Source organism: Bufo bufo, chromosome 6, assembly GCF_905171765.1.
Source record: "Bufo bufo chromosome 6, aBufBuf1.1, whole genome shotgun sequence".
NCBI lineage: Eukaryota > Metazoa > Chordata > Amphibia > Anura > Bufonidae > Bufo > Bufo bufo.
In genome coordinates, this window is record NC_053394.1 from 313227709 (window position 1) to 313516066 (window position 288358).

The 288358-nt window shown below is 44.0% G+C and overlaps 1 protein-coding gene across 3 annotated transcripts; it reads right to left on the reverse strand.

Moving 5' to 3' along the window:
* Positions 1-8116: 8116 nt before the first annotated feature.
* LOC121005428 (signal transducer and activator of transcription 5B) lies at positions 8117-226993 on the reverse strand. 3 transcript variants are annotated; one of them, XM_040438192.1, is made up of 21 exons: positions 226578-226993; positions 71613-71677; positions 48553-48689; positions 46602-46758; positions 44092-44181; positions 43245-43419; positions 36904-37034; positions 32594-32745; positions 31602-31757; positions 27945-28124; positions 27114-27201; positions 26682-26804; positions 24079-24171; positions 23705-23911; positions 22125-22219; positions 18359-18489; positions 17984-18148; positions 16699-16747; positions 16080-16178; positions 10665-10835; positions 8117-9307 (listed from the first exon to the last, which is right to left on the reverse strand). In XM_040438192.1, the coding sequence occupies exons 3-20, from the start codon at positions 48678-48680 to the stop codon at positions 10706-10708; spliced, it is 2349 nt and encodes a 782-aa protein (XP_040294126.1). In that variant the 5' UTR covers positions 48681-48689; positions 71613-71677; positions 226578-226993; the 3' UTR covers positions 8117-9307; positions 10665-10705. The 3 variants fall into 3 exon arrangements, with proteins under 3 accessions (XP_040294126.1, XP_040294125.1, XP_040294127.1); XM_040438191.1 differs by having other exon boundaries at positions 8117-10835; XM_040438193.1 differs by lacking the exon at positions 226578-226993 and adding an exon at positions 88202-88256 and having other exon boundaries at positions 8117-10835.
* Positions 226994-288358: the final 61365 nt, after the last annotated feature.

Here is a 288358-nt window from a genome sequence, read left to right on the forward strand (position 1 = left end):
AAAATGTGTCCATGTTTCATCCGTGAACAATCCATGTTTGGACCGAGTAGTTTTTTTCCCTCAGTGTGTCTAATCTGTATTCCACAGACACTGATTAGCTGAAATTTTATTTCCAGAGCATCTCCCTCTGATCAGTGAAAAACAGACCAAACATGGTTGCCTTCTGTGTTGTGTCAGTAGTTTTTCACGGACCCATAGACTTCAATGGGCATGTTTGGTCCACATCATGGACCAAAATAGTGCATGTCTTTGTGATTTTTTTCACTGGCCCACAGTCAGGGAAAACCATTTGTGTGAACAAATACATTATAATCACTGGGTACGCATGCTGTCCATGAAAAATGCGGATAGCACACATTTGTGAAAAAACGTAGATGTAAACGAGGCCTTAAAGGCTATGTACACCTTCTGAGACGATTTCTTTTAATGATTGCATGTTACTTGTTTTTGGCTAAAAAACATTTATTCAATTGACCTTTATTAAAAATATTGATCAGTTCTGTCAAAAAGGGTTAACTGTTTTTCTTACTGTGACTGGTACTTTCACTTTGTGCCCCCCTATTTCTAAACTACTGAGAGAGGTCATAAACTTATTTAAGCCACATTCTTATCAGTAAGATAAGAACAGCTATAATGAGTGTTTATAATGTTAGAGATCAGAAATAAGGAGCCAGTCTTCTCTTGGTCTGACGGAAAGGACAGAAAATCTAAATCGGGAATCCTCAAACTGAGGCCCTCCAGCTGTTGCAAAACTAGAACTCCCAGCATGCCCGAACAGCCTACAGGTATCAGCCTACAGCAGGGCATTGTGGGAGTTGTAGTTTTACAACAGCTGGAGGGCCGCAGTTTGAGGATGCCTGATCTAAAGGGTGCTACTAGAGCATGTCAACTCTGTAAAGAAAAAAAGGACGTCATATTTTTAATAAAGACCAATAATAAAATTACTTTTAGTTCAAATTGAGTACAATGCAATAATTTAAAAAATTTCCCCCAAAAGGTGTACATAGCCTTTAAATGGGATTGAGCTTGCAGTACACTTTCTAGCTACTACACAGAGAATGGAGTTACGGTAGTGAACACTATGGCTTCCTATCAGCTAATTGGTGTAGGTGCCAGAAGTTGGACCGAAGACTGATTTATATAACCTGTAGTGAATTCATTAATAAATTTATATGCAGGATCACCCCTTTAGAAGACCATTTTTCAATGCAATTTTTGTTGGTCATCTTTAAAAGGTTTTAGAATTCAAATGCACTAAAGGTCTGAACATTTGTAGAAGGCTGACTGTCCTACAGACCTTACTGAGAAGATAAAAATAAAATGCACTCTGTTAAATAACAACCATTATGGGACCAATTTTTATTTCTTAATGGAAAATACATTTTATTTCCAAAATAAAAGTCACAGATGCACAAAACACACAATGTAATTTGCTGAATAAAAGAGTAACTATAGAACTGGGAAATACACTTAACAGCAAAGATCAGGCAAACTAAACAGAGATTTTAGGAAGCAGATCTCTTTCGAACATTCAAGAAAAAAAAAAAAAAAAAGTATAGAAAACCCAAGAAATATTCCCTATGTATTCCTTAGGATGAAAACAGGAGGCTGGGGAGACATGAGTGACCTCCTCTTAAATTTAAAAAAATTAGACACTGTACTAACTTTTGACCAACCTACAGCTAGCTAATGAGTAGCTGATACTAACATGAATGAAGTTGTAGCATTTCTTAATAAACCTATTGTGTACTGTTAAAACAGAAATACCTCTATCTGAGCGCTATGGCAGTTACATATTTTATGATTTTAAATTCTATAAAAAAAAAATGGCAAAAAAAAAAGTTTATAAAAAAAGTAGTACTAAAAGACGGCCAGAAAGGTATGCATTATAATAAGGGAGTAGGAGTCGTTTTCTGCTTCTTTAAGGCACACCTAACCACTTTAAGGACACAGTGGCAGGCCATGTAACTAAATCGGTTCGCTGAGATTGGCTTTGTCATCTGGTGTCTTTGTAAATATAGTAATTTCTCTTCCTGGTAACCTTACATAAAAATCCAACATTCATAAAAACATCTTGAATCGTATATGGAGAATTGCATTTAAAAAGATATATATCTACATATTTATACATCTGTCCTGAGTGCTGCAGTTCATTTTCTCTTCCACTTGTCTTGGAGAGCTTTTATTTTTCTGAATCTCTATATGACAACAGAACCGTGAGGATGCAATTCTTAAATAGCTAATGGAACTTAGAGGGATTGTCCATTTAGGACAACCCCTTTTTAATTTGAAAGGTGCCTCTATGACAAGCTGTCCCCAAGAGCAGCTATCACCAAGGAAACTGGCCAATCACACTGCAGGAGAAATGAGACATTACATGAAGACCATTGAAATCATTGTCCGGATAAGCTAGGTCCTCCAAAAGGGAAAGCCACTCTTTGAAGCAACTCTCTGTTCAAATTATAAAAAAAGGTGTTTCCTGAACTGGATCCCCCTCCCCCCATTACATGGGTATACCCTAACAGGGAATATACAGGGATTGTCTAAAGTAGACAACATCTTCTAGGATCCAGCAGAGGAATTAACTTGAATTTGTGAGAAACACTACACAAAAGTGAACGTGGCCTTATTCTGACTTGATGAGAATTTCCAGGACTTTCAGATAACTAAACTACGGTCAGGATATGGCATGGACTACCAGGTTTTTGGCAAGAAACAAAGTTAAAAGAAGTTAAAATAAATAAAAAAAACAACTTGGTAACAAAAACAGATTGGGCCACTAATGATTGAAAACCCTTCATATCATTGCCGAACCTATAACCAAAATATTATATACATATACACAGTAGCCTTAAAAAAAAAGTGTGGTACGGTATATGACAGACATGAGAGGTTATACTCTGATTGTGCATTTACGGTGATGATAATCTACCTGTTACCTGGCTAGAAGAGGGACAACTTTAAAGAAAGTGGCGTCGCTATAGAGAATTAAAGGCAAAAAACAACAAAAAAACTACAAGGGATAAGAAGAGCTAAAAGTCCAAAACTGCACAATGTGTAATTTTATAAATGAAAGGCACAGACAGACGTGTGTCTCATTTCCAGACCATATAAAACTAGCCCTCAAGCCTTTGCAAAATATGGCAGAAATCCAGGGATATTAAAAAGAATAACATTTCTTCTGTAAAAAGTGACAGCTTAGGAATATACACCTAATGTATTATCTACCATCTTTTTAAAAAGTCAGTTACATGAATCCCTGACTTATCAGGGATAACTGAGAACGCCTTTGCCTGCTGCGACTTCACTTACAGAGGTCCTCCGTATAAATCCATGTTTAAAAAATAAGGCCCTGTTCACACATGTCCATCATTAGTTTGTTTCTGTCATTCCTTTACCAAGAATCATTGGAAACCAATGTCAAAACATTCAGTTGGCTCCAAGGGGAGTTTTTTTTGTTTTGACAAAGACAATCTGCCATTTCCTTCTCTGCCCTCAGTTCAGCGGCAAACTGGTATTACAGTGAAATAGGGACATGCTACCAAGAGAACCCCAATCAAAAGATGATTTTGTATGTACAGATAGCAGAGAAAGGGAAGAGCATCTTGGCGGCAGTCAGGTCATGCCGCCTCCTATCCCATCCGACTACATTAATCAGATTGTTAGGTGATAACTGACCTGAACTGGAAAGAATTATGCTCCACTGATGGGATTCACCATTGGTCCCATCACATGTATAGATTACATTTACTAACCTTTCAACAAACTTTACATAAATCAATAGTACAAGTAAATCTAAAAATGTATTATATCTAGAGATGAGTGAAGTTATGGAAAATTTGATTTGGCTGCTTCGCCGAATTTCACAAAAAAAATTGCTCAGTGAAGAATTACTTACCCTCAGATGCAGAGTTCATAGCTGATCGTGTCATCTGAGGCTACAATTTAGGCCTTTCGGGGGTTAATTAGGGTAAAATAAATACCGTATTTTTCGTTTTATAAGACGCACTTTTTTCCCCTCCAAAGTGGAGGGAAAAAGTCACTGCGTCTTATAAAACGAATGCGATTCAAATTAGGTGGCCATTAAACTGTTGGGTGGGCTGGCGGCTTCACTGAAGGTTTCTGCCTCCAGCCCGCGCTTCCTTAACAAGACCGCACCAGGTATGGGCAGGCTGGCGGCTTCACTTATTATGCTCCGCTGCCGCCAGCGCCCGGGACGGGAGCCCTCAGCTCCAGTAAGTAAAAGTGTCCCCTCCTCCAGCAGCCAGCCCGCACGTCCGGTGCGCACCTGGCACCGGAGTCCTCACATCCTGTAAGTGAACATTTTTCCCCCTTTCCCCTCCTCCAGCAGCCAGCCCGCACGTCTGGTGCGCACCCGGGACCGGAGCCTGCAGCTCCAGTAAGTATTATCTTCTCCGTTCTCCCCCCTCTCCCCTCCAGCTGCTGCCGGGGGCACTGACCTGAGCTCCAGGGTCCCGGTCTTCTCGTCTATGTGCTGGATGCCTGTCACACTGTGCGCTCCAGCGCCTCTGTTATTGTGCCTGCCAGCCCTGCTTCTCTCTGCTCATACATCCCCCATGTACTGCAGTGTATGAGTGGATTGCTATGGATGAGGGGGGTTATAGTATTTAATATAAACACTGTCCAGGGACTGTTCTGTAATTGGCATGTGTTTATATTAAATATGACTATAACCCCCCTCATCCATAGGAATCCACCCATGTACTGCAGTATATGAGTGGATTCCTATGGATGAGGGGGGTTATAGTCATATTTAATATAAACACTTGCCATTTACAGAACAGTCCCTGGATAGTGTTTATATTTAATCTGACTATAACTCCCCTCATCCTTGAGAATACACCAATGTACAGTACATCAGTGTATTCTTTAGGATGATGGGTGTTATAATCACATAAGTGTCATCCACAGATCCCCCAAAACAGTGTCATCAACAGATCCCCTATAACAGTGTCATCCACAGATCCCCCATAACAGTGTCATCAACAGATCCCCATAACAGTGTCATCCACAGATCCCCCATAAGTGTGTCATCCACAGATCCCCTCCATAACAGTTTCATCCACAGATCCCCCATAAGTGTGTCATCCACAGACCACCAATAGTTCAAAACCCACCAAAAGCACACCCTTTGGTTGAAAATATTTTTTTTCTTATTTTCCTCCTCAAAAACCTAGGTGCGTCTTATAAAGCGAAAAATACGGTACATACTTACCTTATTCATTTGATCTCATAGAGGGTGTCGCGGCTATTTTGATTGAAGACACAGCGCTGACGTGATGATGTCATCACACTGTCTGGTGTGGTGACATCATAAGAAACTGTACGCAAGCTTTCAAGCGATATCTGCAATCAAGATGGCCACGCCGCTCTTTGCACGCAAATGGATGAGGTGAGTTTTTTTTACCTTCATTTCAGGGAAAATTTATTAGTTACCATGAAGTGCAAGGAAATTCAGCTATGCGGCATATCAAATTTTTCCTGAAATTCGTATCGAAGTCCACTTCGGATACTTCGATTTGCTCAACACTAATTATATCTTAGGAGAGATCATGGCCTCTTTCTTCCCTCATTAGGCTGCCCCCATCCCTTCCTAAATGGATAAACTCTCTGTTTTGAGGGAAGAGCAAAACAGACAGCTGACTAAAGGCCCTTTCACAGGGGCGAGAATTCCATGTGGGCGATTGCACCTGCACTGAATCCGGACCCCTTCACTCCAATAGGGCTGTGCACATGAGCGGTGATTTTCACGCATCACTTGTGCGTTGCGTGAAAATCGCAGCATGCTCTTATTTTCACGCAACGCAGGCCCCATAGAAGTGAATGGGGCTGCGTGAAAATTGCAAGTATCCGCAAGCAAGTGCGGATGTGGTGCGATTTTCACGCATGGTTGCTAGGAGACGATCGGGATGGGAACCTGATCTGTATTACCATGTTATAAGGGAAAATAATAAAAACACAGATGTGAAGAAGTTCGGGTTCGGGTCTGGGTACCAAACATGCCAAATTTTCTCACGCGCCAAACACATTAAAACACTTTGCACTCGCGCAGAAAAATTGCGCATTTTCCCACAACGCACCCACATATTTTCCCGCAACGCCCGTGTGAACCCAGCCTAAAGCAGATTACATGTCATCTAGATAAGTCTGTGGAGAAGGGAGGAGTAGTGAGCTGACAATTTGTCTCGCTCTCTCAAGATGTGTAATGTTAGTTTGGAGGAAGTAGGGGTATGTGTGTGTGTGAAGAAACTGATAAATGAGGAAACAGGCATTAGTCTCTGATAAGCTATATTACAACATTTTTGATAGTCACCTGTACTATTGATTTATTTAAATGTGTGCTAAAAGTTACTGACCATTTTAGGGTGACCTATGCGCCCTATCAACAACTAACGTGATCACGTACCTTTCTACATATGTGTTTTTCTTTGGAATGAGAACTATATGATTGTACTTCTGTACAAGATCTGGTTTAAAATTACATTAACAGTATATTTTATTCTAAAACACTAGCTTCAAATTCATAAGATAGAGAATAAAGTAACCCTCTAGTCACTGAAAATATATATTTTACTGCATGGCTTTTCTTATATAACATAGCTCATAAGTGCCGGGTTCTATGTTAATAATGTGCAAAATGGCTTCAGAGTCACAGTTGTGTTTCTCGTATATGCAAGAATTTAACCCTAAAACTTATTGTTATATATCCATGTAAAAACTATGCAAGTTTGGTTTAAATCTGCAGAATGGTGAGAAAGACATAAAGCCATCCATACGCATATGACTGTTTTACTGGATATCCTCATTTAAACAACAGGCTGCTGCTTCCAACCGCCCAACCTCCCCTACAGAAATTCAAAGGGTGTATAAGAAGAGAAAAAGGTCTGCTTCCCCCCCCCCAGAAAGAACGTCACTCTTTTCCATGGGCTATATGTAGGTTGAAAAGAACGGAGCTGAAACCTCAGGCACAGCCCAAGGAAGACTACTGCAGTGATGGAGAAAGGCAACCAAGGAAATTAAAGGGGTTATCCTATGAGTAATGTCAAAAAATAAATAAATAAAATCAATCAGGTATCCTATAAAAAAATCTTTTTCAAAAACTTAGAACCAGCCATGTACCTCATATGGATCCAGGGATCTGCCCATTAATTGCTGCAATTTCTCAGATTTAAATTAACCTGACAGCTCAGGGGCCGCGTCCTTTCTGCTGCAGCTGGTGGCAGTTGAAGGATGGAACAGAGCATGTATGTCAACCTCAGTGAGCAGGACAGAGAATTTAGAAAAAAAGCAAACAGCAGGTGGAGCTATACAGATAGATTTCAGAGAGTAACTCAGTAGCTATACAAAATTTTTAATTACATGCAATTACATAAGTATATAGATCCAGGTGCTGGTTTAAAAAATGTAGAATATTTTTGGTGGGACAACTCTTTTAAAGGCAAAGGTTGTCTGCATTACAAAGACAGGTTTACCAAACATGTTTGTAAAGGACCCGTTACACGGGCTGAGAATCCGACAGATAATCGCTAATGAACATTCATAGGAACGCTCTTTAGCAATTATCAGGCAGCGTAAAGGTGCCACCGATAACACGATAAACGAGCAAAACGCTTGTTCGTTGGGTAATAGAATTGTTTGTGTAGGCACCTAAATCATCGTCTGCTGGCAGAACATTATGCTGTTTAAACAGGTTCTGTGATCGCTTTTTCCCATACTGTGGAGGAGATCGTTGCATGTAAATGCTTCCTTCCCGACAATCGTCTGCTAAACAGTCCCGTCTAAAGAGACCTTAAAGGGGTTGTCCCACAAAAAATATTCTACAATTTTCAAACCAGCATCTGGATCTGAATACTTTAATATTTGCATGCAATAAAAAAATTAGTATAGCCACTGAGTTATTTAATGAAATATATATGTACAGTGCCACCTGCTGCTTGTTCTTTTTCTTATTTCTTTTGTCCAGCTCACAATGAAGGCTGCACATGCTCAGTTTCATCCTTCAACTGCCTCCTGAGCTGTGATAGGGAGAGAGCTCCAGCAGAATGAACTGTCCATAGAAACCAATCCGGTCACTGCTGCTATTTTTGAACCGCTATAACACGTCAGCTGGGCTCTGATTGGTTGCCAACCTTACCCACTGTGTCATGATTTCAATGTTTCTTTCATACATTAGTATAAGCAAATGTTAAAGTTGTTCTCTACTCTTTAGATATTGATAACCCTATCCTCTATTGAGGTCATCAATATTAGATTGGTGGGGGTCAGACACCCGGTACCCTGACCGAATTTGCAAATCGTCAACGTAGGGATGAGTGAATCTATTTGTACAAATCAATTCGTTCATGACATCAAATAGAGTTCTTCAGCTGCGAGGGGCTGTAAGAGGATCCCCCCTGCCACTTGACTGACAGTGACATACAGCTCGCCCAGCCCTGACAATTCTGAGTGTGTGCTGCTGTTCTGAGTGGCGTCGCAAGTGCAGAGGCTTTGCTTCCAAACCCGGGGCAGGGACTGTTCCTGTGCCGCTACCCAGAAGTGTGCACAGTTGGCAATCTGACTGTAGGACTAGACTACAACTCTCTGGCAATCTGACTGTAGGACTAGACTACAACTCTCTGGCAATCTGACTGTAGGACTAGACTACAACTCTCTGGCAATCTGACTGTAGGACTCTTTGCATTGTTGATTCAGTTAATTTTAGATTATTAACACTGCAGGGTCGACACAATAAGCTTTGATAGGGTTTTCTAAATATGCCCTGAACTAAGGGGAACCTGACCTGGTGATGGGTCCCCTTTATAATAGGTCTCTTATGGGAATGGACAATGTGATTGTAACAGAATAATATTTTCTAGAAGCCTGAAGAGTGGTAAAGATGTTTGCTGGTCACTTTTGTACAGTCAGAAGTCTCGCAGGACGCAAGTGCTATCCAGGACTGATTTCATGGGACCATACCACTTGTGTCACATGCCATGCTGCACTTGTGCTGTGGCTGTAATATGGTATGATAATATTACATGAGCTGAAATACATTACTGGAGGTCTTTTGACAATTGTGCTCAAAATAAATGAGGCCATTTCAGAAAAGTGGAGGAAAAAAAATAATAAAATAGAAACAATTCATATAGTTCGTTATATTTTGAAGTATATATATTTTTATAGATATATATATTTAATGTTAAATAAACTTAAGGGGAATCTGTCACTAAATACCTCTCAATAAACCAGCAGACATGGGAGATGTGCCCTTGTCAGTTGAATCTAATGGTGTTGGTCCCATCTTGCTCTGTTCAGAAAACAGCATCTTAATTAAATGCAAATTAGTCCATGGGTGCAACGAGAGTGCTGCCATTGCATCTCGTTGCACCCAGAGCCTCCACTCACTTTCCTATATGCCACAACCCCAGCATTTTTACTTACAGGACCTGGCAGCGAAGACGTAAACACGCTTGATCTCCAAGTCTCATGCTTGCACCTTTGCATTAGTGTTTGGTGTAGGTACAGTTTAGAAGTGCCATGGCTTGTGAATTCTGTACCGCTCCGGCGCCAAACATTGGCCAAGGCCAATGTTTGACATATCTGTACTGTACTGTGCCAAGCACTGAAGCAAAAAGGCAGGCGCAAAACTTTTGGGCCAGACATGATTACCTCTTTACTGTCTGGCCCTGTCAGTAAAAGTGGTGGGGCCACGACTTGTAGGAGAGCGAGCGGAGCCCCTGGGTGCCACAAGATGCAATGGCAATGCCCTTGTTCCACCCAGGGGCTTATTTGCATATTATTAAATCAATGTTTTCTCTGCAATGCAGCCACAGAGCAAGATGGGACCAAAGCCATTAGATTCAGTTGACAAGGGCACATCTCCCAAGTCAGCTGGTTTTATTGAGAGCTATTTAGTGACAGATTCCCTTTAAAACCCTAATTAACCCTAAGTAGGGTTTATTTATATTAGCTCTCTGTTATCTTCTAACTCTTCCTACACTGGGGCTCAGATATGGAGGAGAAGACTATACATATCTTGTAAAGTAAACATGATTGACATTTAGCTTGATCCGAATCCCTAAGGACTATGGCCTATACACTGCTTGTGGCTTATCGCTCAGCAACATTTCACAACCCACTGAAGCAGAGTAAAGGTTATACTGACAAAGATAAAAATCCTAAACAAAATTAACTTTAAAGAGGATGTCCGCCCTCTGTTGGACCTACTCTTACCCCATGTAATATGGAGGAATCCTCTCCTGTCATAACACAGGCTGCCAGCCATAAAGGGCCTTTAAACTTTTAGGACGGGGAGGCTAATTATGTTCAGTTCCTGTTCATTACAACACTTACATACAGCTCTATAAACAACGTGTAGATGGAACTGAAGACTGAAAGCGTCCCGTCTTGTGCTGCAGGTTTAAAGCACAGTATGACTTGCACCTTCAGAAAAAAAAGGAAGGCCAGGCATTACCTCCCCTTATATTACCTGAGGTGAGAGCAAGTACAAATGTGGACAAAACCTTTAAGTGGGTAATAGAACTTAAAATATGGGAGGATACAGTTTTCTTGTCAAAAAAGTACCATAAAATAAACAAAAGAAAATAAAACCTATGTATCACCATGCACATAATACCAAATTATTTTTTGTGAAAACAATTCACATTTAGATTTTTGGAGGCAGTGAGCCGTGGGTAGGACTACATCAGGACTGCGCATGGGGAATCCACTGGCTGTTATCCAGGGGTCTTCGGAGCAGTTCTTCCACGTGCCTTGCCACATCCATACTATCATCTAGGTCAAAGTCTCCATCAGGATCCAAAACAGAGTCAGGACTGTAGAGAAAGACAAAAAAGTGCTCACAACTGTCTAGAAAAGTAGGATAAGTTCCTCTTCTGTTTGCTCTTCTACTTACTCTAACGTTTACAGTAAACTGTGGTTTTAAGAACTATAGAGGTTTTTCTTCACATTTATAGTACGGCCACACATGGCATATACTGTGCCGATTTTTTACAGTGGAATTCCTTATGGACTATGTGCAGCATTAACAGGAGTCACAAGGTGGATGAAATTTAAAAAAATGTCATCCACCTGCTGCAGAAAATGTCTACAAATTGAATGGGAACTTGACGTAAGGTGCAGATATTAAATTCACAGAATGTCAATTTATGCTACTGATATGTGGTAAAATCCACAGCAGATTTTCCTAAACAAAATATGCCATGTGTGGCCATAACCTTACAGGAAGCCTGTAGAGAAGGAAGGCACAGAGTGCTGGAAGGTAAGGAAGATTGCTTCACCTAATGCACTGCTGATACAACGGATACATCAGGCAAATGAGCAGGGCCACATAATAGTGCTGAATGTAAGAGCCATGGCCAAACCCCCCCCCCCCCCCCAATATTTTTTTTTTACGCTGGGTAAGCACTTGGCCAATATATTATTAACCAGAAATTTAAAGGGAAAATGTTACCAGGATTTAACCTTACAAACCATTGCCACCACTTTAAAGGGGTTATCCCATTACAACAACCTATGCCCTAGATAGGGGATAAGTGTCTGATCACCTGGCCTCCGCCGATCACAAGAATGGGGGCCCAAGTTTCTGTTTGACTGAAGCACTGGACACTCCATTCAACTTTATGGGTCTTATACCTCATTCAACTCTATGGGGGTCAAAGTTTGTACCCAGATGAAAACATAACATCTATCCACAGAATAGGGATTTGATTGATGGGGGTCCATTCTCAGGATTTTTGGGGGCTCCAGCAGTTGGACTCCCTCTAATCAAACACTTAACTTATTGTAATGGAACAACACCTTTAACTTGACCTGGAAAGATTTTTCTAAAGGTACAGAGGTAACTGTACTGCAGCAGGTATGCCGCACTGCAAATTACAAATCTCTATAACTCTAGAAAGGCAAGATGGTGGCAGTGGTTTATCCAGGTAAATTCTGGTGACCTGTCCCCTCGTAATATACAGCTAAAGAGGAACTCTCAACAACTCGCATGTCGCTTTAGTAATTACAAGCAAAAATGAAATAATTCCTATGTTCTGCCTCTATATGGGTGTGTCCCTATAAAACAGGACTTTTGCCAGCACTGGCTGGACAGTGCCGAAGTCTGTAGGGACACACACCCATTAATTTATTCATAACATTTTAAAAGGAACGGTACAGGATATGATAAAAGTTACAATAAAGGTCCATTCACATGTCCGCAAGTGTTTTGCGGTGCGCAAATTGCGGACCCGCAAAAACACTGGACCACACATGGCCGGCACCCCAATAGAAATGCCTTTTCTTGTCCGGGTCTGCGAACAAGAATAGGACATGCTTTATTTTTTTGCGGGGCTGCGGAAGAGAAGTGCGGATGCAGACAGCACACCGTGTGCTGTCCGCATCCGCACTTCCGTTCCGCGGCTCCATTGAAAATGAATGGGTCCGCACCGTTCCACAAAATTGCAGAACGGATCCGGACCTATTCATACGGACGTGTGAATGGACCCTCAAACCGATCTGAACTCTGCAGCAGAATTTCACTCGTGGTTGATGGATGCACAGAGTTTATCCTAAAGGGGCTTTCTGGCACTTAAATATTGATGATCTGTCCTAAGGATAGGACAGCACACACTGTAAATTATACAGTGCAAAGACTTTATTGATGCTCCCAAGCAAACATGTGGCAACGTTTTTTTTTTCAGCCCACCTCTCGGCATGTTTGCCGTACTGCGGCCAGACCTCCGGCCTGCCCAAATATAGTGAATCGGGCGGACCTCCGGCGGCACAGTGCACTAGCGGTAGCACGGATCCGGCAGGCTGCTCACCGCCAGAACAGCCTGCCGGAGAAGACTACCTCTAGTGTGAAAGTAGCCTAAGTCGACCCTCCCCGCGCATGCTGCATTCTGCTGAACTCGCTATACAGCAGCACATACCTGTCACATCCGGTGCATCCAGGTGATGTCTCCACAACTTCTTTCAGCTGCACCTAGTCTCTTGCAGAGTGTGACACACAGACATCTTAGCTTCCTCACATTTCTATCATCATCCCCCAACCTGGAGTCCCACAGTGTTCTCCTACTGCTCGCTGTGCTCCCCAATAACCCCAAATACTATGCTGAAGAAAAATGAGTGCTGTACAGATAGCCTCCCCCCCCCATAGTAATACTGATCCTCGTAGTCCCACCAATAGTAATTCCCTTCTAGAGTGTCCTCATTAGTAATACTGCCCCCGACAGTGTCCCCAACAGTGATGATGCTTCCCAAGAGTGCCTCCATTAGTAGAAGAGCCCTCCAGTATTAATAATGCCCTCGCAGACCCCTCAGTAGTAATAAGGCCCCCATAGTGCTCTTTGTAGAAATAAGGCGGATCTATAAGTCACTCCTACAGAGCCCCCAGTAGTAATAAGAACGCCTAATGTCCCCTGGATTTAAAATGCCCCCCCCCAGTACCTCCAGTATTTATACTGCCCCCTACTGTTATAATGCTCTCCCCTGCAGTGCCCCCTGTAGTTATATTCCTCCTCTTAGTGTCCTCACAAATTTTAATTCCTCAGCCCCTCCACCATACAGTCCCATGTAAATAACACTATTCCCCTCCCTCCGCCATAGAGTCCCATGTAAATACCACCCCCTCTCCAGCCCCCTCCAATATACAGTCCCATGTAAATAACATCCCTCTCTGTCTACTGCCCTCTCCAATATACAGTCCCATGTAAATAACATCACCCCCTCCCAGACACCTTCAACATAGTCTCATGTAAATAACACCACCCCCTCTCCAACCTCCTCCAACATACAGTCCCATGTAAATAAAATCGCCCCCTCCAACACACAGTGCCATGTAAATAACATCACTCCCTCCCACAGCCGCTATCAACATACAGTCCAATGTAAATAACATCACTCCCATCACCACCATCAACATACAGTCCCATGTTAACATCGCTCCTTCCCACAGCCGCCATGAACATACAGTCCCATGTAAATAAAATCGCCCCCTCCAACACACAGTCCCATGTAAATAACATCACTCCCTCCCACAGCCGCTATCAACATACAGTCCAATGCAAATAACATCACTCCCATCACCACCACCAACATACAGTCCCATGTTAACATCACTCCTTCCCACAGCCGTCATGAACATACAGTCCCATGTAAATAAGGCGACTTTCACACTCCTGTTTTGTGCGGATCAGTCATGGACGTATTCGTTCAGATAATACAACCGTCTGCATCCGTTCAGAACGGATCCGTTTGTATTATCTTTAACATAGCCAAGACGGATCCGTCTTGAACACCATTGAAAGTCAATAGAGGACGGATCAGTTTTCTATTGTACCAGATTGTGTCAGTGAAAATGGATCCGTCCCCATTGACTTACATTGTGTGCCAGGACGGATCTGTTTGGCTCAGTTTCATCAGACTGACACCAAAACGCTGCAAGCAGCGTTTTGGTGTCAGTCTCCAAAGCGGAATGGAGACAGAACGGAGGCAAACTGATGCATGCTGAGCGGATCCTTTTCCATTCAGAATGCATTAGAATGCAAACTGATCCGTTTTGGACCACTTGTGAGGGCCCTGAATGGATCTCACAAACTGAAAGCCAAAACGCAAGTGTGAAAGTAGACTAACATCACTCCCTCCCCCAGCCACCATGAATATACAGTCCCATGTAAATAACATCACTCCCTCCCACAGCCGCCTTCAACATATAGTCCCATGTAAACAACATCACCCCCCTCCCACAGCAGCCTTCAACATACAGCCTCATTTAAATAACATCACTCCCTCCCCCAGCCACCATCAATATACAGTCCCATGTAAATATCACCCCTTCCCCAGCCTTATCCAACATACAGTCCCATGTAAATCACTCCCTACCACAGCCACCATCAATATACAGCCCCATGTAAATAACATCACTCCTGAACGTTTAGTCCCATGATAACATCCCTCCCTTCAGTCCTAACATACAGTCCCAGTTAAATAACCACAACTCCCAGCATTGCTCTGCCTCTCCCTTCACTTACCTCGCCTCATGTAGCAGACATCACCACAGCTTCTTCCCCAGGACTTCTCTTATTCACTGCGGGCCTCTCCTGCACTGGTCACATGATGGTGATGTCATCGTAGGTCCTTCTCAATCCCTACCTTCTGCACTGATCACGTGACCTGTGATGTCATCACAGGTCCTTCAGATCTTGCAGTGCATTATATCCAATTGTATGGCTGTCCTAAGGACGGCAATACAGTTGTATCTGCCTGGCAGGCAGTAAATTCGGGGCGTGGGACAAAACATCAGGGGCCCAGGCCCCGAATGTTTTAGCCTAGCAACGCCCCTGATCCTCAGATAGGTCATCACTGCCTCATCAGTAGGGGTCTGGCTTCCAGAAACCCCTGACGAGAAGCTGTTAGAAGGGGCTTGGCCTCTTCCTCGGCCTGTGATGTCATATCCATCGGGCATGGCCTTTGTGCAGCTCAGTCCTATTTAAGTGAATGAGACTGAGCTACAAAACCAAACCAGCCTCTATACAATGTAGTGTACTGCACTGTGCTTGGTATGTTAAGAGAGGCCACAGTGTTTGTTTGTGCGGAGGGCCCCTCAAACAGCTGATTGGCAGGGGTACTGGGAGTTTGACCCCAACCAATCTAATTAATTCCCAGAAAACCCCTTTAAGGATATCCACGTCTGGTTTAGAGGTACCGTTCTGATATTATACTAGTATTAAAATTGATTCCCTCTGGTCTTTATCAACTGGAGTAATAAAGTGGGCAATGCTGAGCGGCCGGATGATAGATAAACCATTTGTCTTGAACAGAGATACTCAGTGTTACTTGCAGCACAGCCTTTTGCCAGTGACAGGCTTCTCAAGTAGTACTCAATGACAAGCATCAGGGGCAAAAGCAAAACGGCCTGTGCTGTCCATTTCTTAGCAGGCTCTTCAAAAATGAAAGCTGAGCTGTTATTGGTTGCTATGGGCAACACAAGTTTTTTAAGACAGCTTTCATGAATCTGCCTCGAAAAGTTTTATCATAAATATATCAATGTATATATAATACAATGTATAGCTTACTTCTGCTGGTACAAGTTATAGTGTGACTGGGTACAAACTGCAGGGGATGGTGCCTGGTCCATGTAGCTGCTTGGTGGGATTACATCAGAGGTCACAAACCTTACAAAAAAAAAAGACAATAATGCTGAGCCATTTGTCTGAACATTGTTCTCCAGGTTAGATATGATGTAAGTTACCTCCATACTATAGGGAATGTTCATTTACAGCACTAAATATTAATGGGGTAGTCCAGTAATTTCACAGTATCCCCTATCCACATCTCTATGGTCCTGCTGGAAAATGCCCATAGGTGTACTCACCTCTCCCCGTTGCCCGACCTGCCGCTCTGTTCGTTTCGGGAAGGAGGGGCTGCAGGGTACGAGGACCCATTCTTGTGATTGGTGGGGATCCCAGCGGTAGGATTCACACCGATCTAGTAGTTATACCCCTACCATGTGGACAGGGGATAACCTGAAATCCTTTTAAGAGGTAAAAAGAGACTGGACACAAACTATTAAAATCTACCAGGATAACGGAACTGAATGTGAAGCGAAGGTCATGTGCAACTAGTTCTTGTGTTCTGGGATGATGTGGTATGTGCATATATATATATATATATATATAATGAACTGAGGCTTACTCTGGAACCACTTGCTTTATGGCTGGCTTGACATATCCATCTGCTTTTGCTGTAGGAAGTAAAAATATAAAAAGAGGAATAAAAAAGTACACCGGTAGAAAACACAAACTAAGGCTTTATGCACACAAACATATTTTTTGTCCATGTCGGGTCTGCATTTTTTGCGGATCGAATACAGAATCATTGATTTCTATGAATGTCATCTGTGTAGCCGGGCCACAAGTTATAGAACCTATCCTAGGTTCTGCAAAAATGGGTCCTGCACAAACTGCAAGATGCACAGGGACCGCATCTGTATTTTGTGGATCTGTGATTTGCAGACCACGAAATGGATATGGTCGTGTGCAGGAGGCCTAAGTATCACTGAACTTCCCTTTATGACTGGGTAATGAAATATTTACAGAATACAACACTGCAATACACACCTGAACAGGTCACCTTAAGTGTAATAAAATACCTTTTCCAGCCGGATTAATTATCAGGACATTAGAGTTTGGATTTTTTCTTACCTGGTTTCACAATGCAATTTTTGCCCGTGTGGCAAATGTAGGTAAAGCATATAAAAACCATGTGCATCAGAAGCCACTGCTGAGCTGCCAAAAACTGTATCATGAAACTGTAGTAAAATCCTCGTAAATCGCATGGGGTTTTGCCAAACGGATTGCAGTTCCCAGTATTGGCACCCTTAAACCACCTTAAGGAGGACCTTTCATGTTTTTTTTTTAAATTCAAGATAAATACCTTTACTTGCGGGGTACCCCCTGCTGATGCTGCCACCCTGCCAGTTTTTTTTAAATATCGCTCCTGCGCCCCACTGTGAAACCTTCCCCCTGGCTGTGACGCTCTTCGTTGTGTTTGGATTGCGGCACAGCCAGGGAGAAAAAGACGCACATTGAGAAACCCTGGCGTCGTCTCCTCCCTGTACCGATGCTCAGTATTAACATACTGAGCGGGAAAACTACAGGGGGCACAGGAGCGATATCTTTAAAAAACAGGCAGAGTGGCAGCATCAGTGGGGTACCCCGCAAGTAAAGGTATTTATCTTGAATAAAAAAAATTAAAAAAACATGAAAGGTCCTCTTTAAGACTAAAGTTAAAGTCAAAGTCACATGAATATCTGCAGAGAGTGGAACTAGTACAATTTTTACTTTTACGTAGGGTGTAAATGGAAAAGAAAATTATCAAAACCAGTACAAGTATAGAAATATATGAACGAAGTTTGGCAAACTCTCACACACATACATTTATACCAATACAAGATGACCAACAGGCAAAAAAATCTTACAAGGATTGCAGAGCACTGGGGTGTAATACTTTGAGAAAACTTCATCTTTCGGCCTGTCAGGAAATACATAGATGAGATAGTTCAGGTCTCCAAGTCGGTCCGCCAGCGAACGTACTGAAAAATCTCGGCTTGTAAATGGCATCAGGTTCCATAAGGCCCTCTCCGCTAAACAGGCAGAGTAAAAAAACAAAACAAAAGACAACACAATGAAAAAACCCCAAAACACATTATCTCAATATGACATGTCAGAATTACAGTAAAAACAATACTAGAAAAGCTGGGGATGTCCTTTAACATCAGCTGGACAGGGAAACAGGACCCCGATACTAGTACAAAATTCTTTTTGATGTTGTTTAGCTAAGAGCGGAAACTTACGCAACTCAAACTTCCAAGCTATTGTGATGCCCCCAATCTCAGAATCACTGAAGCGCAGGAGGAAAGTTCCATCTCTTTTGTTCACCAACATATCATGAGCTTGCTGCTTGTTGACAAAGCCCAGAATGGCCCTAAAATTAAATATAGGTTAGAAAGTTAATTTAAGTCACAGATTGGCAATACGCAGAGGCACACAAGGCAGGATAGCATTGAACTAGATGAGAAAGGAAAGCTGCATAGTGGGAAATATATAATATATACAGGTATATGCGACTCATTTTCTCACCATCTGAGCTGGTGACAGATCCTGGTTAACATGATGACAGGAGAGAACTATTGTTTTCAGGTCCAAAATTTGGTGATTAACTTCTTAATACATCCATTCACACGACAGCAAATCGCAGATCCACAAAATACAGATGCAGTCTTTGTGCATCCCACATTGTAACAAAGCCTATTCTTGTCTGCACGCTGAGTGGGTCAGCATCCAATCCACAAAAAAAGTGGATCAGATGCCGACCAAAAATACGATCGTGTGAATGGGGCCTTACAGCGAAGCGAGCTTCATTTTTATGATACAGAGCTAAAAATCCCCTGAACATACATGTATTTATCCCCTTCAGGACCAGGCGATTTTCATTTTTGTCTTTTACTCCCTGCCAGTGGCGTACCTAGAGAAGTAAGGGCCCATAGGAAGGATCAAACCAGGCCCCCCACACAGGACAGAAGGGTTTCCACCTAAACCCCTTTCAATGACCCTTGGGCCATTTTTTCCACTGCCCCATTTGCTAAAAGTTGTTCCTTTAGGCCCCTTTCACACAAGCGAGTTTTCCGCGCGGGTGCAATGCGTGACGTGAACGCATAGCACACGCACTAAATCCTGACCCATTCATTTCAATGGGTCTGTGTACATGAGCGTTGTTTTTCACGCATCAGTTCTGCGTTGCGTTAAAATCGCAGCATGTTCTATATTCAGCGTTTTTCACGCAGCCCTGGCCCCATAGAAGTGAATGGGGCTGCATGAAAAACGCATTGCATCCGCAAGCAAGTGCGGGTGCGATGCGTTTTTCACTGATGGTTGCTAAGAGATGTTTGTAAACCTTCAGTTTTTTATCACGCGCGTGAAAAACGCATCAAAACGCATTGAACCCGCGCGGAAAAAACTAAACGCAATCGCAGACAAAACTGACTGAACTTGCTTGCAAAATAGTGCGAGTTTCACTGAACGCATCCGGACCTAATCCGTCACGCTCGTGTGAAAGGGGCCTTAGAGCAGGCATTCTCAACCTGAGGCCCTCCAGCTGTTGTAAAAGTACATCTCCCACAATGCCCTGCTGTAGGCTGATAGCTGTAGGCTGTTCGGGCATGCTATGGAGTTGTAGTTTTGCAACAGCTGGAGGGACGCAGGTTGAGCATGCCTGCTTTAGAGGGTAGAGTCCTGACCAAGTTTTTACCCCCAGTAGACAAGTGGATGATCCCAACTGTGCCCCCTCTTGCCCTGAGCCCTATAGCAGTCGCATGGTCTGCCGCTATAGTAGTTACGCCCCTGCTCCCTGCCTTCCCAAAGTCATAACTTTTTATTTTTCTATTCACAAAGCCGTATGAGGGCTTTTTTTTGTGGGAAAAGTTGTACTTTCTAATGGCACCATTTACGGTTGCATACAATGTAGTGAAAAAGGGGAAAGAATTCCAAATTGAGTGGAATTATAAATAAAAAAAATTCCACCACGGTTTTATGGGTTTTATTTCAACAGTGTTTCCTATGCAGTAAAACTGGCCTGATACTTTCATTTTCTGGGTCAGTACAATTACAACGATACCACATATGTATAGTTTTTTTTTGCGTTTTAATACTAAAAATTTGGACAAAAACACATTTTTTATTTGCATTGCCACATTCTGACCCCTATAACTTTTTTATTTTAATGTATACTGAGCTGTGTATGACTTTTTGATCACTTTTTATTCCATTTTTTGTGGGAGATGAAGCGACCAAAAAAATGTCGAATTGGCCATTTCGCTGTTCGCCCAATGGGATAAATATTTTATATATTAATACTACACAGCAATGCCCATGATGTTTATTTTTTATATATTTATTTTATCTTTATATTTTTAAATATAAATTTTTTTTTTTTTTACTTTTTAATAATTTTTTCTAGGGAACTTTAACAATGTGTTTCTATGGAGCCGTAGCAGGCTCTCCATAGGAACTAAAGTGCGGCAGCCTCGTATCACTGAGGAGCTGCTGCACACACCATCCGGCTCCCTGATCCTCACTAGGGGGAGCCGGTGCACTGCCAGAAGAACGTGCTCCTGGTTTTTGACCTCCCAGATGCTGTGGTCACATTTGACCACGCCATCTGAGGAGTTAAATGTATGCGATCCTTGCTATCGTCGATCACATATATCAGTCCTGGGTGCCTGCTGTTTAAAGGCTAAGTACACCTTTGGGGCAATTTTTTATTATTGCATTGTACTCATTTTGAGCTAAAAATCTTTTTTTCAATTGGTTTTCATTAACAATATGGAATCCTTTTTTGTGTACAGCGCTGAGATGCTCTACTAGAAGCCTGTGGATTTTCTGTCTTTTCCGTCACCTGAAGAGTAGACATGCTCCTCATCTCTGTTCTCTCACATTATAAACACTCATAAGAATGTGGCTTAATTAATTGTTTATGACCTCTTGGTAGTTTAGAGATAAGGGTTATTAGATGACCACACAAAGTGAAAATGAAAGTACCAGTCACACAGTTAGAGAAACAGTTAAAGAGGACCTTTCACCGATCCGGACATTGTGAACTAAGTATACAGACATACAGACATGGAGAGCGGCGTCCGGGGATCTCACTGCACTTACTATTATCCCTGGGCGCCGCTCCGTTCTCCCGCTATGCCCTCCGGTATCTTCGGTCACTAAGTTATGGTAGGGGGAGATTTCGGTCACTAAGTTATAGTAGGCGGAGTCTGCCCTTGTTCTGCTGTAGCGCTGGCCAATCGCAGCGCAGAGCTCACAGCCTGGGAGAAAAGAATACCGGAGGGCATAGCGGCAGAACGGAGCGGCGCCCAGGGATAATAGTAAGTGCAGTGAGATCCCCGGGCGCCGCTCTCCATGTCTGTATACTTAGTTCACAATGTCAGGATCGGTGAAAGGTCCTCTTTAACCCTTTGTTTCAGAATGGCTCAATATTTTTAAAAAGGCCAATTGAAAATGTTTTTTAGGCAAAAATTAGTAAAATGCAATCATAAACAAAGATTTCCCCCAAAAGGTGTACATAGCCTTTAAAACAGCAGGCACCCAGGAGCTATGGCTCCCGCTGCACTTGTGAGCGAGTGCCATCTTTAAACACAAACTTGTGTGCAGCGAGATCTTTTTCTCCCTCTAGGGGAGGTTTCAGGCTGAAAGTATTTTTTAAATCTCTCTCTATGCGGGGGATATGCAGCTCTCCGAAAAACTAATTTCTGGCACTAGAAATATATTATGTTAATCGGAACAAAACCAAACCATTCGACCTATTTTGATAAAAATCTAGCTAAAAAAACTAAACAAAACGTCATTCAATGGTGGACATTTACTATAAGAACTTGCTGATGTATTAAAACAAAGTTAAATGAACATGAGAAATGCAAGCTAACAATTGCTCATAGATAATTTGCATAAAACAGGTTATAAATTGCCATGACTAATTTCATGTGGGTTACAGATTATCACAAGAAGCCACCATGTTTTCTAGGCATTAATGAACTATACAGAGTTCACACTTACCCATCATTCCAGTGAGGCTTTAAGTGCTTTTTCAACACTTCCATTACTCCATCAAACCATTGCCAGAAAGTGTAATTCCAGCCTTGCAAATTCTCCTAAATAAAAGAAAAAACACACACTATATGAACATACAGCAACTTAATAGTCTGTCGACTCATTATAAGGATCAATGGTCGTGGATATCACAAGTTTGCATTCGTCCCCCACTCCAAGCATCCAAGCCTGTGATGTCAGAATAGTAGCTTCCAAATAGTCAATGGTCATCTGCTAGAACAGTCCCAGCTATTGACATTTGTAACCGTCCATACACTGGATAACTGAAGTTAAAATTATAGTTTTGTATGCAGTGATAGCTCCATTTTACACATTGGCAAACTCAGCTCTGCAACATCTGAATGGTCAGCGAAGCTCCTGTTCTCAGGTGCATCTCTCGCACCACTGACTTGATTTTGCCACTTTGATCATACCGTATGTGTACAAATATAGCATCATACCCTCCACCTACACAGACATATGAGCTGCGGGTTTTGCGATGGCAGATTTGAGAACCACAAACCCATGCTTTTTTTCTTTTCTTTCATAGTTCCAGCAAAGAGAATGACACTTTAAAAAACCTCATCTGAATACGGAGGAAAAAAATATGAGTGACAAATCGACCTGTGATGTGTATTGTAAATCTGCAGCATGTTAATTTAGGGCTCATTCAGACAACCATGTGTGTTTCGCGGTCCGCAAAACACGGATATTGGCTGTGCGCGTTCCGCATTTTGCGGAACACACACAACAGATATGCCTATTCTTGTCCGCAATTGTGGACAAGAATAGGACATGCTCTATCTTTTCTGCAGAAACACGGAACAGTAGTACATCTTTTGCGGCATCATTGAAATGAATAGGACACATAAAGATGGTTGTGTGAATGAGCCCTAATGCTGCAGATTTCCACCATGGATTTCAAACTTTGCAGTGCATAGGGTCAAATTAACAGCAGAATGTCCACACTTATGTCAGGGTGCATTATTCCTTGCAGAACACGCTTTTTACAACTTTTACAGGATGGCAATGGTGAGGCACAGAGCAGGTACCATACCAGTACGAATGTAACAAGATGTTTTTACTTTCAATGACAAGTGGCATCTGAGAACTTACATATTACAAGTGTGGCACAATCCCTTAAAAAATTCCAAGTTCATGTCACTAGTGACTAATGGATATTTAGCAGTAGTTACCTCACTTATACACATTCAGGTACATTTTAGAAAATATGCGTGTACAAACAGGTGTAACAGAAATAGCTTTTTTCAATTCTGATATAATGTGTTATCATTTGTGCTTTTCACAGGACTTCTTAATGTGCAGAAAAGAAGCAGTTTTTTATCTCATGTATCTGTTACATCCATCAATTTCTCTGACACTTGATCAAAATAATGTGAGTAGAAACTGGAGAGGGCTCTTTGCATATTTCTAGTCCTTAGCAGCCCAGCAATTTTTGTACTAGCATGTGGCATGCCCAAGTGGCAACACTGGGACAGTGACCAGCTCCGTGCATGACCCTTAAGCCAGGATGTTCTGCCTCTCACCCTGTTGAACTGTGCCCAGGACACGGTCATGTTGTTAAAGTCATCCTTGTGGTTACTGGTGTTGTTGAAAAGTTTCTGTGCCAAGAACACAAGATTCTCATCGCTGAGCCCTCGGTTACTCTGAACTTCTGCCTTAAACTTCATGTTCAGAGCCTCACATAGCTGAGACCAAAGAACTTTTTCTGGAACCACAAATGGCACCCGACCCTGTAAAAAAAAGATCAGACACATTAGACGATGGAAAATTTTCCATGGGAAAAAAAAAAATGTATTGGGAATAATATAACAGCAGAAGTATGCAGCAAGGAGATCTGACCACATGACATAAAGAGGATGCAGGACCAGTGTAAGACAAGTCAAAGCTAACAACTTACTGGCTCGGCAAATGCATTGTCCCACAAGACTGTTGCTGTAGCATTGTTGTCCTGACTCCCATGGACAATTACAACAACAGGGAGAGAGAGGGTCTGTGGAAAAAGAACAGATCAATGATAAAAACTAATGGAAACCAAGAAAGTAATACAGTAAAACTTTCTAAATCCGGCACTGGACAGGTGTTGGATGATCAAATATTCTGGACTGATAGTTGGTCATAATATAGTACAGGGATCAGCATCCTTCGGCACTCCAGATGTTGTGACAACTATAACTCCCAGCATGCACACTTACCCAGCTGTTCTTGTAACTACCATATAAGTGAAAGGAGGATTCTGGAAGTTGTAGTTCCAGAATAGCTGGAGTGTCGAAGGTTGCTGACCCCTGGTATAGAATGTAAAACTTTAAGGGCTTATGCACACGAACGTGTGCTGGCTGGGCCTGTGCTGCGGACCGCAAATTGTGGTCTGCAATGCACGGGCACCGACCGTAGGGCCGCCGCATGTGGACGCGGACCCATTCACTTGAATGGGGTCTGCAATTCACATGCGAAGGTCCGCACCGAAAAAAGTAGTGCATGCACTACTTTTTTTGCCGTGCGGAGGCGCGGAGAGTAACCCCACGGAAGCACTCCGTAGTGCTTCCGTGGGGGTCCGTGCCTCAGTTCCGCATCGACCTTCCGGATTGAGGACCGCATCCGTGAGATTAAGGGGTGCACACAGCCAATGCCCGAATATTGCGGACCCGATGTTTGCGGCCCACAATACGGGCACGGCTGTGCAAGAGCCGTGTGCATGAGCCCTTAATGGGGTTTTCTCATCTCAGATAATGGGGGCATATCGCTAGGATATGCCTCCATTGTCTTATAGGTGCGGGTCCCACCGCTGGGACCCGCACCTATATCGAGAACGGAGCCCCGAAAGTGAAGGAGAGCGCACTGCACATGCGCAGTCGCCCCCCATTCATTTCTATGTAGCCGCCGAAAATAGCCAAGCGCTGGCTTGGCTATTGCCGTCTGCCCCATAGAAATGAATGGGAGCATGGGCCGCGCATGCGCAGCACGCTCCCAATCACTTCTATGGGAGAGGCGGGGATTAGCGCTTGGTGGTGGACGGACCCCGGGAAATCTGGGGTCCTCCAGCCACAGCGCTCCCCGCTCCGTTCTCGATATAGGTGCGGGTCCCAGCGGTGGAACCCGCACCTATCAGACAATGGGGGCATATCCTAGCGATAAGCCCCCATTGTCTAAGATGGGAATTCTGCTTTAAGGAAAGGCAGCATAAAATTAAATATTATCAGGAAAACTACTACAATCACTTTTTTATCCTAATCAGAGGGATTTCCTAAGGCCCCTTTCACACGGGCGAGTATTCCGCGCGGATGCGATGCGTGAGTTGAACGCATTGAACCCGCACTAAATCCTGAGCCATTCATTTCTATGGGGCTGTACACACGAGCAGTGATTTTCACGCATCACTTGTGCGTTGCGTGAAAATCGCAGCATGCTCCTCTTTGTGCGTTTTTCACGTAATGCAGGCCCCATAGAAATGAATGGGGTTGCGTGAAAATCGCAAGTATCCGCAAGCAAGTGCGGATGCGGAGCGATTTTCACGCACGGTTGCTAGGTGACGATCGGGATGGGGACCCGATCATTATTATTTCCCCTTATAACATGGTTATAAGGGAAAATAATAGCATTCTGAATAAAGAATGCATAGTAAAATAGGGCTGGAGGGGTTAAAAAATATAATATTAATTTAAATCCCCTTAATCCACTTGTTTGCGCAGCCCGCATCTCTTCTGTCTTTATCTGTGAACAATAGGACCTTTGATGACGTCACTACGCTCATCACATGATCCATCCATCATGTGATGAACGCAGTGACGTCATCAAAGGTCCTATTGCTCACAAATGAAGACAGAAGAGAAACCGGGCTGCGCAAACAAGTGGATTAAGGGGAGTTAAATTATTATAATTTTTTTAACCCCTCCAGCCCTATTGTACTATGCATTCTGTATTCAGAATGCTATTATTTTCCCTTATAACCATGTTATAAGGGGAAATAATACAATCTACACTACAACTAACCCAAACCTGAACTTCTGTAAAGAAGTTCGGGTCTGGGTACCACAGTCTGTTTTTTATCACGCGCGTGCAAAACACATTGCACCCGCGCGATAAAAACTGAACATCGGAACGCAATCGCAGTCAAAACTGACTGCAATTGCGTTCCTTCTCGCGCGGGTTTGCCGCAATGCACCAGGACGCATCCGGACACGCCCGTGTGAAAGAGGCCTAATTGATTCTATCATCTCTATCCCCTATTTCTGGGCTTATAAAATTCTGTGTTGCAATCAGGTGTAAGATTATTTGACTTTCTGGAAAATTGGAAAATTAAGGAATGATCACAAAAAAAATTGCGTAAGGTATTTGATAGTAATGAGCAATAATTGGACGTATGCGCCATGTTCTCTGGTAATTTAACACTTCATTACACTTCAGAAAATGACAATTTGAAATTGGCTTTAGTTATAGTGACAAATCTTCCTTTCAGGAACATCTATGGCAGATTGATCATTATATCTGTAATTGGCCTCTCACCTTCACCTGGAAAACCAGTTCATTTCCCCCAACACTGAACTGTGACTCAAACAATATAGTGAACTTCTCCTCAGTGACCGACTCTGCCCCACGCCGGTCTGAACGCTTGATCCTCTTCAAGGACTAGAAGAAAGAATTAAGGAATTAGCCAGAAGGAAGCTGGATTTTTATCATCTAATCTAATTAAACCATGTATAGGTGTTCCCAAAACATGTAAAAACTGCTTTAAAAAGGCAGAGGAGTTTTTGAGCAAAAATATGAAATCACCTCACAGAGTCTCCTATAAGAAATAATGAAGGTCACATCTGATGCCATTATTGGGGGCATATATCCAATTCAGCCAAATTTCAAGTTGCAGCATGCTGCTACTCTGGGTACATCAAAGGAAAACTTTTTCTGATACCAGAACCCATGGCATTAATGCATACCTACCATGTTTCTGAAGTGTGCGCTTAGCGTGCCGGTGGCCTGGTGGTACTCCATTACACAACAGTTATTCAGGATCTCTCCGCTACTCTCACTGTACAACAAAGGCAAAGTATTTTAGCGAATTACATCAGATTAAGTGATGAAAAATAATAAATTGCAGGCAAAAAATGAACCATGAGGACTGTTCTAGATTAGGAGCTATGACATAGATAAGGACTCTAACCATAGGAGGCAGCAATGAGATATTATAAGGGATACATAACAAAGATATGTGTTAGGCTACTTTCACACTTGCGGCAGGATGGATCCGACAGGCTGTTCACGCTGTCGGATCCGTCCTTCCGCTATTTCGCCGTGCCGCCGCTCCGTCCCCATTGACTATAATGGGGATGGGAGCGGAGCTCCGGCGCAGCACGGCGAAAGCCGGCGGACTAAAAAGTCCTGCATGTCCGACTTTTTAGTCCGGCGGCTTTCGCTGTGCACCGCCGTGCTGCGCCGGAGCTCCGCCCCCATCCCTATTATAGTCAATGGGGACGGAGGGGCGGTCCGGCGGCACGGCGAAATAGCGGAAGGGCGGATCCGACAGGGTGAACAGCCTGTCGGATCCGTCCTGCCGCAAGTGTGAAAGTACCCTTAGGTGAAGAAATCTATCTATCTCTTGACAGATGCTGCATACAGATGGCGGGCATGTTATATAACCATTATCTACAAAACTATCTTCAAGTCAGAGTGAAGTGCTAACAAACATCTCAATGTCTATGACCACTTCAAGACACAATACAGGTTAGCTAAGAAAAAGAGAAGAGATGGATACAAAGGAATGTCTCCACTTACTTGCGTGTGTTTTCATTCTTTAGAAGAGCCTTGGCTTGTAGTTCACTAATGATCGTGGCCTTCACTTGGGGTGGGTTCATGTGGACATTCAGTTTTCCACCCACCAGCAGCCGAACTGTTGCTGCAAACTTTGTCTGTGTTTTCAGTACCTGTGGAGGCTGCTTTTCAATGATAAATGTGCTGTAGAAAGAAGCAGAGATACTAAGTGTATAGACTTAATGACAACAACCAAGCTTCATCTGGTTCTTAGGGCAGATGATTGGGACAGTTATCAGGGACTAACACTGTACGAACACAAATGCCCATTTGGTAGGTGAGTACCTCTATGAACAAGGATGTCCTGTTGACAAACAATCAATATGGGAATGAATGACCGTAGTAGCGATCCTTCACCCCCATACAGAGGTGACTACTGTAAATGCAGCTGTAGTGCGGGGCTAAATGATGGCGCAATAATCAGGAACACACAGTTTGTTCCTGATCATTGCACTGTGCTTCGGCCCATGTGAATGGGTGCTTACAGAGAATGAATAGGTAATACATGACAAAGATTGTAAAGGTCACCAATAACCACAGCCAATAAAACAGTACAGTCGTGGCCAAAAGTTTTGAGAATGACACAAATATTAGTTTTCACAAAGTTTGCTGCTAAACTGCTTTTAGATCTTTGTTTCAGTTGTTTCTGTGATGTAGTGAAATATAATTACACGCACTTCATACGTTTCAAAGGCTTTTATCGACAATTACATGACATTTATGCAAAGAGTCAGTTTTTGCAGTGTTGGCCCTTCTTTTTCAGGACCTCTGCAATTCGACTGGGCATGCTCTCAATCAACTTCTGGGCCAATTCCTGACTGATAGCAACCCATTCTTTCATAATCACTTCTTGGAGTATGTCAGAATTAGTGGGTTTTTGTTTGTCCACCCGCCTCTTGAGGATTGACCACAAGTTCTCAATGGGATTAAGATCTAAGGAGTTTCCAGGCCATGGACCCAAAATGTCAACGTTTTGGTCCCCGAGCCACTTAGTTATCACTTTTGCCTTATGGCACGGTGCTCCATCGTGCTGGAAAATGCATTGTTCTTCACCAAACTTTTGTTGGATTGTTGGAAGAAGTTGCTGTTGGAGGGTGTTTTGGTACCATTCTTTATTCATGGCTGTGTTTTTAGGTAAAATTGTGAGTGAGCCCACTCCCTTGGATGAGAAGCAACCCCACACATGAATGGTTTCAGGATGCTTTACTGTTGGCATGACACAGGACTGATGGTAGCGCTCACCTTTTCTTCTCCGGACAAGCCTTTTTCCAGATGCCCCAAACAATCGGAAAGAGGCTTCATCAGAGAATATGACTTTGCCCCAGTCCTCAGCAGTCCATTCACCAAACTTTCTGCAGAAGATCAATCTGTCCCTGATGTTTGTTTTTTTTTGAGAGAAGTGGCTTCTTTGCTGCCCTTCTTGACACCAGGCCATCTTCCAAAAGTCTTTGCCTCACTGTGCGTGCAGATGCGCTCACACCTGCCTGCTGCCATTCCTGAGCAAGCTCTGCACTGGTGGCACTCCGATCCCGCAGCTGAATCCTCTTTAGGAGACGATCCTGGCGCTTGCTGGACTTTCTTGGACGCCCTGAAGCCTTCTTAAAGGGTTTCTATCACTTCGTATGACATAATTAGCTGTCAGACACTAGCGATCTGCTAGTGTCTGCTCTGGCCAACCATCCTACTATAATCACTTGTGGGGCAGCGGTTTTGCTAAAAAACTAACTTTTATAAATATGCTAATGAGCCTCTAGGTGCTATGTGGGCGTCATTAGCACCTAGAGGCTCCGTCTACCTTTATACACAGCCGCCGCCCAGCGCGTCCCTCCAGCCCGCCCATGTCCTCCTCCGTGTGACGCAGCGGCCGAATTCTCGCGCATGCGCCGCGCGTGGCTGTATTCGGCGCATTTGAGATGTCTGAGCTCGGAGCGGTCAGACATTCAATGCGCATGCGCGGATGTATTCGGCGCATGCGCATTGAATGTCTGACCGCTCCGAGCTCACATCTCAAATGCGCCGAATACAGCCGCGCACGGCGCATGCGCGAGAATTCGGCCGCTGCGTCACATGGAGGAGGACATGGGCGGGCTGGAGGGACGCGCTGGGCGGCGGCTGTGTATGAAGGTAGACGGAGCCTCTAGGTGCTAATGACGCCCACATAGCACCTAGAGGCTCATTAGCATATTTATAAAAGTTAGTTTTTTAGCAAAACCGCTGCCCCACAAGTGATTATAGTAGGATGGTTGGCCAGAGCAGACACTAGCAGATCGCTAGTGTCTGACAGCTAATTATGTCATACCAAGTGATAGAAACCCTTTAACAAGAATTGAACCTCTTTCCTTGAAGTTCTTGATGATCCTATAAATTGTTGATTGAGGTGCAATATTAGTAGCCACAATATCCTTGCCTGTGAAGCCATTTTTATGCAACGCAATGATGGCTGCACACGTTTCTTTGCAGGTCACCATGGTTAACAATGGAAGAACAATGATTTGAAGCATCACCCTCCTTTTAACATGTCAAGTCTGCCATTTTAACCCAATCAGCCTGACATAATGATCTCCAGCCTTGTGCTCGTCAACATTCTCACCTGAGTTAACAAGACGATTACTGAAATGATCTCAGCAGGTCCTTTAATGACAGCAATGAAATGCAGTGGAAAGTTTTTTTTGGGATTAAGTTAATTTTCATGGCAAAGAAGGACTATGCAATTCATCTGATCACTCTTCATAACATTCTGGAGTATATGCAAATTGCTATTATAAAAACTTAAGCAGCAACTTTTCCAATTTCCAATATTTATGTAATTCTCTAAACTTTTGGCCACGACTGTACATTTCAAAAACGGTTCTCCAGCCCGATTTCCATAGTGAAAATGCATTTAAAGGGACTTTTCCATCCAAAAGGGGTATTTTTATCTCAATATTCACGGGCAAATAATTTTTATGAATTTTTGGCAGTTTTTCATTTCAGCTGTACTATACCACTGAAAAATAAATATTGTCCTTCTGTAGCAGTCAGCACAGAAAGATAAAACTCCTATATAGATAGGAATCCCATCCCAATCCCATTTTATTTCTGCAAGGGGGAAACATTGTCCCTATAATAGTATGAAAGTATATGATGGTATAATTTGGATAACAGTATGAAAGTTCTATTGTTCTCTTAATAGATGGAGATAAAGATGTTCACAGCAGAGCATTGCACTTATCAGTGTAATGTGTAGTCACTCATCTCCTTCCCACTTCCCACAGTGGATGGTCTGACAGAGAGTCAAGTGAGACTGTTTGCTGTACTAAAAGTCCAAATAAAGGAGGAAGTTAAAGAGTCAAGAAAGGAAGTAGAATACATGGAGCGAGTTCCAAAAATTATATCCAAAAAACAATCCTACCATTTTTTGTAACAAAAATTGACATAGAATATTCATATATAGGCTATTACTATGCGATTAAAAAAAGGAGATGACTAAGCCACCACCCTTCTTCAAATACTACTCTAATAACCTTCCATGGCCACATAAACCACACACAGTGACAAGCTTTCTGACAACACTGCATGCTTTCCTTTATCATGTTAGAGCTGAAACAAAACCTGAGGAACACCTGGTAAGTTAGATGTTACCTGGTTACTAAAGCAGAGATGATATCTGTGATGGTGGCATTCAGCTCTGCAAGTAGCTCTTCCACAGGCCCAGGAATAGGCAGCTGTTGGCACAGGTGCTCTGCCCGTCTTATCTGCTGTCGGTTCTGCCAGATTATTTCTGCAAGTTTTTCACACCTGTTAAGAGGAGAGGTGGGGTAGTACACATCAGTACATTTGAATGGATGGAATTAGAACAAGTCAATAGCTTTTTCTGTGATGATGGTTCCTCAGGAAAACAACTTTTCTATTTAGTCCTATGGACATCACAGAAGAGGTTCCCTGCTCCGCACCCCCAACCCATGAGCCAGAACAAAGAATCACACTGTACAAGAGGAGCTCCCATTCTGGAGAAAGCAAACAATCCTTATAGGATATGAAAGGTCTTTCATCTAAATGACTGCCATGTAATACTACATTTACCCTGTTGATGGTGCTGGACAGAGTTGACTGGTCCACAGAGCACTTATTGAAAAGAGTCATTTCTGATGAGACAACCCCTTCACATTCCTCCAGTAGGTAATACTATACCTGCATTGTTCAGAAGGGAGAGACATTAAAGAGGTTGTGCCGTGTCAGGATATGGATGACCATTTTCAGAGTAGGTAATCAATATCAGAACAGCGAGGGTCCAACTCCCGCTACACTCCCAGAAGAGCAGTTGGGAGGAGTCACTGTACTCATGTGAGCGCTGCATCCTTTTCAAGGGAGTCTAGCTTGTAGCAGCGGTGCAGTGTAATTATTAACTATTAACTTGCATAAGAAAAAAAAAATCTGTGCCCAAAATGTAACTTTCACACAGTCACGAAGCACAAGACAATATGTCATAAACAAAGAAAAATGTTATGGAGGACATCTATCAGCTTATGATGATCTTCAGCCCAGAACCTCACACAATTTATCTACATAATCCCATGAACAAAGACCTTATTAGTTGTAGAACAAATACAAAAGCAATGCCAGAAGACACAAACCATGTCTGTAAAAGGTCTAAGCTGCCTTCTGGAGGACCGCCGTTTCCTGAAAGCTGTTGCCGTCTCTTCCACTGGATGAGCTCATCATCCAAGATGATTGTTTGCTGCTTGCGTAAAAGCTGCAGGGTCTTTTGGTGTTTTTCTGACAAATCCTGAAGAAACAAAATGAATCTGTGTACAACTGAACTAGGAAAGAGCAGAGATCTAAATGTATACATTAAAAGTAATACAGAATTATATACTGTCTGCTCAGCTCCTCCTGCTATATAACATGCTGCCTGCAGACTGCACTGCATTTTGTGGTGACAGGTGCTCTTTACAGGGAAACTTAATTTAAATAAATATCTGACGTGCCACAGTGATGTGTGAAGTTTTGTTCACTTATGATTAAAGGGGTTGTCCCACGAAAAATATTCTACAGTTTTTAAACCAGCACCTGGATCTGAATTCTTTTGTAACTGCATGTAATTAAAAATATAACATAGCTACTGAGTTATTTAATAAAATGTATCTGTATAGCGCCATCTGCTGTTTGTTTTCTTTTGCATTTCTTTGACCTGCTCACTGAGATGGCCACACATGCTCAGTTTCTTCCTTCAGCTGTCTCCTGAGCTGTGATAGGGAGAACATGGACACGCCCCCTTAGCTGCAGCAGAACAGACACTCCCCTTGAGCTGTCAGCAGAGCAATGAATGAGGAGATCTCTGGATCCATGTGAGGTACAGGGCTGGTTCTAGCTTTGTTAGAAAGAGACTGTCATGTAATATATGATGTCTGATTTTCATGTTTTACATTAGTCATGGGATAACCCCTTTTAAAGGGGTTGTCTCTCTTCCTCAAATGGCATTTATCATGTAGAGAAAGTTAATACCAGGCCCTTACTAATATTGCCTCCTCTGCTGGCTTGATTCATTTTTCCATCACATTATACACTGCTCAATTCCAGGGGTTATGATCATCCTGCAATCCAGCAGCAGTGGTCATGCTTTCACACTATAGAAAAAGGTGCCCACCCCTCTGGCGGCCGGGACCACGGGAGTGTGCATAGGCCGCACCTTTTCCTATAGTGTGCAAGCACGGACAATGCTACAATGCTGCTGGATTGCAGGGTGGTCGTAACCATGGAAACGAGAAGTGTATGGGAAAATGAATCAAGCCAGCAAAGGAGACAATATGGATAATCACAATATATTAGTAAGTGTCTTGTATTAACTTTTTGTACATGATAAATGCCGCTTGCTGAAGTGACACAACCCATTTAAGTTCTTGGTTTACGGTTATTTTAACAACCTTCTAGCATGTCATTGTAACACATCACATTGATTGGTAGGGTCTGAGTGCCAGGACCCCGACTAATCGTCAAAAAGAGGGGCAAAAGTACACAGCTGAGCATTGAGCCTGTTCCATTGTTTGGCTCTGCTTGGCTCCCCGAGTAAGCAGTGTACGCTCAATTGAAACAAAGAGGCACAACGCACAGCACCCTGACCCCCACAAATCAAAGCTTCTGAAATGTCACTATGACCTCGCATATCGTCATCGCAATTTTTAGGGCCCTAATCGCACAAAATTCCCATATTGTGCAGCCCTAATATATTATATATATATATATATATATATATATATATATATATATATATATATATATATATATATACAGTCATGTGAAAAAATTAGGACACCCTTTGAAAGCATGTGGTTTTTTGTAACATTTTTAATAAATGGTTATTTCATCTCCGTTTCAACAATACAGAGAGATTAAAGTAATCCGACTAAACAAAGAAAACTGAAGAAAAGTCTTTTCAAGATCTTCTGTAAATGTCATTCTACAAAAATGCCTATTCTAACTGAGGAAAAAGATAGGACACCCTTGCCCCTAATAGCGAGTGTTACCTCCTTTGGCTGAAATAACTGCAGTGAGACGGTTCTTGTAGCCATCTACCAGTCTTCGACATCGGTCTGAGGAAATTTTACCCCACTCCTCAATGCAGAACTTTTTCAGCTGTGAGATGTTTGAGGGGTTTCTTGCACGTACAGCCCTTTTCAAGTCACCCCACAGCATCTCAATGGGATTCAAATCTGGACTTTGACTTGGCCATTCCAGGACTCTCCATTTCTTCTTTTTCAGCCAATCTTTGGTTGATTTACTAGTATGTTTTGGGTCATTGTCATGTTGCATGGTCCAGTTCCGCTTCAGCTTTAATTTTCTAACTGATGGTCTCACATGTTCTTCAAGCACCTTCTGATACACAGTAGAATTCATCGTGGATTCTATGATGGTGAGCTGACCAGGTCCTGCTGCAGCAAAGCAGCCCCAAACCATGACACTTCCACCTCCATGCTTCACAGTTGGTATGAGGTTCTTTTCTTGGAATGCTGTGTTTGGTTTACGCCAAACATGTCCTCTGCTGTTGTGTCCAAATAATTCAATTTTGGACTCATCTGTCCAAAGAACATTATTCCAGAAGTCCTGGTCTTTGTCAACTTTATCGCTGGCAAATGTCAGTCTGGCCTCGATGTTTCTCTTGGAAAGCAAAGGTTTCCTCCTTGCACACCTCCCATGCAAGTTAAACTTGTACAGTCTCTTTCTGATTGTAGAGGCATGTACTTCTACATCAACAGTAGCCAGAGCCTGCTGTAGTTCTCGAGATGACACTTTAGGGTTTTTGGATACCTCTTTTAGCATCTTGCGGTCTGCTCTTGGGGTGAACTTGCTGGGGCGACCAGTCCTGGGCATGTTGGCAGTTGTTTTGAAAGCCCTCCACTTGTAGACTATCTTCCGGACAGTGGAATGGCTGATTTCAAAATCTTTTGAGATCTTTTTAAATCCCTTCCCAGACTCATAGGCTGCTACAATCTTTTTTCTGAAGTCCTCTGACAGCTCTTTTGCTCTCACCATGGTGCTCACTCTCACTTCAACAGTCAGGAGCACACCAAACTAAATGTCTGAGGTTTAAATAGGGCAAGCCTCATTCAACATGCAGAGTAACGATCTACTAATTATGTGCACCTGGTGTGATATACCTGTGTGAGATCTGAGCCAATTTAAGAGGGAATACATGTGAGGGTGTCCTATCTTTTTCCTCAGTTAGAATAGGCATTTTTGTAGAATGACATTTACAGAAGATCTTGAAAAGACTTTTCTTCAGTTTTCTTTGTTTAGTTGGATTACTTTAATCTCTCTGTATTGTTGAAACGGAGATGAAATAACCATTTATTAAAAATGTTACAAAAAACCACATGCTTTCAAAGGGTGTCCTAATTTTTTCACATGACTGTATATATATCTCTCTCACTTTAGAAACTGCATGTACCAAAAAAAATGTCAAGAATGGGGGAAATCTCTCAGTATTGAATGGGTTAGTGGAGAAACTGCTGGAAGATATTTTCTTTATTTATTGTTCATTTTAAAAAAAATTAAGAAAATAAATAAAATCGCTAAAAGCTGAGCATACATATAGATCAAAAGCTATCAAACCCATCAATTTCAGCAGGTTCTTCCCCCCGTGGCAGATGTAAGGGAAAACAAGGATCAGGCAGCTGGACTTTAACATGCCTGATTCTGCATTACCTAAGACAGGAATTAGCAACCTCCAGCAGTCCGGCAGTTCTGAAGTTACAACTCCCAGAATGCTCTATTTTCTTCTATGGGAATTACAAGAGCAGCTGATCCGGTGCGTATGCTGGCAATTGCAGTTTCACAGCAGCCGGAGTGCCGAAGACTGTGCTGGCAGCTATCGAATGAGAATGACCGGCCTTAGGGCCTCACAATCATAATAATCAGTGACCCATTTTTATTGACTGAATTTGCATTCACATTTTGATTGCTTCTGAGTAATTATTATATGTATTTGGGGTCTGTAGAAATCACTATGGCCACCTTTTAGCACATTTTGGAACTCTACTGGAGCATCCTCACTACATATACTGGCTCAGTAGCGGGACGCCACTGCATGCTGCTGATACTGCCAGAGCCATCAGGTCACTAGGAGTCAAGCTATAGTAGGTGCAAAAGCCATGCCAGCTACAGACGGGGGTAACATAATGTACAAGCCTAATGAGGGGCTGGAAGGAAAGCTTGACATTTCCTCCGCTATTGGACAGCTCCTGTTGCCAATTTATGAGATACCATATAATCCCCTCATATTTTACTTCCAAACTAAACTTTCTCTAGAGCTAGTTCGAAGCAAGGCATAACTGCTACTATTCACAAGCATTCCTCTTCAGGTCTCATAAATGGTGAGAAAAAACAAGGACTTTATGAGCTGCTGTTTTGACAGCCATCTTCCTCTTCCTCCATGATAAGACATTACCAGTCTGTACTGCTGCAGAGTCTGGGCCTCTCGCTGTAGCCAGGCCTCTAAGGAGGTCTGCCGCTGCTGTAACGTGGCTTCACGGGGCATGCGTTCTTGAGGGCTCAGCTGTGACAGCTGCGAAAACTGAGCTGCGAGAGGTAATAAAAAACAGACAATACTTTAGAAACATCCAGCATACAACCCTTTTCACTGCATATGAATACAAATATATAATGTATACCGCCATGCTACTCCATAAATAGGATCCGTGTATTGGTAAATGATGTGTTCCTCTATGGCTCCAGCTCCCACTATATTGTGAATAGAGGCTAGTACAGTATGTAGAGATTCAGACCAGCTTTATAAGCTATAGTGCTCTTCATCCTGAGCTTCCTGGTTTATGTATTTAGTGCTAGAACTGGCAGAATCTATTGTGAAATCTAAACAGGCAGAGCATTTGGGGTGAAAAGCAGCATCAGAGCTTTAATAACTGATGATGATGACACTGACAAGTTACTTCAAGTAGCTCTTAAAGGAGTATTCCCATCTTGGCGTTTTATGGCCGGGTGCACCCTGCTGTATCTGTAACTTCCATGGCAGTGAACGGAACAGCAGAGCACAGCAAACTACACAGTCTCCGTAACAAAGAAGCTTCCTGTGCCACGCTGTTTGCATAGCTGTAATTCACTGCTCTAGGAGTTACACAAACAGTGGAGTGCAGCCAGCTTGGATGTTTTCTTAACTCCAGCCACCCCTGGCCTCCGCTTACTCAGATTATCCCCATCTTGGCCATGAAAGCCAACAATGTCAATTTAAACATGTCCAAAAGACTACTACTTTATGAAGAACATCCTTAACCTAGGCCAGATTTTCCTTTGTATGGTACCACCATCCACCCATCTAGAAGACAAGATTTCATCCTCAGAGATTTCATTTTATCATGAAAAACACATCTGATAGCCGGAAACTCCCCTATAAAAACAGAAGGGTCCCAGGTCCAGGTAGCCATACACAAAAGGACACCGCTCTATTAAAATCAATGAGTCAGATTTATCATTTGATTACTCCAGTTTTCGGTTATGAAAAAATCGCAAACTGCCCTTTTTCGATGCCACTTGTCCAAACATTTTTGCACAAATGTAGTTTCTCCCCTGGCCTCGCCACTTTCCCAAAAAAGGGGGCGTGGCAGCACAGACGTCCCCGACACATTTATCATCATCTACCTAGTTTTATGGCATAGAAGAACACTGAAATCTACGCCAGCCAAGAACTGGAGTGGATTTTAGTTCAGGTGCAAAGACTGCCAGATGCTGTGCCTAATTTATGACGAAGCCTATGTCTCATCATAATTTAGGTGCAACATCCGACAGAGCCAGGCTATGATAAATCAGAAAAAGTGAGAGAACTCCTTTAAAAGGGATTAAAAGCGTTGTCTCACTTCAGAAAATTGCATTTATCATATAAATAAGGGTAACACAAGGCACTAATGTATTGTTATTGTCCATATTGCCTCCTCTGTTTGATTCATTTTTCCATCACATTATACACTGCTTGTATCTAGGGTTTACAACCACCGTTGCAGGGCAGATCAGAGGTGGCCAGGATGGCAGCTGTTGTGCATGCGTTCTCTCACTGACCCGGACAGCGCTTTTTCCCATAGTGTGCAAGCATGACCACCACAAATGAATCCAGCCAGCAAAGGAGGCGATATGGACAATCACAATACATTAGTAAGTGCATTTTATTAACTTTGTCTACATTTGCTGAAGTGAGACAACCAGGGATGAGTGAACCCGACGTTTTTAGGTTTGGCGTTCGGGCGGTGGAGGAATTCCGGAATATAACCGAATTCTATAATGGAAGGCAAAGAGGCATTCCGTCATTATAGAAGTCTATGGGCAGCATAACAGATCCGTCTGGTTTCCGTTATGCAGGCCAGGACTTTGTTTTCCGTCCTGCATGACGGAAACCAGACGGATCCGTTATGCAGCCCATAGACTATTATGACGGAATGATTCTTAAAGGGGTTGTCCGAGTTATGAAAACAAATATAAAGCACTGTAAATCTGATGGGCAGCAATATATAACTTAGGCTACTTTCACACTAGCGTTTTAGTTTTCCGGTATTGAGATACGTCATAGGGGCTCAATACCGGAAAAAAACGCTTCAGTTTTGTCCCCATTCATTGGAAATGGGGACAAAACTGAACGGAATGCTCCAAAATGAATTCTGTTCCGCTTAATTGCGTTCCCAGACCGGAGACCAAACCGCAACATGTTGCAGTTTGCTTTCCGTCCTGGGATGCGGAGCAAGACTGAGGCGGCATGACTCCCAATGCAAGTCAATGGAGACGGATCTGTTTTCTCTGACACAATAGAAAACTGATCCGTCCCCCATTGACTTTCAGTGGAGTTCACGATGGATCAGTCTTGGCTATGTTAAAGATAATACAACCGGATCGGTTCATAACGGATGCAGATGGTTGTATTATCAGTAACTGAAGCGTTTTGGCTGAACCCTGCCGGATCCAGCAAAAATGCTAGTGTGAAAGTAGCCTAAGCTAAGCAAGTTTTAGGGAAAAAAATATATATATTTTCATATTTTCCTGGTTCTCTTCTGGCCCTTTGTTTACCTGCAATAACAACTAATCTCTGAGGTTTTCCTCATGAATATTTGTGCTCTTCCCCCTGCTCTGCTAAGGGATTGAATACAAGACCTGCCCTGAGAGACATGTCTGACTGCTGGGAGACTCAGCAGCATGTTGTATGTGTAGCACTACAAGTCCCAGCTGTACAATGACACTGCTGATACACACAGGATTTTCCCCCTACCTGTTCTTGTGCAATGCTCTGCAGAACTCCACTAGTCTGTCAGCTCCTTTGCCCAGCATTTGTCTCCTCACTGCCTGCAGCTACTCGGTAAAGACTTCAGCCCTGATTCTGTGCTACTGAAGGGGTTTAAGTTTTTTTCTTAAGAATCCAGGAAGAGAGCAGGCAGCAGCAGATAGCAGTGCATGGGGGCGTGGCCTGCACAGTAACATCTCGTGTACAGACTCCTATCTGCTCTCTCCGGCTTGTGCATTATCAGAGCAGGGAAAGAATCTGACATCACAGGTCATGTGACCCTCAGTGAAATCTGAGAAAGCAGCAACTGGAGATAAAGTAAGTGCATTGTAAAGGCCTTACATTTGCCTGGTTAGAAACAATACAAAGAACAAAACCCCTTTAAAGGCCATTTTGCCTTCCGTCATAGAATTCCGTTATATTCCGTGCTAACGGAATCCATAACGGAAATCCTCCACCGCTCGAATAGCGAACCTGAAAATGTCAGGTTCGCTCATCCCTAGAGAAAACTCCTTTAACATAAAAGCACGTCAATATGAAAAGAAGCAGACATCACAACCTGGGCCTGCAAGTGATTTTTAAAAGGTAATAATTTGGCATGGACTATGACCAATAGTGAAATACAGCAATCACCATGATCTAGCTAGTGAGGTCCCAGTAGAAAGACTGAGAAGCCATGATTTACCCCGTATTGTGTGACGGGCACGGTAGCATATGTTTAGGGCTGTTCATTTACCCTCCGCACAGCACTGCGTGTTGATGGTGTTTAGAGGCAGCCACGCCAGCCTACCTATCTCACCACTGCGTGCTCTCCACGCGCTCAAGCTAGGCAATGCACGCCTGACACAGGTTATGACCGAGGCAATCTCTGATGGAGTTTAATTATTCCTGGCGAGGTTTAACGATGGTAAATCCATCAAGCTTCTGAGAGCAGCGCAGGGTATGCAATTAAGCTCCCATAATAGGCACCTTTATTTAGAGCGGCTCGGTGGGTAATTGTTGTCAAAATGATAGTAATTATAAAAATGCAAATAATCGATGTAAAAGTAACAAATTACGCATGACGAAGGAAGGACTAAAAATGCCTCTGAATTACGACTCGGTCCAAAAGATTCTATTTCATAGGCTTTAAACATGGGGGGAAAAAACTTTGCCATGGTCCCTATGTTTCACTAATGGAAGCCATTCTCCAATAACCGCATATTCCCTAATATGTACAAGAAATGCATGAATATAGATGGCTGTGTACTGAGCTACAGATTTCTAATTGGGGAGGAGGCTTGCCTTATATAGTTTATGTGCACAATAGTCCCCCTTCCTAGAGAAGCATGCATATGATATGAAGGAATAAGGCTTGTTTCCTAGTACTGTCAATGCAAGGCTGACCCGATTAGGGCAAGGAGCTGGACCATGCAGGGAGGTCTTTTCTGGAGATAGAGCATTTCTGACAATCAGAAGTTATTGCTGTTTCACGCTGATGTGTGAAAATCTCAAAGCAATGATGCCATTATTTACATCCTGTTAGATTAATGAAGGATAAGAGCTTACATTTCATGGCCTGCTTGGCAATCTGTCCCTGCGTACCCCGACACCGTCCAATCAGCGCTGACAGCCACAAATTCTACAGGACACAACCCATTGACAATGGAATACAGACCCGTTCATTACAATGAGGCTGCAAAAAATGCGGACAAGTGCTGTCCGCATCCGTATTTCTGTTCTGCAGCAATGCAAAAAAGATAGAACATGTCCTATTCTTGTCCATTTTACGGAAAGGAATAGGCACTGATACAACGGGTCCGCAAAAAAACTGATGCAACACGGAGGTCATCTGTATTTTTTGCGGACCATAAAATGCATAAGATCGTGTGAATGCACTTTTTAGGGACCCTATTGAGGAGTTCAGATAACAGAGGCTATCCTATGTTCAGGACCTTATCTTTTGTCCAGGGTATAATAATACAGAGCATCTCATGCTCTGGAGGACCTGGCCTGTTCTGCACTATTCATATAATGTATTATATTCAGCATTCTCCTAGTCCCATAGGTAAACGGAGTGCTGGACCGACATGTGAACTACTGCTCCTTTCAAACCTGAAACTTTGGGACACCCATTCTTGAGATCGCTGGGGGACACCAGCATTATAAATGTTTCACCTATCCTGCAGACAATAATGCTCTTTGTGGGATGACCCCTTTAACATGATGACATTACAAGGCAGAGAGCCTTAAAGAGCAATCCCCAACATTGCCTGTGAAGGCTCTCAGTCATCCAGGTCCTGATATATCAGAAGTAATAAGTTAGACCAATTGGACTTGTCTTTTTAATTGAAGACGTTTTGCTAGTCATTCAACAGGCTTTCTCAATTAGAATAACCTGTACTAAGAATCTCCAGCATTAAATACTGGTGACTAGTGCTTCAGTCATGGAGACAAGATGTTGATTGCATTTGCAACATTCTATTACTGGAAATGCTTCCTTTAGCTGTGGCAGCCATTTGAGAATATCTTTGGTCTCCCTTTAGACCAGTATACATTTCTGCAGTTGGATCATTTATAATCTGCTGTAAAATACACAGCCTGCTGACTGGCTATCAGGGAAATTGTGGAAAGGAGCTATGGCAGCCCAAAATGCTCCTGCCATGTAGAGAAACAGTAATGGTAGTAACCAGGGGGTGCTTGGTTACTTAACGAGGCCCTGGAAAAAATAATGTAAAAGTGACCACTAGTGATGAGCAAATCGATTCGTCTCATCAAAAAAAAATAAGAGTTCTTCACCTGACATTTCGCCCAGCCCTAACAATCTTGTGCCCGTGCCAATGCTCTGATTAGTAGCGCATGCGCAGAGACTTTGTTTCTGTTACTGGAGAAGCGACTATGCATGTGCCACTATACTTCCGGTAGTGGAAGCAGGGCCACTCTACTTGCACCACTACTCTGAGAAGTGGCCCAGGTGTGAGATTGCCAGAGCGGGGCAAGATGTCCAGTCTGTCAATCAAGTGGGGGTGCCTTCAGCAGCGAGGACAGACCCTCATAGGAGAACAACTCGACAAAATCGATTTGTAAAAATGGATTCACTCATCTCTAGTGACACATATTGTAGGTGGGTCCAAACTGGCAACAGGCATGGTCAACACAAGAAGGTGGGATCAGCCATAGCCACAGTGGGCATAGGGGTGGCCAATGCAAATACACAATGCAATACTCTTTAATTACAGAGCTCCCCGAACTTTAAATACAGCTCTATAGTGAAATATGGGAGCACCATCATTTTATATACAGTCCTACAGTGACATTACATATGTAGTCCTATAGTGAGACAAGTAGCACATAACTATACATATTGATATATAGAGCACTACAATGAGAACTATTGACTAATAACATAGCACAAGGAAATCAGAATTCAAGCAATTCCCTTAAGTAAACTTATACTGACCGCACATTTTAAAGCAACATTTAAACCCAGCACAATTCCCTGAACAGTGTAAAAATGGTTAAGAAGACATACTTACCCTGAATTCTCAGGCTCTCCTGATACTGGATAATGAAATACTCTTGTGTCTGTTGTAACTTCTTGAGTCCACTTTCTGTGTCCTGAGTAATAAGTCTCAGCTCTTCAAATGTCTGATTAATCTGAAGGTGCTTCTGAGACAGGGTGTCCACAAGGCCACCAACCGGCGAACTGGACTGTAGGAGGAATCAGCGCCATTACAAACACAATATGTGAATAACTGTGTGGAATCATTGCAGTTAATGGTATTCTCCTATAAACATGTATCACCTATCCACAGAAAAGGCGTTATTGTTGGGGGTCCGACTGCTGGGACCCTCACCGATCACAAGAAAGGGGGTGCCAGTGATAGGCTGCTGTTCTCTCATGGAGTCTGGCACATACTTGCTGCAGTGTCAGAAACAAAGCCTGCCAGGGCACTGGCATGAATGGTGGTTGATTAAGCAGGTATCGTTTCTTGTGTGAATGGAGTAGTAGTGTGCATTCCTGATCACCACTACATTCACCTCTGTGGGATTGAAGGAGATAGCCAGGCGTTGCGCTTAGCAGTCCCAAGGACAGTACAGTAAATGGAATGGTGGTCATTCATGTGCCCCACTGCTCCATTCATATAGAGGACATAGGGAACCCCCATTCTCATGCTTGATGGGGATACTAGCGGTCGGACCCCTAGCGGTCATACATTCATCACTTCTCTTGTTCATAGGTGACAACTGTTGTTGATGAGAAAACCCCTTTAAGTAACGTAGGAAATAGGACGCCGCCATATTCACAAGCCTGAGAAAACTGTGTACAAACTAAAAAAGTTGAAATACGCCTTGGAGAATTTGGAATAAGCATAGACTTACGTTAGAGGCTTCACGCACTAGTCTTTGCTCATGGTATAAGATATGTCGAATGCATCGAACCAGCTCCATAGGACATCGTTCGTACGTATTCTACATGGAGAGTGAAGAAATAGTTACTTTAGAACAAATGACAACCTGGGAAAAAAATGATTTTTTTCACATTAAAGGGGTATTCCAGATTTTGCATAGAATTTTTAATTGTATGATTTGTGTAAGTTTCACCCCTGGTTCTCTATCAATCAGCAGAACTTATTTAGACTAGGCCGAGTTCACACTTCAGTTATTTGGCCAGTGATTTCCATCAGTTATTGTGAGCCAAAATCAGGTGCGGGTCAAAAACACAGAACAGGTGCAGATCTTTCCCTTATACCTCATCTCAGAGTAGGCGTCACCATGCGTTTTGGCTCACAGTAACTGATGGAAATAACTGACTAAATAATTAGTGTGAACTCAGCTTTACTGGTGTGCCGCAGCACATTTACTGCAGTACCGAAAATGGAGACTAGTGAACTGGGCTGCATTATAACACCTGGCACAACACTACATTCATAGGGATGATGCTGTGCCACTGCTCTGTTATTCTCCCGACTGGTGGGGGTGATGGAGTTTAGGCCTCTATCAAACATACATTGATGGTTTACCCTAAAATAGGCTGTCAATATAAAACCCAGAAAAAAAAACCTTTAAAAATACTTGGTTTAACAGTTTTACCAGCTGAAAAATACTCCCAAATAGGTGCAAAGGGAGAGATTTATCAAACTGGTGTAAAGTAGAACTGGCTTAGTTGCCCAGAGCAACCAGATTCCTCCTTTCATTTTCCAAAAGAGCTTTGAAAAATGAAAGGTGGAATCTGATTGGTTGCTATGGGCAGCTAAGCCAGTTCTACTTTACACCAGTTTGATAATTCTCCCCAAAGTAGCAAAAAACGGTCCATGACTAGATGTTAGTGTTGTTTTCTGCACCGGTTAAAAAAGAGCTATCCAGGCTTTTACAATGCATGACCTATCCACAGGATAGGCCATCAATAGTAGATTGGAGTGGGTCCAACCCTTAGCACTCCTGCCAATAACTGTTTGAAGGGGCCACAGTGCTCAGGGGTGGCACAAAACAGCAATATCACTGCTGCAAAAAGTGGGGCGATCTGCAATACAAACCAATGTTCAGACTAGCATAAACAAGGCTGGCTGCGGCAGACACCCTTCAAACAGGTGATCGGCATGGGGTGCTGAGAGAGAGAAGCCCAGCAAACTGATATGGGTGACCTACCCTTTAATTTAAATGCAGTATTGTGACAATACACCATTTTGCACTCAACTTTGATTTACAGGATGAGATCAAAGGGGTTTCTCCATGAACTTTATATTGATTGCCTATCCTTAGGCAGACGCCTGACAACCCAGCTGATCAGTAGCTCTGGTGCCAGAAATTGGCACAGGACCTACTGTACACAGCCCGCATACTGCCTCCATAAGCAGAGGTTCACTGCTTACATGCTCCCCACCTCTCTGGTCCTCCATGATGCCTCCGCTATGTTCAAGTTCTGGTCCCCAGCTTGTTTTCTTCCGGAGCTGCATGGGCATGGTCACATGCAGCGCTGCAGCCAATTATTGAGCTGATTCTCGTCATGTCCACTGCACGAAACACTGCAAGGCCCGGAATTTGGAACAGCAGAGATATCGTAGAGAATTGGAGCAGCAGGAAGCAGGTAAAAAACTTGGGCACTTGCTGAAACAACAGCATTCCTGAAAAACCCCTTTAATATGTATTTACACCTATTTTTAAACTTTCCCCTTTTTTATTTCAGTTCTCGCCTTTATAAAATAGAAGAGTAACCTTGTATACTTATCTTCACCCGATTTACTAAGGTAAAATGGCCGTACACATAAGATTACATTTATGAAATTACCTATTTTGGAAGACCATCATTTGAAAATTGGCATAAACAATTGTTCGCGATGGCCAGTGCCAGATTTCGGTCTGCCAAAAATGTGATTGGTCAGGTTGTAAAATTTTGTCCGTTATCAGCTGAAATTACAAGTGTATGGCATGCTCGACCAAATTCATCTGGCCATTTGCCATTGTGCTCAAGGACAAGGTAGTAAGTCTTTTTTATTTTTTAACTGACCAGTCAGTTACTGTAGCCTTGTTCATAAGAAAGATCCCACAGACGACTGATCAGTTGCAATGCAGCCGATCACTGCTTATATGTATCGCTATCATCACAATGGGACATATCGCCATTAGCATGGCTGAGCTCCCATAATGCAGTAGGACCATCTTCCCTACAACACTGTACAGTGCCGGGTGTAAATATGACACTTCCAAGAATCTAAACCTCAAGAAATGGTCTACAGAATTGTGAATGCACAAGTTTAGAACACATGCTGTGAACAAAGGATCACTATAGGATACACCTATGAAGATCAATTCTATATGGATTGTAAAGGTGAATACATACAGTACATTAAAGGATTATTAAATTTTACATATAATGTAATTTCTTGGCCCACCTTGAACTGCGTAGCATAATGGCCAAGTTTAATCTTCAGTAAGAACCCATCCTCGCCTACTTGATGCTCCGCTTTCTTCTGCAGCTCCTGGACCAGCCCTTCCAGCAGCTGTGTGGCTTTCATGCTGTCCTGTGGGTTTTCTGGGTCCACCGAGTCCCTGTTAATTAGATTTTGTGATAACATTCACTTATTCCACTTTACATGCCTTGTATAATACAGTGGTCTTATCATTTACTTTCTCATCCTAAGAAATAAAAGAAACAAACTGCTTCCTCATTGGTATTCAAAAACCTAATAATTCAGGGGGTAGGTGGGACTCCTCATCTCTCTCAGCATGAACATGCTCTGGCTTCTTTAGGAGAATGATTAAAATGGCAAACAGACCTACCTGAAGAGGAGTCTCGCTGCCTACATTTAGGCCTTGTGCAAACCACAGATCCACAAAATACAGATGTGGTCCTCATTTTTTGGGGACCCATTGATCTCAATGAGCCTCTGGTCTGGATGTGGAAAGCAACAGTATGTCACTTCCACAAGAAGATAGAACATGTCCTATACTTGGCCGCTAAATGCGGACCATGGACCCATTTAAATCAATGGGTCTGCAAAAATGTATATGCAACACGGTTATCTATACCATGTGGACCGCAGAATACATGCGGTTATGTGCATGAGGCCTTAAAGAAAGGGCTAGACAGTACTGAAGACATTTTACGTTGACAATAATCAAAATGAGATATACTGACATCTTTCAAGTCTTAATATTAAGGAATTTTCTAAATCTTTAAACACAATATGGAGCTAATTATGTTCATTATATCAAATGATGAAAATGCAGGTTCATGGGGTGGTGGGTTATTGATCCTATTACTTCCGCATATGGTGGTACTCAATGTTTGGGAATGTTGTAGCTCCACAAGGATATTTCTACTGATTCTAGTGTTTCTACGAGGTATAAACTCTTCTTGCCTCAAAAAGATGAGGAGATTTTGAGGCAATACTTCCTGGGAAAAGTAGAACTACTCACCTCTAGAAGGAAAAAAGCACCACCTGTAGGTGACTGCCCTGGAAGTCAAATGTCTGAAGTATGACTTGTGTGTCTGGTTTGGCTGATACCCAACTTGTAGACCGTACTGTTTAAGTTCAGTTAAACAGTTGCAGATTCCATCACATTTGACATATAGTATGCAGTGCTCATTTTTGACAGAACCGTATGGAGTCAAATGTGGGCCCCATGCGCGTAGCTAGTTTTCATCTGGTCATGGATCTGGAGATTGAATTTAGTTTTTCTGCTCCTAAGACAGAATTCATAAAGCAAAGTGAACTCAGGCTTAGCAGAGTTGTTGCTTCTTGTCAGTGCACAGTAGGGTTCAGATGGTAAGCTCCCTTCACGTCCGTATGTGTTTTGCGGATCCGCAAAACACAGACAACAGCAATGTGCGTTCCGCATTTTGCGGACCGCACATCGCTGGCACTCTCATAGAAAATGCCTTTTCTTGTCTGGACAAAAATAGGACACGGAAGTGCAGATCCGGAGGTACGGATCCGCAAATGCGGACAGCACATTCCGACCCCATTGAAAATGAATGGGTCCGCACCTGTTCCGCAAAATTGCGGAACAGATGCAGACCCATTTTGCGCATGTGTGAATGGACCCTAAACAATTGGGTGGCACTTGACTTTTCTTCCTTCTGTAGGATAGATATGTAGTGTAAATGTAGAGGTTTGATCATGTTTTGAGGGCTCTCAGTAAATTGTCAGCTATAATCCTAGGCTTGTCTCACGGCGGCATCTTAGCTCCTGCACAAAAGAAAAACTGTAGGGCAAGGCATGATAATCAAATATTTGGCACTATTAAAATTTGGATTTTCTTTAGCTCTTAAGCTGACAGGACAGACTGGTGGAAGGTGGAAAATGGTGGAGTATACATGACAGGATATAAGGAACATACCATGACTGAGCTTCTATCCAATGTGACAGGTAATGTCGAACTTCTATAGGGAAATGCTGTCCATACAGCGCCTGCATCTGCCGTAAGGCATCGCCCTGGAGCTGCTGTGCCTGAATCCACACTGCCATAGTGACAATCTGCAAGGTATAAAGCGAGAAGCTTCTTTCAGAACTACTGATCCATAACATACTAACATAGATCACATATGAATGATAAAAATAAAATCATCAGCAAAATTATCATCATTAAAATTAAAGGGGTTCTCCGGTTTCATAATGAATATTTTTATTTGTACAGAGTACTCCAAACACTGCATATTTTGCCCCATATGCCTCTTTTTATGTCAGCACTTTCATTCTCATGTTTTTTGCATCCTTTCATCTGGGCAGAATGTTTACAAGCAGAACTTCCTGTTTTCATCAGCTTCCTATTTGGTTTTCTAATCAATCCCAGCATGCTTTGCACTGCAATATTTCACAGGGCTTGCGCGGTCTAGCTAAAATGGAGAAGCGGGGAACAGTGTGGCAGGCTGAAAACATCCTGTGAAACATTACAGAGAAAAGCATGCTGGAATTGGATTAGAAAACCCAGCAGGAAGTTGATGAAAACAGGAAGTTCTGCTTGTAAACCTCCTGCCAGGATGAACTGATGCCAGAACAAGGGAAGGAAACTGGCAACGAGAAAAACAGATTAATGGGGCAAAAGTATTGAGTGTTAGGGGTACTCTGGGCAGATTAAAAAAATTTATGATGAAACTGGATAACCACTAAGTCCTCTGGATAGGTCACCGGTATCTGATTGGTGGGAGTCCGACACCTAGGCCGCCTCGATGGTCAGCTGTTTGAAAAGGCAGCGGCGGTCGCAGTAGCATTGCAGGCTTCTTTAAGCTTTTCCGAAGCCATGTGACATCACATTTATCCATCACATGGTCAAGGCACAGCTCAGCCCTGTTAAAGTGAATGGGGCTGAGCTGTGATACCAAGCATAGTCGCTATATAATATATGGTGCTGTGGTTGGTGAGCAGATAGAAGGGCGCAGCGCTACTGCGAGCACCAGTACTTCAAACAGCTTATCGGTGGAGGTCCCGGGTGTCAGGCCACCACCGATCAGATACAGATGACCTATCTCAGTATAAAACTCCTGGAAAATCCCTTTAAGTTATTCTTTTTTTAACGTTTGTAAAACTTTGCTCAGCATTTTCACAAGGAGAACTGTTTTCTTCAAAGGGGACAAGAGAAAATGGCAGCCATTTCAACTCTTAGGCCCTAGCAGACGAGCATGTGTCATGCTGGGAGTCCGCAGGGCAGCTCCCGGTCTGACGTCCCAGCACTGACGGGATCACATAGCATTATATTAAATTATGATGCTATGTAACCCTTACAGTTCAGCATTATGTTAGTGTCATCTAATACATTCCAGAACTGTAAGGGTTACATAGCATCATAAATCAATATAATGTTATGTGACCCCCGTCAGTGCTGGGAGGTCAGGCCGGGAGCTGCCCTGCAGACTCGCAGCGTGACACACGCTCATCTGCAAGGGGCCTTATAGGCCTCGTCAGCTATTCCTTTCAGACTCCTGGAAGGAGAAATCTGCATTAGTATGTAGTGATATTTATGTGCCTTTATAGATGACCCCAGCTTTGATGTGGTAGGATTCATAGACTTGTCTTCCTTCCAAAGGCTTGGAAAACATGTGAAAAAGACAATTGCAAGCTACAACAAAGAGACGTGATTTTACTGCAGTAAGGCTCTGTTCACAGTTCCGTAAAGAGATTCTGTCATAAGTCATAAGTCAATTGTACGTCATACAATGCACCCGGCAGTGTCATTTTCGTTTTTTTGCTCCTATGACAGAGCAGAAAAATGAAAATCTTGATGGAAGTGTAATCCGAGCCTTAGTCATACAAATGATTTTTAGGTCTATAAAGCAGGCTCTCATGGAGTAATGTAAATATATGTACAGTTAGTAGATGGTAGGAGGCTGCAATGTTACCACAACATATATAAAAGAAATTACCTTAAAAAAGCAATAAGATATAATCAAAATCTATAATATGTATTCTGAAGCAGTCCAATCTAGGGTTTAAAATGTGCTGCGGCCCCTTCAGCAATGGTGGTACGCCACTTAATAGAAAAAAGCTCACTATGTATTTAGTACTATGTACTACGTGTAAGAGTGTCCAAAAGAACGTTCGTCACTCACCCGATAAAAACAGATAAAACTCACCACTCCGTGCGCTAGCAGTGGTATCCTGATATGTGTGCTGTATACACTGGTTACGCTCTCGGCCTCCTGGGAGTCATTCCGCTGTATTGAGTGGACAGTTGGCACATGCGTAGTAGAGACCCAGTGGGCATATGAGCCAACTCTTGGCACAGAACAGTGGGACGACTTCCAAGATACTGAAAACATAACCAGCAAGTTCACAAAACAGCTCAATGTAGTTGACTTTTGATAGGTACAGATGTAGGACAAAGGAATGGAATTTGCTTATTGGAGACCAGAGCTCGGAATCTAATGTCAGACGTACTGTACAATAAATGTGCATTAGGGCAAATCTCACAAAGTCAACAGGGGGAATATATCACGCTTGGCACTCAGAATTCTGGCTTCAAAAAGTCACAAATTTAGGCTTTGTGACTTTATGCGCTTATGTGTAAAAAATAAAAAAATGTGAAGTTTTATTTTAGTTTTTACACCACTCCAGTTTTAAAAAGTGGCCATGGTTAGTCTGTCAAGCTGGGTTAGGTCAGATTTAGTAGCGCTCCTATGACAAAGGCAGACCATGTACCTGCTATGAGGTCTGAGGCTGAACAGCTTCTCCTATTACTGACATAGATTCACCGCATTTTCCATCAGCTGCCACTAGGGGCAGCTCAGTGCAAAGAGATTATTTACAGCTTCCACTGAAATCAAATATAACCTGTAAAAATTGCTACACCCTGAAACGGAACGCCTAGCACCCCGACCAGGTACCTCCGTTGATAGCTGCTCCTAGTGCTTTCCGAGGACTCCAAGCACTCCACTTGACACAGTATGCACTGCAGACCCCACGAACCGCCGAAGCTTGGTTGAGGTCTCACAGTCTCCTACCCACCCTGGACCTACGACAAGGCTCCAGGCGGTGAACCTCTCCTACATCCAGAGAGCAGGAACCAGGAACAAGCCCTTACAAGAGCTAGTAGTTATAGCCAGGGGAGTATAGCAAATCTCCCAGCGTATAGCAATCCCCAGCGTCGATCAGTTACCCAAACATCAGCCTCAACATGATAAAGGGTAAAACAGGAACTCAGTGGTGGCAGCAGGCAGTCAGTTTTCTAACATGCTGTGTGAAGGGAAACAGGAGATTTATCAGGGGGGAAAAAATAAATCGCATGTGGACAAGTCTAAGGAACATGGTGGCCATAACCCCTCTCCATAAACCGTACATGATCCCGTGCCAGTGAGCTCCGTGAGGTGCGGCATGTTGCCCCATCTTCTTGGAAAAAAACAGGAGATTTTTCTCTTCTGCAGCATCACTGCTGAAGAGCTGCAAGCAGCATCAGCCAACATAATCCAACGTGTCCGACGTGAACGGGGATCACTTTCAGCACATTGTGACTTGTGGGTAATAAAAAAAATAAAATAATCCACTTGCTTGTTCATCTGGTCATACTATCGCTGGAGGCGGGACTACTTTTTCATTGTAGAATATGCTGTTGAGCGCCATATTTATGAAGCACCTGTTCCACTTTTTCCCAGAACAGAAGCTGAATAAAGTAGATGAGAAGGAAGGAAAATATCCAACACATTTTTATATAGAAAATATCTTCTGCTTAATTAATCAGAATGTCAATTAAAAAGAAACATGGGGAGTGGTGCTTTGCATTTCGCTTAGCCTGGGGGTGTTTGGCACATGCCTACTGGAAAAGTGGGTGTGGCCATACATTTTGCCTGGCCCAATTTATAAACTGAGATTTTTATTAAAAAGTCACAAATATTGACGGAATCTTATTCCAGAAAGTGAATTATCACAAAGCAGAAGTTAAACTTCATGATGCACCAAAACTGTGGGACATTTAATACATTTGCAAATGATAGCAATGCAGAGCCCTGCAAAATGAACTCCCCCTCATGACAAATCTCCTCCCATGAATCTACACAGGTCCATCACGTTTTTCCCATCCTTTTAACGTATACAAAAAATGTATGCGTTAAACGAATGCTTCAGACTGATGCCATACCATATCGTTCCATTGTTAAAAAATTTATTTTTATTTTTTTACTGGACTGTGCAGGATACAAGAACGTGGTGTGCGGTATTTTTGTATCCTTTTTTTCTAACGTGTACGTGAAACGGAGGCATAAAAGATGTGAATCCACCCTTTGTGACAAGAAACCAAAGACTTTGAGGGAAAGTAACACGAAAAATCGGCAAAACAAGCAAACTCAACACAGATCTCAGCACAGCTGAACACCAAGCCACCATGTCAATGCGACTCATTTTAATCCTGGATACGCCAGTTGTCCATTATTGACCAGACGGATGAATAATCAGATACAAACATGACAACAGGTAAGAAGAGTTAATGCTGGTGACATAAAGGTTAATATATCAATTTCAACACACGGCCGGAAGACATATTTCAGGCAGAATTCGTGTTGTGCAACCCTTGAAGCACAGGAGGGGGTAAAGAATAAAGAGAAATCGGGTGATGACTGGAGAGAGAGCGAACAGCGTCTGCAGCACAGGAAGGGGGGTGTGCGCGCAAACCTCCAGCCGGCAGCTTTTCCTCCTGAACCCCCTGCATACACATGGACGCTCGGCTGAGTGGATGTGTCTGAATGGTGAGAGGGAAATAAAAATGGTTCCCAGAAGCTCTAGCGTTCAAGGCCTTAGCCTTATGATGGCAGACCGTCTCCAATGATATATTTCTGAATATCAAACCGTTCACAAAAGGCCATAAATGAGGCTAAGCAAAGCAAGAGAAGGGTGAGGTAGGATATGCGATGTGAGGTCCTACCATTTTTGTACTACTGGCTTTTTCAGGTTTCTGTACAAGAAAAACGCATATAAAAAAACAACCTTTGCAAAGATCAATGACCTAGAAGTGTGTCTAGATCACTTACAATGGATTGTGTACAGATATGCATAACCAGAGGCTGCCCCTGATGTCTTCCTCACGAACATCTGCACTTTGACATTGCATTCTTCTTGTGAGTGTAACTCGCTATAGCCAGATTTGTACTCGTTCTGTTCCTGCTGCAATGCATCCAAGATAAAGTATGGAGCAACTTCACAAATGGCTTTGATTAAAACCTTACTGCTTTGGGTCGACAGTAATTTCTCAGTGTAAGCGCTGATGATATCTCACTTATTCCCATTACTGAAGTATTTTTAACCTTTTTGAAGAGATGCAAGGCGGTGGGATAAACAGCGCTGACTCTCTGACTGCTATAGGCTAATTGGCTGCATTAAGTTTCAGACTTAAAAGGATATTCCCATCACAGACAATGGGGGCATATCGCTAGGATATACACTGAGGACGGAGCGGGGAAGGCGACGGAGGGCGCACTGTGCATGCGCAGCGTCCCTCCATTAATTTCTATGGGGCCGCCAAAAATAGCCGAGCCCTAGCTATTTCCATCACCCCGTATAAAAGAATGGGAGCGGTGGCCATGCAAGCGCGGTGCGCTCCCATTCACTAGTATGCAGACAGTGCTGGCGGTGGTCCTCCAGCCACCACTTTCCGTGCTCCATTCTCGGCATAAGTGCGGGTCCCAGAGGTTGGACCCACACCTATCAGACAATGGGGGCATATCCTAGCGATATGCCCCAATTGTCTGTGATGGGAATACCCCAGATTACCCCTTTAAAGGCTACGTACGTACAACTTTGGGGCCAATTTTTTTAAATGATTCTATTCTACTTATTTGGGGCTAAAGATATATTTTTTCAGTTGGTACCACTGAACCCGAGTTCGGGAAATGGGTTTTTTACTGTAAAAATTAATCTATGAAGTTATTATGCGAAGTCAGGTGAGACTTCGCAAAGTAATAACTTCGCTCGCTCCGCACAATATTGGACCGAAGTTTTATACGAATCGCTCATCCCTAGTTTATAAAAATTTTCCGGCAGTTCTTGTACTACAGAGGTTAATTGAGAGTGTATCTACAGACTGTCAGTTTCCATTTCATCATCCAGCAGAGCTCCTGCTCATTCTGTAACCCTGTTCTTTGAACTCTTAACAGCTCAAATGCTCATTACAGCTCAATTCTTGACACACTGATAAACATATGGATTAAACAAGTGCTTATGAGCTTCAGATGATCACAAATAATGGATTCACATGAGCTGTCAGATGATGGGATCCAATGTAAACACAGGACCTGCTGGCTCTGCAAATATACAGATTGCACTGTTATACTGGGAAAGTGGCTGAAAATGTTCAATTAAGAACAACTGAAAAAATATGATTTTTAGCCCAAAATAAGGAGAATCCAATAATTAAAAAGACTGCCCCCAAAGGTGTCCATAACCTTTAAGTCAATTAGATACAGTCCTGCCAAGATACTTGTCCATAATGCTGAGCTATTCCATGCTCAATGGAGCAGCCAATTTTGAGTTGCGTTGTACAGTTGTGTTCAAAATAATAGCAGTCAGACATCACTAACCTGATCAATCACTGTTTTAGGTAGAAATGATATTTCTACATGGCAAATAATTTACTAGCAGGTGTAGTAGAGTAATAGAAAGTTTACCAACAGACCCAGCAGTCATGACATGCATGCTGCTGATTCTCTGTAATTCAATCACTTATTGAAAGGTGCATGTTCAAAATAATAGCAGTGTGGAGTTCAATTAGTGAGGTCATACATTCTTTGAAAAACAGGTGCCAATTATTGCCCTTATTTAAGGAAGGAAGGCAGAAAATGTTGTACATGCTGGTTACAGTGCATTTCTCTCTGAAATTCTGTGGAAAATGGGTCGTTCCAGACATTGTTCAGAAGAACAGCGTACCTTGATTAAAAAGTTGATTGAAGAGGGGAAAACATATAATGAAGTGCAGAAAATGATTGGTTGCTCAGCTAAAATGATCGCAAATGCTTTAAAATGGCGACCAAAACCTGAAAGACGTGGAAGAAAGCGAAAAACTACCAATCGAATGGATAGAAGAATAGCCAAAATGGCAAGGACTCAGCCAACAATCAGCTCCAGGAAGATCAAAGAAGGTCTAAAGTTACCTGTGAGTACTGTTACAATTAGAAGACTATCTGCAAGAAGCCCCTGCAAAGTCCCACTGTTGAAAAATAAAAAAGACATGTGCTGAAGAGGTTACAATTTGCCACATTGACTGGCCTAAAGAGACATTTTGCAGACTGATGAAAGTAAGATTGTTCTTTTTGGGTCTAGTGGCCGGAGACAGTTTGTCAGACGACCCCCAAACACTGAATTCAAGCCACCGTACACTGTGAAGACAGTGAAGCATGGTGGCGCAAGCATCATGATATGGGGATGTTTCTCATACTACGGTGTTGGGCCTATTTATCGCATGCCAGGGATCATGGATCAGTTTGATACATCAGAATACTTGAAGAGGTCATGCTGCCTTATGCTGAAGAGGAAATGCCCTTGAAATGGGTGTTCCAACAAGACAACGACCCCAAACACACCAGTAAACGTGCAACATCTTGGTTCCAGACCAACAAGATTGACGTTATGGAGTGGTCAGCCCAATCCCCGGATCTTAATCCAATAGAAAACTTGTGGGGTGACATCAAAAATGCAGTTTCTGAGGCAAAACCAAGAAATAGAGAAGAACTGTGGAATGTGGTCCAATCATCCTGGGCTGGAATACCTGTTCACAGGGGCCAGAAGTTGGTTGTCTCCATGCAACACAGATGTACAGCAGTTCTCAGAACAGCGGTCATACAACTAAATATTAGTGAAGTGATTCAAAGGAAAGCAAAATCTTCAAACATTTTTCAGTTTATATAGTGAATGTTTGAGTTTGTAAAGAAGAATACAAACACTGCTATTTTTTTTGAACAGTCTAATATTCACTTTTCGTCAATTTTTTTAGTGTTTCCAATGCATTTGTGTGTATGGAAATAAAAGCTATTAGAAGGATTTTGAGCTGTATTCACTTTTTTAAACACACTATTATTTTGAACACAACTGTATATCCCTAAAGGCTCCTTAAGTTGGGCTAGCTAGGGGCTTGTGCTGGGATAACCATCCATGCAACGCACCTCACACATCTCACTCCTCACAGTTCTGGTAAATGCTTTTCTGAGGGGAGCTTTGCGATATGCTCTCTCAAGGGATCTGCGTCCCAATGTGTTGCATTCAGCCATGAATGTTTCATCCTTACTATTGGAACCTTGTCGCACTCTGTGGCTTTTGCTTGGAGTAGGGTTTCCACCCCAATTATCAGTAATACAAAGACTCCAGCATGTAGTATAGAAAAATGGTTATTTTATTATGTTAAGGTTACTGCGGCTTTCAGTGTAACATTTCGGCCGGGTGGCCTTCTTCAGACTAATGCCGCTATTGGAAGCGAGAATATACATAGAAACCACGGCACTCGATGTATCGTTTGTCAAAGTTAATTCATTTATTTATTGTCCATCCCAAATAGGATCTTTTTTAGTTGCAAGTGGCCAACGTTTCGGTCCACTAGGACCTTGATCACGGCCTTGATGCAGGAGATCGGAGGCGCCGGGAGGACTTGCTATTGGAAGGGAGACGTGCTGGTAGAGCGCAAGATAGAATGCGGAGGTACCGCTGTGGGGTGAAGCGCTATGCCAGCACGTCTCCCTTCCAATAGCGGCATTAGTCTGAAGAAGGCCACCTGGCCGAAACGTTACACTGAAAGCTGTAGTAACCTTAACATAATAAAAACCATTTTTCTATACTACATGCTGGAGTCTGTGTATTACTGTTTCATTCTTACTGCAGTTTCTTCTGGCAGGTAAGTATTGGCCTGTAGGAATTCTGTTGCTTAGGGTCTTTGGATGCCAGCTGCTCTAGTGTAAGAAGCTATTAGTGGATGCTGATTTCCTCAGATTATCAGTGTAGAGATACTGCCTCAAGGATGCCGCGATATCCTGAGGTCTTTATCAATTATTTCATATGTAACGATGGAAGAAGTCTTAAAGGCCAGGCAATGCTCCTCTGGAATTCAGAGAAGAGGATATGCAAATAAGCTCTTACCCTCTTCCCAGATTTCCATTCTATGGGCTATAGGACTCCTCACACCATTTAGGCACTCTGCATAAAGAGATATAGCATCCCCTGAATCCTGACCTAGGTCTCTCACCAAGTTAAGCTAGTTCTCTTTGCTCTGCACCGATGAGGGGCAATCATCCCAAAACAGCAGTCTGCAGATGAGGTGCTGGCTTACTAATTATCATGTCAAACATTGATTGATGAGATAGCTACCTTACATCTGGTGGCATCAGAAGCAGAGCTTGCTAAGAGTTCATTTGTAAGGGATAAGCTAATTGCCCTACGGACTCAAGATCAGAAGTCTATTTACTCAAAACTTCGTATGGGCTATGGCAAGTTGAAATGAGACTTTTGTGAATAACTTCGGCATTCGATTTTTCAACTTTAATACCATTTTAAAACAGGAATCCAAAGATGGCTTCGGTACCGGCTGGTACCTCGGTACCGAAGCAGACTTCGGATCCCCGTTTTAAAGTTGAAAACTCAAATCCCGAAGTTATTTACCGAAGTCCCGCAAAACTTCAGGAATAACCAATTTCCCTCGCCAGAGCCCATACATTTGAATGCTGCATGGAGACAAATCTCCGTAGAGTATTCAAACTTCAAACTTTGAGCGAATGAACTTTGGATCTTGGATCCAAAGCTCGATTCGCTCAACACTATTCATTTGCATACCATCTATTGCTCAACCTGCGGCCTTCCAGCTGTTGTAAAACTACAACTCCCTCTATGCCCTGCTGTAGGCTGTCTAGGCATGCTGGGAGTTGTAGTTTTGCAACATCTGGAGGGCCGCAGGTTGGGCATGCCTGCTCTACACGAATGCCGGTAACACAACGGTATAAGATGTTTTTCTTCCCAGTCATCCTATTATAATAAAGGCATTGATGGTCCATTGGAGCTGGACTTTAACATCTCTGCGATCTCCAGAGCCTGAATATCCCTGAATATCCCATCATGCAGTAATTCAGTCAAAGGGCCGACAATGACATGAGTGGGTAAGACGATAGTGGTACCAGTAAACAATGGCATGGATTTTCATCTTCTTACCACAAGCTAGCCTGTTGTAATGACTGTCAAAGGTTAGTGGCAGCTGCCAGTTATGAGAGAGCGAGCGGGTTTTTTATGCCTGCACTTAAGTCCTTCTGCTCATTACTAGGATGCAATTTTTTTTCAGTTGCTATGGAAACATGTAAACTACTACTTAACCTGTACATTTAGAAAAGTACCATAATGGGGCTATGAATTAAAAAGGAAGTCTATGAGCTGCACAGACCTTCTACTGACTTAGGACAAGCAAGAAATGACTAACTGGAGTAGAAGATGTCTTCAAACCATGGGGAGAGGCTCATAACGTGATGTGCATTAAGTAGCTGATGAGACAATTAAGAGGGTCTAGGATGAGGAGAGAGCGTAGCTAAGAAACAGTAGGCAAGCAGCCCTGAAGAAGAGCACGATTTCAGGGAGGACATAAGTGTCGTTCACACTTCAATGTCATTTTGTTTCTATAACCAGACTGTAAAAAGCCTTAAAAAGGATTTTCCGTAAATAATTATTTTTTTATCTAATGCCCACACAGACTGCCTCCAGGAAAAGTGAGGGTTGCATGGGAGGAGGGGGTTGCGTTTTAAAATTTGCTGTGGGGCCCAGTCAGTTCTAGTTAAGCCACTGATTGAACATAAAGCTGATCTGGTCTGCTAAGACCCTGCAGCTCTCCTATGCCCAAGACACCTAGCGATCACATAATCGCCAGGTACAATAGGGGAAGCAGCATAGCCACTTCCTCTACTAAATGCATACCAGGAGAAGGCAGAAGTGGTGATAAACTGCTTCCGTCTTCTCCTTGGGGTCCCCGGCTGGCAGTGATTGATTGCAGGAGCTATATTCTAGCTCCTTACATGTACAGTGCCCCGGATTAAAGCCCAGTGCCATACATGTTTCAGTGGATACATCTGAAGTGAAACTCATTAACATGGCTAACCAAGCCCATTTTACCAACCACTTTTGAAAACTGAAGTGAGTGGTGTGAAAAGTCTCAAAACCCTGTATTTTGCGAGTATTTGAAGCCAGAAATCTGTAGTTCAAGGTGTGATAAATTCCCCCTTTCAAATCCCCTCTGTCAGGACTTTTCATACGGCAGCCAGTCTCACTTTACACTCTGTCAGACCATCATTTAGACCAGTGAGGAGTAAGGGGTGATGACTCAATTAGAGCACCATACCTCCTCTATGCTATGCCAATATGGTTGGTCAGGACTTTTCACATTGCACTTATCACTGAACTGCTCCTCTGTTTGTACGTGTATATAGACCTAGAGGACCATAGAGCTGCCATTCTGTCAGTCATTCCAGTCCTCCACCTACTATCCTAATGAGGATTCCTTGCAGATAAGCCCTTCCCTGTGCAACATAAATGGGTCATAATCAGAGATGACTGTTCTCCTATTACTGTTACAGAAAGACAATAATCTGTATTTAATTTTCCATGGTATAGTACTGATGAAAAAAAAAAGTAAAAAAAAAAATTATTTAAAACATTGTTTCCTATAAATATTGTGTATAAAAAATACCCCTTTCTGATGAAATTGTCCTTTTAAAGGGAACCTGTCTCACTGAGGGCAGCATAAAATAGTGACAGAAATGCTGATTTCAGCAGTGTGTCACTCATCAGCTAAAAGTAAATGGTTGCCGAGAACCAGCATCATAATCATTACAGCCCAGGCCTTGCAAAGAGTCACATCTACCTGAGAAGAGTCCTGGTTATTCCTAATCTCCTGCTCTCTCACCCATCTGCTGATGATTGGCAGTTCTCTCCTAGAGAGAAAGGGAGAAAACTAGGTAGAAGCCTGTCAGTCATCAGCAGGTGGGCAGGGAGAGCAGGACATCATGAATAACCATGACTCTTCTCAGGTGGCCGTGACTCTTTTCCAGGCCCAGTCTGCAATTATTGTGATGTTGGTTCTCAGCAACCAATTACTTTTTACTTTTAAATGACAGACCTCTGAAATCAACTCACCTGTCTCTACTTTATGCTGTCCATACTAACGGCAGAATAAAGTTGATGACAGGTTCCCTTTAAAGTCCTGGCTAATACATTTTTTACTATGTCTTTATAGCAATGTATGTCTATTGGGGAAAAAGGAGCTCAATGTAACAAACCTGCGCTGCTGCAGCCACCACTGGGGATGCATACAGTTAGACACTGAATCCAATGGTAAAACAGTATGCAGTAAGTTTCTCATAGAAGGGGCTGAGGCATCCTGAATTTTATGACTTAGGCTCCATTCACACGTCCGTGGTGTGTTGCGGAGCCGCAAATTGCAGATCCGCAACACACTCGGCCGGCACCCCCTATAGAAATGCCTATTCTTGTCCGCAGCTGCGGACAAGAATAGCACCTGTTCTATCTTTTGCAGAGCTGCGGACGGAAGATCAGGGCTGCGCTCCGCAAATGCGGGAAGGAAAAAAATGAATGGGTCCGCACCTGTTCCACGGAATGGATGCGGACCCATTTGCGGACGTGTGAATAAAGCCTAAAGGGGGTATTCTGATCTCAGACATTTATAGAATGTCCACAGGATATACAGTAAATGCTTGATAGACCCAGGACCTGCCCTTTGGGACCCACACCTTGATCGAGCATAGAGGTCATCCAACTCCAGCCAGGCAGCAGCTGGCTGCCACATCTGGCCCATGTTTGACTGCAGAGGTGGCCGGGGTTATGGAAACAACTGAAATGGATAGTGCTAGCTCCCTGAACAGTCAAAAACCGGGAGAGCTGCTGCACAGGAAAATATTAAAGGGGACGTAGCAATAAACCAGGGGGGGCCACAGAGATAATACCCACAGCAATCATAAAGTGATGGCATACCCTAGCAATATGCCACTACTTTACTAGATGTAACATGGTGTCAAAAGGTGGATCATCAATAGAGTTGAATGTAATTTACTGATCCATGTTATCAACTATTTCAGGCTGGGGAGACGCCAGTTGCAGATGCCGATTATTACTAACAGGCCCAGAAAAAACATCTGCCTCCATGAACACTGCTTTACCTTTTCACATGGAACAAGTATTGGGCAATCCTTGGGGATTAGCGTTCACGTGAACGCTTATTCCCAATAATTGCCCTTTGTAAATGTGCCACCGATCACCTGGGTATGTCTCATGCAGCCCATAAAACCAGTATTTCACAGCAGCACATCGCAGTTCAAAAACAGAAATGTGATGCCGGCAAACAATGGATCTATATGGGGATGAGCGATCATAGTAGCGATTGTTCGTCCCCATACAGAGGGAATTATTGCTGTAACTATTATGAACGCCCGGTTCACTCCTCATAATTGCCAGGGCATCAGCCTTTAAAAGATTAGTGAGCGATATTAACATCTCTTTTTAAGAGTGTTAAAAAGGTTTTCTGAGATTTTTATACTGACTACCTATTCTCAGGATACGTCATCAGTATCTGATCGGTGGGGGTCTAACACCCAGTACCCTCGTCGATCAGCTGTTCTGAGAAGGCATCGGTGCTCCTGTGAGCACTGCAACCTTCTCACAGCATATCAAGCACAGCGCCATACATTGTATAGTGGCTGTTCTTGGTATTGCAGCCCACCATCATTCACTTCTATGCGCCTAGGCCACGTGATTGATGAATGTGTTGTCACTATCCTAGGAAAAGCTGACAAGAGCACTGCTGCCTTCTTGAACAGCTAATCGGCGGGGGTCCTGGGTGTCGGACCACCACTGATCAGATACTGATGACCTATGCAGAGGATAGCTCATCAGTTTTAATATCTCAGAAAACCCCTTTAATTCTAGAAGCTACAACTATTTAGTGCCACTACCCGTGGTGTGACCCAGAAGGATGTTGTTGGATGAGCACCAAGTACTCACAATTGTTCAAGATGTATTTATAGCCAGGACCTCAGGCAGTATATGCAAATCAGTATCTTAAACTGTCCCAAACAAAGAACACAAATTATCCACCTGGCACCGATTTATATGAACAAAAAAGGAAAATGTAAGGACACTCATGAGAAGAATAAAATGTGAAATAATGTGAATGTGTCCTTGGATAAACTGAAAACGAGCAACAAAAAAGTAGTCATCACTTTAACCCCAGTGTAAAATCTATAAGAGGCCCCAAGAATCATGCATCATTGATGGATCTGAGGGATCGATTGGGCTCTTGTGGGGCTTGGGTGTGCTTGAAAGCCCTATAGCTGTGACGGCTAACCTCTGGCACTCCAGCTGTGGTAAAACTACAACGCCCAAGATGTACACTTGCTTGACTGTTCTCAGAACTCCATAGAAATGAATGGATCATGCTGGGAGTCGTAGTTTCACCACAGCTGGAGTGCCAGAGTTTAGCCATAACTGCCCTATAGTTACAACCCTCTGAAACCAAGTTACTACTACATAATCATCATCCCAGTCATCAGAGTACCATTACATAAAGACATACTGTATTTATGGACCATAGGTTGTGACTAATGAGGCATCCCCTCATGTCTGGCCTCCACCCTCCGCCAACTAAGAGAGGCCATAGGCCTAACTAACTGGGACAAAGTAATAAAAAAATACAGCCACAAAATGGGATATTTTTAAAAGCATCCTAAATCTAAATGTGAGAGGTACATACCTTATGGGAATAAAAGATTAAGGAACAAGAAAAAAACAACGTGGATAAATAGAAATGTAAAGAAAGCAATAAATGACAAAAAGAAAGCATTTAAATCACTAAAACAGGAGGGTAGTGAGGAAGCACTGAAAAACGGCAAAAAATAAAATATGTAAAAAAAACTAATAAAAGAGGCCAAACTAGAGACCGAGAGATTAATTGCCAAAGAGAGCAAAACTAACCCTAAAATGTTCATCAATTATATAAATGGTAAAAAGTATAAATCTGAAGTTGTCGGCCCTTTACAGAGTAATGAGGGGGAAGTTGCAGAGAACGATGAGAAAGCAAAGCTATTAAATATTTTTTTCTCCACTTTATTCACTGAGGAAAATAAAATGTCAGATGAAATGCAGAATGTAAAAGTAAATTCCCCATTAAAAGTGTCCTGTCTGACGCAGGATAAAGTACAGCGGCGTCTTAAAAAGATTAAAATAGACAAAGAGAATTAAGTAATGTCATAGCCAGACCCTTATTTCTGATATTTAAGGACTCTATACAGACAGGGAGCGTTCCATAGGATTGGCGCATAGCAAATGCAGTGCCAATATTCAAAAAGGGTCCAGAAACAGAGCCCGGAAACTATAGGCCGGTAAGTTTAACATCTGTCGTGGGTAAACTGTTTGAAGGTTTTCTAAAAAATGCTATCTTGGAGTACCTCAATGAAAATAAGCAAATAACGCCATATCAGCATGGCTTCATGAGGGATCGGTCATGTCAAACTAATTTAATCAGTTTCTATGAGGAGGTGAATTCTCGACTTGACAGCAGCGACTCAATGGATGTAGTATATCTGGACTTCTCCAAAGCTTTTGACACTGTACCGCATAAAAGGTTAGTATATAAAATGAGAATGCTTGGACTGGGAGAAAACGTCTATATGTGGGTAAGTAACTGGCTCAATGATAGAAAACAGAGGGTGGTTATTAACGGTACACACTCAGATTGGGTCACTGTCACTAGTGGAGTACCTCAGGGGTCAGTATTGGGCCCTATTCTCTTCAATATATTTATTAATGATCTTGTAGAAGGCTTGCATAGTAAAATAAAAATTTTTGCAGATGACACTAAACTATGTAAAGTAATTAACACTACAGCGGGCAGTATACTGCTACAGAGATCTGGATATATTGGAGGCTTGGGCAGAGAAGTGGCAGATGAGGTTTAACACTGACAAATGTAAGGTTATGCACATGGGAAGGAATAATGCAAGTGACCCGTACATACTAAATGGTAAAACACTGGGTAACACTGACATGGAAAATTACCTAGGAATTTTGGTGAACAGCAAACTAAGCTGTAGAAACCAGTGTCAGGCAGATGCTGCCAAGGCCAATAAGATAATGGGTTGCATCAAAAGGAGCATAGACGCCCATGATGAGAACATAGTCCTATCAAAAGGGGTATAGATGCCCGTGATGAGAGCATAGTCCTACCACTTTACAAATCACTAGTCGGACCACACATTGAGTACTGTGTACAGTTCTGGGCTCCTGTGAACAAAGAAGACATAGCAGAGCTGGAGAGGAGGGCAACTAAAGTAATAACTGGAATGAATGGACTACAGTACCCTGAAAGATTAACAACATTGGGGTTATTCACTTTAGAAAAAAAGACGACTGACGGGAGATCCAATAACTATGTATAAATATATCAGGGGGCAGTACAGAGATCTCTCCTATCATCTATTTATCCCCAGGACTGTAACTGTGACAAGGGGACATCCTCTGCGCCTGGAGGAAAGAAGGTTTGTACACAAACATAGAAGAGGATTCTTTACGGTAAGAGCAGTGAGACTATGGAACTCTCTGCCTGAGGAGGTGGTGATGGTGAGTTCACTAAAAGAGTTCAAGAGGGGCCTGGCTATAGTTACTAGAGATGGGTCGTTGATCTAGGGAGTTATTCTGATTGCCTGATTGGAGTCGGGAAGGATTTTTTTCCCCTAAAGTGAGGAAAATTGGCTTCTACTTTACATTTTTTTTTTTTTTTGCCTTCCTCTGGATCAACTTGCAGGATAACAGGCCGAACTGGATGGACTAATGTCTTTTTTCGGCCTTATAAACTATGTTACTTTGTTATTGTACTTATGGACCATAGGTTGAAGCATCTCCTCATTTCTGGCCTCCACCCTCCCTCATTTACAGAAAAGAGGGACTACATCTTGTTCAGAATAGGAGCTCATTATATCCCTATATGACTGTATATCAGTGCAATTTCTCCGCTCAGTGGTGGCAAAAGCTACCAGGACACAAATCCAAGCATTTGTTATGGGCATCGGCTTCAGAGCTGTGATCCATGGTAGGCATACAGCACCTGGCCTCCTAATATACTTTTGCATGACTTGTTGCCGTATGTACAAACAATTCAAAGCCAAAAATCCCACCCAAGTATAATCTTCATGGTGCAGAATACCTAAATTAAGCCCTGCTACATGTATATACACCAATGCACTAGAGGTGGACACAAAGGTTCTGATTCAGAAGATCTCAAGCTTCTTTAATTCTGCTTCACACAGTGTTTTCTTATACTAGCGAGCTCTGTTCAGGCAATGCACTGCTACTTCGTGCTTGTTAATGGTTCTCATCAATTAGATAATTATTGGAGCTCCTGGCCGATACACATCAGCCGTGACAATCGCAGTGAGGAATAAGACAGAAGATCATGGACAGAAGAGCACAAGAAAAGAATATGTCAGCGGACAGTAGATATATGGCAGCTCTATGCTGAGCACCAGAAAGACCACTTCGAAGGCAGATACAATTGACCAGCCATCATCCTCAGGCTAGAACATCACCTATTAAAGGGGACATGTCAGCAAGATATATTTATCTTTTAATTTATTTAATTTATCAGATTACATATTTAATGTGCTCCATAAACTGGTCTAATGTCTGGATTTTGGGACAAGCATTAAATATTTTGAAGGCTAGATCATAGATATCTATATGTACTGTCTGGAGTGAGGTGGTGACCTATGATGGAGTTGACCAACAACTTGACCCAAGTAGATGTGGACCCGCTGTGCTAACCAACCAGTTTGGCATTGGGGCTAGTCCTAAGGGTTTTATCCTGGCAGTCCTATGCTTTTCACCTTTTAACCTCTATATAGAGATCTGGACTTTGCTGCAGGGGTGCCACCATGCTGCTAGCTCTTGGAATAGTCCTGGTGTGGTTTGTTGCTAACACACGGGAGTCAAAGACACTGGTAAAGAAGAAGCACCGAAGGATCAGGCAATACTTGTAGTCAGAAAACAGGCAGAGGTCAGGGCAGGTGAAGTTTGTGAAACTAATCTCAGAGAGGTCACAGTCGGCAGCAAAGGGTCAGTATAGTAAAGAGGTTGGACAAAGCAGCAGAAGATCAGAATCAGTAGACAGGCTAAGTTCGGTACACAGGCAGACAGGAACATCAAACCTTAATTTGGAAACTAACAAACTAGAACAAGTTATCAGATTAGGAACCCTCCCACCGGGAAATGCGCCTTAAATACCTTGAGACTGCCAGCAATAGGATGGGGAAGAATTAGGGCATGCAGGTCCTTTAAGGGTATGTTTAAACAGCATCATTTGCTGTGGATTTTGGCACGGACACCCACACTCAAATTTCGCTAGAAGCCACATGGTTTTCTTGCCGATTTCTGCCTCCTATTCATGTCAATCGGAGGCAGTGCAGGGGATTGCGGAGCAGCGACTTAATGGACATGTCCCTTCTCGGCGCAACTGTGGCTATAAACCACAATCTTCAGCACTGCCAGAAAGGACGCCGCTGCCAGCAAGATTTCAGGGAAGTTTCCGCGTAGCTGTCCATACCAAAATCCTGCAGAAAAAGACACCATGTCAATGGCCCCTTAGAGCCAGGAGGCGTGTGCGTGCCCTAAAGGCAGGGGGAAGGGGGGGGAGAGAGAGACAGGCTGGGCAGCGAAGCGCAGACTGTGGACTGCAGGAGGAGACTGAGACTCCAGGTATGGGCCCCACTGGACCGGATGGGAGGGATGAGTAAGCCAGTGCATTTCACAGAGACAGCATTTCTATAAGGGGATATAAGGTTGCTATTAAGCGGGGACCTATACTTAAGAGCCCCTCAATTGAGTGCACACAAAAAGAGGTGTGCTCAATTTATCACATCATATCTGAAGAATATTCCACTCCAGGCCGGATCTCTGTGGTCTCTGCATTTCTTATCTTTTACTAAAGAAAATTGTAAACGGATGCCAACAATAAGACCTGATAAAGCGCTCATTAACCATTTTAATTTCTCAGAGATCACTGACAGCTTATTATTGTAACTGTATTAATTCTAAATAGCTCACAATTATGCCACTAGAGGGCGCTATTTCATTGGCGTAAAATAAAAACGTAGCACAGAGCTGCCAAATACTACTGAACTCACACACACATTTATAGAAAGTTTTATAGGAATAATGTCCAAGAAGCAGGTGTGTCACAGAGGAGGTATAAAATAGATCTTAACCAGTATTACTCATTTAGTGAAATACAGAAATGTCCGATTTATCTGAAACCAACTCCACTGAAAAAATTCTCCACTGTAATGCTGTTAAAAAGTGCAGTTTGCTACGCAATGGAAGAAATATGTTTAGGCTGTTGCCTAGCAACGCATGCTGCAGCGGGCAGGCATCTAATTGTGGGTCTCCGTTCTCCTAGGGAGGCCTACATAGTCCCCCACCATGTCACCAGCCCTTTCACTACTGCATTTCTTGGGGAGATTGTGGAAAGAAAGCCGCGTAAAATTGTGGAGTCCATCACCATGGCTAAAACACTGCGCTCACAGACAATGAGAGTACATGCAGTGCAGGCCAGATCCAAATCTCCGGTCACAGGGCTGCCGGGAAGCAGAGCTCACGGTGCCATAGGTTACCATTTTGGTCCGGGTGAAATTGTGCGTATTACTGTAAAGTATAAATGAAAGCAGGGATGTCACCTTAGTTGACAAGTAAGACAACAGTACTTATATCTAAACTAGATGACAGATAACAATGACGTTTTAAGGCCTGGGACCTATGTCTAGAAGCCAGAGAGGGAAGGTACTTCAGAGAAAGAAAAGGCATGAATTAGAGCACAGAGATGTCACTATACACCACAGCAGAAATGGTACCGCTCAACCACAACAGTCAACTAAGAGGAAACACCATCCATGTGTAGGTGAAGAGACTGAATTTTACAGTAAATGGAAGATTTCATCAACCCACTAACCCCCACCCTCGTCCCTACTGCACTATGCACAAGGTCATACAGCACTCTGACGCAGCCCAACAAAGGCGTAACAAGGACCCATGGGGTCCCACACCACCATGGCCACCGTCAACCGCATGAATATAAGAAGCTGAAGATTATGTTGGTGGGCTCATGCCCACGACCGTGTATATTTTACAGTCCGTAAAAAATAAGGATGACGTCCGTGTGCATTCCATATTTTGCAGAACGGAACAGTTGGCCCCTAATAGAACAGCACTATGCTTGTCTGCAATGCGAACAATAATATGACATGTTCTATTAGGAGCCCTAATGCACACAGTGATGTCACAGTGGTGGGACAATATGCACAGTGAAGCTATGGCACAGGAAGAATGTGCCCAATGATGTCACAGTACAGCCATAAGGCTCACAGTGATGTCACAAAAGTATGAAAATAGGTATGGTGATGTACAGAAATGAATCAGTGATGTCACAAGCAAACAGATAATGCAAATATAGTAAAAACACTTTTCCACTGTCCATATACATTACTAACTGTACATATGTCTGAGCGGAAGTGGGGCCCTTTAGTTACTGGGCCCCATAGGAGCTGCTATGTCTGCTATCCTGGTAGTTACGTCCATGTCATTCCCCCTTTACAACCAGTTATCAGTAATAATGAGATTCTTGGGCTGCAAGTGATAAGCTTTCCTCACGGACTACTACATTTGGGATAAACCCTATTTTTAAACTCAGGTTTTTTTCTTGCTCCATAATAAATATTAAGATAATCATTACTCACAGCTTTTTTTTTTTTTTTTTACCCAATATTTTTTTTTACTAAGAAAAAGTGGAAACAGAAGATCCCATGAAGGTGAGAATAACAGTGAATGAAATTTTTTTTTAAATTAATTTATCTTTACGGCTATCTAAACTCGAGTTATGTTAGAATCAGGTACCAGAGTGTACACTAGGGTTACACGGCGACATGTAGTCAGTCGCATGACATAAAATCACAATGTTGTGCTACTACATCACACCTAGGCTTAGTGAATGTGGCTGCATTGCAAGCCTCATGGGCCGTGACCCGACAGTCAGCAGAAATCCAATCCTGATGGATATCTGTGCAACTGCACTCAGTATCATAAGCTGTGACGAACAGCACAACATTTTACGATCTAGTCTAAATCTTGCTCTACTCCAAACATGTACACCATTGGGTAAGAGCTGTGTCAGTACACCAGAGGTAGAAATAAATTATTAAAGTAAACAGGAGAAAACCTTGCCCCACTGGTTGTGTCAGGATCGTGCAGAATGTGGAGAAGAAGTATGGCTTGGCTGTCTATTTTATAAAACTTCTGAAAGGGACGGGAGAGGCTCCTGCTGCAGCCAAGTGTCTGGTGCCACACAATGGACAGTGAGGGGAGAAAGGAGGACTCTGCTAATCTACTTGGACACAAGTTTTAATTATAATACGAGACAAATAAGACCAAATTGGAGGAGGTAGGAAATCATGAGATTTTGGTGCATATCCTATGGTTAGTACTGTTGAGCGAACTTGTGTTTTAAGTTCGGCGTCTAAAGTTCGGGTTATCGAAGAATCGCATTATGGATTCCGCTACCACGGACCATAACTTGGTCTGTGGTAGTGGAATCCATAACGCGTTTCTTCGATAACCCGAACCCGAACTTTAGACGCCGAACTTAAAACACAAGTTCGCTCAACACTAATGGTTAGCGTTTCTTTAAAAAAAAAAAAAAAAACGATGAAAATATTATAATAGAGCTAGAACATCAATCCTTTTCCATATTACAATGGCACAAAACATTTAAAAACAACAGGATAAAACGAAAAGTCATGTCTGAGGGCAGGTCTCCGGGGATATCCTAAAGGCTACATTCACACGACCATAAGTGTTTTGCGGTCCCCAAATTGCGGACAAGAATAGGACACTCTCTATATTTTTGTGGGTCCATGGAATGGAACCACGGATGCGTACAGCACACGGTGCGCTCTCTGCATCTTTTGAGGCCCCATTGAATTTTTTTTTCGCAATTTTGCTAAATGCATGCAGTCCCAGAATTACGGTCTGTGTAAATGCACCCTTCGTCACATTTGGTTGAGTAAAATGAACATGGCTTCATATTTGTACGCCTTAAAGAGGCTGCCTGGGCTTTTAATATTGATGACCTATCCTCAGCATAGATCATCAATAACCAGATCGGAGGGGGTCCGACACCCGCGCCGATCAGCTGTACGGGGGGGGACGGCGCGCGCAGTGTGCACATGCCGTCTCTCTTCTCTCTTCCTGTTGCTGCTGCTGTCCCACAGACATACAGAGAGCAGGAAGAGAGAAGGGAGATGCCACGTGCACACTGCGTTTGTTGTCTCCTCGTACAGCTGATCGGTGAGGGTGTGGGTGTCAGACCTCTGTCGATCTGATATTTATGACCTATCCTGACCATAGGTCATCAATATTAAAAAGCCCAGACAACCTCTTTAAAAGGGAACGGTCACCGGGATTTTGTGTATAGAGCTGAGGACATGGGTTGCTAGATGGCCGCTAGCACATCCGCAATACCCAGTCCCCATAGCTCTGTGTGCTTTTATTGTGGCAAAAAAAAACGATTTGATACATATGCAAATTAACCAGAGATGAGTCCTGTATGTGAGATGAGTCAGGGACAGGACTCATCGTTTTTTACACAATAAAAGCACACAGAGCTATGGGGACTGGGTATTGCGGATGTGCTAGCGGCCATCTAGCAACCCATGTCCTCAGCTCTATACACAAAATCCTGGTGACAGGTTCCCTTTAAATGCACACTTATGTTAGATCTGTGAACCAAATGTATAAAAAAAGCAAAAACAGATCAAACTAATTTCACTGCGCAGTAGGTATCAATCACATGTACATCAGCCCCTACAATGACACAACTGGGAGAAACCTTACATGAGTAGAATGAATTTTACTCACGTCTCAGAGGCAGGCCCAGTGCGAGGTCACACAGTGGATAAAGTCCAATCAACTCCCAGTAATTTCTACGAAGGAAAACATTAGTTATAAACGTACTGCTCAAGTCGTGAACATTCTATGAAATACAAAAGCATACACATATACACACAGCCCCTTTGGCTTAGGAAACAGTACGCAATTAACCAAAAAGAAAAGAACAAAACGCCATCCAACATTAGCCAAAAGTATCCTGCATACATCATACAAATATATATATAAAAACTGACCATCTAAATGTACAGTCAGCAACATAGCCTACACCCCGCACCCAACACAAGTTGGACACTTCAATCAATCAAAATAAAAAAAGGGTATGAATTATAGTACACAAATTAATCAAATATAATAGAAATTAAATGACACAATCCATCACTATGTTCTTTCACCAGTTACATGCACCAACACATGATGTACTATTACAGGGTGGATCGCTCCTGTTTGAATAGTAAAACGCCAAGTACATCGTTTAGAAATTAGTCACGGATGCCATTTTTTGGGTGGTATCTCTATAAACCAACTGTTACACTAATACCAGAGTAAAAAAATAAATGAATACTATAATCTAGTGTATGTAACAACTAGAAGCTAATGTGGAGAGTAATAAAGCTAAAGAAAACGGCTCATGCCCATCTTCTAACCATGTGTCTAATCCTACATGAAATCCTGGGCCGAGGTAGAATATATGTCAATCTCCTTGTATTAACATTAATGCATAAAAATCACAGCTGTCTGGACAGATGGGAAGGGGTAAGCAGCTGACATGAAGTGTAGTCACTATGTAGGCTTAGGACTATGATAATACATGTATCAGTTGACATGGGGTTAAGACAAGGTCCTGACATTGTATCTCAAGACCAGCAATAAGGAGAACTGAAATCATTAATGGGCCTCATGTAGGACAAATCCCAGAAATTTGTTTCTGCCCCTAACTGGTTATTTCTATGGACAATTCGTGGTCCAGTAAAGAGAATGACCACAGACGAGTCACATAAGCTCATCTACGCTCATGAAGTCTACAATGCTATGACCAATGGGGACAACATGTTCAGCTATGATAAATGAAAAGCCCCGCAGTGAAAATGCAGCCTTCATACAGATCTGTGGATGGAAGTTATGGCTGTCAGAAAATAGTGATGCAAAGAAAATTTAGATTTTTTTTCAAAGGTTTTTTATTTTTTTATGGTAATAAAATACAAAAAAAAAACAACTACCGGTATATAAATTTGGTATCGCCGTAATCATATCAACCCACAGAATAAGGAAGTCATGTCATTTTTAGCGCACAGTAAACATCGTAACATCATTAAAAAAAAACCTTGGCGGAATTGTGGGTCTTTCTTTTAAATTTTACAAATTCAAGACAAGGTAAATTAAAGGGTGCCATAAAATAAGCCCTCATAGGGATGCGTGAATTGAAAATTAAGAAAGTTATGATTCCTGGCATTTTCGGGAGGAAAAATCAGAAATGTAAAAACAAAAATGGGCCCAGTGTTAAAAGGGGTTGACCTATATCTGGAGGGCAGAAGCTCATCAACCACCATCATCCAAGCAGCATTGCAATTACAGGAGCTCTTAACCCTTTCCTATCATGCATAGAAAATAGTCCCTCACACAAAGCCCCAGAGATGCACAAGGCATCTAATACCCCCACAAATATCCTTCTCCGCTGTCCACAGAGAATTATGAGATCACTGCATCAGAGCTGAGGAGAAGGAAGCTACTGAGCATGTTGGTCCACCTCTGAATCCAGCCGGAGATGGGCCAAAAGGATAGACAACAGTTTAAAGATTGAAAAAATTACAATACCATGCAATAATGCTTCATTTGAAAAGCTATATTCATTACATGGTAATAGTTTTGTGATATAACCCCTTTAAGATACCGTAAAGCGGACTTTTGCAGACAGGGGTGGATTGGCCATAGACCTCACAGGAAAATTTCCCGGTGGGCCGATGCCTAGGGCCCAAGCCCCCATATCTCTGCTGTTGGCTTGGTACAGAATAAGCTATCAGTGGTAATTAACTCTGTGAGAATCAGTTACTCATGTACTCGACCAGCGACATGCCCTCCTGAATTCAACTACCGTATATCCCGCGTCTCACCTCCTAAGCCCCCTGCTCCATATCTTAATCAGAGACAACTGGAAGAGGAGGAGAGAAAATGGCCTCTATGGATGGCCAACTTAGAGGGACAGATTTTGGGGCAAGATATTGTGTGGCACTGTACTATGCGTTATTTTGTTCTATGGTATTGCTGACCACCCTACTTTTGTTGCCCCACCTCCTGTCAATTTAGACCCTCCTACCATAGGTGTGTTATGTTTTTCCAGGGCCATTTTAGGTTCCCAATCCGCCCCTGTTTGTAGACCACCTATGGGTCCCCCAGGTATCTCCAACTGAAGAATGAATGGATAGGTGGTTGTGCATGTGTGTAGCTCTCTCCATTCACTTCGGTCACAGCTAGGAATAGCCCTTTAAACGGTAACAAGTTCCAATATCACAGTGTTATAGTTTATTATCAGTATGACAATAAAGAGAACAAAAACCCTATACCATAACATGGTCTTTATCTGTCAAACACACCTCATGTCCTATCACTTTTTCCACCTTCCAGTCCAATCCTTAATGGCTTCTCAAGTACAATTCACCAAACAACGTTCCAGATTAATATTTAAGCTGGATTTTTTTTCCTGTGTTTAATTTTGTGACCTTTGACTCACTTTGGATCTTGCAGACCTTTCCTTATCTGATTAGGTCTCCGAGATTAGAAATATTATTAATACAATGAAGCGGCAAACATGATAAGACGTCTTGTGCCACGAGTTTTAAGGACATTATATTTGGCCTGCAGCATCTTAGTAAATAGCCGTCAGGATAAACACTGATATTAGAGCTGGAGTCTGCATGACAAACGCCACATTAATCTTGGGATTTAAGGATTAGGCTCATGAGCCGATACCCTCCTAGGTAAAGGTTAGAACCGCTAGATTCTGATGAGAGGAAACTAGATTTGTGTCTTAATGATGAAGGAGCGCATGAGGAAAGGACATTTCATTAGAGGAAAACAGGAAGATTTGAGGCCAGACAGGGATCTGTGACATTAGCTGGGCTCTTGTTATTAGGTAACGAGTAGCGTGTTATTTACTTGCACATGCAAGCTGCTTTCTTGTGATTAAAATACAGTCGCTGATTATATGCTTTTTGATGACACACTTCTATAAAATCAATTGTATTAATGTTCTAGGAAGCTGAGATATGTGGAACTGTTTCTAGGGTCCTCATACTCAAGAACCACTCGCTTCCTACAGTATCTGCAACAGTAATTGAGGTAGTCTTCAATGATTTTCTTTCCTCGGCTAACAAAATAATGACATTTGAAAGGTTGAAGGGTCACAAGAGCCACTTTTTGGGGAAAGAAAACCAAGGGTAATGACATTTATCCCTCCATGCCATAAACAGGAACAGAAATGGCTACAAGAACCCTTCAATATGGGCAAAGCACCAAACAACTCTTCATATCTCAGCTTCTTGGAATCCATGGAATAGAATGCTTCCAGGGTGTACCGAGATATTGAGGTTGCACCTGAAAAACTATGATTTCAGATTTTGGTACAATATAAAAGTGTAAGAACACAGGGGGGAGATTTATCATAGACCTGCTTTCTGAAATCTCCTGCGCCGCCTCGTCATAAATTCAGAGCACAATCCTGCTGTCTGTGCTCCAGAATGGAATCCGTTTTCATTTGTGTCTGAAAAATGTAGTGGACCCGCTTGCCATGCCCATGCCATGGCCCTTCTACAGAAAGTGGCAAGGGGCGGCATGGAAACGCTATTTAGGACAAAATTTGTCACAAGCGGCATTTAAAATGTCATAAACACAGGGTTTGCAACTTTTTTTTTACTCCAAGAAAGAGGTGCAAAGGGATAATAAATCTCACCTGTAGTTTAGTCTGCCAAGTATTGCCAAGCGCAACAGTATAGTGTGACTTGAGATACATGATGATATCCAAGACACATCACTCAAGTGTGACACGAGCATTGAACTGTGCAAAAGTTAGACTGCGTGGACACTGCATCTTTAGCCTTTCATTGGCGGTGTGCATTAACGGTAACTTCTGATGGAAGGCTCGGATGCATGCCACTATACAGACATACATCGTCCATATGGTCCCACTGACGAAAAAAAGGCCTTTTGTATAAGAAAGCGGTCTACTGCGTTTTTATACAATTGAAAAAAATGAATGCCAATACTCAAAAGGTCAAAAGGACACTCTTGGCTTCCGTTGAGTAAATGGTCCGCTGTGGATCACCAAATGATCCCTAAAGATACACTTAATGTAAAATCGGCAATCTATGGTTCCTGCAGTCAGCAAAACAGGCCATTTGTTCACTGCAGTTCTTACAAGCTGATGACATGATGTCAACTCTGCAGCCAAGTAAACAAGGCCCAACCAGGAAGACCAGAGTGACGGCTCTGGAAAGGTGGGGATTTACTCTCTGTCCATCTCAGAAAGAATTCCTAACCCCAAATATAGACAAAAACTGATTCCCCAGGAGGTAACAAGCACTATTGAAAGCGTGTATGTCCTACTTACTTCAAGTCTTCAGCAGCTTCCGGCATGCTCCATTCACTTCTGTGAGAGTTCTGGGGGCAACCAAGCAAGTGTAGTTTCACAACAGCTGGAGTGCCGGAGGTTGCTGACCCTCTCTCTAGAGCATTTAAGGAAAACTTATGTGAGTAGACTTTAAACTAGCTGGCTCTATTTCTAGGACCTTGATGACCCAAGATATTTTCTCCAATTCTACACTCTCTCATCCATCAGCCTCAGAACTTTGAAAATTAATGCACAAAACCTCAGCGGTCAACCCAATTTTTTAACCCCTTAAGGACTTCCACCGTATATGTACGGCGGAGGTTCAGTCCCTAAACAAGGCGCCCGCTCGCACATGCAGCGGGCGCCATAGCCGCCGGGTTTCTGCCATTTTAAGGCGGATCGCATACATTTTACCCTTCAGATGCCGTGGTCAAATGTGACCACGGCATCTTATCAGACCGGAAGCGGAAGTCGCGCGCTTCCGCTCCGGTAACCGCATTCCCCGACAGAGATCGGGGAAACTGTTACATTGCTGAAATAGCCCGAAGCCTGCTTGAAGCTTTGGTACCTATTACAGGAATATACCAATACAGGCCACTAGGTGTCAGCATAGTATTGGTATAGTGCAAATGAAGTGTTCAATGATGTCTACACAGACATCAATGAACACAATGTGAACGAATCTAATGATTGCCAGTTATCGTCACCCAAGTGAAAAAAATCTTTTAAAAAAATGTAAAAGTTTTTACAAAGCTAAAAAAAAAAAATATATATAAAAAGTTCAAGTCAACCACTTTTCCTTAAAAAAAAATCTTTATGGGCACCTTGAAACCAAACCCGATTTCAGGGAAATGTTTTTTTACAGTAGAAATTAATTTATGAAGTTACTGCACGAAGTCTTGCGAGACTTCGCGAAGCAATAACTTCGACTCATCAGAGCCAATACATTCTAATACTGGAGCTCCTGCTACAACCCCTCAAGGTATTCAAAACTGATTTTACAAACTTTGCTAACCCTTTAGGTGTTCCACAAGAATTAATGGAAAATAGAGATACAATTTCTAAATTTTACTTTTTTGGCAGATTTTCCATTTTAATAATTTTTTTCCAGTTACAAAGCAAGGGTTAACAGCCAAACAAAACTCAATATTTATGGCCCTGATTCTGTAGTTTACAGAAACACGTCATATGTGGTCGTAAACTGCTGTACGGGCACACGGCAGGGCGCAGAAGGAAAGGAATGCCATACAGTTTTTGGAAGGCAGATTTTGCTGGACTGTTTTTTTTTTTTTTTACAACATTCATCTGACAGGTTAGATAATGTGATATTTTTATAGACCAGGTTGTCACGGATGGGGCGATACCTAATATGTATACTTTTTTTTATTTATGTAAGTTTTACACAATGATTTCTTTTTTTAAACAAAAGGAAAAAAAAAATCATGTTTTAGTGTTTCCATAGTCTGAGAGCCATAATTTTTTCAGTTTTTGGGCGATTACCTTGGGTAGGGTATGATTTTTGCGGGATGAGATGACTGTGTTATTGGCACTATTTTGGGGTGCATATGACTTTTTGATCGCTTGCTATTACACTTTTTGTGATGTAAGGTGACAAAAAATGGCTTCTTTTACACAGTTTTTATTTTCATTTTTTTATGGTATTCATCTGAGGGGTTAGGTCATGTGATATGTTTATAGATACGGACGCGACGATAACTAATATGTATACTTTTTTTTTTTTCCCCTATTTTTTACCAATTTTTTTTTACTTTATTTGGGGAAAATGACGTTTTTGTTTATTTTTACTTGAAACTTAATTTTTTGGGGGGAAAACTTTATTTTTTAAACTTTTTTTTCACCTTATTTTTTGTCCCACTTTGGGACTTGAACTTTTGGGGGTCTAATCCTTTACAATGCATTCCAATATTTCTGTATTGGAATGCATTGGCTGTATGAGTAATACAGTGAGTATTACTCATACAGCTTCCGGCCTGTGAGATCCAGGGGGCTGGATCTCACAGGCTCGTCACCGGAAGGCAGCGCGATTCCTTCCTTAGGCATCGCACTGCCTTCCATGCCATTGGGTCCCCCCTACAGCCGCATGGGGACCCGATGGCACCGCCGATCGCCGCCGCAAACCGCAGGTAAAGCCGCAAACTGCAGGTCTGAATTGACCTGCGGTTTGCGGCGATCGCCGACACGGGGGGGGACGGGGGACACAGGACCCCCCCTTCCTTGCATGTAGCCAAGGTGCCTGCTCAACGATTTGAGCAGGCACCGGGTTCCGATCACCGCCAGCCGGGCGGCGATCGGAAATACACAGGACGTACCCGTACGCCCTGTGTCCTTAAGTACCAGGACATCAGGGCGCACCAGTACGCCCTGTGTCCTGAAGAGGTTAACCCTTTCATGACCAGACCATTTTCCATTCATTTGTTTTTTACTCCCACCCTTCCCAGAGCCAAAACATATATAATTTTCCATTCACGTAGCCATATGAGGGCTTGTTTTTTGAGGGACAAGTTGTGCTTTTTATGGCACCATTTACTGTTGCATAGGATTTCACCCTTTTCAATGCAAAGAATGAAACTGTGTCTAATCTGTGAAGCACCCTTTGGTGAGTTACTTTTCTGCTGCAGAAAATCCGCAGCTAATCAGTCACTTGTGAACCCCGCTATGGGCAACTAAGCCAATTTTCCTTGGCACCAGTGTTCTTCAGAAGATGCGGCCGACTCGCACCATTTTTCCCAGACTGCACCTGACACCCAAGGATAGGTCATCAATAGGCTTGAGCGAATCGACCTTCGGATCATAGATCAGAAGTCAACCCATTCAAAGTCTTCTATTTTAATGCTGTATCTATACAGCATTAAAACGCATTGGCTCCAAAGTGGAGCCAAAGTTCATTTCGGCCGAAGTCGCGCAAGACTTTGGTTAATTCCTACTGTGCGCATATATGCATATTGAAAAACAATTTAAAAAAGCAATTTGATTGCCATTTTATTGCTTTTATAATAGTTTTTTAATACGCAGATATGCATACAGGAGGAATTAACCGAAGTCTCGAACGAATTCGGCCTAAACGAACTTTGGCCCCATGCAGCCACGGCTACAGCATTAAAATCGAAGTATATGAAACAATTCAACTTCGAATCTATGATCTAAGGGTCAATTCGCTCAAGCCTAGTCATCAAAATTGTAGTCGCAGGAAACTCTTTTAAGGCCATACATGTAACAGAGGTATTGGGCATCTTTCCACACCACCGTAAACATGTACAGGTATAGGATATGTTAGACATCACTACTGTTACTCATCCCCAAAAGGAGTAAAGGACATTTAACGGCCAATAATCTAAAAAAGAGTGAGGCAATTTTTTCTAGATGCAACAAGTTATGCGAGATGAATCATAAGGAGGAAAAGAATAATTGTCTATTGTGGAATTTACAACACAAATTATTTATCAACTATATCAAAGTGTCAGCAGGATATAGATCTGCTCACAGCAAGAGGCAAGTCCACAAACTGCGAGACCTCGTCCTGCCACTTGTGTCAAGAAAAACTCAAACACACAAGCCAATCCATGGGGGTCATTTATTATGACACCCGATGGCAGAAACTCAGGGGGAAAAAAAAGAAAGAAAACTCACAAACTCATAGAAGTGTGCCTAAATTTAGCCACAAGTGGCATTTCTAAACCGCCCTTGTCACTTTCTGAAAAGGGGGTGCGGTGTCCGCGGGGCTACGAGCCAGGGCTGTGGGGTCGGAGTCAAAGCTAGTTTTGAGTGGAGTCAGTAGTGAGGTACTGACTGACTCCAGCTTAAAAAATATTATGCTAATAATACTGTGTAATTAACTTTCATATAAATTTATAAATGTTTATCATAAATATAGTTTATGTTCTATCAATCTAAGGCCCTTATTTATCAAAATTAGTGATAAGCAGGGTGTTCTAGTGATGATAGAGAATCAGTTCTCACCTCTCCTGTACTCTCCACTGTCCTTATAGTATAGACAGTAATAAACAGAATGTTTTAGTGGTGAAAGAAAAATCAGTTCTCATCTCTCCTGTGTCTATACTATAAAACAGTGATACGCAGAGTGTGCCATTGACTATAGAAAATCAGTTCTGACCGCTCTTGTGTTCTCTCCTGCCCTATAATATAAACAGTAATAAGCAGGGTGTTCTAGTGATGACAGAGAATCAGTTCTCACCTCTCCTGTGTTCTCTTTTGTCCCTTATACTATAAACTGTGATAAGCAGGGTGTTCTACTGATGATAGGTAATCAGTTCTCATCTTGCCTGTGTTCTCTCCTGTCCTTTATGCTATAAACTGTGATAAGAAGGGTGTTCTAGTGATGATAGAAAATCAGTTCTACCCTCTCGTGTTCTCTTCTGCCCCTTATACTATGAACAGTGATCAGCAGGGTGTTCTGATCATAATCAGTCCTTGTCTCTTCTGTGTTCACTCCTGCCTCTTATAATAGGTTATCTTCATGCTGCTCTGGGGTCCTTAGTTACAATGCCTGAAACTGTGCTGCACAGACTAAGTAGTATAGATACTGAGAACAGGGGCCCTGTACCACGTGATGCACCCCCTGAAATAGACAAAGGGGCTGGTTGGAAAAGTGCGCCACTGGTCAATAAATTTCTATGGGAGCACTGGAGATCACAGAGTACAGCGCTCTACTCTCTCTGGCACTCGTATAAAAATTAATGACTCATTGGTGCACTTTTCCGACCAGCCGCTTCCGACCAGGAATCCTACACATACTCAGTTGTCAGAAATATCTATAGAACTGATGGGTAAAGTATGTTGTCATTAGTTTGATGGCATTATCTGTCCTCAAAGGTGCAAAATGAAATATTAAAGTCTGCCAAGAGCTAAAAAGAGGAACCAGCCCAATGTAACTGCCCTAAAGGCTGGTAAAGGAGGACATTGTTAGGCCTTGCTCACATTTCCATATCTGTTTGATGTCAGTGGAAAATCCATCCACGTTTCATCACTGAAGAGGTCTGTGAAGGATCCGTGTTCCAATTTTTTGCCCTCTGTGTGTTGTTCATATTCCACAGACACTGCACAGCTGAAAATTTATTTCTAGAGCCTCTCCTACCAGTAGTCAGTGCAAAACAGACCAAACACGGATGCCATCTGTATTCTATCAGTGTTTTTTTTATGGATCCATAGACGTCAATGGGCATGTTTGGTCCATGTCACAGACCAAAGTAGTGCAAAATAACTGATGTGTGAACACATTAAAATCAATGTTACATGCGCTGTCCATGGAAAATGCAGATAGGACATGTCCATGAAAAATGGAAAATGTTAAGGAGGCTTTACAGTCAAAGTTCTGCATGAATCATCAAGGATTTTCTAAGTGAACTTGGCCGGACTAATAATCTTATCCAAATGGCCCTCACAACCTTAGCTTGGGTATTCACCAAATTAAGGGAAATTCATAATATTTTTTACTAATTAAATTCAGATAGTAAAACAAGTTTGTTTCTTTTATACTGTTACTACTGTGTGTTAGTTAAAGGGGGTTCTGCAGTTCTTTTAAACTGATGATCTATCCTCTGGATAGATCATCAGCATCTGATCAGCGAGGGTCCGACACCCAGGACCCCTGCCGATCAGCTGTTTAAGAAGGCAGCGGCGCTGGCAGTAGCACCGTGGCTAAGCTCCATTCATGTGAACAGAGCTTAGCCCCACCAAGGCCAGTGAAACTAGTCATGACGTCACTGGGCCTGAGGGAAACTGAGGGAAGGCCACGGCGCTCCTGGAGCGCCGCTGCCTTCTCAAGCAGCTGATCGGCAAGGGTCCCAGGTGTCGGACCCTCGCCGATCAGATGCTGATGATCTACAGAACTGCAGAACCAAGATCTATCTTCTGGATTGATCATCAGCATCTGATCGGCCGATCAGCTGTTTGAGAAGAGGTCTCATACAGAGGTCTGATGGAGCTGGAGGTCTCATACAGAGGTCTGATGGAGCTGGAGGTCTCATACAGAGGTCTGATGGAGCTGGAGGTCTCATACAGAGGTCTGATGGAGCTGGAGGTCTCATACCGAGGTCTGATGGAGCTGGAGGTCTCATACAGGGGTCTGATGGAGATGGGGGTCTGATGGAGATGGGGGTCTGATACAGAGGTCTGATGGAGCTGGGGGTCTGATACAGGGGTCTGATGGAGCTGGGGGTCTGATACAGGGGTCTGATGGAGATAGGGGTCTGATACAGGGGTCTGATGGAGATAGGGGTCTGATACAGAGGTCTGATGGAGATAGGGGTCTGATACAGCTGGGGGTCTCATACAGAGGTCTGATGGAGATAGGGGTCTGATACAGAGGTCTGATGGAGCTGGGGGTCTGATGGAGCTGGGGGTCTGATACAGAGGTCTGATGGAGCTGGGGGTCTGATGGAGCTGGGGGTCTGATACAGGGGTCTGATGGAGATAGGGGTCTGATACAGAGGTCTGATGGAGATAGGGGTCTGATACAAAGGTCTGATGCAGCTGGGGGTCCGATACAGAGGTCTGATGGAGATAGGGGTCTGATACAAAGGTCTGATGCAGCTGGGGGTCCGATACAGAGGTCTGATAGTGGTCAGAAGGAGCTTAGGGGTCTGATGAAAAAAATATTTTTTTCTCCCTCTATATCCTAGGTGCGTCTTATGGAGTGAAAAATACAGTATATTAGATTAAGAGAAAATTGATTCATCTCATCAGCAGGTCTCCTTGATAAGTGGGGGCTGTCCCCGCAAGTGAAGAGGCACCCTGACAATTTCCAGCCTGCGCCGCTGAACCTGTGCAGACTCCGAAATGTATATCCAGCCCTGTCAATCTTGTAGTAGAGGTCCATTTACCCTTACACTGCTAAGTGTACTATGGCATGTAGAGTAAATTCTGAAACTCCACAGGAAGATAAGTTATAGCATGGTCACATACCAATGTACACACTGTGAGCTGCCAAAAATATGCCACAATGTCACAGGGCCAGATTTGTACTAACTTGCTGCATCGTCATTGATCAGCTTACAGTCATACAGTGTTCTATATTTTCCCTACAGACATGCTAAATACAGAAGGTATGTAAAGTAGGACAAAGATAAAGTCAAGTCCCACTTTTGTGGGGATCTATGAGGTTATACGGTGTAGAACAGTTGTCACTGAGAAATACAGATAGATGAATTTATGTAAAAGCTCATACACAAGAGCAAAACACGATACATCGCCTATAGCTGTCTGTAGGGTCATACCATAAATCCTCGACTCAGATTTTATATCCAGGAACACCAAGGTGTTTTCATAAAAAAACGGACAGAAAAATATATTGTGGCATTGTATGCTGTATTATGGAAGTATAGTCTTCTAGAAGAAAACAGTGCTGCCCATAATTATTCATACCGCTGGCAAATTTTGACTTACTTACTTTTATTCAACCAGCAAGTAATTTTTTGACGGGAAATGACATAGGTATCTCCCAAAAGATAATAAGACGATGTACAAGAGGCATTATTGTGGAAAAAAAACATTTCTCAGCTTTTATTTACATTTGAGCATAAAGTGTCCAGTCCAAAATTATTCATACCCTTCTCAATAATCAATAGAAACGCCTTTATTGGCTATTACAGCAATCAACGCTTCCTATAATGGCAGACCAGCTTTTTGCAGGTCTCCACAGGTATTTTTGCCCATTCATCTTTAGCAATGAGCTCCAAATCTTTCAGGTTGGAGGGTCTCATTGCCATCACCCTGATCTTTAGCTCCCTCCACAGATTCTCAATTGGATTCAAGTCTGGACTCTGGCTGGGCCACTCCAAAACGTTACTGTTGTTGTCTGCTAACCATTTCTTTACCACTTTTGCTGTGTGTTTTGGGTCATTGTCATGCTGAAATGTCCACTGGTGCCCAAGGCCAAGTTTCTCTGCAGACTGCCTGATGTTGTCGTTGAGAATCCTCATGTATTGCTCTTTTTTCATGGTGCCGTTTACTGTGATTAGGTTCCCTGGTCCATTGGCTGAAAAAAATCCCCAAAGCATTAGGTTCCCACCACCATGTTTGACAGTGGGGATTGTGTTCTTTGGGTTAAAGGCTTCTCCTTTTTTTACGCCAAATGAAGGAAACATCATTGTGGTGAAACAATTACATTTTTGTTTCATCTGACCATAACACAGAAGACCAGAAGTCGTCATCTTTGTCCAGATGAGCTTTTGCAAAGGCCAAGCGAGCCTTTGTGTGCCTTACCTGGAGAAGTGGCGTCCTCCTTGGTCTGCAGTGTGCAGTGTCCGTTGGATTGTCTGCCTTGAGACATTGCCACCAGCAGAGCCCAGATTCACCAGGATGGCCTTGGTGGTGATCCTTGGATTCTTTTTCACCTCCCTAACTATCCTGCTGGCCAGCACAGGTATCACTTTTGTATTCCGACCACGTACTCTGGGATTTTCCACAGTGCAGAACATTTTTTTTTGCTCAAATGTAAATAAAAGCTGAGAAATGTTTTTTTGGTTTTTTCCCCACAATAATGCCTCTTGTACATCGTCTTATTATCTTTTGGGAGACCCCTATGTCATGTACCGTCAAAAAATTACTTGCTGGTTGAATAAAAGTAACTTTAAGTCAAAATTTGCCAGGGGTATGAATAATGATGGGCAGCACTGTAGGTGCACTGTCACACCATGTCACCTCTTCAGTAATTCTGTACTGAAGACAAATACTACATGTCCCAGCAAGTCTTACACAGTTCATCTTCACAGAAATGTGCAAGACGGAGAGAGGAGTGATCAGCCCAATGAATCCTCTCCGATACTGCTCTGGAACACAAGAACGCTTGCTGGCGGTATTCACTATAAGCCGCTCATCCCACACAGAAGAAAAAAATATATTAACCATTTGGTAAAAAGATGCTTCAAGTGGCGCTTCACTTCAATATGCACTACTGCTATAGCTAATAATAGGGGAGATGCAGTCCTGGTGTGACTACTGGGTGAGGGAGGAGGAGGGGAGTCCCATGGTGCCTACTTTTTAAAATGGGGAACTGAGAGAAGCCTTGCTGTGTCGAGAGGGAAGTGGACACCTTACCGTTCCAAAGTGTTACTAGGTGATAGCTAAGAAGTTGAATACTGGTGAAGTGTGTGAACTAGAGTACTAACTGAGAAAGGGGGAGGGTGGTGCTGAGACAACTTTTTGGGCATATTCACATGGAAGCTCAGCGCTGCACCATTGTGGTAAAACAGCATGTACAAGAGCAGTTTTGCTGCGAGCTTATGACACTTGTTGATTGCAGCAAAACTATAATTACTAATTAATGTGTATGGGCAGCTAGAGCACTGCTCACTTTGCTAGGCCACTCCTGTTTGTGGAGACAGCACACGCTGTACGCACGTGCAGAGTCCCTTCTCTCTTCCTGCTCACCGCTGAGTTCCCATAGACCTACAGCAGCAGGAAGGAAGAGGGAAGGGAGACGGCACGTGCGCACAGCACGCACCATCTCCTCAAACAGCAGATCGGCGGGGGTACAGGCTGTTGAACTATCCTCAGGATAGGTCATCAATATCAGATCGGCGGGGTTCATCAATATGAAAAAGCCCAGACAACCTCTTCAACCCTTTGGATACAGGAGCTTTTTTCGTTTTTGGGTTTTAGTTTTTCGTCCCTGTTATCCTAGAGCTATAACTATTTTATTATTCTGTTCACATAGCCGTATGAGAACTTGTTTTTTTGCTGGATAATTTGCACTTTTTAATTCCACCATTTAATATGGCATACAATGTAGTTGGACAAAAATTCATAATGGGGTGGAATTGGAAAAAAAAAAAAAAACACAATTCCACCAGTTTTATGGGTTTTGTCCCTACGGCGTTTTTTATGCAGAAAAATGGAATCAGTACAATTACAACGATACCACATATGTGTAGTTTTTTTTTGTGTTTTAATACTGAAAAAATAAAAACTGAAAACTTTTTTTTACATCGCCATATTCTGATGCTACTACTGAGCTGTGTGGGGGCTCATTTTTTGCGGGACAATCTTTAGTTTTTATTGATACCATTTCAGAGTGTGTGTGACTTTCTGATCACCGATGTAAAAAATTTTTTTTTTTACATTTACCTTTTTCTTAATTTTTTTTTTTTTACTTTTTAATAGCCCCTCTAGGAGGCTACAATATGCAGTACTCAGATTTTTTACAACTTGTACTGTATTCTCATAGAATGACAGTACAAGCCGATTTCGTACATATCCTATGTTGGCCTGCCACCTGCTGGCCAACATAGGAACTGCAGCTCTAATACACTGGGTCTCTTTAGAGAGACTCGGCGTATTAGAATGAATGAACTGCACCCATATCGCTGTGCGGGAATGCCGATCTTAACACTGAAGAGCGCGCTTCTGGGTTTTTCGCTATTTAGATGCTGTGGTCACACTTGACCACAGCGTCCAAAGGCTTAAATGACTGCGATTGGCGTTCTCAGACATTAGCTGGAGGCCTCTGCTGTTTGAAACAGCAGAGACCCGCCAGCTATGGCGTCCCCTGCACAAGAGAGCGGGCGCCATGTTTAAAGGTCCTCCCAGTTCCGTACAGTCTAAGGGTTAAAGGGGTTTTCCTCAGCAAAGGTCATCAATAACTGATTAGTGGAGGTCCAGCACCTGGCACTGCCAACCATTTGAAGAGCCTGTGGTGCTTCGGCCTCCTCACAGCTTAACAAGTACAGCGCTAAGGCTGCAGCTATCGATTATTTTAGTAATCAAGTATTCTACCGATTAATCCAACTATTAGAAAAGACAAGAAAAAATTTATTAAAAGAACGTTTTCTATAAAAACTCCAGTGCCATTAGCTCCCCCCCCCCCCCCCCAGTGCAATCAGTTGCTCCCCCTAGTTTCCCCTCCAATACAATTAGTTCCTCCAGCAGTGCCACCAGTTCCCCCTCCAATGCCACCATCTCCCCCCACTAACCATCAGTTCCTCCATTCCCCCTCCTAGCCATCAGTGCCAAGCCGCAGCGCCAGTGAACTAAAATGTCCTGACGATGTGTGTACGCCAGGAACCAGTGCGGCGCTGCGCAGGCAGGCGGGTGACCATGGAGCGTGAGTCATAGCTAGCTCTTCACTCACACTTCATGGTCACATTGCACAAACGAATCATCGGTGCAAAAAATTTGTATCGAGGATTTTTTTGTGTCGAGTTAATCGATTAATCTGAGTAATCGTTTCAGCCCTATACAGCGCTGTGCATTGTATAGTGGCTCTGCTTGGTATTGTAGCCCAGGCACATTTACTTGAAGATAGATCAACATTCTACTCCTGGAAAACCCCTTTAAGTGATGCTGTACTGCAGATAAATCAAAAGATGGATTTTTTTTCTCAACAAGTCTGTATTAAAAGCTGCAGAAAGTCTTGAAGACTGACACAAACAATTTCCTTTCCGTTTTTTTCTTCTAGCTTTCGTTTCCCAATGACTTCGGCTCATGAACAGACACTTTGTAGGGGAATCTAGCATACCTCTCATAAAGCAAGTGCAGAACGTTGGACCAAAAGCTCTACGATGGCTGTTGTGGTCAATATCTGACTCATCTATCTACTTAACCAACTAATTTAACACCTTGCATTTTCGTATTAAAAACAACTAAAGTCACACTCTAAAGCGGCAAGGCAGAGTTTTGGAGAGAATTCAAGTATGACATAAATGACCAGGTACATGACTTATCCAGTAGTAGTGCAGTGAGAGCGTCTATTAACAAAACTACCACAAACGATAAGCAGGGCAATGTGCAAGGAAGGTAAAGGAGATAAGCCGAGAGGAAACAGAAGTGTGAAACCACACAGAATAGGCAGCCTGGCCACTCAACGAGGGAATCACTACTAACGGAGGCTGACAATAGGGAAAATTTCAAAAGAAATTAAAATGTATGGAGAATTAAAAGGGCATCTGTCAACAGATTTGTACCTATAAAACTGGCTGACCTGTTGCATGTGCGCTTGGCAGCTGAAGGCATCAGTGTTGATCCCATGTTTAAACGTGCCCGCATTGCTGAGAAAAAAGGTTATATATGCAAATTAGCTCCTAGGAGCAACAGGGGTGTTACCCTCTCCACTTTGATTGACAGGGCTAGGCAGTGAAAATGTCATCATGCTCAGGCCTGTCAAAAGTGCCGAGGGCGTGGCAGTTGCAGAGAGAGCAGAGCCTCTAGGTGTAATAGCAATGTCACCGTTGCATATATTAAAACTTATTTTTTCTCAGCAATGTGGGCACATATAAACATGGGACCAACACAGATGCCTTCAGCTGCCAAGTGCACATGTGACAAGTCAGCCAGTTTCTGGGTACAAATCTGTAGATGGACGCCCTTTAAAATGCTGCCAGCATCATTCTCCACTGACCCCAACTACATTACATTGCCATCCCTCACTGCTACCTAAATATGTTCTACTCACATACAGAAAACAAGAGGGTGAAATAATTATTAGTTGCTGACTTGGGTCAAAATAAACCGGATCACAGCGTGGATCTAGAGTAACCAACAATGTTAACCCCTTAATGCTATATAATGTATATACTCATCATGGAGCACTGCTACTTAGTGCTCCATGATGAATATACTCCAGTTTCAGGATGGCAGAACGGCCTCAGCAGCAAGCGTCAGCCTTCATATACAGCTGACACACTGCTACAATGGCCGACATCGGTGCTGGCGCAGATCCTGGCTGTTTAACCCCTTCCATGCCTCAGTTTGTAAAGACCACTGTATGGAAGGAGTTAACAGAGAAAGAGCTCCTTCCTCTCCTATCGGGACGCTGTGCTGCCATGACAGTGTCCAGATGATTACCATGGCAACCGGAGACATTACAAAAACCTCCTGGCTTGCCATGCATCCTAAGCCTGACAGGTCCTGCCAGAAGCAGGACACTGATCAAGCTAAGGCTACTTTCACACTAGCGTTCGGAGCGGGTCCGTCTGATGTTTCATCAGACGGATCCGCTCCTATAATGCAGACGTTGCATCCGTTCAGAACGGATCCGTCTGCATTATAACTTAGAAAAATTTCTAAGTGTGAAAGTAGTCTGAACGGATCCGTCCAGACTTTACATTGAAAGTCAATGGGGGCGGATCCGTTTGAAGATTGAGCCATATTGTGTCATCTTCAAACGGATCCGTCCCCATTGACTTACATTGTAAGTCTGGACGGATCCGCTTGCCTCCGCACGGCCAGGCGGACACCCGAACGCTGCAAGCAGCGTTCAGGTGTCCGCTCGCTGAGCGGAGGCTGAACGCTGGCAGACTGATGCATTCTCAGCGGATCCGCCTCCACTGAGAATGCATTAGGGCTGGACGGCTGCGTTCAGGGCCGCTTGTGAGCCCCTTCAAACGGAGCTCACGAGCGGACACCCGAACGCAGGTGTGAAAGTAGCCTTAGTGTCAGTGAGAGGCTTAATGACAATACACTGCAATAGACTATTGCAGTGTATTGTAGAGCCATAAGACCTACTGGATCATCAAGAACCAAGTGGGTCTGGGTACAAAAAGTGTAAAAAAAAAAAAGGGAAAAAAAAATATTTCTATAAAAAAGTTAGTTTTTTCCTATCTAATATAATTGGTGAAATAAAAATATATATACTACACATGATTGGAATCGCCACGTCCGTAACAACCTATAAAAAAGGATCATATCCCGCACAATGAACGCCATTAAAAAAAAAAAAAAAAAAAAAAAAAACCAATGATGGATCTTAATATATGGAGATGCAAAATGGAACTTATTTTTAATAAAAAATGATTTCACGCTGAAAAATTTGCGTAAAACTATATAACTGTGGTATCAAACTATATAAATGTGGTATTGCCATAACCTTATCAACCCACAGCATGAAGTTATCATATAATATCTACCGCACGGAGAACCCCATAAAAAAAAAAACTATTAAAAAGACTGACAGAATTGCAATTTTTGCCCACCTCTCAAAAATGGTATAAAAAGTGATCAAAACAGTCATGTACCCCAAAATGATACAGAAAAAGTACAGTTTACCCCTCAAAAAATAAGTCCTCAAACAGCTTAGTAAACTAAAAAATTTAAAAGTTATGGCCCCTAAAAACAATTTAGGCAAATTCCATGTTAGAAAATCCATATGCCACTCCTTCACTTCTGAACGCTGCCATGCCCCCAAGCAGCAATTTACGATCACAAACTGCTTTACGATATAAACTTTTTATTGTTTATTTCCACATCCGAAGTGTTTCTATATTTTATTAAACACTTGGGTCAATACACTCACCACACCCTTCAATGAATGCCTTGAGGGGTGTCGTTTCCAAAATGGCATGACTTTTAGGTGGTTTCCTTTCTAGGAGTACCTTAGGGTCTCTTCAAAAGTGACATGGCATTCAAAAACCTTTCCAGCAAAATCTGCTCTCCAAAAACCATATGGCGCTCCTTCCCTTATGAGCCCTGCAGTGTGGCCACACAGCTGTTTACAACCACATATGGGGTGCTGCAGTATTCAGGAGAAAATGCATAACAAATAGTTGGGTGCATGTTCTCCTGTAATCCCTTGTTAAAATTAAAAATGTGGGCCTAGAGTAACATTTTGTTGAAAAATACGTAATTCTTTCATTTAAGATTGGTTAATTTTCCAAACACAAACTCTCCATACAGATGTTGCACATTGTTGAATACAATCCCAGGACCCTGATGCTGTAAGATAACTGCACAAATGACTAAGATAGCATGGCATTCTCTAAAGAGGACAGGGTCCATATGGAAAAGGATCATGGAGCCACCCCAATCGACCATGGTTCCATTAGTAATTTCATAGGTTGTCTCTATGCAGTTCAAGAATCAGTCCCTAAATGATCAGTCCTGACCAAAACAAATCTGCTGTGATCTGCACAGTTGTACAGTTCCTGACAAGGAATAATGTAATACAACATAAATACATCATAAAAAGCTAGACACAGGTTGTTAATACGCAGTATTTCAGTAAATGGCTGCATAATGAACCAACCAGAAAGCCATAAAATAGCTTAGATAGAGGGACACATGTGGTAGGTTGTTTTACTACCTCCGATGGACACTTGGAGAAGCAGATTTGTGGATGAATTACTTAAAGAGGTTATCCGAGTTATGGGGGGGAAAAAAAAAAAAACGTATAAAACTCGTCAGGACATACATATACATTAGTTAAGCTTGATTTCTTAAAAGAAAAAACATATTTACACCTTTGCATAGTTGTGTTATTCTTGCTTTGTTTACATGCTGCAGCAAAGCTGTGGGGGCGTGTAACAATGACTAAGCTCTCCCTCATGAATATTTCTGGGCGTGAATAATCTGCCCTTCCCCGCCCCCTGCACTGCAGTGCTTGCTCTGCACAACCTAACCTTCCATACAGTCACATGATCATGTCCTAGATCACACAGGCAGAAGATCTTCCTGTCACATTGCAGATCGATTATATATAGAGAGAGAGAAAGAAAGAGAAAGATGTAGATATATCATATGTATATAGAGATATAGATCAGTAAATATCATACATATATATATATATATATATATATATATATATATAGTTACTGATCTCTCTATGTACATATATGATATATCTACATCTTTCTCTCTCTCTATATCTATATATATATATATATATATATATATATATATATATATATATATATATATAGATAGATATAGATATATAGATACCGATCGGTAAATATATATCTCCATATACTTATATATAGATGGTATATATAGATATATATGTATATAGAGATATAGACCAGTAAATATATATCTCTGTATACATATAAAAATATCTATCTCTATATAAACATATAGATCAAGTATATAGATATATATATGCGTATAGAGATATAGATCAGTGTATATATATATATATATATATATATATATATATATCTCTCCATCTCTAATCTAAGCTATACATAAGGTATAGCTCTATATCTAATATACAAGTATATCTAAGGCTACTTTCACACCTGCGTTCAGGTGTCCGCTCGTGAGCTCCGTTTGAAGGGGCTCACAAGCGGCCCTGAACGCAGCCGTCCGGCCCTAATGCATTCTCAGTGGAGGCGGATCCACTGAGAATGCATCCGCCTGCCAGCGTTCAGCCTCCGCTCCGCGAGCGGACACCTGAACGCTGCTTGCAGCGTTCGGGTGTCTGCCTGGCCGTGCGGAGGCGAGCGGATCCGTCCAGACTTATAATGGAAGTCAATGGGGACGGATCCGCTTGAAGATGACACTATATGGCTCAATCTTCAAGCGGATCCGTCCCCCATTGACTTTCAATGTAAAGTCCGGACGGATCCGTTCAGGCTACTTTCACACTTAGAAATTTTTCTAAGTTATAATGCAGACGGATCCGTTCTGAACGGATGCAAACGTCTGCATTATAGGAGCGGATCCGTCTGATGAAACATCAGGCGGACCCGCTCCGAACGCTAGTGTGAAAGTAGCCTAAGCTATACTTTGTTTTGTTCCTGGGGATGGCTTTTGGTTCTGATGGCCAGTGGAATAGGGCAATGCTATTTGAAAAGGCAGCCAGACGCAGAGGCAGGGAAACGGGCACACCGGGGGATCACAGGGAGGGAGCGGGCACACCAGTCAAGTGAATATTTTCACAAGGCTGCCGGCATGGGTAAGGATCGCGCTTGCGCGATCCTTAACAGGAGCCGACGCAGAGGGAGAGGGCGGCCACACAAGGCTCTGATGTTTTAAGTACAGAGCCAGGCCACTCCCTAAGGGTCCATTCACATGTCCGCAAAGTGTCCGCAAAGTGCCCAATTTTCAATGGGGCCGGAATGTGCTGTTCGCATCCGCATTTGCGGATCCGCACTTCCAGATCCGCTAAAAAATAGAACATGTCCTATTCTTGTCTGCAACAAGAAAAGGCATTTTCTATGAGAGTTCCGGCGATGTGCGGTCTGCAAAATGCGGAATGCACATTGCTGGTGTCCGTGTTTTGCGGATCCGCAAAACACATATGGATGTGTGAATGGACTCTAAGGCAGGGATAAGCCAGTACACGAACGTCAGCACAGGGAGCTTGCTGGATGACGTCGCGGGTCACGTGACCCACATCAGCACAGAAGAAACAAGACATTATAGATAAAGAGAGTGATTTACAAAGGTAATAGTAGATATGTTATATCATATCCCCAATATGCCGGGCCCCTCACCGGTAATATACTTACCCGCTCCCTTGGACGGGGACGAGCCTCCCTAGCGTCACCCGCTTGTCCCTGTCCCCGCCTGCCATTGGCTGTTCCCCCCCCGGACACCAGGAGCGGGGTAAGTACATTACCGTTGAGGGTCACAGCACATGGGAGAGGGGGGGGGGGGGGGGGGGGAGTTTAAGAAATTGGATAACCCCTTTAATTATGCTTTATGACAACTTTAAAATACCATTAAGTAAGGGGATTATATGTTATTAAAGGAACACTAAACCCAGAAAATGCAGATAGAAAACGAAACTAATATTCCAGCACTTCTCCCATTCATCTCCACCGTTCCCTTGGTCTTACTGTGTCTCATATTGGAGTTACAACGGAGAAACATAATCTTCTCTCTGTGTCCTGTGACAAGCTGTAAGACAAGAGGCCGGAGCAGCAGCCTCCCTGCTGTGCATGGTCTGCAATAGGGCAAAAAGATGGTTATGCCCCTCCCGCTAGGCTAATCCATCTCCAACTGAACATGCCGCAGATCAGTGGGAGATTAACTCCTTTGTCCACAGAAACTGCAATCTAACAAATCGCGAGCACAACCATATTTCTGGTTTACTTTTAGAGTGACTGCACACGGTGAAGATTTATGTGCAGAAAATATAAACAAAAAAATAAATCTTCACTGTTTATCGAGTTTTGTGAGGTTTTCGGTGCAGATTTTCCGCAGATCTCACCCTTCCATTGAAAAAGGTGAAATCCACACAAGGAAAACACAATAATTTACATCCTGCAGATTTCAAAATCCGCACAGCAGCTCAATTTCCGCACCTAAGAAAAAAAGAACAGCGTACATGAGATTTGTCTAATTGCAATACATTTTGCTGGTACTGTATTACGTCGCGGGTTTTCCCACACAAAACTCTGTGTGGAAGAACCTCAGGCAATCCGCGATGTGTCAGTCACCCTTAGCATTCACTTCTAAGTGTAGTGTTCCTTTAGTTACATTTATGACCCTACCAAATGGTTAAAAAACATGGACCTAATGTGGCTTAAAAGTGGTTGTCCGCTTTTTTACATTGATCAGATCAGCAGAGGTCTGACTCCAGGCACCCTGCCAATCAGCTGCCTCATCTTCACTGTTCACCGTCGCAACCGCAGCAGTGAGCTAGAGTAATTACATCTCAGGCAACTTTCACACTCGCATTTGGTGCGGATCCGTCATGGATCTGCACAGACGGATCCGCACCGATAATACAACCGCCTGCATCCGTTCAGAACGAATCCGTTTGCATTATCTTTAACATTGCCAAAACTGATCCGTCTTGAACATTATAGAAAGTCAATGGAGGACGGATCCGTTTTCTATTATGCCATATTGTGTCAGTGAAAACGGATCCGTCCTCAATGACTTACATTGTGTGTCAGGACGGCTCCGTTTGCCTCTGCATCGTCAGGCGGACACCAAAACGCTGCCAGCAGCGTTTTAGTGTCCGCCTCCAGAGCGGAATGGAGACTGATCAGAGGTAAACTGATGCATTCTGAGCGGATCCTTTTCCATTCAGAATGCATTAGGGCAAAACTGATCTGTTTTGGACCGCTTGTGAGATTCCTGAAACGGATCTCACAAATGGAAACCAAAACGCCAGCGTAAAAGTAGCCTCAGCCGTCCTAATCACTTCAATGGGACAGCTCCTTCCTATTCAAGTGAATAGGAAGGAGCAGTCCCATTGAAGTGAATGGGGATGCCATCGTTGTAATTACACTGCTCGACAGTAAGCAGGTAAACAGTGAAGATAAGGCTGCTCTTGTACTAGCGCAGCTTTCTCTTCAAACAGCTGATCGGTGGGGGTGCCGGGAGTCAGTAGCCACTGATCAGATATTGATGACCTATCCACAGGATAGGTCATCAATATAAAAAAAAGTGGACAACCCCTTTAAACACAAATACAAAGTAATGCATACACTTCTCATAAACCTTCATAGGGTATTTTCACGCAGGTGCAGGTTTCCTAACAGAAAATCTGCACCCAAAACCGCATGTGTTACTTGCGGTTTTTGGTGCGGATATGAAGCCGTTTTGTCATAGATCTCACCCTTGCATAGCAAAGGGTGAAATCTGCACACAAGAAAAAAAATAAAAAAAAATAATAATAACACAAACAATTGACATCCATGCTGTGGATTTTAAAATACAGCAGGCCAATTTCAGCATGGATGAACAATGCAAAGTGTGCGTGAGACTTGTCTACACAGTGTCTATACACTTTGCTGGTACAGTAGAACGCTGCTGTTTTTCTGTATGAGAATCCGCACAGAAAAAACACGGGTGGAATCCGCCCTAAGTTATAGCATCTGCCACATAAACAGCGGTTGAGACTTTGGGTCCCTAGCTGAAATACAGTACATATAAAACCAAAAAAGGCCATTTGGAAACTGAACAGTAAGGAAATACTGTCAAGAATTTCAGAATTAGTCACTCTGCAAAATATAGAAGTTAATTCTTTTGGTCAAAGGCTTTACTTTGAGATCTGGCACATCTAGGGTTTCTACGCTCTTTCTGATGTGCTCAACAACGGAAAGGTGTGGAGCTTTATCAGAAAGGGGCAGGGTCTAAGATGCACCATTTTGTGCCAAAACTGTAGCATTATTCTGTTGTAAAAATCGGACTCCAAGCCATACCTTATTCGCACAGTGTTCAGGAAAGAAACCTTCCTTCCAGGCAATCGCCTGCTATTACATGCAGCGATCTCCTCCACAGTATGGGGAGGAGCAGTCACTAATGCCATCGCTCATCCCCATACATTTGATAAGACAGCATTGATCTGCTGCCGGCAAACAATGATTTGTAAACCTGCTGAAAGACTGCGATTGCCCAGAGACCAGTTTGCTTGTTCATCAATCGGCGGCAGTATTACACAGGCAGATCATCTCTAACGGGCGTTCCTACGAGCGCTCGTCAGTGATGATCTGCCTGACATTTGGCTGGTGTTTTTACTATTGATCACCTATCCTCAGCTGTATGAGGAGACCTCGCACACATTGTGCATGTGCCGTCACCCATCTCTCTCTCTCTCTGTCTACAGCAGCAGCGGAGAGGAAGAGAGAAGGGAGGCAGCATGGCGCCGTCTCCTCTTAAAGCTGATCGGCGGGGGTGCCCAGACAACCCCTTTATGCTTACGCCATCTTTAGGATTAGTAAATTTTGGCCACAATTCTTCAATGCCTGAGAGCAGGAACAGATACTAACTCCCAATGAGAAAACCAAAAATAAGACCAAAATAAGAACAATTCTGCATGAACTGAACAAGCATGAGTCAGTGTGACAGATTATATGTGAACCAACAAATGATTCTGCTGCTTTATGGATATAAAGATTGTGCATTGGGTCAGCTAGATCTGCTCTCCAGTACCGAAAATAAAGGGTCATTCGGGATTAGATAGAGGGTCTACTTTCTCCCCCCTCAGAAACAGGGTTGCAAATGGTAGATGCAGTTCAGCCCCGACACACAATGCCTGCCATGGGCAAGAATGGCACCAATTCTGGGGGAAAAGCTAAATCTTTATGAGATCCTGAATAATCCCTATAACATAACGTGTAAGGACGTGTTCTTTTCTCTATCTACTGAATGTAGAATGAAAGAACAAAATTGCCTGCCACTAAATGGAGGAAAGCAGAGATGTGAAAACTGCATTTCTGACAAGTTGTGAAACACATAATCCTTACATTGCAGATGACTAATAATAATACGAAAATTGGTAAGTCTCAGTAAGTAAGAGACCAAGACGCAGAAAAGGGCTTTACCAGAGACCAGGTTTTAGGATTCTCTTACATGACACCCGTCCTTAATAATTGTCCTGTGTAAACAGGGCTCTGCTGACGACAAACAATGATGACCAACATGCCAGACTTTTGTCTCCACTACAAAAACCTCCTGAACAGAAACCTAACGAGCCCCATTACAGTCAACGGGGTCAGTAGGCTATGTTCACTTCAGTTGAGCTTCGAATCCAGCACTTCCGTTATTTTTGTTCCTCTGCTCCTATAACAGAGCAGAAGAACCAAAATGTAAAGAGCAGATGTGAAAGCATCCCAATACTCTGCAGGGTACCTCTGAACTTGCCATACTGCCTCACATGTGTAGAAAACGCTAATATCTTTGGACTTGACAACTCTGATAACCAACCAAGCACTCAACACATTTCTGCTCTCTAACTTCTAACTGAGCAGTTCCTCAGGAGCTAAGATAACGTTAGCCATGATCCGTAAGTGTGCCAGCTACCTGCTCCACGTGCTGTAATGGCATCAACATTTTTAATAAACCTATTGAATAAATGATTTGTAGCCAAGAAAATGTGTAGAATGCAATAACAAAAAAAGGTATTCATGGCCGTGTGAATAACCCCCATAGACTACCATGTCGTGTGAATGTAGCCTAAAGCCTCTGTGCACCCTTGCTCTTCCTACTTCCTCTGCCAGACCCTCCCTTCCTGACAGACAAGGCCAGGTAAGATGACTATGCAGGTACCCTGCAAAACTGATAAAATGTGTTATGCAAGTAATCCTGAAGGGGCACATACATGACAACTTTCTTGAATCTTGAGTTGAAGACCACCCCTCAGGCGCTGCACTAGGCATAACACAGTATTCACTTTTGCTACAATGTTCCTATTATACACTACATACACTCACCTAAAGAATTATCAGGAACACCATACTAATACGGTGTTGGACCCCCTTTTGCCTTCAGAACTGCCTTAATTCTACTTGGCATTGATTCAACAAGGTGCTGATAGCATTCTTTAGAAATGTTGGCCCATATTGATAGGATAGCATCTTGCAGTTGATGGAGATTTGAGGGATGCACATCCAGGGCACGAAGCTCCCGTTCCACCACATCCCAAAGATGCTCTATTGGGTTGAGATCTGGTGACTGTGGGGGCTATTTTAGTACAGTGAACTCATTGTCATGTTCAAGAAACCAATTTGAAATGATTCGAGCTTTGTGACATGGTGCATTATCCTGCTGGAAGTAGCCATCATAGGATGGATACATGTTCTCATTCTGTTTACGCCAAATTCGGACTCTACCATTTGAATGTCTCAACAGAAATCGAGACTCATCAGACCAGGGAACATTTTTCTAGTCTTCAACAGTCCAACTTTGGTGAGCTCGTGCAAATTGTAGCCTCTTTTTGCTATTTGTAGTGGAGATGAGTGGTACCCGGTGGGGTCTTCTGCTGTTATAGCCCATCCGCCTCAAGGTTGTGCGTGTTGTGACTTCACAAATGCTTTGCTGCATACCTCGGTTGTAACGAGTGGTTATTTCAGTGAACGTTGCTCTTCTATCAGCTTGAATCAGTCGGCCCATTCTCCTCTGACCTCTAGCATCCACAAGGCATTTTTGCCCACAGGACTGCCGCATACTGGATGTTTTTCCCTTTTCACACCATTCTTTGTAAACCCTAGAAATGGTTGTGCGTGAAAATCCCAGTAACTGAGCAGATTGTGAAATACTCAGACCGGCCCGTCTGGCACCAACAACCATGCCACGCTCAAAATTGCTTAAATCACCTTTCTTTCCCATTCTGACATTCAGTTTGGAGTTCAGGAGATTGTCTTGACCAGGACCATACCCCTACATGCATTGAAGCAACTGCCATGTGATTGGTTGACTAGATAATTGCATTAATAAGAAATAGAACAGGTGTTCCTAATAATTCTTTAGGTGAGTGTATATTAAGTGCAAAGATGTTTCTACCAAATACAGTCAGTAAAATGTCACTGCTATTACTGCCCTTGATGATGATACTTTCATAATACCAACATTTTTGGCACATCAAGCTTCAGCCCCATTTATGAAGCAAATGCATCAAAAAGAATACCGGTAATTGGCTGCCCCTAGCTTACACATTTAATTTTCCCAGCTTCCCAAGGGGATGCTGCAAAATTTTGGTGCAAAGCAAACTCATATTTAGACAAAAAGTCTCCAGCCATGCAGCAAATAGAGCGCACGCCACTGTAATCAATTTGCTGCATCTTTTCAGACTGCCTAAGTTTACACTGTCTGCATTCTAAAGGAGATTCTCTATGTCAGAGAGTTGCGGGTCTCACCCCTGGGAGCCACACCTATCTCCAGAACAAGCTCCTGAAAGGGAAGGAGAGTGGACTGCACACGTGTGGTGTGCTCCCCAATTCATTTCTACGGGAGGTCATAAAAAAAAAAAGTGCGCAGTTTTCAGAAGTGCCCTAAAAAATGAATGGAGAACGCACTACACAAGCACGGCCAGAACTCCCATAGAATTGAATGAAGGGTGGCCGCACATGCGCAAATTCATTTTGGGGTTCCCATTTTGCCACCAATATCTGGGGTCAGACAACTCCTTTAAAGGGGTTATCCGAGAGTATATAAATGTCCCCCAATATGCCGGGCCCCCCACATTAAGTATACTTACCCAGGTCCCCACGCCGCTGCTGCAGCTTCTCCCTGTGCATGGATGAAAACATCCAGTGTCGGGGGGGGGGGAGCAGCCAATGGCAGGCCCATCCCCGTCCGCCATTGGCTGCTCCCCCCGACACTGGATGTTTTCATCTGCACATGGGCAGAAGCTGCAGTGGCGGTGCAGGGACCAGAGGCGGCGAAGGGAGTGGGGGCCCGGAATATTGGGGGACATTTTTATCCTCTCGGATATCCCCTTTAACACTGCTCCAATGTGATGTAAAGTCTACTTTAAGTTCAATGGTGGTCCTACAGAACTTGGCATAGTGGTTTGTCCATGTTAGAAATCCCATTTCCATAAACCTGATTAGGGTTCGTATTTTTTCACTCCTTATCTTTTGGTCAGAGTGAGGCGTGGTTACAAATGGCATCCTTCACTATGAAGGACCTGTCCTTTCCTGCATTACACAGAGACCTATTGAAAGAAACAGGCACTGTGTAATACTTACTCTCCCCTGTGGTGGCGCTGCAGGAAAATTGAACACTCACTACCAGGTTTCGCCATAGATTTCAGTTGATTCACTCAGAATTGAGAAAGCTCGTTGGAAGAACGAGTGAAACGTTTTCAAGAAATCTACAGTAAGTCCAGTTGCCTGGATTTATTCTTTACAGATAAACCATGACCTGGCTAAATGAGAACCTTCACAGACATTTCAGTTGATTGTTCAGGGTTCCAGCAGAGGAAGACTTTATGATCAGCTTAAAGTGACTCACCTAACAAGTATGATTTGACCATAGCGGAGAACTACTTTAATGATGTTAGGTTTTACAGTAAAATGGGAAATCGTGGTCAAAAATGGTTCTTGGACTATGGCCCAACGGTCTACTATTCGTTCTGGTTGGAAAACCAATTTGAATTCCTCAGGAATCCCAATCTTTGCCACATGACCTGATATAAGTAGTCAGATAAGCAGCTAGGCTTTTTGGAATGATGGATCGTGGGTAGAGATGAGCGAACTTCTGTTTTAAGTTCGGCGTCTAAAGTTCGGCTTCCGGTTAGCGGAGGATCCCGATATGGATTCCGAATTCCGTTGTGGTCCGTGGTAGCGGAATCAATAATGGCCATTATTGATTCCGCTACCACGGACCACAACGGAATTCGGAATCCATATCGGGATCCTCCGCTAACCGGAAGCCGAACTTTAGACGCCGAACTTAAAACAGAAGTTCGCTCATCTCTAATCGTGGGAAGACAGGGCATCCAGGACCCAGGCGAGAATCTTTCTGCATTTTCTCAATTAAAATCCTGAACATGGTGCCTGACTGCGTCTTCAGTCCGTGCACTTGGTGGTTTGATGTTTCCTCAATAAAACTGCAAACAAATGCACCTTCTATAACACACTACAAGCATAAAAAGCAGAATCAAATCTTGGCTAATCTGCAGGTTTGCACCTTATCCGGTGGTGTACATGTTGCCCAACAGCCTGCTGGTTTAGTAAATCTCCTATGCCCACACAAAGCACGCACATGGCATGTTTACAGCATCCCTGAAGAACGCTCCAGCATTTCTGAGCTGGTGACATTAATCTGTGTGTGCGAGCTGTATGTCAATTCTCTGCAGATTGAAGTAAACAGGTTTAGATGAATCAGATGCCTGGCATCCTCATCACACTACATCAATTTACAGGGGTCAGTGCAGCCCGGGAACGGTGTGTACTAAAGACATCTAATTACTCCAACGAGAAATATGGACACAGCCAGTATGAAGTGGGGACTTTACAAGAGACTCTGATAAATGGAAAATCACATCAAATTGTAATGCGCTAGAAAATCCAGGACCATGTGTGTACATTTTGTGATCATCCTATCTGTTCTACAGACATCAAAGCATCAGGGTCAGAACAAATTGTAGGACTTGGGGTAAAAACAACACTGTGCAATTTTGTTCAGACTCAAAATTTGTAATGGAAAATTGCTGGTAAATATAATTTGAGTGAATTTAATCTTTCAAATGCACACTAAGGGGGTAATTTACTGTCCAGAAATATGCCCATATTAGGTGCATTTCTGGGACAGATTGTGGCACTTATAGAAGTGAATGGAGAGGACATCACAGATAGGAACGTCCTCTCCAGTCATACAGCGGACTCAAAAACCATTATTCTTGTGATTGGTGGGGATCCAGCAGTAGCACCCCCAGCAACTATACATTTAACACCTATCCCTGTAAGGAATTTTTTGGGAGATAGCTTATCCTAATTGACAGCTTATACTAATCCTATCAATCAGCAATTTTGAGGGCCAATTTTGGCACCAGTGCAACCCAGCCTCATTGCCCATTAAAGGGGGCTTGTCGCCTATCCTGGCATGTCTGTTTTACCACCTACTTGCATCCCCCATGTAATAAGTCTGGAACATCTATTCTGTATGTTGTGCCTTTTTTTTTACTATTCCAGATAGAAGATATGAATAAATTGCTAGCAGTTTGCAATGAAGGTCCAGCTGGGTGTTACCAGCTGGGGGTGTGCCCTGCACAGTCTGACACTATCCAGTCAGTGCTGCCAGTATTAGACACACCCTGTTGGAACTTCATTGCAAACTGCTAAAAATGAATTAATTTGTTTCTAGAAGGAATAATAGAGGAATGGTAAAACACAGTCAGAAGAAGATGCTCAGGAAGTATTACAAGGGGGATGTAAGAAACGGCTAAACAGCCATATCAGGAGGGGGTACAGGTCCTCATTGAATCCCTTTAAGAAAATTGGTGCTCATGTTGGAATGAAGGAGTAGGGCTAAACTTTTAAAGGTGGTGCTTTGCTTGGCTGATCCTTTTTATTACAGAGATATTTACTATATGCTGGCATCGATGTATTGTAGCTCGAAGATATATGGGGGAAGTTATCACTGGATGTACAAAAGTTGCAATCTGCTTGCATTAGCGACATTTATACATTAAAGCGTACTTCATTTCTCAGTCCTACACGGCTCATAGCCAGCTTAGCTTTGATATTCTGGCACACGTACTGCCTCTTAATAACTGTAGGGAATCTTTCTAAAACGCACTTCTTACTGAAACTGCCTATGAAATCCTAAAGCTCATTCTATGCTGCTCTGTGATATTGCTGACTCCGCCTACTTCTGTTGTCCCCGCCTACTTTCAATTCGGACCTGCCTACAACATGGGACCACTTTTAGGTTTTTTACTAGGGCAACCTTAAGGAAGTTTTCCGAGATGTTAATACTGATGACTTATCCTCAAGATAGGCCGTGGCGCTCACGGATGCGCCGGTGCCTTCTCAAACACCTGATTGGAAGGGGTCTCCGGTGCCCACCAATCAGATACTGATGACCTAGTAAAAATATTTCGGAAAACACTTTTAAAGGGGTATTCCCATCACATACAAAGGGGGCATATCGCTAGGATATGCCCCCACTGTCTGATAGGTGCGGGTCCCACAACGAGAATGGAGCGGGGAGAGCTGTGGCATAACATAAAATACATCATTTCTTTTTCTTTCCATTTCCCCATGAAGTGTGAATAAAAGTGAATCAAGAGGTTACATGTGCCTCAAATGGCGCCACCGAAAATTACAACTTGTCCAGCAAAGAAACAAAACTGTGATACTGCTACACTGCCAGAAAATTAAAAAAAACTTATGACTTTTGGAAAGTCAAGATGAAAAAACAAAACAAAAAAAACTAAATAAAAAAACTAAATAAAAAATAATTATCACTGGGTCCTTAAGTACCAAAATAGGCCACTTACTTAGGCCTCATGCACCCGACCGTATGTATTTTGTGGTCCGCAAAAAACTGAAACCGGATACGTAAAAAATATGGATGACGTCCGTATGCATTCCGTATTTTGCAGAACGGAACAGCTGGCCCCTAACAGAACAGTCCTATCCTTGTCCATAATGCGGACAATAATAGGACATGTTCTATTTTTTTGCAGAACTAAAATACGAACATACGGAAACTAAATGCACACGGAGTACCTTCCATTTTTTTGCGGACTCATTGAAATGAATGGTTCCACATACAGTCCGCAAAAAAAACGAAACGGATACAGAAAGAAAATACGTTCATGAGGCCTTTAGTAGAGAAAAAAAAAAAAAACAATTCACATCTGCATTTTACTTTCTGGTTTTGAGATCCGACAGAGGAGATCAAAACCAGAGGAAAATGCATCCGTTTGAATAATACAACCGGCTGCATCCGTCCAGAACGGATCTGGTTGTAATATATTGAAAATGAACATACCAGATCTGGCACTAAAACCACTGTAAGTCAATCGACGCCGGATCAGGGTTTTTTTTGTGTCCGAAATAAACGGATTCAGCACCATCAAGTTGCATGTTTTTTTGGGCCGAATCAGGCATGTTCAGGTTTCCATGCCACACAAAAAATACTGCTTGGAGCGGTTTTGTGTCCGACATGAGAAAGCAAACAAACTGCAACGGAATGCACTCTGGTGCACTCCGTTTCGGTTTATTCAGTTTTCTCCCTATTGCCAATGAATAAGGACAAAATTTAAGCGTTTTCCTCCGGTTTTGAGATCCTCTGCCGGATATTAAATCCGGAAAGGAAAATGCAGATGTGAAAGTAGCCTAAGAGTTGCTTTACTGTTCATAGTTAGTAAATGTCGCTGTTCTATGGACTCTGCTTTCGAGCAGACTCATAACTTACCACCATGGCCTTCACAGGTAAACAAAGCTGGAGAAAATGCCTCAAAGGCAAGTACACAACTGTGTGCAATTCAGCCACTAGTGTTTTTTGACGGCATATTTTTCTATCGAGAAGGTGATGCAAAAACGCCAAGAGCTACAACATGTTGCGTTTAGGAGAAATTCCACCAAATGAATGTCAGGAGCAGAAAACCACCTGTGTGTCCTGCGTTTCAGATTTCCCATAGACCCTCAGCTAGCACCTGGAGCTGCTGTTTTTCCTCCCAAAATAAAAGCAGCAAAAAATGTAAAAGTGCATTTCAGTAAATACGATTTTGGTCTTCCAGGCACTTGCCCCATAGATCTGCACACAATCCGATCATGTATATACACATTTACATTCATGTACAGCCATAATGTCTTGATTTAGATGCATAGCATTTCCTCCTCCTGTGTGTTTTTCTGCACAAACATTATTAATGACATGAAGGCCTCAGATATTCCTATTAGAAGTAATTAACGAGACGTCTATTGTCCTTACTTAACACATTATCATGGGGCAGCGATACACTACTGTGCAGATACAATTATTGTAATTTTTCTATACTGGCAGGAGAAACGGGAACAACGCTCTCTTTTCACCAGCTTCTTATTTGGCATCTTGTCTTTTTAATTAAACATGAGACTTTCATTTTTAACCTCGCTTGATATGTATCTCAGTGTAAATTCAAGTGTCTTATCTAGGATTAAAAATGAGTGCTCCATGCTGTGTGGTAGCTTCATGTACGTGCAGGCAGAGTAGGAGATTTGTATGAGCGCAGCCCTTTACTTCCCCCTGGCTGATATCAGACCAGTAGCAGACATACAGGGAGTGCAGAATTATTAGGCAAATGAGTATTTTGACCACATCATCCTCTTTATGCATGTTGTCTTACTCCAAGCTGTATAGGCTCGAAAGCCTACTACCAATTAAGCATATTAGGTGATGTGCATCTCTGTAATGAGAAGGGGTGTGGTCTAATGACATCAACACCCTATATCAGGTGTGCATAATTATTAGGCAACTTCCTTTCCTTTGGCAAAATGGGTCAAAAGAAGGACTTGACAGGCTCAGAAAAGTCAAAAATAGTGAGATATCTTGCAGAGGGATGCAGCACTCTTAAAATTGAAAAGCTTCTGAAGCGTGATCATCGAACAATCAAGCGTTTCATTCAAAATAGTCAACAGGGTCGCAAGAAGCGTGTGGAAAAACCAAGGCGCAAAATAACGGTCCATGAACTGAGAAAAGTCAAGCGTGCAGCTGCCAAGATGCCACTTGCCACCAGTTTGGCCATATTTCAGAGCTGCAACATCACTGGAGTGCCCAAAAGCACAAGGTGTGCAATACTCAGAGACATGGCCAAGGTAAGAAAGGCTGAAAGACGACCACCACTGAACAAGACACACAAGCTGAAACGTCAAGACTGGGCCAAGAAATATCTCAAGACTGATTTTTCTAAGGTTTTATGGACTGATGAAATGAGAGTGAGTCTTGATGGGCCAGATGGATGGGCCCGTGGCTGGATTGGTAAAGGGCAGAGAGCTCCAGTCCGACTCAGACGCCAGCAAGGTGGAGGTGGAGTACTGGTTTGGGCTGGTATCATCAAATATGAGCTTGTGGGGCCTTTTCGGGTTGAGGATGGAGTCAAGCTCAACTCCCAGTCCTACTGCCAGTTTCTGGAAGACACCTTCTTCAAGCAGTGGTACAGGAAGAAGTCTGCATCCTTCAAGAAAAACATGATTTTCATGCAGGACAATGCTCCATCACACGCATCCAAGTACTCCACAGCGTGGCTGGCAAGAAAGGGTATAAAAGAAGAAAATCTCATGACATGGCCTCCTTGTTCACCTGATCTGAACCCCATTGAAAACCTGTGGTCCATCATCAAATGTGAGATTTACAAGGAGGGAAAACAGTACACCTCTCTGAACAGTGTCTGGGAGGCTGTGGTTGCTGCTGCACGCAATGTTGATGGTGAACAGATCAAAACACTGACAGAATCCATGGATGGCAGGCTTTTGAGTGTCCTTGCAAAGAAAGGTGGCTATATTGGTCACTGATTTGTTTTTGTTTTGTTTTTGAATGTCAGAAATGTATATTTTTGAATGTCAGAAATGTATATTTGTGAATGTTGAGATGTTATATTGGTTTCACTGGTAAAAATAAATAATTTAAATGGGTATATATTTCTTTTTTGTTAAGTTGCCTAATAATTATGCACAGTAATAGTCACCTGCACACACAGATATCCCCCTAAAATAGCTAAAACTAAAAACAAACTAAAAACTACTTCCAAAAATATTCAGCTTTGATATTAATGAGTTTTTTGGGTTCATTGAGAACATGGTTGTTGTTCAATAATAAAATTAATCCTCAAAAATACAACTTGCCTAATAATTCTGCACTCCCTGTAGCTATAAGAACCTGGAGCATTAGGCCTCATGCACACGAACGTTGTTTGGGTCCGCATCAGAGATGCATTTTCTGCAACTTGGATGTGGACCCATTCACTTCAATGGGCCGCAAAAGATGCCAGCAGCACACGAACTGTTGCTCCGTTCTGTGGCTCCGCAACAAAAATAGAACATGTCCTATTCTTGTGAGTTTTGCAGGCAAGAATAGGCTTTTCTATTTATGGGCGGCCCATTCAGTTACACAAATTGCGGAATGCACACGTGCCGCATCTCTGTTTTGAGGATCCACAATTTATGGACCGTAAAACAAAGGCGCAGTAATGTGCATGAGGCCTTATAAGCAGCAGTACTACATTAATAGTGCATTTATATGTACCCTCCCCCTCCATCCGTTCCCATGATGTGCGCTTACAAACTATGCTACAATACACTGCCAGAACTAATCCGTATGCACATAATAGAGAGGACTCAGATGAGTCCTCTTATTTATTCCAGTGCAAGTTTGCAGGAGTACGATGGGGCAACGGGGAGCATGCATAAAAAAATTAGCAATAAAACCGGAGTAAGATGATCTGCTGAAAAGAATGTATATGATGCTGATTTTCATATAGAATTCATTCTGTTTAACCTCTTACCCTGTGTAGTTCCGATCACCGCCGTGCGGCGGGCGTTGATCAGAAAAAGGTGCCTGCTGAAATCATTCAGCAGGCACCTTGCTACAATGCCCAGGGGGGTCCTGTGACCCCCCTGTGTCGGCGATAGCAGCAAACCGCAGATCAATTCAGACCTGCGGTTTGCTGCGTTTCCGGGTTATTCGGGTCTCTGGTGACCCGATAACCCGGAAGAGGACGGTGATCGGTGGTGTGATAATACACCACCAATCACCGTCCTGCGATCCTGAGAGGCTGACTGCCTCAATGAATACTTCTGTTCAGTTTTTACAAAGGAAAATGAAGGAAAAGGACCTCAGTTAGGAAGGAAGACTAATGAATCTTTTGATGCATGTGTCTTTACAGAGGAAGAGGTTCTAAGTCAGCTGTCTAAAATTAATACAAATAAGTCACAGGGGCCTGATGGGATACACTCAAATCTATTAAAAAGAGCTTGGTGGTGAACTAGCAAAACCATTAACAGATTTATTTAACCAATCACTGGTAACAGAAGTCGTCCCAAAAGATTGGAAATTAGCAAATGTTGTGCCCATTCACAAGAAAGGTAGTAGGGAGGAATCGGGCAACTATAGGCCTGTAAGCCTGACATCAATAGTGGGGAAATTAATGGAAACCATACTTAAGGAGAGGATTGTGGAACATCTAAAATCCCATGGATTGAAAGATGAAAAAACGGCATGGGTTTACTTCAGCGAGATCATGTCAAACTAATCTTATTGATTTTTTTTGATTGGGTGACTAAAATAAAATAATGATAGATGGCGGAGGTGCAGTAGAATTCGCTTATCTAGACTTTAGTATCTAGACAACAGAGGGTTGTAGTCAATGGAGTATATTCAGACCATGGTCTTGTTACCAGTGGGGTACCTCAGGGATCTGTTCTGGGACCCATATTGTTTAATATCTTTATCAGCGAAATTGCAGAAGGCCTCGATGCTAAGGTGTGTCTTTTTGCTGATGACACAAAGATTTGTAACAGGGTTGATGTTCCTGGAGGGATACACCAAATGGAAAAGGATTTAGGAAAACTAGAGGAATGGTCAAAAATCTGGCAACTAAAATGTAATGTTGATAAGTGCAAGATAATGCACCTGGGGCGTAAAAACCCAAGAGCAGAATATAAAATCAGTGATACAGTCCTAACCTCAGTATCTGAGGAAAGGGATTTAGGGGTCATTATAGGTAGGCAGACAATGTCATAGAGCAGCAGGAAATGCTAGCAGAATGCTTGGGTGTATAGGGAGAGGCATTACCAGTAGAAAGAGGGAGGTGCTCATGCCGCTCTACAGAGCACTAGTGAGACCTCATTTGGAGTATTGTGCTCAGTACTGGAGACCATATCTCCAGAAGGATATTGATAATTTGGAGACAGTTCAGAGAAGAGCTACTAAACTAGTACATGGATTGCAGGACAAAACTTACTAGGAAAGATTAAAAGGACCTTAACATGTATAGCTTGGAAGAAAGACGAGACAGAGGGGATATGATAGAAACTTTTAAATACATAAAGGGAATCAACAAGGTAAAAGAGGAGAGAATATTTAAAAGAAGAAAAACTGCTACAAGAGGACATAGTTTTAAATTAGAGGGGCAAAGGTTTAAAAGTAATATCAGGAAGTATTACTTTACTGAGAGAGTAGTGGATGCATGGAATAGCCTTCCTGCAGAAGTGGTAGCTGCAAATACAGTGAAGGAGTTTAAGCATGCATGGGATAGGCATAAGGCCATCCTTCATATAAGATAGGGCCAGGGGCTATTCATAGTATTCAGTATATTGGGCAGACTAGATGGGCCAAATGGTTCTTATCTGCCGACACATTCTAGGTTTCTATGTTTCTAAAATGGACAGCATAATGGATGTCACATGAAGGTTGGGAGGAGGTGTGCCACCTAATGTACAGAACTGTGTGCTACTATTTAATAAAAGAGCTTTAAAGGGTTTGTCCGGGTTCAGAGCTGAACCCGGACATACCCTTATCTTCCCCCAGACAGCCCCCCTGAGGCTAGCATTGGAGCATCTCATGCTCCGATGCGCTCCCTTGCCCTGCGCTAAATCGTGCAGGGCACGGGCTCTTCTGTTTTCAATAACACACTGCCAGGCGGAAACTTCCGCCCAGAAGTGTGTTTGGTGATGTCACCGGCTCTGAGGGGCGGGCTTTAGCTCTGCCCTAGCTGTTTTACTGGCTAGGGCAGAGCTAAATCCCGCCCATCAGTGCCGGTGACATCACCGGGCTTCCTGGCAGCCCCATGGAGAGCCCTGATACGTCACCGGATCTCCAAAAAATGCCTTTGCTCTGCGCGATTTAGCGCAGGGCAAAAGGAGAGCATCGGAGCATGAAGTGCTCCGATGCTCATGTCAGGGGGGTTGCCGGGGGGAAAATGGCGGGATGTCCGGGTTCAACTCTGAACCCGGACAACCCCTTTAATCTACTTTCAATCATTGATGCTAATAAGATACAGGCTCCATCTATCAATGCCATTAGCTTGCACAACACAACCAGAAATGTTCCTCACCCAAGGGAGGTTACACAGCCAGTAAGAAACATCTCAGAAGATCACACAACTTTCTAAGGTTATCGCTTTCCAGGAAAATTTTTAAAAAATATATACCACTGAATTGACTAAGCTAAGGCTACAACAAATAGCCACTACAGGAAAGTGAATGGTGGTAACTGTAGTGGCAGCTGGAGAAAAGAGATACAAATACTGTGGATTTTTGGAATGTTACCAAATCATGTGTGACATGTGGTCATATACATAACTGACAAATAGCTGGACTTCTCAAAAGGTACCATTTTTTTGCTACTTCCTTTATGTCAAAATTGGTTTTATCTCCTTTATGGTCTTTAGCATCCTAATGGTAACCCATCCATAGTGAAATAGAAAAGCAACACCCCCGCCCCATACACACACCCCCATATACATGTGGCAAGGCTTAGGCGTTTGCCACGTTTTGGAGTCATGTCTTGGTTTATGTGAGGCTCCTAACTTTTTAATGTTTATGTAGTTTTCTCCTAGTACTTGTCACGGCCACGGTTATGGCCGTGACTCCTTGGGAGCCGCATACTGTTGCCCGCGGTTTTGGGTTGTAGTGTCAACCGCAGCTTGAGGCATAATGTAGTTAGCCTCAGGTGCGGTTGCCGCGGACAACAGCTATGTGTGCGGTTCCCTTGGAGTTATGTGCACGTTTGTATGCACTTTTGTATGTCTGTGTGCACTCTGTTTTGTGTGTGGTGTGCACTGACATCTTCCCTTCACTGTGGTTGCCCGTGGCAACGTTTGGTTGTATGTGTACATGTGGTGGCAGTGTCCCGGCCTTCGGGCTGACTCCCAGGACACGCTTGCCACCCATGTCGTTGCCTGCGGCAACAGCCACAGTGTGTTTGTAGTTTTGACACTTCCCCTTTAAGTTATGTTTTCCCTTCTGTGGTATTGGAAGGGTTAACTCCCTTTCTGTGTGTCTGAGTCACGGGGTGTGTCTGACTGTTGGGTGTGGCCTCTTGGCCCTATAAAGCCTCAGTTGTAGGCAGTAGCCAGAGAGGGTGTTTCAGCCATGCTGGCTGTAGACATCCTCCTGGTTACTTACCAACTGCCAGTGGGGGCCAACCTTCTGGTCATACTGTCACGGCTGAGGATGGGGGAAACCCTCAGCCGTGTGCCAGAAGGAAGATGGTCGCTGCTTGACCAGGACGAACAGGATTAGGGAGCAGGTCACCTCCTAACAGCGTCCCTAACCTGACCCCAACTCCTACCTGCATGGGCCGACCTTGAAGGTAGGAGGACCCATGCGCAGGAACCTCGGATCCCTACTCGCCCTCCGCCGGTCCCTAGGCTAGGAGTCAGAGTAAGACATCAACTAAAAGGAGACGTGCACACAATAACATAAAAAGCAAGTGCACACATACACACATCACACAAAACCGCATGCACAACGTAGCAAGCTGCAATGGCACAGCTCCGACTGCTACGCTGCCCATACACACTGTTGCCAGCGGCAACCACAGGTGAGGCAAATACCACAGCCCCAACCTGTGATTGAACACCAAAGAGAACCGCTGACAACCGCATGCGGTTCAGGAGTCACGGTCATAGCCGTGGCCGTGACAGTACTATAATACAGATCCTGAATTTCAGAGCCTCTCACAAATATTACCACTGCTGCCACATTACATAAGTTAATAACGGAAAAGCATTGCATAGGCAACTACCAACTAGCCCGATCTCTTAAAGGGGTTGCCTGGTTTCCAGAAGAAACTAGACAACACTTGGGATCAGCATGCAATAAAAAAAATGGTCTACTTGGTAGTTCCCACGCCGTCACTCCAGTTCTTCCGGCCTAGCTCTGTTTACCTGGCTGTAGTGGTGACATCCACAACATGTGACCTCAGTAGCCAATCACTGGCCTCAGTGGTGCACAGAATAGGCCAGTGTTTGGCAGCAGCAGTCATATGTTGTCGATGTGACATCACTGCAACAGCTACAGACCAAACGTTTGGACACACCTTCTCATTCAAAGAGTTTTCTTTATTTTCATGACTATGAAAATTGTAGATTCACACTGAAGGCATCAAAACTTTGAATTAACACATGTGGAATTATATACATAACAAACAAGTGTGAAACAACTGAAAATATGTCATATTCTGGGTTCTTCAAAGTAGCCACCTTTTGCTTTGATTACTGCTTTGCACACTCTTGGCATTCTCTTGATGAGCTTCAAGAGGTAGTTCCCTGAAATGGTTTTCACTTCACAGATGTGCCCTGTCAGGGTTAAAAAGTGGGATTTCTTGCCTTATAAATGGGGTTGGGACTAGGGATCGACCGATTATCGGTTTTACCGATATTATCGGCCGATATTGAGGATTTTGACCATTATCGGTATCGGCATCTATTTTGCCGATATACCGATAACGTATTGGGAACACAGAACGCGCTGCTCTCAGCGCTCTCTGTGTTCCCTCCGCAGCACAGGGGAGAAGGAAGCAGTGTCTCCCTCCCCCTGTGCTGCTGCTGCCGCTGCCGCCAATGAGAGGAGAGAAGATAAGAGGAGGGGAGGGGCTGTGGCCACCGCTCCACCAATGAAGATAAGTCTTTCATTAATTCATATACAGGAGGCGGTAGCTGGCTGCAGAATCACATAGCCGGCTCCCGACCTCTATGAACTGTAGCTGCGGTCCGTGGTAGTTAACCCCTTAGGTGCCGCGGATCGCAGCCACCGCTCATAGAGGTCGGGAGCCGGCTATGGTATTCTGCAGCAAGCTCCCGCCTCCTGTATATGAATTAATGAAAGACTTATCTTTATTGGTGGCGCAGTGCGCCCCCCCCCCCCCCCAAGCCCTGCAGTATTAATTATTGGTGGCGCAGTGCGCCCCCCACCCCCGTCCCAATCGTAAAAACATTGGTGGCGCAGTGCGCCCCCCCCACCCAGTATTAATCATTGGTGGCAGTGGCCACAGGATCCCCTCTCCCCTGCTCCTCCGATCGGAGCCCCAGCAGTGTAATCCTGGGGCTCCGATCGGTTACCATGGCAGCCAGGACGCTATTGAAGCCCTGGCTGCCATGTTCAGCTCCATGCTGCTGTGTGCACAGAGCACAGAGCAGCAGGGACAGTGTGAGATCCTATTCACCCTGATAGAGATCTATCAGGGTGAATAGTACAAGGGTTCTAGTCCCTAAGGGGGCTAAAAGTTAGTAAAAAAAAACAACAAAAAAAACAAAAAAATATTAAGTATAAATGAAAAAGATTTACAAAAAAAAATAAAAATACACGTTAACAATAAACATATTAATTTTCAGCAGATTTGTGTAGGAAATTTATTTTTTTCTCAAAAATTAAAAATACCCAGAATATCAGTATAAATTATCGTCTATCGGCCTGAAAGTTCACAAATTATCGGTATTGGTATCTGCCCTAAAAAATCAATATCGGTCGATCCCTAGTTGGGACCATCAGTTGCGTTGAGGAGAAGTCAGGTGGATACACAGCTGATAGTCCTACTGAATAGACTGTTAGAATTTGTATTATGGCAAGAAAAAAGCAGCTAAGTAAAGAAAAACGAGTGGCCATCATTACTTTAAGAAATGAAGGTCAGTCAGTCAGCCGAAAAATTGGGAAAACTTTGAAAGTAAGGGCTATTTGACCATGAAGGAGAGTGATGGGGTGCTGCGCCAGATGACCTGGCCTCCACAATCACCGGACCTGAACCCAATCGAGATGGTTTGGGTGAGCTGAGTGAAGGCAAAAGGGCCAACAAGTGCTAAGCATCTCTGGGAATTCCTTCAAGACTGTTGGAAGACCATTTCAGGGGACTACATCTTGAAGCTCATCAAGAGAATGTCAAGAGTGTGCCAAGCAGTAATCAAAGCAAAGGGTGGCTACTTTGAAGAACCTAGAATATGACATATTTTCAGTTGTTTCACACTTGTTTGTTATGTATATAATTCCACATGTGTTAATTCATAGTTTTGATGCCTTTAGTGTGAATCTACAATTTTAATAGTCATGAAAATAAAGAAAACTCTTTGAATGAGAAGGTGTGTCCAAACTTTTGGTCTGTACTGTAGGTAAATAGTTAACCAAAGCCGCAGGTCTATCCTTTCTTTCAAGCAGATCCCAAGTGTTGTTCGATTTCAGGAGGAAACTTATTGGACAAACCCAAAAAGTTTTATAGTTTTTCTAAACATGGTTCTCTGCTTTGGAAAACCGGTTTTATCTCATGAAATTATTGCCTAGTATAACAGTGCAGATAACATAGGGGTACCCAATGCAGAATATGGGGTTAACAAGACAACCAAGGCACAGGTGGGCAAAATGTTTAGGACCTTAGTAGCCAGTTAGTCCAGCTGTCATGTGCAACCAGCAGGACTCGTTCTGTGTAGACACTGAGACAACAGGAATACTTTGAGATTTCAGCTCTGAAGTCTGTGCAGTTTTGGACTATAATACAGGCAGTAACTTGATAGAAGTAAATAATACAAAGTATTTACAAAGCTACTCCCTACTTAATGCAGATTCATTTTATATGTAAACCATGAAATGGATGGCAGACATAACCACAGACAATACTGAGGACATATGTTTTGGTCTTCTGTAGTAAACCAGATGTTTAATATGCATAATTTAAGGGGAAAAAATTCTGCTTTCAATAACATATAAGAATTATTTCCATTCAAATGCAAGCTATACTGATGTTCATGGCAAAAGAAAGGAGAACAAATCTTGTCGACATTAGTATGACTATGCAGAGACAGTGTCAGACCTGTCTGTTCCACAAGTAGCTTCTGAGGAGCACGAGGACTTAGAAGTGGATCCTGTATGAACGGCACTGAAGAGACAAATGAGTGAAAACTAGACTGTGCCAAAAATGTGCCCGCCACATTAGCCACTCAGCGTAAGGACAAGATGAAAACTACAACGAAGCCTTTGTGTCACGGGGTAAGAAATGAGGCAGCGCAAGGTGAAATGAGGTAGAGGAATAAGGTGACATGAGGGAAGGAATAAGGAAACTTGCAGGCAAAACACATGACTTTATGTGAACCTGTCACAGATACACATGGCTATAGTCATGAAATAATACTCATCAATAAGGCTGCTCAGGGTGAAAAAAAGCTACGGGTGCTGCCCACATATTCAAGGGCATGGTATACTATAGCTGCAACTGAACATAAAGAGGTATTTCAGCGCAAGAACAAAGCACAGCATTTATACTCACCTCACCGATTCCCCGCCGCTGCCGTTACAACTTCCTGCGCCTAGTCTCGACACGGCAGGAAATGACTGCGGATACTGCTCAGCCAATCAGTACGACCCGCCTCAGACGGTGACTGCCTGAGTGGTATTCACAGCCCTTTGTTGTCGACATGAGCAGGAAGTGGAGCAAACCGGGGACCCCCGCCACCATCTAAACGGCAGTGGCGGGGGATCAGGGCGGTGAGTTCGGTTATTTTATTTACAGCATCTGCAGCCCCATGGGACAGCTTTGTTTTGCGCTGGAATCACAAACAAAGTGCTGCTTACCTGGATTTTTTTTTTTTTTTAACATCATCACAATGGGTAAGCAATGACGCATCTATAAAGTAATGTGTCCTGCAATATGCAAGCAATATAAATGTATGTACAAATCAGGTCATTGCATTCCAGGCTGTGATCTGAAAAGCAATAGGACTGTCCATTCTACACTTAGAAGTCCAATGGGCTGTCCTAATCAGCTCGCTCTCTGTTCACAGTCATACAGGGAAAGCTGGCAGAGTAGGACTGCCCACAGGACTCTTAAGTAGCAGATATTTAAATGAATAAAATTATACGGAATCTTTTCCCATAACACCACAGATTAGGAATGCCCAACTAGCGGCCCTCCAGCTGTTGCAAAACTACAATTCACAGCATGCCTGCACAGCCTACAGCTATTAGGGCATGGTGGGAGTTGTGGTTTTGCAACAGCTGGAGGGCCGCAGGTTGAGCTTCTCTGCTAATAATATCAATCTGCTCAGCTCCTCCTGCTCTTTACCATGTTTCCAGCAGAGTGCACTTTTTTTTTTTCTTCAACGTGACAGATACCCTTTAAATGCTACTTCCCTAGCAATGAGAAAAATGCCACGGGTCTAGCTGTTTTCAATCGAAGTGAATCACTTGTGTAGTATAACTCACCAAGAATCTAACTGAATGAACCATCTTATAGCGCCAGGGTGTGCCAATGCGTGAGCAACTCCTTCCATTACGACTAAAAGACTGGCTTCTCTTTCTGGAGGACTCATCTATTCATTACAGGGACTGACCATTGATTTCAATCTTACAAATCGGAAGGTCTTTAAATGTCCTGTCTTCAGCAGAAAACCCTTTTTTAAAACACTATAAATACTGAGCAAATTGAAAGGAAGTCCTCATTTGGGAACTCCAACAGTTACAACAGAGAGCACCCACAAATGACCAAGGATGTCCAAGCAAAACGCAGAGCACCCACTAATTTTAGTAAGCAATTTGTAACGCTTTATTTCCCCTGGTGACGCACAGCTATTTAACACATACTATCATGGTTCCCACGCCAAGTTCAGCTGTTCGCTTGGGTCCCGGCAGCAGGACACCCTGTGATCAGCTTATGCGCAATGGGCTTTCACACTCAATTCTCGTCTCCCCCACTCCTCCTTTGCATGGTCACAGTCTGTCAGTCAACTAGAACCTATCTTACTTTAAGTGGCAGAAGGATCATTTGCATGGGAGCTGTGCCAGGGATCTAAAAGCTCAACCAGCACATTACACCACCAATAAGCTTCACACACAAACCATAAAACCTGATATCATACACTTTATAGGAATGTGGGGAAGAGGGGGACTTTCGATACAATGGCAAGAAAGCCTTACAAGCAGGAACCCTGGTAAAGCAGCAGCCTGGGGAATATTAAAGAAGGCAAAGAGCACCCTGGGCTTAAAGTAGCATATTCTGCTGGCTTACTACCACCTCTGCCAGAAGTTCACCGACCTCTGATGGAGTCCATTTACTTACTTGGCATCGCCCTGAAAAGCCTGTTCCATGCTGATGCATATTAGATTTCCCAACGCTCGTGAACTGAAAGTAAGCCAAAGCTTATTTCTAGTTATTTTGTTCAAAATCTGATGGGTCTCAGGAGACATTAAAAAAAACAGCACGTCTTACTGGCATTTTAGCTTTATTTTTCTCCCTGGTTGTGCCTAACATTGAAATAAATGTTCAAATTCATATATCAGCATTAGGGATGAGCGAACTTCTGCTTTCAAGTTCGGTGGACGAGGTTCGGGTTATCTAAGAATTCCGTTATGGATTACCATCATTTATGGTCCGTGGTAGCGGAATCCTTAACGGAATTCTTAGATAACTCGGACGCCGAACTAGAAACTACAAGTTCGATCAACACTAGTCAGCATCATCACATATTCATTTGCAAAATGTCATCATTATGCACTTCCATGGGATCTCAGGAGCATCAGTGACAACACACACCAGATCACTTTAATCTGCATACGCCGGTCTCAGCGAGGACTATTTCGCTGTTTTATTTGAACGTGTGGTGCACAGTTTTCACTAGATTATTAAGATACTAAGCATTACTTTGCAAAACTAAATGGTACATAGATGACACTTCTATTGCACCCATCGTACCTACTTCCGCATGGGGTATATTTCTTGGCGCATTCATTATCTACTCTATAGTAAATCAAGAAAAAAAAAAAAAGATGAAAAAAAAATATTAGATTTGGCTGAAGGGGATGTTAAAGTTCGCCTGTACACGAGCAGGTTTTGTTCTGGTTGTTAATGCGCTATTTAAAGCCAAAATGGAGAGTGGATCATAGATTAATTGGCAATTGTTGTGGGTATAAATTGCAAGTACAGGTGAAACACAGCAATTACTGGTAATCTGTATGCAGTTACCACAGCTTGGGTAGGGCACCAGGATATAATAAAAGGGTGCTTTCATACGTGCCATACTGATGCAATTCTGGAAACTTAAAAAAAAAAAAAAAAATAACTTGTAGATGTGTTATATCTGCTACATAATTCCCCTCACTTTACAATCTAGTCCTGTCACCGGCTCAAAGAATCACATAAAAATGTATGAAAACAGTTAAAAAAGCTTTAAATTTGTATTGAGCCTATGCCCCGGTAGACTGCACCAAATCTCCCTATGATACCATAATCATCACACCCAATGGTAGCTTTCATGCAAGCTTAAAAAAAGCACCGAATAACCGTTCTACTGAAATCACATACATCTCGGTGGTTTTGAATCTGCGGTGCTCCAGCTGTTGTAAAACTACAACTCCCAGCAAGACCTGATAACTACAGGTATGAACACAAATTAAAGGGCTCTACGATTGGAGGTCATCTTCCAAATAAATTCACACTGAGGTAGAAATTATTAGAGCAAATAAAGAATTTTGTTGGCATGGTCTTATTTAGACAAGCCTTTTCTCATAATGTCCATGGTCAGCCAATGACAACGCAGGAAATGCAAGGTCAATGTGCGTGTGAATGGTGACCATTCTTCTACATCAGCCGTATGGTCGCCATGCCCAAGCTGTGGGCCACGGGCCGTGTGAACTCAATGCTGCGTATGCATTGACTTGTAAGGGTCAGACCTGAAAGCCCACGGAAACGCTTCCGAGTGTTTCTGTGGGCTTCTGATCCATGCCCCCGCTCCGCAAAAGATAAATGTCCTACCTTTTGCCGTATCTTGCGGATCGCGGACCCATTCAAGTCAATGGGTTTACAGGCACCACAGCCATACAGTCCTGTGTATGGGCCCTTAGCTGGATCTGTCTTAAATAGAGTAGATTGTAAGCCATCACGGGCAGGGTCCGCTTTCATTCTGCCATTCATTAAGTTCATGCTTCTAAGGCTCCTTTCACACGGGCGAGTATTCCGCGCGGGTGCAATGCGTGAGTTGAACGCATTGCACCCGTACCTAATCCTGACCCATTCATTTCTATGGGGCTGTGCACACGAGTGGTGATTTTCACGCATCACTTGTGCATTGCGTGAAAATCGCAGCATGCTCCTCTTTGTGTGTTTTTCACGTAACGCAGGCCCCATAGAAATGAATGGGGTTGCGTGAAAATCGCAAGCATCCGCAAGCAAGTGCGGATGCGGTGTGATTTTCACGCACGGTTGCTAGGAGACGATCGGGATGGGGACCCGATCATTATTATTTTCCCTTATAACATGGTTATAAGGGAAAATAATAGCATTCTGAATACAGAATGCATAGTACAATAGGGCTGGAAGGGTTAAAAAAAAATTACAAATAATTTAACTCACCTTAATACACTTGCTCGCGCAGCCCGGCATCTCTTCTGTCTTCTTCTTTGCTGTGTGCAGGAAAAGGACCTGTGGTGATGGATCATGTGACGGATCACGTGATGACCGGAGTGACGTCACCACAGGTCCTTTTCCTGCACACAGCAAAGAAGAAGACCGAAGAGAAGCCGGGCTGCGCGATCAAGTGGATTAAGGAGAGTAAAATTATTTTTTTATTTTTTTTAACCCCTCCAGCGCTATTGTACTATGCATTCTGTATTCAGAATGCTATTATTTTCCCTTATAACCATGTTATAAGGGAAAATTATACAATCTACAGAACACTGATCCCAAACCCGAACTTCTGTGAAGAAGTTCGGGTTTGGGTACCAAACATGCCAATGTTTTGCACTCGCGCGGAAAAATCGTGCATGTTCCCGCAACGCACCCGCAGCTTTTCCCGCAACGCCCGTGTGAAAGAGGCCTCAGGGTGCCCTCACACGTGGTGAAATTTTCCGCCAGAAATTCCACAACCTAAAAACTTCCTCCATGTTATCCTATGGGGCTGAAGATTGTCCACCCCTGCGTTGTTACATTTACATTCCGCAGCGCAAATAACATTGTGTTGCGGATTTCCTGTATGAGAATCACTCCATTTAATTCAGAGGAAAATGCTGAAGATTTTTTTTTAACAAAATCTGCATGAAAACCTCCGCCAATAAGTCCACGCAGATTGTTTTCTACCGCAGAATCAATTTCCCATTGCATTGAATAGAGAGATTCTCATATAGGAAGCCAACAACAAAATCCAAATCACAATTCACACCAAAAAATCCTTAACTTTACCAAAAATCGGCACCTGGGGATTTTCTGGCAGAAAAACGTGCTGAGGCACCCTTATACTTTGATATTGACAACCTATCTTCAGGACAAGACATCAACATCACACCCATGAGGGTCTGACTCATTGCAGCCCCCCACTGATCAACTGACTACAGGGGCTATGGAGTCCCCTTCAATGTTTAGAAGGCACAGCTCCGTCCATTTTGGAGAGGCTGTGTCTGGTAATGTAGCTCTCTGACGCTCTGGGCTGCAATACCAAGCATACATAACACAATGGTTAGCAACCTCCAGTACTCCAGCTGTTGTGAAACTACAACTCCCAGCACGTACACTTGGTCAACTGTTCTTGGAACTCTCATAGAATTGAATGGTGAATGCTGGGAGTTGTAGTTTGGCAAAAGTTGGAGTGCCGTTGGGTGATGAACCCTGGAGCTATCCCTGGTAAGCATTGAAGAGGACGTAGCACTTGCAGAATAACCCCTTAAGGGTGCATTCACACGACGCTAATTTTGGTCCGCATCCTATCCGTAAAAAATGCGGATCGGATACCCATTAGTTTCAATGGGTCCGCAAAATAGGCGGACAGTACACCGTAAGCTGTCCGCATCTGTATGTCCATTCTAGAACATGTCCTATTCTTGTCTGTTTTGCAGAAAAGGAAAGGCATTGTTACAATGGATCCGCAAAAAAAATGAATAAATAAATATGCAACACGGATGTCACATGGATGTCATAAGTATATACATACAATCGTGTGAATGCACCCTAAGGCTACTTTCACACTTACGTTTTGGGCGGATCTGTCATGGATCTGCAAAAATGGATCAGTTATAATAATACAACCGCATGCATCAGTCATGAACGGATCTGTTTGTATTAGGCTACTTTCACACTAGCGTTCTGCTGTCCGCTCGTGAGCTCCGTTTGAAGGGGCTCACGAGCGGAGCAGAACGCTTCCGTCCAGCCCTGATGCAGTCTGAATGGATGCGGATCCGCTCAGACTGCATCAGTCTGGCGGCGTTCAGCCTCCGCTCCGCTCGCCTCCGCACGGCCAGGCGGACAGCTGAACGCTGCTTGCAGCGTTCGGGTGTCCGCCTGGCCGTGCGGAGGCGAGCGGATCCGTCCACACTTACAATGTAAGTCAATGGGGACGGATCCGCTTGAAGATGACACAATGTGGCTCAATCTTCAAGCGGATCCGTTCCCCATTGACTTTCAATGTAAAGTCTGAACGGATCCGCTCAGGCTACTTTCACACTTAGAAAATTTTCTAAGTTTTAATGCAGACGGATCCGTTCTGAACGGATGCGAACGTCTGCATTATTGGAGCGGATCCGTCTGATGAAACATCAGACGGATCCGCTCCGAACGCTAGTGTGAAAGTAGCCTTAGCTGTAATATAGCCAAGACGGATCAGTCATGAACTCCACTGAAAGTCAATGGAAAACGGATCAGTTTTCTATTGTGCCAGATTGGGTCAGAGAAAACGGATTTGTCCCTATTGACTTATATTGTGTGCCAGGACGGATCCGTTTGGCTCAGTTTCGTCAAGCGGATGGCAAAACTCTGCAGGCAGTGTTTTGGTGTCCACCTCCAGAACAGTATGGAGGACGGATCCGTTTTTTATTGTACCAGATTGTGTCAGAGAAAACGGATTCGTCCCTATTAACTTACATTGTGTGCCAGGACGAATCCGTTTGGCTCCGCTTCAGGCAGCATTTTGGTGTCCGCCTCCATAGCGGAATGGTGACTGAATGGAGGCAAACTGATGCATTCTGAGCGGATCCTTTTCCATTCAGAATGCATTAGGGCAAAACTGATCCGTTTTGGACCTCGTGTAAGAGCCCATGACGGATCTTACAAACGCAAATGTGAAATAAGCCTAAATTAGATTATCAGTTGGGGTGCATTTGAGTCGGGGAAGATTCTGCAACTAAAAGGTTGCAATAAATAAGTGACTCACACTTAGCGCTACATTGTAAATCACTGGGGCGGGGAAAGTTACATCGTCCAACGTTTCCTAATTGCAGTACATTATGTAAGGCCGAGTTCACACCTCATTTATTTGGTCAGTTATTTTTATCATTATTGTTAGCCAAAACCAGTAGTGACGCCTACTCAAAGACCAGGTATAATGATTTGATTTCCCCCTGTTCTGTTTATGACCCGCACCTAGTTTTGGCTGACAATAATGATAGAAATAACTGACCAAATAACTGAAGTGTGAACTCAACCTAAGGGCTCATTCAGGCGACCGTGTTTTGCAGTCTGCAAAACATGGATACCTGCCGTGTGCGTTCCGTATTTTGCAGAATACACGCGGCCAGCCCTGTGATTGAAATTAATAAGAATAGGACATGCTCTATCTTTTTTGCGGGGCCACAGAATGAAAGTACAGATGTGGACAGCACACTGAATGCTCTTCGCATCTTTTGCATCCCCATTGAAATGAATGGATCCGCATCCATTCCGTAAAATTGCGGAATGGATGCGGACACATAAATACGGTCGTGTGAATGAGCCCTAAGAGAGGCCTGTGCATGTGTCTTCTAAACATACTACTATAGTCTTCGCAACCTCAATGCCCTGCCCATCCCTGCTATGAGGACGATTGCTGAAGAGGTTGCTTTTGACTTATACACCCTATAATTAAAACTATCACGCTTAGATTAGTGGCTCATAACATGACCTAGGGAGCTTGCTTTCTAAAACAGAAGGTAAAGAGGTATATCCAGTTTGACCCATTAAAATTCCACAGCTAACCCTTGATGATTGTTATTCAGGAGTGCCAAAAATTAAAGAGGTATTTCCATCTTGGATGCTTAGAAAGTAGCCTGCAAAGTATTTTATGAAGTCCTATTGAAATTAATAGAAAGCTCACTGAGCATATGCGGCCACCATTCCATGTCCGAGATGGGAATACCCTTTTAAGCGCCTACAAGCATTTTCAATACCCTAGCAGACCTATAGATAAGTGGTATCACCAAGTTTAACAGCATCCTATACAGTTATGAGTCTACCAAACCAAAAACAGAGCAGAGAAGATATCTCCATCTCCTTGGGTGTGACCATATCATGAATCTAAGGCCAATGTGAAGAGTCATAAAGCCTTGGTGTGGAGAGTAGAAAACATGACATAAGCTGACGGAGAGATACCCACCCCCACTTCCCTTTCCTGGAGTTTCTTTTTCAGCGGGAAGTGCAAGTCCTTCATGAAGTATCTTTAACAAATGCAACCAGTGATTCAGCAGACAAACAATGGGTGTCAATGGAAAGATCCTCGCTTAAAGGGCTTCTGTCACCCCACTAAACAGTTGTTTTTTTTTTGTGTACTTCTAATCCCTATCATGCGATATTGCTATACCTTATGTTATTAATCATTTTCGTTCAGTAGATTTTGCAAAAAACGTACTTTTATGATATGCTAATTACTTTTCTACCAGCAAGTAGGGCGTCTACTTGCTGGTAGCAGCCGCAGAAAATCGCCCCCTCCTCTTGTTAAATGACAGGGCCAGCCGCGATCTCCTCCTCCGGCCAGCCCTGTCAGCATTTCAAAAATCGCGCGCCTGTGTTGATTCGGCGCAGGCGCTCTGAGATAAGGAGACTCGGCTCCTCAGCACTCCCTCAGTGCGCCTGCGCCGATGACGTCACCGAAAGAGAAGACGTCATCGGCGCAGGCGCACTGAGGGAGTGCTGAGGAGGCGAGCCTCCTTATCTCAGAGCGCCTGCGCCGAATGAACACAGGCGCGCGATTTTTGAAATGCTGACAGGGCTGGCCGGAGGAGGAGATCGCGGCTGGCCCTGTCAATCAACAAGAGGAGGGGGCGGTTTTCTGCGGCTGCTACCAGCTAGTAGACTCCCTACTTGCTGGTAGAAAGGTAATTAGCATAATATAAAAGTAAGTTTTTTGCTAAATCTACTGAACGAAAATTATTAATAACATAAAGTATACCAATATCGCATGATAGGGATTAGAAGTACACAAAAAAAATAAAAATCTGTTTAGTGGGGTGACAGAAGCCCTTTAAGCTAAACACTCTTCGCTCCCTGTTGCTAGGTACAGCCTGGAAACTCGGGCTATACACATCCCCTCTACTCACAGTAAAATTATCCATTAGGACTTGGAAAACTACTTGGAGGGACAAAGTGAGGGAGGGAAACATCTCCTCTTCCACAATATCCACAACCTGCCTTATGGACCACATCCCGGGATTAGACCTCAAGTTGTGGATCACCCAGGGTATAAAGTCAGTAAAGGATATGACAGGCCCGGAGAACATACTATCCTTCGCCCACATCCATGACAAATACCAAATACCCCACAAAGAATTTAACAAATTCTAGCAGATCAGATCCTTCCTGGGGAAGAGAGAGAAAACCTCATTACAAATCCCCACGATAGCTACAAGATATCTACAAGATAGGTTCCCCAAAAGAGGGGGTATCTCCCTATTCTATAACATTCTAATCCAAGGATAGTAATGGACTAAACCGGACCCTTTGATAAGATGGGAAACTGATCTCCAACAATCCTTCTCAAAGGACCAATGACAGACTGGCTTTCGCAATGCCAATACTGCTTTCCGGTGTGTGATTCACCAGGAAGCGATCCTCAAAACTAGCCTTAGATGGTATTATACCCCCACCAGACTACACAGGATGTTCCCTTCCTCACCTCCTGAATGCTGGAGAGGGTGCGGGCATAGAGGATCCCTTCTTCACACACTTTGGTCATGCCCTAAGATTTCCCAGCTATGGACTAACGTTCAGAACCTCAGAACGGATCTTATTCAGACTAGACTTGTAATAACGCCAGAGTTAGCGCTTCTATTTATAGGAATAGATATCTTGGGGCACCGGTATAGAAGGATAGTTATTCATATACTAATTGCAACCAAGCTGGTTATCACCAGGCACTGGAAAAGCCCTTGTACCCCCACCATACACGAGGTGATAGACTTGGTTAACTCCACCTGCATACATGAGGAGATGTTCTATGCTCAACAACCCTCCATGACCAGATTCCACGCACTATGGTCAGTGTGGATCTTTAGTAGATGGTATAGGACAGGGATGCCCAACCTGCGGCCCTCCAGCTGTTGCAAAACTACAACTCCCAGCATGCTCGGACAGCCTACAGCTATTAGCCTAAAGCAAGGCATGGTGGAAGTGGTAGTTTTAAAACAGCTGGAGGGCCGCAGGTTGAGAATCCCTGGTATAGGATATAACCCACCCATAGATAACACTTCAACTTATTGGCCCTCAAGCCGCAAGCTTACATGCTAGTATCCATATATGTCTACCTCAAGAAAGCATATGTTATTCACTCAGACACCCGTTCATTCCGTGTTTATGTTCATTTCTACCTTTGTTTTGTTTTTAGTACAATCTAAGAGTACCCACTCTATGGGTATAAGTTCACTTACACTTTGAATTAGTTATAGACATCATCACCTGACTCTGTACTGTTGATGTATGGGTGACTTCACTATGCAGGGATCTACGTTGATGTACTTTTACAACACTGTTAAAGAATTGCAATCACTATATTTGAAACCAATAAAAATTTTGTGCTGGAAAAAAAAACCAAATGCAACCAGGCACAAAAAGAAGATGCCAGTTGAGGAAGTTCATAAAGTACACATACTATGGTGACAACATGCCAACAATTATTATCAGAAAACAGGCTTTACAGGGATTAGAAGGTGGCTTCATGCCAGTCAATGTAACGTATAGCAAAGCTTTCCAACTGGCAGGCCTCCAGTGTTTTTCTGCCTCTGACAGCTTCCCTGAGAAATTCTATAGGATTTATTGACCTACATACGAGCTTCTGAAAGGGTTAAAAACGTATGTGTAATCACTCAGTAGTTGACAATATAAAACAATTATGTAGACATCAGTTTCCTTTAAAGGGAAGCTGTCATATAACTTTATGCTGCCCATACTAACGGTAGAATAAAGTAGAGACAGGTAAGTTGATTTCAGCGCTCTGTCATTTATTAGTTAAAAGTAAGTGGTTGCCGAGAACCAACATCACAATCATTGCAGACTGGGCCTGGAAAAGAGTCATGGCCAGTGAGAAGAGTCATGGTTATTCATGATGTCCTGCTCTCCTGCCCACCTGCTGATGACTGACAGGCTTCTACCTAGTTTTCTCTCTTTCTCTCTAGGAGAGAACTGACAATCATCAGCAGATGGGTGAGAGAGCAGGAGATTAGGAATAACCAGGACTCTTCTCAGGTAGATTTATTTGACTCTTTTCCAGGACTGGGCTGCAATGATTATGATGTTGGTTCTCAGCAACCACTCACTTTTAGCTCACGAGTGACACCGCTGAAATCAGCATTTCTGTCACTAATTTATGCTGCCCTCCATGAGGTCACCATAAAGTTGATGACCGGTTCCTTTTAAGATTTTCCCTTAGGCGTGGTTTCCACGTTCAGATTTATAGAGGTTGTTTTTGAAGCCAAAACCATTAGTGGACTCCAAAAGAGCAGGTAAAAATGGCCTTCATATTTAGGCTCCATTCCTGGCTTTGGTTTCAAAAACTAATTCTACCTATGTTATTATGCTTTTATGACCCATCGTTAATAATAGAATAAGTCCATTCTAAAGCTTGCCATACACAGTAGATGCATATCTGCTGAACTTACTGACCATCTAACCAATAAGGAGGCCTCCCAACTCTACACAGATGGCAGATATCTAGAGTTGATATGGAATGTGCTGCTGGATGCCAGCATGCCCGATCCTTTTGTTCTCAGGGAGAAATCCCCAGTCAGATGTGTCTGGCAGTGGCTTACTCCCCTTTCCCCGTTCAAACCCATGCATGCTCAAACGATTCAGGCTTGCATACCTATGGGGGAGTTGGGGGAGTTGGCTGTCAGCATAAAAGGAACTGTATTTAATACGGCCAGCCTAAAGCCTGTATTGGACATGACGCTTTTTCGGCAGATGATTGTGATCATCTTGTAGTGTAATACTGCCGCCGAACGAGCTCGATCATCGGGCAATCCAAATCTTTTGACATGTTGATCGTGGTGTCTGATAACAGTCCGCCACTGGCAAACCACTATACAGCATGGAGACAAGTGATGGCATAGCGATCGCTCCTCCACAGGTTGCTGTGGAGGAGACAGCTGCATGTAATAGCAGCAGTCTCCTCTGCTAGTGAGCAGGTGTTCCCTCCCAATAATAGTCTGCCACATTGGGGCAGTCTAATACAGCCTTAAGGTCTTATTCACATGTCTGTGTTTTGGTCAGTGCTTTGCATCAGTGATTCTTATCCAAATCCAGGGGTGAAGCCCAGAGACAGGGTGTAGTGGAAAGATTTGCATCTGTTGTGTGTTTCGGTCCTGGTCTTGACATGTGAATAAAGCCTCATACTATGCCTGCAACAGTTCACAGAATCATAAAAATCACAGTCTGCAAATCTAAAGCTTCCTTATAAAAACAATTAGACTGGAATCACACATGCAGTCTTTGTGACAAGTTTTGATTCCAAACACTGGAGCGGATATAAAAAAAGGGCTTTCTGGTTTGAATCAACGTCCTTTAAAATAATCATTTAGGTAGCTCTAATTTTGCTAAGTATTTATTTTCCCTTTATTGCTCCTATCTCCCGTTCTGGGCTGTAGTCACATGAATGTCCTTGCGGCTCTTTCTTATTTCCTGTGATGTGTCTATGGGCGTGTCAAAACGGCAACAGGGGCAGTGATAGGGGACTGTCTATGAAATTAGCGGGGTGGAAGGGGCTATGAACTTACTGGGTGGGAGGGGCTTTGGAGTTTGGCGCAGTGCTGGAGCTGTAGCAGGGAAAGGAGAATTGCACCATGGATTTGGTTGGATACAGCAACAGGATGTGTTACATACAAGATGGAAACAAACCAGAGATTGGTTTACATGGGGAAAATGGGTCAGAAGAGTCCAAATCATGGGGAGATAAGTAGTATAGGGCAACTGTTCTTGTCAAACTAAAAGTGTCAGGTTGACACGCCCCTTTCCCGCACATAACCCCACCTACTCCATCAACCTCTCCCATATACATAATGGTTTCATGCGTCTAAAATTGGTTAAAAATATCTTGTGGGAGGCTCATAAAGAGGTAATTAGAGGTGAGCTTATTAGTTTGGGCACCAGGTTGAAGAGGAGTAGGTTAAAAGAGCTGAACTCTCTGTTGCTGCAGATATCAACGCTTGAAAGCTTGCATAAGAAGTCGCAGACTGAGGAGGTGTATAATTCCCTTGCTTCCCTACGTAAACAAGTGAAAGATATCCTTAATGTTAGAACTGCCAAAATACTCCAGAACCTGCGTTTTAAACATTACCTTCACGGTAATAAAAGCACCAAGCTGATGTCCGCTCTCCTTAAACAGCAAAGGGATAGGTCCTTTATACAAGCGATAAAAGCCTCAGGGGGGAATAGACTCACAAACACACCCGCTATCGCCAGAGAGTTTTGTAAGTTTTATGAGGCCTTATATAACTTAAAGGATAAAAACTCAGGTCAAGATATGGCTTTACAAATTAAGGAATTTCTGAGCTCAATTAAAATCCCTTCCATCTCAGAAGCGAACAGTATGGAGTTACTTAGACCCTTTACAGCAGAGGAGGTGACGAAAGTTCTAGACACGATACCATCGGGGAAGAGTCCTGGCCCAGATGGGTTTCCTATCACGTATTATAAAAAGTTTAGGGACATACTTATTCCCCAATTTGTATGTTTATGCAACTCTCTGTTAGGAGGTGGGACCCTACCCCCACAAGCTCAGGCAGCGCACATTACAGTGATTCATAAGGAAGGGAAGGATCAGGAGGCCTGTGGTAGTTATAGGCCAATCTCCTTGCTTAACACTGATTTAAAGTGGTGGGCTAAATTGCTGAGTGTTAGAATCTCCAAGCTTCTGCCTGGGCTTGTGGGAGAGGAGCAAGTGGGATTTGTCCCAGGAAGAGAGGGGAGGCATAATGTTAGTAGGGTAGTACATGCTGTATCTTATGTTAAAAAGAACAAGACCCCATTGGTGCTACTGGGTACTGACGCGGAGAAGGCGTTCGACAGTCAGTTGGCTTTACATGCGCAGCGCTTTAGAAACATTTGATTTTCCTGAACAGTTTATTGGTGCCATATTTTCCCTGTATTCCTCGCCATCAGCACGTATCATGGTAAACGGAACTCTGTCGGACGCCTTCCCAATACGTAATGGTACACGCCAGGGGTGCCCGCTTTCCCCTACTCTCTTTATACTTACCTTAGAGACCTTGTTGTTAAAATTTAGACAAAACCAGGTGATTAAAGGGTTACATCTAGGTACATTCACCTATAAAAGGGCGGCGTTTGCCGATGATTTGCTTCTTTTGCTAACAGACCCAGTTGAGGCTATGGCAGAAGTAATGGTTACCTTCCAAAAGTTTGGGGAATTGTCCAACTTCAAGATCAATATGGACAAATCAGAAGCATTAGGGATCTCCCTTTCACAGACACAGCAATCTAAACTTAGGGATTTGACTCCCTTTAAATGGCCCTCAACCTCTATTAAGTACCTCGGTATAAATATACCTAGCGACCCTAAATTGTTGTTCAGTCTAAACTTCCCTCCTCTGCTGAAAAAGATTGAGAACTTAACAAAAAGCTCTTTACCATTCCTTTCCTGGCTAGGGAGGAAAAATGTGATCACGGCCTATATTCTCCCTCAACTGTTATATACCCTTCGTTCGCTTCCATTACACTTACCGGCGAATTACATATCCAAAATTAGACTGCTGATTGGGAGATATATTTGGGCGAACAAAAAGGCTAGACTCCCCTTTGGGCTGCTTACTAGGAGACGAAAACAAGGTGGGATCTCACTCCCGGATATAGAACAGTACACACAAGCCATTCATCTAGAGAGATGGATTGCGCTGACTAGGCCTACACCCCCACCCATACATGTAGAGATGGAACTTGCCCTATTGGGGAAAACGGCAGACTATATGTTGTGGTTCCCTTTCAAAAAGCCAGATAAGGATACTCTGCTTAGTGTTATCACAAAGAGTACTATCCTCGCTTGCAACAAGGCAGGGGCGCTCAATATGGGGGGGGGGGGGGAAGCTGTCACCTTTGATGCCACTCAGAATGTTGCCCCAAATACTAAACACAGCTCGTGTTGAAGCCAGTCCCATTTGGAAGTCCTTACCAGGAGTATTAGTAGGAGATCTTGCGAAATTAGATAGCCAGTCAGGATTTTATACCTCCCTTAGTAAAGAAAAGAATACAAAATGGGATTTTCTGCAAGAAAGAGATTTTGAAATCACGTGTACCAAGTTCAAAAAATCCAGACTTGTTCCACTAGCAGATCCTACGTGGTTAGAAACATATATATTGCTTCCCAAAACACCCCTGAAATGTATATCACTCATATATACGCAATTGTTGAGAAACAAGAATAGTTGCCCACCATCATATGTTGGAGCCTGGGAGAAAGAACTGAACTGTGTGTTGGATGACAGTGACAGATGATTTGTTTTAACTCATTCGCACGGATTCTCAAAATGCATTCTGACCCAAGAAAATTCCCTGAAAATACTCACCAGATGGTACAGAACTCCTGAATGGCTATTCCAAAAGGGGTTAGGGATAGATGACCTCTGCTGGAGATGTGGAGAACATAGGGGATCTCTTTCTCATATCTGGTGGTTCTGTCCAAGTCTGAAGAGGTTTTGGGAAGATATTGAAAAGCTGATTAACCAGATTTGCTTAACGAATTTGAGGCTTACACCGGAGTTAGTTCTAATGTGGTTACCCTCGACCGTCTTCAGAACGAACAGAATGAACCTACCCACACATATGATAGCAGCTGCTAAGCTATTGATTCCTACAAAATGGAAGGATAGGGACCCGCCGTCAATTAAAATGTGGCATGATAAAATGGACGACATATGTAGGATGGAGGAGTTAGTGGGATGGTCATGTCATAGCAGAGACAAATACTTGCAAATCTGGGGACCATGGATTAAATATACTAAAGATAAGAAGCTTGAAGGGGACTAGACAATGTTAACTACAAAAGTGGGAAACGTACCTTAAACAGCCTGTGAGTTATTGTAGAGTGAGATGGGCCATTAGATCTACTCTAAATGTAACGCAATTTAACTGAAAGCCGGGGTGAATCCTTTAGCTTCAGCCTAACCTTTGAACTAGGAGTTGATGACATCTTGTCTATACAGGAGAGAGTCAAGTAGGCAGGACTTACTTATTTTTTCTTTTAGTGATTGTTATTTCCGTTTTGTTGTTGTATTATTTCTTTGTTCCCTTAGCATATGTATGCATACATAGGGGAATGAAAGTAACTGCTTGTATCGACTGTACCTGTTCACCTACTTGTGTTGTCAGGCTTATGGCCTAAGAGTACGGATTTTTCAGACTATTATTGTGAACTGGAGTGGTCGTTTGTATGCTATAATTTATATGCACTGATTGATGTTCTGCTCTTCCATTATGTACAATATGACTGTTACTTATCAATAAAAACAGATTTGACTAAAATTGGTTAAAAATAAAATAAAATAGAAAAAACTAAATTAATTATAGTTCACCACCGCGTTATTAAAATGGTCTATCAGCGTCGCAGACCTCCGTGTGAAGTGGGCTCGATTCACATTAAACAGTAGTTTACTCAAGAAAGGTGGTTGCGCTGTTTAAGCTGTAACTTCTGAGTGTAAGTGGGAGTATGACAGTCTCTTCTAGTGCAGCCGAACACACGAGTGCCACCAGAGGATGATCCTTGCCAGAAACGACCCTTCTGTGGATTTTAGCGTTTGGGGCACATAGTGAAGGTCCATCAAATATCCATATATCAATAAGGTTTTATACTACTCACAAAGGTATAAAATAAACAGGCATTGAGCAATCATCAAGAGTTGTCTGTATTCACAAGACTGCCTGACACAGGTTTTGCCAAAATAGCTTCATCAGGGAAGAATGTCACACCCAGATTTGGACGTTCTGTTTATATGGGTAGGGGATGACAGAAATAGAAATAGAAAAAAAACTGTGAAGCGTGCTGTATTTGGACTTTAAAATGGGTCACCTCGGCAGACATAAGACAGAAGGAATCTTTGTTTCTGGTCAACTTTATCTTTATCTAATCCGTTGAGTATTTCATACCGGACACTCTGTATTAGGGCGTCGATTACATGATGCCCGGGGAGAAATAAGAATTCATGGATTGGTACGAAAAACATAAAAATTATACTGTTCATATTCATTTTAAGGAAGAACTAAAAGCTTACTGTAAGCAGGATGAGGAGGTCTTGAGAAGAGCTTGTCATTTTGGACACATCAAAAAAATACTTTGGTATTGCGAAAGTTAAAGTGAAGACAGAGATTAATTTTTCCCTGTCCTGCCTGTAAAACTAAATATAAAAATAATGTTTCTGCTATGCTATACATGCGCCTTGAATTCCCATAAAGACACTTTCAACCACTCCGACAACGAACGTTCCATGACCGGTACATGGTGCATGTGTAGAAATAAAGGAAAAAGTGAGTGTCAGTCAGATCTTAGGGATTGGTTTATCCGAAAGATAAGAACAAACTTGAGGCGCCACTAGAGAGGGAGTATTAGCCGTGGAGTGACCATTAGGAAAGTGTGGAGAGATGATAAATAAGGACGAAGCCACTAGGTGGTGTAGGGGAGGCTGCTATTGGGAGAAAGGCAACGCAGATAACTATCTGCATATGAGAATCAAGTGAGTGAGATCCGGCTCATGCAATGTAGGCCCATCAAACATTGATGAACACCCAAAAACCCAGCCGAATAGAGGACCCAAAGAAGAAGCGCCAAGAACCCTTATAGTGGATCATAAATGTTAGAGTAATGACACCAATAGAGGTTAAGCACTAGAAATATACTAGTGGGATACAACCTTGAGGTGGGCCAGATCAACATCTAGTAATATAATACGATATAGGTGGCTGGTAATGATAAAAGGTTTTGTAGAGTAAAAATCTCTAAAAGACTCATATTAGAAAATATCATTAAAATTGTAAATGTTTACTCACTTCACTGGGGGGTAGTTTGCCAGATAAGCACATAACACCAGCAGAACCTGTACAGAATCACATGTAGAATGACAGGTATTGATGGCAGCCCAGTCACAGGAAGCTTCAGATTAAATCCTTTAATGTAAAATTCAGCTCAACGCGTTTCAGGGCAAAGCAGGGTGGATTTGATTTAAATCAAACTGATTTAAATCACTAGTCAGTAAGGCTTGATTTAAAATCATAGTTTTCTACATAAAGACTAATTATTGCTGGTATAACTTAGGCTACTTTCACACCTGCGTTAGATGCGGATCAGTCTTGTATCTGCACAGATGGATCCGCACCGATAATGCAAACGCTTGTATCCGTTCAGAACGGATCCGTTTGCATCATCATGAACAAAAAAAAAATGCAAACGGATCCGTTCTGAACTTACACTGAAAGTCAATGGGAGGCGGATCCGTTTTCAATTGCACCATATTGTGTCAGTGAAAACGGATCCGTCCCCATTGACTTACATTGTAAGTAAGGACGGATCCGTTTGGCTCCGCATCGTCAGGCGGACATCAAAACACTGAAAGCAGTGTTTTGGTGTCCGCCTCCAGAGCAGAATGGAGGCTGAACGGAAGGAAACTGATGCATTCTGAACGGATCCTTATCCTTATCCAATTGATCCGTTTTGGGCCGCTTGTGAGAGCCCTGAAACGGATCTCACAAGCGGACCCAGAAACGCCAGTGTGAAAGTAGCCTTTTAATATGCAAGTAGATGAAGATTTTTAGAATAACAACTTTTCATATTAGTTTGATTAGGTTGATTCTGTATTCATAGGTTTGTAGAAGTTAGGATTAAGGTCTTTTTCTCAACTCTGTTCATGTTATAACATTTTTGCTGTGAAGAAGAGGCATGTGATCTCTGCTGAGTCAAATACAGTTTTGAGAACTGCAAAAGTAAACCAAGCATCTGTGATAATATCTTGTAGGCAGAGAAACTGCCCAATAATCTTACAAAAACCTCTGGAAGAGCATGACATTGTGAATGGATTAATGGAATTTATTTACCCCAAAAATTAAACATACAGCCTTAGGGCTCATTCAGACGGCCGTATGCTGTCCGCAAAAATACTGAATGCTATCCGTTTTTTTGCGGATCCCCATAGACTTCAATGGGGCCATGTCCTGATTTTCACGGACAAGTATAGGACATGTTTCATTTTTTTTGCGGATCCGCAAAAAAACGGATAGCATTCAGTATTTTTGCGGACAGCATACGGCCGTCTGAATGAGCCCTTATTCTACATAATTAAAAAAATAATCTTTATTTCATGATGGAATAACCTTTGGATGGTAATATATTTTCCTCAAAAAGCATTTTCTATAAAAAAATCAGATTAAAAAAAAAAAAAATCATAGATTTTTATCCACCCTGGGGTAAAGAAATATAGACCCCTTCATCAGAAGCAACATATAACACAAAACACAAATGTCCAGATATATATACAAAAAAAAAAAAAAAAAAAGGGGCAGAACCCTGTTGGAGGCAGGGCCAGAGTGTCATATCCGGAGTTGCACGTAGTTTAATGTGAACTTGTATGTATTCATTATTCATAGATAGTTGGCCATATCGGGATGACGATCTGACCACGGGGATATGATGTATATTATATTTACAATAACTACATTTATGGGCAACTTTAGATGTTACTTCCCTATATAGCAATATTATACATACATTGGGTATTAAAGCCGTAAAAGAATTTATAGATGCTGATGCATGCCACAAACACAAAGGGATTTAATTTAGAAATTTATTTCAAAATTGAGTTTATTTTACAGCACAAATATTTTACATACAATGAGACCATCTATTTACAAGAAAGAGGAACTGCGATGGGGACAAAATTTGCCCCATCATATGCAAATCTTTTTATGGGGTCATTTGAAAATCATGTTTTTCTTAGACATCCTAACATTGTTTTTTATAGATTATATATACCCTGTTTCCCAGAAAAGAAGACAGTGTCTTATATTAATTTTTGCTCCCAAAGATTCGCTAGGTCTTATTTTCAGGGGATGTCTTATTTTTCCATGAAGAAAAATACAGTACACATTTATTGTTGAACAAAAAAAAAAAGGAAATCAGGGTGGGGAGGGGGATCACTTAAAATGGCACAGGGTGATCAGAGGGGGGGATCAAAATGACACAGTGTGATCAGAGAAGGGAATCAAAATGACACAGGGGTATCAGGGTGGGGAGGGGGATCACTTAAAATGACAGGGGGATCAGAAGGGGGAATCAAAATGGTACAGGAGAATCAGAGGGGGGGGGGATTACTATAGCATTTTAGTACCCCCTTCTGATCCTCCTGTGTCATTTTGATTCCCCCCTCTGACTCCCCTGTGTCATTTTAAATGATCCCCCTCCCCACCCTGAGTCATTTTGATTCCCCCCTCTGATCACCCTGTGTCATTTTAATTACCGTTTTTAGTCCCCCCCCCCCCCCCCCCATCTTCACCAGACATCCCCCACCTTCCATCAGATATTCCCCCCCCCTACCTGTCACCCTGTCCCCTGTGTGTCCGTGCCAGCCAAGTTGTGAGACTCCATCAGGGCAGAGCGAGCAGCGGGCGGAAGAAGGCGGCAGCTTGTCCTGGCGGCGGCCAATCAGTGAGCTCCTTACATTCTGGGGTGGCTTGCTTTATAATCGGGGAGGCATTATGTCCGGCCGATGCTTTATAATCGGGGAGTCATTATGTTCGGCCGATGCTTTATAATCGGGGAGGCCTTATTTTCGGGGGATGCTTTATTAATTATCGGGGAGGCCTTATTTTCGGGGGGATGCCTTATATTACAGCGATAGGCAAAACTAGAGGTAGGTCTTATTTTCGGGGGATGTCTTATTTTCGGGGAAACACGGTAGATGACATTTGTTAATTCAAATAGTTGGAACTTGAATTTTACTCTTGAATGCCATCCTAGCCATTTTTCTTGATATTCACCTTAGCAGTGTGATTAATAGTATATCCACCAAAACACATTTTAAGAGTGTGGACGCCAATAGCTATTTAGATTTCAAGAGTTGCCACCACCACAAATGGAAGACGAATATACCCTTCAGCCAAATGAGAAGGATCAGATGAAATTGTTCAAATTATGTCACCATGAATGAACAAATAGGTTATCCTCTGCAACTCATTAAAGGAGTTATCCCACTTTGCGTTTTCATACTTACCTGCTGCCACCGCGCGTTCACTTCCTGGATTCTGGCTGGGGGCGGGCTTCATCTTGATTGAAGTCTTCTCCCGGCCGGGCCGCGCGCTGGACTGAACGCGCACGCTGCCGCGCATGCGCAATGTGACTTATTTCTGGCCAGTATAGTACAGAGCAGGCGTGCGCGTTCGCAGCTCTGTACTATTCTGGCCGGGAAGAAGTCACCGTCGCGCATGCGCGGCAGCGTGCGCGTTCAGGACAGCGAGTGGCCCGGCCGGGAGAAAAGAAGAAGTCTTCTGGGCAAGCGCGACCATCGGGATGTTGCGGAAGAGCGGTGGTCGTAACCAGGGGAGACCGAGTCACAACAATAAGGTAAGTGGGGATGAATTTTCTCCTAATCGGTGGGAATTTGTTAATAAAGTATATTTACAAAAATGATCACTGTCAAATCATTAACAGATTTAACAGTGATCATTATGATGGGATAACCCCTTTAAGGAATAAAAGAATCGGGTTCGAAGGTTGAATAAAAAAAAGACAGACAGACAGTCTTAAACAGAGAATCGGTCATATTAACACTACATTTCCACCTAATGTAGGCCTGATCACCCGATATAATTCTAAACACCAACTGATCCGACAAGTTCTAGCCAAACATCGGCCAGTCCTGCTAAAAGATCCCATTCTAGGTAAGGACCTTCCAAAACAACCGAAACTGACTTTTCGCAGAGCCAAAACCTTAAAAAACCTACTGGCCCCCTCTTGTCTGAAACTATCCCCCAAAAAAAAACTAACCAGACATTGACTTTGATAAAAACAAAGCAAAAAGGCTCCTTTGAATGCTAAGTGCATAGATGTAAATGTTTCCAGATGAAGAAGTGTACGATCGGGCAAATACAACTACCACACATAGAAAATCCAATCACCTTACAACATTATATGACCTGTAACAGTTCTTACGTAATATACTTATTGCAATGTCCCTGCAATTTGTATTATGTAGGCCGCACAACACAAACGCTCCGCGAGCGGATGAACGAACATAGGTCTAATATAAATAGGAAAGTTATTACTCAGTGTGTCATGACACTTCGCAACGACGCATGATAGAAATCCGGCTACTTTGAAAGTTATCCCCTTAGAATATGTACCCTTCTCCTTTCAGCAACTTTGCAGAAAGGAGATGTTTTGGATTATTCGATTAAAACACCCTTACGCCTTTTGGTTTGAATGAAATCTTTGAATATGCTAATTACTGAAGTACTTTGCATGAATATATATAATATATATATTTCTATGCAGATTTTGTCTCCCATATGGATTGGGTGTTATTAGATTTAGGGATGTTCTCATTTTATCTCCATTTTTTTAACAATACTTTCAATATATAGGTTTTAATTTTATGTATTCATACTACAGCAGGCATTAGACTTCGTATTTCTATTTTTATACGTTTTTTACATTTTTTTTGTGTGACTGACCATACATCTTACTTTGTAGTTAATCATATACAGTACAGACCAAAAGTTTGGACACACCTTCTCATTCAAAGAGTTTTCTTTATTTTCATGACTATGAAGGCATCAAAGCTATGAATTAACACATGTGGAATTATATACATAACAAACAAATGTAAAACAACTGAAAATGTCATATTCTAGGTTCTTCAAAGTAGCCACCTTTTGCTTTGAATACTGCTTTGCACACTCTAGGCATTCTCTTGATGAGCTTCAAGAGGTAGTCCCCTGTACAGTTTCAACACTCGTTTTCTTGCATTTTAGCAGGACCCTCAAATTCTGGAAAGAGTATTTTTTGTGAAACGTTTGTTAATACAAGTGGATACACTAATGTCGCACAAACCTGACAATGTCATTTGGTTTTATGCATGTTGGCAGAAATTGTACGACGAGCTAACCCGTTTGTTTACAAATATCAGGTTTATCAAGGGAATACCGCAAGATTTTTACAGACGATGACCCATTATAAGGTAAATTTGGCAGTTGTTGAGGATCTTATAGAGGCGGCTTGCGAAAGTCTTGAAATACAAAATTCTTTCACCAAATATGTACATCACAGAAATTTGAACATCATGTATCTCGTTCAAAACGTTTGTCAGTGTAAGAAAAGCAGGCCCATAAATTTAAACACTAAATACATTGTCCTTTTTAAGAACCAGCATGATAAATTACAAGTTATTACGTTGGCTCAGCAAATGTACCCCGGTAAAACACGTTTCTTTTTAGAAGCTTTTGAAGATGCTACATGCCCACCTTGCGGCTATTTACTCGTAGATTTTAGATCTGACACACCTGAGGAACTACGGCTAAGAATCGTTTTGTTCCCACTAAGAGCTTGCGGCGGCTTATGTGTGCCAAAAGAAGCTCTAAAATTTGATAATTCGCATCTTGACGGTCATTCTTGGTAGTGTCGCTGCTCCTGTAAAGATGTCAAACAGGATCCGCCGTAATTGGGATCTTTTAAAAGCGTTGATCAAAACAAAACAGATTGTCCGAAAATCTATATTACGCAGCGCCAGTAATGATTTGATATCCGCTATTGGTGAGATCCCTCTCAATATCCTTAGAGCAAAGATACTTCTTAGAGAGCGACCAAAAAAAAAAAATACTAAAAAGATGGTGCAAGGCTATAAAGAAATTAAGCGATAAGTCACCCCATTAAAGACTAGAAGCACATTGTGAACCAGAGCGGTGGTTTTATAGGCTCTCTGCTCAGCTTTGCAATACCTTTAATCACCAGCTTGATAGCTAATGGAGTATGCTGAGAAAATGTTTCTGGTTTCCAAACACAAGTTGGACCGGCTAAAAAAATAACTGCTGTAGAAACACCAGACATCTGCCAAACCACTACGAGGCGTTTAGATGATCAAATTAGAGAAATACTACACTGAAATGACCCTTCAGATGATGAAAAAATTAAGAGCTACACTAACGTGTTACAGAGATACTTGACGCTCGACAAACAGGCGAGTGTCAAGAAATGTCAACCCTAACTTTGATTACGCAGCCGCAACCCGATCAACAACAATTGACAAATGACTAGCGGAGACGATGTTAAAGAGATACTTAACAATGTTAATATAAAAGGTATAGGAAAAATGCAGAACTTTTTTTGAACAAACTGCGACGATCGGGTAACAAGCTGTACTGGAACGCTAGGGGTGATTCATTTACAAAGATCAAGTTATACTAGGATCCAACATCATCAACCTGATTCGCAACGCAGAGTCACGGTTTGCTTAAAGCTAAAACGCCTCGAGGGTGGGACTTCTTCATGGAAACTATCACTGAACTGAACGTACCATCAACTGTGATCAGTAATACAAGAACAAGAGAACTTTACGATAATTTGCAAAGGGGGTCGCCCGGTGAACCTTTTGAAGTGGTTCGTACCCCTTTTAGTCAGCAGCCGTTCGTAACAACAACACAGGTGTTAACGCGCGGCTATTTATTACCTAAAAAGAGAACGCCACCTTTGTTACAGATGGCTTGGTTAACATTGTAACTTTTACTTTGAATGTATTTGTATGTAGTGCCTGATAATGTTTTTTATTTGTTTTACATAACTTTGTTACAGATGGCTTGGTTAACGTTGTAAATTTCACTTAGACTGTATATAAAAATGTAATTGTAAGTAATATCTCAATGTTTTATTTGTTTTACATTAAAGGACTTTTTAAATAAAAATGTAGTCAGTTTTTGTTTTTACAATGAATACACTATCTTGATTAGTTAAAACTGCATAAACCGTGAGGGCGCGCCAGTGATAGCAGGTACTTAAAAATGTTGCTAAAATGACCGCAAACGCCTAAATATTGAGAAAACAGTACTACACGTCAAAAGCTGTCGGTTCTTACGGCGGCGTTAAAACCTCATTCAGGAAAGTACGAAAATTTGGAATAAGAAAAGACGCTGTAAAAAATTGGTTGAACAACGAGGATACTTACACATTGTACAAACCGGTTAAAAAATCATTTAAAAGAAACAAAGTTGTGGTGTCTGATATAGACGACCAATGGCAAGCCGATCTTGTGTCGATGAGATTTTTCTAAGGAAAAAAATGGTGTAAAATACTTGCTAACTGTCGTTAATATTCTTTCAAAATACGCTTGGGTGTCTGGACTTTCCAATAAATACGGGGCGACGGTGGCAGTCGCTTTTGAACAGATATTTACGTTAAGCGGGCGGTCCCCCAGGAAACTTCAGACGGATCGGGGTTAAGAGTTTATAATACAAACCTATGAGAAAACTTTGTGAAGCCTTTAAAATGCATCATTTTTTAACTTCGAATACAGTCAAAGCGTTGTGGTGGAGCGTTTTAATAGAACGCTGAAAACAAGAATGTGGTGTCATCTTAGAGAATAAAAACACATACAGATACACTGACAAGTTTCAAGATCTGGTGTATAGCTATAATTAGGGGTGCACCGAAATGAAAATTCTGGTCCGAAACCGAAACCGAAAATTCAGGATGCCCTTGACCGAAAACCGAAACCGAAACCGAAACTGCCTTTTTGCCCAAATACTTTTAAAATACTTTTTTTTTAATGATTTTATTAATAATTCTTTTTCATGAATGAAATTCATCTGTGGGTGGCTCTGTTATGGAGAGGGGGATCTGTGGGTGGCGCCGTTATGGAGAGGGGGATCTGTGGGTGGCTCTGTTATGGAGAGGGGGATCTGTGGGTGGCTCTGTTATGGAGAGGGGGATCTGTGGGTGGCGCCGTTATGGAGAGGGGGATCTGTGGGTGGCGCCGTTATGGAGAGGGGGATCTGTGGGTGGCGCTGTTATGGAGAGGGGGATCTGTGGGTGGCGCTGTTATGGAGAGGGGGATCTGTGGGTGGCGCTGTTATGGAGAGGGGGATCTGTGGGTGGCGCTGTTATGGAGAGGGGGATCTGTGGGTGGCGCTGTTATGGAGAGGGGGATCTGTGGGTGGCGCTGTTATGGAGAGGGGGATCTGTGGGTGGCGCTGTTATGGAGAGGGGGATCTGTGGGTGGCGCTGTTATGGAGAGGGGGATCTGTGGGTGGCGCTGTTATGGAGAGGGGGATCTGTGGGTGGCGCTGTTATGGAGAGGGGGATCTGTGGGTGGCGCTGTTATGGAGAGGGGGATCTGTGGGTGGCGCTGTTATGGAGAGGGGGATCTGTGGGTGGCGCTGTTATGGAGAGGGGGATCTGTGGGTGGCGCTGTTATGGAGAGGGGGATCTGTGGGTGGCGCTGTTATGGAGAGGGGGATCTGTGGGTGGCGCTGTTATGGAGAGGGGGATCTGTGGGTGGCGCTGTTATGGAGAGGGGGATCTGTGGGTGGCGCTGTTATGGAGAGGGGGATCTGTGGGTGGCGCTGTTATGGAGAGGGGGATCTGTGGGTGGCGCTGTTATGGAGAGGGGGATCTGTGGGTGGCGCTGTTATGGAGAGGGGGATCTGTGGGTGGCGCTGTTATGGAGAGGGGGATCTGTGGGTGGCGCTGTTATGGAGAGGGGGATCTGTGGGTGGCGCTGTTATGGAGAGGGGGATCTGTGGGTGGCGCTGTTATGGAGAGGGGGATCTGTGGGTGGCGCTGTTATGGAGAGGGTAATCTGTGGGTGGCGCTGTTATGGAGAGGGGGATCTGTGGGTGGCGCTGTTATGGAGAGGGTAATCTGTGGGTGGCGCTGTTATGGAGAGGGGGATCTGTGCACTGTTATGGGCATAGCAGTGCACAGATCCCCCCTCCCCATAGCAGTGCACAGATCCCCCCTCCCCATAGCAGTGCACAGATCCCCCCTCCCCATAGCAGTTCCATAGACCGATCCCCCTACCCATAACAGCCCCGGCCCTGCTGCTCACAGCATCTTTATTTTACCTTACAATCGTGAGGCTCCAGTAACTAACAACTCTGCAGGCAGAGCGGAGGGCGGCGTAACGTCACTTACTCACGTGACGCACCTGCTCCGCCCACTTTATGAATGAAGGAGGCGGAGCAGGCGCGTCACGTGAGTAAGTGACGTTACGCCGCCCTCCGCTCTGCCTGCAGAGTTGTTAGTTACTGGAGCCTCACGATTGTAAGGTAAAATAAAGATGCAGTGACAAAGTAAACCGCCCGCCCGGCGCCCGCCCGCAGATGGTGGGTGACAAATCCCACACCCCATATTTTCGGCCGATATGTAACAATATCGGCCGAAGTGGATTAGGTGCATTTTCGGCCGATATTTTCGGCTGCCGAAATTTCGGTGCACCCCTAGCTATAATCGCATGTACCACAGAACCATAAGGTGTCGCCCTGTTGATGTGACAAAAGAGAACTCTTTAACCATTTGGAAAAATATCTAGAGGCGATTATGCCTCTATTAAAAAAGCTAAACAGTTATTAAAAATAGGCGACCACGTCAGAATTGTGCGCTATCAGGGCACGTTCACTAAGGCCTATGAACAAACCTATACGGACGAGATATTTACCATTTACGCTGTAAATAGGGACCTCAGACCCCTTTATAAAAGTTGAAAGACCTGGCCGATGAGCTCATTGAAGGATCGTTCTACGAGAAATAAGTCCAAAAAGTACCCCTTGATAAGAAACGCATTTACCGGATAGAAAAATCGTGAAAAAGAAGGTTAGGGGGAAAACACTGTATTTTGTAAAGCGGGCTGGTTACCCCGAAAAGTTTAACTCTTGGGGACCAGAAAAGCAGTAGGCGAGCGTGTAAACTATGGAAGATGGCTCATTTTTTATTATGCTACCCTGCAACGCCTCCGCCAAACTTTACCCCGAAAATACCATCGCCGATGAAACCACTAAATTAGCAAAAGCCGTCCATCTTCACAGTCCCTATGAAGAGGAGGTGTTAGTAGATATTCAGTATCCTTATGTGGAAAACCTTTGGGCCCAGAGAGGGTGTATTCTACGTCGCCTGGTGCGATTACCCTGTCAGAGAGATTTTTGTTAAATTGGATTATTACCCTAATATGAACGAGCTGATCAAAGCCATTAATAACCAACTTGATTCTATAAAAATACCGCCTGATCAATTGCGTCTAAGATACATAAACGGTTGTGTCAATCTCGTCGTAACTAAATCAAGCTAATACAGGTTTATGCCTGGTGAAAAGTTAGGCAATATATTGGGGCTTCAGGGGTACTTGTGCGATCGCTCGAACAAGAATGTAGACGCGGAGCACATCGTTTTGTGCTACAATGAATCTGGCTTGCCACATTTTGTGGATGTTTTAGGCTACTTTCACACGAGCGTTCGGGTGTCCGCTCGTGCGCTCCGTTTGAAGGGGCTCACGAGCGGCCCCGAACGCATCCGTCTGGCCCTAATGCATTCTCAGTGGAGGCGGATCCACTGAGAATGCATCCGCCTGCCAGCGCTCAGCCTCCGCTCAGTGAGCGGACACCTGAACGCTGCTTGCAGCGTTCGGGTGTCCGCCTGGCCGTGCGGAGGCGAGCGGATCCGTCCACATTTATAATGGAAGTCAATGGGGACGGATCCGCTTGAAGATGACACCATATGGCTCAATCTTCAAGCGGATCCGTTCCACATTGACTTTCAATGTAAAGTCTGAACGGATCTGTTCAGGCTACTTTCTGACTTGAAAAATTTTCTAAGTAATAATGCAGACGGATCCGTTCTGAACGGATGCAAACGTCTGCATTATCGGAGCGGATCCGTCTGATGAAACATCAGACGGATCCGCTCTGAACGCTCGTGTGAAAGTAGCCTAAGCCGATGATGATGATTTTGTTTTAGCAAAAGAGAACGCTTCTTTACCTATAAAGAGAAAAATTCACCCCGATATTAAAGCCGGATTTTATACTATGTTTGTTTATACCAATATCATTCAGCATCAACTTGTTGGCAATTGTTACGTACAGCTTTTAAGAACCGAGGAGCTAAGCGCCAAAAATGGCGAAATAGTCACGCAAAAGCATAACAGGCCGGACTATATACCTCTCTGCAAACAACACTGACACGATTACAATATCGATACTCACAGATCAAGCTAAACCTTTTAAATTCAAATACGGTAAAACTATTGTGCGATTACACTTTAGACCTCGCGCTGTGACTACGCATTAAACTGTTGTTCCAGAGAGAGCACGGCGACGCGAACGCATATACACATTATTACATAGCGCAAGCCGGTCATGGTTTGGATGGCTTTCACGGCGCAGAATTCATGCACGGTTCTGGGCTCGCTGGGTTATTTCAGGGTCTGTTCCTTCGAGTCGTTCCCCTATTCAAGAAAGGTGTGGAACTTGTAAAACGGCACGCAAAAACAGCTGCCAGGAATATCGCTAAAGATGTTGTCACTACAGCATCAACTGCCGTTATGGATCAAATAAATAGACCTAGGGTAGGAGCGCTCTGGCGTCGTTCAAATTCAGAGAAAAAAGATGAATAGAAAACGTGGCCTCGACGGCGTTGTCCTAACCCCTTTTATGAATAAAGTAGCGCCGACTAAGAGATGTCGCCACCAGAAAACAATAAAACCGTACACCAAGCGACATCTTCTAATCAAGCGCTATGGCCTTTGTACATGACGCATCTGCCGAGTACGCAAAAACAGAGTTCGATATCTTTCAAATACCGCCTACGCAAACAAATATTGAAAAATCTGTTTATGTAGAGGTACAACCGATAGCTGCCATTGCCAACTACATTCCTTTGGAGTTCTTCATCTCGGGCAGCGGTGAATATTATTACGACCTAAATAACACACTGTTACACGTCGTTTGCCGAATCGTTAGGCCGGATAACACACCCATACCTGACGGATCCCGCGTCGCCCTTATTAACTACACTATTGCTAGTCTTTTTAATCAATTGGACATAACGCTCGGCGACACGTTGATTTCAAGAAGCGACAACCTTTATACCCATAGAGCGTATATAGAATCCCTAATAAATTATACTTCACAAATTTTAGTGGCCCAATTTACAGCCGCCTTATTCTATAAAGATACTGCGGGTCATCAGGACGACCGGTCTCTCGATGGTCGTAATGTCGGTTTCGCCAAGAGAGCTCAGTATACGACTCACTCTAAAAGTGTAGAATTAATGAGACCCATTTACACCTATATATTTAATCAGCCTAAGTTAATACTGAACGGATTAGATCTAAAGATAAAGTTGACCAGAAACAAAGAGTCCTTCGGTCTTATGTCTGCCGAGGCGACCCATTTTAAAGTCCAAATACAGCAAGCATCATTGTTTGTCAAAAGAGTTAAAGTATCGCCCGCTGTGAGAATCGGGCACAGTTGTGCTCTGTTATCCGCTAACGCAAAGTACTCTGTCACTTAAAGTGTATAGCATTCCCGCAGGCACTCGCATATCTAACCATGAGAATTTTTTTTCTGGGACACATCCCAAAAACAGTAATACTAGCGTTTGTGGACAACAAATCATTTTCCGGGAATTACTAAAGAAATCATTTGTGTTTCAAATCACTATAATGTGAATTATGCCGCCTTATATTTGGACGGACAACAGATACCCGCAAAACAGTTTCAGCCTAATTTTCAAGACGAATCAGCTATTTATGAATATATGTCGCTCGTACACATTTCGGGGAAGCAAAAGGCTGACAACGCTTTATCCATGGATTGGTCAGAATTTTTGAACGGGTACAGTTTGTTCACTTTTGATTTATCGCTGGATCAAGAACCTGGCAGACATTTCTCTCTAGTAAAAACTGGAAATCTCAGAGCTGAAATTAGATTTGCTGAGCCGTTGATAAACACTATTAACATGATTGTGTATTCTGTTCATGAAAATATTATTGAAATAAAGAATAGAAGGGAGGCTTTATATGATTTTCAATAAGATAAATAATTATGAAATTACCTGCGTTATCAAAGCTGGCTTTCACGTTCGACGCATATTTAAAAATGCGATTTATTACCGGGAGAAAAAAAAATAAAAATCGACCGACCAGCGGCCTATATTGTAAATACGGACAATTCCTATCAACAGGGAAAAGCACTGGATTTTTATTATAGTATATTATACCCGAATGACATATCTATTTATTTTTGATAGTTATGGATTATTGGCCGCAAATTAAATATTTCCTGGTGAATTTATGAAATTTTTATCAAAAAATTCTAATACTATAAAAGGTATCAAAACAGAAAAATATAGGACGCCGTTAGTTCGGTCTGCGGACATTACTGCATCTATATCTTACATTGTATCGCTAAAGGCATGTCTTTTGAAAATGTATTAAAAATATTTACGAGTGATTTTAGAAAAAATAACCGTGTTGTATGTACCTTTGTAACAAAGCGCATGAAACAATTATGTATACGTTGCTGTAATTACGCACAAACGTGCCTACCCTACTGAGTTTTTAAAAAAATGTACCGTGATGCATCGTAAAAAAAAAGACAATTTTGTTTAAACCACGTACGCCTTAAATTTTTATTAAACATAATTTCGTAACTAAGCAAATTTCCTAACGAGACAAAATGTTTTTGCTGCTCCTAAATAACATCTTAGGACATGTCCGAACATGCCTTCATCATGTCCGAACATACTCTGACACGCTTCCCAAAATGGGTGCCGTATTTCACAAAATGGGCGCTGAGGGCAAAAAATAAGGACAAATATGGCTTCAACGTGTTACCGGCCCCCGGGAAAGTTGGGTGCTGCAATTAGCTTTTGTTAATATTTATAAATGATACATATCTGTGTTAGATGCAGTGATCAAATATTTTGCTTAAATCACGTACGCCTGGGGGGGCGGAGCTAACCAATGGCCGGGTAAGACGTGCTTTACCTCGGCTCCCGACCGACTCCAACTTTACAGCCTGACAGGACACCATCCGCTTCGCTGACCACATGACAGGTCGCAGGAGGAGACCCTCATCGACCCCCGCTCCGACACGCCGCAAAACGGGAGCGATTTCCCGCTTCTTCGTCCCCTCCAGCCAGACAGACGCTGACCGAGGGGAAGACAACTCTCCCAAGATGGCGGCGAGACAGGTCAGAGCGGCGTCCCCCACGCACCATGAAGACTCAGGCCCACAAGCCCCAGAGTCACCACAGCAGCTGAGGGGTACACCTACCGGTTCGCCGGCATCCTATGCTGCGGCAGCAAGCTCCGGCTCGTCGGCGGCTTCATCCCCGCCATACACAGGGTCGTCCTCAGCAGCACCTCAGGGACATTCTTCTAGAGGCCGCTGCTCCCAGACCTCGATCATGGAGTCAGGGGCATCCATAACCCCACAGAGAGAGGATGAGGACTGGGACTGGAAGGTTCACCTCAAATCCCTCCCCACCAGGCATGAAATAGATGCCTTATTTTCCAGGCTGGAAACTTCTCATAAAAGAGATATGGAGGCCTTGCAGCATGACTTAAAGCAGGTGGGTCAGAGGGTGGAGGAGGCAGAATCCATGCAGGAGCAAGTACTGGGGGTCCTGGAGTCACACCAACAAGTCATCCAGACACACTCTGCTCAGATCCAAGATATCATCACACATCTAGACGATATTGAAAATAGAAATAGGAGGAATAACCTACGCATTAGGGGCCTTCCTGAAGATATTTTACCACAAGATCTTGAGAAATGGGCCACTTCCTTCTTCAATACATTGATGTCCAGAGAACCAGGACAATCTCTTGAAATAGATCGTATTCACAGAGCCCTTGGTCCTAAACTAAGCGATCCTAATCGCCCCAGAGATGTCATATGCCGTATACATTTCTTTAAAGATAAAGAGGCCATCTTGAAAGCTGCCAGATCTGCAAGCAAAATCATGCATGCTGACAAAGAAGTCATCATCCTACAGGATCTAGCCAGGCGTACCTTGCAGCTACGCAAAGCACTGAAACCGTTACTGACAGCACTCAAAGCCAAGGACATTCCTTACAGATGGGGATATCCATTTCAATTGTCCGCTACTAAAGAAGGGAGGTCAGCTGTATTCAGATCCCTTGATGACCTCGCCAACCTCTGTGCAGCGTTTGATATCCCGCTGATGGAGTTGCCGGATTGGCCTAGTCCGAAGCAACCCATTCCCATCCCACAGAGGGAAAGATGGCAGACGACCTCACCAAAGCAGAAGAGGACCTCTAGACGTGAGCCTAACCCTAACGATTGACTGTTGGGACATTCTCGCTCACCCACCTGAGGGGATTTACACCCTCCTGTTGCCTTTATTGTTCTATACTGTTATAGAAATTATGTGCATATCATTTTCTTATGTATGGGTCTCCTAGACCTATACACACACCTGTCCTGTTATATATTCAGCAAATGTTATTTCTGCGTTATAATAAGTTGGAGTCCAGTAAGGAGACGGTTGGTCCTTGCTTTCTCCCCACCCCACCTAGGGACCGCAGCACACACCGCTGCGAAAAGACCTCAGTCGTCACCTAGCACCCTTGGAACTGACGATGTTGGTTCTTCCAAATAAGATTTATATGCTTTATATATGCACTGCTCTGTGTTTAATTGTTCCCCTTGTTGTCTTCCTTCCCTCATGTGTCCTTCCCCATACTCCTACTACATTTCAGATAGTACTGACAGAATGTGGGAGATTATGCTTCCCTCTCACTAATATCCCTCAAAATGGCACCCATATCGTTTTGCACTTTTAATGTCAGGGGTTTCAATAAACCCGAGAAACGGAGTCAGATTCTATACAACCTCCATAAGAAGAGAGTTATGATTGCTATGATACAGGAGACTCACTTTAAAGCAGGCGCCGTTCCCAAATATGCCAACCGTTATTATCAGAATTGGTTTCATGGTCCTAATCCCACTAGCAGATCAGGGGGAGTCTCTATAGGACTCCACAAATCATTTAGCTATACAGTTTTATCCTCTGAGATAGACCTAAAGGGCAGGTTTGTTTTCATTAAGCTCTCTGTGGATCATTCTGTTATAACTATAGCTAATGTCTATTTTCCTAACCAGGGACAAACAACTTTTGGATCCAAGATCCTGAAAAAACTATCCAAATTTGCAGACGGTTCCCCGATCATACTTGGAGGCGATTTCAACCTGGTGATGGACCCACTGCTGGATTCCTCATCTGGTAAGTCCTCGATCTCCCCGAGTTCTCTGCGCAGTTTTAAATCCGAGCTCATGGCACTTCGCCTGGTGGATCTATGGCGCATTTTGCATCCAGGTGTCAGGGATTATAGCTTCCACTCTCCAATCCATAATAGCTATGGTAGACTCGATCACATCTTTATATCTCAACAACTGCTAGACTCTGGGCCTAAATGCTCTATTGACACTCGCCTGTGGTCTGATCATGCACCGGTGTGTGGCATTATTTCCTCCCAACCTTCTTACACCCGGCCCTTCTCATGGAGACTGAATGATAACCTACTATCAGATGTAGCCTGCCTAGCAGACATCAGGAAAGCCATTACTAACTTTACTAATGATCATCTAACGGATTTGACCGCCCCCCCTATTAAATGGGAGGCCCTCAAATGCGTGCTTAGAGGGGTGTTTATTTCACATGGCTCCAGACTGAAGAAGGAACGCTCCCATAAATTGAAATCTCTTCTATCTGACCTTGCCATAAAAGAAAACCTAAACAAAAATTCCCCTACTGACACCTTAAAATCAGACATTTCTCTAGTTCAACAACAAATATTGCAGATCCTAGACCAAAAATCATTATGCATTAGGGATAAAATTAGACACGGGTTCTTTGAGTATGGTAATAAATGTGGAAGTTGGTTAGCTAGGGCCTTACATCCCCGAACTGCTCTGACTCACGTGCCATCAATTAATACAGGTACTGGAAGCTCTGTACATAACCCAGTAGATATCACAGCGGAATTTCAATCCTATTATGCATCCTTATATAATTTACCAGCATCCGCTCGCTCACGAGAACCCCTTAGTGATGAAACTCGTGAATACATAACCCAATTTGGCCCTACACCTATATCTGACGAGGATACAGCCACGTTGGAAGATGATTTCACCCTCCCTGAGCTAGAGTCAGTGATCAAGAACCTGAAGAATGGGAAATCCCCAGGACCTGATGGATTGACCTCACGGTTCTATAATATTCTCCGAGAAGATCTTACACCCCTATTGGTTGAAACCTTTAATTCCATCGCACCAGATTGTCCATTTACACGACAGGCACTCCAGGCACATATCACAGTCATCCCCAAACCAGGCAGGGACCCAGCGTCATGCTCTAATTACAGGCCTATCTCCTTGCTCAATGTGGATCTCAAAATGTATGCCAAGCTTTTGGCTCTGAGGCTCCATCCCCACATTCCAGGTTGTATACACAAAGAGCAAGTAGGATTTGTACCTAGACGAGAAGCCCGAGATAATACACTTAAAACACTAGGGCTGATAGCGAGAGCACAACAAACCAAAATTCCACTATGCCTTCTCGCTGTAGACGCTGAGAAGGCGTTTGATAGGGTGAGCTGGCGGTTCTTAGAGGAGACCCTACGCCACGTTGGCCTAGGAGACAAAATGATCTATAGGATATTAGCTCTTTATTCCTCCCCTTCAGCCTGTGTTCGTGTTAATGGACTTCTTTCTGCCCCTTTTGAGATCCGGAATGGAACACGTCAAGGGTGCCCCTTGTCCCCCTTTTTATACACCCTTGTGATGGAATCCCTGGCTAATGCTCTTCGGGCAAACCCTTCCATTTCGGGTCTCAAGTTGGGCAATAAAGAGCACAAACTATCCCTGTTCGCAGATGACCTGCTTATTTACTTAACTTCTCCCAGGATTGGCCTGCCCTCGATTCTTCGTGAATTTGATCTTTTTGGGCGCCTTAGTAACTTTAAAGTCAATGTGCAGAAATCAGAGATCTTGAACATAAACATACCCCAACGGGAAGCAGATTCCTTAAGGGACTCTTTCTCATTTAAGTGGACCTCCCAACATATTAAATATTTAGGAGTACATATCCCAGCCAACTTGACACATGTTTTTAAACTTAACTATCTACCTTTGCTTAGAACTATTGAATCCAGTTTCCATAAATGGACTTCACTCCAGATTTCTTGGTTTGGGAGGATTAATGTGGTGAAAATGGACATTTTACCGCGTCTTCTATACTTGTTCCAGACGATCCCATGTAAAATCCCTTTAACCTATTTTGCTAAGATCAGGAGAATGGTATCGGTTTTTGTATGGAAAGCACCCAGAGCTAGACTAAGTTATAGCTTAATATCTCGTTCTAAAGCTCTGGGGGGTACAGGACTACCAAATTTTAGCTCATACTATAAAGCGACAATCATGAATTGTGTGCTTGATCTATGTCACAACCGCTCTACTAAACTATGGGTAGAAATTGAGCATGAAATGGCTCCACATTTAGCCACTGGAATCTTTTGGTTGTCCCCTACCTCCTTGAATTCATTATCTAATTCGCAATCCCCGATGCTTCTATATTCCTTGGCTAGGTCCTGGGCTAAATTTGCGGTTAAACTTGGCCTTATACATTCTCCTGGTCCCCTCACGACACTCACGGGTCATACAGATCTCCCCACAGGCTTGAGTCAACTCCCAGCTTTAGGAGACCATAATAGACAACCAATCAAATTAATAGACATATATAAACAGAATGGTTTACTCCCTTTGGAGGATCTTTCCCATATTATCCCTGCAGGCCCTGGGCGTTGGCTCCTCTACTTTCAGCTGCGAAGCTTCATTAAATCTCTGATACCTGGACCGCGGTCATGTCCCCCCTTAACTGAATTTGAAAAGATGTGCACAGCGAGGTCAGCTCCTGATCATGCTATATCTCATTTATATGCCATGTTGAACTCTGGGGAGAAAGAGGACTCTTCCACAGACACCCAGGGAACTAAACTCAAATTCATGTCTGATTGGGAATCGGAACTGGGAGCCACCTTCTCTGTAGACCAATGGTCTAGATCTCTCCTCTTCACTCATAAATTAACGGTGTCTTGTAATTTACAGGAACTCAACTATAAAATCCTTAGCAGATGGTATAGGACCCCAGTACGATTACACCAATTTTATCCTCAGGTATCTGATGCATGTTGGAGATGTCTTAATGCAAAAGGATCCATGACTCATATTTGGTGGGACTGCCCGGGTGTAGCTCCACTGTGGCAGGAGATCTTTGACTTATATAATTTCTTATACAAAGCTACTATTACACCCTCACCTGCGTTAGCTCTTCTATCCATGTTCTCAGGGCGGATCCCACAGATTAAGAAGGGAGCCCTCCGATTATTTATCCTAGCTATGAGACAGATAATTCCCCGTCAATGGAGATCTACAGAGAGTCTTTTGAGAGTGACCTGGTCTAACGCCCTGGATTCACTAGTTCACATGGAAGAATTAGGCGCTAGGGATTCAGGATCTGCTACAGCCTTTTGGGGGACATGGGACCCATGGAATCAATTTCGTACCTCCACATCTTTCCATGATTGGTTGACAACAGGTATTGTTCCCGGTAATAGCTCCTAAATACTACACTAAGTAGAATCTCCTATCCTATCCTATCCTATACGCCCCCCCCCCCCCCCCCCCCCCCCCCCCCTTCCTTTTGTATATGTCTTGTTTTGGTCTGTCACGTCTTGTGATGTCTTCCCGGTCTTATGTGGTTATTAGTCTGGAAGTTAGAGAATAAATGCCGTGTATGCCCTTAGATTCATCTATGGAAGCCCCAACGGTACTAATACTTGAAATTTTGTTTCGAAAGACTAATTATTGAATGTAATACTACCTCAGACTTATTGGTATGTTCAGTTCTTGACCTTGTACTTTTCTGTTTTGTATACTCACTGGATGTATTTATGCATTATTCAATTATTCGATTTAATAAAATAATGATTGAACCGTAAATCACGTACGCCTTTGATTTTATCAAACACTATCGTATATAATTAAAGCAAATTTCCAACATTGCAGGTCCTGCAGGATCTAACAAAGGGACTGCACCAGTTCCCTTCCAGGACCTGTGGCGATATCATGAAGCTACTTTAGCTTTAGGTAGCTAGACGGATCAATTAGCCATTGTCAAAATTTATAATGGCTTAGTAAGAGGTTAATACAAGCTTAATACTTTATTTTTAAAGATATTAAAACTTAATTTAATTACTGACATGATATCAGATCTAACAGAATAAGGGACGTTGAATGGGGCAGTGTTTATGCGTTGCTTGGGGCGTGCGACGGGCAGTGCTTTGCGAGGGGCTGTGGGTGGAGTGGGTGAGGTCATGGGCAGAGAAAGGGGCGTGCCGACCTGTCACTTAGTTTGATGAGGACAGTTGCCCTATACTACTAAGATGTACATGAGGTAAGCAATCACATGAGCATATGTGCTAAAAACAATAGTAATCCCGGAAAATCCCTTTAAAGGGGTTCCCTGGGATTTTAATATTGATGACCTATCCTCAGGATAGGTCATCAATATCAGATAGGTGGGGGTCCGACCCCCAGAACTCCCACCTTTCAGCTGTTTGAAGAGAAGGCGCGCACTGTGACAGCGCTGCCTCCTCTTCTTTGTTTACCTGCTCGCCGTTGACATTGCAGCAGCGAGCAGGTGTCATTACAAGAAGCCGTCCCATTTACTTCTATGGGGCAGTCCTGCCCATTCAAGTTTATAGGAAAGAGCCGTCCTATAGAAGTGAATGGGGAGGTTTCTTTTAATTACACCTGCTCGCTGCTGCTATGTAGAGCAGGTAAACAATGAAGGGAAGGCAGCGCTCTCACAACTGCAGCCTTCTCTTCAAAACAGCTGATCGGTGGGGGTGCTGTGGGTCGGACCCCTGCCAATTTGATATTGATGACCTATCCTGAGGATAGGTTATCAATATTAAAATCTCAGAAAGCCCCTTTAAGAATTTTTCTTCTTTTTGAATCTACCTCAAACTTTTGCATAAAAAAAAGAAATAAGCCGCCGACATACATACAAAAACCTTCCTGCACCTTTTCTCTTTAGTTTGTATGCTTTCATGATAAATCCTTACGATTCCAAACATTGGCATAAAAGTATTATTGCATATTCGCTTTACTGCATTATTCTTGCGTAACAAATCCTACCATACAGCAACATCACGGTTGCTTCCTTCCCCCTCCCCTACCCTCTTTCCCTTAGACTTTCCTTCCCCCCCCCCCTTCTTTTTTTTTCCATTTGTTTTTGTTAATCAGTCAAGTGTCTGTTCACTTTTGATTGTACTATATCAGACGTACTCTTTTATTGCTGCCCTTGCAGGGCATATAAACAATGTACAGTTTAATTGTTGTAAAAACAATAAAAATAATTTTAAAACAAACAAACATTGGCATAAGATGCTAGACCTAAACAAGTCTGTGCAGTACAGAAAGGCAGAACAGTGCATAGCCAATTCCCAATAACTGGCCTGTACAATCGTTCTGTCGATCAGCTGACAAAAAAGCTAGTGCTCATTTCTTGGCTGATTTGCATCTTTCGTCAGAGTGAAAGATGCAGGATTATTGGCAGCAGATCTCCTTGTGTAATCCGGGGCGTGCTGCTGATGATCATTAGCACTGAATGGAGGGAAGGACGACTATGGTAGCAATCATTACTCCCCATTTACTTTGCATCGGCCTGAGTAATAGACTGATTGCTGTGTTATCGTCTATTGGCGCTCGTCCTGCTGATGTATCAGGCAGTCTAATAGTGCCCTTAGGTGGTCAATACAGTGAAGTTAGGCTTTAATACTTTTCTATACACACACAAGAGATAACTCCGTTATTAGATTAATGTCTGACATCCCGGTCACTATAGATAGGGATCACTATACTAATAAAAGCAAGCGCACGTCGACCACTATTCCATTTCATAAACTGAGGAGGAAACACACACCACATGCCGCATGTTGTTTTTCTGCAATGCCATAGCCTCTGATTTATTACATCTGTTATGCAATAAGGAAAAAAAAAAAGAAATGCTTGTGAGTCATGCAGAATGTTAGTGGTAGAGAAATGACAGGAGGAGGCCTGGACCACTGGTCTATCATCCACCAGCAATCTCATTAGTATCGCTATAATATTCTAGCAGATTACGGAATCAAGCTTGCCATATTGATACCCACTTCCCTCCTCACATTATGGTGACACTTGATTTCTGTCTGAGTCCTTTTATGTGAAGATCTCATGGTTCTAAGTAATATGGCTTAAATGAGTGTTTATGAGCCATCAGGAGTTCAAAGATGGGGGCTATACACTACAGTTGCACCAGGTATCGAAGTATTGATACCCAATCAATACTTTTAGACCCGGATCGATACGATACCGGGTCTTACTATTTAACGATGCTAGGCTGCGCTGCTGTGCAGCCTAGTATCCGTTAGAGAACATGGCACTCGCAGCTCTCAGAGCACACCATGTTCTCCTTAGCAGCACAGTGGAGAAGGAGGGAGTCTCTCCCTCCCTCTGCCGCTGTCACCAATGGGGAGATAGCACTTTGGAGGATGGGAGTGACTGTGGCTACTGCGCCACCAATGAATGTAACTAACAGATTAATTCAAGTGTAGGCAGCGGGTGCCGGCAGCAGTATCACAGACCCGGCCTCAATAACAGGGCATGCGATCTGCCAAACCGCGGCAATTAACCCCTCAGGTGCGACACCTGAATCATTGGTGGCCAAGTATTAGATTCAGTGGCCACAGCCCCCCCTCCCCCCCCCGATTGGTGGCAGTGGCTCGAATCCTCTTCATTGGTGGTTCAGTGGCAGCTTCTGATGGGAGCCCCAGCAGTGTAATCACGGGGTTCCGATCGGTTACCATGGCAGCCATGACGCTAGTGAAGCCCTGGCTGCCATGGTAAGCTCCCTGCTGTCATGTGAATTATAGCTTGCTGAATTTTCAAAGTGCTGATTTTTATAAGTGCATTGGAGATATTCAGGAGACTTAGTCTAACTCAGAGCTTTTCCACTGTAGCAGAACTTCAGCCAAAGACAAAAAGGAAAAGGTGAGGACTGATAGTAAGCAGCTGATGGAGGGCGATTCCATCACAAGAGGTGTGAAGTTTGAGGAGAATGGTGTTGAGAGAGGTCTCCCTGGTGCTACCGCTAGCAGGGATAGACAAAGGATCCTTAATATTGTTAGGCAAGCAAAGCAGGAAAGGGAGGTGGATGTTATTGTCCATCTTGGGACAAATGATCTGGCTTGCAATGAGGTTTCAAAGGTGAAAGAAGCTTTTCACACACTTGGAAAGGATATATGGGAGGTTGCATCAACGGTTTCATTCTCTGAAGTTTTGCCTGTGCATAACCTTCAGCATGACAGGAAGATGCGCATTAAGGAATTCAATGTATGGCTTGGTGAATGGTGTCTAAACCAAGGGTTTGGCTTTGTGTCTCATGTTAGCTCTTGTTGGAATGGAAAAGAACTGTACAAGAAAGATGGTTTGCATCTTTCTCTCAAGGGAACGAATGTCCTCGGTGAACAGTTCCAAGTATTTACTAAGGAGCATTTAAACTAGGAAAGGGGGGCAAAAGAGTGATAATCCAGCAGTCCAACTGCCAGAAGATGCCAGTAGCACAAAGGTTAAGAAATTACAAGCTCAGATTCTTGTCTACAAATGCTCGCAGTTTAGGGAATAAGATCAATGAACTTGAGGCTATAATGGCATCTGAGAATATAGATGTAGTGGCTGTTACTGAGACGTGGTTCAATGGGAGTAATGACTGGAATATACCAATACCAGGGTTCTCTCTATACAGGAAAGACAGAAGGGGGAGGGGTGGCCCTGTATGTGAAAGATAGCATAAAATTTAATTTGATACAAGTTAGCGAGAACAATTTAGAGTCAGTTTGGGTTACCTTGCAGCTTGATAATCATAAGGTAACTCGTGTAGGTGCGATATATAGACCACCTAGCCAAGTCGAAGAATTAGATGATCTAATAGTTGAGGAAATAGCTAAAATGACATTGAAGGGGGAAGTTATCATTATGGTAGACTTCAATCTTCCTGATGTAAACTGGAAAACCAAAATATCTAGTTCTGCCAGGAGTACAGATATTCTAAATTCCCTACTGGGATTATCTCTACAGCAAGTAGTTGAGGAGCCAACCCGGAAGGAGGCCATTTTAGATTTAGTATTCACAAATGGGAAAGTGGTATCTGCTATTACTGTAGGGGAAAGCCACACAGAGTCACACCACACAAAAATAAAAGTTTTAGATTTTAGAAAAACTGACTTTCTAAAATTAGATTAGTGGTATACGAGTCCCTATCAGATTGGGACAGTTTCATTGGAGTCCAGGAGAAATGGGACTACTTAAAAGTGGCACTATTGAAGGCAACAGAAAATTGCATTAGGCTTGTCAGTAAAAGCAAAAAAAAGGAAGAGACCACTGTGGTACTCAGCAGAAATGGCCAAAATCATTAAAAACAAAAAAGATAGCATTTAGGAATTATAAAAAAAAAAAAAAAACACGAGGATGACAGGCAAATTTATAAGATTAGGCAGAGAGAGGCCAAACAAGTTATAAGAGCTTCTAAAGCACAGGCAGAAGAGAAATTAGCTAAGTCAGGGGAAAAAGGCGATAAGGCATTCTTCAGATATATAGATGAAAAAAGGAAACTAAAAACAAGGAATTACCAAATTAAAAACAAAAGGAAGGTATATGGAAGAAGATAAAGAACTAGCTGACTGCCTCAATTAATACTTCTGTTCAGTTTTTACAAAGGAAAATTAAGGAAAAGGACCTCAGTTAGGAAAGACTAATGAATCTTTTGATGCATGTGTCTTTACAGAGGAAGAGGTTCTAAGTCAGCTGTCTAAAATTAATACAAATAAGTCATAGGGGCCTGATGGGATACACCCAAAGCTATTAAAAGAGCTTAGCGGTGAACTAGCAAAACCATTAACGGATTTATTTAACCAATCACTGGCAACAGGAGTCGTCCCAGAAGATTGGAAATTAGCAAATGTTGTGCCCATTAACACGAAAGGTAGTAGGGAGGAATCGGGCAACTATAGGCCAGTAAGCCTGTCATCAATAGTGGGGAAATTAATGGAAACCATACTTAAGGAGAGGATTGTGGAACATCTAAAATCCTATGGATTGAAAGATGAAAAACCGCATGGGTTTACTTCAGGGAGATCATGTCAAACTAATCTTATAGATTTTTTTGATTGGGTGACTAAAATAATAGATGGCGGAGGTGCAGTAGACATCGCTTATCTAGACTTTAGTAAGGCTTTTGATACTGTCCCACATAGAAGGCTTATCAATAAATTGCAGTCTTTGGGCTTGGACTCCCATATTGTTGAATGGATTAGGCAGTGGCTGAGGGACAGACAACAGAGGGTTGTAGTCAATGGAGTATATTCAATTTCAGACCATGGTCTTGTTACCAGTGGGGTACCTCAGGGATCTGTTCTGGGACCCATATTGTTTAATATCTTTATCAGCGAAATTGCAGAAGGCCTCGATGGTAAGGGGTGTCTTTTTGCTGATGACACAAAGATTTGTAACAGGGTTGATGTTCCTGGAGGGATACACCAAATGGAAAAGGATTTAGGAAAGCTAGAGGAATGGTCAAAAATCTGGCAACTAAAATTTTATGTTGATAAGTGCAAGATAATGCACCTGGGGCGCAAAAAACCCAAGAGCAGAATATAAAATCAGTGATACAGTCCTAACCTCAGTATCTGAGGAAAGGGATTTAGGGGTCATTATTTCAGAAGACTTAGAGGTAGGCAGACAATGTCATAGAGCAGCAGGAAATGCTAGCAGAATGCTTAGGTGTATAGGGAGAGGCATTACCAGTAGAAAGAGGGAGGTACTCATGCCGCTCTACAGAGCACTAGTGAGACCTCATTTGGAGTATTGTGCGCAGTACTGGAGATCATATCTCCAGAAGGATATTGATACTTTGGAGAGAGTTCAGAGAAGAGCTACTAAACTAGTACATGGATTGCAGGATAAAACTTACCAGGAAAGATTAAAGAACCTTAAAGGGACACTGACAGGCCCAATAAGCATATTTAGCTATATATATATATATATATATATATATATATATATATATATATATATATATATGACTGCACAGGTCTTCTAATGTGTATTAAAATTGTATAAGTATACCCCCTGTCCACCTTATAAATACAGTAAACTGATGTTTTATAACCTGATAAAATCATCTTCTTTCTGCCCAAGGGGCAGCGTTTCAGCTTCACTTGCGCCCAGCCAGCCGCCCCCAACCGCTGTTTTGAAGTGCCGCCCAGCTCATCAATATTCACTTCGCTGGGCGGCTTCTGCTGTCCCCGACGTTACGAGATCCGGCGCATGCCCAATACAAAGCTATGGGCATCGGACTCTCACTGGCAGGGATCACATAGCGCCTGCGTCCCCTCTGCTTCTTAGAGGCCGCTTCAGCCTCTGCGTTCTGCGCCCTGCACTCTTCTGAGCAGCGCTTCAGAGCGCTGCTCTCAAAGACATCGGGGACAGCAGAAGCCGCCCAGCAAAGTGAATATTGATGAGCTGGGCGGCGCTTCAAAACGGCGGTTGGGGGCGGCTGGCTGGGTGCAAGTGAAGCTGAAACGCCGCCCCTTGGGCAGAAAGAAGACGATTCTATCAGGTTATAAAACATCAGTTTACTGTATTTATAAAGGTGGACAGGGGGTATACTTATACGATTTTAATACACATTAGAAGACCTGTGCAGTCATATATATAGCTAAATATGCTTATTGGGCCTGTCAGTGTCCCTTTAACATGTATAGCTTGGAAGAAAGACGAGACAGAGGGGATATGATAGAAACTTTTAAATACATAAAGGGAATCAACACGGTAAGGCTACTTTCACACTAGCGTTCGGGGTTCCGCTTGTGAGTTCCGTTTGAAGGCTCTCACAAGCGGCCCCGAACGGATCCGTACTGCTCCAATGCATTCTGAGTGGATGCGGATCCGCTCAGAATGCATCAGTCTGGCAGCGTTCAGCCTCTGCTCCGCTCAGCAAGCGGACACCCGAACGCTGCTTGCAGCGTTCGGGTGTCCGCCTGGCCGTGCGGAGGCAAACGGATCTGTCCAGACTTACAATGTAAGTCAATGGGGACGGATCCGTTTGAAGATGACACTATATGGCTCAATTTTCAAACGGATCCGTCCCCCATTGACTTTCAATGTAAAGTCAAAACGGATCCGTTTGCATTATCATGAACAAAAAATGCAAACGGATCCGTTCTGCATGGTAATGCAAACGGATCCGTTCTGCATGGTAATGCAAACGGATCCGTTCTGAACGGATCTAAGCGTTTGCATTATAGGTGCGGATCCGTCTGTGCAGATACCAGACGGATCCGCACCTAACGCAGGTGTGAAAGTAGCCTAAAAGAGGAGAGATTATTTAAAAGAAAAACTGCTACAAGAGGACATAGTATTAAATTAGAGGAGCAAAGGTTTAAAAGTAATATCAGGAAGTATTTCTTTACTGAGAGAGTAGTGGATGCATGGAATAGCCTTCCTGCAGAAGTGGTAGCTGAAAATACAGTGAAGGAGTTTAAGCATGCATGGGATAGGCATAAGGCCATCCTTCATATAAGATAGGGCCAGGGGCTATTCATAGTATTCAGTATATTGGGCAGACTAGATGGGCCAAATGGTTCTTATCTGCCGACACATTCTAGGTTTCTATGCACAAAGCCCAGGACAGCAGGGAGAGTGTCAGATCCTATTTACCCTCTATTAGGGTGAATAGGACAAGGGTCCTAGCCCCTAAGGGGGGCTAATAGTTATTAAAAAATAATAATAAAATACTAAAAGTTTGAATTGCCCCCTTCCCAATTTTACATATAAAATGTATAAACAATAAAAAAAATTATATAACAATATATAACAATATTAAAAATATTACCCGTCGCCACGCCCGAAAAAGTGTGAACTATTAAAACATCAAAAAATATTTCCTATGTGGTGAACGCCGTAACAGGAAAAAAATAAAATAAATCAAAACCGCGAGATTCGCCATTTTTAATCACCTTGTCCTCCCAAACAAATAGTAAAGGACTGTTCTATTATGGGCCGGATGTTCCATAAAACGCAGAATACACACAGCTTTTTTGGTGCTTTATTTTTATAGCGTGGTATCGAACGGTATAGAGTATCGCAATGCTTTTTTATGGTATCGAAATCGAATCAAAATTTTGGTATCGTGACAACCCTACTATACACAGACGTCAGAATTGCAATATGACAGGACTCCGTAAAACTAAAACTAAGATACCCTGCAGCTAGGCTCAAATTTAACCCTTTATTAAAGATCAATTTAAAAAATAAAAATAAAACATTTTTAGGGTCCATTCACACGTCCGTAACATGCTTTGCGGATCCACGGATCCGCAAAACACGGCAATGTGTGTTCCGCATTTTGCGGACCGCACATTGCCGGCACTAATAGAATATGCCTATTCTTGTCCGCAATTAGACAAAACAATAGGACAGGAATAGGACATGTTCTATTTTTTTCGGGAAAGGAAGTGCGGATCCGGAAGTGCGGGTCCGCAATTCCGTGTCCAGGCAGCACATCGTGCTGCCCCATAGAAATAAATGGGTCCGCAATTCTGCAACGAAATTGCAGACGTGTGAATGGGGCCTTAGACCAAAATGTGTAAAATGCAATCCTAAAATTTAAATGTTCTTCCATGAGGACATCTTCAGACCCGTTCTCAAGAGCCTCAGTGAGGCTACTTTCACACTTGCGGCAGTGTGATCCGGCGGGCAGTTCCGTCGTCGGAACTGGCCGCTGGATCCGCCGATCTGCCGCTGACTGAAAGCATTTGTGAGACAGATCCGTCTCTCCGCTTGTCATGCGGACAGACGGATCCGTCTTGTATCCTTTTTCACATTTTTACCGGTCTGCGCATGCGCAGGCCGGAAGGACAGATGGGAAAAAATGCATGTCTTCAGTTTTTTTTTCGCCGCAGAGAAAACCGTAGCATGCTACGGTTTTATCTTTTGCCTGATCAGTCAAAACGACTAAACTGAAGACATCCTGAACGGATTGCTCTCCATTCAGAATGCATGGGGATATAACCGATCAGTTCTTTTCCGGTATAGAGCCTCTGTGACGGAACTCTATGCCGGAAAAGAACAACGCAAGTGTGAAAGTAGCCTCAGTGATTTTTCCACATCCCTGAGCCCCAGATTTAAAACCTCTCCAAAAGACAACCCTTGTATGAAGACCAGTTAGTCAGAGACAGATTCCCCTGTATCTTATGTATTCTTGACTCTAGAAGACAAATTCTGTGTGGTCGTCTCAATATAGGTTACACTGTAGTAGGTCAATGCAGGCAAAAGGGTTATACCCTAAAGGAGATTTTCAATTTCAACTTGCCAGGTCTTTTTGATAAGTTCCATATGAAGAAAATGTCACGCATTTGCGCCACTGCTACATTTAGTAGCATCTATGCGGTTGCTGCCTGCGACCTTGACTTGCCATATGGAGTTATGGGTCCCTTGATAGAGGAGAGTCCAGACCATTATGTCTGAAGTGGAAACCCCTCTTATGGTTTCAGAGGCATTAATTCACAATCCACATATGGTGGCTGGGAAAACCATTGGGTGGACGCCTCTGTTTTGTTTGAATTCCAAATGAAATAAAATCAAAGCAAATTGATGCAGAAAAATGATTTGCATTCATGCATCCATCTGCCTTCTTATGTACAGGACAATTCAGCAGGTCGGCTGACCTGTTGAATGTGCCTTTGGCAGCTGAAAGCATCTGTGATGGTCCAATGTTCATATGTGGCCGCATTGCTGAGAAAAATGAATGAATGTTTTAATATACACAAAAGAGCCTCTAGGAGCAACCGGGGGGTTGCCGTTACACCTAGAAGCTCAGCAATCTCTTCAGTGATTGACAGGGCCAGACGTGATGATGTTTACACTGCCTGTTCCTGTCAATCAGAGGGAAGAGGATGCGGCAGTTGCAGAGAGCAGAGCCTCTTGGTGTAATGGCAACGCCCCCGTTGCTCCTAGAGGCTCATTTGCATATATTAAAACATCATTTTTCTCAGCAATGCGGGCACATATGAACATGGGACCAACACAGATGTCTTCAGCTGCCAAGCGCACGTGTAACAGGTCAGCCAGTGTCATAGGTGCAAATCTGCTGACAGGTGCCTTTTAAGCAGCAAGAATAAGACAAACGAGCATGGGCCTAGATCATGTGGAGCCTAGCGGAGCTCTAAGTCTTTTTTGCACGGCTATATTCGTATACATAAGGATAAACGATCCCTAAAACATTTTCTATATACAACGCCTGCCATGAAGCTGGAACAGCTTATGTGACGGAAGATATACAAAGGCTTATAAATTACAGAAGGCAGATGACCTCACTGAAGGTCACCACACCAGCCACTGTTACAAGGACACATCATATTAATATTCACAGAGGAGACAAAAGGTCTGTTCAGGCGGCCAATAGACGCCCTAACCCTGAGAAAGTGTGCACATGTATATTATAGAGGATCAGACAGACTAATGCACACACATCAATACTATAGCCCCATACACCTATACAGACGTTTTCTGTAAAAAAAATTATAAAAAAAAGTAAAGTAAGTATTATGGGTTTCAAAGGACGCGTACAAGAGGTGTATGTAACACTGCTTCCCAAAGCAACTATTGTATAACTTACTATACGTCAGAAAAAAACTGGGTTAGGCTACTTTCACACTGGCGTTTTGGCTCTCCATTTGTGAGATCAGTCATGGGCTCTCACAAGCGGTCCAAAATGGATCAGTTTTGCCCTAATGCATTCTGAATGGAAAAGGATCCGCTCAGAATGCATCAGTCACCTCTCCGCTCTGGAGGCGGACACCAAAACTCTGCCTGCACACAATGTAAGTCAATGGGGACGGATCAGTTTTCTCTGACACAATAAAAAACGGATCCGTCATGGCTATAGAAGACATAATACAACCGGATCCGTTCATGATCGCTAGTGTGAAAGTAGCCTAAGGGTAGACCATGATAGGAGGCCTGGTTATAGGTAAAACGGATCTGATATTGCTAAAGGAAGACAAACACAACATTACCACTAAGAGGATAAACAACAATGACTCAGACACTGACTCACAGCACGCAGAAGCCAAAGCAATACTCCTAGGCTGTAGACAGAAAGATTCCCTAGTCCCAATTTCCAATCCATTTTATGAATGATCATGGTACAAATTTAGACGCTGCTCACATGTGAAGCCTCCACAGATGGGTTTCTTCAGACATTTTGTTTGATGGTAGAAGTAGTGCAGCTCACCTTGGCTTCATAGAATGTCTGATGGGTCTGATAAAACTCACACTATTTAAAGGGGTATTCCTATCACAGACAATAGGGGCATATCGCTAGGTGCGGGACCCAGACGTGGGATCCGCACCTACAACGAGGGATGAGTGGGGAAGGTGGTGGCCGGAGGACCCCAGGGTCCAGCCCCCGACAAACACTCTCCCCATACAAGTCAATAGGAGCGCACCGCGCATGCGCGGCCACAGCTCCCATTCATTTCTATGGGACCGACGGAAATAGCCAAGCCAGCACTCGGCTAATTTTCGGCGGCCCCATAGAAATGAACGGAGGGTGGCTGCGCCTTTCCCCACTCCGTTCTCGGTGTAGGTGCGGGTCCCAGAGGTGGGACCCACACCTATCAGACAATGGGGGCATATCCTAGCAATATTCCCCCATTGTCTGTGATGATAATAAACCTTTAATGAGCACAACAGCACCCGCTAGTTTAGTGTTAGGAGGATAAATAGAATATGGCCAGATTTAAAGGGGCAGGGGTCAGTCTTAGGGGCACAAAACAAGTGATGCTGGATCTCTTGGTGTCTGACCACTGGTACCCCAATGATCCCAAGCATTCGGGGTCCCAGAGTCTCCAGTTTGAATGGAGGGGTAATGTACGTCAGTCCACTACTCCATTCACTTCTATAGGACTTATCGAACACTGATAACTACTGTTCATGGGATGGCCACTGTTACCCATTAGAGGTGCAGCCTAGTTTGGGCCTTAAAAGGAGTGTTCCATGAGGAATATTCTACATTTTTCAAACAAGCACCTGGATCTGAATGGTTTTGATTAAAAAAGTATTATTCAATAAAGTTATTAAAAAGAATATGTGTATAGCATCACCTGCTGTTTGTTTGTTTTTTATTATTATTTCTCTGTCCAACTCACTGAGGTGGTCACACGTGCTCAGTTCCATCCTTCAACTGCCAGCAGTCGGATCTACTGTGTGAGGTGAAGTCTCTTTCAGACAAGCGATCCGGATTGTGTCACGATCTATTCAGGGAGAAACTGATGGTTTTGCACACAATCAGTGCAATCAGTTTTTTCTGCGATTGCATTCAGTTTGTGAGTCTTTTTTCCCCCCGGATTGGATGCGTTTTTCACATGCAGGGAGAAAAACTGAAGAACAACAATCTACATCTCCTAGCAACCTTCAGTGAAAAATGCATTGCATATGTACAGTCATGTGAAAAAATTAGGACACCCTTTGAAAGCATGTGGTTTTTTGTAACATTTTTAATAAATGGTTATTTCATCTCCGTTTCAACAATACAGAGAGATTAAAGTAATCCGACTAAACAAAGAAAACTGAAGAAAAGTCTTTTCAAGATCTTCTGTAAATGTCATTCTACAAAAATGCCTATTCTAACTGAGGAAAAAGATAGGACACCCTTGCCCCTAATAGCGAGTGTTACCTCCTTTGGCTGAAATAACTGCAGTGAGACGGTTCTTGTAGCCATCTACCAGTCTTCGACATCGGTCTGAGGAAATTTTACCCCACTCCTCAATGCAGAACTTTTTCAGCTGTGAGATGTTTGAGGGGTTTCTTGCACGTACAGCCCTTTTCAAGTCACCCCACAGCATCTCAATGGGATTCAAATCTGGACTTTGACTTGGCCATTCCAGGACTCTCCATTTCTTCTTTTTCAGCCAATCTTTGGTTGATTTACTAGTATGTTTTGGGTCATTGTCATGTTGCATGGTCCAGTTCCGCTTCAGCTTTAATTTTCTAACTGATGGTCTCACATGTTCTTCAAGCACCTTCTGATACTCAGTAGAATTCATCGTGGATTCTATGATGGTGAGCTGACCAGGTCCTGCTGCAGCAAAGCAGCCCCAAACCATGACACTTCCACCTCCATGCTTCACAGTTGGTATGAGGTTCTTTTCTTGGAATGCTGTGTTTGGTTTACGCCAAACATGTCCTCTGCTGTTGTGTCCAAATAATTCAATTTTGGACTCATCTGTCCAAAGAACATTATTCCAGAAGTCCTGGTCTTTGTCAACTTTATCGCTGGCAAATGTCAGTCTGGCCTCGATGTTTCTCTTGGAAAGCAAAGGTTTCCTCCTTGCACACCTCCCATGCAAGTTAAACTTGTACAGTCTCTTTCTGATTGTAGAGGCATGTACTTCTACATCAACAGTAGCCAGAGCCTGCTGTAGTTCTCGAGATGACACTTTAGGGTTTTTGGATACCTCTTTTAGCATCTTGCGGTCTGCTCTTGGGGTGAACTTGCTGGGGCGACCAGTCCTGGGCATGTTGGCAGTTGTTTTGAAAGCCCTCCACTTGTAGACTATCTTCCGGACAGTGGAATGGCTGATTTCAAAATCTTTTGAGATCTTTTTAAATCCCTTCCCAGACTCATAGGCTGCTACAATCTTTTTTCTGAAGTCCTCTGACAGCTCTTTTGCTCTCACCATGGTGCTCACTCTCACTTCAACAGTCAGGAGCACACCAAACTAAATGTCTGAGGTTTAAATAGGGCAAGCCTCATTCAACATGCAGAGTAACGATCTACTAATTATGTGCACCTGGTGTGATATACCTGTGTGAGATCTGAGCCAATTTAAGAGGGAATACATGTGAGGGTGTCCTATCTTTTTCCTCAGTTAGAATAGGCATTTTTGTAGAATGACATTTACAGAAGATCTTGAAAAGACTTTTCTTCAGTTTTCTTTGTTTAGTTGGATTACTTTAATCTCTCTGTATTGTTGAAACGGAGATGAAATAACCATTTATTAAAAATGTTACAAAAAACCACATGCTTTCAAAGGGTGTCCTAATTTTTTCACATGACTGTATGTCTTCCATTTTTCACGCAAGCCCCACTCATGTGACCACTTACCGCTCAGTGATCACCTGCTGGCCCGCAGTGCGCTGCACTTTAAGCCCTGACACATGGTCAGGACGTAATGCACGCAAGCGCGCACTATGACCCGACGCTGTGGGATGTCAGGACTACAGTGCAGAGTGCGGAGAAGACGGAGGAGATGTGGAGCGGAGCCCCTACAGGAAAGGTAAGTACTGGCACTGGGGATATGGCTAGGAGGGAGAGATGATGGCACGGGGGGGGGGGGGGGGGGCTGATTAGTTTTTATAAAGAAAAACGTTCTTTTAATTCATTTTTTGTTATTAGAGAACTCGAATAATCGTTGGCTTAATCGATAGAATACTCGATTACAACAATAGTAGATAGCTGCAGCCCTACTTGCATGTACAGCATATGACCGCCAAGGCTTTCTTAATTTTTTCACATCTTCTACTGTTATCCACAGCTATCCTTCATAGAGTACACGTTTGTCTGTTAATTGAGCCATATAATTTCTAAAGGTCATTATGCAGAAATTGCTACAGAGACCTCCCAGTACATTCATAAAGAACATTTTCTATGCAAGTCATTAGTCTTCCATTATCACACACTTCACATTCAGAGAAAAGAAGATTTCAGTCAGTAGCACGGCCTCCACAAGAACATGTAGCATAAGAAATGTATACAGGAGCAAGTTACCATTATATACAGAGGAGGCCATTTATCAAACTGAAATAGGCCTAAAAAAGGCTTCTTTCACACGAGCATGACGGATTGGCTCCGGATGCGTTCAGTGAAACTCGCACCATTTTGCAAGCAAGTTCAGCCAGTTTTGTCTGTGATTGCGTTCAGTTTTTTCCACACGGGTACAATGCGTTTTGATGCGTTTTTCACGCCTGTGTAACAAACATCTCTTAGCAACCAGCAGTGAAAAACGCATTGCATCCACACTTGCTTGCGGATGCAATGCATTTTTCACTGAAGCCCTATTCACTTCTATGAGGCCAGGGCTGCGTGTAAAACACGATATAGAACATGCTGTGTTTTTCACGCAACACAGAACTGATCGTTCATGTCACACATTGCACCCGCACGGAAAACTCGCTTGTGTGAAAGGGGCCTAAGGCTACTTTCACACTAGCGTTTTCGCTGGATCCGGCTGAGTTCAGCAAAAACACTTCCGTTACAATAATACAACCATCTGCATCCGTTATGAACGGATCCGGTTGTATTATCTTTAACATACCCAAGATGGATCCGTCACAAACTCCATTGAAAATCAATGGGAACGGATCAGTTTTCTATTGTGGCAGAGAAAACGGATCCGTCCCCATTGACTTGCATTGGGGGTCATGATGGATTCTTCTTGCTCCACATCCCAGGACGTAAAGCAAACTGCATCATGCTGCGGTTTGCTCTCCAGTATGAAAACGGAATGGAATGCATTTTGGAGAATTCCGTTCTGTTCAGTTCATTGACAATGAATGGGGATAAAATGGAAGCGTTTTTTTCCGGTATTAAGTCCCTATGACGGATCTCAATACCGGAAAATATTAACGCTAGTGTAAAAGTAGCCTAAGGCGTAATTCAGTCTCAGACCTTGGCGCAACATGTAGCTGCGCCACAAATCTGCGACTTCTCCCCGCTCACACCAGGTCTAAAATTGTGGGTGGGGAAAGGGACAGGCCAGTAGGCCTGTTTTAGGCTTAGAAAAAGGTCTAAATATAAGGCCGACGCTTCTTCGTAACGTCGGCGATCCACCGCTAGCTAAAGGGATTTATTAAGAACGGCATCTAAAACGCCGGTCTTAATAAATGTGTCCCATAGGTCCTATTAGAAATATCATCAATTAGGATAGGTTGCAACCCACATATTGGAGCCTGGGCCCACCAAAGGATCACCTGTCCAGCCATGTGTTATAGACAGGTTTACTTTATCTAACATTTATAAAAGTATCAAGTCAGTAAATATAAGTGAGTGTGCGGTTCTGTTCAGTTACTAGCAGTCAACATGACCACAAGAAGATCTGTCATTCATCTTTCCCCCTCTCCTACTTATTTGTCTAGTTATGCAGGCATAAGGGATGTATTCAATTCCTTTAATCCAACATTGTTGGGACCATCATGGGGCCACATTATCAGAATTAGCTACAACCATAAACACACATCTGAAATCATCTACATAGACACAGAGAGGTACATTACTACTTGGCATATGAGGATTGATGTGTCAATCGAGCAGTATTTTTGTTATACGGTAGATTACCAAAAATGGGTGCCAGATTAAAGGGGTTGTCCAGTCTTTAATACTGATGACCTTTCGTCAGGATAGGTCATCAATATCTGATGGGCAGGGGTCTGACAACTAGGACTCCCGACGATCAGTCGTTTGAAGAGGAGGTGGCTTCGTCTTGGAAGTGCATTGTAATACAAGTACCAGCTCCATTTAAGTGAATGGAGCAAGTGATTGTAGTTACACTACTCCACTGCTCCAGGAGACGAGACGTAGTCTGAAGACAAGGAAGCGGCGATCTAGCTGATCGCCAGGGGTGCTCGGTGTCGGACCCCCACAGATCAGATAATGAGAACCTAAACCGACGATAGGTCATCAAAATTAACGTCTGGACAACCCCTGTTATGCAACTTTCTAGCAGGAAGATATATTGGCCAACCACTGGAGGTGAAGCAATGGCAGCTCAATGACTTGTCCTCACAGAATGAAGCACAAACAAGATGGTAAATGCAGGACTAGTTGTTTTTTTACATTGTTGGTACTGCTGTATCTGTGTTGTGCCATAATTATGTGGCCACAGACCAAGAAGGACAAGGCAAAGCGTACTTGTGACCTTGTTCTCAGACTTTCAACCCTGAAGCAACGAGCAGGTTTCACTATCACTAAGCTGACTTTGGAAATCACATCAGCAAGGCTTCCTGACATCTGCTGATCCACCCTCACTCCAACGACCACAGCGACAGCTCATCCCTCAAACCGTAATCTGACACGCGCACCCCTCCGCCATTCAGACGTGACATGCCAAGAAGACCTGACCGCAATAAACAGCCAAGAAGGAATTAAGATGGGGCTCATGACCCTGCAGCCTTGCAAGAGTTAAGGTATCTCCACCCTGTATCCACCCTGTGCTCTGTTACCCCTGGAGATACGTGGATGTCACAATAACCAGGAGATGGGGCAGGACCTGTCTTTCCTGATCCTCTTTTACAGTGCAGTACAACAGGCACATTACATTTATTGGGACTGATCATCTGCCAAAAGCAATAAAATAACACAAATTATTATTTTTTCTTGGTCGGTCTGCAAGAAAAAAAAAAAGTGGCATGCTGGGAGTTGTAGTTTCACAACAGCTGTGAACCACTTTGGTCTAAGATTTAAAACTCCATCAACAAGAAGATGTTTGTCGGAAACATGGCCATAAACGAGAGAGATACGCCAACCTCTGACTCCTCAGTTACCCTCCACAATCACATTGTTTTATTATATGCAGCTGTCAGAACAAAGGATCATCCGGTTTAATTTCCAACTTTTCAGGTGCTTTCGGCAGACTCCACTTCTCCGTTATAGGATCTCAATAGTGGAAGAAAACGCTTCAGTTTTGTCCCCATTTATTGTCAATGGGGACAAAACTGAACTGAACGAAACGGAATGCACCAAAATGCATTCCGTTCGGTTGCGTCCCCATCGTGGACAGAGAAAAGCAGCGTTTTTCTGTCCGCGATGTGGTGCAGAGCAAGACGGATCCGTCCTGGCAATGTAAGTCAATGGGGACGGATCCGTTTTCTCTGACACAATAGAAAACTGATCCGTCCCCCAATGACTTTCAATGGTGTTCAAGACGGATCCGTCATGGCTATAGAAGACATAATAACAATCGGATCCGTTCATGATGGATGCATGCGGTTGTATTATGGTAACGGAAGCGTTTTTTGCAAATCCATGTGAAAATAGTCGAAGCCAAACTTTCGGCTCCAACTCTGACTCCACATGCCAACCCCTTCATAAATGGCTGATAATTAATACTAAATTTACTGAAGAAAACTGGTAACATCAGGCTTTTTAGACAGAACATAAAATAGATTTACTAGAAAATTACTGAACAAGGTATGCAAATTAGCTGTCTTTCCAAAAAGAAAAGAAAGCTGAGCTTTTAAATGGGCTTTATACTGATGACCTATTGTCAGGATATGTCATCAATATCTGATCGTGGGGGTCTGACTCCCGGGTCGCTTCAAATGGTCGAGTGTGGTCTAGGAAAAATGGTCTGTGTGACCTCCAATGCTCTTGAACTCATCTGTCGCGAACTCACAGCATTATTTTAATTTATGATGCTGTGAGTTCATGTCTGACCATAGTTATTCTACATTGTACTCACATGATGTTGTACCATATAGTGAGCCCACAGTTAGGCAAGAACTCGCATCACCATAAATCCCTAATGCTGCGAGTTTGGGTCAGATGAGCCGCAGTCAGTTTGGGAACTCCCTCTGTTACATTGGCTGTTTTTCCCAGATGGTCTGAGGGCAGCTTAAAAGGCAGATACTACTATTTCTTTTTATCAAATCCATACCTTTAGCTTTAGAAACTGCAAAAAAATAAAAACGGATCAAAACCTGACCATGAACACATCCGAAGTCGATTCGCATAAAACTTCGTGGTACCTTAGAACTGAACCAGAGTTCGGTAAAAGTCTTTTTACAGTAGAAATCAATTTACAAAGTTATTACCCGAAGTTTTGCGAGACTTTACAAAGTAATAACTTCGGCTCATCGGAGCCAATACATTCTAATACTGTACAAATTGTAATTCAAACAAAGTTTTATGCGACTCGACTTCGGGTGTTTCATCCGAAGTCGATTCGCACATCCTTAGTTGCAGTACCTGCACAGAAATGGGTTGGGAACTTTATCACATCGGTCTGATTAGTGGCCGGCCTCAGAGTTTGGAACCCAGCAAGTAATTGGTAAACCCAAAGACATACCAAAACTTCACCATTCTTGGAGCTATACAGCCAGTCGGTATTCGGTCAGATTAGCCAAAACTAAGAGTGGGTCCAAAACAAAACAGGCACAAACACCTTCGTTATACTTGTTCTCTCCTGATGTAAAATACTAATCAAATACTGACTGTGTGAATGTGGCCCTGAACTGAGCAATAAAAAGGGTTAAAAAGGCAGACAGAAAAGACTGCACCACAGATGACACTACTGCCAACAGAACACGGAAGCATAAAAGATGATTTGTGTATCCAAGCAATGCCTTAGCACACAATCTACAGATGAATGAGCGCACACACAGCCCAGCAGTCCAACCTCTACCTAATACCATCAGTTCTTCGCCCTGGGCAAAGACTCTCTGAGGTTTTGGCGAGCACAGTCTTCTCCCCACCTTAGTAATTATGAGGGAACAAAACGAACACTTCAGACAGCGTGCCAAGTTAGGTCATGATGCGAGAGACTCACTGTCCCTGTATGCAAACAAAGGTCAAAGGAGAATAAGAAAAAACTGTTTTACTGAAAATAAGGCAGTTTACAAGAAAAAAAGTCAACTTGAGAGAACTCGATTGACTACGTTTCCCAACAAACCAAGTAGTCATAATCAGCCATACAACAACTAGCATTATATAGACTTAACACTAATATTCATAGCACCCCTAACCACAGCTCGAGAAACAGGCTATAACAGGAGATGGGGGTTTGTGTAGCAGTCAACAAAACTGAAGGCTCATCTTTAATAATCTTCTGACATCTCATCATACACTTTAGATAATTGTTGGCCAAACGCAAATTTGGCTGACAGCTATTCCTCCCGACCCCCTAACACAAGCACACTCAGCTCAGCTAAGCGTAGAGCTGTTATCAATAAGGAGAGGGAAATAAGCAGAAGCCAGACAGCTCTGGATTATCTCCCATGAGAAAAAAGCTGCAGAAACCTTCTTTCCCCTTAACACCTGATGTCGAGAAGGAATCAGGACATTACTATACGCATCAGAAGGTCGGCCAGTCCAGCCAACATCTTCTGTGTATGGCCCCATTCAGACACGCCCCACCTGTGACCCACACCAGTCACAAGAATAAATGAACCTTCCCTTTAAAAGGGTTTTTCCGAGACTTAAAGGGGTATTCCCATCTTAGACAATGGGGCATATCGCTAGGATATGCCCCCATTGTTTGATAGGTGCGGGGCCCACCGCTGGGACCCGCACCTATATCGAGAACGGAGCGGAAATCTCTGTGGCTGGAGAACCCCAGATTTCCTGCGGTCTGTCCACCACCAAGCGCTAATCCCCGCCTCTCCCATAGAAGTGAATGAGAGCGTTCTGCGCATGCGCGGCCCATGCTTCCATTCATTTCTATGGGGCAGACGGCAATAGCCGAGCCAGCGCTCTGCTATTTTCGGCAGCCCCATAGAAATGAATGGAGGGCGGCTGCGCATGCACAGTGCACTCTTCTTCACTTTCGGGGCTCCATTCTCGATATAGGTGCGGGTCCCAGCGGTGGGACCCGCACCTATAAAACAATGGGGGCATATCCTAGCGATATGCCCCCATTGTCTGAGATGAGAAAACCCATTTAAATATTGATGCTCTATCCTCTGGATAGGTCATTAGTGTCTGATCGGTGGGGGTCTGATACCCGGGACCCTGCTGATCATCTGTTTGAGAAGGCAGCGGCACTCGCAACTCTATTAGCTTTCCCTAGGCCAAGTGACGACACGTTCATCAGTCACATGGCCTAGGCGCAGATCAACGCCATTGAAGTGAATGGGACTGAGCTGAGATACTGCGTGGTGCTTGGTGAGCAGGCCACGGCAGTCATAGGAGTGCCGGAGCCTTCTCAAACAGCTGATGAGGGGGGGTCCCGGGTGTTGGACTCCAGAGGATAGGTCATCAGTATTTAAGTCTCGGAAAACCTCTTTAAGTAACCAAAACAATTAGACAGCGCAAGACTTTGACCTGGAGAATGCTTCTCAACCACTTGAGACTGCAAAGGCTAGCAGAGTCCACGGGAACATGCACTTACAAATATTTGCATGGCTCAAAGGCCAGGTGAGACAAATGACCAAAATGAAAAAAGTCTCTACAAAATGCTACGGCAAAAGATCAACATTTTTAATATAGCAGATAATGAAATGTTCATCTCAAACGGTTTCAGATGAGGAACAAATGCTTTGTGTTGCTCCAGAAGCCTGCTACCCAACTGGAACAATTAAAGATTTTGTACATAAGAGACCAATGACCATGTGAGGAGGCTTCTAAAGTCTCCAAAACGGTGGAGGGATCATAATTCATGATGTAGGGATAGATTTCTAGAGTAGATCTTGGAAGCTATTGACAAAGAAAAAGAGAGCAGCTTCAGAAATATATGCAAAATAATGAAAAAAAATGGGGTGGTACGCATGCAATTTTGGTTGTGTAGTTTTCTCATGTTTCTTTTCGTTTGACTGTTCTGACCTTGAAAGGTGCAAAAAGGTAGAGGATGAAATAAAAAAAAAGACAGGGAAATCACAGAAAACCTGCTGCAGTCTGCAAGGGAACTGCATATCTCAACTTTCAGGAGCCCGAACAACACAGATGTCTTAGGTCCCTTTCACACGAGCGAGTTTTCCGCGCGGGTGCAATGCGTGACGTGAACGCATAGCACCCGCACTGAATCCTGACCCATTCATTTCTATGGTGCTTTGTACATGAGTGTTCTTTTTCACACATCAGTTCTGCGTTGCGTGAAAATCGCAGCATGTTCTATATTCTGCGTTTTTCACGCAGCCCTGGCCCCATAGAAGTGAATGGGGCTGCGTGAAAAATGCATTGCATCCGCAAGCAAGTGCGGGTGCGATGCGTTTTTCACTGATGGTTGCTAAGAGATGTTGTTTGTAAACATTCAGTTTTTTATCACGCGCGTGAAAAATGCATCAAAACGCATTGCTCCCGCGCGGAAAAAACTGAACAACTGAACGCAACCGCAGACAAAACTGACTGAACTTGCCTGCAAAATAGTGCGAGTTTCACTGAACGCATCCGGCTCCAATCCGCAACGCCCGTGTGAAACCAGCCTTAGGCCCCTTTCACACGAACCTCTACTGACATGCCTGTTTTAGTAACTAGTCACATTCCTAATGTAATGCCAATTCTAGATAATCTATTCTTATGACTATTATTCCTGCTGGGGACATCTAATTTGGCGAGATAAACGGGAAACAAGGCGCTCATAGGGTAGTAGTTTCCGGTAGATAGTGTTAGATAGAGTACTGTATCAGTATTACACTCACCTTCTGGTGTTTGTGCTTGTATCAGCACAACACTTGCAAAGGCGGCAGGGGGGGGGGGAGTGAAAATTCGATCCAGATGAGGTATGCTGCCGGTATCTTTCTCAATCCTTGGAGTCGCCAGTACTCCAGAGGAGTGATATAGAATGCTGTATAAGGGCTGTGTACTAGCTTGTACACACTGTGATACCTTTTGGCGCAAAACCACAATAGCGAAGGTCGTTTTTTTGGAAATATTTATTTGTTCAGGTGACAACGCGTTTCGGAGTAAAAATACTCCTTTGTCAAGTCTAAAAGAAACAGTAGTATGTGAAGCGATGGAATCAGAAAATAATACATAAGGATAAAACAACATACATATATATATATATATATATATATATATATATATATACATGCATAGTTACATACACACACACATATATATAGACACATGTATAGAGGTACGCGATTGACAATACTAGCAGATCATAATATAATAATAGATCAGATAAATGTGAGATTAAAATATACGGTAAAAAAATTTTTTAAAAAGCAAGAGGAGGCCGTGGTTGACGTGGTGGCCTAGGTACAGAGAGAACGGATAGACTAATGTAATATTATTATAAATATTAAAAACTAAAAACTAAACATAAAGGATAGAATATAATAATGATAATAATAATAATGAATGAATGTGACTGAGGGTGCATCTGTCAGGGGGTACATGATTGATTGTACTCATACAAACTCATACATATAAATACACAAATACATAAATGCACATTTACAATAGTCAAAAGGATGTGATGGTATATGTGGGTGGTGGGGGGAGGCACATGGGGGAGAGAAGATGGAGGCAGTTACCTTAGGGCCGGGCATACACGATTGGCAGGGCTGGTCCAATTTCTAGAGTGAGAATAAGGGGAAAGACATTATTAGCCATGTGAGTTATTAGTTCAAATTATTAGTATATATATATATATATATATGTATGTTGTTTTATCCTTATGTATTATTTTCTGATTCCATCGCTTCACATACTACTGTTTCTTTTAGACTTGACAAAGGAGTATTTTTACTCCGAAACGCGTTGTCACCTGAACAAATAAATATTTCCAAAAAAACGACCTTCGCTATTGTGGTTTTGCGCCAAAAGGTATCACAGTGTGTACAAGCTAGTACACAGCCCTTATACAGCATGCTGGGGACATCTGACATTCTCCAATCAGTGCTCCCAATGTAAGACTGCGAAGGAAGACACCAAAAACTGGTAATGCCCATCTGGACCTTCATTGAAAACTGGTAAGAATTTATTCATAACTTATAGCAGGAGTAATAAAGGAATGGCACATCACAGAGTCATAAGAAAGAACAGATGGTATGTAGTTTCACACTCAGGGTAATGTTCGAGTCCAATTCCTGGTCACTCTGAACTACAGGTAGCCAGCGACCTAATGAGCCTTGTTAGCATTGTTGAGAAACGGAAAGAGAAGATTAAAAAGTTTAAAGGGGGAGAATAAATTAGGGACGGCAATAGTAAGGAGTGAGAAGTGGGTGTATATCATGTAGGAAACAAAGTGTGTTCTCCACAGAGTAAATTGCAGGGCACGGAGGGGGAGATGAGGATAATAAGGTAGAGAGAAGGCTGGTAATTAGATTGGAGTTGCTGAGGATGAAGACAGGTAGAGCTGGAGAACCTTAGTGAGATATCTCTTCAAACTATAAAGGAATCCGGACCCATTCATTTCTATGGGGCTCTGCACATAAGCGGTGATTTTCACGCATCACTTGTGCGTTGCGTGAAAAATCACAGCATGCTCTATATTGTGAGTTTTTCACGCAACGCAGGCCCCCCGTCATCCAGTGTACTGGCCGATATCCCACCGGCGCATGCGCACTGTGATGACCATTGAGGGCAGCAGCATCATTTCATGCAGTGCGCATGCGGGACATCGGCCAGTACACTGGATGACGTAAGAGGCTTACAGGGCAGGCCAAGCAACAGGCTGGGGAGGGGTTATGTGAGAAGAAGGAAGAGCGGCCTGGGCACTTATAGCCCGAACGCCGCCCCATGGCACTTGCGAGCCCTCATTTACATATGAATAAAACTCAGTTTTTGCCCTTGGTGAACATCCAAACAAAAATTTGACTGATCTATAGTTATGCTATAGTGCTATGTAAGTGGTCTATAAGGGCAAATTGTGGTGACAGACTCCCTTTAAAGCCAACCTTTCACCTGCGTTTCACTTAATAAACTATCAAAAGTACCTTATAGATCATCCTCATTGTGTTATCATACAGTCTTGTCCCGCTTTTCTGGCATGTATATGCATGAAAAAAATCCCCTTATAAAGTACTCTTCTCCAGCTCCAAAAGTCACGTTAGAAGTCAAGGGGGTAGCCCTTCCCTCACTCCAGGGTGTAACTCCCCTGCCCTAACCCCGCCTCTATGCAGTCTAATTGACACCCGGCTCAGTCGCCGGTACCGCGCTTGCGCCTTCGGACTCTAGCGCGATCCTGTAACTGAATCGCGCATGCGCCGTCCCCGCGCGCGTGAGGAAGAGGACAGGCAGGCATCGGAGACGGCGCATGCACGATTCAGTTACAGGATCGCGCTTGAGTCCGACGGCGCATGCGCCGCCTGTACAAGCGCGGTCCCGGCGACTGAGCCGGGTGTCAATTAGACTTTTGACTTCTAACGTGACTTGTAGAGCTGGAGAAGAGTACTTTATAAGGGGATTTTTTCATGCATATACATGGCAGAAAAGCGGGACAAGACTGTATGATAACACAATGAGGATGATCTATAAGGTACTTTTGATAGTTTATTAAGTGAAATGCAGGTGAAAGGTTCGCTTTAATATGTTTTCTGTATAGTTCTCTGTAGACTGTGTAACACCACCATCTAGTGGCCGTTTTACATACATCTGCAGCTATTTCACACAACAAGTTTGGTCTACTTCAGCTTCCATATCAGTGACATCATCATCCCTGCACATAGCAGCCATTTTCTTCATTCACAGTCATCACTGCCTGAGGATAGCACATGGCTTGGAAGCCTCTTGAGACATCTTCTACATCTAAGCTCACAGTAGCATCGCTGGTATGTCACATAGCCACATTACAGCTTGTTTTGCATCTGTTTTCTTATGTATTTTGCATATCCTTTTCCTTTCCTTTATAGCAGCTTATAGTTAGCAGCTAGTGACCATGCTTGTTATGCAGATAGGAAACATGTTCTGGTTAGATATGCATCTGTGTTTGTATTTGCATTGCTATGCACAGAAGTGTATTATATGCATTACTATATGTCAGACTCCATTAGAAAGCGCATTGTTTTTTCTGTTCCCGAGTTTTACCGCACTGATTTACATCCTTGCAATAAAGATAAAGTTGGACGTTACTCCATTGTCAATTCATTGCCAGGATAAGGTTTAGCTGTCTGTTAAGCTATGTACCTTCACACATAAGGAGGACAGAACAGTGACCATAATATAACATCATGATCAAAAAATAAAATAAAAAAAAGGTTTCACATGTAAAACCGTCACCTAATCCTGCAAAAAATGAGCCCCTACATAAGAAAATCTCTCAAAAAATAAAAAAAACTATAGCTCTCAGAACATGAACACATTAAAACATAATTTTTTTGTTTCAAAAATGCTATTAATGTGTAAAACTTTAATAAATAAGAAAAGGTATACATATTAGGTATCGCCACGTCCGTAACAATCTGCTCTATAAAAATGTCACTTGACTGAACCCCTCAGGTGAACACTGTAAAAATAAATAAATAGAAACTGTGCTAAAACAACCAATTTTTTGGTCACCTTGCCCCATAAAGTGTTATAATGAATGATCAAAAAATCATATGTACCCAAAAATAGTAGCAATTAAACTGGCACCTTATCCCCTAGTTTCCAAAATGGGATCACTTCTTGGGAGTTTCTACTGTAAGGGTGCATCAGGGGGCTTCAAATGGGACATGGCATCTAAAAACCATGTGGAGTTCCTTTTCTTCTGCGCCCTGCCGTGTGCCAATACAGCAGTTTATGAATACATGTGGTGTGTTTCTGTAAACTACAGAATCAGGGCCATAAATATTAAGTTTGGTTTGGCTGTTAACCCTTGCTTTGTAACTGGAAAAAAATTATTAAAATGGAAAATCTGCCAAAAAAGTGAAATTTTGAAATTGTATCTCTTTTTTCCATTAATTCTTGTGGAACGCCTAAAGGGTTAACAAAGTTTGTAAAATCGGTTTTAAGTAACTTGAGGGGTGTAGTTTCTACAAAGGGGTCATTTATGGGGGTATCCACTATGTAGGCCCCACAAAGTGACTTCAGACCTGAACTGGTCATTAAAAGGTGGGTTTTGGCAATTTTCTTAAAAATTTGAAGAATTGCTTCTAAACTTCTAAGCCTTCTAACGTCCTAAAAAAATAAAATGACATTTCCAAAATGATGCCAACATAAAGTAGTCATATGGGGAATGTTAAGTAATAAATATTTTATGAGGTATCACTTTCTGTTTTAAAAGCAGAGAAATTGAAATTTCGAAAATTGCGATTTTTTTTTCTTCAAAATTTTGGGTACATTTGGGATTTTTTTCATAAATAAAAGGTGAAATATTTTGACTCAAATTTATGACTATCATGAAGTACAATGTGTCACGAGAAAACAATCTCTGAATGACTTGGATAAGTAAAGGCGTTCCAAAGTTATTACCACATAAAGTGAGATATGTCAGTTTTGCAAAATTAGGCCTGGTCAGGAAGGGGGCAAATGGCCCAGATGGCAAGTGGTTAAAAGTGCTGAAAAGGTCCTAAAAATATTTTTTCTATTATAGTTTAATGTAATTAGCTTTTTTTTTTTTTTTTACTAAAGAAATAGCCATCTGAACTTGGGCTCTCCTAGGCACTATAAAACCACAACTTTTGTGCACCACTGATGTGTCAGCAGTGTACTTCTGTACGGATTCCACTGTACTGTGGAATGGAGCCACAGAGTGCTGTGCATGGATCGCTGATCCTGCCTATGGCCCCTGATCTTGGGTAAATCCTGGCACAGCACGTAATGCGCTGTGCCAGGATTTAGCTGAGTGGGCTCCTGTACCTTCAATGCAAGATAACCCTAAGGGTACTTTCACACTTGCGGCAGGACGGATCCGACAGGCTGTTCACCATGTCGGATCCGTCCTGCGGCTATTTCGCCGTGCCACCGGACCGCCGCTCCGTCCCCATTGACTATAATGGGGACGGGGGCGGAGCTCCGGCGCAGCACGGCGGTGCACGGCGAAAGCCGCCGGACTAAAAAGCCTGACATGCAGTAATTTTAGTCCGGCGGCCTTTCGCCGTGCTGCGCCGGAGCTCCGCCCCTGACCCCATTATAGTCAATGGGGACGGAGCGGCGGTCCGGCGGCACGGCGAAATAGCCGCAGGACGGATCCGACATGGTGAACAGCCTGTCGGATCCGTCCTGCCGCAAGTGTGAAAGTAGCCTTAGGCCACATGCACACAACCATGTGCCAGCCGCGCCTGAACTGCAGACCACAAATTGTGGTCCACAATGCACGGGCACTGGGGTCCATGATCCGCAACCAACGATCTGCAATGCAAAAAAGTAGTGCATGATCTACTTTTTGCAGTGTGGAGGCACAGACACAAAACCCACGGCAGCACTCCGTAGTGCTGCTGTAGGCTTCCCATCGGTGCCTCCGTTCCGCACCGCACCTTACGGATTATGGACCCATTCCCTTGAATGGGTTCGCATCTGTGATCTAGTGCGCACAGGGACAGTGCCCTTATATTGCAGACCCGCTGTTTGCGGGCCTCAATATGGGCACGGCCGGCACATGGTCGTGTGCATGAGGCCTTAGGCTGCCTGTATCCATCCATGTTTTGATCAGGTTTTCTAATGCTGGTTTAAAACCAAGGCCAAGTGCGGATCATAAAAAGAGAAAAAAAGTGTGAGGTTGTTTTCAAGCATAGGCTTAGGTTTTTATAGTTTTTTCACTTTTGCATGTTAAACCCGAAAAATGTGAATAAAAAGTTAAAGTCCATAAATGGCGGATCCGTTTTTTTCCAATGCATTTTTTCATTGTGATCAAATGTAATCCGTTTTCACACGTTTTTCCGGATTAGGTGGGCAGTTCCGGAGACGGAATTGAACGCCGGATTCAAACAACGCTAGTGTGAAAGTAGCCTTAGTGACCAGAGCTATAACTTTTTTATTTTTCTGTTGACGTAGCCACAGTTTTTTTTTTTTGTTTTGTCACTGCGCGCTCCCACGTGGTTACGTCACCACTCATATCGCAGGTCCTGCTCACTGAAGAGAGAAGAGACTGCTGCACCGCGAGCAAGTGGATGAGGGGAGTATTTATTTATTTTTTAACCCCTCCTGGGTAAAGTGTGCCTGTTGATTTCAATGTCCTATTTTTTGGACAGATGCTAGTCACTCGCCGTTAAAAGAATGGCCATGTGAATAGCCCCATAGACTTTCATTGGTGTTAAAAATAGCCGTGTGACGGCCGTTACTTAAGGCCTTAGTTGCTCATAGCAATTAAGCAGATTCCACGTTTCATTTTTCACAGTTCTTTTGGAAAATGAAAGGTAGAATCTGATTGGTTGCTATGGGCAACTAAGCCAGTTCTACTTTACAGCCGTTGGATTTGTATTTTGCCATTACAGATTCACGGTGCTGTAAAAATGATAGATTACTTTTATTTTGTATGTTAGTATGATTACAGAGATACTGGTAGTTTCTCTTATGCTTTTCTATTTAAAAGAAAATGAATTGCTTTGTCATATTCAGCCACTCATAATTTTGTGTGTGGCTTGTTTTTCTTCCTCGGGTTTGGGGGGTGGTCTAGGTGACCAAAAATGGCCATTTGACCATGCAGGATAAATACTTTCATATTTTAATATATCTAGTTGTTTTTTTTATTTATTTCATAAGTGGAATTGGGAAAGGCAGTAATTTTAATCGGTTAGGCTACTTTCATACTCGCGTTTTGTGCGGATCCGTTCAGATAATACAATCGTCTGCATCCGTTCAAAACGGATCCGTTTGTATTATCTTTAACATAGCCAAGACAGATCCGTCTTGAACACCATTGAAAGTCAATGGAGGACGAATCAGTTTTCTATTGTGCCAGATTGACAGATCCGTCCCCATTGACTTACATTGTGGGCCAGGACGGATCAGTTTGGCTCAGTTTCATCAGACGGACACAAAAACGCTGCTTGTCTCCAAAGCGGAATGGAGATTGAACTGATGCATTCTGAGTGGATCCTTTTCCATTCAGAATGCACTAGGGCAAAACTGATCTGTTTTGGACCGTTTGTGAAAGTCAAAACGTGAGTGTAAAAGTAGACTAATACTGTATTAGAAATGCCTAAAAATGGAGATCCCTATGCACTAAATAAGGGCTTGTTTACGCGACCATTGTCCCTCCATGCCCATGCTGTGGACCGCAAATTGCAGTCCGCAATGCACGGGCACGGGCACCGGCCATGGGGCTGAGACATGCAGATCGCGACCCAAATCACTTGAATGGGGTCAGCTTCGCCCGTTCCGCAAAAAGATAGAGCAAGTTCTATCTTTTTGCGGTGTGGAGGCACAGAACGGAACCCACGGAAGCACTCTGTAGCGCTTCCGTAGGGTTCTGTTCCGCACCGCATCTCCAGATTCAAGGACCCATTCAAGTGAATGCGGAAGGCACACGGCCGGTGCCCCATGTATTGCGGACCTGCCGTATGCGGGCTGCAATACGGCAACGGTCGTGTGAACAAGCCCTAAGGGATCCACCACAGGCAGCCTCCAGGGCATACCTCCACAGCCACAATGGAGAGGGAGCTGGGAGGATCATGTGAAGTAATGGACAAGACGTGCAGCTCACCTGGTGACAAGAAGCATGGTGTCACCCGCTATGTAGCAGCTATGCACCATGTGGCCGCTGATAAGAGCATGGCGTGCGCCAAGTAGTGCTATAACCTATCATTTTCAATGAAGTTGGCAAAAAAAAAATAATAATAATTATATATATATATATATATATATATTTTTTTTTTTTTTGGTTTTAGGTAAAATCACCCAGCCCTAGTGTCAACATATGATAAAAGTTACATCAAAATACACTAGATACATTAAAAGTCTATGGGACCGAAAAAAATACAGATGAGCACAGAGATGATAAATGTCCGAGCTGGTTTCTGTTCAACGGAACAACAAAACTCACTAAAGGCTGTATTACACCAGCAGATTATCTGACCAAAATCTGTCCAATCAGACCAATAGTTGGGTGTATAAGATCTGTGTGTGTAAACGTCCATCTGAGCAACGACCGGTCAGAAAATCTGTTGGTGTAATACAGCCCTAAGGCTGTGCTTACATCTCCAGCAAGCTGCCCAGCTGCCTGATCCGGCACAAATGCCAACCTGGCCAAAAACAGTTGCTTGCAACAGTTTTTGTCCGGCAGAAACCTGTCATTTATGGCGGAAAGCATCCAGTGTTGGACTGGGGTGCCTAGGGCCCACTAGAAATATTAATTCTAGGGACCCACTGTACAGCTACATGCAAATCTTAGCTTCTCATACAGCCTCAACATCAGCAAGACCCTACAAGATGACTGATTATAGGGGTCCCTGCTACAACTTTGACAGAGCAAGTCCCTGGGGAAAGACACGGTCTGGAATACCTCTGTACCTAGAAGTCATCTCAGCCAACCAGTGTTTCTATAATAGTAAACTGGGCAGTCTGTTATCCTATCCAATATTTTATTGGCTTATTGAGGCGCTGTCCGTCTACTGCAGGGATCAGCAACCTCCGGCACTCCAGCTGTTGTGAAACTACAATTCCCAGCATGCTCTATTCATTTCTATGAGAGTTCTGAGAAGAGCAGAGCAACTATGCATGCTGGGAGTTGTAGTTTCACAACACCTGGAGTGCCGGAGGTTGCCTACCCCTGGTCTACTGTGTCATGTGCTACTTGTGTAGGGTACTAGGGGTGGGCCAGTCTCCTGTGGGCCAGTCCGGAGATCACCATTGGACCCGATTACAGTCAATGGGGATCTGGCAGTGATCTGTAAATCCAGCAATGCCAGATTCGGTGAAATCAGGCAGGCTGCTCTCTGACAGAACAGTCTGCTGGATCTGCTGCCAGAGAAGTGAACGAAGCCTGCGGCAAGTGTACATGCAGCCTAAGGCCTCTTGCACATGAACGTGTGCACCCCGTGGTCGTGCTGTGGCCCGGAATGCACGAACACCCACAGTGGGGCAGCCGCAGCGGATCGCTGACCCATTCACTTTAGTGGGTCCGGGATCCGGCTGTTCCGCAAAAAGATAGAACATGTCCTATGTTTTTGCGGAACTGAAGTACGGGACGAAACCCCACGGAAGCACTCTGTAGTGCTTCCATAGGGTTCTGTTCCGTGCTTTCGTTCTGCACCATTCCGCATCTCCAGATTTGCGGACCCGTTGAAGTGAATGGGTCCGCATCCGTGATGCGGAATGCACACGGAACGGTGCCCGTGTATTGCGGTCCGCAATACGGCCACGGAGCGCACTTGTGTGCAGGAGGCCCAAGTACTTGGCAAGGTCTCTGACAAGATTTGTTGCAGAGCTTTTTGTGACATCTGAATGGAGCTTGTAGAAATCCCTGCAGCTGCTGCATAAACAGCCGTAGTTAGATGTATAGAACAGAACAAACTTGCTGCATGTGAAGACCGCTTTCACACCATCAGGGCTCGTTTCCGTGTCAGTGTCACGTCGGTTAAAAAAAAGCGCACTAGTTTCATCCATGAAGTTGTCCGTGAAGGGTCCGTGGTTGGCCCTTGTGTCCGTTTTTACCATCCGTGTGTCATCCGTAATTCACTGACGTTGCTCAGATGAAAATTTATTTCCAAAGAATCTCCTATTAGTCATCAGTGAAAAACAGACGCAACATGGACACAACACGGATGTGTGTCAGTGATTTTCACGGACCCATAGACTTCAATGGGCAGGCTTGGTCCGCATCAAGGATCAAAGTAGTGCATGTCCCCGTGATTTTTTTTTACTGACCCATGGTCAATAAAAAAAAATTTAAAAAAATACTGACACTTTTAAATCAAAGGGTGCATGTGCTGTCTGCAGAAAATGTGGACAGCACACATCAGTGAAAAACAGAAATGTGAACGAGGCCTCAGTGTTTGATCAGCGATTTCCATCAGAGACTGAGCCAAAACCAGAAGTGGGGCTTACACAGAATAGGTGCAAATCTTTCCATTAGGCCTATTGCACACTAACATGTGCTGCGGACCGCAAATTGTTAGAAGGTAAAATAATAAAAACAGAACACCAAACTTCAGTGAAGTCCAGGTTCGGGTCTGGGTACCACATTCAGTTTTTTATCATGCGTGTGCAAAACGCATTGCACTCGCGTGGAAAAAACTGTACGCAATCGCAGACAGAACTGACTGAAATTGCGTGCCTACTCGCGCGGGTTTGCCGCAATGCACCCGGACAAAATCAGTGACGCCCTGTGAAAGGGGCCTATTTCTGTCGGCCCCATAGAAGTGGACGGAAGCAGTGGCCGGGCAAACGCAGTGCACTCCCATTCATTTCTATAGGAATTCCAAAAATAGCGGAGTGCAGTGCTCAGCTACTTTCAGTGGGCCAAAAGGAACGCTTGGTGGTGGCCGGACCCGGCACTGGTGGCCACCACTTTGCCGGCTTCATTTTCAGTTGCGTCCACCAGAGGTGGGATCCGCACCTATTAGATAATGGGGATATATCTTAGCGATATGCCCCCAATGTCTGAGATCGGAAAAGGGGTTTTCCAGGAACAAACATGTATAAATTAATAAATGTTACCAACATAGTTTAATTATAAAAGTTGCTCCATTGTCCCGATTTCAGACCCACACTCCAGGAAGATCCGCTTCTACATTTCACAAGACGACAGCAAGTAAGCAAGACCCCTTCTCTGTCTCTCAATCATCTGTCTCTCAATACAGAGCGGGGAGAAAGCACGCTCTTGTTTTAGTAATTTATATGTGCAATTTGGTCTGGCCTGTTTTTCCCAAAAAAAATAATTAAAAAATTATCTTTATTTTCAATTCAAGGTTGATTATCCATTTTTGTTAATTATTATAAAAAAAAAATTTGCAATGAATTGTAGTTTTTAGTGAAGCCACTCTGGCGTACATATCACCTACGCTTTTTTCACACCTAAACTCCAGAAAATGTCAGGAATATCAGGTCAGGAGACTTATCAGAGGTTGCCTTTTACACCTGTAGATATCAGCCCAGAGAGGTTTCTTGTCGGGCGCGTTCTCGCTAAAGCCTCATTCCCACGTCAGTGTTTGGTCAGTGATTTCAATCAGTGATTTTGAGCCAAAACCAGAATTGGATCCTCCACAGACATAAGGTATAACGTAAAGATCTGCTCCTGTTCTGTGTTTAGAGCCGCACCTGGTTTTGGCTCACAATCACTGATTGAAATCACTAACCAAACACTGACTATGTGAATGAGGCATCTAAAGAGGAAATGTTCCGGGTGCCTAAAGGATGGGGCGTGTTCTTCAACACACCCACTGTGATTTTGTGATACATTCAGGGCCGTGTTCACGCATGCGCTCACTTAGACAAAACCCGGATTTAGCACTAATGCACAGTACCGCCATGGTTTGATTTATTTTTCTCATGGCATTCATTGGTCGGGATAGGTCCATTTTTTATATGTAAATGTCTTGACTGGAGGAAAGAAGTGCTGTTTTTTTTTGTTTTGTTTTTACACCTAAAAAAAATGTTTTATTCATTTTGTTTTAATTATAGTCTCATTATAGGACTACCACTTTTGAGGTTCTGATCGCATCAGTGCAATGCATACTGTATTGTACTGCATTGTAATTGTCATCCGAGGGGCTGGGCCTCATAGCTCATAGGCTTCCGTACATTGCAGAGAACTGATGGGGTTAGAGAGGAAGCCCCCTCCCTCTGTAAACTCCTTTTTATTAACTCTGTACATTTGTTTTATTAATAATATTTTAAAAATACAATAACATAAGCAATCGCAGAAGTCTGTTGTAACATGGCATGTGATCAGTGTCAGGTGCAGCATTAAAGGACATTTCAAGAGTTATTCATTAAGGAAAAATATCACTGCACCGAAGGAATGAATCAATAAAACCTACAGTGAAAGGGTTAAAACCCGGTGTTACAGTATGAACTGCAGAGTCCTGTCAATCTCCAAGGATCTGCTAAACCCGTGCAGATGATCCATAAATCCCGTATCTCCAGGAGCGTCCCCCTCAGAACATCCAATCAGTATCTGGGTGATCTCAGAGGGCTCACAAATTCTGCAGCCCAGTCTGATCGCAGCAGGCTCCGAAGTAATGCACAAACCCCCACTCTTGGTAGTCATTAATAGGTCATCAATATTAAAAGCCCTTTAATTTGATTAATCGCCCAGCACTATTTGCAAACAAAGAACTTTTTATGTACCTTTTCGGGTGCCAACCCTTTAACTCCATGGCCCATAAATGTTCATGCCTGGAGTATGGCAAAGCCAAGCCTTCTCCTTCCTCCAGTCATCTCTGGATCTGGCCTATGTCTTCTTACATATAATACCATGATAAGAGGACTCTGCATCCAAACTATATAAAATGACCTGCACAAGATCTCTCAGATTTTCTTTATATTGTTTTTGGATGGTAGACATAAAGGGGTATCTAAGGACGCAACTACCTTTTTTATCTTTAGTAACTATTCATTTGTATTGTTTACTGTAGAACGTTAATTATGAATGTCTTCATAAGACAAAAACAGGTTGATCTAGAAAAGGTAGTTCTCATGTAATTTAAAGGGGTTATCCGCAAGTGATGGCCTATCCTTTATGATTGGCGGGGGTCTGGCACTCTGCACCCATGCTGACCCTTCAGTAGCTCCGCTGCTGGAACTACACAACTCCTGTTGTGCACTGGAGGGCTCTGGTTACTGCAGCTCTGCTCCCTTTCACTTCAATGGATAGTTTACTATTGCTAACTATGGGATTCTCCGTACAAGGTTCTCCAAGATTTTTTATACTGATGGGCTATCCTCAGAAGAGGTCCTCAATATCAGATCAGTGGATGTCCAATTCCTAGAACCGCCGCTGTTTTACGATAACTGGCGCCGGAAGCACACAGTTCCACTCACTAAGTAGTGGATAGAGCTGGTTACTGCACCACTGCTCCTATTCACTTCAATAAGAGCAGCACTAGAGCTACTGCTGAACAGCTGACTGGTGGGGGTGCCTTCTAAGGATAGGCCATCAACATAAAAATCCAGGCAGGGCTTAGCAGGCCTGGGAGCCTTCACAAGGCTGCATATAAACGTATTGGCAAGCAGTACTCTTGCAGCTGCTGGGTGGGGGGGATTGGTTCGGGGGCAATCAGAGTTTAGAGCTGTGATGGCTAACCTTTGGCACTCCAGCTGAGGTAAAACTACAACTCCCAAGATGTACTCTTGCTTGGCTGTTCTCAGAACTCCATAGAAATGAATGGAGCATGCTGGGAGTCATAGTTTCACCTAGGGTTGGGCAATAAACCGGTATTAACGATATACCGCGGTATTAAGAAACTGAGTTATGGCGATATCGCCATTTCTTAAGTACCGCTGTATTTTAGTGACGTCATAGGGGCAAACACACGTCATAGTGCTGAATGCCTCTAAAACATTCGGCGCACATTACAGCCGGCACAGTGGGGAAGGAGAGAGTTCCTCCCCACTGTGATCCGGCTGCCGCTGCGCCACCAATGAGAAGGTAATAGTGAGGAGGAGGGGAGGGGCTGTGGTCGCTGTGCCAACAATGAGAATTACCCTTAATACAAATAGACTGCGGGTGCCGGCCGGTCTCAATGACAGCAAGCGGCGATCCAGCGAACCGAAGCCATTTTCCCCTCAAATACGGCACCTGAGGAGTTAATTTGCACGGTTTAGTGGGATCCCTGTCATTGAGGCAGAGTTTGGGCTGTGTGATATAGATGGCACCTGGCTGCAGTCTATATTTGTATTATTATTACATTCATTGGTGGCAAAGTGCTCCCCCCCCCACCCCAGTATTATAAATTATAATCCTTGGTGGCGTAGTGCACCCAAGCCCCCCAGTATTATAATCATTGGTGGCAGTGGCCACAGGTCCCCTCCCCTCTTCATTGGTGGTGCAGTGGTAGCTTCTGCAGTGACATCTCAGGGCTCTGATCGGTTACCATGGCAGCCAGGATTCTACTGAAGCCATCCATGGCTGCCATGGTAATCTCCCTGCTGCCATGTGCACCAAGCACAGGGCAGCAGGGACAATGTGAGATCCTATGCACCCTAATAGATCTCTATTAGGGTGCATAGGACAAGGGATGAAAAGATCCCAGGTTCTAGCCCCGTAAGGGGGCTAATAGTTAATAAATAAAAAGTAAAATAAAAAATAAAAATTACAATTTTAAATCACCCCCTTTCCCAATTTACATAAAAAATATATAAAGAATTAAAAAAACGAATTAGGTATCGCCATGTCGGAAAAAGTCCACACTAATAAAGTATTGAAAAATCTCTCTTATGTGGTGAACGCCGTAACAAAAACAAAAAAAAAAAAACACACGATAAAAAATTTTTGGGCTCCTTCTCCCCTAAAAAATAGGATAGGACTGTTCTATTATAGGCCGCACGTTCCATAAATTGCGGAATGCACACTTTTTTTGGCATTTAATTTTTCTTTTTCGTGGTAACGAGTATTGCTTAACTTTTTTATGGGACCAAAATGGAATCAAAATTTTGGTATTGTGACAACCCTAGTCACGGGGGTATAAGTCCTTTAGGTCACAAAGAAATGGCATCTAGTGGCTGTAAACCCCCAGAGCCAGGAGACCGGTGCTGGCTAACAGTCGCTGCACTCTGGGGGCTGCTGCACAGAGAGGCCGGGGCTGACAACAGTCGCTGCACTCTGGGGGCTCCTGCACAGAGAGGCCGGGGCTGACAACAGTCGCTGCACTCTGGGGGCTGCTGCACAGAGAGGCCGGGGCTGACAACAGTCGCTGCACTCTGGGGGCTGCTGCACAGAGAGGCCGGGGCTTACAACAGTCGCTGCACTCTGGGGGCTGCTGCACAGAGAGGCCGGGGCTGACAACGGTCGCTGCACTCTGGGGGCTGCTGCACAGAGAGGCCGGGGCTGACAACAGTCGCTGCACTCTGGGGGCTGCTGCACAGAGAGGCCGGGGCTGACAACAGTCGCTGCACTCTGGGGGCTGCTGCACAGAGAGGCCGGGGCTGACAACAGTCGCTGCACTCTGGGGGCCGCTGCACAGAGAGGCCGGGGCTGACAACAGTCGCTGCACTCTGGGGGCTGCTGCACAGAGAGGCCGGGGCTGACAACAGTCGCTGCACTCTGGGGGCCGCTGCACAGAGAGGCCGGGGCTGACAACAGTCGCTGCACTCTGGGGGCTGCTGCTGGGCATTTATCGCAATATATATAGTTATCGCGATAAATTTCTTAATATCGTAATCATGGGAATATTTTTGATATCGCCCAACCTTAGTTTCACCACAGCTGGAGTGCAGGATAGCCATCACTGGTTTAGAGGGAACACCTTCAGTCTAAAATCTCAGATGCTTTGGTGGCTACTGACCATGGCATCTGAGGGGTTAAACAACCAGAATCTCCACTGCGAGCCAGCTCCATACACCTCTTGGACATAGAGTAACATCCGGATGCTCGAAGGCGAATAAAATGGATGCAATCATGCTAAGAGAGCTTATCAGCAGCTATGAAGACAGAGCCCTCCAGCCTGTGACCCATAGCACAGTTTGGTATATTCGTCACCAAGCAAACAGCAAGGATGGAAAATATGACATTAACGCTGACAGGGACAGTCTAAATGAGACATTTTACAGGGCACTTACAGAGGCGTAACACAGAAGGCACAAGCTGGCCATATTTACAGAGCAGCTTTACACTTTCAGCAGTCTCACTGGTGGCCAAAGAGGGCCCCTGCAAGGTTCAGCCGTGAAACCCTGGTAAGAGATAGGAGGCAGTTATTTGGAAAGAGGAGGGGAGAGGAAGCATGACAAAGTAAAAATTAAGAAGTCACAGAGATAAAGCCAAAGACGCCTGCTATAATCGCTTTACCACTGAAGGGGGGGGGGGGGGGATTAACTCATTGTTTTCCTCAGATATTTCAGTGCCTTTTCTGTGAGTAGAAACATGTACATGAATGTGCCAATTACAGCAAGTCCAGGCCTGTCACCGGTGTCACCTGTCCCCAATGTTACACTTATTCTCCTGTGAATGGCCAAACCAACTTAACGTATTCTACAGACCCCACTATGACGCCATGATGAAAGATGACAGTGATATCCCTGCTGACACAAAGCTGGAAGTCTACAATTCTCTAAAACAGTGGTCTGTCACCACAACAGTTGTAGAACTACAACGTCCAGCATTTCCCGAGAGCTGGAGGCAGAGTATTCAACATATAGAACTGTGTACCCTACAAACAATCCCATACAAGTTGTTAAAGGGGATGGATCGTGAACAACATTTATCACCTAGCCACAAGATAGGTGATAAAAGTCAGATTTTTGGGGCACGATCACGAGCCCTGTATGGATGGAGTGGTAGCGCACATGTGTGACCACCTCTCCATTCACTGTCTATGGGAGTGCAGAGTACAGTGCAGTCCCACAGGCAAGAATGAAGTGGTGGTGGTCACGAGTGCACACTACCACTCATGCATGGGACTCAACAGACCCCCATTAATGAAAGCACTGGGGGTCTCAGCGGTCGTACCCCAAAGAATCATTATTATCTATACTGTGGATGACTAATAAATGTAGTTCACAGGCCAACCCCTTTAAACTGGACGACTCGGATTCCTCTCATCAGGCTCCTTATGCTATATATCGGTCAGTCTTTTTCTAACTGGTGGTTTAGGGCTCTTTCACACCTGCGTTATTGTCTTCCGGCATAGAGTTCCGTCGTCGGGGCTCTATGCCGGAAGAATCCTGATCAGGATTATCCTAATGCATTCTGAATGGAGAGAAATCCGTTCAGGATGCATCAGGATGTCTTCAGTTCCGGAACGGAACTTTTTTTGGCCAGAGAAAATACCGCAGCATGCTGCGCTTTTTGCTCCGGCCAAAAATCCGGAACACTTGCCGCAAGGCCGGATCCGGAATTAATGCCCATTGGAAGGCATTGATCCGGACTTAAGCTAAACGTCGTTTCGGCGCATTGCCGGAGCCGACATTTAGCTTTTTCTGAATGGTTACCATGGCTGCCGGGACGCTAAAGTCCTGGCAGCCATGGTAAAGTGCAGTGGGGAGCGGGGAGCAGTATACTTACCCTCCGTGCAGCTCCCCGGGCGCTCCAGAGTGACGTCAGGGCGCCCCAAGCGCATGGATCACGTCATCCATGCGCATGGGGCGCTCTGACGTCATTCTGGAGCGCCCCGGGAGCCGCACGGACTGTAAGTAAGCCGCACGGACAGATCCCCTGCTCCCCGCTCCTACTATGGCAGCCAGGACTTTAATAGCGTCCTGGGTGCCATAGTAACACTGAAAGCATTTGGAAGACGGTTCCGTCTTCAAATGCTTTCAGTACACTTGCGTTTTTCCGGATCCGGCGGGCACCTCCGGCAACGGAAGTGCATGCCGGATCCCAACAACGCAAGTGTGAAAGAGGCCTTGGTTCTCTGCAGTTTATAAATAACAGAAATAACCTCTCCATGCACTGACTTCCTAAACATGCAGAGCTGCAGTATAAATCATGGGGAAATGGCAAAGCAGCAGCCCGAGCTTCTGATGGCACAAGGAGGTAGATGTCAAACTACAGGGAGTGCAGAATTATTAGGCAAATGAGTATTTTGACCACATCATCCTCTTTATGCATGTTGTCTTACTCCAAGCTGTATAGGCTCGAAAGCCTACTACCAATTAAGCATATTAGGTGATGTGCATCTCTGTAATGAGAAGGGGTGTGGTCTAATGACATCAACACCCTATATTAGGTGTGCATAATTATTAGGCAACTTCCTTTCCTTTGGCAAAATGGGTCAAAAGAAGGACTTGACAGGCTCAGAAAAGTCAAAAATAGTGAGATATCTTGCAGAGGGATGCAGCACTCTTAAAATTGCAAAGCTTCTGAAGCGTGATCATCGAACAATCAAGCGTTTCATTCAAAATAGTCAACAGGGTCGCAAGAAGCGTGTGGAAAAACCAAGGCGCAAAATAACTGCCCATGAACTGAGAAAAGTCAAGCGTGCAGCTGCCAAGATGCCACTTGCCACCAGTTTGGCCATATTTCAGAGCTGCAACATCACTGGAGTGCCCAAAAGCACAAGGTGTGCAATACTCAGAGACATGGCCAAGGTAAGAAAGGCTGAAAGATGACCACCACTGAACAAGACACACAAGCTGAAACGTCAAGACTGGGCCAAGAAATATCTCAAGACTGATTTTTCTAAGGTTTTATGGACTGATGAAATGAGAGTGAGTCTTGATGGGCCCATGGCTGGATTGGTAAAGGGCAGAGAGCTCCAGTCCGACTCAGACGCCAGCAAGGTGGAGGTGGAGTACTGGTTTGGGCTGGTATCATCAAAGATGAGCTTGTGGGGCCTTTTCGGGTTGAGGATGGAGTCAAGCTCAACTCCCAGTCCTACTGCCAGTTTCTGGAAGACACCTTCTTCAAGCAGTGGTACAGGAAGAAGTCTGCATCCTTCAAGAAAAACATGATTTTCATGCAGGACAATGCTCCATCACACGCGTCCAAGTACTCCACAGCGTGGCTGGCAAGAAAGGGTATAAAAGAAGAAAATCTAATGACATGGCCTCCTTGTTCACCTGATCGGAACCCCATTGAGAACCTGTGGTCCATCATCAAATGTGAGATTTACAAGGAGGGAAAACAGTACACCTCTCTGAACAGTGTCTGGGAGGCTGTGGTTGCTGCTGCACGCAATGTTGATGGTGAACAGATCAAAACACTGACAGAATCCATGGATGGCAGGCTTTTGAGTGTCCTTGCAAAGAAAGGTGGCTATCTTGGTCACTGATTTGTTTTTGTTTTGTTTTTGAATGTCAGAAATGTATATTTGTGAATGTTGAGATGTTATATTGGTTTCACTGGTAAAAATAAATAATTGAAATGGGTATATATTTGTTTTTTGTTAAGTTGCCTAATAAATTATGCACAGTAATAGTCACCTGCACACACAGATATCCCCCTAAAATAGCTAAAACTAAAAACAAACTAAAAACTACTTCCAAAAATATTCAGCTTTGATATTAATGAGTTTTTTGGGTTCATTGAGAACATGGTTGTTGTTCAATAATAAAATTAATCCTCAAAAATACAACTTGCCTAATAATTCTGCACTCCCTGTATCTGACAATGGATCAAATCAGCCATCATCGATCCTAGTCGTCCATGGCGAGCACCAATATTAGTATTTGGCTGCATTCACAGGACCATGGGATTGCCGTGCCCATGCTGCAGACCACAAACTGCTGATATGCAAAATATGGGGAACGGTCGCGTGCACTTCCGTGAGCTTCCGGCTACGTGACTCTGCGCTGCAAAAGGTAGGGCATGTCCAATTTTTTAAGTCAATGGGTCCGCACCACATTGCGGAGTACACATGGCCGATGCCAGTGTTTTGCGGATCTGCGGACTGTCCCATGGTCGTGTGAATGTGGCCTTAGACTACTCACTTATTACAGACGATGGTTGACAACGAGTGAACGGCGGGGCAGTATGGTAATCGGGGGCATAGTAACACTGTTGGTGCTGTGTCGGCCTGCATGAAACTAGGTATATAATAGCGCCTCCCGCAGTGTTCTCACTGCTAATTGTGCCCACCACCATGATGCAGGGATCTCAAGTCTCCCGGAGGTTCAGGGAGTCTCCCGCTATTAGATAGCGGCTCCTGGCTCCCTGACACCCGCATGTGAAACAATATATCCCACATGTGAAACAATATATCCCGGAAAGGTTTACTGATAGCAGAGCAGAGAGATAAGAGAAGTGACAGGACAGAGTTTAGATTACAGGTTGAATTAACCCTTTAGGGTAAAATTGGCTTCTCAAGGAGATATATATGTTAAAAGGCACCCCTTCTTCTGTCTCATTCAGTAGCTATATAACTATTGAGAGAGATGTATTTTTTTTAAATACATTTACACATTTAACCCTCCATTTTAATTATATTATTTACCCCAGTGTTAAATTCACACCCCCTGGATGCTTGTTTTTTTCCTACAGTGGGGTAGATAATTACACACAGGGTTTTAAAGAATAAACTTCCTGACTCAGACCAAGAGCCGACTCAGCGAGTCAGCAAGTGAATCGAAGCATACGCGCATGCGCATCCTAAGCTTCGGTTCACTTGCTTCTTGTCAGCTCAGCGAATGAACCGAAGATTCGATTCATGAATCGGTTCATTTGAAAGATCCGAACTTCCCATCTCTAGTTTACTCGCAGTAAACTTTTCCGGCAACCTGTAGCAGTGTCCCCTTCTCGGCGCATGCGCACAGTGCAAGAAGAAGCCGATGCCAGCAGTCCACAACGCGTGGGATCTCAAAGCGGGAGGAGGGGGAGGGAGGGAGAGGCGGCACTGAGGAGTAGAAGGCGGTGCTGGGCACGAACGGCGATGCGTGCGGCCGGGCACCATGCATCCACAGACCTCCCCTGCTTGGGCACCTTAATTCAATGATTGACAGGTTAGTAAAACCTGTTTTTCCGCAGAATAAAGCCACAAATAGCTTTTATAAGGCCACCTTAGAAATCAGAATGCTACCCTGGACATGAGCATATGTTTAGATCACAGGGCTTATAGGTGGTGACAGAATCCCTTTAATCATATACATAAATATGATAATTTGGGGCAGGGTAATGAGCCCAGTCCTCCACACCATAGAGCAAAGTGTGCAGATACTGCATATGTCTGGAAAATGTAATGAAAAGTTTGTTAAAAAAAAAAAAAAAGAAAACCTCCCTGAAATGAGAAGTGCACCTCCCTGAAATGAGGTTTTGCAGGTTGGGATGTCTGATGATGTGAACTGTCACTTCTTGGCAAACAAATAGTTAACATGCCCACTTAAAGCTACAGTTGCTCAGGCTCTGGAGCTGAAGAAGATGAAAGGCTCCAGTTCACACGGACTTACAGAGATGTGTATGTTGGCAGACATCAAATTCCCATGCAACTTGCAGTCGTTTTGTTTTCCTTACAGTGGTGCGAGCTACCCCAAACACATGCACACAAATAATTCACTTAAAAAGGGGTTATCATATGGATAATGTAAAAAAACCTCACATGGATCCCGAGATCTCTTCATTCATTCATTGCTCCAATTGTTCTGCTAGAGATTTATTTCAAGCTGTAAGCTCAGGGGCGTGTCCTGTCTGCTGCAGTTGAAGCATGGAACTAAGGCCTCTTCCACACAAGCGTTTTTTTTTTTTTTGTCCCCCTTTACGTTCAGTTTCGTATACGGAGCCATTTATTTCAATGTTTCCGCAAAAAAAACGGAATGTACTCAGTATGCATTCAGTTTACGCATTTCCGTTCAAAGAGAGAACATGTCCTATTATTGCACGCAAGTCACGTTCCGTGGCTCCATTCAAGTCAATGGGGCTGTAAAAAAAAAACGGAACGGATACGGAAAGCATCAGTATTTCTTCCGTATCTGTTCCGTTTTTGCAGAACCATCTATTGAAAATTTTATGCCCAGCCCAATTTTTCTATGTAATTACTGTATATGCCATGCTTCCGTTTCCGATCCGCAAAAAACGGAAACCAAACGGAAGAATGGAACGGCAAAACGGAACAGAAACACTACTGAAACCAAAAAACTGAAAAACGGCTCAGTTTAAAACGGACCGCAAAACACTGAATAAGCCATACAGTCGTGTGCAACAGGCCTAAGCATGAGACTGCCAGTGGCGCTATACAGAGAGATTTCACTGAATAACTCGGTAGCGCTAATACATTTTTAATTACATGCAATTACCAGAGTATTCAGATCCAGGTTTAAAAACTGTAGGAGAATTTAAAGGCCTCTTTCACATATCAGTGAATTGCAGACGTGTTCTGTCCGTGGTCTCCAAGTACGGTGCACATACCTATTGGGGGAGATTTATCAAAACTGGGGGAGAATCTTACTTGCCCATAGAAAGCAACCATCTTTCATTTTTCAGAGCTCCTTTGGAAAATGAAAGATGGAATCTTATTGGTTTCCAATTTAAAACAATTTTGATACATTTTCCCCACTGTCTTACATCTGTCAGCAGCTTTGTACCTATGAACCTGACCTGTTGCATGTGCGCTTGGCAGCTGCTGGCATCTGTGTTGGTCCCATTTTCATATGTGCCCGCATTGCTGAGAAAAAGAATGTTGTAATACATGCAAATGAGCCTTTAAGAACAACGGGGGAGTTGCCATTACACCTAGAGGCTCTGCTCTCTCTGCAACTGCTGTGCCCTCAGCACTTTCACAGGGCCAGGCAGACGTGATCACATTTTTACTGCCTGGTCCTGTTTCATAACATTAGTTCGCATTTATAATGTAATAGCATACTTCTGTATGCTATTACACTATGCTCTGTGTCAGTGTGCTCTAACAGCAGGTGTACAGGGCAGACAGCCCTGGGTTCCTACATAGGTCGTCAGGGCCAGGATACCGGGATACCCCTGGTGACAAGTGGGGGCGGCCGCGGCCGGGCAGGGCAGAGCAGGAGATGAGCGCTTCCATTGTGGAAGCGCTCATCTCCATAGTCATCTGTATTGCAGTCCTCAGGACGGCCTGTGCTGCGGCAGAGGAGGGAGAGGTGTGTCCCCTCCTGTTCCTCTGATAGGCTGCCAGCACTAGGCCGGCAGCCTATCAGAGGCCAGTGCAGGCGGCGCAATGACATCATCGCGTCGCCTGAGCCGTATAGCGAGGGACACAGGCCGGAAGAGGCGGCCTGCATCGCATCACATTGATGGAGGTAAGTATAAGTGTTTTTTTTTTTATATATATATATATATATATATATATATATATATATATATATATATATATATATATATATACACACACATATATATATATATGTGTGTGTATGTAGGCACATGATAAGGGGGGACTACTGGACTGGGCTGGCACATAATAAGGGGGGACGGACTACTGGCCTGGCCCATGATAGGGGGGGGACGGCTACTGGCCTGGCCCATGATAGGGGGGGGGACGGCTACTGGCCTGGCCCATGATATGGGGGGGACGGCTACTGGCCTGGCCCATGATATGGGGGGGACGGCTACTGGCCCATGATATGGGGGGGACGGCGCCTGGCCCATGATATGGGGGGGACGGCTACTGGCCCATGATATGGGGGGGACGGCTACTGGCCCATGATATGGGGGGGACGGCTACTGGCCCATGATATGGGGGGGACGGCTACTGGCCCATGATATGGGGGGGACGGCTACTGGCCCATGATATGGGGGGGACGGCTACTGGCCCATGATATGGGGGGGACGGCTACTGGCCCATGATATGGGGGGGGACGGCTACTGGCCCATGATATGGGGGGGGACGGCTACTGGCCCATGATATGGGGGGGACGGCTACTGGCCCATGATATGGGGGGGGACGGCTACTGGCCCATGATATGGGGGGGGACGGCTACTGGCCCATGATATGGGGGGGGACGGCTACTGGCCCATGATATGGGGGGGGACGGCTACTGGCCCATGATATGGGGGGGACGGCTACTGGCCCATGATATGGGGGGGGGGGCTACTGGCCCATGATATGGGGGGGGGGGCTACTGGCCCATGATATGGGGGGGGGCTACTGGCCCATGATATGGGGGGGGGGGCTACTGGCCCATGATATGGGGGGGGCTACTGGCCCATGATATGGGGGGGCAACGGGGTGCCAGGAGATCTGTTACAGGGGGGCTACTGGCACATGATATGGGGGGGCTACTGGCACATGATATGGGGGGGCTACTGGCACATGATATGGGGGGGCTACTGGCACATGATATGGGGGGGCTACTGGCACATGATATGGGGGGGCTACTGGCACATGATATGGGGGATGTAACTGGGTGCCAGGAGATCCGTTACAGGGGGGCTACTGGCACATGATATGGGGGGGCTACTGGCCCATGATATGGGGGGGGGCTACTGGCCCATGATATGGGGGGGGGCTACTGGTCCATGATATGGGGGGGGCTACTGGCCCATGATATGGGGGGGCAACGGGGTGCCAGGAGATCTGTTACAGGGGGGCTACTGGCACATGATATGGGGGGGCTACTGGCACATGATATGGGGGGGCTACTGGCACATGATATGGGGGGGCTACTGGCACATGATATGGGGGGGCTACTGGCACATGATATGGGGGGGCTACTGGCACATGATATGGGGGATGTAACTGGGTGCCAGGAGATCCGTTACAGGGGGGCTACTGGCACATGATATGGGGGGGCTACTGGCACATGATATGGGGGGGCGGCTACTGGCACATGATATGGGGGGGCTCTGGCTACTGGCACATGATTGGGGGCACATCTTACTGGCAGGTTATTGGGGGGCACTATAGGGGCATCTACTGAGGCTAAAAAGAAGGGGTATTTTATATGGGGGCTCTGTATAGGGGCATTTTATACTGGGACACATTATGGTGGGTACTATGGGGAAGGGGGGGGAAGAGCACTATGGGGGTCATCTACGGGAGCACTGAGAAGGGGTATTTTATATTGGCACATTATGGGAACATTAGCTCAACTGGGGGCATTACAAAGGGGTATGTTTTGCACATTATAAGGAGAATTATTACTACTGGGGGGGCATTATGGTGGGCTTTATTAATACCCCATGGTATGACCCCCCTAGTAGCAGCACCAGCCTCTCCCTGCTCTGCTATCCCTCTGCCCCTTCTTCAAATCCTTATTATGAAATCTTTCTCATTAGGATAAATCACAACATCAGCTCCACCGAGCCCCCGACCAAAGTGTGGAAGTGGCGTCCGAGATCCCCAAGGGCCAAGCCAAGTAATTGTAAGTTTTCATGGGGGTTCTACAAAAGAGCTATCGTGGGGCAAAGTTCATATTCGTGTTTACACACGTGTTTTAAAATGAATGCTCTCCTATTATAAACAAGTAAATAATGACGCAATGCTGTGGGGCTGGTATGCAACTTTTTCCAGGGCTGGTTTTTATCCCAGTCCGGCCCTGGTCAGGGCTGTCTGTGGATCGCTCCCCCAGTCTACAATTGGGTCACTGGGAAACCCCTTTGAACATGATCATCAACAGCCGGGACCAGACTGTGAAGTGGAGCCTACACTAAGAACCCAAGCTGTTACTAATAGCTGGAGTGCCCCCACAGCCTTTAATCCCCCTTAACTGCTGCAATGACAAAAGACTGAGGACCTGAACCGCCCACCAGCAAAAGACAGTGAGAGGCCATTAAAGGGTTTCTACCACCAGAAATACTGTTATGTAGCGATGTGCTAATGTCAGCACTACATAACAGTGTGATTTTTACATTTCTCCCTGCAGCCGTTCTGATAAAATAAGCACTTTTATAATATGCTAATGAGCCTCTAGGTGCTATCTGGGTGTAGAATCAGCACCTAGAGGCTCCGTCTACTCACTCTTTATCCTGCCCAGGTCCCCTTTTCCGCCAGCCCCGCTCCTTTTGATTGATGCCACGGTTCGCAGCATTGCTGACTAAATCCTGCGCCGTTCACTTCTGTATTCGGCGCAGGCGCAGTGAGTGAATGATGCGCTCCTGGTACGTAACATACTGTTACGTAGTCAGCTACATAACAGAAATTCTGATTGTAGAAACCCTTTAAGGTGAGCGCCACATGGCAATTTGCATCGCACCCAATAACAGCGATAGGGATTATTTACTGTACCTGTCTCATTGTATAAGATTGTAGGCGCTAATTCAATGACAATGCAGTAGAATAAAGGAACCAGTAACCCAGAAATACATGACATACAGTAAGTAAATATGATCCCCCTCCCCCACTTGACAGTCTGCAGGGTTTTTTGCATGTTCCTGAGATAAACCGTCAAGTCTAAATTTTATCCACAACACGGGTTAGGCCGAGTTCACAAGAACGTGTGTGACCCGTGCCTGTGCTGCGGCCCGCAAATAGCGGGCCGCAATGCACAATCGCCGGCCGTAGGTCAGCCACATCGGATCGTGGACCCATTTACTTTAATGGGTCCGCGATCCGGCCGTTCCGCTAAAAGATAGAACAAGTCCTATCTTTTAGCGGAACGGAAGTACGGGACGTAACCCCACGGAGGCACTCCGTAGTGCTTCCGAGGGGTCCCGTCCCGTGCGGCAGTTCCGCGATTCTGGATTTGCGGACCCATTGAAGTGAATGGGTCCGCATCCGTGATGCGGAATTCACACGGAACTGTGGCCGTGTATTGCGGCCCGCTATTTGCGGGCCGCAATACGGCCACAGATCACACACGTTCGTGTGAACTTAGCCTTAGTCTCATGCCGTTCTGCTCCTAAGGGGTGGGGCTCTTAAAGCAATTAGGTCATGATTAACGCAAAAAATGAAAATCAGACATCATACAGTACATGACAATACCTTTCTAACAAAGAAAGAACCAGCCCTTCTCCCCATTCATGCTCCAATTGTTCTGCTACATTCTCTTTAGGCTGACAGCTCAGGGTCGGATATCCTCTCAGGGGCGCGTGTCCTTTCTCCTGCGGCTCTCCTCTTGTATCTGTCACAGCTTCTAACAGTCGATACGGTTGGTGGCAGGTGAAGGATGGAACTGAGCATGTGCGACCTCAGAGGGCGGACATGCAAATTACTATACAGAATGATTAACCACCACCAGGGTGCGCCATTATAATGAATAGAATATCTCACAACTGGAACATTTTTGTATCAGAAAGTAAATTACAAAAGCAATTTGTTTTTCATGATGAATAAAATAACATTTAATAATGAGACAACCCCAATAAAGGGAGTCAGTCAGCAGTTAAATTCTGGGGAGAGCCGGACAAGCATACCTTTTGTGGAGCTTTATTATCAGGAGTCATGTGAATATGAACTTTTATTCTGCCAGGTTCTGCTCTTGCCAGATGCAAGTGTCCAGGAGGCAGAGCTACTTCACAGCTCCTTTGGTCTGCTCGGAGTGACCGTTGATTTAACCTAGTCCTAGCCAGATGCTATTTAAGTATGACCCAAAGTAAAGCATATCTAACCATAGTACAAAGAGAAATCAATACATAGACGTGTGCTGTTATTTTTAGCATGGCCTTTCATTGTAGCCCCACACAGATTGGCATATTGGTGGCACTATCAGGACTCATGAAAGGAGGAGAACTATTTTTCAGCATGCCACCACAGAGAACTAGAACCACATAACAAATGGCTGGGAGGACATTTCATCCAACTGTTGCATCAACAAATACAGCATTTGGTCTGAAGGATTCTAGTCGGCGGCCGAAGCTACAAAAGTGAAAATATTTTTAGAACAGATCACTTCCCTTATCTATAGTCTTCTATGGGTGCTAACATTGCAGTAGAGTTTCCAGGGACACTTGTGGCCCATATGCACACAATTACCTTTAATAAAGTAGTAACCAAGAGGCAAATGATAAAGTATTCAACACTTATTTGCCTCATGTTAAGGCCTCATGCACACGAACGGAACGTATTTTCTTTTTGTGCCCGTTCCGTTTTTTTTTGTGGATTGTATATGGAACTATTCATTTTAATGGATCCGCCAAAAAAAAAACGGAAGTTACTCCACGTGCATTCCGTTTCTGTATGTCCGTATTTTCGTTCTGCAAAAAAATAGAACATGTCCTATTATTGTCCGCATTACGGACAAGGAAAGGACTGTTATATTAGGGGCCAGCTGTTACGTTCCACAAAATACGGAATGCACACGTCATCCGTATTTTTTGCGGATCCATTTTTTGCAGACCGCAAAATACATACGGTCGTGTGCATGAGCCCTAAGGGTGATGCTCTGTAAAGGTATGCCACCTCTGTAGACAAGTGTATATATACAGACATCACCTCCTATACCCAAACCACTAACAATAGTTAAAGAAGCACCCCCCATACAAATGTATTTCTTTTCTGACTCATTAGAGGAGGAGATGGCCGTGTTTCGCAATGGGCGTCTCCTTCTCCCTGGCTGTGAGCGGTCCAATCGCAGAGGAGAGCGTCAGTCAGGGAGAAGGAGACACCCATTGAGAAACCCGATCGTCTCTTCCTCCCTGTAACGATGGTATGAATTTACATACCAAGCGGGAAACCAATACGGGGGCCACAGCGGGCAAACGGAGCAGCCCATAGAAAAAATAGTAAGCGCTGTAACATGCCATCAGTATGCCCTACACAACCCGCTGGTTATATATTAATGTCCAGACCAGTGAAAGGTCTTCTTTAAAAGGGTTGTACAGGATTTTGGTATTTATGGCTTATCCTCAGGAAAGGCCATCAATATCTGATCGGCGGAGATCCAAGATGAGGACAGGCCATCAATATCAAAATCCTGGACAACCCCTTTAAGGCAACATGTTGGCATGTGATGGTGAGTATAGTAGAAGAGTGCATTAAATAAACCACAGGAAATAAATGGTCCCAAATATAACCTTTACACAAGACATCCCTTTAGCCAAAGCTGTAAGCATTAAAGGCAACAGACACCTTTTGACAAAATGATTTTTATAAAATGTCGGTGGAAACCTTCTGTAAAAAAATAAAGAAATTCATAGAAGCAAAACAATGAAAATAGTGGAGAAGCCAATTCTATCAACAACGAGGGCAGTCTGCATTTTGTGACAGAATATAACAATCTCCAACATGAATGTGAACAAAGCCTTAGTATGCAATCTTCATTCATTCATTTACAGCACCCCTAATATTTCGTTTGTAACTTCTAATTTTTATACTTTTCACATGTAGTGATTTCCTTTCTAGTATCACATGCTACATGTGAGGTGTGCGAGGATGCTGCTGCCTTCACTAGCTCTCATGTGTCAGCAGAGATTCCTCCCTGGACTTATTTTCCTTTCTACAAATCATGAGGAACCTCTTCTTACTTGTGCTGACAATTATGCTGAGGAGTGAGATTCCCCTCTCTCTGCAGATGTTGCCCTGGGTGCTCTGCTTCTCCTCTACGTGTGTACACAGTCTTTGTTTTCTAACCCAGCAAACTGTATTGTGTGTGATTTCGTCCCTATCTATAATCTATGTGTTCTGCCCTCCTTGGAGTCTCTCCCCCTCTACACAATGATCTGCCTCTGTTTCTGTTGTCTGTCTGCTCTCCACCTCCTTTCTCTTTGGCTAAGGCCTCTTGCACACGACCATATGGCTTTTTCAGTGTTTTGCGGTTCGTTTTAAACGGATCAGTTTTTTCATTTTTTGTTCCAGTAGTGTTTCCGTTTCGCTTCCATTCCGTTTTGATGTTCCGTTTGGTTTCCATTTTTTGCGGATCGCAAATCGAAGCATGGCATATGCAGTATACAGTAATTACATAAAAAATTGGGCTGAGCATAACATTTTCAATAGACTGTTCTGCAAAAACGGAACGGATACGGAAGACATACGAATGCATTCCGTATCTGTTCAGTTTTTTTTTTTTACAGCCCCATTGACTTGAATAGAGCCATGGAACGTGATGTGCAGGCCCTAATAGGATATGTTCTATCTTTGAACGGAACGGAAATACGGAAACTGAATGCATACGGAGTACATTCCGTTTTATTTGCGGACCCATTGAAATGAATGCTTCCGTATACAGACCATATACAGAACGCAAAAAAACATAACTTAAATGGCAAAGAAAAATAACGTTCATGTGCAAGAGGCCTTAAAGGGACACTGACAGGCCTTCTGAGCATAGTTAGCTCTTTATATGCCCCCCTAGATCTTATAATAAGTTCCCAATTCATATAAGTATTATCCCTGTGCGCATAATAAAACGTTGAAAATAATCTTTATAATCACCTCTCCTTTCTGCCCAAGGGGCGTTCTTTGCGGCGCATTTGTGCCCAGCCGCGTCCCAACTGCCGGGTCCTTAGACACGCCCATCTCATTAGTATTCACTTCGCTGGGCGGTATTTCTCAGTCCCCGACATTCGGAGATCATGCGCATGCGCCCGGCACCCTCGCTCGTCGGGATTACATTGCGCCAAGTGAATACTAATGAGATGGGCGTGTCTAAGGACCCGGCAGTTGGGACGCGGCTGGGCACAAATGCGCCACAAAGAACGCCCCTTGGGCAGAAAGGAGAGGTGATTATAAAGATTATTTTTAACGTTTTATAATGCGCACAGGGATAATACTTATATGAATTGGGAACTTATTATAAGACCTAGGGGGGCATATAAAGAGCTAATTATGCTCAGAAGGCCTGTCAGTGTCCCTTTAAGGCTCATGCATACGAACTTATTTTATTTCCGCTTCCGTTCTGTTTTTTTTGCAGACCGTATGCGGAACCATTCACTTCAATGGGTCCGCAAAAACAACAGAAGGTACTCCATGTGCATTCCATTTCCGTATTTCCATTCCGGCAAAATGTAGTGCATGTCCTATTATTGTCCACAAATCACGGTCCGAGGCCCCATTCAAGTCAATGGTTTCGCAAAAAATACGGAACGCACACGGAACACATCCGTATGTCATCGGTATTTCATCCGTATTTTGCGGATCCATACTGTAGAAATGCCATGCCCAACCGATATTGCTCATGCGCTTGGTGATTAATAAGTTACCGTTTCCCGTTTCCGATCCACAAAAAAACGGATCGCATGCGGATATGTTTTGAGGAATAACATTATAGAAGAGGACTTAAAGGGAACCTGTCACCGGGATTTTGTGTATAGAGCTGAGGACGTGGGTTGCTAGATGGCCGCTAGCACATCCGCAATACCCAGTCCCCATAGCTCTGTGTGCTTTTATTGTGTAAAAAAAATTGTTTGATACATATGCAAATTAACCTGAGATGAGTCCTGCCCCCGGCTCATCTCAGGTTAATTTGCATATGTATCAAATCGTTTTTTTTACACAATAAAAGCACACAGAGCTATGGGGACTGGGTATTGCGGATGTGCTAGCGGCCATCTAGCAACCCACGTCCTCAGCTCTATACACAAAATCCCGGTGACAGGTTCCCTTTAAATCAGAGCGAAAAAAAACAAAAAACTCGGATATAGAACAACGGATCCGTGAAAGCCCTTAGTGAGAGCAGCAGGGAGAAGGAGAGCAGACAGACATCAGAAACAGATTTATGCCATATTCAGCACTACCAGCAAGATAGGTGAAGACTGAAGACTATTTAAAATGTTCCTTAAAAGGGGTTTTCAAGATTTTAATACTGATCGGTAGGGGTCAGACACCCGAGACCTCACCGATCAGCTGTTTGAGAAGGCACCAGTGCTCCTGTGAATGCCGCGGCCTTCTCACAGCTTACCAAGCACAGCGCTGTACACTGTACAGCGACTGTGCTTGGTGTCACAGCTCAGCCCCATTCACTTCAGTGGGGCTGACCTGTGCCTATGCCCCGTGACCGATGAACGTGTTGTCACTGACCTAGGGAAAGGTGAGAAAAGGCCACGGCACTGCCTTCTCGAACAACTGATTGGCGAGGGTCCCGGTGTCGGACCCACACCGGTGAGATACTGAGGATTGGTCATCAGTATTACAACCTCAGAAAACCCCTTTAATTTTGCAGGAAGCAATTAAAATTAAAAAAATTCAATGCAATGGTGCCTTTAAATGAAAGATGACAGCTCTCCAGACACATCTGTTTCAATAAATACTTGTATTCCCCATGACAAACATCATTGGGGTCATTTATCAAGACTGGTGTTTTAGACGCTGGTCTTAATAACCCTGCGCGGGCACTTGATCCGCCTTGGTTATGTTTGCCTCTACATAACTAAGGCACTAGCCATGCAACTAGCTTAAATCTATGCCAACTCCCTTGCTGGCATAGATTTAAGTCATTTTCTACATCAAAAACAGCCCTAGAAAAGTGGCATGAGTGGGGGAAATTTGCAGATTCGGCCTCAAATTCACTTTGCGACTGAATCTGCATTAAAAGTACGCCAAGTGGCGGCATACTTCTCATCATAAATGACCCCATGTTTTTATAGTACACTGGGCTGTGCCATTCCTCTGCTATTCCTCCCAGAAATGTATGAGCAAAACAGGCAGATAACTGATCGTCTATGGGTGGATTATGCAGCAAATCACAGCAAATATCCCAAAGGTAATGGCCGAGGTTCACTATTTACTCTATGCCCCATTTTTCTACAATTTTGGTGCAAAACGTCACATCTCATATTTTATAGTTCTTTTTTTGTCATGGGAAAGTAGGCATGGTTGAAAATGTGACTTGTTGCACCAACATGTGCCAATATTTCTGGTCTAAAAATGTAAAAAAGTAAAACAAAAAAACTAGTCTTGAAGGAGTTGACCAGGATTTTAAGATTGATGGCCTATGATCAGCATTAGAGCTTTTCTTCTGATGAAAGTTCATATTGTTGATCACTCTGGTTAACTTGGCTCCTGGATTTGTGCATCTGACATCTAAAGCTTTGTCCATCCGACATATAGTTATTCAAGGCATTCAGTCCCCTTGCATCCTAAATGTTCCACAAAAAGGAGAAAAAAGTCTACTTTCAGGGGAGGACTGGCCATAAATCTTACAGGGAAATTTTCTCAGTGGGCTGCTGCCCGGGTACATAATGGGCTCTCAACAGTAATTAACTGAGAATCAGGTCCTCATGTACCCGGCCAGTGACCGCACGTGCCCTCCTGAGTTCAGCTGCTGTGGCCCACATCTCATCTCATAAGCCCCTGCTCCATATCTTAAATCAGAGCCAACTGGAGGAAGAGGACAGAAAATGGCATCTACTGGTGGCCACCGCAGAAGGACAGCTTTTGGGGCAATTTATTGTGCTGCACTGTGGTATATGTTTCTGCTGGGATGGTATTTTGCACTATAGTATTGCTGACCCCGTCTACTAGTGTTGTCTCACCCTCTGTCAATTTAGACGCCCCTACAACATAGGGCCACTTTTAGGTTTCTTTTCTAGGGCCACCTTAAGTTCCCAGTTCGCCCCAGTCTACTTTTGATTGTTCTAGCGCCAGTCTTCTGTTATTCTTAGAAATTTATGAATAAACTGATAACTGGAAACTGATCACACGTCCGTAGAATGGGTCCGCATCCATTCCACAATTATCTGGAACGGGTGCGGACCCATTCATTCTCTATTGGACCGTAAGAGATGCGAAGAGCACACTATGTGCTATCCGCATTTCCAGAGTGCGCCCCCGATCTTCCGGTCCACAGCTCCGCAAGAAAATAGAGCATGTAAAATGGGTATTTCTATGGGGGTGCTGGCTGAGTGTATTGCGGATGCGCAATGCAGTGGAACTGTGTAGGGACACATCCCTTTCACAAATGGAAATTGTTATATTCATTGTCAATGGGACAAAACGTAACAGAACAGAACGGAATGATCCAAAATGCATTCTGTTCTGTTCTCATACCGGAGAGCAAACCGCACGCTGTGGTTTGCTTTCTGTCCTGAGATGCGGAGCAAAACTGATCAGTCATGACTAGAGATGAGCGAATTTCATATTTTGACATTCGCTCACACTTTGGTGGTAAAAAGTGAATTGCGTTACCACGGACCATAATGCAATTCTATGACGGAATGCCTTTAGAGGCATTCCGTTATTCATTCCGTCATAATAGAAGTCTATGGGCTGCAAAACGGATCCGTCCCATTTCCGTTATGCAGAGAAGTCCTCTCCTGCATAACGGAAACGGGACAGATCCATTATGCAGGCCATAGACTTCTATTATGACGGAATGAATAACAGAATGCCTCTAAAGGCATTCCGTCATAGAATTGCATTATGGTCCGTTGTAATCCATCACGCAATTCACCTTTTACCCCCAAACGAAGTGTGAACGAATTTTATAAGCGGAAATTCGCTAATCTCTAGTCATGACCCACAATGCAAGTCAATGGGGACGGATTAGTTTTCACTGACACAATCTGGTACAATAGAAAACGGATCAGTCCTCCATTGACTTTCAATTAAGTTCATGACGGATCCATCTTGGCTATGGTAAAGGGTAACTGTCATGTTTTCATCAAAAAATCTATTTTAGCATATGTTACTGCTGCTGCAGCATTATGCATAAAGCTATCTTTAGTTTCTTCACTTATCACTGTTTTTCTTGAGTTTTTCCCTTAGGCTACTTTCACACATGTTTTGGCTTTCCGTTTGTGAGATCCGTTCAGGGCTCTCATAAGCGGTCTAAAACGGATCAGTTTGCATTCTAATGCATTCTATATGTAAAAGTATCAGAATGCCTCAGTTTGCCTCCATTCCACCATGGAGATGGACACCAAAACGCTGCTTGCAGTGTTTTGGTGTCCGTCTGATGAAGCTGAGCCAAACGGATCCGTCCTGGCACACAATGTAAGTCAATAGGGACGAATTAGTTTTCACTGACGCAATCTGGCACAATAGAAAACTGATCCGTCCTCCATTGACTTTCAATGGTGTACAAGACGGATCAGTCTTGGCTATGTTAAAGATATTACAAACGGATACGTTCTGAATGGATGCAGACTGTTGTATTATCTGAACATATCCGTCCAGGACGGATCCACACAAAACGCGAGTGTAAAAAGTAGCCTTCGTTACAGCTGTTTAAACATTTACAATATGAGGACTTTCTCAAGATGGCTCCTGACAGTTCTCTGAGGCCAAAACTGCTTTCCCTCACTTCCCATACACACTTGCTGTAGCCAGCAGCTCCCTGCCAGCCAATCAGATTGGATTACTGAGAGACACGCCTCCTCACTCTGAAGCCTAATGCAGGCATGCAGTGTCAAGGACCGCCCCTCCGTCTTCTTCTCTTCTTAGCCAGAGACACACAAGCCATAGCAACTGTGTTTGAAGGGTACTTTCACACTAGTGTTTAAGTTTTCCGGTATTGAATTCCATCATAGGGGTTCAATACCAGAAAAAAACACTTCCGCTTGGTTCCCATTCATTGTCAATGGGAACAAAACTGAACTGAACAAAATGGAAAGCTCCAAAATGCATTCCGTTCCGTTTGGTTGCGTTCCCAGACCAGAGAGAAAACCACAGCATGTTGCAGTTTGCTTTTCGTCCTGGGATGCGGAGCAAGACTGATCCGTCATGACCCCCAATGCAAGTCAATGGGGACGAATTCGTTTTCTCTGACTTCCAATGGAGTTAATGACGGATCCGTTTTGGCAATGTTAAAAATATGTTAAAGATAATACAACCGGATCCGTTCATAACGGAGGCAGACGGTTGTATTATCAGTAATGGAAGCATTTTTGCTGAACCCTGTCGGATCCAGTAAAAACGCTAGTGTGAAAGTAGCCTAAGCCTTGGCAGATAGTTTGCAGGACAGTTTGGGAACTGGGCACTGTTCTTTTAGAGAAGTGAAAGGGTTAATATTGGTATGCCTAATAGTCTATGGCTGTGAAGAGGTTAATATTAGCACCGTCAGGTAGTCTAGAGCAGTGGAGTTAATAACACTATACCTGGTGGGCTAGGACAGTTAAAGGGAACCAGTCACTAGATCATTATGAATCCAACTTACATGCGAGATGCACACTTGTCAGTACTGTGTAATGGTCTTTGTCCTATTTCAAAATGTGGCCCCATCAGTAGTTTTATGTTAATTAGCCCCTGGGTGCAATGATGGCTGTGTCGTTGCACCCAAGACTCCGCTCCCTTCCATTCCCTGCAGTGCTCCCACCACTTTGACTGACAGGGACAGGCAGTGAAGATCTACTCACCACTGGCTCTGAAGCCTCCCGGCAGCGTGTTTGGCGCATGCTTTGTACAGGGATGGAGCACCCGCTGGTCATCAGAATGGCATAATCAGTCAAAACTAAGTGATCCCTTGATTTGTCCAATCAATAACAAAGCAGTGATCAAGCAAACAATTGTAGCTATGACACTGGCTGACCTGTCACATGTGCACTTGGCAGCTGAAGGCATCAGTGTTGATCCCATGTTCATATATGCCCGCATTGTTGAGAAAAATAAAGTTTCTATATATGCAAATTAGCCTCTAAGAGCAACAGGGGCATTGCCATTACACCTAGAGGCTCAGCTCCCTCTGCAACTGCCTTCTGCACTTTGACAGGGCCAGGCAGGCATGATCACGTTTACACTGCCTGGCATGCAGAGGATTGAGAGCAGAGCCTCTAGGTGTAATGGCAACGCCCCCGTTGCTCCTAGAGGCTCATTTGCATATGTTAAAACTTCATTTTTCTCAACAATGCAGGTACATATGAACATGGGACCAACACAGATGTCTTCAGCTGCCAAGTGCACGTGTAACAGGTCAGCCAGTTTGATGAGTACAATTCTGCTGACAGATGCCCTTTTAAATAAAGGTATTACTACCTTTTTTTGGCCTCATGAACACGTAGTTTTGGTCTGCATCCGGACCCATTTATTTCTACGGGTGTGCAACAAAAAAAGTGGACAGCACACTGAGGTCACTGATATGGATGAAATTAGAGTCTCGTCCGTATTACGGAGAAGAATACAGTCAGGTCCATAAATATTGGGCCATCGACACAATTCTAACATGTTTGGCTCTATACACCACCACAATGGATTTGAAATGAAACAAGCAAGATGTACTTTAACTGCAGACTGTCAGCTTTAATTTAAGGGTATTTACATCCAAATCAGGTGAACGGTGTAGGAATTACAACAGTTTGCATATGTGCCTCCCACATGTTAACCACTTCCCATCTGGGCCCTTTGCCCCCTTCCTGACCAGGCCAAATTTTGCAAAACGGACATATCTCACTTTATGTGGTAATAACTTTGGAACGCCTTTATTTATCCAAGTCATTCAGAGATTGTTTTCTCGTGACACATTGTACTTCATGATAGTCATAAATTTGAGTCAAAATATTTCACCTTTATTTATGAAAAAATCCCAAATTTACCCAAAAATTTAAATAAAATCGCAATTTTCTAAATTTCAATTTCTCTGCTTTTAAAACAGAAAGTGATACCTCATAAAATATTTATTATTTAACATTCCCCATATGTCTACTTTATGTTGGCATCATTTTGGAAATGTCATTTTATTTTTTTAGGACGTTAGAAGGCTTAGAAGTTTAGAAGCAATTCTTCAAATTTTTAAGAAAATTGCCAAAACCCACTTTATAAGGACCAGTTCAGGTCTGAAGTCACTTTGTGGGGCCTACATAGTGGATACCCCCATAAATGACCCCATTGTAGAAACTACACCCCTCAAGGTATTCAAAACCGATTTTACAAACTTTGTTAACCCTTTAGGCGTTCCACAAGAATTAAAGGAAAATGGAGATCAAATTTTTAAATTTCACTTTTTTGGCAGATTTTCCATTTTAATCAATTTTTTTCTCTAACACATCGATGGTTAACAGCCAAACAAAACTCAATATTTATTACCCAGATTCTGCGGTTTACAGAAACACCCCACATGTGGTCGTAAACTGCTGTATGGGCACACGGCAGGGCGCAGAAGGAAAGGAACTCCACATGGTTTTTAGATGCCATGTCCCATTTGAAGCCCCCTGATGCACCCTTACAGTAGAAACTCCCAAGAAGTGACCCCATTTTGGAAACTAGGGGATAAGGTGCCAGTTTTATTAGTACTATTTTTGGGTACATATGATTTTTTGATCATTCAATATAACACTTTATGGGGCAAGGTGACCAAAAAATTGGTTGTTTTAGCACAGTTTCTATTTATTTATTTTTACAGCGTTCACCTTAGGGGTTCAGTCAAGTGACATTTTTATAGAGCAGATTGTTACGGACGTGGCGATACCTAATATGTATACTTTTTCTCATTTATTAAAGTTTTACACAATAATAGCATTTTTGAAACCAAAAAATTATGTTTTAATGTGTCCATGTTCTGAGAGCTATAGTTTTTTTATTTTTTGAGAGATTTTCTTATGTAGGGGCTCATTTTTTGCGGGATGAGGTGACGGTTTTATTGGTACCATTTTGTGGGACATACGCGTTTTTGATCACTTGGTGTTGCACCTTTTGTGATGCAAGGTGACAAAAATTGCTTGTTTTGACACCGTTTTTTTTTTTTTTTTTTTACGGTGTTCACCCGAGGGGTTAGGTCATGTGATATTTTTATAGAGCTGGTTTTTACGGACGCGGCAATACTAAATATGTCTATTTTACTTTATTTTTTCTATTTTAATTTTTTTTTTTTTATTCCTAACTTGGGAACTTTTTTTTTTTTTACATGTGAAACTTTATTTTATTTTATTTTTTCAACCCTTTATTTTTTTTATTTTTTTTTACACTTTTCGTCCCCCATAAGGTCATACAAGACCTCTGGGGGACATTTGCTTCACTTTTTCTTTTTTTTTTCACAGTTGATTTCTCCTGTAACTGGGGCTGAGATAGTAGCCCCAGTTACAGGACAAATGCACCCCTAGAGAGGCTGTACAGCAGCAATCCAGCGCTGTACAGCCTCACAGCAGGGTTGATCGAGGTCTCTGAGAGACCTCACACAGCCCCTGCACTCTCCGGTCACGGCGGTCACATGACCGCCGGGCCGGAACAGGAAGCGCACAGCGCTTCCTTCTCTGCAGACACAGCGCTCGGTGAGCGCTGTGTCTGCAGCGATCTAGAAGGCAGGGACACCTGGGCACTGTCCCTGCCTTGTCTTAGGGTTGCCCTGCTGTCACTGACAGCGGGCAACCCGATCAGCAGCTGCACGATTAGCGTGCAGCTGCTATTTCTGACAGGACGTTTTAAAACGTGCTGTCAGAAATAGACGTCCACCCATAGGACGTTTATATCCTATGGGCGGACGTGAGGCGGTTAAGGGACCAAAAGTAATGGGATAGAATAATAATCATAAATCAAACTTTCACTTTTTAATACTTGGTTGCAAATCCTTTGCAGTCAATTACAGCCTGAAGTCTGGAACGCATAGACATCACCAGATGCTGGGTTTCATCCCTGGTGATGCTCTGTCAGGCCTCTACTGCAACTGTCTTCAGTTCCTGCTTGTTCTTGGGGAATTTTCCCTTCAGTTTTGTCTTCAGCAAGTGAAATGCATGCTCAATCGGATTCAGGTCAGGTAAGGGATTTCCCTTAAAAAACTCTTTGGTTGCTTTTGCAGTATGCTTTGGGTCATTGTCCATCTGCACTGTGAAGCGCCGTCCAATGAGTTCTGAAGCATTTGGCTGAATATGAGCAGATAATATTGCCTGAAACACTTCAGAATTCATCCTGCTGCTTTTGTCAGCAGTCACATCATCAATAAATACAAGAGAACCAGTTCCATTGGCAGCCATACATGCCCACGCCATGACACTACCACCACCATGCTTTACTGATGAGGTGGTATGCTTAGGATCATGAGCAGTTCCTTTCCTTCTCCATACTCTTCTCTTCCCATCACTCTGGTACAAGTGGATCTTGGTCTCATCTGTCCATAGGATGTTGTTCCAGAACTGTGAAGGCTTTTTTAGATGTCGTTTGGCAAACTCTAATCTGGCCTTCCTGTTTTTGAGGCTCACCAATGGTTTACATCTTGTGGTGAACCCTCTGTATTCACTCTGGTGAAGTCTTCTCCTGATTGTTGACTTTGACACACATACACCTACCTTCTGGAGAGTGTTCTTGATCTGGCCAACTGTTGTGAAGGGTGTTTTTTTCACCAGGGAAAGAATTCTTCGGTCATCCACCACAGTTGTTTTCCGTGGTCTTCCGGGTCTTTTGGTGTTGCTGAGCTCACCGATGCGTTCCTTCTTTTTAAGAATGTTCCAAACAGTTGTTTTGGCCACACCTAATGTTTTTGCTATCTCTCTGATGGGTTTGTTGTGTTTTTTTTCAGCCTAATGATGGCTTGCTTCACTGATAGTGACAGCTCTTTGGATCTCATCTTGAGAGTTGACAGCAACAGATTCCAAATGCAAATAGCACACTTGAAATGAACTCTGGACCTTTTATCTGCTCATTGTAATTGGGATAATGAGGGAATAACACACACCTGGCCATGGAACAGCTGAGAAGCCAATTGTCCCATTACTTTTGGACCCTTAACAAGTGGGAGGCACATATGCAAACTGTTGTCATTCCTACACCGTTCACCTGATTTGGATGTAAATACCCTCAAATTAAAGCTGACAGTCTGCATTTAAAGCACATCTTGTTTGTTTCATTTCATATCCATTGTGGTGGTGTATAGAGACAAAAATGTTAGAATTGTGTTGATGTCCCAAATATTTATGGACCTGCCTGTAGTAATTTCTAGTGATGGGAGTAAGAAAAATGCATAGTGCACACAGAGGGTGTCTGTATTTGGCAGATCCTTTATTTGCGGAACAAAATCTGGACGTGGTCGTGTGCAAGGGGCCAAAATGTCATGCAACAAAATGTATGCCTGACGCCACCGGGTTTATGCTGCTGCACAAGGCAGCGGTGTTTATCCATACGGTGGCCAATATGGAGGCATTATGTATACACAGTTATATTCCCCCGAGTCTGTACAGGCTCAGGCGCAGCTCTGAGATCCACGCACGGGAACTGAATTATAATCTATAGAATACAATACAGCTTATGAATTAGAACAAAAAGCCATTGTATAGGCGCAGGCCGTGCTGTTCTTTCGTACTTTCCCTTTATTTTCTGTGAAGCAAGTTCAGCAAAAGTTTTTGAAAAGGAAGTGAAGCACCAAACAAGTTACGCAATATCACGTACTGGCTAAATAGCAGGATAATAATGTAACAAACTTACTGATTTTTGATAACTCTGGCCAAAAATCACCACAAAACCTGCACTGCTCTGTGTCTTTTCATGTCTAGAAAATAGCTTTTAATCATATGTTAATTACCTCAATAAGGAGCCCAAGGGGCTGTCCCTCCGGCCGTTGGAGCCCAGCCACGCCGATTATCTCGGAGCCCAGCACCGCCCCACTGCTAATTTATTCACTGCTCATCGCCGGCGTAATGGGTTTGTTGCGCCCGTGGATACACGTTTCAGTGCCCGCGCGGTGTACTGACATCGGCCTCACAGAACGAAGTGCGCATTTGCCAGCTTCACTCGACCCGGAAATGTGCGAGATTTCGGGCGCAAACAAACACATTACGTCAATGATAAGCAGTGAATAAATTAGCAGTGGGGCGGTGCTGGGCTCCGAGATAATGGGCTCCTTATCGCGGTAATTAACATATGATTAAAAGCTATTTTCTAGACAAATGAAAAGACACAGGGCAGTAATACTGGTATGTTTTAATGTAAATCGTGGAGACTGATGTGGTGATGCTAATAGCTCAGTAAGTGAAATCCAGGTGACACTGTCCCTTTAAAGGAAATGTGTCACCATTCTCTCTCCAGTTTTTCTATTTTCTAAACATGATTCTGGGGGCGGCCATCGTGCCTGAGCTGTTCTTAACCTTTCCTGGGATTACGTGGTAGAAACTAGTATGCTTACCAAATAGGGCGGCCCCTACAGATGCCAGCAATTTATTATATTTTTTTAAATACCCCTCAGTTCCAGCGCTGTGTCCCCAGCTGTTTTTGGTGCCCGATATGTTCATTTAGAGTATTGGTACAGGGAGGAGGAGACAGCCGGGTTTCTCAATGGGGGTCTCCTTCACAGCGGAGAGCTTCACAGCCAGGGGGAAGGGGAGCTGTTTTTTTCTCCCTGTGACGCTGGTCCAAGAAAACCACTGACAACACAGATGCCAACCATGTTCCATACATAACATAGGGGGTCATTTATTATCCAGAAATACATCTAAAACACCGGTCTTAATAAATGACCCCCATAGTTTGTAAGGCCGAGAAAAGACATCCATCTATCCAGTTCAGCCTGTCATCCTGCAAGTTCATCCATAGGGGTATGAGCCAATTTTCCTAATTTTAGAGGAAAATAATTCCATTAAATCAGGCAATCAGAATAGCTTCCATTCCAGTTATTACTTTAGTTGCCCTCCTCTGAACCCTCTCCAGCTCTGCTATGTCTGCCTTGTTCACAGGAGCCCAGAACTGTACACAGTACTCCATGTGTGGTCTGACTAATGATTTGTAAAGTGGTAGGACTATGTTCTACGGGCATCTATGCCACTTTTGATGCAACCCATTATCTTATTGGCCTTGGCAGCAGCTGCCTGACACTGGTTTCTACAGCTTAGTTTGCGTTTCACAAAAATTCCTAGGTCCTTTTCCATGTCAGTGTTACCCAGTGTTTTACCATTTAGTATGTACGGGTGACTTGCATTATTCCTTCCCATGTGCATAACCTTACATTTGTCAGTGCTAACCCTCATCTGCCACTTCTCTGCCCAAGCCTCCAATATATCCAGATCCATCTGCAGCTGTATACTGTCCTCTTCCGTGTTAATTACTTTACACAGTTTAGTGTCATCTGGAAAAAAATATATATATTTCACTGTGCAAGCCTTCTACAAGATCATTAATAAATATACTGAAGAGAATAGGGCCCAATACTGACCCCTGTGGTACCCCACTAGTGACAGTGACCCAATCTCAGTAATCAGGTGAACAATGTAGGAATTACAACAGTTTGCATATGTGCCTCCCACTTGTTAAGGGACCAAAAGTAATGGGACAATTGGCTTCTATTACCAATTGGTTTGGAACATTCTTAAAAAGAAGGACCGCACCAGTGAGCTCAAACACCAAAAGACCCAGAAGACCACGGAAAACAACTGTGGTGGATGACCGAAGAATTCTTTCCCTGGTGAAGAAAACACCCTTCACAACATTTGGCCAGATCAAGAACACTCTCCAGGAGGTAGGTGTATGTGTGTCAAAGTCAACAATCAAGAGAAGACTTCACCAGAGTGAATACAGAGGGTTCACCACAAGATGTAAACCATTGGTAAACCTCAAAAACAGGAAGGCCAGATTAGAGTTTGCCAAACGACATCTAAAAAAGCCTTCACAGTTCTGGAACAACATCCTATGGACAGATGAGACCAAGATCAACTTGTACCAGAGTGATGGGAAGAGAAGAGTATGGAGAAGGAAAGGAACTATTCATGATCCTAAGCATACCACCTCATCAGTGAAGCATGGTGGTGGTAGTGTCATGGCGTGGGCATGTATGGCTGCTAATGGAACTGGTTCTCTTGTATTTATTGATGATGTGACTGCTGACAAAAGCAGCAGGATGAATTCTGAAGTGTTTCAGGCAATATTATCTGCTCATATTCAGCCAAATGCTTCAGAACTCATTGGACGGAGCTTCACAGTGCAGATGGACAATGACCCAAGCATACTGCAAAAGCAACCAAAGAGTTTTTTTAAAGGGCTTCTGTCACCCCACTAAACTCTTTTTTTTGGGTACTTATAATCCCTATACTGCGATTTATCCATACATAATGTAATTTATCATTTTGGTTCAGTAGATCTGGCGCCGGCGCAGTAACTGTCTTCAGTCGGCGCAGGCGCACTGAGAGGACGACGCTCGCCCGGCCGCTCCATCCACAGTGCGCCTGCGCCAGGTGTAGATGTGACGTCACCGGCGCATTGAGGATGGAGCGGCCGAGCGAGCGTCCTCCCCTCAGTGCGCCTGCGCCAACTGAAGACAGGTACGGCGCCGGCGCCAGATTTTGAATGCAGACAGGCCAGCAGAGAACGAGCGCGTCCGCTGGCCCTGTCAATCAACATGAGGAGGGGGCGTCTTTATGAGAGGAGGATGCGGCTGCTACCAGCAAGTAACCGCCCTACTTGCTGGTAGACAGGTAATTTGCATATTATAAAAGTCTGTTTTTTGCAGTATCTACTGAACCAAAATGATTAATATAACATAATACATAATATATTACATAATACATTATGTAATATAAATCAAAGTATAGGGATTATAAGTACCCAAAAAAAAAAAGTTTAGTGGGGTGACAGAAGCCCTTTAAGGGAAAGAAGTGGAATGTTATGCAATGGCCAAGTCAATCACCTGACCTGAATCCGATTGAGCATGCATTTCACTTGCTGAAGACAAAACTGAGGGGAAAATGCCCCAAGAACAAGCAGGAGCTGAAGACAGTTGCAATAGAGGCCTGGCAGAGCATCACCAGGGATGAAACCCAGCGTCTGGTGATGTCTATGCGTTCCAGACTTCAGGCTGTAATTGACTGCAAAGGATTTGCAACCAAGTATTAAAAAGTGAAAGTTTGATTTATGATTATTATTCTATCCCTTTACTTTTGGTCCCTTAACAAGTGGGAGGCACATATGCAAACTGCTGTAATTCCTACACTGTTCTCCTGATTTGGATGTAAATACCCTCAAATTAAAGCTGACAGTCTGCAGTTAAAGCACATCTTGTTTGTTTCATTTCAAATCCATTGTGGTGGTGTATAGAGCCAAAAATGTTAGAATTGTGTCGATGTCCCAATATTTATGGACCTGACTGTACGACATCCATTGATTCGCCGCTGTCAAGTCTAGAACTTACCTCCTCATAGAAACTGATTAAATTAGTTTGACATGACCGATCCCTCATGAAGCCATGCTGATATGGCGTTATTTGCTTATTCTCATTGAGGTACTCCAAGATAGCATCTCTTAGAAAACCTTCAAACAGTTTACCCACGACAGATGTTAAACTTACCGGCCTATAGTTTCCGGGCTCTGTTTTTTTACCTCTTTTTGAATATTGGCACACATTTGCTATGCGCCAATCCTGTGGAACATTCCCTGTCAGTATAGAGTCCGCAAATATCAGAAATAAGGGTCTGGCTATGACATTACCTAATTCTCTTAGGATACGGGGGTGTATGTCATTTAGATCCAGTAATTTATATTCAGTAATCTTTTTAAGACGCCGCTGTACTTCTTCCTGGGTCAGACACGCCACTTTTAATGGGGAATTTACTTTTACATTCTGCATTTCATCTGACAGTTTATTTTCCTCAGTGAATACAGTGGAGAAACATATTTAATAAATTAGCTGTCTCCTCATTGCCCTTTACAACTCCTCCCTAATCACTCTGAAGAGCCAACTCTAACCCTAAACTGTTCTTCAGTTATATATATATGGTAAAAAGTTACTCTTTGACAATGATTCTCTGTCTCCAGCCTGGCTGCCTTTATCTGTCTTTTACATGTTCTGTTTTTCTCTTTATAGTTTTCAGTGCTTTTTCACGACCTTCCTGTTTTAGTAATATTAATGCTGTTATTTCTTGCCCCCTGAAAGAAAACTTGTTTGAATGACAATTGCAAGTTTCTTATCTTATAGTCACTGTTTCCTAGATGTGCCGCAACCTGCAGTGTGTTGTTCTGTCAGGTCTATTAGTTAATACCAAGTTTAGTGTTGTGTTAGTAGGTCTTCATGCTGTGAGCTTGGTTCTGGTCAGGTTCTTCATGCTGCGAGCTTGGTTCTGGTCAGGTTCTTCATGCTGCGAGCTTGGTTCTGGTCAGGTTCTTCATGCTGCGAGCTTGGTTCTGGTCAGGTTCTTCATGCTGCGAGCTTGGTTCTGGTCAGGTTCTTCATGCTGCGAGCTTGGTTCTGGTCAGGTTCTTCATGCTGCGAGCTTGGTTCTGGTCAGGTTCTTCATGCTGCGAGCTTGGTTCTGGTCAGGTTCTTCATGCTGCGAGCTTGGTTCTGGTCAGGTTCTTCATGCTGCGAGCTTGGTTCTGGTCAGGTTCTTCATGCTGCGAGCTTGGTTCTGGTCAGGTTCTTCATGCTGCGAGCTTGGTTCTGGTCAGGTTCTTCATGCTGCGAGCTTGGTTCTGGTCAGGTTCTTCATGCTGCGAGCTTGGTTCTGGTCAGGTTCTTCATGCTGCGAGCTTGGTTCTGGTCAGGTTCTTCATGCTGCGAGCTTGGTTCTGGTCAGGTTCTTCATGCTCCAAGCTTGGTTCTGGTCAGGTTTTCATGTTATTAAAACATGCATTAAGCTTGGATCTAATTCTTCAATTATATAAATGTTAAAAAGTATAAATCTGAAGGTGTCGGCCCTCTACAAAGTGATGAAAGGGGAGTTGCAGAGAGCAATGAGGAGAAAGCAAAGCTATTAAATATTTTTAGGAAAATGTAACTGTCAGATGAAATGCAGAATGTAAAAGTTAATTCCCCATTAAAAGTGCCCTGTCTGACCCAGGAAGAAGTACAGAGGCGTCTTAAAAAGATTAAACTAGACAAATCGCCAGGACCAGATGGCATACACCCCCGTATCCTAAGAGAATTAAGTAATGACATACCCAGACCCTTATTTCTGATATTTAAGGACTCTATACTGACAGGTATTGTTCCACAGTATTGGCGCATAGCAAATGTAGTGCCAATATCCAAAAACAGAGCCTGGAAACTATAGGCCGGTAAGTTTAACATCTGTCGTGAGTAAACTGTTTGAAGGTTTTCTAAGGCTAGTTTCACACTACAGCAGGGGAGTCCGGCAGTCTGTCGGATCTGTCCTGCAGCTAGTTCACGTGTGCCCCCGAACTGCCGCTCCATCCCCATTGACTATACTAGGGGCGGGGGCGGAGTTCCGGCGGCAGCGCACGGTGAGAGGCAGCCAGACAAAAAGTACTGCCTGCCGGACTGCCCTACCGCTAATGTGAAAGAGACGCTATCTTGGAGTAGTTAATGAAAATAAGCAAATAACACCATATCAGCATGGCTTCATGAGGGATTGGTCATGTCAAACTAATTTAATCAGTTTCTATGAGGAGGTAAGTTCTAGACTTGACAGCAGCGAATCAATGGATGTCGTTTATATGGACTTCTCCAAAGCATTTGATACAGTGCCACATAAAAGGTTAGTATATAAAACGAGAATGCTCGGACTGGGAGAAAATGTCTGTATGTGGGTAACTGGCTCATTGATAGAAAACAGAGGGTGGTTATTAACGGTACACACTCAGATTGGATCACTGTCACTAGTAGGGTATCACAGGGGTCAGTATTGGGCCCTATTCTCTTCTATATATTAATGATCTTGTAGAAGGCTTGCACAGTAATATATACATTTTTGAAAATTACACTAAACTGTGTAAAGTAATTCACACGGAAGAGGACAGTATACTACTACAGAGGGATCTGGATAGATTGGAGGCTTGGGCAGATAAGTGGCAGATGAGGTTTAACACTGACAAATGTAAGGTTATGCACATAGGAAGGAATAATGCAAGTCACCCGTACATACTAAATGGTAAAACTGACATGGAAAAGGACCTAGGAATTTTAGTGAACAGCAAACTAAGCCGTCAGCTGCTGCCAAGGCCAATGAGAATGGGTTGCATCAAAAGGGGCATAGATGCCCGTGATGAGAACACAGTCCTACCACTTTACCAATCACTAGTCAGACCACACATGGAGGACTGTGTACAGTTCTGGGCTCCTGTGAACAAGACAGACATAGCAGAGCTGGAGAGGGTTCAGAGGAGGGCAACTAAAGTAATAACTGGAATGGGGGGGGGGGGGACTACAGTACACTGAAAGATTATCAAAATTAGGCTACATGTACACGAATGTATTTTGTTTCTGTGTCCGTTTCGTTTTTTTTTTGTGGATAGGATGCGCACCCATTAATTTCAATGGGTCTGCAAAAATGCAGACAGCACACCGTATGTCCGTTCTGTAGCCCCGTAAAAAAAAAAAAATAGAACATGTCCTATTCTTGTCCGTTTTAGGCATTGTTACAATGGATTCGCAAAAAAAAACAGATGGCATACGGATGTCAACCGTTTTATTTTGCGGACCGCAAAACACATACAGTCGTGTGCATGTAGCCTTAGGGTTATTCACTCAAAAATGACGACTGAGGGGAGATCTAATTACTATGTATAAATATATCAGGGATCAGTACAGAGATCTCTCCCATCATCTATTTATCCCCAGGACTGTGACGAGGGGACATCCTCTGCGTCTGGAGGAAAGAAGGTTTGTACACAAACATAGAAGAGGATTCTTTACGGTAAGAGCAGTGAGACTATGGAACTCTCTGCCTGAGGAGGTGGTGATGGTGAGTACAATAAAGGAATTCAAGAGGGGCCTGGATGTATTTCTGGAGTGTAATAATATTACAGGATATAGCTACTAGAGATGGGTCGTTCCAGGGAGTTATTCTGATTGCCTGATTGGAGACGGGAAGGAATTTTTTCCCTCTTAAAGGGTTTCTACCACCAGAAATACTGTTATGTAGCTGACTGACATTAGCGATGCGCTAATGTCAGCACTACATAACAGTATGTTTCTAACATTAGTCCCTGCAGCCATTTTTGTTAAAAAAGCACTTTTATTATATGCTAATGAGCCTCTAGGTGCTATGTGGGCGTAAAATCAGCACCTAGAGGCTTCGTCCACTCACCCATTATGCCGCCCAGGTCCAGTGTTGTGCCCGCCCAGCTCCTCTTGATTGATGGCACGGTCCGCCGCATCGCTGCCGAAATACCGCGCCTGCGCTGTTCACTTCTGTCTTCGGCGCAGTGAGTGAAGGCCGCTCTCCTGATGCCGGCTTCCTCACTGTTACGTAGTCGGCGCAGGCGCAGTGAGGAATCCGGCACCAGGATCGCATCATTCACTCACTGCGCCTGCGCCGAAGACAGAAGTGAACGGCGCAGGCGCAGGATTTCGGCAGCAAATGCGGCGGACCGTGCCATCAATCAAGAGGAGCTGGGCGGGCACAACACTGGACCTGGGCGGCATAATGGGTGAGTGGACGGAGCCTCTAGGTGCTGATTTTACGCCCACATAGCACCTAGAGGCTCATTAGCATATAATAAAAGTGCTTTTTTAACAAAAACGGCTGCAGGGACTAACGTTAGAAACATACTGTTATGTAGTGCTGACATTAGCGCATCGCTATATCAGTCGACTACATAACAGTATTTCTGGTGGTAGAAACCCTTTAAAGGGGTTGTCCGGGTTCAGAGCTGAACCCGGACATACCCTTTTTTTCACCCAGACAGTCGCCCTGAGGCTAGCATCGGAGCATCTCATGCTCCAATGCGCTCCCTTGCCCTGCGCGATGCACGGGCTTTTTTGTTTTCAATAACACACTGCCGGGCGGTAACTTCCGCCCAGCAGTGTGTTCGGTGACGTCACCGGCTCTGAGGGGTGGGCTTTAGCTCTGCCCTAGCCATTTTACTGGCTAGGGCAGAGCTAAATCCCGCCCATCAGTGCAGGTGACGTCACCGGGGTTCCTGGCAGCCCCATGGAGAGCCCCGGTACGTCACCGGAACTCCTAAAAATGCCTTTGCCCTGCGCAATTTAGCGCAGGGCAAAGGAGAGCATCGGAGCATGAACTGCTCCGATTCTCATGTCAGGGGGGCTGCCGGGGTGAAAATGGAGGGATGTCCGGGTTCAGCTCTGAACCCGGACAACCCCTTTAAGTGGGGAAAATTGGCTTCTACCTCAAAGGGGTATTTTTGCCTTTCTCTGGATCAACTTGCAGGATAACAGGGCGAACTGGATGGACAAATGTCTTTTTTCGGCCTTATATACTATGTTACTATGTATTTGTAGACTAAAAGTGCATCTGGCATATTACAATTTTTATTTGATAAGAGATTGGGGATCATTTTCTGCACCACAGGCACCATGCATATCTTAGTAAGCCAAGCAATTTCAAAAATGTTAATCTCACCCCTGCAGTACATGATACACAGCAAAGACCACAAAACATTAGAGATAAGGCCACGACGTGACGTTGTTGTGGACTCTCCGCAGCAGAATTGCAGGTGAAAATTCTGTAGCTCTTACAGTAAAAGCAAACTGGATGAGGTCACAGAAATCTCATCCACTCGCTGCGGAAAAACCAATGGCGTAAAATGACATGCGCTTCAGGTTTTTGATCGGCAGCATATCAGTTTATAGTTTGGATTTTACCAGTGGCGTTCACCCTTTACAGTACTAAGTAATTTCCTACGGCAATGCCGCCACAAACACCAGTCCATTTCAGGTGGCAGCAGATTTTAGCTAGGATTTGCCGCTAAAAAACCACAGCGGACTTGCTACACGTAGTCATAATCTACCCATGTGATAGAATGGGATCCAATGATGGTAAGAACAGGCGGGAAAACCCCAACTCTCTGAGATCCCCATATCTGAACAAAACATGAACGTGCAAAAATGAATGAACCCCAGAAACACTTGGTGGTTCACCAGCTGACATGTAGACCATGTGACAACTCTCAGAAAGAGAACATATTTATACAATTAGTCCCCCGGCCCCGACGCACGCTCCCCCGGCCCACGCTTCCCTAGCCCAGACGCACGCACCCCCGCCGAGTCCCCCGGCCCCGACACACGCACCCCCGCCGAGTCCCCCGGCCCCGACACACGCACCCCCGCCGAGTGCCCCGGCAAACTCTCCTGCGCCAAGTGCCCTGGTGCACCCACCCCCGCTGAGTGTCTGGCCCTCTCACACACACACACACACACACACACACCCACTTGCACCTCAGGCCTGCTGCACACACCCCCACTTAGTGCCAGCCCTGATGCACACATCCCCATTTGGCATGGCAGCCCTGACATATGCACCCCCACTTGGCATGGCAGCCCTCACCTAGACAGACCCTTAGCACATAGGGCCATAAAGTGTGAGTGCACTCAGCACTTCACACACTTCTCTACACAAGGTGACAGCCGCACACACAGGGCACAGCGGCCACCGCTCCTCAGACAGTCCCGCTCGAGGTGACAGCGTCCTGCACACGGACACTTCCCAGCCCACTGGAGTTGACAGCACCCCACAGCTCCTTACCTCAGGGGGACTCAGCCGTAGCCTCTACCCCGAGGAGGTGTTATAGGTCCCTGCTTCCCCCAGGGGAGGAGGAGAACGAAAGGTTGAGTCTCCTTGCTTTTCCTCCTTCTCCGCCTGCTGCACATTTAATCCACGGGTTGTTGTTATGTCTGCATTGGCTGTAGTAGTATATGTGCTATACAAGCTGCTCGGCTTGTCCCAGGCTGGAGACCTTCAACGCACTCAGCAGCGCCACCTGCCTGCGATAACGCTCTAGCCGTCACTCAGCACCACGCCCCCATCCGTCAGCCGTAGCCCCCGGCTGCGCGCGCATTCTCCTCAGAGAAGTAGGCTCAGGCTGTAAGCGCTGCGCGCATAGTATTCACATTCTAGCAACACCTACTAGAATGCCTCCGGAGTAGTTCTGTTTACGCCACCGGAATCTGTTGTAAGTAACAGGTGTCCACAGCTCAGCAGACCACTGTAAACGCCGCAGCCATTTCTATGAAGACCAAAAAGTAATGCTACAGAAGGAATTGTAGCTCCAACAAAATGGCCGCACCTGTGGACTCGTACGCAACTGGACACCTTGCGCTCTAGCAAAATGTCTTACGTCACTTGAAATGCTTCTTGTCCTGTAAATCTGTGACGCCCATTTCTAAAACTTTATTGATAACTACGTGTATGACACTAAACGCCGCTTGTCTGCTCAGATCACAAGAGCTGTTCTCGCGTTTTCCAGTTTCACTCGGTTCTGTTCTCACTGTGACGAGCCGAGCGAGGTTAGTGTAAATAAAATAATGTCACATGATGCGCTTCAGCCAATCAGGCGTTAAATAAAGTCACCTCTTTCCTCCTGCTAGTAACTGCTGACAGCACCGCTGGGACTGTTCCTATTGGTGGGAGGTTCCGGGAGCGGCCAATCAGCGCTGAATATGAGGGAGGTGGTCTAGATTGAGTGACCGTGAACTTTCCAGCTGGATGGAGCAGCTCTTTAGTTTGGCAGCATGGGTACATTATTTCTACTGGTTGCAAAGGAGCTTTTTATTTCTAGGTCAATAAAGTTTATTCAATGTTTTTCAACAGGTTATGTGACTTTCTAATGTATTTAAGTTTTCTGTCAGTGAGTTGTGACTTTGTAATGTATTTATCAGTTATTAACCATATAGAAGAGCTCTGTTTTCTGTCAGTGAATGTGTTTCTATGACATATCAGTGGGGGAAAAAGTTATTAACCCTCATACACCTACGGGTACTTTCACACTTGCGTTGTTGGATTCCGGCAGGCAGTCCAGTCGCAAACCGATACCATTTGTAGACGGATCCGGATGCATTGCAATACCGGATCCGTCTCTTCGGTTGTCATCTGGAAAAACGGATCCGGTATTTATCTTTTTCACACTTTTAAAGGTCTGCGCATGCGCAGGCCGCAAAACCGGATCTGTTTTAACAGAACACTTGGTACTGCAACCGGCATTAATAAATTTCAATGGAAAATAATGCCGGATCCGGCATTCCGGCAAGTGTTCTGGAATTTTGGACGGAGAAAATACCGCAGCATGTACAAAAAACGTTACAGTGACTGAACTGAAGACATCCCGATGCATACTGAACGGATTGCTCTCCATTCACAATGCATTGGGATAAAACTGATCAGTTCTTTTACGTATCGAGCCCCTAGGACGGAACTCAATGCCGGAAAAGTTTAACGCAAGTGTGAAAGTACCCTTAGATTTGTGGTGTGTGCATTTTAAGTGAACTGTTTTAAGTACTGAGTATGTGACTGTCCATATCGCCTCCTTTGCTGGCTTCATTTTTCCATCACATTATACTCCATTCATTTCTATGGCTACAGTGCTATGCAGCGATCTTTGGTCACGCAATGTATGTCACGGACAAGATTGCTGTGTAGCCCCAGCCTCACGGCCAAATCACAGTTCCAAATTACTCACGCAACTTGTAGCGAAGTCGCACAAAATTGTAATGATTCATGAAGCAGCAAACAGACAGGAAGCACGAGGAAGCCCGTGAAAACTGACGGATGGCTGCGATAATTGTGGTCTATGAAATGTTATGCATTGGAATCCAGACAATCACTTTAATCAGCCGCCTATCCCTCTAGTTTTCGCTTTGTTATTGCGCTGGATTATTCGTGAAGGTTCTGGCCTTCGCTCTAATCTAACAAATAAATACAGAGGAGCCACATATTATCTTTACAGTTAAGGAAAGGAATCCTCTCATACTGACCTGAGTGAAGCTTTCCTGCACAAATATTTTAATTCTTTGACTACCCATCAAAATGTTCTTAGGGTACTTTCACACTTGCGGCAGGACGGATCCGACAGGCTGTTGACCATGTCGGATCCGTCCTGCGGCTATTTCGCCGTGCTGCCGGACCGCCGCTCCGTCCCCATTGACTATAATGGGGACAGGGGCGGAGCTCCGGCGCAGCACGGTGGTGCACGGCGAAAGCCGCCAGACTAAAATTACTGCATGTCAGGCTTTTTAGTCTGGCGGCTTTCCGCCGTCCTGCGCCGGAGCTCCGCCCCCGTCCCCATTATAGTCAATGGGGACGGAGCGGCAGTCCGGCGGCAGTGCGAAATAGTCGCAGGACGAATCCGACATGGTGAACAGCCTGTCGGATCCGTCCTGCCGCAAATGTGAAAGTAGCCTTAGAGGGAGAAAGTGCAACTCCTTAAAGGGGTTGTCTCACTTCAGCAAATGGCATTTATTATGTAGATAAAGTTAATACAAGCCACTTACTAATGTAATGTGATTGTCCATATCGCCTATGGCTTCATTTTTCCATAACATTATACACTGCCAGTTTCCAGGGGTTATGACCACTCTGCAATCCAGCAGCAGTGGCCGTACTTGCACACTATAGGAAAAAGCACTAACTTATGTGCACTTCCACAGTCCCGGCCACCAGAGAGGCCAATGCTTTTTCCTATAGTGTGCAAGCATGACCACCACTGATGGATTCCAGGGTGGTCATAACCATGGAAATGGGCAGTGTATAATGTGATATAAAAATTAATCCAGCCAGCGAAGGAAGAAATAACAATACAGGGAGTGCAGAACTATTAGGCAAGTTGTATTTTTGAGGATTAATTTTATTATTGAACAAGAACCATGTTCTCAATGAACCCAAAAAACTCATTAATATCAAAGCTGAATATTTTTGGAAGTAGTTTTTAGTTTGTTTTTAGTTTTAGCTATTTTAGGGGGATATCTGTGTGTGCAGGTGACTATTACTGTGCATAATTATTACGCAACTTAACAAAAAACAAATATATACCCATTTCAATTATTTATTTTTACCAGTGAAACCAATATAACATCTCAACATTCACAAATATACATTTCTGACATTCAAAAACAAAACAAAAACAAATCAGTGACCAATATAGCCACCTTTCTTTGCAAGGACACTCAAAAGCCTGCCATCCATGGATTCTGTCAGTGTTTTGATCTGTTCACCATCAACATTGCGTGCAGCAGCAACCACAGCCTCCCAGACACTGTTCAGAGAGGTGTACTGTTTTCCCTCCTTGTAAATCTCACATTTGATGATGGACCGCAGGTTCTCAATGAGGTTCAGATCAGGTGAACAAGGAGGCCATGTCATTAGATTTTCTTCTTTTATACCCTTTCTTGCCAGCCACGCTGTGGAGTACTTGGACGCGTGTGATGGAGCATTGTCCTGCATGAAAATCATGTTTTTCTTGAAGGATGCAGACTTCTTCCTGTACCACTGCTTGAAGAAGGTGTCTTCCAGAAACTGGCAGTAGGACTGGGAGTTGAGCTTGACTCCATCCTCAACCCGAAAAGGCCCCACAAGCTCATCTTTGATGATACCAGCCCAAACCAGTACTCCACCTCCACCTTGCTGGCATCTGAGTCGGACTGGAGCTCTCTGCCCTTTACCAATCCAGCCATGGGCCCATCAAGACTCACTCTCATTTCATCAGTCCATAAAACCTTAGAAAAATCAGTCTTGAGATATTTCTTGGCCCAGTCTTGACGTTTCAGCTTGTGTGTCTTGTTCAGTGGTGGTCATCTTTCAGCCTTTCTTACCTTGGCCATGTCTCTGAGTATTGCACACCTTGTGCTTTTGGGCACTCCAGTGATGTTGCAGCTCTGAAATATGGCCAAACTGGTGGCAAGTGGCATCTTGGCAGCTGCACGCTTGACTTTTCTCAGTTCATGGGCAGTTATTTTGCGCCTTGGTTTTTCCACACGCTTCTTGCGACCCTGTTGACTATTTTGAATGAAAAGCTTGATTGTTCGATGATCACGCTTCAGAAGCTTTGCAATTTTAAGAGTGCCGCATCCCTCTGCAAGATATCTCACTATTTTTGACTTTTCTGAGCCTGTCAAGTCCTTCTTTTGACCCATTTTGCCAAAGGAAAGGAAGTTGCCTAATAATTATGTACACCTCATATAGGGTGTTGATGTCATTAGACCACACCCCTTCTCATTACAGAGATGCACATCACCTAATATGCTTAATTGGTAGTAGGCTTTCGAGCCTATACAGCTTGGAGTAAGACAACATGCATAAAGAGGATGATGTGGTCAAAATACTCATTTGCCTAATAATTCTGTACAGGGTGTATATCAGTAAGTGCCTTGTATTAACTTTCTGTACATGATAAATGCCACTTGCTGAAGTGAAACAACCCCTTTAAAGGAGTTGACTGAGATACTTAAAGGGGTTTTCTGAGATTTTGATACTGATGACGTGTCCTCAGGATGGGTCATCAGTATCTGATCGGTGGGGGTCTGACACCCAATACCCCTGACAATCAGTTGTTTGAGGAAGCACCTGCACTCCCATGAGCACCGCTTCCCTCTCGCAGCTTACCATGCACTGCGCCATACATTGTGTAGCGGCTGTGCTTAGTATCACACTCAGCCATATTCACTTCGATACCAAGCACAACCGCTATACAATGTACGATCCTGTGCTTAGTGAGCATGGAGAAGGCTGCAGCATTCACAGGAGAGCCATTGGTTTCTCAAAACAGCTAATCGGCGGGGTTCCCGGGTGTCGGGAAAAATAAATAAATAAATAAAACGTTGCATAAAACATTCTTTGCATCACCATATTCTGACCCCATAACTTTTTTAAATTTAATCTACGGAGCTGGGTGGGGCTCCTTTTTTGTGGGGCGATCAGTAGTTTTTATTGATACCAATTTGGAGTGTGTGTGACGTTTTGACCATTTTTATTCTTTTGGGAAGGTGAAGCAATGAAAAAGACACAAATCAGCCATTTTTCCCCCCCATTAACACGTTCACCGTATGGGATAAATAGGTTTATATTTTAATAGTTTGGGCATTTTGGGGTTTGGAGATGCCAAATGATCTTTATTTTTACATTGTTTATTTTTATTTTTAATATGTTGATTTGAATATTTTTAAAACTTTGTTTAAAAAACTTTTTTAAGTTCCCCTAGGAGACTTTAACATGCGATCATCTGATCACTTCTCCCATAGACTGCAATGATGTAACACTGCAGCCTATGGGAGTTTCATTATGTCTTTATGGAGCCATGCCAAAGGCAGGGCTCCATAGAAGCTTTGCTCCAAGGCTACCACAGTAAATGAAGGGCTCCCTCGATCTCAGTGTAGGGGAGCTGTCCGTGCCCCGGGAGCGCAGCGCTCCTGGGGAAAGGACTGTAAAGTTCGGGTTCGTACCGAACTTTAGGGTTTTCGGCACCCGGATCCGAACATTTTTATGGCGCTTTTTGAAAGGCTGCAAAGCAGCTAATCAACAAGCGTCATACTACTTGCCCCAAAAGGCCATCACAGCCATGCCTACTATTGGCATGGCTGTGATTGGCCAACTGCAGCATGTGACCCAGCCTCTATTTAAGCTGAAGTCACGTAGCGCCGCCCGTCACTCTGCTCGGATTAGTGTAGGGAGAGGCTGCAGCTGCTGTGAGGGAGAGATCAGGGAGAAATCTTATGAAGATTCAGAACTGCTACTTTACTCAGCGATCTACAGCAAATGTGTTTTGTGGGTGCAGTGCACAATTTTTTTAAGCCTGCCCTGAGCCAACTACTACTGAAAACGAACTTTTTTTCTTCAGTTAGTCAATTTCAATACATAATCGGCAGCCATTTTATGCAATGATAGTGCACCAGCACAGGCTATCTGCATGTCTGCAAGTCCAGAAATACAGCTTTTTGCTTACTGGGGTGAAAAAAAATACATCTGTTTCATATAGTGCACATCTGGGATTACACGTGCATAAGTGATTGTCACATTTAGGCCAGAAATACGGCTTTGGCATACTGGGGTGAAAAAAGCCTCTGATATACTGCACATCTGGGATTACACGTGCATAAGTGATTGTCACATTTAGGCCAGAAATACGGCTTTGGAAAACTGGGGTGAAAAAAGCCTCTGATATACTGCACATCTGGGATTACACGTGCTTAAGTGATTGTCACATTTAGGCCAGAAATACGGCTTTGTGCTTACTGGGGTGAAAAAACCCTCTAATATACTGCACATCTGGGATTAGACGTGCATAAGTGAGTGTCACATTTAGGCCACAAATACCACTGTCATAGAGTTTTTAAAATTTGAGTGCAATACCCTACATAAGGGTTTTTATTGGCGGTTAATTATTTTTAACAGACTTAACCACTTTTTACTTTGCTTTGTGAACGCTAACTGTGAGGCAAACATCTAATAAGGGACGCGGTCATGGTCGAGGTGTTGGTGGAGCCTCTGGTGCAGGGAGAGGACGTGGCCGTTCTGCCACAGCTACACGTCCTACTGAACCTACTACCTCAGGTCCCAGTAGCCGCCAGAATCTACAGCGATATTTGGTCGGGCCTAATGCCGTTCTATGGATGGTAAGGCCTGAGCAAGTACAGGCGCTAGTCAATTGGGTGGCCGACAGTGGATCTAGCACGTTCACATTATCTCCCACCCAGTCTTCTGCAGAAAGCGCACAGGTGGCGCCTGAAACCCATGCCCATCAGTCTGTCACATCACCCCCGTGTATATCGGGGAACCTGTCTGAGCCTCAAGTCATGCAACAGTCTCTTATGCTGTTTGAAGACTCTGCTGGCAGGGTTTCCCAAGGGCATCCACCTAACCCTTCCCCAGGGGTGGAAGACATAGAATGCACTGACGCACAACCACTTATGTTTCCTGATGAGGACATGGGAATACCACCTCAGCAAGTCTCTGATGATGACAAAACACAGGTGCCAACTGCTGCGTCTTTCTGCAGTGTGCAGACCGAAAAGGAGGTCAGGGAGGAAGACTGGGTGGAAGACGATGCAGGGAACGATGAGGTCCTAGACCCCACATGGAATGAAGGTCGTGCCACTGACTTTCAGAGTTCGGAGGAAGAGGCAGTGGTGAGACTGAGCCAACAGCGTAGCAAAAGTGGGAGCAGGGTGCAAAAGCAGAGCAGCCGTCGCCAAAACAGTTTGCCTGCTACTGGCCACCATCACCAGGGACCAAGCACACCAAAGGCAGCTTCAAGGAGTTCCCTGGCATGGCACTTCTTCACACAATGTGCTGACGACAAGACCCGAGTGGTTTGCACGCTGTGCCATCAGAGCTTGAAGCGAGGCATTAACGTTCTGAACCTTAGCACAACCTGCATCACCAGGCATCTACATGCGAGAAACGGGCTGCAGTGGAGTAAGCACCTTCAAAACCAAGAAAGGGCTCAGGCCCCTCCTGCTCCCTCTTCTGCTGCTGCCTCGGCCTCTTCCTCCGCTTCTGGAGGAACGTTGGCACCTGCCGCCCAGCAAACAGAGGATGTGCCACCAACAACACCACCTCCGTCACCAAGCATCTCCACCATGTCACACGGAAGCGTTCAGCTCTCCATCTCACAAACCTTTGAAAGAAAGCATAAATTCCCACCTAGCCACCCTCGATCCCTGGCCCTGAATGCCAGCATTTCTAAACTGCTGGCCTTTGAAATGCTGTCATTCAGGCTGGTGGAGACGGACAGCTTCAAACAGCTCATGTCGCTTGCTGTCCCACAGTACGTCGTTCCCAGCCGCCACTACTTCTCCAGGAGAGCCGTGCCCTCCCTGCACAACCAAGTATCGGATAAAATCAAGTGTGCACTGCGCAACGCCATCTGTGGCAAGGTCCACCTAACCACAGATACGTGGACCAGTAAGCACGGCCAGGGACACTATATCTCCCTAACTGCACACTGGGTAAATGTAGTCGCGGCTGGGCCCCAGGCCCCCAGGTGAAGAGCTGTTTGGCGCACGTCCTTCCGCCGCCAAGGATCGCAGGGCATCATTCTTTGCCTCCTGTTGCCTCCTCTTTCTACTCGGCTTCCTCCTCCTCTTCTTCCACCTGCTCATCCAGTCAGCCACACACCTTCACCACCAACTTCAGCACAGCCAGGGGTAAACGTCAGCAGGCCGTTCTGAAACTGATGTGTTTGGGGGACAGGCCCCCACAACGCGCAGGAGTTGTGGCGGGGTATAGAACAACAGACCGACGAGTGGTTGGTGCCAGTGAGCCTCAAGCCCGGCCTGGTGGTGTGCGATAATGGGCAAAATCTCGTTGCAGCTCTGGGACTAGCCGGTTTGACGCACATCCCTTGCCTGGCGCATTTGCTGAATTTGGTGGTGCAGAAATTTATTCACAACTACCCCGACATGTCAGAGCTGCTGCATAAAGTGCGGGCCGTCTGTGCGTTCTCATCCTGCCGCCGCTCGGCTGTCTGCTCTACAGCGTAACTTCGGCCTTCCCGCTCACCGCCTCATATGCGATGTTCCCACCCGGTGGAACTCCACCTTGCACATGCTGGAGAGGCTGTGCGAGTAGCAGCAGGCCACAGTGGAGTTTCAGCTGCAGCACGCACAGGTGAGTCGCACTGCGGAACAGCACCACTTCACCACCAATGACTCGGCCTCCATGCAAGACCTGTGTGCCCTGTTGCGCTGTTTCGAGTACTCCACCAACATGGCCAGTGGCGATGACGCCATTATCAGCGTTATAATACCACTTCTATGTCTCCTTGAGAAAACACTTAGGGCGATGATGGAAGAGGATGTGGCCCAGGACGAGGAGGAGGAAGAGGGGTCATCTCTAACACTTTCAGGCCAGTCTTTTAGAAGTGGCTCAGAAAGAGGATTTTTGCAACAGCAGAGGCCAGGTACAAATTTGGCCAGCCAGGGCCCACTACTGGAGGAGGAGGATGGGGATGAAGCATGTTCACAGCGGGGTGGCATCCAACGCAGCTCGGACCATCACTGGTGCGTGGCTGGGGGGATACGGAGGACGCAGACGATACGCCTCCCACAGAGAACAGCTTGTCATTACCTCTGGGCAGCCTGGCCCACATGAGCGACTACATGCTGCAGTGCCTGCGCAACGACAGCAGAGTTGCCCACATTTTAACGTGTTCTGACTACTGGGTGGCCACCTGCTGGATCCCCGTTACAAAGACAATGTGCCGTCCTTAATTCCCTCACTGGAGCGTGATTGGAAGATGCGCGACTACAGGTGCACGCTGGTAGACGTGCTCCTAAGAGCATTCCCGACTGACTCCGGGGGACAAGTGGAAGCACAAGGCGAAGGCAGGGGAGGAGGAAGAGGTCGCCAACACAGCTGTGTCAGAGCCAGCACCTCAGAAGGCAGGGTTAGCATGGCCGACATGTGGAAAAGCTTTGTCACCTCGCCGAAACAACCGGCCCCAACTGCTGATATGGAGCGTGTTAGCAGGAGGCAGCATTTGAACAACATGGTGGAACAGTACCTGTGCACACGCCTACACGTACTGACTGATGGTTCTGCCCCATTCAACTTCTGGGTCTCCAAATTGTTCACATGGCCAGAGCTTGCCCTGTATGCCTTGGAGGTGCTGGCCTGCCCTGCAGCCAGTGTACTCTCTGAACGTGTATTTAGCGCGGCAGGAGGCGTCATTACAGACAGACGCAGCCGCCTGTCCACAGCCAACGTAGACAAGCTCACGTTCATTAAAATTAACCAAGCCTGGATCCCACAAGACTTTTCTGTACCTTGTGCAGAATAGACAGTTCTAACAGCATCAACTATCCATCCTTATACTGAAGTGCACTTATTTAATTTTTTTTTTTTTTATATGTCCCAATATTTTGGGGGATACCCCTATGTAAAAATGCAAAATAACACACATCTGTGTTGGCTACCTATTCCTCCTTCGCCGCCACTTCCACCTAGACCGCCACGTGAGCCTACACGGCCACATCCACCCATTCACCGCCTCCTCAACCTCTTCCTCTTACATGTTTCCTATTTTTTTTTTTTTTAAGGTCTTTTATGTTTTTTTAATTCATTTCCCTATCCACATTTGTTTGCAGAGCATTTGCCATGCTCTTAAGCACATTTTGATGCCTTTTGCAGCCCTCTAGCTCTTTCCATGACAATTTACAGCCATTTTAGTGCTCAAAAGTTCGGGTCCCCATTGACTTCAATGGGGTTCGGGTTCGGGGTCAAGTTCGGGTCCCGAATCTGAATTTCTTTTTCAAGTTTGGACGAACCTGCCGAACCCGAACATCCAGGTGTCCGCTCAACTCTAGTCATAACCTTTTTCTCCCTTTCCACTTCCAGTGTCGCACTCCAATCCTCCCTGGCTGTAGTGGTGATGTCCCATACACACTATGTCACTACTGCAGCCAATCACTGGCCTCAGCAGTCAAGTCCAATATACTGCTAAGGCCAATGATTTGCTACACAGTGACTTGATGTGCACAGGACATCGCCGCTGCAGCTAAGAGTGCTGTAGGACCAGAGCAGGATGCTGGAAGTAACAGGAGAAAAGGGGTGAGTAGGACTTTTTTTTTGTCATTTTATGACTAATTGCTGCTGCCAGAGTTTATATTTATCTCAGACAACCCCTTTAAATTGCATTATTCTTGCATTTTAAATTAAGCTACCCAAAGGGTTATCTGCAGTGGGTACAGCTTCTCTAACCACAGGCAGGGGAAAGTGTATGGTCACTTATTCCACCTTGCAGCAGTACCTGCATGGAAAATGACAGTTTCTCAGGAGCTATTTTCACTACAAAGGTGCTCAGGCATGCTTTGCTGGCTGCACTTAATTGTTAAAGGAGTCCCCTGATGACATGCTGATCACATAGTGTCCCCCTTCTGAATAACCCAACAATCAGCTGAAATTGGTGGGTTGAGCCTGCAATGAGTATTCTATTTTCCTGCAAAACCACCTCAGGAGAGATGACACATTAGAAATTTCCCATTAAAATCAATAAGCAAGGGGTACCAACTAGTTTTATTAAAAGTCTTCTTCCATGGTTCTGTGGTCAGATGAAGTTGTGAGCTGAACACCCAGAGTAAAGATGCTGCCTTGCTGTTTCATAGGCTTTGTAGAATTACTTACAAAACCTTAAATTAAAGGGGTATTCCCATCTGGGACATTGATGGCATACCTCTATCATATGCCATCAATGTGACATAGATAAGTGTCCCACCTCTGGGACCCATTCTAATTTCCAGAACTGGACCCTCAAAGTTAAGGAGAGCATGCCGCACATTTCTATGGGAGTTCCAAGAATAGCCAAGTGAGCGAATTCCACTATTTTCAGAAGTCCCATAACAGTGAATGGACAGTGCATCCTAGCGATATGCCATCAATGTCTGAGATGGAAATACCCCTTTCAATTTAGAACGTAGACCCCTAAACTCATTTAGACTATATCAGACCCCAAACCAGACTCTAAAATTAATTCAGATCTTAGCCCAGATCTTCAAAAATTAATCACTCCCCAAACCAGACCCCTAAAATTTAATCAGACCCCAGACCAGACCTCCAAAAGTTAATCAGACCCTGGACCAGTAATTATGTATTTATTCAGACCTCACTCCAGCCCCTAAAACGAATCAGACTCCAAGCTAGATCCCTAAAATTAATTCAGACCAGACCCCTATAATTAATTAGACACAAGATCAGACCCCTAAATTAATTTAGACCCTAGACCATCACCAGACACAAAAAATATATAAAAATATTCCTTATTGCTTTTCAGTCCTTCAGTTCCAGGCACCGCCACATGTAATGCTCTGACCGCTCCAGTAAAACATAGCCCAGCATAGCCAATACACTTTGAATGCAGTTGTGCTTCCAGCTTCATTAAAAGTGCTAGTTGTGGTGTGGGCGACTGCAATGAACAGTTGATTGCTTACCAGGTGATGGACCTCCTCTGATCGGATATTCATAAATTATTATATAGGATAGATTATCACTATTAGGAACCTGGAAAAACTACTTTAGACCTCATGCACATGACTGCATGCATTTGCAGTCTGCAAACCGCTGATTTGTAAAATATGGATACCGGCCGTGTGCATGCAGCAGTTTTAAAATGGACAAGAATAGGACATGTTCTATAATTTGCAGAACAGCTGCCCGGGTGCGGACATCACACGGATATACACGTGCTGTCTGCATTTTTTTCAGCCCCCTAGAAATTAATGGGTCCAAGTGTGATCCGCAGAAAAATGAGGATTGGACACAGACCTAAGATACAGTTATGTGCATGAGGCCTTCTCATGTAACAGCATAGGCTCCATATGCTCATTGTTTATAGGCACATCTAGAGACACGTGGCCACAGGACAGGTCATCACATTTGACATGGGACTGTCATCACTACACGATAATGCTTACTCTGTTCAGTGAAAGCACAGACATTCCCTCCACTGCACCACTACTACCCATCCTAGCATTATGGTTGGTCATCAAGGACACCTCTTTTAACATACCGCTGTTTCTTTGCAAACCTAACTTTGTAAGTGGCTGATTTGTACTTACCTTCCCAGGCAGTGACATCCTTGCTTGTAGCATGGTTCTAGTGGGGAAAACTTGTAATGGAGCCAGCAAAACAGGGAGGAAACAATGGGCAGCTACGTACACACATAGAGGCTGGTGGCCATTATGAACCATCCGGCAGCTCATTATGAGAATCTAATTACAATCCTCTACCCTAAAGTGACACCTGTAGAGGGATTATTGTGATCTCTGCTGTCATAAATGCATTGCAGGGGACACAGCCCTCCTTCAATGCATCTATGACAGCAGGTCTGTGGGGTCCAATCAATTACTGTTTCCATTATGCTGCTGGACCACAGTTGAGTACCCATATGATAGATAGGCTGTCTACATAATGAATGTGTTGTGCCCTGTAGCAAGGGTACTTTGGAGTATGGATGTTTTTGGACATTTGCCCATATTGCTGCACTGCAAAGCCATCAACTTCCTACTTTATTGCACTTTGAAGGGTTAACTTGCACTGTGATGTATGTTGATGTATGCACTTATACTGTTTCATATTGTTGAACAGAATTTATATGTTTATTGTAATATATCATGTAATATATCATTTGCATTGACATTACAAAGTATTCGCACTGCAGAAATGGTTAATGCACAGCCAGCTAATACAGAGAGACTTTTGGATTTTCCAGCCTGTTCACTGAGAAGTTAGTCATTTTTCACAGTTACCATAAGGGAGTATGAAGAACTGAGTGAAAAAAACAGACACCGTGAACTTTTCACCATCTGGTATAGCTGTGTTAGATGTCAGACGGTTGTTTACATCTGGAAACTGCTTAGTCATTTCCATTGACTTGTATTGAGGTCCAACACAAGTCTATGGCAGCCTTAAACTGTAACATTGTTTCTGTTAGGCTGTGCTTCTCTAGCTTCACGTCTCCTACTAAAAGGTTCTGAATTAGTTAGATACTGTACAAAAGTAGAGCAGTCAGAGCCCCTAAAGGTCTTCAGATAGGGACCAGTGTTTAGTGGGAGAGGCTCTGCCAGATTGCACCAGTGACCAGAAGAAAACACTCAGGTGGGGATACCCTGCCCGACAACTGAGCCACATAGCCTGGGCCACCAGTCCTTTGGCCAGGGTGTTTGCCTTCTGAGAAAGATGATCAGCTAGCTCAGCCCTTTCCTCAGCACAGAACCTTCTTCTGCCAGAGAGGAGACTGGAGAAGCCAGCCCAGGGCATTGCTTGTATTGTGTTGCAGTTGAGTTCCTCCAGTAAAGAAGAATACTGTTTTACTGTAAACCCTAAATGTCTGGACTTCCATTTGCGGTGCACCACGCCTTACCATCCCCTCCAGAGAGCAGCATCACGTAGAGACACCAGGCCAATATGTGAGAGTGCTGAATTAGGACACTCCTCTTTTAACATAAATCAGAGAAATGATGTTCATAAATGATTACTCGCATGAATCATAAGAAAGAAGTAGTGAATAGTGATCTGGATTAATTAAGACTTAACTTTTACTTTTGATACGCTTTAAAATATATCCCTCAAAATATACTAGAGGTTAAATGTAAAATACAGTTTTCCACAGTCCCACACTCAGGGGGGCTCCTTGGAAACAAAAACAGCTGTGTCTACACTTATACAATCAGTGTCAGACACTAAAGGGTGACAAGGGCTGATATGCACAAGCACCTTAGGTGCACAAAGACGAGGTAGCAGTAATCAGTGTATACTGGCCCCCCATGTGCACAATTCAAGCAATAATGCGGAAGACAACATATAGCAGTGTATACATAATGCACAGCGGCATAAAGAAAAAACAAAAAAACACACAATGATTAGGTGCAAGAAGATACCGTGCAACGGAAATGCACAGCTGCACCTATATCATAAAGGTGCACGGCGGCACCGTAGAAACCCAGTGTCCTACCCTACAGGTGATGGGCTCTTCAGACACCTCCGTTCCATTGTTTCTTGGTAGGGTGGTCCGGTTCGATGGTAGGGAGTCTTCACGATATGGGGGGATCACAGGAAGATGTTCCTATTTATCCCTAGACGACCCTCAGGGCCCTACAATAGCCCTGTTAGTCTAACCACGGGGTGTCCCACTAGTTGGGCCCCAGTCCGGAAGCTAACCCTGGAATTGCGTTCCCTATTTTGCCCTGAAAAGATCCCAATATGCCGTTTCTGAGGCAGAAACAATCCTCTCATCAGGGGAATATGAAAAGTGGGCTAAAGTATGTTTCGCTTGTCGGAGACTATATTCACCACCAAGCATTTGCTGGGAGGAGTACTCACCAGCAGGTACAAGAACCACTGGGAAAGATGGCTCCCAAGTGGAATAGAATGCACAGATAGGTGCAAAACAGAAAGGGAAAAGAGAAAGGGACAGATGAAAGACCCCCTCCCTTCGTTGCGGTACACAATTGGGGCCGCAGGCATTGATGTTACCTGGCTTCTCTGCAGGAGCCCGCCAGTCTTTTAAAGCGTTGCATCGACCTATGCGAAAGGAGGAAAGATGATTTCGGAGGAAGAATTTGAATTCCTCTGTCCAAAGAATCCGACCATGGCGACATTTTACAGTCTCCCAAAAATCCACAAAGGGACTAGCCCTATCAAAGGGCGTCCAATAGTCTCTGGGATCAACAGCTTATGTCAGAATGAAGGCATATATATAGATCGCATTCTTATGGCTTTCGTGGTATGCCTGCCATCTTACATTCGCGACAGTATGGACCTCTTGAGGAAAATTGATGATGTCACCATTGAGGATAACAGTATCCTGGGCAGTATAGACGTTGAGGCCCTATACTCCTCCATTCCCTATGAGGCAGGACTCAGGGCAGTTGAGTATTATCTCAACATGAGGGGAACCCAGTACAGGGCACATAACCAATTTGTGCTGAGACTATTAAGGTTCCTCCTAATGCACAACTTTTTCCTCTTTAACACCAGGACCTACCACCAGCTCAGGGGCACGGCAATGGGATATTACTGTGCGCCGTCCTATGCCAATTTGCTCCTGGGCTGGTGGGAGGCAACAATGGTTTTTGGTGATACGAAGTCATCATGTACCGGGCCCATCCTTATGTGGGCGCGGTACATAGACGACATCTTTGTCATATAGAATGGCACAAAAGAGTCCTTCTTGGAATTTGTGCTTAAACTTAACTCCAATGAAGTAGGATTACGCTTCACATCAGAAGCAAACAGGGACAATCTGGCATATATCAAAGTATCTAGAGGCATCTCAAACGAGCTTGACACTTGACATTTACAGGAAGCCTACGTCGACGAACTCTGTACTACACTGGGACAGTGGCCACCCCTTTTCTCAGAAAAGAGGTATACCAAAAAGTCAATATTTGCGCTTAAGACGCAACTGCTCCAGTAAGTCAGAGTTCTTCGATCAAGCAAAGGTCCTACAAAAACGGTTCCTTGCTAGAGGATATCCCAATGATGTCCTAAAACCAGCATACCGGACCATATTATCAGCAAAACAGTCCGATCTCCTGGTGCCCAAGGCCAAAGATGAGACCGAAAAAAAGATCCGCCTCATCGCAACATTTGATGAGGCATCAGGACAGATCAGGGACATCCTACGTAAGCATTGGCCCGTTTTATTGATGGACCCCGAAATTAAAGAGACCATTTTCAGTTATCCACAGATCTCTTTCAGGAGAGGCAGCAGCCTTAAAGATATGCTTGTCCACAGCCACTACACCCCAGCCACTCAAGGGACCACATGGCTGGACTGTAAGATCAATGGCTGTTAAAGGTGCAGTGGCTGTGTGGCCTGCAAGATACTACAAAGAAGCAAAACCTTCTTTAGTTCAAATCTGCAGAAGTCCTTTACCATCAAGGATTTCATCAATTGCCGCACACGGGGTGTGATCTATAAGATCACATGCGTGTGCGGACTTGAATATATAGGCAAGACTAAAAGAGAGCTGCGTAGACGCCTCGGGGAGCACCTGCGCGATATCGCGAATGAGCGCGATACACCAGTAGCCCGGCATGTGAATGACATCCACGGAGGGGATCCAAGCTGAATTAAGGCTATAGGCATCGACAAAATCCCACCACCTATACATGGTGGCGATTGGGACCGTCTCCTATTACAGCGGGAAGCCCGCTGGACATTCCAACTCGATAAAGTATCCCCTAGAGGTTTGAATGAACAACTCCATTTTGGTTGCTTCCTGTAACATCTATTAAAAGTGCCAGTTGAGATCTGCCCATCCTTTGATATACTTAGAAGCTCTATAACTAATTTGTCCCAATGATGAATTTTTCTCCATATTCCGGTAGAACGGACTCTACCTTTTATGGTGCCCACCATCCACTTTTTGAGTCTCCATTATAGCCATGGTTAAGAAATTAAAGCATCAAACCACCACAAATACCATTCTTCACCTATTACATACCCATATCGGGGTCTGTTTAGGTGTACACTGTATGGACATATATCCCGATGTCCATCAGTATACACCCATATGCCGCTTTTATATTAATACCCGTATGTATGGACAATCTATGTATTTATATTTTGACCTCCTCATGTTTAATATGTTCCCACAGTATGCATTTGGTGGACAGTGTCCCTATGCTTATACTTTATATACTGTGGAACTTTCCCTCATGCTATTGACATTGGCATGAGGGCTGTGATGTCCGGCGAAACCGGCAGTGTATCTTCTAGTTGTAGCACATGCACTGGAGGTGATGCGCCTGTGCGGTGACCTACTTTCGCTATTGGCCGCGGGCGCAGTAAGCTCCGTTCCATGCATGCTATACTTTGGGTCCTGGCAAATCTCTTTGCGCATGCGCTGCCCTCACATCCCGCGATGGCTAACGTTATCATACTGCGCGGCGCGCGCATAGGTCGATGCAACGCTTTAAAAGACTGACGGGCTCCTGCAGAGAAGCCAGGTAACATCAATGCCTGCGGCCCCAATTGTGTACCGCAACGAAGGGAGGGAGTCTTTCATCTGTCCCTTTCTCTTTTCCCTTTCTGTTTTGCACCTACCTGTGCATTCTATTCCACTTGGGAGCCATCTTTCCCAGTGGTTCTTGTACCTGCTGGCGAGTACTCCTCCCAGCAAATGCTTGGTGGTGAATATCGTCTCCGGCAAGCGAAACATACTTTAGCCCACTTTTCATATTCCCCTGATGAGAGGATTGTTTCTGCCTCAGAAACATGCATGTTGGGATCTTTTCAGGGCAAAATAGGGAACGCAATTCCAGGGTTAGGTTCCGGACGGGCCCCAACTAGTGGGACACCCCGTGGTTAGACTAACAGGGCTATTGTAGGGCCCTGAGGGTCGTTTAGGGATAAATAGGAGCATCTTCCTGTGATCCCCCCATATCGTGAAGACTCCCTACCATCGAACCGGACCACCCTACCAAGAAACAACGGAACGGAGGTGTCTGAAGAGCCCATCACCTGTAGGGTAGGACAGTGGGTTTCTACGGTGCCGCTGTGCACCTTTATGATATAGGTGCAGCTGTGCATTTCCGTTGCACGGTATCTTCTTGCACCTAATCATTGTGTGTTTTTTTGTTTTTTCTTTATGCCGCTGTGCATTATGTATACACTGCTATATGTTGTCTTCCGCATTATTGCTTGAATTGTGCACATAGGGTGCCAGTATACACTGATTACTGCTACCTCGTCTTTGTGCACCTAAGGTGCTTGTGCATATCAGCCCTTGTCACCCTTTAGTGTCTGACACTGATTGTATAAGTGTAGACACAGCTGTTTTTGTTTCCAAGGAGCCCCCCTGAGTGTGGGACTGTGGAAAACTGTATTTTACATTTAACCTCTAGTATATTTTGAGGGATATATTTTATAGCGTATCAAGTAAAAGTTAAGTCTTAATTAATCCAGATCACTATTCACTACTTCTTTCTCACTCCTCTTTTAAGTCACAATTCTCTCGTATGGAATTTTAAATAAATTTTCTAAACTAGACTTCTTTAAATCAATGAGCAAAAAAACTACAAAGACCTCAATTGGACCATCAATTTGATATCTGAGTGTCTGCAAAGTTAACGTTACAGAGGTTGTGCCACTGAGTATCTACACTTATCCATATCCAAATGACAGGGGCTAATTGTTTGATTGCCAGGGGTCCAACCGCATGGGACCCCCAGTGACCACGAAAATGATGGTCCGCAACTGCTGCTGAACTGCCCCATGAGACAGGAGCAGTGGTGCGTATGTGTGTCCACGGCTGCGTGCACTTCTGTGGGACTTCAGAGTACTTTGCTTTCAGCAATCCCATAGAAGTGAATGGAATGGTGGAAATGTGAGGGCACCACTGCTCCATTATCATGGGGCAGTTCAGCACACTTGCAGACTCCTGTTCTCATGATCACTATAGGCAGAATTTTACACTCTGCTTCCCCATATTGGAGTCAATGAAGAATGTGGAGCGGCTAACTGGACAGAAGTGCAAATCGTCTGTAGTTGTCGAATTTACCTGTAGTATCAGTTTTGGACCATGAAAATAGCAGTGGTGATTTTTAATTAACCACCCATCATACAGTATTACACAAAGTACTGTTATATAGCAATGAATGGACTTTTGTGCATAATATAATAAAACAGAGGTCATCTTGTTTTGCTAAAAAATCTATTTTCAAATACCCTATTCTGTGTTTGTGCCTTGTTCTTGCCAATCCGTTTATTCACCAGAGTGGGTACAACGTATAAAGAGTATCTCTCTCAGTGGAGGACCCAGTGCATCCATGCATTAAATGGATCGCATATGGATTTTGTTGGGAACAGTCTAATCCTTCATTTTTCCTGTGGTGGCGCTGTAGGGGAATTGAACACTTGCTGCCAGGCTGGAGCATAGCTATAGGGGGTGCAGAAGTAGCAGTCGCTACCTGGCCCAGGAGCCTGCGGTGGCCCAAACACCCTTGTGCCGCATAAAGCCTCATGCACACGACCGGTCCGCAAAAAGCTGTTCCGTTGTTCCATGATCCGTTTCCGTTTTTGTTTCCGTGTGTCTTCCTTGATTTTTGAAGGATCACCAGACATGAAAAGTGAAAAAAAAATCTAAGTCAAGTTTGCCTTGCAAATGATAGGAAAAAAACGCACACGGACGACAATCTTGTGTGCCTCCGTGTTTTTTCACGGACCCATTGACTTGAATGGGTCTGCGAACCGTTGTCCGTGAAAAAAATAGGACAGGTCATATTCTTTTGATGGACTGGAAACACGGACGCGGATGACAAACGGTGCATTATCCGAGTTTTCAAAGGACCCATTAAACGTCAATGGGTCCGCAGAAAATCACGGAAAATGGAACAACGGACACGGAACACAACAACGGTCATGTGCATGAGGCCTAAGACGTATAGAAAGTTTATGCTGGTCAAGTTACACCTCTGGCTTTAGGGAAGGGGTTAGGTCAGGAATTTGGCATGGGAGGGTTGCCGCTTCAATTTTTGCCTCAGGCAGCAGGAAGGCGATTGGAGCAATGAAATGGAGATCTCTGGATCCATGTATGGTACAGGGCTGGTTCTAAGTTTGTTAGAAAGAGATTGTCATGTACTAGATGTGCCAGCAAAACCCGCCCGGGATATACCAAACACAGACCTAGCTCCGATAGTCTGCTGGCGGTGTCCCTGGTAAGAGCTTCCCTGGTGCAGTCCGCTGAGTATACTGGCCGAAAAGTTGGGGTCGTGTCCATCCATGGAGACTTAAAGGACTATCCCACCGCCCTGGTTTCTCTGTCCACGGTGGCCGGCAGGTGCACCCACGAGGTGGCCGTCGCCACCAATTTACATTATGAACTCATAATAGGGAGAGACTTCCCGGGCTTCCCGGCACTGTTGCCTGCTATGAGAGTGACTGATACCCATGAGACAGGGGTAACTCTAGAGTGGCCCGGCTCAGGGGGGAGACCAGAACCCTGGGAACCTGAGACTGAAGTGTAACATCCCAGAGTTATGTTACTAAACTCTCTTTCCCCGCTACAACCTGTTAAGTGTTTCTGTACTGTCATCTGGTATAAGTTTACATCACTTCCTTAATAATGGGCATTATCCAAACCTGTTACATATAATTTGCTGTAATTTTCATGTTCACCAGCAGGTGGCAGCAATGTATTCAGCAGGTCTTAGTTCAGTTTAGTGTTTCTAAACTGGAATAGTACATTCCAGTTTAGGCCCCCCTCTATGGGCAGAAGTGGGCTGGCCCATGTCCTGTCTCATGGGGAGGAAAGGAAGTTTAGTTAGTGTGCCAGCCACCCCTGCTTGGGGAAGGCTGTGTTGGTAGGAGCTCCCAGAAATAGGGATCCCAACCCAGGATCTGTCTCGGCTGAGACAAAAGATCACCAACCCCAGACTGAGCCCTCAGCCTCAGTGCTGGTAGAAAGCAAGCAGCACCTCCAGAACTACAGATCTCCAGGACGAACCATTCACTGCGAGCAGAACTGTGAGTAACTTATCCAGAGACCAGGAGAAGCCAAATTCCTCCTCAGCTAGTCAGGCCCACACCAAGCAGAAGATAGAGCAGAAGACAGATTCCTGCCATATTCTCCAGGCATAAAGTATAGAAGCATAAGAGATATTGATCCCTGCCATACATTGCCAGAAACCTGCTGGGACCTAAAGACTAATGCTGTATTTCGTATGGATTTATGCTGCAACCAGTAAAGACAAGTTGAACTTTATCACAAGTCTGGATCTCATTCATTACCACCAAATTCCTCAATTACTCCTACTAGCAACACTCAATTTATTGCAAGTGAGCCAGGATCCAGGAGTCCAGCCGTACCAAGGTAGGAGACACCGTTGACACTACATAGACATCATCCCCACTCTGGCATTCCTCACCTGGTACGTGAGTTACAACATCTTAAAGGGCCCTGCAACAGTACCCTGCGCACGCTGCAATTGGCGTCACGAACAAACCATAGAATTATATACACAAACTCTGACCCACTGCATAATTGGCCACTGTACCACGGTCCTGCTCATTGCATAAGGGCCAGCGGTAGGGGTGACTGTCACTTCAGTAGAAGAGGGAGAGACAACCCTGTTAAGTGGGATGGTGGGAGTCATGGAGGACTTGCTGCCGGGTCCTGAATTGGCAGACCTCAATATCTCTGGGGATAATTTTGGTACCGCCAAACATCGGGACCCAACCCTATCCCACTCCTGGGAAAATGTGTTAATAGTAGATGGTGAACCACAACAACCTGGAGCAGAGTCAGTGTTTCCCCATTTTGTGGTTCATCACGATATGTTGTATCGGGTAAACCAACTACGGGGTGAACCTATTGAACAGTTGGTGGTCCCCAAGGCTTATCGCAAGCTTGTGTTAGATCTAGCCCACCAACATGTTCTCAAGGGTAACCTGGGGCTGCAGAAAACTCAGGATCGTATTCTACAGCAGGCAGTGACCACAATGGCATTCTGGGTGATATATAGTAGGGAAGTCCATAGATCTTCCTAATCGACTTCCATGCCATTATGGTATCCTTTAGTAAGATAGATTGTCTGATCGGTATGGGAAAATCTCTTAGTTTTGTATGTAGCAGAGCATCTAAGCTCCATGAACCAGACCAGCTAATCCCCGTTCTATCTTGATTGCCGAATAATACCCAGTCCCCCACACCCAATCCCTGACATGTCGGAATAAGGCCGCAAGATTGTAGTGGCGAATATTTGGCATTTGCAGTCCTCCTTCCCATTTCAACATTGTCAGTTTCGCATAAGCAATACGGGGCCTTTTAGTTTTCCACAAGAAGCGATTGAACGCTCTCTGAATCCTTGTGGTGTCTGTGTGCTTTAGAAGTAACGGGATTGTTTGGAGTGGGTAGAGCAGCTTCGGGAAGCTCACCATCTTAATTAAGTGCGCTCTACCGCATAAGGACAGGGGTAAATCTTTCCATTTTTCCACTTCGCTCTCATTCTTTAGAAAGAGAGGGGGGTAATTTAAAGTATATATTGACTCTGGGGTGCGCCCTATTTTGATACCCAAATAAGTTAGATAATCTTTCCTGATTTCCACTCTAGATTGCATTTGGCTTTCTTGGTAAGTCCTCCGCCCCAGGAGCAACAGTTGACTCTTGTCTACGTTAATCTTATAACCCGTCACTCTCCCATATGTAATTAATGTCTCCATTACCCGATCTAACTGACATTCCGGTGCTCCTAGGTATATCATGATGTCGTCCGCGAAGCAACTCACCTTCAACTCCTGATCACCTACTTTAATTCCTTCAAAAGTATCAGATTGTACCATCAATCTAGCTAGGGGTTCCATTGCCAGGTTAAAGAGCAAGGGAGACAGGGGGCATCCCTGCCTTGTGCCTTTACTAAGTACAATGTTCTTTGATAGAAAGCCCGGTACATATACTTTCGCTAGGGGATTCTCATATATCGCTTTTAGGTAATTTCTAAAGTTACCTCTAATGTTAACCCTATCTAGCACCATATCTAACCACTGCCAGCTAACGTTATCGAAAGCCTTCTCGGCATCGATTGCTAATAACGCTGGTTTATATTCATTTATATTATTCCTGCCATTGCCTAGAACTGCCAAAACCTTCTGGATGTTGGTCACCGCCGATCTACCCTTCATGAACCCCACTTGGTGAGGGCCTATCAAATCGGCCACACAGATGGCCAATCTGTTAGCTAGGATTTTAGATAAAATCTTAACATCTTGGTTTATTAAAGATATCGGTCTATATGAGCCTGGCTGAGTTAAATCTATTCCCGGTTTTGGAAGTATTTTGATATAGGCTAATTTGCCTGTGTCTGGTAGACCTCCCCCATTCAAGATGTTATTAAATAAATTGGTCAAAGTTGGGGACAATTCCTGGCTAATTGCTTTATAAAATTCAGCTGGGAACCCATCGGGGCCCGGAGCCTCACAGTTCGCCAGGGTTTTGATAGTTGTCATTACTTCTTCCTCACTCACAGCACGATTCAGCGTTTCTAGCACTTCCCTAGAAAGCTGTGGCAGTTCTACCCTAGCCAGGTGGTCATTTGCTCCTTGGGCATCAAAGGGATCATTAGTATATAATGTTTGAAAAAATTCGCCCATTGTTTCTATTATATCCTTTGGTTGGGTACACAGTCTACCCGATTTATCCTTTAAAGGATGCAACGGTGTCTGTTTGGCGAATGGACGAGTTAAATTGGCCAATAACCTCCCTGCCTTGTTACCATGACAAAAAAACTTCGCTTTTTGATAGTCCCCAAACCATTTTTCCTGTCTCTCCAAGCAGTAATCAAAGTTATGTTTAGCAGTTACCCATAATACTTTGTTGGCTTCTGTGGGGGTTTGCTGGAAATTTGTGTATGCCTCTCGTACCTGAATGATAGCCTCTTCATATTTAATCCTCGCTTCCTTTTTTCCCCCTATCGTGTGAGACATTATACGACCCCTCAGTACTGCTGTGGCTGTATCCCAAAAAAGAGCCTGATTAGTCGCATGCTCCGCATTGTCTTGCGAACATTCCCACCACCAACCTCTTATTTTGTCTATAAACTCTTTGTCCTTAGACAAGTGCTGAGGCATTCTCCAAATATATTCCTGCCCCCTGGGGATGGTATCCATAATCTCCATAATCACTGGGGTATGGTCAGAGATTAGCAAGTCAGAGATCTCAACCATTTTGACTTTTGTCAACAACCTTGACGATGTCAAAAAATAGTCAATCCTTGACCATGACCCCCGAGCATGTGAGAAATGGGTGAACTCGCGATCCACTGGGTGATGATAACGCCATACATCGATTAGTCCCGTATTCTGCAATAGAGGGAGTAAAGTCTTCGCACGACCCTGGTTGCTGTTACCCCCAGAAGTCCCTCGTCTCCTATCTTCTTGTTCATTATGCACCCTATTAAAATCTCCTGCTACCATTATCATTTGTGAATCTTCCTTTAAAATATCTACCTCCAATCTCTTATAAAAATCCATCTGAAATGTATTGGGGGCGTAGATATTGTGGATGACCATCTGGCCTGCGGAAGAATCTAGACTTATGCGCATCCACCTCCCTTGATCATCTGTCGATGTGGACTTGATAACATATTGTAAACGTTTATGCAATAGAAAAATGACACCCGCCTTTTTACCCACAGAGGATGACCCTATCACTTGCCCCACCCACAATCTCTGCATTCTCCAATAATCTGCTTCTTCTAGATGGGTCTCCTGCAGAAATGCAATATCGATCTTAAGTTTTTTAAGATGGCGTAGTACCGCCATACGTTTAGAGGGGGACCGGAGGCCTTTAACATTCCATGTGGCTACTCTCATAATATTTTGGTATTATAGATCTCTGCGGGAGAGTCAACCCAGAACAGACAGTAACAGTATCTCACATAGCATCGCTTGATCATCCTAACCCAGACTGGTCCCAGCTTAGTGTTCACCTCCCCCCTTCCCTCTCCCCCCTCCCAACCTCAAAACCCACAACATTAACATCATTTCTACTAACTTCACTTTTTTCGCACATATTTTCGTGTAGCTGTCGTTACTACAAGAAAACAAAACCAACTGTCGCAAAGACAATCTCGTACATTCGCCTAGCCCTCCAGCCCTTACTAATCGATATAACAATTAATGGCATATCAGAACATAATTAAATCATAAGTCCTTCGCCATCTCACGTGCTCTTTCAAAGGTGTCTTGTGAAGCCACACCAACGCTTTACGATCTCCGCTCTCCTCCGGAATTCACCGCCTGCTCCTCCGACCCCATGGGCCTAGACGTCGAACGTCCTTGTTTCTGTCTGGATCCTCTTCCTCTGGTCGATGCTGTAGATCTCTGGGAAGGTGTGGGATTCATGTCCGAATACAACAGATCAGACTCCAATGCCTCCATCGCCTCTCCTGGAGAGTGAAAGGTGTCGATCGTTCCATCCTGACGAAAAAGTCTCAGCGTTGCTGGGTACACTAAGGCGAATTTGACTTTATTCTGTGCCAGTGAGGAACAAATCTGAGTGAACTCCCTCCTTCATTTCGCTACTTCAGCAGAGTAGTCGCTGAATAATAAAACTTTGCTGCCCCGATATGGCCTCTTTGGCGGCATAATTTAGCTATTTAACGATTGCCGCTCTGGGACGTATGTTGTCAGTACGCCCACCCGCCGACATCAGCGGTCCTAAGCGATGCGCTCTCTCCACTATGAATGTGCCTCTCAGCCCCAGTGCTTGCAGGATTTCCACTTCACAAATGGCTGCCAACTGGTTCGGGGGAATCGATTCTGGCAATCCAATTATTCTTAAGTTACTCCTCCGGGAGTGATTCTCCAAATCATCGACCTTCTCCTTTAAGTACTGGTTACTGCGTAGGAGATCGCTGATATTGCTTTGAGCTTTTTCCAGCTCTTCCTCGACCAGCATCACCCTCTGCTGTACTTCGGTGATCTGGGAGGTATGCTGTGTCACTTTAGTCTGTAGCTGCTGTAAGGCCGTCGCTACCGTAGCCTCCAGTGAAGCCTTGATATCCGGTGCCAGGAGTTTGGCCACTTCTATGGCCATCGTCTTACATGAGGAGGTTAACTCCACGTTCGGCACTGGACCGCAGTCCACCTCCTCCTCTTCTTCCGAACAAGAAGCCTCAGTGCTCCTCTGTGTAGACTGAGAAGTCGATCTGGTAAATCTTTGGCGTTTATCATGCGTCGGCGCCATCTTGCCTCGGATTCTCGGTTCCTCTCCTGGCAGGAGTGATGGTGAAAAATCGTTCTGGGAGCCGCCTCTGACCAAATATTTCCCCATGAGAGATCCCCAATTCTTCAAGGGGTATGTGTGGGCACTTTTACAGTCCCGATATGCGGCGGCTCAATGAAATACGGGCCGGTAAAGCGGAGCTTTTGTAACTAGCGGCTATCCATGTGCGCGCCGGAACCGGAAGTCCATGGAAGAGTTTTGTAAGTCTTGCCCGACCTGTCAGATAACTAACCCCCAGCCACATTTCCGTAGTCCCCTAGTACCTCTCCCGATTATCGAAGTACCGTTTGACCGAATAGCTATGGACCTTATAGGCCCAGTACCGAAGTCCACCAGAGGGCATCAACACATCTTAGTCATTCTAGACTACGTCACTCGGTACCTGGAGGCAGTGCCACTGCGACATACCTCGGCCAAACTCCTAGCTAAGGAGTTAATGGAGATGTTTTTCGAGTAGGACTACCTAAAGAGGTTCTGACCAACCAAGGGACCCCTTTTATGTCCAAGGTGATGAGGGTACTCTGTAAGATGCTGCATATAAAACAACTATGGACGTCCATTTACCATTCACAAACGGACAGTCTGGAAGAACGGTTTAACCAAACATTAAAAAATATGTTGAAAAAGGTAGTGTCTAAAGATGGGAAGGACTGGGACCTCCTTCTGCCCTATCTCATGTTCGCAGTACGAGAGGTACCCCAGGCCTCTACTGAGTTCTTGCACTTTGAACCTCCTATATGGCAGACACCCTCGCGGTCTCTTCTGGGACGTGGCCAAAGATGCGTGGGAACAACAACCCACTCCACATAAAAGTGTCCTTGAGTACGTTACTCAGATGCAAGATCAGATAGAGACAGTGTTGCCTCTTGTTAGGGAGCATATGGAGGCAGCTCTGCGAGCCCAGAGTCGGGTTTACAATCGGCAGGCTCAGGTCCGGATCTTTAACCCGGGTGAACAGGTTTTGGTTCTGGTGCCGACCGTGGACTAAGTTCCTGGCTAGGTGACAGGGGCCCTACGAGGTACTCAAGAAAATTGTAGATGTAAACTACAAGGTACAATAGCCAGGGCGGCGAAAGCCGGAGCAGGTTTACCATGTGAATTTACTCAAACCGTGGAAAGATAGGGAAACCTGTACAGAAGACAGCCCGTGGACGGGTTTTCTAGGAGAAGCGGTACCGGCCCTTCTGTCTGATGCAAGAGAGGCGGCTGCCACAGTAAAAATTGCTGACAGCCTCTCCTCTAAACAGACTCAGGAGGCCAGAGAGTTCGTTAGTCGGAACACGGATGTGTTCTCGGACCTCCCTGGACGCACTTCCATAATCCAGCATGACATTGTCACTGAGCCTCAGGCAAAAGTCCGATTAAAACCATACTGGGTGCCCGAGGCTCGGTGACAAGCCGTATCGGAGGAGGTGCAGCTAATGTTGCAGCTAGACGTCATTGAGGAGTCAAAAAGTGAGTGGGCCAGTCCTATAGTATTGATACCCAAGCCGGATGGGACGTTGCGGTTTTGTAACGACTTTTGAAAACTTAACGAGGTTTCCAAATTCAATGCGTATCCCATGCCCCGGGTGGATAAGCTCATCAAGAGGTTAGGACAAGCCCGGTATTTTTCTGTTTTGGACATCACGAAAGGATACTGGCAGGTGCGACTAATGGACATTGTGCTTCGTCCACATCGTCGGTATGCTTCGGCTTACCTGGACAATATCGTCATCCACAGTACCGACTGGGAAAGTCACCTACCCAAAGTGCAGGCTGTAGTGGACTCCCTTCAGAAAGCTGGCCTAACCGCTAACCCAAAAAAATGTGCGATAGGGTTAGAAGAGACTAAGTACATGTCATTGGGTGCGGAGTCATCATACCCCAAGTGAACAAAATAGAGGCGATACGGCATTGGCCCCGACCTGTCACCACTAGGCAAATAAAGTAATTTCTGGGAATGGTGGGCTATTACATGAGGTTTGTTCCCCACTTTGCTACTCTAGCTGCGCCCTTGACAGGACTCTTGAAGGGACACAAGTCAATGATGGTTCGCTGGGATGATCGATCGGTAGAGGCTTTCTCTGCTTTGAAGTCGGCCCTGTGCGGGTCCCCGGTTTTGGTGACGCCCGACTTCAAAAGGGAGTTTATAGTACAGACCGATGCCTCCGAAGAAGGCCTCGGTGCTCTACTGTCTCAGGAAGTCAACAGGGAGGAGCATCCCGTTGTCTTCCTCAGCCGTAAGCTCACCTCAGCCGAGACCCGGTATAGTATAGTGGAGAGAGAGTGCCTGGCTATCAAGTGGGCACTCAAGTCTCTCTGCTATTATTTATTGGGGAGAAAATTCTGCCTGGTGACTGACCACTCCCCTCTCAAGTGGATTAGCCAGGCTAAGGACAAAAATGCCCGGGTCACCCGATGGTTTCTCTCCCTACAAAACTTTACGTTTTTGGTGGAACACAGGGCAGGGAGGTTACAGGGAAACGCAGATGCCCTGTCCTGGGTACACTGTCTGGCATGTGTTCACCCTCTCAGGGTTGAACAAAGGGGGGGGAGGTATGTGACAAAGTGAGAGGTTTGGTCTGGGAAAACAGATATTTTCTTCCCAGCATGTGCTGCTGGGTTGATTTACAGCCAGGTGAGGTCAAATACCGGACCGGATTTTAAATGCCGGTCCGGGTTTTGGCAGCACCTGGCTGTCCTTAAATAGGCAGCTGGGCTCAGAAGCCAGGTCTCTGTGATGGGATCTGGGAGCCTTGTGTCTGGATGAAGCTTGCTACCTGTTTGGCGTAAAAACAGGTTGGTGTTGCTATCATCAAGGACTCTTTGAGGCAGAATTGCCGCATGGTGTGAATTACCATCAACACCACAAGGTGACTTTTTGTTTGAATATGACTGTTTGTTTTGTCACTTGCCTAAAGTGTGAAAAAACACTGACCTGTTTGATCCAAAGAACTTGTTGTTGCCTCTATACTGTGATATTTAGTGTGAGGGACTGGACAAAGCAGCGGTGCCCTTAATTGGGTAGGTTCAGTCTCCTTAATGGCAAAGTAAACAATAGATGCGGGAACCGCGCTATGTATTAGTGGTTTATGAAAGTTGTTAGAATAAAGAACCGTAAAAGATGGGGAACTGGGTTCACATCCAGCTTTCGGAAGTAACAGTCACAGGTACGTCATTCACATACAAAGAAGCTGCTATACACCTCCAGCCGGTCATCAGATCCCGCCTTGAGCCACCGACCGCTCACTCCAACACCGGGTCAAGATTACCTTCACAAAAGGACAGAGAGATGGTGCAGTACCCTCAATATTCAGAGGTAACAAAGGTTTTATTGTACTCACATATTCCAAAATTTTCACATGCACAGAAGAATGCCATGGGCATTAATCAGAGAGGCAGACCTAAGGTAACCCTGGAGGAGCCGCAGAGTTCCACAGCAGAGACTGGAGTATCTGTACATAAGACGACAATAAGCCGTACACTCCATAGAGATGGGCTTTATGGCAGGGTGGCCAGAAGAAAGCCATTACTTTCAGCTAAAAACAAAAAGGCACGTTGTGAGTTTGCGAAAACGACATGTGGGGGACTCCCCAAATGTATGGAGGAAGGTGCTCTGGTCTGATGAGACTAAAAATGAACTTTTTGTCCATCAAACAAAACGCTATGTCTGGCGCAAACCCAACACATCACCCAAAGAACACCATCCCCACAGTGAAACATGGTGGGGGCAGCATCATGCTGTGGGGATGTTTTTCAGCAGCCGGGACTGGGAAACTGGTCAGAGTTGAGGGAAAGATGGATGGTGCTTAATACAGGGATATTCTTGAGCAAAACACGTGGGTGATTTGAGGCTAGGACGGAGGTTCACCTTCCAGCAGGACAATGACCCCAAACACATTGCTAAAGCAACACTTGACTGGTTTAAGTGGAAACATTGTGTTGAAATGGCCTAGTCAAAGCCCAGATCTCAATCCAATAGAAAATCTGTGGTCAGACTTAAAGATTGATGTTCAAAAGTGCAAACCATCCAACTTGAAGGAGCTGAAGCAGTTTTGCAAGGAGGAATGGGCAAAAATCCCAGTGGCAAGCTCATAGAGACATATCCAAAGCGACTTGGAGCTGTGATTGCCGCAAAAGGTGGCTCTACAAAGTATTGACTTTAGGGGGGTGAATAGTTATGCACATTGATTTTTTCTGTTATTTTGTCATATTTGTTGTTTGCTTCACAATAAAAAAAAAAAAAACATTTTCAAAGTTGTGGGCATGTTCTGTAAATTACATGATTCAAATCCTCAAACAATCCATGTTAATTCCAGGTCGTGAGGCACCAGAATACGAAAAAGTCAAGGGGGGTGAATACTTTTGCAAGGCACTGTATTTGAATATCAAGCCTATATAGATAAGTGGCTCTAACTAGCCATTTAGTTTTACCCACAGTCTGTGAAGTCAGCACTAAAATTGTGACACGCAGTACTGTATATCAGACTTTTATAAGACAACCATTGCTGGGTTCTTATTAGCCTACTAATGTCTATTCTGCTTTCTATCCTTGTTTATGATGCGCGGATGTATTTTCAGTCATAGTTCATGCCCTATGTGCAGCAATGATGCACTTGATGAGTACAGGTAAAGGGGGGGAGGTCTGCTTACAAGTAAATATCGGAGAAATCACATGACTTCCAGATGGTGCGAAAGGGAGGGGGCAGGAAGCAGACACAGGCTGAGATATACAGATTGACATAAAGATACCCAAAAAAGGCACAGATACACACGTAAAAGGCACAAACACAAATATGTAACCACACTCATAAATACGTACATCACATATATAACCACAATGTCGACTTCAGCACCAAGAAGAGGATGGGTACACTAAATCCTCTCAGTGTCTGGTCATCACACCTTCATTTCACGCCATAAATAATAACCATCAAGTGATATCTATATCCATGACAACGAAATTGATTCTACACCTTATCAGATTGTTGAGCTCATAATTTTATTATATAGCTGCATAATGGTATGGAAACAATGGTGTGTACCCCGCGAGCAAATAGAGAGGACACTTGAGGGTATAGACCAGGGGTCAGCAACCTTTGGGACTCCAGGTCTTGTGAAACTACAACTCCCAGCATGCACAGTGCCAGAGGATGCTTATCCCTGGTATGGACACACAAGTGGTACGGTATATGTCTGTACCAACCTTCACGTCACTGTCCAGTGTTACCATGAAGTGTACATTTGCAACTCTGAAAATAAATTCTATGGTGACGTGGGATGACGGCGTGTCATGAGACGCTGCACGTTGTGCCACCTCTTCAAGTGCTGGAGCAGCAGGCAAAACTTGGAGCCGATGGAGCCAGAATAGATTGCACTGAGAGTTGGTGGAGGAGGTGATATGTGGAGATAGCAATGCGGTTACAGACGAGAGGCCTGAAAATAAGAGCAGTAAGAGTGGATAGAGGAAGCACTTAAGTTGTCACACAGCAGTTACACTGGCTTCACATCACATTATTGTCTAATGTTTAATGTACACAAAAACATATACAGTACAGACCAAAAGTTTGGACACACCTTCTCATTCAAAGAGTTTTCTTTATTTTCATGACTATAAAGGCATCAAAACTATGAATTAACACATGTGGAATTAGAAACATAACAAACAAGTGTGAAACAACTGAAAATATGTCATATTCTAGGTTCTCCAAAGTAGCCACCTTTTGCTTTGATTACTGCTTTGCACACTCTTGGCATTCTCTTGATGAGCTTCAAGAGGTAGTCCCCTAAAATGGTCTTCCAACATTCTTGAAGGAGTTCCCAGAGATGCTTAGCACTTGTTGACCCTTTTGCCTTCACTCTGTGGTCCAGCTCACCCCAAACCATCTCGATTGGGTTCAGGTCCGGTGACTGTGGAGGCCAGGTCATCTGGCGCAGCACCCCATCACTCTCCTTCATGGTCAAATAGCCCTTACTTTCAACGTTTTCCCAATTTTTCGGCTGACTGACTGACCTTCATTTCTTAAAGTAATGATGGCCACTCGTTTTTCTTTACTTAGCTGCTTTTTTCTTGCCATAATACAAATTCTAACAGTCTATTCAGTAGGACTATCAGCTGTGTATCCACCTGACTTCTCCTCAACGCCACTGATGGTCCCAACCCCATTTATAAGGCAAGAAATACCACTTATTAAACCTGACAGGGCACACTTGTGAAGTGAAAACCATTTCAGGGGACTACCTCTTGGAGCTCATCAAGAGAATGCCAAGAGTGTGCAAAGCAGTAATCAAATCAAAAGGTGGCTACTTTGAAGAACGTAGAATATGACATATTTTCAGTTGTTTCACACTTGTTTGTTATGTATATAATTCCACATGTGTTAATTCATAGTTTTGATGCCTTCAGTGTGAATCTACAATTTTCATAGTCATGAAAATAAAGAAAACTCTTTGAATGAGAAGGTGTGTCCAAACTTTTGGTCTGTACTGTATATGTTAAATGGATGCCTTACAGTGGAATCTGTCACCATAGAGTTCAATTGTAAAGAAAAAGGTACCATATATATCAAGGTATACTTTTTGACTAGTTTACTACACTTTTGTATCATTTTTAGGCTGGTTTCACATCATGTTTTTGCTCTACGTTTAATATATACCATGGGGAAAAAGGGTTAAAAAAACGGCTGGTTTCACATCACGTTTTTGCCCTACGTTTAACATATACCATGGGGAAAAAGGGTTCAAAAACATAGTACACTACCCCTTTCCATCCTGCAGAGTCCAGAGTTCTATTGTAATGAAAAAGGTATATGTTAATGTATACTTTTTTACTATTTTTTATTAGTTTACTACGCTTTTGTATAATTTTTAGGCTGTTAGGCTGGGTTCATATCACGTTTTTGCCCTAGGTTTAGCATATACGCTGGCGAAAAAGGGTTCAAAAGCGTTGTGCACTACGCCTTTGCATCCTGCAGATTCCAGTAAAAAAAATGTATACATTAACATATACGGTATATATATATATTTTTTACAATGGAATTCTGTGGTGGCGGACAGCACTGTATGGCATCCATCGGTAGCATCCACTTAACGTAGCCTTTTGTTGTATACATTAAACATAGGACAAAACATGATGGGTACCCAGCCTAGCAACGTTAAATCAGGCCGCAGAGTGACTTGCTCTCTTGTATGTTTGTTTGCTGACATAATGCATGATCATATGTTAGCATGTAAAGCTGCACTTTGCACCAAAAGTAAGCCTGACTTTAGTTTTGTATGGCCTTGCAGAAAAGATAAAGGGACAGGACCAATAGGAACATAGGAAGACAGGCACTCTATATGAGGTCACCAGCAGATATCAACAAAGGACAAGGGATAGTGTGTATATGATAAAAACTATATTTATTTGGGTAGTAATAAAAATTTTATCAATATAGGTCACTCCCAATGTACAGGGAGAGGAGTGGGTGGTGTAAAATAGATGAATGGATAAATGAATAAAGAAAAATAATGTGAAAATGTGATGATAAAACACCCTGTATTGGGCTATAAGTCCAGAATCATGGTATAAGTAAAACCAGTGGCGTAACTACCAGGGAAGCAAGGGAAGCAGCTGCTTCGGGGCCCGGGCTGACAAGGGGCCCGGAGGAGTAGTAAACAGTTAGACTGGCCACGCCCCCCTCTACACTCACATCACTGCTGCTTGAATGTCCTCGGAGCAGAGCAGGGAGCTAAGCCCCGCCCATCAGCACGGACCATTAATAGAGGAGCCTGGCTGCTTAATAGTGCAGCCAGGGCTCAGTACAGTGTGCTACAGGGAGATCCTGTCTCCCCTCCCTCTCCTAACTATTAGTACAGCCCAGCTTCTGCTACAGAGACTGCTCTGTAGTCGGCAGTAACAGGAGGGAGAGGGGAGACAGGAAGTGCTGCAGAAAGAAGATGCTGTGCCTGTCACTATCCAGGCTTATCCCTGCCAACCCTAGCTGTCCTGCATCTCTTGTAGCTCCCCCCCCCCCCCCAGCTGCATTCATCTGCTGTCCTTTGCCCCCCCAGCTGCATTCATCCGCTGTCCTTTGCCCCCCCCCCAGCTGCATTCATCTGCTGTCCTTTGCCCCCCCAGCTGCATTCATCTGCTGTCCTTTCAGAAGCCCCCCCCCCCCCCAGTCCTGTCCTGTGGGCCCCCTACTTATCTGATGCCCTCCCCCCTAGGCCCCCTATCCATCTGATGCCACACTCCTCTGGGCGCCCATGTGCAGCTTGGGGACACCAGTATGAGGCCAGAATGGGGACTGGAAGATCACGGAGCGGCGGGGAGCAGGCGAGTATGGTACAACTGTACAATGCACCACTAGTTCACATCACATTTTTGTCTCACATTTAAGGCTGGGTTCACATCACGTTTTTCCCATCCGTTTAACGTATACAAAAAAATGTATTCGGATGCCTCATACTGATGCCATGACAGTGACATCTGCTCACCATAGAGTTTCATTGCAAAAAAAAAAAAAGTATCCATTTTTTTTTACCGGATTGTGCAGGATACAAGAACGTGGAGTACTGCATTTTTGTATCGTGTACGTCATAGTCCAGTAAAAACACTTGTATGCTAAATAATCAGATGCCACTGTATGACACCTGCCTGCCCGTTTAAAAATTTGCTGTGGGGCCCAGTCATTTCTAGCTACTCCACTGGTTACCAGGGGCTCAGACCATGGGGACAGACAACAGTCGGTGTCAGCCCTGCAGCAATACATAGAATGGGCGCCTATCCTACAGCAGGGGTCATACTGTGCTGTACATACAGTGTAGTGTGATGTCATGGTCACGTCTCTGGGTATATTACCCAGGAAAGCACAATTCTGCAAAAAGGACATGTTCTATCTTTTGGTGGAACGGAAGTGCGGAATGGAACCCCACGGAAGCACTGCATAGTGCTTACGTAGTGTTCCGTGATTCCGTTTCGCACCCTTCCGCATCTCCGGATTTGCGGACCCATTGAAGTGAATGGGTCCGCATCCGTGATGCGGAATGCACACGGAAGGGTGCCATTTATTGCTGATCCGCATATGCAGTCCGCAATACGGGAATGGCTGGCCCCTTTCACACGAAAGATACGGGTTGGCTCCAGATGCGTTCAGGGTGCACTCAGTGAAACTCGCACCATTTTTCAAGCAAGTTCAGTCAGTTTTGTCTACGATTGTGTTCAGTTTTTTCTGCACAGGTGCAATGCGTTTTGATGCGTTTTTCATGCACGTGATAAAAAACTAAAAGTTTACAAACAACATCTCCTAGCAACCTGGTGGTGAGCGTAGTGACGTCGGCGCAGGTCCTGCTGAATGAAGATAGAAGATTTCTATCTTCATTCAGCAGGACCTGCTCCAACGTCACCACGCTCACCACGTTGTGAGCGCGGTGACGTCACCAAAGGTACTTTTCCTGCCAGGTCCTGAAAGAAGACGAGCCGGGCTGCGCGATCAAGTGGATGAGGTGAATAATTTAATATTTTATTATTTTTTAACCCCTCAAGCCACATGTTACTTAGCATTCTGTATTAAGAATGCTATTATTTTCCCTTATAACCATGTTATAAGGGAAAATAATAAAGTTCGGGTCCCTATCATCTCCTAGCAACCATCCGTGAAAATCGCATTGCATCCGCAATGCTTGCGGATGCAATGCGATTTTCAAGCAGCCCCATTCACTTCTGTGGGGCGTGCGCTACGTGAAAAATGCAGAATATAGAGCATGCTGCGATTTTTACGCAACGCACAACTGATGCGTGAAAATCACTGATCATGTACACAGCCCCATTGAAGTGAATGTGTCCGGATTCAGTGCGGGTGCAATGCGTTCACATCACGCATTGCACCCGTGCTGAAAAGTCGCCCGTGTCAAAGGGGCCTAAGACTTTGACATGGCCCCCACAACAGTATGATAGAATGACACTACATGACAGATAGAGTGTGTGTGTATGTATATAATATACACTGCTCAAAAAAATAAAGGGAACACAAAAATAACACATCCTAGATCTGAGTTAATTAAATATTTTTCTGAAATACTTTGTTCTTTACATAGTTGAATGTGCTGACAACAAAATCACACAAAAATTCAAAAATGGAAATCAAATTTTTCAACCCATGGAGGTCTGGATTTGGAGTCACACTCAAAATTAAAGTGGAAAAACACACTACAGGCTGATCCAACTTTGATGTAATATCCTTAAAACAAGTCAAAATGAGGCTCAGTTGTGTGTGTGGCCTCTACGTGCCTGTATGACCTCCCTACAACGCCTGTGCATGCTCCTGATGAGGTGGCGGATGGTCTCCTGAGGGATCTCCTCCCAGACCTGGACTAAAGCATCTGCCAACTCCTGGACAGTCTGTGGTGCAACGTGACATTGGTGGATAGAGCGAGACATGATGTCCCAGATGTGCTCAATTGGATTCAGGTCTGGGGAACGGGCGGGCCAGTCCATAGCATCAATGCCTTCGTCTTGCAGGAACTGCTGACACACTCCAGCATTGTCTTGCATTAGGAGGAACCCAGGGCCAACCGCACCAGCATATGGTCTCACAAGGGGTCTGAGGATCTCATCTCGGTACCTAACGGCAGTTAGGCTACCTCTGGCGAGCACATGGAGGGCTGTGCGGCCCTCCAAAGAAATGCCACCCCACACCATTACTGACCCAATGCCAAACCGGTCATGCTGGAGGATGTTGCAGGCAGCAGAACGTTCTCCACAGCGTCGCCAGACTCTGTCACGTCTGTCACATGTGCTCAGTGTGAACCTGCTTTCATCTGTGAAGAGCACAGGGTGCCAGTGGCGAATTTGCCAATCTTGGTGTTCTCTGGCAAATGCCAAACGTCCTGCACGGTGTTGGGCTGTAAGCACAACCACCACCTGTGGACGTCGGGCCCTCATATCACCCTCATGGAGTCTGTTTCTGACCGTTTGCTCTGACACATGCACATTTGTGGCCTGCTGGAGGTCATTTTGCAGGGCTCTGGCAGTGCTCCTCCTGTTCCTCCTTGCACAAAGGCGGAGGTAGCGGTCCTGCTGCTGGGTTGTTGCCCTCCTACGGCCTCCTCCACGTCTCCTGATGTACTGGCCTGTCTCCTGGTAGCGCCTCCATGCTCTGGACACTACGCTGACAGACACAGCAAACCTTCTTGCCACAGCTCGCATTGATGTGCCATCCTGGATAAGCTGCACTACCTGAGCCACTTGTGTGGGTTGTAGACTCCGTCTCATGCTACCACTAGAGTGAAAGCCCCGCCAGCATTCAAAAGTGACCAAAACATCAGCCAGGAAGCATAGGAACTGAGAAGGGATCTATGGTCACCACCTGCAGAACCACTTCTTTATTGGGGGTCTTGCTAATTGCCTATAATTTCCACCTTTTGTCTATCCCATTTGCACAACAGCATGTGAAATTGATTGTCACTCAGTGTTGCTTCCTAAGTGGACAGTTTGATTTCACAGAAGTGTGATTGACTTGGAGTTACATTGTGTTGTTTAAGTGTTCCCTTTATTTTTTTGAGCAGTGTATATAATAGGAAAAGGATGGCGTGGCAGCCTGGTCTGGTCTAGATCGTGACTAGCCAAAGGAGCGGGCTTTACACGGGGGGGAGGGGGGGGGCCTATACAAAAATTTGCTGTGGGGCCTCTAGTTACGCCCCTGAGTAAAACGTTAGTACAAAGATCTAAATTGTGACAGGTTTAAAAGAATATATCAGCAGCATTCCAGATCCGATGTATGTGTATACACAGCTATGCGAGTTATTTTCAGCAAACCAGTGCCTGGTGGCGTCCCACCTAAAATTGGCTATCTGGTCGCTGTTACCTTTCTGGAGGATCGTCGGTTCTTCTATGTGGGTGTCTCCGCGCAGGATCCTCTGTGTGCTGTGGATGCTTAGTGCGGTTATGGATAGACGGGGCCGGCAGCGCGGTTGCAGATGGATGCGATGACCGCGAAGGGCTGCTATTTGTGGATCAGTCTGTCGATGCGAATGTTGCTGTCTTTTCCTCTGGTCAGAGGGCTGCTGACTGTGTCTGGATTGCTTGCCACGTGCGGCAGTTTAGCGCGCGCTTTGTTCCGGCGCTTTAATTCCCGATGTTGTCAATGGATGGAGGCAGCCTGATGGTGCAGGGGAGTTTGGAAGCGCTTCCCAGGGCTTGGATAACCATACGCGTTTCGAAGGATTGCAGCCTTCTTCATCAGTGGCTGCAATAGAGGCACTAAAGTCATTCTCTGGCGACTGATATTATTTATTTATATGTTAAGACTATCTTTAAACTTTGACATTTGGGGGGAATATTTCTTGCAATTAGAGATGAGCGAATCGAAGCTGACGAAGTGGAATTCGATCAAAATTTCTGTAAAAACTTTGATTTCCTCATTATTCGTGGTAACGAATCATATTTTTTCCTAAAATGACTGCTGCACGTGTGAGGACATGGAGCAAGGAACTCTGGGAAGGCGGGATCACCCATAATGCCATGCATGCAGCCAATCAGCAGCCAGCCCTGTGATGTCACAGCCCTATAAATAGCCTCAGCCATCTTGGATTCTGCCATTTTCCAGTGTACTTAGTTCAGGGAGAGATGTCAGCAGGCGCTAGGGACAGTGCTAGAAAAATTTTCATCGTGCTAAAAAAAAAGATTTACAAGTGCAGGGAAAGATTATTCAAGTTATAGGGAAAGGATAGGGAGGAATCATTCCACAGCTTTTATGTTGAACAGGGTTCATTAGGGAAGGTTACAGCCTGGGTAATAGGAACAATCCTATTACACCTTGCTGCACTGGCTGGGCACCCGAATTGCCATTATACGTCTCTGTAATTCCAGCAAACCGTTCTTGTCATTGGGGTGTTACAGCCATTAACAGGGTTCATTACAAGGAAATATTTCTATGTCTTATTTGCCCTTGTGCGGTGCAGTTATATGTTCTAAAGCATTTTTTGGCTTGTATTAGTGGGAAAAAAGGGCTTATTAGCCGTTGTGTGGTGAAGTGCTAAAATTACAGCCCTTTTTGTCATGTATTAGTGGCAAAAGTATAATAGATATGCCGTTCAGCGGTGCAGTTATATGTTCTTAAGCCTTTTGTGGCATGTATTAGGGGCAAAAGTAAAATATATTTGCTGTTCAGCGGTGCAGTTATATGTTCTAAAGCCTTTTGTGGCATGTATTAGTGGCAAAAGAAAAAATATATTTGCTGTTCAGCGGTGCAGTTCTAAAGCCTTTTGTGGCGTGTATTAGTGGCAAAAGAAAAAATATATTTTCTGTTCAGCGGTGCAATTATATGTTCTAAAGCCCTTTTTTGTGTGTATTAGTGGGGGAAAAAATGGCTTATTAGCTGTTGTGTGGTGAAGTGACTTTTTTGGGGTGTTTTAATTTCCTTTTTATTTATTTGATCTAACAGTATGTCAGACAGAGAAGTGCCAGGCACTGCACAGGGGAGTGGCAGAGGCCTAAATGTTTCTGGTGCATGCACAGGTCACAGCAGAGTAAGGGGACGTGGCAGCAGGGGTCGCAGCGAGAGGCCTGAGCTCCCGGTCTCATCTAGCGGTCGTGTCTTGACCAACAACCCAGCTCTTCTTGAATGGTTGACTTGGTCATCCACTTTGTCCCAAGTGACATCAGACACCCCCAGCCAAAAGTCGGTGGGTTCGTCAGACACAACCCTTAGTTGGCATGGCCCGGGAGCAGGCCCTGTGCCCTCACCGGTCCTCAACCTGCCTCTGTCCATTTCTGTTCCCTCAGCCAGAGAAGTATTGTATGCTGTGGGCTCAGCTCTCTGTTCATGCCAGGCAGGTTACCCCAGTAGTATCCGGCTCGATGAGCAGCCGATACCGCACTTGCATCAATATTGACAGGATTCGTCTCCAGGTTGAGAGAAAATGTTTTTTGGAATGCTTATTGCAACCAAGTTCTCGAATAACTAGAAGACTGGACGATTCTCTCCTGTCTTAGGCAACACTTTATTGAGTAATCGTGGAAAGTCAAATAAACTATTGTCCACTGCCCCCATAAAGGCCTTTTTGGTGCCGGTTAACCACAGATAAGTCATTACAAGGACTGCCGCCAATTATCAGATCGAATTGTCCCCATTCTTCTATCTGTTTCCTGGTTATATTCTGTATGTCGCCCACATATACAATCTGCCCTGGATGGCGTACCCGTCCTATCGTGATGGCGTCCTTACACACCTCTGATGCCATATATTTTTCAACGTTGATTCTAAGCTTTTTGAGAACCAGTAATCCTGTCTGTCCTTTCCCACTTAACTGGCACACTTTTGAAATACTCTGTGCTGCTGGGGACCCTGCTCTTTCCACCTTGTAACTCTTAGTGCACAATCTTCAACAAGATCAGCACACTCCTCTCCTGAAATAATCTTTACTGCTGAGGAATCCTGCTCCTTTCACTCTCAGTGTGTGATATGCTACTCTTTATTTTAATTTTTTTTACTTAAAATGTTATTAGAAATTCAAACAATACAATTCACGAAAAACAAAGCACTATTATATTCTTTTTCCCCTAATCAACCCTATCCCCCTGTTCATACACAACCAACCCTCTCCCTTGTGATGCATCTTCCCCCCCCCCCCCCATCAATAAGCGAAAAAGTGGGGAATGATGAGGGAGTGTAGGCAGGAAAACCTTAAAACTTCCATTCTCCCAAAATTTTTGTCCATTTTGCCTCAGTATTTCTCTGCTTATATAGAATGTTTTCATATCTCTTAATCTTATTAACCAGGTTAACCCATGAAGTAATACTTGGAGTATTTTGAGAAAACCAAACCCTAGCAATCAAAAGTCTTGCCAAGAACATTATTTTAATCAAAAGAATCCTTTTATATTTTGGACATTCTATCTTGGTGAGGTCACTCAGTACCCAACATTCCACCGTAAACGGAATCTCAACTTTCAATTCCCGGATAATAAAATTATAAATTGCCCCCAATATTGTTTGAACTCTATAAATGACCAAAACATATGCAAATGTTCCGCCCCAGAAGTATTCCTTAAACCACATTTATTAAGCCATAAAGGTGTGATATAGATTCGGTGCAAAATATTAAATTTAACCAAAACGTGATTAAAATGATAAGAAACTAAACTTAAATTCACCAATATATTATCCCAATAATAATTCCCGGACAATCAATTTGCCAAGCCTTTTGTCCTGGAGAACATGTATTATTAAATCGTGTTTTAAGCAACACTTTATAAAGTTAAGAAAGTTTAACCTTCTGTCCCATATTCCCTATAAATAAATGGATGAAACGGGAAGATCGAGAGAAAGATTACACAGGGTATTGGGGAGGAGGGGTCAAACATGGAGGCAGAGGAGGACACGAAGCAACATATATTCGATACTTCAAACCTGTAACCAGGTCCCAGCCGACACCGAAGATCCAAGGAGGGGTGCGGCAGGAAGCAGCGGAGACCGAAACATCAGAAGCAGGGCGACCGCCCCGTCTGCGAGCGAGACAGCAAGCAGACACCGCAAGACAAGGTGGTCAAACGCAGGGGATCCGGTCCAGCAGAACGCAAAGGGCCCAGAGGTGGGGGCATCCCGCGGTTCAGATAGAGAAGCTCATGTCTTGCATAGTGCAGCGGGATAGAACAGTCGGAGGGAGGAGTGACGTAGCAAACCTACGTCATCGCGTCTTCACCCCCTCTGATGAAGAGACTTCATCGGGAGAAGAGGGTGGCAGATTGCCCGTGAAGCAGCAGCGGAGCCAGCAAGTCGCTAGCGTTGCCGGGAGTCAGCAGGGTGGCAGCAGTGGGAGGTCAGTAGCCAAATGTGCCCGGGGTAGACCACCCGCTTCGCAGGAGCCTACCTGCCCAGGAGGTAGCAGTGCACAAGTTCATGGAGGCAGTGGCGGTAGCAGTCAGTCAGTGCATAGTGTTGAGGGTAAAAATCACCTACTCGTGGTGTGGCAGTTTTTTGTTAAGCCGAGGAGGTGAACATGGCCATATGTAGAATTTGTGGGCAGAAGTTGAAGCGTGGCCAGGGTGCCAATGTTGGCACCACAGCCTGTGTCAACATATGCAGCGTCACCATAAAGTGGCCTGGGAGAACCGTGACTCCGATGTGGTGGTCCAGCCTGCCGCAGCAACCGCTGCATCACCCAGTGGCACACAGCCGATTTCAGGCAGTCAAGGCTCCACCACCTCAGCCGAAGGGAGCTGTGTGTCATTCCCATCATCTGCTGGTCCTGATGCTTCTGCTCCTCGCCCTCCTACTCCTCGTCATGCATTGCGTCAGCAATCGTTCACCAAGCGATTGCCAAGAGACAACAGTATGCGTGCACTCATCTAATGGCGCAGAAACTGAATGTGCTCCTGGCCAAGTTGCTGATGCTGCAGTCCCTCCCTTTCCAAGTGGTGGACTCTGCACCTTTCAGAGAACTGATGGCTTGTGCCGAGCTGAGGTGGAGAGTCCCAAGCTGTCATTTCTTTGCCAAAAAGGCAGTACCAGCCCTGCACACACATGTAGAACAGAAGGTGGGCCAGTCCTTGAGCCTGTCGGTGTCTGCCAAAGTACACGGCAGCGCCGACGTATGGAGCTGTAACTACGGTCAGGGACAATACATGTCCTTTACGGCCCACTGGGTGAATGTGGTTCTTGCACAGCCACACCAGCAACTTGGCCAGGTGACGCCGCTTCCGCCTCGACGTTGTCACGCCGTTGGTCCTGCGACAATGTCCGCCTCTGCCTCCTCATCCTCCACCGTGTCCTCAGCCTCCACTGCAGGGATAATTCACAGTGCCCCTCCAGCATACCACATGTGCAGGGCACGGTTGTGTCACGCTGTTCTGCACCTCGTTTGCTCCACAGACAGGATCCGTTTTTTGGGAGCTATTGTTCTGATGAATCAGAGGAAGGGCAAAATAATCAGTGATGTCAACACAAACTTACTGCTGACACCCTCTCCACTCTGTCGGGGGCTCTACTTGTATAAGCGTTTAATAGAACAGGTTCTGTAGACATCAATGTGGAATCAGCGGACAACGGTGTAAAAGGAGTGCGCTTCTTCTTGGCGCTAACATTGACCTGTAAGGCTGAGTCTATATTTGAGTTATTTGGTCAGTTTTGGCCCCGTCACTGCCCAAATAAGTGACATGTGCAGTGATTCTAAGAGCGATGCCTTTCATCTGCATGTCATACGGACTCACAGTATTATTTCACTACCCCAGCAGACTCCCTATGTGTGTTACTGCAAGGCACAGTGTTCTACACCACTATAAAGGCTCTCTGCAGCCAGAAAATAGCAGTTTTTTAACGTGATTCGCTGCGAATAAATTCAGATCGAACACATTTTGTTCAAAAAATCCTGTGAACCGGCCGAATCGAATTTTTATTAAAATTTACTCATCTCTACTTGCAATCTTGATAACATCATAACGGTCTGGTTGTCATTCTTAATAAGTGCATTTGTTGTTTTATTGTATATAGTTATGTATTGGTGTGTATATTGTATGTTATTTGGCTGTAACTTCCAGTAATTATATGGTTGGCAGGAATGGGGCTAACCACCCTATTCCTCCCCTCTTGGTAGGAGTGGGATGGTCCTGATTCTTACCAGGAGAGGGAGACAGAGATGAGAGAAAGCACACTGCAGAGCTCCTGATCCTGTTCGAGAGAGAGAGAACAACTAAAGTGATCATAAAGCAAATACTTGAGAAATCAGACAGCAGAGTGAACAACTGAAAACCTGCACAAAAGACAATGCTATAGGGTGAGGGTCTACGATTGAGACACCCATCAACCAAGACTACTACTAGGCCAGTTAAAGCTAAAGCCTAGACCTGACAGTTGACACTTATAACCACAAATGCTAAGTTACAGCCTGCCTCCATACTTCCTTACTGGTGCCAGAAATTGCCCTTGGAATCAATCAGCTGCTATTGAATGTATATTGAATATTGAATGTGGTCGCATGTGCTCGGTTTAAATCTTCAACTATCACCAGCAATATCTTCTGTTAGAAGCTGTGGCAGTTACAGGGAAAGGGCTGCAGCAGAAAGGATAAACCCCCTAAATAAATCTAGCAGAACAATTGGATCAATAAATAGGGAGATCTGTGGATCCATATGAGGTACAGGTCTAGTTCTAGCTTTGTTAGAGATTGTCATATATGTTGTACTATATGATGTCTGATTTTCATTTTTTACATCAATCATGGCATAATACCTTAAAAAGAGGAGGAGGGAAGGTGTGACAACCACCCGCCAATCCCGTCGTACTATGCCACAGTTGCCATACAGGTCTCGTCCACTAGAGACTTCTGGAGGCGAAATCCACTGTGAGGTTGGTGTGCCCATACATGATACAATCGGAAAAATAAAATTATCGATTTCACGCTGGAAATCAGATTAATTTGCTGCCACCACTCTTCGTATTGAATCGGGGCGAAGAGACCCCGGCTCGCTAATCCTAAAGGGAAGAAACAGTTATTTGCAACCTAGCTAACCAATCAACAATTTAGAAAAATAAGACAATGCGGTAGTATGTCTCCTCTGAGGACAGAGTTCTTAGCATAAACCAGAAAATCAAGGAACAAGGGCAAAACTGGAACGATGCAATTGTTAGTTTTATTCTAAAAACTATAGACAAAAAATATATACATTAAAACTGACAGATAAATATACCTGCCAGTCGAACAGATTGGTTGGATAGAAATAGGTAAGAGGTGGAAGGGAATAGAATGTCTGTAAGTTCAGAATTACCGCGGTAGTGTCCAGTAAAAGGCAAAGTCTTTGTAAGGAATAATCCAAAATGGCGGGGTCCCCGTGTCCAGCGGGCGGTTGTGATATTAGTCAACGTCAGATGGTAGGTGAAGGACACAGGACCTGAGTGTGTCACTGTTTTTGCCCACTCTGAAGCGGGGAGTGGTTATGACACGTACAGGTCCAGCCTTGTGTAATTGGAACAGGGGCAGTCCTTTGCCCCATAGGGAGAAAATCTGGCAGAATCTTTGCTTTGCCCATTTCTCCGAACCCGTAAGTCCAATCAAGAAATAGAGTTGATATTTATAATCAGTACAATTTTACGCATCATCTGATACCAAATATGACTGGACGACAATACACTGTGCCTGAGAACCTTTATATCTCAGAGCGGGAATCTCTGATTTGCCCGCGGGTTTCCTGGAAGGTGGGTTATAATAATCTGAACAATTCCTGAAGAGATTATTCATTTTGTATTTTCCTATCCTATAAAATATGAGAGAAATATGGGAAAAATATGCGATCTATGGAATGGAGGACCTTTCTCCCTGTATCCTCCAGCTGTCTGATACAGATCTGTCCTTTCTTTTGAAGCTTTCTGACCAGGCTTAAGGTGTGAGGCTTCCTGCTGGGGTTTGAGCCGCTCCGACTACAGAAAGGGAGTTTTTATGAGGTTCTGTCAGGAGAATACCAGATTGATGGGTACTTAACCTGGCATGGGGACAGGAAGAGTCTTTGGCAAGGAGGTGCTAATTGTACCTCTTATTGTGAGCTGTGCTAGCAAGGGTGAATTACTTTGGGTTGAAAAGAGATTTTAACTCTTTGTGTGCAGGTGAAGGCTCTGTTGATTTTAAAACGGGACGCATTCGCGATTTTGTTGTGTTGCTGAGATCGCGAATCGTCACAGAAGGCAGTATTTTTTTACTCTAGATCTCCCTTACTCCTCCCTCTTTGGGCTGATTAAGGCATATGAGTGGGCAGTGGTGCACCACCAATAAGGCCAGGTAAGGCGATCGCCTCAGGTAGGGGCCAGAGTGGGGCAGCGGAAGGGCCATGATGGACAATGAGCGCTCTCATTGTGGCAAATGGGATAGGTTAAGAAATTGGTATTGGGGGGGTGGTGCCGTTTCAGTTTTCCTCAGGCAGCAGAAAGGCTAAGTGCACCCCTGTGAGTGGGTGGTGCTGAGTCCACGCAATGAAGTAGGATTTAAAGGACTTCTGTCACCAGTTTCATAGCATTAGAACAGTTTGACCTTAGACCCGTGCACTGGTCAGCAGATTTGATCTGTCTTTGTCCCATTCTGATATGTGGCTGAAGTTTTAGATATGCAAATCAGCCTCTAGGAGCAGCGGGGGTGTTGCCATTACTCCTAGAGGCTCCGTTCTCCCTGTTGCTGCAACGTCCACTGCAATTTGATTGACAGAACCTGACATTGTGAACTAAGTATACAGACATGGAGAGCGGCGCCCGGGGATCTCACTGCACTTACTATTATCCCTGGGCGCCGCTCCGTTCTCCCGCTATGCCCTCCGGTATCTTCGGTCACTAAGTTATGGTAGGTGCAATCATAAAAGAAACTGCAGAACTCTCCAGCCTTGGTCTTTCAAACCTTATTCACCAATACAGGGAGTGCAGAATTATTAGGCAAGTTGTATTTTTGAGGATTAATTTTATTATTGAACAACAACCATGTTCTCAATAAACCCAAAAAACTCATTAATATCAAAGCTGAATATTTTTGGAAGTAGTTTTTAGTTTGTTTTTAGTTTTAGCTATTTTAGGGGGATATCTGTGTGTGCAGGTGACTATTACTGTGCATAATTATTAGCCAACTTAACAAAAAACAAATATATACCCATTTCAATTATTTATTTTTACCAGTGAAACCAATATAACATCTCAACATTCACAAATATACATTTCTGACATTCAAAAACAAAACAAAAACAAATCAGTGACCAATATAGCCACCTTTCTTTGCAAGGACACTCAAAAGCCTGCCATCCATGGATTCTGTCAGTGTTTTGATCTGTTCACCATCAACATTGCGTGCAGCAGCAACCACAGCCTCCCAGACACTGTTCAGAGAGGTGTACTGTTTTCCCTCCTTCTAAATCTCACATTTGATGATGGACCACAGGTTCTCAATGGGGTTCAGATCAGGTGAACAAGGAGGCCATGTCATTAGATTTTCTTCTTTTATACCCTTTCTTGCCAGCCACGCTGTGGAGTACTTGGACGCGTGTGATGGAGCATTGTCCTGCATGAAAATCATGTTTTTCTTGAAGGATGCAGACTTCTTCCTGTACCACTGCTTGAAGAAGGTGTCTTCCAGAAACTGGCAGTAGGACTGGGAGTTGAGCTTGACTCCATCCTCAACCCGAAAAGGCCCCACAAGCTCATCTTTGATGATACCAGCCCAAACCAGTACTCCACCTCCACCTTGCTGGCGTCTGAGTCGGACTGGAGCTCTCTGCCCTTTACCAATCCAGCCACGGGCCCATCCATCTGGCCCATCAAGACTCACTCTCATTTCATCAGTCCATAAAACCTTAGAAAAATCAGTCTTGAGATATTTCTTGGCCCAGTCTTGACGTTTCAGCTTGTGTGTCTTGTTCAGTGGTGGTCGTCTTTCAGCCTTTCTTACCTTGGCCATGTCTCTGAGTATTGCACACCTTGTGCTTTTGGGCACTCCTGTGATGTTGCAGCTCTGAAATATGGCCAAACTGGTGGCAAGTGGCATCTTGGCAGCTGCACGCTTGACTTTTCTCAGTTCATGGGCAGTTATTTTGCGCCTTGGTTTTTCCACACGCTTCTTGCGACCCTGTTGACTATTTTGAATGAAACGCTTGATTGTTCGATGATCACGCTTCAGAAGCTTTGCAATTTTAAGAGTGCTGCATCCCTCTGCAAGATATCTCACTATTTTTGACTTTTCTGAGCCTGTCAAGTCCTTCTTTTGACCCATTTTGCCAAAGGAAAGGAAGTTGCCTAATAATTATGCACACCTAATATAGGGTGTTGATGTCATTAGACCACACCCCTTCTCATTACAGAGATGCACATCACCTAATATGCTTAATTGGTAGTAGGCTTTCGAGCCTATACAGCTTGGAGTAAGACAACATGCATAAAGAGGATGATGTGGTCAAAATACTCATTTGCCTAATAATTCTGCACTCCCTGTACAATGCGATGTTTCGATCTGTGTGATCTTTCTCAAGCAATTAACAATGTGAAGTAAAAAGCGGATACATATACCCTACTAAACGGGTCACATGACCCAATCAATTATGTTAATAAACATTTACAAAAAAGTGTGTACCGCCCCTTTCAGTGTTCACCCTATTACGGGAATAACATAACATATAATACCAATCATCACACATTGTGCATATATAAATATATAACTCTATCTACTCACTGCGATACATAATGTAGACCTGGGGAGAACATCGTTCAGGTGGACCAAACTCTGTCGACATGTATAGCCGATTGCCACGCTTCCCTCTGCGTTCCTCTGTGTCCAATGCGCCTGTGCGCCACTTCTGTGACGTCAGCCATGTGAGTCCGCGTAGTACGCTCCCCCGGTGCCATGGAAACCAGACGCCTCCCATCCACATCACCACTAGCGTACAATGCGCATGCGCGCCCAACGCACGTAGTAATAGGATAGGATCTGACGTCGGGCCTCCCGTCATCGTGTAGCGTCCTTACAGCTGGCGTCATGGTAACCATGTATACAATCATCTTCCGAACAGAACCTATATGCGGTAAAGGCTTCTACATATTTATATACATTCTGCCCACTGTTGGGAGCAAATCTGTCCGTAATCATTAGAACAAGGAGTTGATTGAACATCTGTGTTCGGTAATAATAGAAATTGAAAACGAATAAAATTGCTAAACATACTAGGTGTCCACTACTCGTCCACACCTTAAGGTTAGAGTACCTAGTCAGATTAAATTGAGTTTAGCCTCATGGTGAATCATTTGGGGCTCATACACTCATATTTACAGGGGGGGACTCTCCAGCCCAGACCATAAGGGGTCAATACCACCTCTGTTCTAGAGTGGGCCAGTACCCTCCCCAATCAAGCAATTATGGTAATCGCACTGGTGACACGTCTCCCTCCATTGTATTGTGGGGTCGACGTGCACACCCTTGGACCACCCCATTCAATTCTAGGAGGGCATACCTTCCAACCAAGGGGGACGCCCTTCCTTAATACCAAACACTTCATTCCTGTCCTGTCAGGTAGCAAGTATCTCCGTCTCCGGATATACCTCTTTTAACCCAACATTCCCAGGTCATCTCATTCAAAACAACCCCCTCTACTATGAATATATAGACTATATGGATGCTCAGTAACGACTGTGTAGCTCCAATACCCATATGTAGAACAAGCAATGGAAACCATATATACTAATATTTCATAAACAGACCAAAAATTTGCTCCCCCGTGGGATGAATGTACAAATAGGCCCAAATCATTATTTAACAGAGGTGGCTACCATTCTATTACTTATGTTTGGTCTTTCCTCAGTCCGTGTCCCCAGGTCTCATCAGTATACGCAGTTATCTGTAAGAAGACAGATAACTGCGTATACATTATGTATCGCAGTGAGTAGATAGAGTTATATATTTATATATGCACAATGTGTGATGATTGGTATTATATGTTATGTTATTCCCGTAATAGGGTGAACACTGAAAGGGGCGGTACACTCTTTTTTGTAAATGTTTATTAACATAATTGATTGGGTCATGTGACCCGTTTAGTAGGGTATATGTATCCAGTTTTTACTTCACATTGTTAATTGCTTGAGAAAGATCACACAGATCGAAACGTCGCATTGTATTGGTGAATAAAGTTTGAAAGACCAAGGCTGGAGAGTGCTGCAGTTTCTTTTATGATTGCATCTGGAGTTGGGGAAGCTCAAGACTGGCTTCTGACACAGCGGGCACCACCACAGTAAGGAACAATATACACTCACCTAAAGAATTATTAGGAACACCTGTTCTATTTCTCATTAATGCAATTATCTAGTCAACCAATCACATGGCAGTTGCTTCAATGCATTTAGGGGTGTGGTCCTGGTCAAGACAATTTCCTGAACTCCAAACTGAATGTCAGAATGGGAAAGAAAGGTGATTTAAGCAATTTTGAGCGTGGCATGGTTGTTGGTGCCAGACGGGCCGGTCTGAGTATTTCACAATCTGCTCAGTTACTGGGATTTTCACGCACAACCATTTCTAGGGTTTACAAAGAATGGTGTGAAAAGGGAAAAACATCCAGTATGCGGCAGTCCTGTGGGCAAAAATGCCTTGTGGATGCTAGAGGTCAGAGGAGAATGGGCCGACTGATTCAAGCTGATAGAAGAGCAACGTTGACTGAAATAACCACTCGTTACAACCGAGGTATGCAGCAAAGCATTTGTGAAGCCACAACACGCACAACCTTGAGGCGGATGGGCTACAGCAGCAGAAGACCCCACCGGGTACCACTCATCTCCACTACAACTAGGAAAAAGAGGCTACAATTTGCACGAGCTCACCAAAATTGGACTGTTGAAGACTGGAAAAACGTTGCCTGGTCTGATGAGTCTCGATTTCTGTTGAGACATTCAAATGGTAGAGTCCGAATTTGGCGTAAACAGAATGAGAACATGTATCCATCCTCTGATGGCTACTTCCAGCAGGATAATGCACCATGTCACAAAGCTCGAATAATTTCAAATTGGTTTCTTGAACATGACAATGAGTTCACTGTACTAAAATGGCCCCCACAGTCACTAGATCTCAACCCAATAGAGCATCTTTGGGATGTGGTGGAACGGGAGCTTCGTGCCCTGGATGTGCATCCCTCAAATCTCCATCAACTGCAAGATTCTATCCTATCAATATGGGCCAACATTTCAAAAGAATGCTATCAGCACCTTGTTGAATCAATGCCACGTAGAATTAAGGCAGTTCTGAAGGCAAAAGGGGGTCCAACACCGTATTAGTATGGTGTTCCTAATAATTCTTTAGGTGAGTGTATAATTTTTGTTGTGCTGCTACACTTTTCTTTTTCTGCTAAGTTATGGTAGGCGGAGATTTCGGTCACTAAGTTATGGTAGGCGGAGTCTGCCCTTGTTCTGCTGTAGCGCTGGCCAATCGCAGCGCAGAGCTCACAGCCTGGGAGATTGGCTACAGCAGAACAAGGGCTGACTCCGCCTACCATAACTTAGTGACCAAAGATACCGGAGGGCATAGCGGCAGAACAGAGCGGCGCCCAGGGATAATAGTAAGTGCAGTGAGATCCCCGGGCGCCACTCTCCATGTCTGTATACTTAGTTCACAATGTCAGGATCGGTGAAAGGTCCTCTTTAAGTCTCGTGCTGCTCTGTTCGGTTCAGTAACCAACACAGGTATAGTACATTGAAGAGGCTCACCGGCAGTTCTTTTCTATACTACATTAGTTACCGAACAGAGCAGAAGCGAGACTTTATGAGAAGTCAGGGCCAGGCGAGATGATGTTCACAATGCCTGGCCATAAAAGTTTTTTCTGATAATGCTGATACTGCAGATACGTATGTGGTATTGGATACAGCTAAGGCTACTTTCACACCTGCGTTCGGTGCAGATCTGTCTTGTATCTGCACAGACTGATCCGCACCGATAATGCAAATGCTTATATCCGTTCATAACGGATCCGTTTGCACTATTCATAATAAAAAAAGTCTAAGTCAAAACGGATCCGTCTTGACTTACATTAAAAGTCAGTGGGGGACGGATCCGTTTTCAATTGCACCATATTGTGTCAGTGAAAACGGATCCGTCCCCATTGACTTACATTGTAAGTCAGGACGGATCCGTTTGGCTCTGCATCGTCAGGCGGACACCAAAACGCTGCAAATTGATGCATTCTGAACAGATCCTTATCCATTCAGAATGCATTTGGGCTGAACTGATCAGTTTTGGGCCACTTGTGAGAGCCCTGAAGCGGATCTCACAAGCGGACCCAGATACGCGAGTGTGAAAGTAGCCTAAGGCAGTGATGGCTATCCTCCTGCACTCCAGCATTTATTTCTTTAAGCTTTAGGCCCCTTTCACACGGGCGAGAATTTTGTGTGAGTGCAATGCTTGAGGTGAACGCATTGCTTAAAGCTTCATTATCTTTTTATTTTTTTAACCGCTTGTAGCGGTCACGTGCACACACACACAGGGGGGAGGATAGTGACCACTGCGCTCCACCCTCACCCCTGGCCCTGCCTACTTGCCTCACGAGTCCTGATGACAGGGGACAACTGGACGGCAGTCCCTAACTTAGGATACGTGCGGGAAGGACAGACAAGACAAATAACGGATAGTGAACGGACCGGGTCAAAACCAAGAGGACAACGCAGTACCGAGGGATAAGCAAAGAATGGTCAGGAGAAGCCGGGGTCAAATACCAGGAGAGTAGAGAAGTACAACAGGAGTCCGCAAAGAATAGTCAGGTGGAAGCCGAGGTCAAAATACCAGGAGGAATGCGCAGTACAGGAGGAGCAAGCAAAGGATCGTCAGGGAACAGGATCAGGTAAGTATACAGGTATCCAACAAACACCAGGAACCTAAAAATTAACAGGCAACCTGTGGCCAGCAGGCTGCCTGTATTTATAGTGGGGAGTGAGGGTCATGTGACGTGGCCAGCGTTACATGACCGACAGACAGACAAGTTGAGCAGCGAGTGATCAGCTCGGCGCTCAAGGCAGACCTAGGAGCAGGGAGCCTCCCAGCTAGCAAAGCCGCCCTGGGAACGAGGCCAAACACAGATCCTCGCTCCCGAAGCTAAGCAGCAGGTCTGCGGCTGATGGAAGACCAAGTACGCCTTTGGCGCCCCGTGACACCCCTCCATCCCTAATTTACTCAGCATTCTGCATTAAGAATGCTATAATTTTCCCTTATAACTTTGAATATGGAATGTTGGAACTCTCTATCTCTATAGCTGAGATTGAAAGAGCTATATTACATATGCCAAAGGGCAAAATGCCAGGCCCAGATGGCCTCCAAATTGATCTGTATGAAAAATATAGGAAAGCGCTGATAGGGAACCTTCTCAATGTATTTAAATTGGCACAAAAATTGGGTATATTACCCAAATCAATGGAAGAAGCTACAACAGGATTGATCCCAAAGCCGAATAAGGATAGCTATGACCTGGGCTTGTATTGACCGATTTCATTCTTATACAACGATATTCAGATATTGGCAAAGATACCTGCAGTCCGAATATAAAAAAGGGATAGGTTCCCTCATTCATAAAGACTTTTGATGTCTTATTCCACAAATATCAACCATGCATAATATACATTGGGTTTTTGCTAATTTGCAATTGTGGGGGAGGAAGTGGGGGGAGGGGGGTTGCTGGAGGAGACCCCTGCTCAATACTATCCCTAGATGCTCTTATGGATTTTGTTTATAGTGTATAGTGAAGGTTTCTTTGGGTTGTTTTAGAAAGATTTGATTTGGGTCAGACATTCATTACCTGGATTAAACTTTTTTTATTAACCGAAAGTTAAGATACAGTATTTGTAAAAGGGGATCCATTAAATTATTTTCAACTCGGTAGAGGAACTAGACTAGGTTGTCCTCTCTCCACTGTACTGTTTGGCATGGTGGTGAAACCTTAAAGGGGTATTCCGGTTGTTTGAAGTTATCCCCTATCCACAGGATAGGAGATAACTATTAGATTGTGGTGATCCTACCGCTGGGACCCCCACAGATCAGGAGAACAGAGGCCCTGTACCCCCTGCAGCCCTCCTGAAATGAATGGAGCAGCCAGACGCACATGCGCGTAGCTGAATGCATGACTGGCCGCTCTGTTTATTTCAGGAGTACTGCAGAGGGTATGGGGTCCCCATTCTCACGGTCAATGGGGGCCAGAGGTAGGACCCCAGTGATCTAATATCTAGTTAATACTTTGTATAAAGTTAGGCAGATCTTCATTTTGCACCAGATATATTACTCTCCTACTTGGCTATTTAGCTCAAGGCTCAGGCCATCCATGGAATGCCCTAGTTGTTCTATGTTGGATGCAGATATTACTCATATGTGGTGGAGATGTCCAATGATACAGCCATTTTGGGAAAATATAATTGAAATTATAGGTTATGCTTATAAATTTCAACTTCAGAACCCACTATATTTGTGTACTTTGGGCATTATGATACAGATTAATGTTTTAACAGTGAATAAACAGCTGATATATAAACTACTACTTTTGGACCATTCTCCTACTGCCAGAAGATGGATGTCGCCAAATACCCCCAGCTTGGATACATGGATTAACCCTGTGAACAAGGTTACATTTATTGAAAGGTGGTAGTGAAAAACTGATTTCCTTGTGTGACAAAAAGTGGATTCCTTGGGTGAATTTGGTTTGCAAAAGACTTGGTATATCCTTGGGTTAATAGTGTTGTGATTTGCCCTTTTTTTGGTGGGAAATCACGTCACTGCTCACAGGAGTTGGGTTTTTGTTAGTGTTTGGGGTATGTGTGGGAGTGAGGTGTATAACTGGTATTGTTTTTTGTTTTTTTTCAATTATATTTTGTATATTGCTGTTATAAAATTAATTAATTAAAAAAAAGAAAATATATTCTACTATTTTGTGTATACAGTTCCTATACAGACCTGAATGTGGCTTGCAGAAATCCATCTGCTTCCTGCCCCATTCAAATGAATGGAACTGATTTTTAGTTTCAGAAATTTCTGCAACAAAATCTGTGAGTGGACCCTTAAAGCCAAGTGCAACTTGACTTCATCTTTTTTTATTTTAGATACATTCAAGCAATTAGAAATTAAAGCCTTTAGGTACACCACATGGTGCAGATTTTGCAGCAATTCTGGACCACTGCTGCATATTTGCAGCAGGTTTTATCCAATGTATTACAAATGGTGAAATCTGTAGTGGAAAATCCGCAGCATAAATTGCAGATTTAAAATCCACACTGCTGGTCAATTTACACTGTGGATTTTTTTCGCAGTGTGCAGATGAGATTTCTTAAAATATAAAGCGTTGCAGTCACAAATCTGGAGCATTCATGCCCCTGTGGAACTACTCTAAAAGGGTTTTTAAACACAGATATAAGCTTTCATATTATAGTTGATTTGTCCAGGATTAGACCTCATAATGCATTGTCTCAACAATTTTTTTAATTTTATTTTATAGGTGATTCGGGATGCCTAGGAATACACCAACTGTGCTTGAAAATAGGAAATAGCATTTGTAAAGCTGGGTTCACATATCACATATACAAAAAATGTATATATTAAGCAGATGCCTCTGATGAATGCCATACAGTTCCACAAAAAATAAAAATATATATATATATATATATTGTTTTTTGTTTTTACTAGACTCTAACTAGTAAGGCTACTTTCACACTTGCGGCAGAGAGATCCGGCAAGCAGTTCCGTCGCCGGAACTGTCTGCCGGATCAGGCAAAATGTATGCTAACTGATGGCATTAGTAACACTGATCAGGATCCTGATCAGTCTTAAAAATGCCTGATCAGTCGAAAAAATGCATTGAAATGCCGGATCCGTCTTTCCGGTGTCATCCGGCAAAAACGGATCCGGCATTTATTTTTTCACCTTTTTTTCAGTCTGCGCATGCGCATACCGGAAGGACGGATCCGGCATTCCGGTATTCTGAATGCCGGATCTGGCACTAATACATTCCTATGGGAAAAAATGCCTGATCCGGCATTCAGGCAAGTCTTCAGTTTTTTTAGCCGGAGATAAAACCGTAACATGCTACGGTTTTCTCTTTTGCCTGATCAGTCAAAACGACTGAACTGAAGACATCCTGATGCAAACTGAACGGATTACTCTCCATTCAGAATGCATGGGGACATACCTGATCAGTTCTTTTCCGGTATAGAGCCCCTGTGACGGAACTCTATGCCGGAAAAGAACAACGCAAGTGTGAAAGTAGCCTAACTAGTACTACGCTTTTGTATCCTTTTTATATGGTAAAAGTAGCCCAAAAACATGATGTGAACCCAGCCTAAGCTGGTGATTGTGCAAGTTGGAACCTAAAACTATATCATTGGTTCATTTGGTGTCTGCCTCTTTGTTATCAGTGAGTCCATGGGGTCTCAATCTGCTTGCACAGCAACCACAAGTTACTGTTGAGCAAGCCTCTCAAAGAGATGTCATCTAGACAGCCAAGCATCAAAGCATTCACCATCTTGTTCTCAAGAACATAAGACATGAGACTCATTTCTTTCTTTTTAACCAGAAGCCATTTATAACACACACATACTGACAATCTATAATGTGTATGGGAAGTTCCTGACCCTTCACCGACAGGGGATGATGGGGGACAGAAGGATAATTTCAGAATCTGATCCATTTGTTCTCCCAGGAAAGCTATTTCCAAAGGATTCTGACAGTGGTTTTCTCCAGTCTCTGCATTGAAAACACATACAAGCTTTGCAGAGTATGTATGTATATGGAGCGTCAACTGATAGCTATTGAAGGTATATTAAAACTTGAACAGTGAACCATAGCCATCAATCAAACTGGTTGCTTTGTGCGAGCATTCCAGATATTACTTTCCTAGTGGTACTTATGTATATGTTATACATAAGTACCACTAGGAAAGTAATGATGGGTAACAATCAGGAAATATTTGAAGAGTTTCCAATGAATTTTTCAGACCAACAGCACAAAATTCCATTGCTTTAAAAGGATTGTTAGGTCTCTGTAAACAGATTAGTTGCATGGGTCTAAAAGCTGTTTATGCACTTGCTTCTATAGGTTCTAAATAGCAATGTCACCACCTGCTGGATAGAAGTGAAACTGCACCAATCATTTTTATTTTCAGACGATTAACATTTTCTTCCTTTTTAAGAAATACAAAACAGAGCACTGTCTGTAAATGTGCTTGGCCTCAATAGTGAACAGTATGTTGTAACATTGTTTGATGTCCTCACACAAGAAACAGGAACAATGAACCCCTTAAGGACCCGCGCCGTACATGTACATGTGCAAGGACCGCGGGGCTCTGGGGAACGATCGGGGGAAAATCATGGCACCATGGCTACTCTTACCGGCAGGCAGCCGTGCCTGGTAAGGACACCATGGTCCTGCACCGCCCCCCTGCAGCTCTAAGCGCTGCGATTGGCCGGTCAATGAAGACCGGCACATTGCAGCTCCGGAAGCTGAAAAAAGCTGCAGGGCGGGCCGGGAGGGGGTCAGAGGGAGGTGACCGGTCTCCTCCGAGGTGAGGCAGGGGACTCCGGTGTTTGGGGTCCCCTGCCAGCGCTGCGATTGGCTGAAACAACGCTCCAGCCAATGGCAGCTCTATAGCTGCACAGGAAAGGGATGAACTTCCCTGCATGCATTCTGTGCTTTTCTGTGCTGCTGTTGACTTGCTGGGACTTGTGGTGCAAGAAAAGAAGAAGAACATCTGTAATTGCTGCACTGATTTTTTTTTTCATTTGCAGCTGTTACAGATCCCTAAACCCCTCTTCGTCCCTGTCCTTTTTTTTTATGGATGCCGTTTGGTCCGTGCACTTTTTTTTTTTATACAATTTTCCAGCTCTGCACCACTTTTTCTGCGTGAGCTGTGACCGCCAAGTGCTGTTCAGTGCATACCTACCTGATCAGCACCTGGGGATTATTCTTTGTGCTTTTGTTTCTTTTTTTTCACATCTGTGTTTATTTTTTTGCCAATTTTTCCCTTTTTGGTTCAAAAAGAAGAAATTGTAGTTATGCCATTATATAAATATATAGAGAGTTCTATATTTATATATATATATATATATATATATATATATACACTGCTCAAAAAAATAAAGGGAACACAAAAATAACACATCCTAGATCTGAATTAATTAAATATTCTTCTGAAAAACTTTGTTCTTTACATAGTTGAATGTGCTGGCAACAAAATCACACAAAAATTCAAAAATGGAAATCAAATTTTTCAACCCATGGACGTCTGGATTTGGAGTCACACTCAAAATTAAAGTGGAAAAACACACTACAGGCTGATCCAACTTTGATGTAATGTCCTTAAAACAAGTCAAAATGAGGCTCAGTAGTGTGTGTGGCCTCCACTTGCCTGTATGACCTCCCTACAACGCCTGTGCATGCTCCTGATGAGGTGGCGCACGGTCTCCTGAGGGATCTCCTCCCAGACCTGGACTAAAGCATCTGCCAACTCCTGGACAGTCTGGGGTGCAACGTGATGTTGGTGGATAGAGCGAGACATGATGTCCCAGATGTGCTCAATTGGATTCAGGTCTGGGGAACGGGCGGGCCAGTCCATAGCATCAATGCCTTCGTCTTGCAGGAACTGCTGACACACTCCAGCCACATGAGGTCTAGCATTGTCTTGCATTAGGAGGAACCCAGGGCCAACCGCACCAGCATATGGTCTCACAAGGGGTCTGAGGATCTCATCTCAGGACCTAATGGCAGTCAGGCTACCTCTGGCGAGCACATGGAGGGCTGTGCGGCCCTCCAAAGAAATGCCACCCCACACCATTAATGACCCAATGCCAAACCGGTCATGCTGGAGGATGTTGCAGGCAGCAGAACGTTCTCCACGTCATCTCCAGACTCTGTCACGTCTGTCACATGTGCTCAGGGTGAACCTGCTTTCATCTGTGAAGAGCACAGGGCGCCAGTGGCGAATTTGCCAATCTTGGTGTTCTCTGGCAAATGCCAAACGTCCTGCACGGTGTTGGGCTGTAAGCACAACCCCCACCTGTGGACGTCGGGCCCTCATATCACCCTCATGGAGTCTGTTTCTGACCGTCTGAGCAGACACATGCACATTTGTGCCTGCTGGAGGTCATTTTGCAGGGCTCTGGCAGTGCTCCTCCTGTTCCTCCTTGCACAAAGGCGGAGGTAGCGGTCCAGCTGCTGGGTTGTTGCCCTCCTACGGCCTCCTCCACGTCTCCTGATGTACTGGCCTGTCTCCTGGTAGCGCCTCCATGCTCTGGACACTACGCTGACAGACACAGCAAACCTTCTTGCCACAGCTCGCATTGATGTGCCATCCTGGATAAGCTGCACTACCTGAGCCACTTGTGTGGGTTGTAGACTCCGTCTCATGCTACCACTAGAGTGAAAGCACCGCCAGCATTCAAAAGTGACCAAAACATCAGTCAGGAAGCATAGGAACTGAGAAGTGGTCTGTGATCACTACCTGCAGAACCACTCCTTTATTGGGGGTGTCTTGCTAATTGCCTATAATTTCCACCTGCTGTCTATCCCATTTGCACAACAGCATGTGAAATTGATTGTCACTCAGTGCTGCTTCCTAAGTGACTAGACGTGATGATACTTGGAATCTGTTGTTAGTTATATAAATAAGGTAGGTATGAATAAAAAGACCTTCACCTAGGTCTGATAAAAGAGCCAAAGATTTAAGAATATCAACACATCCATGTAATGGTGATGTTGACAGATGATAATTTGATAATTATGAAATAAGAAAAATCAAATCAAATGCACTCACTTCACGGGGGGGGGGCAGTCACCTGGATCAATGCAGAGACCCCTGGGACTACTTTTCCCCCCAGCCAGGATCACATGCAGAAATGTAAATAATTGAACAACGCCTACACAAGTGGCTTCTGGTCAATCATTTTAATGGTACGTGGCTCAACGCGTTTCGAGGGTCTAAAGCCCTCTTCTTCAGGAGTGCTTGGAACAAGCTTCTAAGACCAGTCTGAAACATTTCAGACTGGTCTTAGAAGCTTGTTCCAAGCACTCCTGAAGAAGAGGGCTTTAGACCCTCGAAACGCGTTGAGCCACGTACCATTAAAATGATTGACCAGAAGCCACTTGTGTAGGCGTTGTTCAATTATTTACATTTCTGCATGTGATCCTGGCTGGGGGGAAAAGTAGTCCCAGGGGTCTCTGCATTGATCCAGGTGACTGCCCCCCCCCGTGAAGTGAGTGCATTTGATTTGATTTTTCTTATTTCATAATTATCAAATTATCATCTGTCAACATCACCATTACATGGATGTGTTGATATTCTTAAATCTTTGGCTCTTTTATCAGACCTAGGTGAAGGTCTTTTTATTCATACCTACCTTATTTATATAACTAACAACAGATTCCAAGTATCATCACGTCTAGTGACTGAGGGAATTTGGCGCCTATTACGTGTTTCCTTTTCTTTTTAACGGGTGTGAAGGGTTCTTCCTTCTCTCTTTTTTTCCTTTCTACACCACCTCTATCTTTCCACAGTGGGCAAGGACACCCTTGACCCACCGAAGCACTTGTGCGGCCTACCCTATTCCATAGTTGAAAACGAGCATAACTTTTATATTCACTACTTATTTGAAATTTCACCTCCACCCCTTGGCGCCTCTGCGAGCCTCTACGTCAGGTACTCTTTTTGTATTGCCTGGTCCGCCTTCAAGACCGGAGAACTTCAATTGTACCTTAATCCTCTTTTTTTATATTCCTATATTTGCTTCCTAAGTGGACAGTTTGATTTCACAGAAGTGTGATTGACTTGGAGTTACATTGTGTTGTTTAAGTGTTCCCTTTATTTTTTTGAGCAGTGTATATATATATATATATATATATATATATATATATATAGATAGATATGTTAATTTTATATGTTATACAGTGGGTCAAAAAAGTATTTAGTCAGCCACCAATTGTGCAAGTTCTCCCACTTAAAAAGATGAGAGGCCTGTAATTGTCATCATAGGTATACCTCAACTATGAGAGACACAATGAGAAAAAAATATCCAGAAAATCACATTGTCTGTCTGATTTTTAAAGAATTTATTTGCAAATTATGGTGGAAAATAAGTATTTGGTCAATAATAAAATTGAATCTCAATACTTTGTTATATAACCTTTGTTGGCAATGACAGAGGTCAAACGTTTTCTGTAAGTCTTCACAAGGTTTTCACACACTGTTGCTGGTATTTTGGCCCATTCCTCCATGCAGATCTCCTCTAGAGCAGTGATGTTTTGGGGCTGTCGCTGGTCAACACGGACTTTCAACTCCCTCCAAAGGTTTGCTATGGGGTTGAGATCTGGAGACTGGCTAGGCCACTCCAGGACCTTGAAATGCTTCTTACGAATCCACTCCTTCATTGCCTGGGTGGTATGTTTGGGATCATTGTCATGCAGAAAGACCCAGCCATGTTTCATCTTCAATGCCCTTGCTGATGGAAGGAGGTTTTCACTCAAAATCTCACGATACATGGCCCCATTCATTCCTTTCTTTACACGGATCAGTCGTTATGGTCCCTTCGCAGAAAAACAGCCCCAAAGCATGATGTTTCCACCCCCATGCTTCACAGTAGGTATGGTGTTCTTTGGATGCAACTCTTTCTCCTCCAAACACGACGAGTTGAGTTTTTACCAAAAAGTTCTACTTTGGTTTCATCTGACCATATGACATTCTCCCAATGCTCTTCTGGATCATCCAGATGCTCTCTAGCGAACTTCAGACGGGCCCCGACGTGTACTAGCTTAAGCAGGGGGACACGTCTGGCACTGCAGGATTTGAGTCCCTGGCGGCGTAGTGTGTTACGGATGGTAGCCTTTGTTACTTTGGTCCCAGCT

Excerpts from the sequence above, each read along its gene's own strand:
- LOC121005428 (XM_040438192.1), bottom strand. The coding sequence starts at position 48,680 with ATGGCAGTGTGGATTCAGGCACAGCAGCTCCAGGGCGATGCCTTACGG. Across the intron at positions 31,758-32,593 it reads TTAGACCTTTTACAGACATG|GTGTGAAAAACTTGCAGAAA; the intron begins GTTTGTGTCTTC and ends TCCTCTTAACAG. Across the intron at positions 18,490-22,124 it reads AAGCCTCACTGGAATGATGG|GGCCATTCTGGGCTTTGTCA; the intron begins GTAAGTGTGAAC and ends ATTTAATTTTAG.